Raw genomic sequence first — 284,350 nt, 5'->3', positions numbered from 1 at the left:
ACGGGAACAAGCCAAGGTTGGTGATGGCTGGTTTGCCAAGTAGGGCTGTGCGCAGACCGGGTAAGATGTAGACGTTTTCTACGCTTTCTCGGCCATTGAGCTTGAAACGAAGCCTTGCCAGTCCCGAGATGCGCAGAGTCTTTCCATCTGGACCCTGAAGCCTCCGGTCGGGGGAAGTCAGAACGACGTGCTTGAAGAGCTGTCGGAATTGTCGCTCCGGGATAACAGTCTCATCCGCTCCCGTGTCGATTTTGAATACCAGGGTCTGGGACTCGACGAGGGGAGAGACTTTCCACCTGGATGAAGCCGTCGTCGCCATGAGGCCCAGGAAACCTGGCTCCTGCTCGATGTTCCGAAGAGCATTTGTTGAGCGGCAGACGGTTTGGAAATGGCCCTTTTTCCCGCACTTCTGGCAGACGCAGTCTTTGGCAGGACAGATGGCCCTCACGTGACGCTCTTTGCCACACCAGCCGCATGATTTCTTGAAACGCCTCGGGTGGTGTGTGGTTGGGGGTGGCGTTGCAACTGGGTCTTTAACGGGTCTACTACGCCGTACTTTCAGAGCGTCGAGGTTGACAGCTTCCTTTGGCGTGCCCGATAAGAGTTCTGCCTGCTGCTGTTGGACTGCTTCATTCTGACGAGCGATGGTTAGCGCCTTCATTAGGTCTAAGCTGGGGTCAAGCTGCAGAGTTTGCGACAGTTTATGGTTCTTGAGGCCTACGACTAGTCTGTCTCGAATTAACTCTTCACGGAGCTCCCCGTAGTTACAAGAATCTGCTAGTGCGTGTAGGGCTGTTGCGAAATCTTCGACTGACTCACCATCCAGCTGGACTCGGGTGTTGAATTTCGCCCGCTCGTAGATGATGTTTCGCCGAGGTATGAAGTAGTCCTCGAAGCCCTTAAGCACTGCGTCGAAGTTCTTCTGTTCGTCCGTAGTCAGCTTGAAGGTATTGAAGATGTCCTCTGCCTGGGGTCCCATGAGGTAGACCAGTGCATCCACCTGGCATTCTTTGGGTCGATCGCTGAGCCCTGAAGCAGCCCGGTAGCGAAGGAAACGTCTCTTCCATTGGGGCCAGTCTGACGGTGAGAAGGTGAACGGGTCAGGTGCCGTGATCTGGAACGAGGCCGCGCTGCCGTTCTTGTTGGCCATCGAGGGTGAGTCGCTCGCGAAGGTCGCACGCAGGTCTGTAGTCGAGGGAAGGCCCGTAGACGTAGACGAGGCAGAAGCGGCTTCAGAACGAGGGTTGGTTGGGTGTGCTGACGTGTCGTTCAGGCGGAGAGCAGCGGTCAGCACATCCCGCTTCTGACACCATGTTGGAAGGAATGCCTGCCCGGCACCACGCGCATGACGTCAAGGTCATGGCGCGGGGCGTGAGAGCTTTATTCTCTTCACTATGCTACACGTGCGGGTGTAGCAGATTGTCCCACAACATACACCAACATTCGAAGCTTACGAAGCTTAGTCAGGGGAGTGAAACCAAGGTTAATGTAACTGGTAGCGAGGCTTCCATAGAAATCCATACGCTCAGAAAATGGCGGCTCTAAAGCTGATCATGGTGCTTAGCGCCATCTGTGTGAGGAGGAAACACTTCGGCGAAACAAAAAATAAATCGGATGTGACTCAAGATCCGGTCAAAAAGTGAAGTCATTTTGGGGGGCACTAGCCCAAAAATGTGACTTCAATATTTAGCAGGCCTCTGAGGGCTCATGTCATGGCCACCCGACGAAAGTTGGCGAGTTTTGGGCGAGTGTGCTTCAAGTCAACGCCAGCTTAAAGGGGTCGTCAAGAGGTATTCAAAAATAATTGCGCCCACCTCCCGGCGAGGGGAACCCCGTGTAGATGCGACGCATCGTGGGGTTCACTTGGTGTTTCCATTGGATTGATTCTGAAATCACGTGAAATGTGTCGGGAACGCGTATGATTATTATGTTTTATGATTATTATTATGTTTTATTGGCCAATCTTGGTCAATCTAAGTGCTATGCTTGGGGCTTCGCTGTCGCAACGACCTTTACTACATCATTGTTGCTGTAAGTGGGAGCTTCTTTTCTTTTATTGCAAGTGTTAATCATTGCCCCAGCATGCGTTGTATCAGTAGCATCTTGACGTAGTTTGAATGATTCAAGGATATAAGGCGCGTTCGTAGCATTTGATTCTGTCTCAGTTTTGTGGCGCAGTGAGAAGGGCACCATGTACCTCGCGTTCCGCCCACAGGGTCGTGGGATCGAAATCGGGCGCCGCTAACTATTATTTTTTATAGTGTAGGGGGAGGGGCGGACGAAAACAACACCTACGACGCTGCATGGACAAGGCTAGTGAATGAGATGCAGTCTCATCTAAAATTGTGTGTGCGCTGACAACCATGGAACCTTGCAATGATAAACAAAACTGCATACCCGTTTCGTTTTCCGATTTGCCCGATATCGGCAAATAGGAAAACAAATGCAGCTACGGTTTCACCGAGGCTTTCCTCCTCAACTCGTGAAGTGACGGTTCAGTAAGTCAGTAAGAAGTAAATCACAGTTTTCCCTCGTCTGCACAAAATGTCGGCATAGGGCGGGCTTGCTACAACATCGGCGCCATGATGAAACTTCCCGTGCAACTGAACGGGAGATGTCTGATCTCTGATACGACTGATCAACATGGTCGAACTTTCAGTCAACCATTCGGGCGAGTGGTGCAGGCAGAAGTAACCACGTTTAATCTAAACTGGGCATTCGTAAACTGTTTACGCTGTTCCCACGAGCCTAACCCGTCGTTTTGCTTGCTGATATTCTTGCACAAGTTTGCCGACGTCTGTCTCACGTAGAATGTAATGTGAGTTGCGCGAACGTGAAACTCTGACCTGACGAGTTAAAGGACTGCAACGCTTAAAATGAGAATTTTATACATAAACACGTTAATCGAAGGAACCTCGAGTAGTCGGAACTTCAAACCCATACATCATTTACTCATCAAGCGCAAAATACCCAGCGAGAAGCAGCGATACAACGCCGAGTCGCCGAGTCCCACCATCACGAAAGGGGGGGGGGGGTTGGAGGGAGGATTTCACAACGCCTACGAGGCGCCTGGCGTAAGTTGGCGGTTGCGAAGAGGCTTTTGGGTATATTTGAGTTTTGGGTATATTTTGGGTTTGGGTATATTTTGCGTATATATTTGGGTATATTTTTGGTATCTTTTGGGTATATATATAAAGTTTGGGTACATTTTGAGTTTTGAGTACATTGTGAGTTTGAGTACATTTTGAGTCCTGAGTACATAACGAGTTTGATTACATTTTGAGTGCTGAGTAGATTTTGAGTTTTGAGTCCAAGTGAGTTCTGAGTTTTTGCGCTCACTGTGAGTTTGAGTTTGAGTGAGCGCAGATGTGCTGCTCAGCAGTGAGTCTGCGTTTGAGTGAGTGACGATTCGAAAATAAATTTGTGAGTGAGTTTGACTGAGCCGCGCCAATTTCGCCGAGGTATGCCTACCCCTACAGCGTAAATCGGGTTTTTTTTTCTGTCAATAATTTTTTTATTCTTAACCTTCACATTTTTCTTGTCTAAATAGCGCACTAACAAAGCCTGACCACGCCCTCTTCATGGGTATACACCAGTACTGTAAATGAGAAGAAGAATTGGCCAGAAACTGCTTCGGCGGACAAAATTTTTCGTGTTTCTCAGGATTCCATGTTAATTCCGCCCAACGCCCGTATTTTCTCTTGTGGAAAACAAATTCAATCAAAAAGCTCCAGCAGAGGCAAAAGTCAGCGCGTTGGCCCTTGCCTATCCCGCCGTGTGGGTGCAAACCAAACACTTCAATGGCATCGTCATTATCATTAGCGTCTTCAACTTCTGACAGTCATCCTCCTTCACCTGGGTATGCAAGTGTTGTAGAGGCCACGACGGGAGTAACAAGTACATCCGGCGGCAGTGAATAGCGCAATCGCGTCGCTGTAAAATTAAAAGAAGGGGCGAAATATATGCGCCGCCTTTCAATCACAACGGTTTTCGTTTTGTTGTTTGGTAGTGTTGGCCAGCGCGGGATGGGGGGGCGTTAGCGTCGTTGAAGAGGAACGAAGTGGGGGCGTGCGCATCATCCGGGTCTCGTTCTGGCGGACATCAGCCGGCGGGCGACCGGGGACCTGTGGAACAACACCCGGACCTGGCCGAGCCGGGTAGCCCCGTCGCAGCGCTTCCCAGCCGTACGGCCAACCCCCAATTGAGTAAGCCGAGGCTGAGGAGCCCTCTAAAAACCCTCAACTCCCCAGGCTTGTTCCGAGGCTTAACCCTTAGCTCGTACCGAGCATCTTGAGCGCAGTTGACCGTATGCGAGATGTGGCCGCTTTCCATGAGTTTATCAAGATTGCGGCCTCATTTGTTGACTGGGATTTGGGATGGGCGACAAGCCTACTAACTCTAGAAGGCAAGCACTGGACTGTGCTGGTGATGCATACGTGTTGCCTTCATAGTGCCTATATCTGGTTGCCATATGCTACTTACAAGCACATTTCTTCCAGTTTATATTGGCCAACGCATGGCTGGCGGTGTAATGTTCCTTTTATACATGTGATTAAGAAGGTAATTTAATGCATGCAATATGGGATGAAGTAGCGCAGAAGATGCAGGGGCAAAGAACGTTACTTGTATCTGGTCTCCTGCGCTGTACACAGTTTAAAGGTGATGAACCAACAAGCACGAATTTCTTCTATCCATGTACGAGATTTTGGCGCAAGTGGTCTAAGTTAACCAGTAGATTTCAGTACGGCGTGCCTCATAGCCCAAACCCAAATTTGACCTTTGGCCTGGTCCTATAGTTTGTGAAGCTCCCCTTTCAAGCAGGCTCCAAGCATGCTTGCAAGAGGAACTTCTGGTAGGCATTCCCATTTTGCAACTGCACACCCTTGTGGAAAACATGGTTTTGGAATTTGGTTTATGCATATACCTAACACGGGAACGCGATAATAGCAATATATTATGCAGGGTAACGTTTCATATAGGCACGTTATTCGGGTGCATGCCACATGCTATCTGATTATGTAATTATATAGTCTGCTTACGTATCATTGCTTATGATGAAGGCGCCACGTTAAGAATGTCCCACCCCCTTTCGCACGGTGGAACACAATCCATCCGCAGCGGTCGGACGGAATACACTGAAATAAAATAACCCGGCGCTTGGGGCAACTTCACCGCGCAATGCTGGCAGCTGGAGCATTACATTCATCCAGACATATATCCGGGCTGACGGTTAACTGCGAAAGAGAAAAGGATGGTGGTAGGGACAGGGTTCCTGAGGAAAGGTAAATGGACAACAAACCTATGAACGTATTTTAATGATGGGGATGCAGGAAACGGCTCGAATTTCGGATGATTAACCAGATTGGCAGCAGCGGCCACCGCAGCCCACTGCCCTAATTGCCACGCTTTTAAAACACAGATCCTGCTCTACGGTGTTGCTGGGCCTTTGGCGTGTGCTTCGCCGGACCAGCTTTGCTTTGTCACCCCCTTGAGCCCATCGCAGCCGCTCGCTTCTCGTCCGTGCTTGATTTGGCCGCAGCGGCCACCGCAGGGCACTGTCCTATTCGCCACGCTTTCAAAACTCAGGTTTGTGTCCTCTTTTTCTCCCTCGCGTGTTACATTATTTTTGGTGCCGCCAACTGTGGTTGTATTATGTCGCAATGCGAAATGTCCCATGAAATTGCGAAGTTTTTGAAGGACTTGAGGCAGGAAACGAGAGATATGCTGACACAAATGGAGAAAGAACTGAGTAGGGAATTCAAAGAACGGAAGAATTCTATTGACTTCTTCAGCACTCAGTTTGACGCAATGGCTAAGCGCTCCGCGAAAATTGATAAAGAGAACGCAGCGCTAAAAAAAGAGAACTTGCCTCTAGCGGCAGAATGCAAAAGGCTGAACGAAGTTGTGATGTTCTCCGAGCAACGTACGACTAGCCTTGAGCAGTTCTCGCGAAGTAGGAACATTGAGATCAAAGGACTCCCGGCCGTTGGCAGGGAAAATCTTCCAGTACTAGTGATGTTGCCAATGTATATTAAGCTAAAAAACATCGCCTATCTTTTTTTCACGTAAATACTCAGTCAGCTTGCAATAAAGCTGATAGCCTGCATGCTCTACTTCTGAGCTTTAACTTCGTATTGTATGTCGTCATGCTTACCGAAACGGGGTATTAGCAAACACATGATATATTTAAAATGACCGGACACAATACTTACTACCTAAACCGTGCGACTAAAAGAGGGGAGGCGTATTACTTATGGTAAAAAAATATTTTAGCTGCGAAGAAATCGACGATTTCAGGGTGATTACTGATGAATTTGAAATTCGGAATATGCTTAGCGAAAAACGTCTTTTTTCTGTTTTTTTACTGGCCACCAGGGGGGAACATCTCTGCTTTCCTATCCTTTATCGATGCGTTTTTCGGGTGGATAAACGAAAACAGTCTAAACCTGGTTTTCGGTGGTGATATAAATATCAATATGTTAGCTCCGACGTCATCACCACGTGAAGTTACAAAAATATATACATCGAATGCATTTGTAAACACTGTCGCTGTGCCTACTCGTATTCAACCCGATTCTGCATCACTAATTGATGTTTTCATTACAAATGTTGAGGACCCCAATGTTGAATCTGGTACTACTGGCTTAAATATCAGTGACCATTTATCTATCCTTTTAATGACAGGCACTACTGAAACAAAACAGCCTCGACGAAGCCGTGGCCCAACATTCCAAGATATTAATTCAGTTACTTCAGACCTTTTTCGTAACGAACTAGCTACGATAAGCTGGATGGATGTATATTCCGCAAACGATCCGGATATTGCTTACGAAGCCTTTCTGACGCAATTTACATCGGTCTATAAGAAACACTTCCCACAAAACGTTTGCGCGCCACAAAACCAAGAAAGCAATGGATTACGCCCCGATCCTTGGATCTTATAAGAGGGATAGATTCTCTTTATTTTCGTTTTGTAAAAACTAGAAACCCCGCTCATTTTGTGGGATTTAAGGCTTTTCGAAATAAGGTAACGAACTGTCTTAGACAGGCTAAACGAAACTACCTTTTCAACATCTTTAACGAGGAACCACTGAAACGAACGGATGTTTTGTGGCAAAAACTAAACTCCCTACTTGGCAGGGAAAAAATTCACGCGAACACAGAGCTAATGCTAAATGGTAAACCAACATATGGAACGCAGCTAGCAGATGAGTTGAATAATTACATTGTCATGATCGTAAACAGTGCTCACAACCTTCATATCGTCGAATATATGGCAGCCACAAATTGCAAAAGTGCATTCTTTACACCTACAAGTAGCGCTGAAATATTGTACCTGCAGGCTGTCAGTGTTAGTGTAATCTTGGGCGGGTGTATTTGTGTTTGCGTTGTATGCCGCTAAATACGGTAGTGCTGCGGTATTGCTAGCTCATTTTACTGAACAAATGCGAATTTTATGCATGCGCAGTCTGTACTACAATTCGAACGTGCACTTTTACATGACTTGTATATTAAGGTGCACGGACCCTGCTAAGCCGCTTTATTGGCTTTTTGTCCGTGCTCCCGACATCTGTAATTGTGTGGATGTCAAATAAACAGATTGATAACGACCGTTGAGGGATGACTCAAAAAATTCCCGCGCCTTCCCGCGAGGGGAACACGAGTAAATGCAGAGCATTGGGGCCTCAGTACTGATTGAAGGCAGTGTTGCTTCCATCGCTTCTTCCGTGATGTTGGAATAGCAGACACGAGTAAACGTGGGCACGAGCGTCAACCAAGGAAGGAAGGAGCAACGCAGTGACTGAAACACGAGCGACCGCTAGCCGCTATATTTGCTGCGCGCGCAGTAGAGGGAGAGCAGTACGGGGGGAGAGCGCGCATGCGCAAGCAGCGCGCGCCCTTCCACGACCCACCGCGCTGCTATCACGCACCTGTTAGGCCGAGACCGCGACGGAGCGAACGGGCTGACTACGACGCATGCGCGCGCCAGCTGCTGTTGAGAGAGAGGAGGGAAGGAGAGGCGCACCTGCTGCGGACGCGAAACTGTTGACACCGTCCGACGCAGGAACAGGCGAGGCTAAGAAATGCTCTGCAATTAAAAAAGCGGCCAGGGCCGAAAATGCGCTCATATTTGGTGACAAAAAGAAGGGTAAATTATAGCTGATGTCTTGAGGCACGAAGTCGAAAGCGAGAGATAACGCGCGCGCAGTGCGAGAGAAATGACACGGGGTCCCTAAGCTGCACGAAGTTCCAGATTCCCTTTTTGCTTATTATTTTATCGCGTTGGAAATGGTGAGAACCTGTATGCAAAACATTTCGCCATTGATAACATAGAACGAAACGCTCGCCATTGACAAGATAACATAGAACGAAACGCTCATGCTGACACCCGTCGGTGACGTTAGCTGCGGTGTCGATGCATTCGGCCGCGGCCCAGTTTAGTTATCGGAGTAACCTCTGGACGAGGTGGCGGCGGCTCGGGCAGGGAATTCTGCGCATCGGCAGTGTTTGGCACGGCACGTGGGTTCTCCTCACATAGAGCGAGAGATGAACCCCGAGTTCCGGCCTTCCGAAGCGAGACAGGCTTTAGCGGAACATGGACGCGAAACCCTACCCCCACCCCCACCCCCAAAGAAATATATAGCCAAAAAAGGCATTTCATACACTAAAAAGCACATATAGGCCCTAACCTCAAAATAGCCACTTCGTGTTTCATTTCCCTCTTTACGAAAAGACCAGAGGCCAGGACCCGTCGAACAGTCCCCACTGAACATTAGGGGTTTATTTGACACGTAGCCAAAAGAAAAGAGGAAGGTCGTGCGTGCGTTCAGACTAATTTGGTAGGAAACCTGTTGTCCAATTCCGCGTAGATATGTGCGGGATTTGAAGTTACCAACCAGACTACTTTTTCTAACATCCCTTAATTCATGTTTGCATGTCGAATAGTCTTGACACGGACTCAATGGAAAAAAATGTGGTTGATCCCTGTTTCATAAGAATCTGGAAAACACTAAAGTGGAATGTCCCTTAACAGGAGCAGTTGAATGTTTATTGAGCATCGATTTGAACTTGCACGTCGCTATTTCTATTTCTTTGGTATGACACCATGATACGCACCAACATTAGACACTGGATTATACGCGCCGGAGCATTCCGTAAATCCGATTGAAACACCAGGCGCTCGCAAACCATGCGAACGCAGCCAAACGGGTTGTAACCACATAGTTTGGCGAAGTCACGGTCCGCTACAGCGAAAGGAGCATGATTTGCGGGTCGGCAGCAGCCTTGCGGGTGTGCTTGTCGAGCGAAGTTTAGCTGGAGGGTCGCTTCGGCAAAGGTGCGACCACTTCGGTCCTGCACGGGGCCATTACACCCGCAGCAGAGGCCGCGGACGGATAAACACCGCAGCTTACGCTACCCTATCGAGGCGCCAACTATCGGCGCTCAATACCGTCATGACGCACTATTTCGCGTCGCCTCTCCTAGACGGCCGCATCATTTAAAGAGAGAATGTTGGGCCTTCTCGATTTACTAGTCCTGTACGGTCCGCGGGCAGTCCGAGGACTGCGTTCGGCCCGGAAGTACCGTAGGAATACAGGGGCAAATCGAGCAGCAGATGGGGTCTCGGGCACTCCGCGGACCAACCGGGACTGGTAATCGAGGAGGCCCGTTATAGGAAAGGCTATAAGGTGAGTTTGTACAGCTATTCAGGCTTGAGACCGTATCCATACGCGAGAAGGGGGAAAATGGAGAGTGGCCAACTGGTCCAATTTGCAACGGCAAGTGTGCGCAATTTATCTTTTGTATCGAAGCTGTGGTTTGTGATGCAAGTGTTACATTGCTCACGCATCAATGTGCAAAAGATTCACTGTGCGTTCGCAGTGTTCATTGGACGTCGACGGGGTGAGATGCGGGAGAGACAACCTCTTCTTCCGAATACGCGATGGTGGGTTGGGTCTAACGCATCTGTTCGTCCGTCACTTGGTGAACCGGTTTCCCATTCCTATGGACACATGTCCCTTTTTTTAAGAGTGTGCCAAGTACGCTTATGTGAAGCACTGCTGCAGTCCGTAGTGTCATCACGTCGCATGCCTGGAGGAATTGTTGGCTATTTCTGAGAAATAGTGTTATAAACGAGTTCTTTGTCGGCTCGCCTCTCCTTAGAATACCGGAGTGCAGTCTCACGTGGGGCACTGTATAAGGACGTATGCGATAGGCTCTTCCCTGTCGGTTTGTCCTGCATTGTAATGTGGCTGCTCTGGGTATGCGAAAACCGACAATGAATAAATAGAGAGATCATAGCCCAGTTGACAGAGCGTTTCACACCTCTTGGTATGGCCAGAGTGATCGTGGGCTCGGATCGTAGCGCAGCCGCGTCAATGAAACTTTTTTGGTGGTGCAATTTCCGTGACGTTGGTGAGGTCTTGCTGTACTCCGTAATAAAGCACTTTCGTGTTGAAATAGGCATTTTGCATAACGTTTAGATCTCTACTCATTACTTACGGTAGTAACAAGGTAATTTCAAGGAAACACGTTCACGACGGCCTCCGAGATTCGTTTCCAAGATTAATACTGCACGACAATAGAAAGTTATTTCTTGACGTGGAAAAGCGTTGCTTTATGCCTGTCACAAGGCTTCCACACGTTGCTGGCTAGTTGGTTAATAGTTTTTAAAGAAATTACTGCGTGCGTGAATGACGAGGTGCAGGAGGACGCCAAAATACGTGCCCTCAGTTTAACAACTCAATGTTGTGGTCACGTTTTCCCACGAGCTGCCACCTACGCTTGAAAAATCATGCACTCCTCCGTCTCACGACGACGATGGTTTTACGCAAAGATCTCTCGTGATGATTTTCTTGGTGGCCACCGGGGTTGGGGCTTTGACTCGAAGGCTGTTTAGACTTTGACTATAGTTGAACTTTGAATTTGACCAGCACGCACTTTTGTCTTTTGATCTCACCGGCTGCGACTTCGACAATTCCTTATTTTATTTCGCACGAAGAAAGCTCCGCGTGAAATTGTCGTCGTCGTCAAAATGAAGGCTGCATGATTTTGCGGTTTAATTTTGCATGTTCACGCACCCCTCTCCCAATCCAAACTGCTTCCAGCGGGTTGGGTATGAGTCTGTGGTTGGAAGAATCCGGCTACCGAAGCTTTTATTTCAGGCGCCTGTTTTTTTTTTTATTTCCTTTACAAGGAATCGCAAGAAATTGACACGGTTTGCGATAAGGTACTCGGCAAAGAATGCCTTTCACATTAAAAAAACAGAGGCTGACGTTAACATTCTGCCCCATTTTTAGCGCCTTGGCTGTCTATCGGTGCCAGCCTGTATTCCGCACAGGTGGTAAATGTGGAAGGGAGGTGGAAGTATTCGTATCTTGGGCTATTAGGTGGTTGAATTGCTTTGGTTTTCGAATAAATGACCCCGTGAAACGCGGGAGTTTCGCCTCGGCTCTTAGGCTCACACATTGCCATTAATGAAAACAGAAGTCATAAAGCCTACGGTTATGAAAAGAAATTGTAAACAGCCGCGACGTGTCCACGGCCATACGGTGATCGAATTGGTACGTTAGTGCATTTCTCTTCAAGTCACACTCATCTAGGTATCCCACCGGTAAGGCCGGTGTGGAAGCTGGACTACTTGAAACCAGCGAAAATTATTTAAAGTAAATGAAACGAATTCTAATAACAATATAGTTTTATTCGAACTCGTGCAAGGCGTAAAGCGCCGCAAAATGCTCTCATGTCAGTGAGGCCCAATCTTAGAAGGTTGCGGAAGGCTGCGTATTCCTAGAGCTCTTGGCCGGCGCCTTACGGGGAAGGAGACAGAAAAGGATTTTTATATCCTCCTTCTTCCCTTGACCGTGATGACGATGATGGTGGTGGTGATGATCATGATGATTGACAGTGGTATACCCTTTGTAGCGGGTGATGATCTGCCATCTTACCAAAGTAAACTAATATGCATGTTTCATACTCCCCGTTTAATACTCTCGCTGCTCTTACTGCATGCACAAAAAGCTTATTATGTACAAAATACTTTTTTTGCCGGTTACAGGGTGTAACAGTCCTACGCAATATGTCCCTTTGCTTTTCGTACACCAGAATTCTAATCTTCTCTTCGTTGCCTCGATAGCCTTGAAGTTACCTCCCCATGTGCTACCCTTAAATCTATAGGACTTCTGGAAGGAGAACATTTCGCATGTAGATTTCAATGGAAACACTTACATGCTAACACTATGTGCGCGTAGTTTGCTTCTTTTCTGCAGACCACGCATGCCCCGTCATTTTGTGTATACTTCCCCACGAAGCTCTTAGTTCGCAAGCAACCTGATCTAGCCTCAGAAAGCAAAGCACTGCTCTGGGAATTATCGCAGAAATTTTCCCTTCTGATGATAAATTTCGCAGCCCCTGTAAATCTCTGACCCTTTAGCTTATATCTGTTTATTCGTTTTTAACTGCCTTGGTCACCTTGGCTGTCTTTGATTCTCCACTGTTCCTTTCATACTTATCCTTTTTGTTTTCCTTAACCACTGCATCTCGACGCTCTTCATCTATACGTACCTAAAAAAACCTTGCCTGTCCACCTACGTTCATTCATTGCTATCAACCTCCTCTCCAAAGATATTCTACTCTGCCCTTCTCGAACTTCAAACGACGCGCAGCCCATATCTCCCTGCACTGCTTCGTTAGTAGTGTTTCCCTATCCATCGCAAATAATTTTTTTCTACGACTACTACTATCTCGCCGAAGTGGCCGTCGTAACTATTCACCACTATTAACTGCGCAGGCAGCTCTCCAAGTCCGCTTGTTCCTGGCCGTGCGTGTATCTCAAATATGCATCGGAAAACACGACCTCGTTCAAGGTCGCCGGACGGATGGTGAAAAGTTCAAAATGACGAAATAAGAGTCGCGGGTGTTGTGGCCAATGTAACACAAATATTATCAGGGGACCTTCTAGCAACGCATAATATACATCCCTTTCCAAGCATGTATCATGGCATAACATAAATGACCGTGAAGCGGTCATGCACAGCAAACAAAAAAAGGAATACAGCACGCTAGGACGTCGCCTGGACTTTCTTGGGATATCGGAGGCAAGCCACTGCAGAGCAAATTACTTGGTTTCGGGATCTGTTTGGACATGTACTTGAATAACAACATGAAGTTAACATACTTATAACTCTTCTCAGCATTTCTGCTGCATTGTGTTCATCTGCTGGCAATGTGTAGCGCGAAACAGAAGGTTTTCGATACTTGTCAAATACTTGTTGTTACTTGTGCGAAACAACTTTCTTCAGGGCGCAGCTGATTTCAGTCAGTTATCATTGGCAAGTTATTTCGATTGAAGCAAGGCTCTATTTTGTCTGAATGATCTCTTCATGGTTATAAACGTTTCTAATTGGTGCAGCAGTTCACGACTTTGGATACACAATAAGCATATTGGAATTGTTCTACAATATTCATATTTGGCGATATTTTTCGCTCCACACTAACGGCTCTCGCGTGAGAACTGTGTTATAAAGTAATTGTATCTCATTTATTACGTTGAGTTTGCAGCAAAAGCGTTAATTGAAGCTTTATTAAAACTTTATTGAAGCCGATGTTACCTGTATTTTTTTTACCCGCTCAGTGGTAAAACAAGTCTTGCATAGTTTCTTTTGCAAGAAAGGCCAATCATATGTTATGATATTTTATACCTGAAGAAGATGATTGATTGATTGATTGATTGATTGATTGATTGATTGATTGATTGATTGATTGATTGTGAGGTTTAACGCGCCCACGCTTCACGGGCGGTGAACCGCGCTATAGAGGAGGGCTCGGGATTAATTTGGACCACCAGGAAATCTCAAACGTGCGCCGAAATCTCGAACACACGGGCTTTGTTTTCCATTTCGCATAGCTGAAGGAGCATTAAGGAACATCCACGACCAAAAAGTATGAACCACGTGTGGTTGTCTGCTTTAAATACGGCGATAGCCATTTGAAATAATAAATGCACCGTAGAGTGGAACCGCTGGTTGATAAACTACCATGTGACAATTGCGTTCCACCGTCGTCGTCGTGAACAAATATACTGTGCACTTACGCGTATTCGCAGCCTGCTAACCAACCTGTTTACCACCTGCTCGTATTTCACAGCAGCACGCAATCCCCTCACTTACTCTGTTTTTAAAATTCAGTAGCCAATGCAGTAACTATATGGCTTCGTAGACGCAAAAAAAGAGAATCCGCGAGGAAATGCAATGCCTTCGAAGCAGCTTCACAGTGTTGAGGACTACGGCTCGGCACGAAGGCGGTGTTATTCCACCAGCGCCATTTTATTTGAACGTTTCCGTCTAAAACATTTTTTTTTCTGCCACCGTAGCAGTATTTTGTAGGGATGTGCGTTAATAAAGTTATGCTAGACGCCTAGGCGAGGGCAATAAAGGCAGTGGGCGCGGCCCGACCCTCCCAGGGTTAAGCGCGTATGCCGCGGCTGGCGCTGCGGTCGTCGGACAAATTGGAGTGTCCGGTGCCTATAGAGCCCTTTATCGGAGATACTGTGACCCCGAACAAAGTGTACACAGCACCGCGAGAACGTGGAGGACAATACTTCTACTAGTTCGCAATAAAACGTTTTCGTATTTCACGAAATTCAAGCTAACCACAGGTTGAGGCCCCGAAAGCACAGGTCACGGCGCGTTGACGAGGAGTCCAGGTATCTAAGGAGGAGGTTTCTGAAAATAAAACGCCTAACCGAGGAATTCCCCAATCACGGCCGCAAGATCAGGCAAGAATCGGTGTTTAATCGGGCGTACTCATCAATGTCTTGCATATAGTGTGTCATTATTTGTCCCTTGGTGCATACTTTGTTTCGGCCAACAACAGGCGTCCGACTTCCTCGGGAGGGCGCTGGAAGCAGGACGGTCAATCGGTGTAACCAAGAAACCAGAAGGACACCGAAGAGACTGAGGAGGATAATATGGCGAAAGTGTGAGGAGGAAGACCGAGTAACGAGCGAGTCGTGCTTCACGACGGCGACCAGCTGCGAGATAAAGCTAGAGTAGCGCGCGCAGTCGTGCGTTCGCCGATGACGCGACCGCTTCTTGTTACAAAGCAAAGGCTGCAGTTAAACGAGCTGCCCGAGTAAAGAATCAGCGTCGCCGAAACCAGAATCCAGAGGTCAAGCGGAGGCTCACCGTCACCACCGATACCCATAGTATCTCATTCCTAAATTATCTTGCCTCAGGATATTTTGCAAACTCCGAACGTCTAAACACCTATGTTGAAATTCCCCTTGGGAAGTGTCCTCATCATCAGACTTTTTTTCTAACGCTTCTTCAGTGTTTGCCATGCTGTAGGGTCTAACCCTGCTTACCTTACTTCTGTGAATTTCGACAGAAACCATGGCCGAGATCGGACTCTTCCAGCACGACCGCTGCCAGCGACTGTGGGCCTCAGTCTAGCTCCGGGAACAGTGGAAGCACCGCTGTACAAAGCGATTCCCGGGATCCGGCAAGTACAGCGAGCCCTAGTGGCAGTGGAATCACTGCCCCCCTCCGGGGCGAGGTAACGACAGGCACTGCCAGCACAAGTGCAAGTGGCGGCACTGGCCCAACCGATTCTCGTGAACCGCCGAGTACCAGTGGAAGTGACTGCTCGTGCCGCTGCTGCAAGACCCCACTAGTAATTCATTTACACCTCAGTGGAGTAGCTGTTGACCGAGCCACCAAGCCTTACGACAGACCGGACAGTGTCGAAGAGCAGCTCCTGTCAACATTGATTTCAGAGATGCAGTCATTGAAGGAACTTGTTATCATCCAGATAGCACAGCAGGCACCCACCGTCACGTCAGCTCCGCAGAATGCGGCCGGAAACGGGGCGCCAGCAACTGGATCAACTGCTCTAAATCCGCAAGCCGGCATTATAGCCAATCCTGTGAATGATGCACATGCGGCTGTATAGGCGGTTTCCGCCGTGGCAAGTGCTGCCGCAAATGCTTATGCGATCTTCCGCGGTATTTTTGGATAGAATCGATTGGCTTACTTCCGAGGCACGTGGAAAACTCACGGAATAAAAACCACATTTACGACCCCGCAACCGATAGTTTAATCGTTTCGAACAAATAGCCAAGGACAGGCGTCCACCCTTTGCGACCTAAGAACCGCTCAACTAAAGAATTTCCGTCGTTATCGGTTACATACACCAACATTCGAAGCTTACCAAGCTTATTAAAGGGAGTGAAACCAAGGTTAATGTAACTGGTAGCGAAGCTTCTCTAGAAGCCCATACTCCGAAAATGGCGGCTCTAAAGCTGATCATGGTGCTTAGCGCCATCTGTGTGAGGAGGAAACACTTCGGCGGAACAAAAAATAAACCGGGTTTGACGCAAGATCCGGTCAAAAAGAAGTCATTTTGGGGGGCACTATCGCGAACATTTGACTTGAAAATTTAGCAGGCCTCTCATCGCTGAGGGCTCATGTCATTGCCACCCGACGCAAGTTGGCGAGTTTTGGGCGAGTGTGCTTCAAGTCAACGCCAATTTAAAGGGGTTGTGAAGAGATTTTCAAAAAAATTGTGTGTGCCATAACCATGGAACCTTGCAATGATTACCAAAAGTGCATACCCGTTTCGTTGCCCGATATCGGCAAATAGAAAAACAAATGCAGCTACGGTTTCACCGAGGCTTTCCTCCTCAACTCATGAAGTGACGGTTCAGTAAGTCAGTAAGAAGCAAATCACAGTTTTCCCTCATCTGCACAATATGTCGGCATAAAGCGGGCTTGCTACAACATCGGCGCCATGATGAAACTTGCCGTGCAACTGAACGGGAGATGTCTGATCTCTGATACGACTGATCAACATGGTCGAACATTCAGTCAACAACGCGGGCGAGTGGCGCAGGCAGATGTAACCACGTTTAATCTGAACTGGGCATTCGTAAACTGTTTATGTTGTTTCCTACGAGCCTAACCCGTCGCTTTGCTAGCCGACATTCTTGCACAAGTTTGCCGACGTCTGTCTCGCGTAGCCTGTAATGTGAGTTGCGCGAACGTGAAACTCTGACCAGACGAGTTTAATGACTGCAACGCTTAAAATGAGAATTTATTACATAAACACGTTAATCGAAGGAACCTCGAGAAGGCGGAACTTCAAACCCATCCACCATTTACTCATCAAGCACAAAATAGCCAGCGAGAAGCAGCGATAAAGTGCCAAGTCGCCGAATACCACCATAACGCAGTGGGGGGAGGGATTTCACAATGCCTACTAGGCGCCTTACGTAAGTTGGCGGTTGCGAAGAGGCTTTTTGAGTATATTTCAGTTCTGCGTATATTTTGGGCTTGGGTATAATTTGGGTATATATTTGGGTATATTTTCGGTATATTTTGGGTATATATAAAGTTTGGGTATATTTGGAGTTTTGAGTACATTTTGAGTTCTGGGTACGTTGTGAGTTTCGGTACATTTTGAGCCCTGAGTACTTAATGAGTTTGATTACATTTTCAGCGCTGAGTACATTTTGAGTTTTCAGTCCGAGTGAGTTCTGAGTTTTTGCGCTCACTGTGAGTTTGAGTTTGAGTGAGCGCAGATGTGCTGCTCTGCAGTGAGTCTGCGTTTGAGTGAGTGATGATTCGAAAATAAATTTGTGAGTGATTTTGAGTGAGCCGCCCCAATTTTTCCGAGGTATGCCTACCCCTACAGGGTAAATCACGTTTTTTTCTGTCATTAATTTTTTTATTCTTAATCTTCACATTTTTCTTGTCGAAATAGCGCACTAACAAAGCCTGACCATTACCTCTCCGTGGGTACGCACCAGTACTGTAAAAGGGAATAATTGTCCAGAAACTGGTTCGGTGGACAAATTTGGGTTTTTCGGGATTCCATCGCAGTTGAGTTAATTCCGCCCAGCGCCCGTATTTTCTCTTGTGGAAAACAAATTCAATCTATAAGCTCCAGCAGAGGCAAAGCCGGCGCGTTAGCCCTTGCCAATCCCCCGTGTGGGTGCAGGCCAAACACTTCAATGGAATCGTCATTATCATTAGCGTCTTCAACTTATGACAGTCATCCTCCCTCAACTCAGTGGGTATGCAAGTGTTGTGGAGGCCACGACGGGAGTAAGAAATATATCCGGCGGCAGTGAATAGCGCGATCGCATCGCAGTGAAATTAAAAGCAGGAGCTAAATATATGCGCCACCCTTCAATCACAACGGTTTTCGTTTTGTTGTTTGGTATTGTTGGCCATCGCGGGATGGGGGCGTTAGCGTCGTTGAAAAGAAACGAAGTGTGGGCGTGCGCATCATCCGGGCCTCGTTCTGGTGGACATCAGACGGCGGGCGACGGGGTGACCTGTGGAACAACACCCGGACCTGGCCGAGCCGGGTAGCCCCGTCGCAGCGGTTCCCCGCCGTACGGCCAAGCCCAAATTGAGTAAGCCGATGCTGAGGAGCCCTCTAAAAACCCTCAACTCGCCAGGCTTGTTCCGAGGCTTAACCCTTAGCTCATACCGAGCATCTTGAGCGCAGTTGTTCATCGTATCCGAAGTTGTGATGTCTTCCGAGCAACGTACGACTAGCCTTGAGCAGTTCTCGCGAAGTAGGAACATTGAGATCAAAGGACTGCCGGCCGTTGACAGGGAAAATCTTCCAGTACTAGCGACGTTCCCGATGTATATTTAGCTAAAAAAAATCGCCTATCTTTTTTTCACGTAAATAGTCAGCTTGCAATAAAGCTGAGAGCCTGCATGCTCTACTTCTGAGCTTTAACTTCATATTCGATGTCGTCATGCTGACCGAAACGGGGTATCAGCAAACACATGATATATTTAAAATTACCGGACACAATGCTTACAACCTAAACCGCGCGACTAAACGAGAGGGAGGCGTATTACTTATGGCAAAAAAAAAAGATTTTAGCTGAGAAGTAATTAACAATTTCAGGGTGATTACTGATGAATTCGAGATTCTGACTATGCTTACGAAAAACTTGTTTTTTCTTTTTTGTACCGGCCACCAGGGGGGAACATCTTTACTTTCCTATCCTTTATCGATGCGTTTTTCGGGTGGATAAACGAAAACCGTCTAAACCTGGTTTTGGGTGGTGATATAAATATTGTTGCGTCTTAGTAGACAGAGGTGTAGACAGCAGGATGGATATGTACCTATTTATTAGGCGTAGCGCTACACCGAAGAGTAGAGGCAGCACGGCGAGGCTCAGCGAAGAAGGCTGAATCGTTCTGTCCGCGAGCGGTGAACCCACACACTTGCGTCGTCGTCTTCAAACACCTGGCTGGCAAGGAGAGGGAACGTCACACTCGCTGGGGATTGTACACTAACACTGCACGGCGATCACGTATACCGCAAGCAGGGGATCGCTGCTTGATAAATATCCACGTGACAATATCAATATGTTTGCTCCGACGTCAGCACCGCGTGAAGTTGCAACAATATTGACATCGAATGCCTTTGTAAACACTGTCACTGTGCCTCCTCGTATTCAACCCGATTCTGCATCACTAATTAATGTTTTCATTACAAATGTTGAGGACCCCAATGTTGAATCTGGTACTACTGGCATAAATATCAGTGACCATTTACCTATCTTTTTAATGACAGGCACTACTAAAACAAAACAGCCTCGACGAAGCCGCGGCCCAGCATTCCAAGATATCAATTCAGTTACTTCAGACCTTTTTCGTAACGAACTAGCTACGATAAACTTGGAGGATGTATATGCCTCAAACGATCCGGATATTGCCCACGAAGCCTTTCTGACGCAATTTACATCGGTCTTTAAGAAACACTTCCCACGAAACGTTTCCGCGCCAGAAAATCAAGAAAGCCATGGATTACGCCCCAATCCATGGATCTTATAAGAGGGATAGATTTTCTTTATGGCCGTTTTCTAAAAACTAGAAACCCCGCTCATTTCGTGGCATTTAAGGCTTTTCGAAATAAGGTAACGAACTGTCTTAGACAGGCTAAACGAAGCTACCTTTTCAACATCTTTAACGAGGAACCACTGAAACGAATGGATGTTTTGTGGCAAAAACTAAACTCAATAAACAACAGGGAAAAAATTCACGCGAAGCAGAGAACTTTTGTCTTTTGATCTCAGCGGCTGCGACTTTGACAATTCCTTATTTTATTTCGCACGATGAAAGCTCCGCGTGAAATTGTCGTCGTCGTCAAAATGAAGGCTGCATGATTTTGCGGTTTAATTTTGCATGTTCACGCACCCCTCTCCCAATCCAAACTGCTTCCAGCGCGTTGGGTATGAGTCTGTGGTTGGAAGAATCCGGCTACCGAAGCTTTTATTTCAGGCGCCTGTTTTTTTTTTTATTTTCTTTGCAAGGAATCGCAAGGAATTGACACGGTTTGTGATAAGGTACTCGGCAAAGAATGCCTTTCACATTAAAAAAACAGAGGCTGACATTAACATTCTGCCCCATTTTTAGCGCCTTGGCTGTCTATCGGTGCCAGCCTGTATTCCGCACAGGTGGTAAATGTGGATGGGAGGTGGAAGTTTTCGTATCTTGGGCTATTAGGTGGTTGAATTACTTTGGTTTTCGAAAAAATGACCACGTGAAACGCGGGAGTTTCGCCTCGGCTCTTAGGCTGACACGTTGACATTAATGAAAACAGAAGTCATAAAGCCTACGGTTATCAAAGGAAATTGTAAACAGCCGCGACGTGTCCACGGCCATACGGTGATCGAATTGGTACGTTAATGCATTTCTCTTCAAATCACACTCATCTAGGTATCCCACCGGTAAGGCCGGTGTGAAAGCTGGACTACTTGAAACCAGTGAAAATTATTTAAAGTGGATGAAACGAATTCTAATAACAATATAGTTTTATTCTAACTCGTGCAAGGCGTAAAGCGCCGCAAAATTCTCTCATGTCAGTGAGGCCCAATCTTAGAAGGTTACGGAAGGCTGCGTAGTCCGAGAGCTCTTGGCCGGTGCCTTACGGAGAAGGAGACAGAAGAGGATTTTTATATCCTTCTTCTTAACTTGACCGTGATGATGATGATGGTCGTGGTGATGATCATGATGAGTGACAGTGGTATACCCTTTGTAGCGGGTGATGATCTGCCATCTTACCAAAGTAAACTAATATGCATGTTTCATACTCCCCGTTTAATACTATCGCTGCTCTTACTGTATGCACAAAAAGCTTATTAGGTACAAAATACTTTTTTTGCCGGTTGCAGGGGGTAACAGTCCTACGCAATATGTCCCTTTGCTTTTCTTACACCAGAATTCTAATCTTCTCTTCGTTGCCTCGACAGCCTTGAAGTTACTTCCCCATGTGCTATCCTTAAATCTATAGGATTTCTGAAAGGAGAACATTTCCCTCATGTAGATTTGGATGGAAACACTTACATGCTAACACTATGTGCCGCGTAGTTTGCTTCTTTTCCGCATACCACGCATGCCCCGTTATTTTGTCTATACTTCCCCACGAAGCTCTTACTTTGCAAGCAGCCTAGCAACAGAAAGCAAAGCACTGCTTCGGGAATTGTCGCAGAAATTTTCCCTTCTGATGATAAATTTCGCAGCCCCTGTAAATCTCTAACAACTTTTTAGCTTCCATTTTTGTCTCTCGTTAGCCCGCTAGGACATCGCCAAGACTTGCTTGGAATATCGGAGGCAAGCCACTGCAGAGCAAAATACTTGGTTTCGAGATCTGTTTGGACATGTACTTGAATAACAACATGAAGTTAACGTACTTTTCTTTTCCGCAGACCACGCATGCCCCGTCATTTTGTGTATACTTCCCCACGAAGCTCTTACTTTGCAAGCAGCCTAGCCTCAGAAAGCAAAGCACTGCTCTGGGAATTGTCGCAGAAATTTTCCCTTCTGATGATAAATTTCGCAGCCCCTGTAAATCTCTAACAACTTTTTAGCTTCTATTTTTGTCTCTCGTTAGCCCGTTAGGACATCGCCAGGACTTGCTTGGGATATCGGAGGCAAGCCACTGCAGAGCAAAATACTTGGTTTCGAGATCTGTTTGGACATGTACTTGAATAACAACATGAAGTTAACGTACTTATAACTCATCTCAGCATTTCTGCTGCATTGTGTTCATCTGCTGGCATTGTGTAGCCCGAAACAGAAGGTTTTCGATACTTGTCAAATACTTGTCGTAACTTGTGCGAAACAACTTTCTTCATGGCGCAGCTGATTTCAATCAGTTATCATTGGCAAGTTATTTCGATTGAAGCAAGGCTCCATTTTGTCTGAATGATCTCTTCACGGTTATAAACGTTTCTAATTGGTGCAGCAGTTCACGAGTTCGGATACTCAATAAGCATATTGAAATTGTTCTACAATATTCATATTTGGCGATATTTTTCGCTCCACACTAACGGCTCTCGCGTGAGAACTGTGTTAGAAAGTAATTGTATCTGTTTTATTACCTTGAGTTTGCAGCAAAAGCGTTAATTGAAGCTTTATTGAAACTTTATTGAAGCCTATGTTAGCCGTATTTTTCTTACCCGCTCAGTGGTAAAACAAGTCTTGCATAGTTTCTTTTGCAAGAAAGGCCAATCATATGTTATGATATTTTATACCTGAAGAAGAAGATGATTGATTGATTGATTGATTGATTGATTGATTGATTGATTGATTGATTGATTGATTGATTGATTGATTGATTGATTGATTGATTGATTGATTGATTGATTGATTGATTGATTGATTGATTGATTGATGGTGAGGTTTAACGCGCCCACGCTTCACGGGCGGTGAAGCGCGCTATAGAGGAGGGGTCGGGATTAATTTGGACCACCTGGAAATCTCAAACGTCCGCCGAAATCTAGAACACACGGGCTTTTTTTCCTTTTCGCATAGCTCAAGGAGCATTAAGGAACATCCACGGTCAAAAAGACTGCACCACTTGTGGTTGTCGGCTTTAAATACGGCGATAGCCACTTGAAATAATAAATGCACCGTAAAGTGGAACCGCTGGTTCATAAACTACCATGTGACAACTGCGTTCCAGCGTCCTCGTCGTGAACAAATATACTGTGCACTTACGCGTATTCGATGCCTGCTAACCAACTTTATAACCACTAGCTCGTATTTCACAGCAGCACGTAATCCACTCACTTACTCTGTTTTTAAAATGCAGTAACCAATGCAGTAACTATATGGCTTCGTAGACGCAAAAAAAGAGAATCCGCGGGGAAATGTAATGCCTTCGAGGCAGCTTCAAGTGTTGAGGCCTACGCCTCGGCACGACGGTGGTGCTATTCCACCAGCGCCGTTTTCGTCTAAAACGTTTCCGTCTAAAACATTTTTTTCTGCAACCGTAGCAGTATTTGTTAGTGATGCGCGCTAATAAATGTATCCTAAATGCCTTAGGCGAGGGCAATGAAGGCAGTCGGCGCGGCACGACCCTCCCAGAGTTGTGCGCGTATGCCGCGGCTGGCGCTGCGGTCGTCGGACAAATTGGAGTGTCCGGTGCCTATAGAGCCCTTTATCGGAGATACTGTGACCCCAAACAAAGTTCACATGCCACCGCGAGAACGTGGAGGACTATACATTTACTACTTTGCTATAAAATGTTTTCGTATTTCACCAAATTCAAGCGAACCACAGGTTGAGGCCACGAAAGCACAGGTCACGGCGCGTTGACGAGGAGTCCAGTTATCTAAGGAGGAGGTTTCTGAAAATAAAAGCCTAACCGAGTAGTAATTCCCAAATCACGGCCGCAAGCTCAGGCAAGAATCAGTGTTTAATTGGGCGCACTCATCAATGTCTTGCGTATAGTGTGTCGTTATTTGTCCCTTGGTCCATACTTGTTTCAGCCAACAACAGGCGCCCGACTTCCTCGGGAGGGCGCTGGAAGCAGGACGGTCAATCAATGTAGTCGAGAGAACCAGTAGGACACCGTAGAGAGTGAGGAGGATAGAATGGCGAAAGTGTGAGGAGGAAGATCGAGTGCCGACGACGGCGACCAGCTGCGAGATAACGCTAGAGTAGCTCGCGCAGCCGTGCGTTCGCCGATGACGGCACCGCTTCTTGAGACAAAGGAAAGGCTGCAGCTAAACGAGATGCCCGAGTAAAGAATGAGCGTTGGCGAAACCAGAATCCAGAGGTCACGCGGACGCTCACCATCACCACCGATACCCATAGTATCTCATTCCAAAATGATCTGCCTCAGCATAGTTTGCAGACTCCGGACGTCTAAACACCTGCGTTGAAATTCCCCTTGGGAAGTGTCCTCATCGTCAGCCATTTTTTTTTTGCTTCTTTAGTGTTTGCCATGCTGTAGGGTCTAACCCTGCTTACCTTACTTCTGTTAATTTCGACAGGTGCTATGAACGGAGCACTGGATCAGTGCGTGGAGAGCAGTGTCGCCAGCACGTCCGCTGGTAGACCTGGTGGAATGAACTTAGGAGTGGAGCAAGATGCAGAAAACATGGAGAGCAATGAGAGTAGTGAAGCCAGCACTTGCGGTGGGACACCTGCCACGGCGGGTTTCTTCTCCGACGATGCCGGATCTTCTCACAAAACGGAGAATTCGGATATGTCTACCCCGTCCAATGATGCCGAACGCGCCGCGCCTGGTGGTGCCACTCCAACAAACTGCCGGTGCAAGTGCTGTGACCACCGTGGCTTCACGATCAATAATCACATCTACCTCCCGAACAACGCTGCTCAAAGGACACCGTATAACAGAGATTATGCGGAAGTTGGAGAGATGTTTTCCACGGTCCTCGACGAACTGGAGGTTCTGAAAGAACTGCTTGCCCTCCAGAACACCCTACCGGTGCACGCAAACAGCTGTGCCTCCAGAAGGTCATCCGATCACGAGCTGCCTTCCGCCTCCCCCCAAAATTTGGTGGTGGCGGTCTGTGAAACGGCCACGCAAATTCAGCAGCTTGTGAGTGCCGCTTCTGCGCTTTCCACGGCGGTGTACAACACCTACTCGGCTGTCCGCGACGCATTTAAATAAAAGGCCTCGGTCCTCGCGTATGGGCGCCAGTGTATGCGTACGGCCGCAGTGGACGATTCGTAATGCGCTAGGTCACGCAAGGTTGTCGCTGCCTGTTGGCGCATGCTTCCCGAAGCGGAGAGGAAGAAAGTCCCAGGCGCGTTTAGTCAGGGGAGTGAAACCAAGGTTAATGTAACTGGTAGCGAAGCTTCCATAGAAGCCCACACGCTCAGAAAATCGCGGCTCTAAAGCTGATCATGGTGCTTAGCGCCATCTGTGTGAGGAGGAAACACTTCCGGCGGAACAAAAAATAAACCGGATGTGACGCAAGATCCGGTCAAAAAGAAGTCTTTTTGGGGGGCACTAACGCGAAAATTTGACTTTAAAATTTAACAGGCCTCTCATCGCTGAGGGCTCATGTCGTTGCCACCCGACGCAAGTTGGCGAGCTTTGGACGAGTGTGCTTCGAGTCAACGCCCGCTTAAAGGGTTCGGGAAGAGATTTTTCAAAAAAATTGTGTGCGCTTATAACTATGGAACCTTGCAATGATAAACAAAAATGCATGCCCGTTTCGTTGCCCAATATCGGCAAATAGAAAAACAAATGCAGCTACGGTTTCACCGAGGCTTTCCTCCTCAACTGGTGAAGTGATGGTTCAGTAAGTCAGTAAGACGCCAATCACAGTTCTCCCACGTCTGCACAATATGTCGGCATAGAGCGGGCTTGCTACAACATCGGCGCCATGATGAAACTTGCCCTGCAACTGGACGGGAGATGTCTGATCTCTGATACGACTGATCAACATCGTCGAACTTTCAGTCAACAACGCGGGCGAGTGGCGCAGGCAGATGTAACCACGTTTAATCTAAACTGGGCATTCATAAACTGTTTACGCTGTTTCCCATGAGCCTAACCCGTCGTTTTGCTAGCCGATATTCTCGCGCAAGTTTGCCGACGTCTGTCTTACATAGCCTGTAATGTGAGATGCGCGAACGTGAAACTCTAACCTGACGAGTTAAATGACTGAACGCTTAAAATGAGCATTTATTACATAAATACGTTAATCAAAGGAACCTTGAGTAGTCGGTACTTCCAACCCATCCATTATTTACTCATCAAGCGCAACATAACCAGCGAGAAGCAGCGATACAGCGCCGAGTCGCCGAGTCCCACCATCACGCAGGATGGGGGGATGGGGGGATTTCACAACGCCTACGAGGCGCCTGCCGTAAGTTGGTGGTTAAAGCTCTGGGTTGATTAGAATATATGAAAACACGACAGAGTTCTGGGTTACAAATGCAAAGAGGCTTTTAGGCAGCAGTTTTTCGCCGCGCGCGCTTCTCGTGTCGATAGTGATAAAGTGACCGACGAGGCTGGCCATAATCGCACACGGGGCACCCTTTCTTTCTTTTTTTTTTTTTGCTTGAGCGGTTTTGCGCCATTTCATACAACAAAGGTAAGATTCCGAGTAGAATAAGGAAAAACAACGTGAAATTCAGCAGGGAAACTGGCTACAAACTCTACAAACAGCCAGTACGTCCCAGTTCTGCTGCAATGGTTGCCAGACCACTGAAGCGGTCACGACACCGCTCAGGTGGATAAAAAACTGTTTTCTGGCAACGAATAGAGGATCCATAATTTTTAAAATACTGGTTTTGCAGCTTTTCAGAACAATGTAAACAAAGAACGTTGAACGCGTTCAACTCTCGATTGCACTTGGCGTGACGTCAGTCTAGTTGCGCTGCCGACCGACGATGCGCGCATGGTCGCATGCGATGCGCCTCAAAACGAGAATTTCAAAGGCGCCTCCTAAATTCTATAAGCCATTAATTGTGAAAAAAATTCGGGAATGGTGTTCCTTAAAGGTCGTTCAAGCAGACAAAATTAAGCAAAGACAAATGCATTCTCTCTCAACCCGCAGCAAAACATTCGCCAGGGGCGGTATTCTCGTAACTGTCCATTTTGAAAACGTCCTTTTGCGTCCCTTTCATTATGGTGTACTTCCAGTTAAGCAGTGGGCGTTGACAGTAGGTTTGCCGCATTTGCATGACGTCACTTCCGATTGTTTACTTTTAGCCAATCAGGGCTCGCCAAAAGGGACACTTTTTAAAGGGACGCAAAAGGGACAAAACTCGAGAATACCGCCCCAGATGACACAAAACCAAAGCGATAAGTGAGGAGGTCTAAAGAAAGGAGACGCAAGTGTATGGCGTTCTTTGTTCTAGCACACCCGATATGAAGGGAAGTTGGCTCGAAATGTCGCAGGTAAATACCGAGAAATTCGCGGCATAGAACAAGAAAGGGGCTCCAGAAAAAAAAGTAGATGACACCTTCATCTTTCCAGAAGGGTAGGGGGGAGGAGAGTATGAATATAGAGATTAAAAAGAAAGAAGACGTGGCAGCAACTCAACGGAACGGCGGCCTCCAGTCGCTGTCTTCTCCTCAACCGACCCGTTTTAACATTGGGTGTCGAAATATATACTCTCTACTCACAAATGGTATAGGCCTAATCTTGTGTCTACTCCTCTACTTCGCGCCGCGAGCGGGGGAGGAATCGTATGAAACGAACGGCCCTGCTGAACGTCGCGAGCGAAGATCGAGAACGAACGGTACAACGATGGAGCGCTTCAAGATGAAGCTTTCGACTGAAATACCACGTCTTAGGAGACTTCTAAATGAAGCTCGCGTAAATCTCGGCGCCCAAAACGACCGGGTTAATCTCCTCGAAATGCATGTTCGGCTCGAGTCGCCAGCCAACACCCAGGGTTTGTCACTTCTTCTATGGGGAGCGATGTGCACGGACAAGGAAAAAAAAAACAGCAGCCACAGATTCACCAGCCGACGCTTCCGGATTCGTAGACCGGAAGCGTGGGACACGTCCAAGAGCGCTCTTCTCTTAAGCGAGGTAGCGCTTCGCCGCGCCTCGAACCATCAACCATGCTTCAGCAACACGGGCGATCTGAACTGCAAGCTCGCGTTTCGTCAATCTCGGACCCCCGGTGGAAGTCGCCAACGGACAAGGCGCCCCCGGCTCCATCGCTCCACTCCGCCACCGAAGTTCTACATGGACGGCAGTCTGGATCGGAATCGTTCGCAACACAAGGAAGAATAGCAGTCAAGGTTATCGCCCACGAGGCACCAAACAATGGTGCAGGCATCAACCAAAACGTTTTGCTCGGGAAAAATGTGCTACTACTAGGAGACAGCAAAAACGACATGGAGAAGGCGTTCAAGGACTCAACCAACGTTCCTGCCGGAACTACGCCGGTAGCGGAAAATCCAAGTGGCCCTAATGAAAAATATCCAACCGCTCACGCCCGCTCACGGGCCGAATCAGCAAGCGGTCAAGCGGCGGCCAACGAGTTGTCACGCATGATTAGATTGAGACGGTAAACGAGTTCCAAAGCCCCCAGCTTTACGCCAGACTTACGTTAACGGAAGGTGAAACTAATGTATAACGAGGAGGTGTTACTGACAGGAGCGTGAGCGACACCGCTCTGCTGCCAGAGGTATCACCCGTAAGGGGCGGATTTCCAATGGTTCAAATGAACCGGCACCTCCGGACTTAAGGGGTCCCCCGTTGGCTGAAAAAAATGGCAGACTTCATTATCTGGCTCGAAAAATTGCGAGCCTTCTGCTGCTTTCCCCTAAAAACATTGCGTTCGCCCAAAACTATGCATCGCGTGGAGCGACGGTGCTCACCCAGCTGACAGACAGAGCGCAGACGGTCTAGGATTTGAGCAGCTACAGCCCAAGGTGGACGGGAAAGCGAAGGCAGGCATTTACTCGGCAAATGACGAAGAAAGACGTCGACATGTGCAACGATAGGAGCAGTTACGCGGCCAATGTTTTGAGTGTGCGCCGGTTTGAGGTGCTAAACCTCCCAAGACATGACGTTAGGATGTGACGTCCTAAAGATCAACAGAGCTTCCTAAAAAACTAGTTTTCTTAAGAGGTGTTGACCCCAAAGGGGGAAGTTAGACCTAACGTCTTACGGCACCAGAGCAACGCTATTCTTCTCATTACGGATTCCTTGGTTGTCGTTCGAGTTCTCCAAACCGCTTCGACCGTGTCGAAATGGAGCAATCGGGTTGACGCCGGCTTAATGACGCGATAGATCGAGGTTCGATTCTGGCCGAGGGACGTGCTATCTTTCTCTCGCTTCACCCACGATCATTCATCATCGTTGTCAGAGAAAGTTGGCTTTCCTGCGAGGCGTATTCGCACACAACGGCATCAGTGAGGACAACAAAGCTTCGCTTTAATAAGCGCTTCTAAGGGTGGAAGGCATGCCGTCCCAGTTCTACAGCTCCCTTCCTTCCCCTTCCCTTCTAAGCCCGCTTTGCTCCGCCTACCCCTGGTGGTGGGGCTGCTGGTGATGATGATGTTTATTAACGGGTGGATCTAGCCTGTCGTGGCGAAATCGTGCGCAAGCAGCAGCGCCAGCGGCGCTGAAGCGCCAAGCGGCGGTAGTGTGACGACGAGTTCAGACAGCGGTACCAGCGGTGCCGCTGCGCCCAGTGGTGAAAGTGAGCCGCCATCGAGGTCAGGAACAAGTGGAAGCGACACCGCTGCGCCGTCGCCCCATTGTTTGTGCCGTTGATTCATTTAAACCTCGGCGAACTGGGCAAGGAAGGGGCGAGTAGCCCATATACGCGCGACCTGAGAGCGCAGAAAAGGAGCCGATGTCGACCCTCATCGAGGAAGTGAGGTCTTTGAAGGAACTCATTGTGAAACAGAACGCACAGCAGGCGTCACCCGTCACGTATGCTCCGCTAGGTGCGGCCGCAAACGGGGCGCCACCATCCGGATCTGCTGCCCCAAATCCGCAAGCCGGCATGGTAGCCAACCCTGCGCCTGATGCGCAGGCCGCGATCCAGGCAGTGTCCGCCGCGGCAAGTGCTGCCGCAAACGCATACGCAGTCTTCCGCAGTTTTTTTGGATAATAAACGACTCCATTACTTCGAGGCTCGTGGAAAACTCCCGGAATAACAACTACATTTACGACCCCGCAACTGATGGTGTAATCGTTTCGAACAAATAGCCAAGGACAGGCGTCCACCCTTTGCGACCTAAGAACCGCTCAACTAAAGAATTGCCGTCGTTATCGGTTACATACACCAACATTCGAAGCTTACGAAGCTTAGTCAGGGGAGTGAAACCAAGGTTAATGTAACTGGTAGCGAAGCTTCCACAGAATCCCATACGATCAGAAAATGGCGGCTCTAAAGCTGATCGTAGGGCTTAGCGCCATCTGTGTGAGGAGGAAACACTTCGGCGGAACAAAAAATAAACTGGATGTGACTCAAGATCCGGTCAAAAAGAAGACATTTTTGGGAGCACTAGCGCGAACGTTTGACTTCAAAATTTAGCAGGCCTCTCATCGCTGAGAGCTCATGTCATTGCCACCCGACGCAAGTTGGCGAGTTTTGGGCGAGTGTGCTTCAAGTCAACGCCAGCTTAAAGGGGGACGTGAAGAGGTATTCAAAAAAATTGTGTGTGCGCTGATAACCATGGAACCTTGCAATGATAAACAAAAGTGCATACCCGTTTCGTTGCCCGATATCGGCCAAAAAGAAAACAAATGCAGCTATGGTTTCACCGAGGCTTTCCTCCTCAACTCGTGAAGTCACGGTTCAGTAAGTCAGTAAGACGCCAATCACAGTTTTTCCCTCGTCTGCACAATATGTCGGCATAGAGCGGGCTTGCTACAACATCAGCGCCATGATGAAACTTGCCCTGCAACTGAACGGGAGATGTCTGATCTCTGATACGACTGATCAACATGGTCGAACTTTCAGTCAACAACGTGGGCGAGTGGCGCAGGCAGAAGTAACCACGTTTAATCTAAACTGGGCATTCGTAAACTGTTTACGCTGTTTCCCACGAGCCTAACCCGTCGTTTTGCTAGCCAATATTCTTGCACAAGTTTGCCGACGTCTGTCTCACGTAGCCTGTAATGTGAGTTGCGCGAACGTGAAACTCTGACCTGACGAGTTAAATGACTGCAACGCTTAAAATGAGAACTTATTACATAAACATGTTAAGCGAAGGAACCTTGAGTAGTCGGAACTTCAAAACCATCCATCATTTATTCATCAAGCGCAAAATAACCAGCGAGAAGCAGCGATAGAGCGCCGAGTCGCCGAGTCCCTCCATCACGAAGGAGGGGGGGGGGGGGGGGATTTCACAACGGCGACGAGGCGCCTGCTATAAGTTCGCGGTTGCGAAAAGGCTTTTGGGTATATTATGTTTTGGGTATATCTTGGGTTTCGGTATATTTTGGGTATATTTTGGGTATATATTTGGGTATATATTTTGGATATATATTTGGGTATATTTTGGATATATATATAAAGTTTGGGTATGTTTTGAGTTTTGAGTACATTTCGAGTTCTGAGCACGTTTTGAGTTTGAGTACATTGTGAGTTTGAGTACATTGTGAGTTTGAGCACATTTTGAGTCCTGAGTACAGCCGGTAAAAGGCTTGTCTATAACACAGCGTTCGTACTCTCAGCCCTATCCTGCCCCGCCGGAGCTGGATTTGAATAAAACTACTGCGGAATTCTGAAGTCTTAGACCTTCGCTTTTGCCTCTGACATGTTTGGGACGAGTATGTTTCGGCAGTTTTCGGATGTAGCTGGTTGAAGTTGAAATCGCTGTTATAGACAAGCGTTTAACCGGCTGTACATAATGAGTTTGATTACATTTTGAGTGCTGAGCACATTTTGAGTTTTGAGTCCGAGTGAGTTCTGAGTTTTTGCGCTCACTGTGAGTTGGAGTTTGAGTGAGCGCAGATGTGCTGCTCTGCAGTGAGTCTGCGTTTTAGTGAGTGATGATTCGAAAATAAATTTGTGAGTGATTTTGAGTCAGCCGCCCCAATTTTGCCAAGGTATGCCTACCCCTACAGAGTAAATCAGGTTTTTTTGTCATTAATTTTTTATTCTTAACCTTCACATCTTTCTTGTCGAAAAAGCGCACTAACAAAGCCTGACCATTCCCTCTCCGTGGGTATACACCAGTACCGTAAAAGAGAAGAAGAATTGGCCAGAAACTGCTTCGGCGGACGAAATGTTTGGTTTTTTTTCAGGATTCCATCGCAGTTCAGTTAATTCCGCCCAACGCCCGTATTTTCTGTTGTGGAAAATAAATTCCATCAAAAAGCTCCAGCAGAGGCAAAGCCAGCGCGTTAGCCCTTGCTTATCCCCCCGTGTGGGTGCAGGCCAAACACTTCAATGCCATCGTCATTATCATTAGCGTCTTCAACTTCTGACAGTCATCCTCCTTCACCTGAGTGGGTATGCAAGTGTTGTGGAGGCCACGACGGGAGTAACAAATACATCCGGCGGCAGTGAATACCGCAATCACGTCGCTGTGAAATTAAAAGCAGGGGTGAAATATATGCGCTGCCCTTCAATCACAACGGTTTTCGTTTTGTTGTTTGGTAGTGTTGGCCAGCGCCGGAGGGGGGGCGTTAGCGTCGTTGAAGAGGGACGAAGTGTGGTCGTGCGCATAATCCGGCCTCGTTCTGCGGCGGACGTCAGACGGCGGCCGAAGTGGCAGACGTTGAAAGTACTCCCGGAAGTGGCCGAGCCAGAGAGATCCGTCGCAGCTTTTCCCCGCATAACGGCAATCCAAAATTAGGTAAGCCGAGGCTGAGGAGCCCTCTGAAAACGCTCAACTCCCAAGGCTTGTGCCGAGGCTTAATCCTTTGCTCGTACCGAGCATCTTGAGCGCAGTTCTTGAGCGTATCCGAGATGCGACCGCTGTCCATGAGTTTATCAAGATTGCGTCCTCCTTTGTTGACTGGGATTTGGGATGGGCGACAAGCCTACTTTGGCCAAACTCTAGAAGGCAAGCACTGGACTGTGCTTGGTGATGCTTACCTGTTGCCTTCGTAGTGCCTATGTATGGTTGCCATATGCTACTTGCAAGCACATTTCTTCCAGTTTAAATTGGCCAACGCATGGCTGGCGGTGTAATGTTCCTTTTTATACAGGTGATTAAAAAGGTAATTTATTGCATGCAATATGAATTGAAGTAGCGCAGAAAATGCCGGGACAACGAACATTTCTTGTATCTTGTCTCCTGCATTGAACACAGTTTAAAGGTGATGAACTAACAAGCGCAAGTTTCTTCTATCCAGGTACCGAGATTTTGGCGCACGTGGTCTAGGTTAATCAGTAGATTTCACTACGGCGTGCCTCGTAGCCCAAACCCAAATTTGACCTTTGGCCTGGTCCTATAGTTTGTGAAGCTCCCCTTTCAAGCAGGCTCCAATCATGCTTGCAAGAGAAACTTCCGTTAGGCATTCCGATTTTGCAATTGCACGCCCTTCTGGAAAACATTGTTTTGGAATTTGGTTTATGCATATACCAAACACGGGAACCCGAAAACAGCAATAATATTTGAAGGGTAACGTTTCATGTAGGCACGTTATTCGGGTGCATGCCACATGCTGTCTTATTATGTAATTATAGAGTCTGCTTTCGTATCATTGCTTATGATGAAGGCACCACGTTAAGAATGTCCCACCCCCTTTTCGCACGGTGGTACACAATCCCTCCGCAGATGTCGGACGGAATACACTGAAATAAAATAACCCGGCGCTTGGGGCAACTTCACCGCGCAGTGCTAGCAGCTGAAGCATTACACTCATCCAGACATATTGCCGGGCTGACGGTTAACTGCGAAAGAGAAAGGGACGGTGGTAGGGACAGTATTACTGGAGAAAGGTAAATGGACAACAAACCTATAAAAGCTAATTTAATGATGAGGATGCAGAAAACGGCCCGAATTTTGGATGGTTAACCAGATAAAGACCGTTGAGGGATGACTAAAAAAAGCGGCCAGGGGCCGAATTCTCTAAAACGACGGGGCATCGCTTTGGAACGAATGGGTAGCGCCATGCAAATGCATGTGTTCTGGGGTTGGGGCCGTCGCTTTGGGGTTCTCTGCAGGTACGGTGAGCCGCAGAAAAGCGCTGTGGCAAAGGCGCGAAGTGACACCCACTGCCCCCCCGTCGTTTCACTTGTCGCTTCGCGCCCTTGCCGCAGCGCTTTTCTGCGGCTCACCCTACCTGCAGAGAATCCCAAAGCGACAGCCCCAACCCCAGAACACATGTATTTGCATGGAGCTATAGAGGAGGGGTCGGGATTAATTTGGACCACCTGGGGATCTCAAACGTGCCCCAAAATCTCGAACACACGGGTTTTGTTTCCTTTTCGCATAGCTGAAGGAGCATTATATAAGTAACATCCACGGCCAAAAAGTCTGCACCACTTGTGGTTGTCTTCTTTAAATACGGCGATAGCCACTTGAAATAATAAATGCACCGTAGAGTGGAACCGCTGGTTGATAAACTACCATGTGACAAGTGCGTTCCAGCGTCCCCGTCGTGAACAAATATACTCTGCATTTACGCGTATTCGCAGCCTGCTAATCAACCTTATAACCACCTGCTCGTATTTCACAGCAGCACGCAAACCACTCACTTACTCTGTTTTTAAAATGCAGTAACCAATGCAGTGACTATATGACTTCGTAGCCGCAAAAAAAAGAGAAGAATCCGCGGGGAAATGAAAGCCTTCGAAGCGGCATCACAGTGTTGAGGCCTACGTCTCGCCACGAAGGCGGTATTATTCCACCAGCGCCGTTTTATTTGAACGTTTGCGTCTACAACATTTCTTTCTGCCACCGTAGCAGTATTTAGTAGGGATGCGCGCTAATAAAGTTATCCTAGACGCCTTAGGCGAGGGCAATGAAGGCAGTCGGCGCGGCCCAACCCTCCCAGAGTGGTGCGCGTATGCCGCGGCTGGCGCTGCGGTCGGCGGACAAATTGGAGTGTACGGTGCCTATAGAGCCCTTTATCGGAAATACTGTGACCCCGAACAAAGTGTACACACCACCGCGAGAACGTGGAGGACTATACATCTACTACTTCGCTATAAAGTTTTCGTATTTCACGAAATTCAATCGAACCACAGGGTGATGCCACGAAAGCACAGGTCAAGACGCGTTGACGAGGAGTTCCAGTTATCTAAGGAGGAGGTTCCTGAAAATAAAACATCTAACCGAGGAATTCCCAAAACACGGCCGCAAGCTCAGGCAAGAATCGGTGTTTAATTGGGCGCACTCATCAATGACTTGCGTATAGTGAATGTCGTTATTTGTCCCTTGGTGCATACTTTGTTTCGGCCAACAACAGGCGCCCGACTTCCTCGGGAGGGCGCTGGAAGCAGGACGCTCAATCAATGTAACCGAGAGAACCAGTAGGACACCGAAGAGAGTGAGGAGGATAGAATGGCGATAGTGTGAGGAGGAAGGGCGAGTGCCACGCGAGACGTGCTTCACGACGGCGACCAGTTGCGAGATAACGCTAGAGTAGCGCGCGCAGTCGTGCGTTCGCCGATGACGCGACCGCTTCTTGAGACAAAGGAAAGGCTGCAGCTGAACGAGCTGCCCGTGTACACGCACAGCGTCGCCGAAACCAGAATCCAGAGGTCACGCGGAGGCTCACCATCACCGCCGATACCCATTGTATCTCATTCCTAAATTATCTGCCTCAGCATAGTTTGCAAACTCCGAACGTCTAAACACCTGCGTTTAAATTCCCCTTGGGAAGTGTCCTCATCGTCTGCCATTTTTTTTCTAACGCTTCTTTAGTGTTTGCGACACTGTAGGGTCTAACCCTGCTTACCTTACTTCTGTTAATTTCGACAGGAAAATGAGCGGAAGACAGGAGGAAGAAACTGCAGCTGACAGCACTCAAATGGAAAGCAGTCAACCGGGAACCTCCTCCGGGACATCCTGCGCGGGGAGTTCCCCTAGGGTTTCTGCCACAGATTCTCCCACCTGCACCGCGGACTCGTCCGCTCCGTGCTCTGATCCCTGTGAAGAGGTATATCCCGGGAGTTCAACGGACGAACCGGAGAGCGCTTCCTTGTCCAATGCTGGGGACAGCGCCGCTCCTTGCAGCACGGAGACAAGGAAATGCACCTGCCGGTGCTGTGATCACGGTCCAATGATTATAAATAACCACATATACCTGCACGAAATTGCGGCTCAGAGGGATCGAACGCCATATCACAGAGAAGACACGGAGGTTCGCGAACTACTATCCACGGTCCTTGATGAAGTGCATCTGCTCAGGGAACTTATTCACCTCCAGAACTCGCTGCCCGTGCAACCAAACTGCGCCGCCACGACTTCATCCGGGCACGATAGATCTTCCGGCTCGACCCAAAATTTCGCCGTAGCCGTCTCCGAAACGGCAGTGCAAGTTCAGGACGTTGTGAATGCAGCCTCGTCACTCGCCCCGGCTATAGGATACACCTACGCGATCATCCGCAGCGCATTCAAATAAAAAGCCATGGTCCTCGTTTATGGGCGCCAGTGTAGGCGTACGGCCGCAGTGGACGATTCGTAATGCGCTAGTTCACGAAAGGTTGTAGCTGCCTGTTGGCGCATGCTTCGCGAAGCGGAGAGGAAGGAAGCCCCAGGCCCGTTTAGTCAGGGGAGTGAAACCAAGGTTAATGTAACTGGTAGCGAAGCTTCCATAGAAGCCCATACGCTCAGAAAATGGCGGCTCTAAAGCTGATCATGGTGCTTAGCGCCATCTGTGTGAGGAAGAAAAACTTCCGGAGGAACAAAAAATTGAACCGGATGTGACGCAAGATCCGGTCAAAAAGAAGTCATTTTGGGGGGCACTAGCGCTAACATTTGACTTCAAAATTTAGCAGGCCTCTCATCGCTGAGGGCTTATGTCATTGCCACCCGAAGCAAGTTGGCGAGCTTTGGGCGAGTGTGCTTCAAAACAACGCCACCCGCCGCGGTGGCTCAGTGGCTAAGGCGTTGCGCTGCTGAGCACGAGGTCGCGGGTTCGTTTTCCGGCCGCGGCGGCCGCTTTTCTGATGGAGGCGAAAAGCAAAAACGCCCGTGTGTACGAGATTTCGGCGCACGATAAAGATCCCCAGGTGGTCAAAATTAATCCGGAGCCCTCCACTACGGCGCGCCTCATCGCCTGCGTTGCGTCGGCGCGTTAAACCCCACAATCAATCAATCAATCAAATCAAATCAACGCCAGCTTAACTAGCACAGACTCGTGCTGGCGTGAGATTCGTGTCGGTGTTGCTAAGAACATCTAGCATTTTCCCGTGAAACTTTAGTCTGTATTTGTGATTGCAGTGGGTGGCAAACCGGGAACCGGCACGTACCCCCCACCCCCGAAATTTTTTTTCTGCCCTGGCATGCAGCGAACAGAATGACACTCAACCCCACTATTCTGCTGCCCGCACCCCCCAGCCCTCAATTCATATCAAAAACGTGTCCCCCCCCCTCCCCCAGATACAAATTTCTGCCTACGCCACTGCTTCGTTGATTAATTTTATTCCACATACGCAGGTTGCGTGCGTGCGTGAAGTATAGATCAAGGTTATATAATGCTTGCGCGGGTTGTGTGCTTCAGTTCTAAGAGAAGAAATAAAGCATAGTCATGCCGCAATCATGATATTTCAATTTTATTTCAAGATAAACATAAAAAACTTTTTTAGACTGTACAAAATCAGCACGTATTGAAATAAGTACTAAATGTTCATGGGAACTACAAGCATTAACCGCTGCTGTCCCGGCGTCTTACCGAGTAGACATGTTTTATAACAGAACTTCGCCCAGGATACGCCTGCAATTTCAAGGTTTCATTGTATAGGCTAGTGTCGTAACTGATAAGTGAGAAGAGGAAAAAAATGGATCAATTCAAAAGAAAGCGACGGTAGTAAGACAGAACACACAGCAGAAAAAATGTGGCAGTAGCGCAGCCCAGAGCAGCACAACACAGTGCTGCGATGGAAAGATTCCTTGCGCATGCAAGCGCGGGAAGCAACGATCATATAAGCGTTGTAATGCATTAGAGAAGGCACTGAGATATACAATTAAATCGAATGGTTTGAATCCGAGTGGCGCACAATATTTTCGCTATTGGAATACGCCGAGAAGTCCTAAAGTATTTGGCATTACTTGCTCCGAGCCAAACGTGAGCTGAAATCAAGCTATAGCTGTGAAATAACATACAGCTTTATACCCTTTTTTAAGTCCCGCGACGTCACCTTACGCAACCCCTCGTGCACGTATTAACAGTACTATAGTTTTGCCTTATCTTGTGGAAATGAGAGTAAAACAGTGCAGTGAAACGCCAGGCTTACGGGAGTTGCTGTTGCAACCTTGCACAGCACATCGTTTCAGTGGCCACCTAGGAAAGGGCTCCGCGCCGACCGTTCGCCGCATCGCCCCGTAGGGCACCATGCCCGTCGGGCATTGCACTAAACGTGTTCACCCGCAATGCAACGCACCTCGCAACTCCACGCACAGCAAAAATTAGGTAAACACTAAATTATCAAGCAAAAACGAACGCAAATGTGCAACACCAAAACACGTGAGGGGCGTTTCCTAGCAGATGAACTTTACACGCGCCTTTCCGAACAATATGAGGGCTGCATCACGGAGCACTGGCATGTGCCATTCTTCAGAGTTCGCTACAAAAAACTTCTTGAGAAAGAATAACATTTTCATAAACTCCTTGCACAATTTTCCTAAATAAATGTGAGTCAGAAATAAATCTCAATCGTAAAATTTTAATATTGTTTTATTTTTTAAAATAGTTGATTTTTGTTATTAGCGTTTGTTCCCTCCCCACCTAGTCGCGCTAAAATCACCACCCCCGTAACTCCCCGTGTTGATGTCGCTGGCATTAGGTTCTGAGCTGCTTCTCGCCAAAGGCTTCGCTGCCAGATACATTTACCTTGGTGAAACTTCCTATAGGGACCGGGCAGCTGGACGGATGGCGCCACCACTGGGCGCTCCCCTCGTTAGTGGAATGAGCCGGTGCATTGAACTACGCAGCCTTTCGTTGGTTTTGCTATGCTTGCTTCTTAGCTTTGAATGGTTAGGGGGTGTTTTAAGCGGATAAATCTGGTGAAACGAAGTGTAGACAGATGTGTTGGGTTCTTAGATGCACTAACGCCCGACGTTTATAGATATATAAACGTTGCTAACGCCCACGTAAACTTGTCGGGAGATTCTAAGCTTGGGGTATGGGCTACATTAACATGAGCGCTTTTTGCAGCGATCTACGCTTGCCTCCACCCGATCTGAGTGCGATTATAACTATTGGTGTTAATATTCATTTCCTTATATATGGACTAACGGCTACGTAAACTTGTTGGATGCTTCAAAGGTTGGATATACAGGCTACATTAACATGAGCGCTTTTTGCAGCGCTCTCCGCCTGGCTCCGCCCGATCTGAGTAGGAATAATACTGTTAGTTTTGGTATTCATTTCTGCCACTTTAAATTATCTTCGCTGGCTGGTTTCAATGACTACACTCTTAGTCGCGTCCCGGATAGCGTCCTATTTATGTGCGGTTGGCAGCCTCAATACCGTGATATAAGAGGCCCTGACAGACTTCTTTTCCGTGACAAAACCTCAGGTGGTTACAGCATGCTTATATGCTGCGCCAACGACCCGTGTCACGGCTATATACTAGCGGACAGCCTGACGCCAGGAAATAAATAAAAAGAGGGGGGCAATCGTGACGCTCAGAGCGATATGTGTGGCTTGCGGCGCATGCGCGTATTCCCCCTCACACAATGGCCCGCAACCTTCCTTTGCGGCGGCCGACGACACGCGCCCGACGACGCGGTGACAGCCGAAAAACATTAAAACAAAAACTTGCGCGCACATGCGCAGTAGGAGTGGAAAAAAGTTCGTGCGTGGCGAGTTGTGGTCCGGTAATTTGTCTTTAGCGCGCGTGCGCAGTGTGGAGTAATTTCAGCGCGGAGCAAGTTGGGGTCCCGCGCTTTGACTCATGCTCTGTATAGTTCATACTCAGTTCCGAGCGTTCACACTTGACCACGTTCGCTTCCGCTGACATCAAATGTGTGCATCGAAATAAGTGTAACAGGAGAAGCAACTGCGAATGCAGTTGCTTCCATAGGCCTTCTACATCATCGGAAGGGGTGTATTTCTACCCCCTCGTTTTCCCTTTCTCTCCCTGCGATACATATGTGGTGCAGGCTGGGAACCTCTTTCCCTCTCACAGGCACCTCACCTCACCTGGTCCATAATTGAAGCCCGGAGAAAGTACTTTTTCTTTGTTTGGTAATATATTACATTAGGACATGAGGTATACCCGTCAGCTTTAGGCCAAACATTGGGCTTTATACAGTCAGCAGCCTGCAAAAAAGATGAGTTTCCTCCCTGTTCAGCAAGCTGCTGAAAATTCCATAAATGAAAGAATAATTTTATCTTGACAGGTCCTTATTTGCTCTTCCACAAAAGAATATTTTCATTTGTGTGTTCCATAAGGGCAATCTGCTAATATTTGTATTTGTTATTTCAGTATAAGTATTTCGTGTTCGTATTTGTATTTTTGATATTAAATAAAAAGAAAACATCGTTCCTTCGACATGGTGTCATTCATGTAATTTTAATCTCACACTTGTGCATGGTCATGAATTCGAAAATGACAAAATACTTAAAATTTACATACCCAACTCAGCTCTCTGCTCATGTCCCAAGCTTGTATGAGTAGACTATCACTTCAAGATCCGGATAGGTTTAAGGTATACAGATATTTGCTTTACAGCTTTGCTTGTAACATGGCATTATAAATATAGGGAGTTTTTTTTTTTAATTCGTGGTATGTGCATTGAGGCCTGATAGATCAGGTGGCAAAACACTGAGATTATAAAGGTAAAACCTCATTGCATCATAACTGAGGTCAAGAAGGTGTTCCAGAAGTGCACAAGTCACAAATGTGTTAGTGCAATTGCAGCCATTGTAACACATTTATTGGTGGCAATGTTTTATGCGGTCTAAACTTCAGATGCACAAGTGTGCATTCATTACCAAGTGCTATGATTTTGGTGAACGACCTTGAAAATGTTGAAAATGCTCAACCGCGACCTTGCGCTTCCGCGTACAATAATATAACTCGTTAATAACTGAAGCGCGAGTTAAATGAGGCCACTTAAAAAAATTGCAGAAATTAAAAGAATTGTCTACTAATGCTCAGCATTCTTATAACGCTTCTCTTGAGTGTGAGTCTTTTAGAGCCAAATTTCTTGAATTTTCCAAGTCCTGTCCGTCAAATATTCTCCATTTACACTATTATAACGATCACAGGTGTTACTGGCGCCAAATCTGTATTTTTTGTAAATGAAGGGCGTTACACGGCTCACCATTTCTCGTATTTTTTTATATTTTTCTTGGTTTTTCGTTTTTCAAAGTTATGTTCGGCCAATTCTCTCGATCTACGCTATGATAACAATTACAAGTTTCCGCAAAATCTGCATTATTGTGGAAATGCAGGGTGTTATACTGTTTACCAGTTTGTCATTTTTTTATATTTTTTTATTTTTTGGTTTCTCAAAATTTGGTTCGACAAATGATCTTTACGATACTATAACGATTAAAGGTAGAACTTCCGCGAAAACTGCATTTTTCTGGAAATGCAGGGGGTTACAAGTTACACGGCCGAGCGCCTATCCGGTCTGCGCGAGAAAACGCTAAGATATTCTTTGTGTGCTCGCGATCACCAATTCTTCAGGCGACGCGGCAATTCTGCAGGCGTCGCGACACAATGTTATATAGAATGAGTAATTTTTTATTGGTTCATTACATTACCAGAGACGTAATTTACTACCGCCCCCTATTTTAAAAATAAAGGTGAAGGCATGTAACAGCACCATCAGAAGAGCTACGACGAGCAGAAAAAATTAAGTACACCATTTAATGCTTGGTATACTTGCCACTCGTGACCAAACAGCTCTTACGTTCAGCACGACAGTGTGCCTTACGTGCTAGTTATTTGCATGCATTGTCATAGGAGGCACTTTCCGCCAATGGCCAAGAATACTTTTGGTTACAAGTCAGAAGAACTGTTATCAATTCCGTTTGCATCGATGGAATAAATCACCGCATGACGCATCATACTGTTGAAACGGGCACACAGCATGACAAAAGGTTTCCGCTCGTAACAATGTACTTAAAGCCCTCCAAACCATAGTATTATGCCTCTTTGGTAGAGTGATTCGAAAACGGTGGTCTAAAGAAAGTCACTCGAAGCGGAATGTGTTATTTAAGACTCCTGCTTGACGCGCAACAGCATGCAGAATACTTATAAGCCCATGTTTGCACTCCCCAGCAACCCGTCGGTCGTGGAGCAGTGGTTATGATACCCGCCTCTTCATGTGTTGTAGTAGACCCAGGTTCGAGTCTCCGTAGGGTTGTGTGTATGTGCCTATGTGCACTTTGTGTGTCTCGTATGATGTAACATGTGTTAGAGCATTCGTCACGGGATGCTGACGTTGACCTGGCAATGCGAGCAAAAAAAAAAACGGATAAACTCGATTCTGGCCGATTGGCTGGTTTTTTCTTTTTTTTTTGGTAGAAAGCAACAAGGCCGCTTATTTGAGGGGGCGTATGATTTGGGGGCCGCTTCGTAAGCGGGAATAGATTAGCATAACGGGCCGCGTAAAAAAATTACGGCCAGTGGCCTGCCGAACACACGGCCCGGTGTTTAGGTGGCCCGCTGGTTAGGCGGCCCTCAATACGGCCGCTTAAACGCCGGGCCGCGTGTTCGGTGGGCCGCATGTTTGGCGGGCCGCTTGCGCGGGAGGCCGCCGGAACCACCGCTTTATAAGCGGCTTTAAAATGACGTGGCGGCCCGCCTGCATGCGGGTCGTATAACCAGGAATTGATTAAGAGTGTAGATGGCTTACACACCAGCCTTGACGGTGGGATTCCTCGATACGTGTGCTTTGAAGAGAAAGTCACTTACGTAAGAGTTCGATTACCATGTTTCCGTGGAAACGTCGCGGCAGTTTACACTATCTGTAGCCGTAAGCTTTGATCCTCCGGTTTTCGGCAGTGGCCGCACGGGAGCCGGAGAGCCCAAGCGGAACTCCCGCGTTTGTAGTGGTCATATTATCAAAAGCCAAAGTAGTTCAACTGGCCAACGTGCAAGCTAAAACTCTTCCCCCCTCTCCTCCCCATTTTACCACCTGCGTGGAATAAGGGGCTGGTGCCGATAGTTAAAAAATGCGACCGAGTGATAACAACAGCCTGTGTTTTAATGGGTAAGACTTCTTTGCAGAGCGCCTGCCCATGGTCAGAACATGGTAAGTTCGTGACACTAATCCGGGGAAAATTAACGCGACTCGAGTAAAAATTCTAAACAACGCGCATTTATAACACGATCGCGGCAAAGTGCAGGAAACACAACTCCGTCAGGCGGGACTACTAAAACCGGAACCGAGCGATGCCGAATGATTCAAACGAGCAGCACGAGCTTTTTGCCGCAAATTTCAGCGGCGGCAGCACCGACGAGTTTTTTACGTCACGAATTTTTTCTTCGACATTTAAAATTTTAACCTATTGGGGATTTTTGGCCTTTAAACAGCAGAAATTTTGGGACTACTCAGCAACAGGATTTTATGGCTACATTTCTTAAGAAACGAAACGAAGCGCATATGAATAGCAGACGACACGTCAGTTTTTCGAATCAAGTTCCCGATTTCCGCTGTATTCATCGGCGGACAAGAAAGTCCGTACGTGTGCAAATTATTATATTTAAAACAAGTTTCTGAACACACCTATACGTGCACGGACGAGGAAAGGAAAAATTACACTCGTGAAACCAGAGAAATGAATGGTGCGTCGACCTGTCCCAACAGTTGCAGAAAGCAACGTTAACGAAACCATGAAAACAGACTACATGCAGTGAACGCGCACACTTCACAGACAAGAAGAATGGAGCATTTTGGGGGGAAAAAAGGAATACCGAGTTAAATGTAATGCAAGTCATTGTAGGTGTCCGCATTAAAAAAAACCGTAATTCAATACCTCAGATCGCATACCATTGCGATGTTCTGGTATTGTAATTGAATGAAACAGGCACGTAATGAATTTGCTAGCGGTCATAACATTTATTTCCGGCTACGCAGCAATTAAAATGCTGGCATTCATCCCTGCATTCCCAGAACATACCCTCCGGGGCGCCCCCTTCGAGGTTTCTTCCATGCCGGACATGCCCCACTTCGCGTCTTGAACCTCCACAGCAGCGACTGACCTGCACACGAGAAAATAAATAAAAAGAGCTTTAATGTATACAATATCTAATGTTGTTACTTTGCCTCCGAGGTTTATTTTTTTGGGGGTGGAGTGAAGCCTGGTCGGTAAAAATTATATACTTTTCGAGGGAGGTAAACGCAAACGCACTATGGAACAGGATTTCTCTATCGTGTATTCGGGTGAAAATATATCCCATATCTAGATAGGCATTCGTCCTGCAGTGGATACAGAGGGGCTGATAAGGCTGATGGTAAGTAGATTGCTGTGCACTAAGTTGGGACAGGGTGTTGGAACAAGGGTGTTTTCGATTTTCGCTTCCGTCAGAAAATCAGCCACCATGACCCGGTTCGAACCCGCGTCCTCGTGCTCAACAGCACAACGCCTTATCCACTCAGCCACCGCGGCGGGTCTCCAGTGATGTCAGGGAAAGAGGCAAGCGTCGCAGCCTAATTTTCGCCCTTGAAAAAAAAAATAACTTGCGAAGAACAACTGGAAAAATCTAATTCTTTTTGTTTAATTAGTACTCGAAGCGAACCCGTGTTTGGCTCCTTATTAAATAACAGAATGCAAGGGAGGGGTAGAAAGGATTCATCATAATACAGGCTTATTCTGGGTGACCACAATTGTATGCTATAGACCCAACGGAAAAATGAATAAAGAAATATATAATATTATAATTAAACACACCAACAAGAAAAAAGGGGAGGGGTTAATATGACGCTTGAAGGAGCCGCGAGAAATGCTACGTCACAAAAGCTAAGCGCAGCTTTCCCTGATCGCCGAACCAGAAATCTCAAAACAGAAAGAAAAGAATCGAGGCTTGTTCTCATTCTGAATGAACTGTTAAAAACACGAAACATGTTGTAAGCGACATGAGCGTAATACTGCAGGCGAAACACGAACACAAGAACGCCGACTACATGTGTTGGTCCCATATAAAGAGAGAACATGAGGGGGAGGGGAGGCATGACGAAAGAAAAAAATGATAATAAAAACAGAAGAAGCAACTCAATCTTCAAGTGGGGGGGGGGATTAGGGGACAGTCGGCGTATTTTGCAAACCATATCGATTGTTTTTTCCATTTTTGTTTTCCGTCAGGGGCACGGAAAACTGGTTGATCGTCGTAATGAGACCAAGCTTTGGAGCCGTGCAAACGTGGTGAATCGCTTGGAAACAAAAAGATGATTACCAATCGTCGTTATTAAATAGTATTTCTGGCGCACAAAAAAAAAATACTGATCGGCAAGATTAGGGGTAAACGCTCATACCCGTCTTGTCTGTCCGCGTCTTCTTCGTGCGCTGGAAATACATTCGTGAACTACCGACTAGCCGGAACCTAAGCCAATTACTTCACGTTATTTACTACGGCCAGAGCCAGTGGCCCTGTCCAATCCCCCTCCCCCCTTTCTGTCTGCCTCTACGAAAACGGTAATGTAGGGGTAAAGCCGGAAGAACCTCGATTTCATATGAATCGTACGGTTAGGTTAAAGTTAGGTCCAACGTTGCAACCTGCTGAGAAAACGAGTTTGAAAGGGAGCCCAAACCTCGGCATGCCTGCACTTTTCTGTTTGCACACTTTTCCACCCTTACAATTTTTGTTGTGCATCGCAAAATCACGTATACTATGTAGTAGTAGTAATAAACGTTTATTGAAGCAGAAGGAAAAGGGAAGAGGGTGGTGGGTGGAGCGTTCATGCTTCAGGATGCATCTTGACTTGGCAGACTCGATGGCCTGAAAGACGAACGTTATTATATAGACTTTGTAAAACCGGTCGGGGAAGAGAAGACAATAGAGTTATAGCAGACCGGAAAACTGGTACAGGTACGGTACCCGGTACACCTGTGCACCGAACAACCAGTTTTTCCGCCTCTGCGTACGCTCAGCAGTGCCGGCCGTCTACCGAGCACCGTAGCGTGACCTGTTCTCCGAAGCGCTACAACTTTCTGTGGCAGGAGGCCGCTGTTCCGTACAGCTGCTGCTACTTCTTTCTCGTCATTCCTCTCCTTCTTTTTCTGTATCCTCCCTCCCCCGGGAAGGTGCAGGAGTGGTATTAAGAAATTGTAGTGTCCAGAACCAAGGGCTCGTCGCCCCACTGATCATTCACGTCCGTTTCCGTCACATCGTCGTTGCCGTAGAAAAGCTTGACCGAGCTCAGAGCTGCCCTCTTGGCCGAATCTCCTTCTGCGACCAACTTGTGTGAATGAAGCTTGCGGTCCTTGAAAAGCGCCTTCCGCAGTCTGCTGTGTACTTGAAGTAGAGGTACAGTGTACCAGACGGTAGAGACGCGTCGTGCTGGAGAGAAACCAATGGAGCGCGAGGGTCCCTTCTGCGATGAAAAAATTGTATGGAGCGCAGGCGTTTCCCAGAGAACATCCTGTTGTACCCAGCACCGTGGATGAGTTTTTAAATCAGAATAAACAGTTATTTGACGGGTTTAATAAAGCTTGATATCATGAGATAAAGAAATAAGACAATATGGAGCAGTAAATGAGAATTAATTCAACAAACAAAACTTCTGAAACCAGCTGGTAAGCAGTGGACGCCAGGGGCGCAGCTTACAGCAGGAGTTAATTACTCAGCAGAAATTTTTATCGCAAAAGGGACCTCCCTAACCGGCACCGTAAGACACACCTCACTCTTGAAAAAAAAAAAAAAAAAAAGGTCGGGGCATTCACTAATGGAACACTAACAAGTTACGTGTCCCAGTATACACTAGGTACTTAGTAACTGGAGGTAGTAAATTTAGTACTAGTCAGGGTTACTAACTGAAGCAGTAGTAAGTACCACTACCTCACCTAGTAAAGTCCTAGCGATAACACTCTTCTGTGCTACATGCGTTTACTAACTGGCCATGCATAACCTAGTCATCAGCATGACCTTAATCTAGTGCGTACTACTTCATTCACTCAGTTGATTTCCTAACCATGCAGTGGCAGTGCCTACCTACAAAACCGCGGGGTAGTACGGTTCGTAAGGAGTCAGTAAATACGGCTGTTACTGCCTTTTTACGACCTTTTTGTTGCGATAAGTCGCTAGTGACCTACTTATCACCTTTAGAAACCTCATTTGCTTCAGCGTGCGACGGTTGTTTAATCAGAAGCACTTTCAATGCGGCCAGTCGCAGTTTCTGTTTCAGCGGGTGCCGCGAACCGATGGATTTTATGTGAACAAAGCTGACCACGTGACCGTCGGAGGGATATCACAGAGCAGAGCTTCCGTAGCACTGTCGAATCCGCATCACCGGCAGTTTCTGCGAATGCCCCCACGTACTCATCTCGTGAGCCGCTTAATTAAAAAGCGACCGTGGACGTGACGCAGGCGCTGCGAGTGCAAATGCTACCGCGGGTAAAGAACGACGCGCGACGTTCGAGACAGTAGGTGGCAAGACGCGCGCTGGGAGCAGCCGGCCGGTCTGCCTACAGGTCCGCCTACGGATGTTGTCGGCTTAGTACTGCGGCGGATATTCGATTGCCGCTCTCGTAAGCGGTGCAGATGACAATTTTTAATGCAACCCGCCATCGCATCATTAACTCCTTTCTCATAAGCTGCCACTTGAGTACAATGTCGTGCAGCGGTAACAAGTTATCACTCGAGCTACCTGCGCCGGCCTGAACCACTTCGCGGCCGTGGCCGCCGCCTGCACAGCGACCGTGCGGCTAGCTCAGTGGGCTTTTCGTGCCTCCGGCGCGTTTTCGCATCCAATGGTAATAAACAGTAATAGAAACAGAGTGCCTGGAATAGCTGTAGAACTTTGGTAGCGGCCAGCTGCCCGATTAGCTGACGAAATCACGGCGCCTCCGCCGCCAACGATCGGGTCGTTCGTTCTCGAGAGCAGAAGCTCCGCCCTCCGGCCCTCCGATTGGAGCGGCGAGCCGGGCGAGCCGGCGAAAAACGCCGGCAGTGCGGAAGCGGCATACACAAACTCGGGACGTGTTTGGATGTTGTTTATTTACAAAATAACCGCGGGATGTCGATTGCGCGTGGTCCTCTGCTGGCTGCTCGGTTGCGTTTCGCACACTTTAAAATTGACTTTAAATATGTTCTAGGCTGTATTCGCCGCTGATATTTTCCAGATGATGTATATGTGTCCACACCAATCTACTTCCGAAGTTATCTCGCCTTCAAAATTTTGTGTCAGTGCCCCTTTAATGTGTGGGTGAGTCGGGCGGCCAGTCTTGGGGAAGCGCGTAGTCATAGTAAACTGAGAGTTGCGGGCGCACCAAGTTGATTCGCCCTCACAGTCTGAACGGAGGTTGACGTGGTTGACGTCCGCAAGTATATCGTTAGCGCAACGAGTGCAACTGGTGCAACTTCTCGATCTCGATTGGAACGGGCCGTGTAGCAGCGGTAGTGCGTCGAGCGCGCTCAAAAACTCGATCGCAATTCACTTCAATCGCGATTGAATGTGCCCGTGTGACAGGGGTATAAGAACTGTCACCATCTCTTTGGTACATGTAGTAGCAATTCATAACCGTCATCATGGCCATCATCTAATTGTGTCAGCTGTAGGACTAAGGTCCCTGCCACACGGCAGATCTAAGGACATTTGGAGCAAATGTCATTTGCTCTAAATGTCACTAATTCGGTGCTACACGAGAATACCGCATGACATTTAGCGTCTAACTGAGGTCCGGGGGCCAAATGAGTAGCCTCGACAGCAGTGGCGCGTCACAGACAAGAAAATTCAGTAATAAACCAAAGGGTAAGGCTCGTGCCACGCGCGTGGTACAAGACGCGCCCCCCTTGCGGTGGCTGCTGCCACGCAGAAGTGACGTCAAACTGAACTGATCACCTGACTTCCTGTGACGTCACAAAATATACATCATATTTACGTCATTCGATGTCGCTTTTTTGTGCTGATGAGGACGGCAGCGCGGTGTTCACGTCTTGTGTCCCGATGTTCTCCGCCCGTGGTTCGAATGGCAGGCCTGACGCATCGTTGCGTCCTCGGCTGCCTCACGGCGCTTTTTTCTTGTTAGGAGGTGTGCTTGTAGTTATTTAGATTGGGTATTTTTTGTGAACTTCCTGTTGCATGCCTTGGTAAGCCTAACGCATCCTTTTCTGCACGCTGCTTCGCTCCGCTTTTTACATGCTCTCAGAACTGTCGTGTTGTTTAATATTTTGTAAGCTTCATGTTGTCTTGCAGTTCGCGTGCCATCGGCTTTACGTGCCTGCATTCATGCCTGCTTCATAACGCGAGGGTTCGAGGTTTGATTCCTTCCACGGGAGTAGTAGTAATAGTATGAAACTTTAATGAGCCTTATAAAGTAGGAGTGGTTCCCTAGTCCGGGAATCCAAGTGATGACCGGGCGACCGACGCCCTAGATGCCAGTAGTTGCTGGACGTCCAGGTGGTCGCTGGTGATCAGGTTCTCCCGCAGCTCATGAAGGGGGAGGGGGGAAGGAAAGGGTGGGAGGTCAGGGTTATGCGCACACTCTAATAAAATATGGACAAGTGGGCCAGGCTTAGAGCAAAAAGTGCATTGGGCGGGAAATTGAGTGGGAAACATGTGGTGTAAGCGAATTGGATGGACGAAGGTATTCGTTTGCATGCGACGAAGAGTCGTTTCTTCCGATTTGGACAGCTTGGAGTGAGGCTGAGGGCATTGCTGTCTGTCGAGTCGGTAATACTGCGTAATGTCCTGAAATGTAACCAATGGTGTGGACTCCGCTTGTTCTTCTGGGGCCTGGGAGGAGAGCGCGCAGGCTTGATGATGGGCAAAATTATTGCCCGTTAATGTACAGTGGGCGGGTGTCCAGACGAGGGCGACGTTTCTTTGTGGCTGATGTTGCGAGAGGAGGCAGAAAGTTGGTGGTGCCACCCTCCCCGCCAAGAAGCTCCGACAGGCAGCTTGGGAGTCGTTTAAGATGACCGCGCTCTTGGTGTGATTAAGTGCGAGTGCGATCGCCAGTTGCTCAGCAATCTGCGTGGATGTCGTGGTAATTGAAGCACAGGTTATAAGGGCCGATTTGGGGGTGACGGTTGCAACCTTGTGCTGACCGCCTGGATACGAGCTAGCGTCTGTATACGCGACGTCCAGACGGTTCCCATAGATGTTCTCGTGGGCTTGACTCCGTGCTTGTCTTCTGCCCGGGTGGAGATCAGGGTGCATGTTCTTCGGTATTGTGCGAACCCGTACAGCAGATCTCCAAGCCTCGGGGAGGACAAAAAGAGCAGGAGGAGATGGTGGGTGCGCGAGTCGTAGGCGTTTGACTAACTCAAGGCCCGCAGGTGTTTGAGTGAGCCGGGCACGTTGGCTGGCAAGGTGGCCTTCAATTAATTCTGAAACCGTGTTATGAAGCCCCAGTTGTAGAAGCCGCTGAGTAGAGGTGTTCATAGGCAGGCCCAATGCCTGTTTGAATGCCTTGCGTATGACTTGTCAAGGGCGTCCAAGTCTCCTTTCCTTAGGCAGAGGTATGAAGCAACGTAGGTAACTCTAGAGATTAGAAGTGCTCGAATAAGTCTAATCATATCTTGTTCTTTCAGGCCCCGATGGCGGTTAGAGATGCGTCGGAGCATGTGCGTAACTTGAGTGAATGTCTTGGATAGTTTGCATCAGGTCAGATCGTTCCGCGTATTTGCTTGTATGGTGAGACCGAGAATTTTGATTGAAGAGCTGGGTTTGATGTCCTGGCCGTCCAAATGCAAGGAGATGGGCTCAATAGTTTGAGCAGGTGGGTGCTTGCGCACAATTATTAATTCTGATTTATGAGGTGTGCATTGAAGACTCACGGGACGTGCTATCTTTCTATCGCTTCACCCACGATAACTCATCATCGTTGTCACAGAAAGTTGGCTTTCCTGCAGGTCGTATTGGCGCACAACGGCATCAGTGAGGACAACAAAGCGTCGCTTTAATAAGCGCTTCTAAGGGTGGAAGGCATGCCGTCCCAGTGCTACAGCTCTCTTCCTCCCCTTCCCTTCTGAGCTCGGTTTGCTCCATCTACCCCTGGTGGGGACACAACACCGGACCTGTCGTGCTCAGCGGATCACTCGACGTTACATGGAAGTGCGAAGATGAGGATCTGGGCTCCGATCACAGCGTCGTTACAATCACGATACGGGGTCCCAACTACCGAGCCAAGCTGGGAACAGCCCACATCACAGACTGGGACAAGATGCGCAAGCATACTCAAAAAGAAGAAGAAAACACGGACGAAACAGCGTCAACCGGCCAGACGCACAAGGAGTGGGCCGACAAGCAGAAGCGGACATTAGACCAGTTCACACAAACAATCATTACAACGCAACAAGCGCCATTCGTCGACAGCAGACTCTCCAACATGTGGGCGGCCCGACACTCACTAACGAAACGCTGGAAACGGCAGAGGCGAAACAGAAATTTAGCCCGCCGCATAGCCCAACTGAACACGGAAATATCCGACTACGTGGCCAAACTCAGCAGGGAGAATTGGCTAAAGATCTGCGGCAGCCTCCAAGGTCAGCTGTCGGTAGGAAGGACATGGAAGCTGCTACGCCATCTTATCGACCCTACAGGCAGCAAAACAGCAAGCAACCGCGCACTGACGAAAATGCTAAACACATACAACGGCGATGGTGACAAGCTGATCAAGGCCCTCGAAGAACGCTACCTACAAACAGAACAAAGAAAACATCCAACCCCCCTGCATCTGGCAGCGGTGGTTGCGGCGACCAGTCCACGCATCTAAATTCTCGCACTCTGCAATCCAGGTTGGTTTCACGAAATTTGAGGTCCGGAGGTCTCTTTATTGTTTGCTTACGCCGCAGCTGCTGCCCAGATCTCTGTTTTGCCGTACTTGCTCTGTGCTGAATGATGCCGACGAATGTGGAACTCGCAAAAAGGCTTGACTTGCTCGAGGGTCTACTCAAGGGGAACTTAGATGCATTAGTGCTTGAACTAACAACAAAAATCGAAGAAAAGCTTAGCGATCAAGGGCTGGGTGAGCAGGCCTCCTTGGCTGAAAGTGTTCAGCTTATGAGCGACCTCTTTGATGAGATGAAGGAGAAACAGGTCGAGCTCATTTCCACGAACAAAGCACTTGTATTGCGCAACAATGAACTAGAAAAGAAAGTTTTCGACCTGGAACAGTACTCCCGAAGCAACAATGTAGAGATTAGAGGTGTTCCCTCTACCCAGGGAGAGGACTGTGCGGCGATCGTTCAGCTCATAGGGGAGGTCTCTGAGTGTCCTGTTGCGCCATCCGACCTAGACATCGTGCACCGCGTTCCCGCGAAATCTGGTGACAAAAATATAATTGCCGCTTTCTTTGTCGCGAAAAGAAGAACGATTTCTTGCGCAAGGCCAGGAAGGCTCGCCTGTGCGCCAACCAGATTGCTTTTCCGGAAAGCTTAAAGACGCCAGTGTTCATAAATGACTATCTCACCGCTGACAACAAAAGGCTATTCGGCAAGGCACTTGCTCTCAAAAAGCAAAAGGGCTGGCAGTTCTTGTGGACTGACAACTGCCACATCTTGGCGCGTAAGACAAGCGACAGCAAGACGCATCGCATTTCATCCGAATCTGACCTGCACGTTTTCACCTAATATCGCTCATCTCATATCTTGCCGCTTGCCCCGCGCAACTGCGCGCCCGAAACTTTAATGTCGCTTTTATCTCCAGACAACTTTAATCATATTGTACCAAAAAATAATTTTTCATTGATCCACTTCAACGCGCGAAGCTTACGAAAAAATATTCATAATATCAATAACTGTATCACATCAATCAACCACCATTTCTCAGCAATATGCATTTCTGAAACGTGGCTTTCTGATAGCGATAATAACTTGCACGGATTTTCATCTTATCAGGCTGAATACTGTCATCGACCCTCGGATAGCTATGGAGGGGCTGCCATTTTCCTTGATCCCACCGTCGTTTACACCCGCAGGCATGATCTATCGTTCAATATTAGCAACTGCGAAGCTGTTTGGTTAGAAATAGAAGATTCTTTACTTGCACATAATCGTAAAAATTTTGTTCTTGGCTCAGTGTATCGTTCCCCGTCATCTTCCGTTCCTGAATTTCTTCATGCTCTTGATACCATTCTTAACAAGCTATCATCCGAAAATAAGGACGTTTTGATATTAGGTGACATAAACATTAACCTTCTCGATACAAGTGCTAAGGTATATATACTGACTACACTGATTGTTTCTCTGGCTATGGACTCGAATTCCTTATTAACACCTACACATGATGCAGCCCTAGGGGTTCTAAAACACTTCTAGGTCACGCATTATCTAATCTAACCCCGACTGCAGTAGCTGGTGTATTGTGCACTGACATAACTGACCATTATCCCATTTTTGTTTCATTAGATCGTTCAGCTTCACTCCCTGATAAATCATTTTTTACTTCTGTTTTTTCTAAACATAAATTTACTGATACCATTGTCAGTACTGACTGGTCTGGTGTTAATACCGCTATTGACCCTGTGAAGGCCCTCGATGAATTCTGTACATTGTTTTTGAAGGCTGTATCGTTGAGCACAACTGTTAAATGTAAAAAACAGTACAAATACGCATGCAACCCTTGGATGACGAATGCCTTACTGACCAGTTTACGTAAAAAATATAACCTTTACCGGAAAACAAAACGTGAACCTGTTAACACTGCTTTAGCCCAACGTTATAAAAAATATGGTAATACTCTCAGCAATAATATGAAACCGAATTTACGAATAATAGCCATAACCCCCCAAAATAATGGAAACTAATCGATGAATTTTTAAATACAGTGTCCTCGCGTAATAATTTTCAGAAAATTAACTTTAACGGGACAGTCTTTGTTCAGCCATCCGTCGTTGCTAATGCTTTCAGCAACTTTTTCTCGTTATCAACCCCAAGCATTACCACTACTGATCAGCAATCCCTACCACGCTCCCCACATTCATTTCATCTGTACCCCGTTACTGCCAATGAAGTGTACTTAACGATTTGTAACCTCAAAAATACCAGTCCTGGTTTGGATAACATTTCGATGCGTCATTTAAAACTTGTTGCTCATATCGTTTCGGAAACAATCAGTATCATAAGTAATACTATTTTTAAGTCTGGCATTTTTCCTAAAAACTTAGAGGGCCAAGGTTGTTCCAGTATTTAAGAAAGGTAACAAGGAGTTAATTAACAACTATAGACCAATTTCAATCCTTTCCAGTTTGAGCAAGATCATCGAACAGTTACTTGCAAAACGCTTAACTATCTAATAAAATTTAACGTAATAGATAATTCACAGTTCGGTTTTCGTGCGGGAAGTTCCACTAGCTTGGCTTTACTAACCTTAACCGATTTTTTTTTTAATCTATTGATTCTGGTAAATATGTTGGCTCAGTATTCTTTGACGTCACAAAAGCTTTCGATATCATCAATCACAAAATTTTATTCATGAAACTCGAAGCATATGGTCTAACCGCTCCAGCACTTACTCTATTAAAAAATTACTTGGCTGATAGGCCATACGTGGTAGCTGCAGCTGGCTCGTTCTCCAACTGTAAAACTATTAACCGAGGTGTCCCGCAGGGTTCCATTCTCGGTCCGTTATTGTTTAATATTTATATCAATGACTTACCCAACTTTTTACACCGATACAACTGTCTTTTATATGCTTACGATACCACAATAACATTATCAGACACATCTATAGTATGTCTAACTGATAAATTAAACGCTTCTTTAAAGGATTTGACTGAGTGGTGCTGCAGAAATAATTTAATTATTAATCCTACTAACACTAAATTTATGATATTTAGAAGCCACCAGAAAGTGTTAGGTATGTTGCCAGAATTAAAACTTGACTCTAATCGGATCGTATCATGCGACTGCGTCCAATTTCTTGGTATAATTCTTGACACTAACCTTAAGTTCACTTCTCACGTCGATCATATCAGAAAAAAAATGGCATTTGGCATCCGGGCATTGCTCAAGGCACGACCGTTCTTTCCAACCAAGGCTTTGTTATCACTTTACTTCGCTTTCATGCACAGTCATATCAACTATGGAATCACTGCTTGGGGTAACACATATCACACCCACCTATCATCCATTCAGCACATTCAAAATCAAGCTATCCGTATCATTACTAGCAGCCCTCGCCATTCAAGTGCATCACCTCTACTCCGTGAAAATTCAGTTTTATCGGTCACAGCATGTTCCAATATAACTTAGGTATTTTTTTTTTCAAACTACTCAACAACCAATTATGTTTTGAACTTCTTGACGTAGGTACTTTTAGTGAATCATAACACAAATAGATTTGCCTTGAATAACAACTTGTTGTTACCTAAGGTAAAAACTAATTATGACCAGCAAACATTTCATTTTGCCGCCATTAATCTGTGCAACCGCCTACAATATTAAGTCTTCACATTCTATCACAGCTTTTAAAAAATCTCTAAAAAATCTTCTTCTAACCTGATATGTTTTCTAATTTTTTGGTTTTGCTGGTTTGACTTTCGTCATTTGTTTGCGCAGTAGTTTTTTGTGCACTTTTGTGAACTGTTAGCTTTTAATTGTGTATAATAATTTGCTTTTTGAATGCTGTTTTTATGTACATCGCCTAATATTTTTGTAAATTCTATATGAAAACCATGCACTACATGTTTTTGCTTATTTGTTTTCTTCACTAGGGTTTTATTGTACTTGTTTTCGCTTCCACTGCTGCTTCTGTAACGTTTTTCGTGTACTTCATCATCGAGGGTCCCGGTGCAGTCGCTGACTTCGGGACCCTTGTCTGTAAACTTCCTTTGTAACCGTTTACTTTTTATGAATAAACTTCAACTTCAACTTCAATATATGGGTCTGAACAATGAAGACCTCGACAGGCCCTTCTCACTCTTGGAACTCTGGTCTGCAGTCGACGAGAGTAACAAGAGGAGTGCCCCTCGGAAGGACACCATCACGTATAGGCTACTTACAAACATGAGTGACAAAGCGGCGAAGACTCTCCTTGAGCACATCAACGCAGCTTGGGAAAGCTCGCAGCTTTCTCCGGAATGGAAAGAAGCAGAAGTTCGTTTCATCCCTAAACCCGGAAAAGCTCCAGCCATTGAAAACATGAGACCAATCTCTCTAACGTCATGCGTTGGGAAGGTAATGGAGAGAATGTGGAGAGAATGTAAAACACGAAAGTGTTTTATGCCGGGGTCCACCAAGAAATAACTCACGTCATCGCCAATTACATCGCCAGAAAAACGCGGCTGCGCCGGTATTCGAGCCACGAACTCTTTCACCGCAACGGGAGGTAGGTAACGCGCTTCCAACTGCGCTCTGAACAGACGCGTGAATAGGACGACGAACGCGCCTTGTATCCTTCCCTTCAGATGGTGCTGCCGTCAAGGAGAGGCGAAGCGAAGTAGGGCATCATGACGTTATTGAGCGCCGACACTTGGCGCCTCGATGCCAGCGCCTACGTGGGCGCGCAGCGTAAGCTGCGGCGGAGCCTGTCGCGCTCGTGACTCGATTTTCTGCTCCTTTCGCCCGTTTGGTTTCGTTCGCACGGACGGTCTGCGAGTGCATGTGGTTTCATTCGGGTTTACGCAGTGTACCGGTGCGTGTAATCCAGTGTCTAACGTTGTTGCGTCTAACAGTGCCGTACTGACAAAATATAAATAGCGACGTGCAAGTTCAGAACGATGCACAATAAACATTCAACTGCTCCTGTGCAGGAACATTTCACTTTCGTGTTTTACCGGTTCCTATGGAAGACGGATCAACCGCATGTTTTAAATGTGTCGTGTGAAGTACAGTAATCCCTCGATATAACGAAGTCAGCGGGACCGTGAATCGTTATAGGCGGTATTTCGATATAAGCGACCACTCGAGAAAAGCTAAAGTATCTGAGATTCAACTGCGCCACAAGTGCGAAGAATAAAAACCTAATGTAGTCAGTGAAGCAAAACTTTACTCAGGTGCAAAAAAGGCAGTGAGCTTTGGCTGTTTCATGTTTTTTTCCGGCCGCGAGCGACCCCTGCTCCAGTTTGCCCAAACAGTGACTGGCATTCGAACGCCTCGCAGACCGCTAAGCGCATGAGGACGGCAAGGCAGTGGCCACTTTTATAGGGAGGGGGCAGGTGCGGGCGTCACGGAACGCTGCGAGAGTTTCGCGCTGTAAAGCGCCGCAAATGCCGTGGCTGGAGTCAGAGGTTGTGTTTGTTGAGCTCAAAAAAAAAAACAAAAACGATTAACTGCTCATTGTGGGTACACAACGCAATCATGAAAATTGACCAGTTTTCGCACTAGTGGCCTGCCTTGCATGATCATTGGGCCATTTTTTCTTGAGGTGAGCAGCAGTGAAGTCTGCAAAACAAGAGTTTTGCCTCGCCCAGCTGTCCACGACACCGCTAATTCTTCGGTTCGAATGTCGGTGGTCGCGCACCGTCGCGTCCACGCGATTGACCAATGTCTAGGAACAAAATTCAATCACCTTACCACGCTTTTGGACCGTTTCTCTGAAGTCTGATGGCGAATAGAGCGTGACCGGCTCGAAAAAATCGCCCGGGAAACACCAGCTTAATGTTAACCCACCATGTTGACCATCTGACTCGTCACTGGGTCGCCGGCGCTCGGGGACGCCTCCGCTGGCCACACTTCGCTCTAAGCGGGTCCAGCTCTTCGTGCGCTTCGAGTAATGCGGTCTAAAATGCATGCATTTGGGTTGGGACCAGAAGAAATTTCGAATAAAGCGGTATTTCGAGTAAAGCGAGTTCGCTATAACGAGGGATTACTGTACATCGTTAAATAGGAAATGGGGCTGAATCGACAGTAACCCTTCGTTATAACGAAATAGCTTTTCTTGAAATATCGCTTTATTAGAAATTTATTCTGGTCCCAACCCAAACGCATGCATTTTAGGCCGCATTACTCGAATCGCACGAAGAGTTGACCCGGCGAGGGGAGGCGACCCAGCGGCGAGTCAGGCTGTCAACAAGGCGGGTCAACGCAAGCTGGTCTTTCCCGGCGGTACCGGCGGTTTTCTCGAGCCGGTCATGCTCGATTCGCGCCATCCCACGTTAGACAAACAGTCCGAATGCGGGGTAGGATCATTAAATTTTGTTCCTAGGCATTGGGCAACGACGCAAACGCGACGGTGCGCGAACACCGACGCTCGAACCGTAGAATTAGCAGTGTCATCGACAAAGGGGCGCCGAAAAACCCTTGTTTTGCAAACTTCACGGCTGCACACCTCGAGAAAAAATTGCCCACCAGTCAGTGTTCATGATTGCGCTGTGTGCCCCGAATGAGCGGTTAATCGTTTTTTGAGCGCAACAAACACAACCTCAGACTCGAGGTATACGGCATTTGAGGCGCTTTCCTGCGTGAAACTCTTGTAGCGTTCCGTGACGCCCGCATGCCCCCCTATAAATTTGCCACAGCCATCGCCACATTTATGAACGTTGGCCACATGCAATGCTTGGTCAAATTGGAGCTGGGGTTGCTCGTGCCCGGCAAGAACTTGAAACAGCCAAAGCTCACTGCCTTTTCTGCGCACGAATAAAGTTTTGCTTCACTGAATACATTGTATTTTGATTCCTTGCAGTTTGCACAATTAAAGCTGAACTGATTTAGCTTCTCTCGAGTGGTCGCTTATATGAAAATACCGCCTATAACGAATTTTTTTCGCCGTCCCGCTGACTTCGTGTTAACGAGGGATTACTGTATTTCGTTAGTTCGAGTTCCTAAAGGCGTTTAGCCGTATTGGCACTTGCGGGGGAATCCGATTTTGACCGTTAGATCAGAAAATCGTAAGATCGGGTTTCGTTAGATCAAGTTTTGGCTGTATATCGTCGTCTTCCTCATGCATGACTGGCGGGCCCGGATCGTCGTGCCCGTAGGCTTTCACATTTCTCCCAAAGGGAAACGCGTCAGCACGCGCTAGAACCGTCGGCAACCGGCTTCGCGAACTGGGCGTCTGTAGCGCGAGCTGTCTTGTGTTCCCCCCTTGAGGCGCGGCCGCACGTGAACTGTTTTCTTTCTTTCTTTCTTTCTCTTTTTTTTTTCTTTTTTTTTTTTTTGCGAGCGCCACGCGCAAGCCTGGACGACGCCGAGCGCTCCTTGTGAGGCACGTGCTTTCGAGAGCGGTAAACTTTATCATTCGGGGTTTTCTGATGACGCTGCACACATTACGGCCAGCAACAACAGCTCCGCTATTCACTCAAATTACGGAGCTGCTCTGGGGCAGTTCTCGCCAGTCCAAAGTGGCGAATCGGAGGTACCTATCGGAGGTACCTATAAAGGGGGATTTTTGTTAAAAGAATGCTGCAGCCATTAAATGTTTCAGGTTGTGTAGGAATCGTAGATATTTGCATCAAAACGTCAACCGAGCACGAGGTCGCGGGTTCGATTCCCGGCCGCGGCGGCCGCTTTTCAGATGGAGGCGAAAAGCAAAAACGCCCATGTTCACGAGATTTCGGCGCACGTTAAAGATCCCCAGGTGGTCAAAATTAATCCGGAGCCCTCCACTACGGCGCGCCTCATCGCCTGCGTTGCGTCGGTGCGTAAAACCCTACAATCAATCAATCAATCAATCAAAACGTCAACCAGGCCAAAGAGGTGGGATGTTAAATTTGTCGTTATCCCCCTCCCCTTTCACTCCTAAGAAAAACTTTGTCCTTTCGGGCCCGTTTCCCGATTATTACGCTGATAAGCTCCGCTTCTAAACTCTCACGGTCGCCCACTACAGCGATAACAAATATTTTCTATCGAGTGCGTCTTATTATTTCGTCTGGTAGTACTGTCCCAACCCATTTTCTATCGAGTAAGTCTCATTATTTTGTGTGGTAGTACTGTCCCAACCAATTATCTATTGTGTAAGTCTCATTATTTCGTGTAGTCCCAACCTATTTTCTATCGAGTGAGTCTCATTATTTCGTGTGGTAGTACTGTCCCAACATATTTTCTATCGAGTAAGTCTCATTATTTCGTGTAGCGGTACTGTCCGAACATTTTTTTCTATCGAGTGAGTCTCATTATTTCGTGTGGTAGTACTGTTCCAACTTATACGTTTCTAGAAATCGACTTACCACCAGCATTATCAGGCCCTTTATATCCACTGTAGGACGAAAGCCTATCCAGATATGAGATATTTCAACCCAATGCGCGATAGCCAAATCCTGTTCCTAGTATGGTTGCGTTTATCTAGTTTAGACTCCCTCGAAAAGTATATTATTTGTACCGACCAGGCAGCACTCCTAAAAAAAAAAAAAAGCAACCTCGGAGGCAAAGTAACAACTTTAGATATTTTATATATTAAAGCTTTTTTTTTATTTATTTTCTCGTGTGCAGGTCAGTCGCTGCTGTGGAGGTTCAAGACGCGAATTGGGGCATGTCCGGCATCGAAGAAACCTCGAAGGGGGCGCCCCGGAGGGGATGTTCTGGGAATGCAGGGATGAATGCCAGCATTTTAACTGCTGCGTAGCCGAAAATAAATGTTATGACCACTGGAAAATTCATTACGTGTCCGTTTTATCCAATTACAATACCAGAACATCGCAATGGTAGCGATCTGGGGTTTTGAATTACGCGCTGTTTTCTAATGCCGACACCTACAATGACCTGCATTAGATGCAATTCGGTATTCCGTTTTTTTTTTTTTTTTAATGTACTGTTCCTCTTTTTTCTTTTTGAGGTTTGTGTGCTGCATGTAATTCGTTTTCATGGTTTCATTAACGGTGTTTTCTGCGAGTGTTGGAACTTGGGACAGGTCGACGCACCATTCATTTCTCTAATTTCACGAGTCTAATTTTTCCTTTCCTCGTCCGTGCACGTATAGGTGTGCTCAGAAGCTTGTTCAAAATACTGTCTCAGAATAATTAGCACCCGTACGGGCTTCCTGGGCCGCCAATGAACACAGTGTAGATATGGAACATGGTTTGAAAAACTGACGCATCGTCTGCTATTCCTATACGCTGAGTTTCGTTTCCTAAGAACAGTAACCTTAAAATCAGTGTTGCTGAGTAGTTCAAAAATTTTTGAGGTTTAATGGCCGAAATATGCCCGATAGGTTGTAATTTTAAATGCTTGAAGAAGAAAAGTTTCGCCGAAAAAAACTCGTTGGTGCTGCCGCCGCATAAATTTGCGGCGAAAAGCTCGTGCTGCTCGTTTGAACCAATCGGCATCGCTCGGTTCCGGTTTTAGTAGTCCCGCCTGACGGAGTTGTGTTTTCTGCACCTTGCCGCGATCGTCTTGTAAATGCGCGTTGTTTAGAATTTTTACTCGAGTCGTGTTAATTTTCTCCAAATTAGTGTCGCGAACTTACCATGTTTTGACCGTCGGCAGTTCAAAGTGCGCGGAAAAAAACGAGAGCGACCCGGTTTGTTTAAAGCGCGAGTGGTGGTAAGCTCGAGAAAGTTGCCGCATCGCATCCGTCGGGGGTTGAGAGACGGCGGTTGTCTTGTTCCCGAGTGATGTCCGCCGTGCCGGTCTGCAACTTCTAGCTTCGGACGGCCAGAAAGGACTCTCTAACCCCACTTTTCCTGCATTTCGACTTCCCCGAGAGTGAACTGCCCATGGATAGGACTCCGTTTCCTTAGGAAGCCGCGCTCCGGAGCAAGCTCAAATCTGCTGCTTCTACCATGCCTCTTTGCGGAAAGCACCCATTCATTCGGCAGAAACCACCGGCCGATCTCAAACCGAATGAGGAGGTTTACTACTGCAAGATCACCAACGAGGGCTTCACGGACTACGAGTGAGTCTCATTTCGTCGCATTTCGGTGTCAAACGCGTGCGGGCCGGCGTCGCGAAGCCGCGCATGAAGCGGTTCTTTTTGACATTCTGACACCCTCACGATGTCGCACTGCTTAGCCCTTGTTAGGCCTAAATGTAATTTCGTCGCAAAATTTGCGCTTGCAAACGATGCGGCGGTGTTGCGGGAACACCCTGAGGACACTAGCTTTCGCCCTGACTGCTTTCGGATGCGTTCGCAGTGGTTGGGGGCTTCGGGACAAATGTAGCTTGGGCCGGCAGGTAGGTGCGTCTCGGATATTAGCGTTCCAGCATCTCTTATTCTTCTGCCCGCCGCGTTTCAGGCCATTTGGTGCCCGTTGGCGGCTGACTGCGTGTCGTGGCATCACGGGTAGGCTCGATCGCCTTCTGCTGGGGCTTGTGATCGCTGCAGAAGCGTGACACATGCCACCATTTCGTTTGGTTTCAGCCTGATTTGTTGATATTCAGTAATGTTCGTTACTCGTTGCTCACGGATTGCTACTTTTCCGTCTTCAGTGACCTTTTTCCAGGCTTGAGTCATTCGCTTCCAGGTTGTGAAGCTCCTTGCGGGTGGCAAGCAATTATCCAAATCGTTACGTTTGTTGTGCCTTGTTTACTTTGAGATTCGCTGGTGGCTAAATTCATGTAAATTCTTGTTACTCCTTCCCTGTGGTTCCAGTTCGCGCTTAAAACTGTGTATGGGCTGACATTTCTTGCATCTCAACAATGACTCATTGCTGCAAATTGAACTGTTTCTCCACTGATGGCTGTCTATTATACCACACATGACTTGCACTGCACTTACAGGATCAATTTAGTTGTGCATTCACTATGTTTACAGCCACTGGAGCGTCATCATTGGTTGGTTCATGTGTGTGTAAAAAAAACATGCTGCTTGTCTGAAGTCGCATGATCACTGCATCTACTGAGCTTGTTATCTCTAAATTTTTGGCACGAAGCTATGAGCTTACATTGAAACAGTTCCCCTTTCATTGCCACGCATTAATCGCTTCACTGATTCATTAATCATCATTTTTTCAGCACTAATGCTGATTTGTTTGGTAGTTATTGCACGTTCTCTTATCTCTTTGTTATGTACATGCCTTATCGGTCAAGTTGCTGCAGGTGTAGTGGCCGATGATATTGATTCGTGCGTTTGTCAAGTTTGTTTCGTGTTACGTGCAGTTGCGGATTTGCAAGTTGTTGGTCCCTTCACAAGGAGCGATGTGGGAAGTCGCGTTGCTGCAACAAGGAGTCAGACTGGCATAACAGGTTTTATCAGAGGAACAAAAGCAGTAAACACACAAAATGCAGTTGTGTGCGTGCTCTACTCCTTGAGTCACAATGGCCAAATAGGCTCCTTAAACGTGCAGTAAAGACTGTAGAAAAAAAAAAAAAGTGCCCTGGTTTGAAAGGCAAATACATTGTATTTCTTTTTCTTTTTGTTCAGGGTACTTTAGTGGAGAATGCCTAGCTGTAGCATAGAATGCAATATTATTCACATTTATACAATCTGCGGCCACAATAATTGGGCAAAAGCTAAACAATGTCTCGCCTGGACACTGATATTCGACATTTACTCGCTGCGAAAGTTGTGGCAGCAGATGTATACTTCCGTCAAACATTTGCACAAGCAAAGCGATAAATTTACGATCCGAAAGGGAGTAAGACAAGGAGATACCATCTCTCCAAAACTATTCGCAGCATGTCTGGAAGGGGTATTTAGAAAGCTTGACTGGGGAAACTTAGGATTAAGGATAAACGGGGAATACTTGAGCCATTTGAGGTTTGTGGACAACATAGTCTTTCTGAGTGAGACTGCAGAACACCTCCAAACAATGCTTGAGGACCTACAATCAGAACGCATGGCCGTGGTGCTAAAAATAAATAAGAATAAATCTACAGTAATGAAGAATAAGCATGGCAAGAACGTCTTCTATAGCTTAGGAAACGAAACGCTAGAGGAAGTAACAGAATATAACTACCTTGGAGAGATGCTTAGTGCTGACCTCGACCATGAGAGAGAAATCCTGCCCAGAATAGGTATGGTTTTGGGTGCACTCAGCAAGCACTCCCAAATAATGAAAAGTGAGCTACCTCTGTCACTCAAAAGCAAAATATACAACCGGTGCATGCTGCCGGTGATGAAATACCGAGCTGAAACTTGGCGCATTACTAAACTGGAATGCAAACTTAGATCGTCTCAACCGGCCACGGAAGGAATAATGTTAGGAGTAACACTCAGGGACGAGAAACGAGCTACCTGGATCAGAGAACAAACTAGAGTTGCCGATATCACAGTTCAAATAAAGAAAAAGAAATGCACTTGGGCTGGCCATGTGACAAGATGAACCAACAACCAATGGACAATCAGGGTAACAGAGTGGATACCAAGAGATGGGTGTAGAAGAAGGGGAAGACCACTAACCCGATGGAGGGATGAAATAAGGAAATTCGGGGGCAAACTGTGGACTCGAACAGCGAAGGGCAGGAGTGGTTGGAGGTCAATGGGAGAGGCCTTCGTCCCGCAGCGAACCTTAGTCTTGGTGGTGGTGATGATGATAACGATAGCAGATGTGTACTTCCCCCAAACTTTTGCATTCTTGACAAAATGTCAAAAGTGCAAATGTTGCAGTTATTCATGTGCTCAACGTTTAAGCAGCATTAGAAAGTGTTTGTCATTTTTTCGCTCTGGAGTAACTCTCGTGTTAATTTCTTCCTTCTGTTTGGCTGTCAGATTCGGCCACAAGTTGCAACCGCATCTTTTGGATATTGGATCTTTCGTATTGTTGTTGGCAGTTGCCACCGTCGTTTGAAAGCTTCTTTGCAAGGATTTCCAACAAAATTCCCCCACTTCCTCCCACCCCCGTCCACACTTCTGGCTCGAGCTTGTTGTAAGGTACAGACATTCCAAAAAATTGTTTAAATGGACAGGCAATCAATTTTTGTGGAGTGTGTGTTGTCCAGCTCATATCAAAGCCAGCATTTTATATGGTGGGGTAACCGCAAGTAATTGCTAAATAAACAGGCGGAAATAATTTTAATTTGGCACTAAAATTTCTGAAGGCTGAAAGGTGGTGCCATGTAGTGCCTAAACATGCACTACCTTACGTGTCTGAACATTTCCGTAGGTTTCAGAGCATCATTCAAAAACCACATGAAGCAATAGGGCACACTGCACATTATTTTTGTTTTTGCCTGAGACAAGGTTTTAAATACTTTTTTTTTTCATCTTGTGTACAGTTGAAATAATGTGGCCGCATGGCTTTTGGCAGGCCATGTATGACTGGTGGATCTAAAAATTCTGATTTAAGTTCTATGGTGCTATCAGCAAGACCATTTTGGGTTAAGTTGTTTGCCCTTTCATTTGGGATAGAGAAAATATACTCTGCGAAAGCTGTGGGTCATGATAGAAAAGAGGGCTTACAAGGCTGGGACAGCGCTTGTCCATGATATGGAAGATTGTCTGGCACTGTGCCCTTGGTTAGATTTGGAGTCGTATCCTTTCTCAGCGATCCTGGTCGTTAGTAACTGTGGTGTGAAGCGTGACGAGATTTGGTTATTCATTTACTCTCAGTGCAAACGCGTTACAAAGAGGAGTGGGGAAAAATTTAACGAACTGTACAACCTATCCCCATAATCCATCAAGAGTACAGAACTCAAAGGGAGGAAGTGTGCAGAAAAACTAGTGCACTTTCTGGCGTATAAATCACAGCTTTTGTTTGAAATGGCTGCGCTACTTAGTTATGGAATTTTTGATGAAAGGATTGTTTATGCAAGAGGGGGGGGGGGGGGGATATATATAATGGTGTGACTTAGCTACATAATTTTTTAAAAGAACACGTCTTACATGGCAGGGCTACGTCTGTACAGTGGGGAAACTTAAATGCCAAAAAATAATGGCGAAATTCGGTAATAATACCCGTGCCACACGTACACAAAAATGACATTAAGTGTTTAAGGCCTTAAAGGAGCCATGAAGACAAAATACAAGTTGGGTTTATTACAAAGACTGCTTAGGCCCGATAACAATGATGCCAATATCATCGCAATCTTTGAACAAATAACGGAGATATTAAAGAAAACGTGTGAAGCCAAGGCGACCCCCTAGCCAATTTCCCGCAACTTTTCTATGACGTCACGGAACCTTGTTTGTGCGATTGGCGGCCGCCTAACTGACCTGTCGCGACGACACATGACTGGCCGTCTGTAATGGGGCGTCTAGTTCCATTTGACCGCATCACTTGAATGCTAACGTGCAGTTAACGCACTGTAAATTATGTTTTATTGTTGGTCCGTATGACGTCATTCTTGCTCATAACGCGTCACTGTGGCGCAAAATTTGAAAGTTTTTAAATACTTCTTGCTTTTTTTCCGTTAAAAAAACATCTTTTGTGGCTCTAATGGAGCTGAGTGAGATACTGAATCCTAGTTCTTTAAAATTAAATGAAGTTGCATTTTCTCTTCATGGCTCCTTTAAGATAGCAAATGTCATTAATTGGGCGGGCCGTGCTACACGCGAAAACGCAAAGGCATTAAATGTGTTAGGCATGATGGTGATCATGACCAAAAAGAGAAATTCACTCATATTTTAGAAGTCTTTAATGTAGAGAAAAACGCCTTAGAAGCGTTAAAACTGTTTTTTGCGAAAGAAAATTTTGTGAGAAATAGTGTTTCCTTAAAAATGGTGGGAGCCGTTTCTAAAAGTGGCTTCAGCATGCCGTCGCCGGCCAGTGGTAGCCAAATCCGAAAAATTTAACACGAAGAGTAACGCGATGTTCTTACTTTTGCCTCTGTTCTAGTGAATTTCGTCTTCTTCAAAACTTCGCCACCAATTGTGCACAAAAAATTGTCATATTTCGAAGTTTAGCTACATTTCCGCATCAACACTCTGGTGCTGAGAGTTCTTCATTTGGTGCTCGTCGCGTTCGAGAGTAGGCAGATTTAAGGCGTTTGCGAAGGTAAATGAGTTGTGCGGAACTCCTTAAACCAAAATGACATTAAAGCGAATGGCATTAGATTTTTGCGTGTAGCAGCAAATTAATGGCATTAAAACTTAAGGCATTAAGCATTTAATGTCATTTTTCGTGTACGTGTGGCACGGGTATAATATTACTTCCGGCTTGTATCCCTCCCCATCCCTTTCCATCACTACCTGGAACGACGGGCTTAGCTCTGAAGGGGAAGAAGTACTGTGCAGACTGGTTTCCCAGGCAGTCGACATGCTCGGCCAGCAGTTTTGGCCGAATAGACAGTCTTTACAACTACTATTACTTTTCCAGCACCACACTTGATGGCTCCCATGCTCTCAGTCTAGTTGAAAACGTATTAAAAATAGACGTCAAAGTTATATACGTATTGTGAGCGTGTGTAAGCGCCGTCAACATTACTGGACAATTATTGCGCTCTGGGACACTTACGTGCTGTGGCCAATCGCCGTCATTCGGTAGGACCAATCCCTCATCTGTGCATACCCATTATCATCATCTGTACATAATCATCGTCACGAGTGCCTGATTCCGTTGAGTCACCGACGGTCTCATTAAACCTAGTCCGCTGGTACTGGTGCCGACTTGTGCCGGGTCTTCCGTCTCCTTACAGTATTAACTAATTGCAAATTACACGTTTAGGAAGCCTTAAAAAAACATTGGAACTTGGGCTTTCAGCTACACCTATGGTTTCAGTAATTTGTCATAAATTACACCATGCGGCTGACTCCGGGTGAACATTTGCAGGTTTATGAGTCAGGCAGGATCACTGCCATCAGCATAATCATCATAACAAACAGCCTAGCGCGGGTGGTCCTTCTCGTGAAAGGATACCCTTTGGGAGGGTACTACTCTCAGGCTAGCCATGCCACAATTCTGATTTGTAGTTTTGAAGTTACAAAACCTGTAAGCACAGTTAAGTTCCTGATATTTTGTTTTTGCGTTACACAGAAGTGGGCTCATTCTGATTCGATAATTTCACGTGAGAGCCGTGATTTGCACTTTCTAATGATGGACGTGTGTTGTAATTCTGGCTAACAGTTTTTGCAATTCGAACAATGGCTTTCCAGGAAGACCTCAGCATCTTTCCCCTCCTGCGCATTGTTTTGCCTAGATGATGCTTATTTCCCCACTTTTGAAGTCAGTAATGGTGCTTATAAAGCACCGTAGAGCCTTAAAGCCTTATAAAGCACCATATAAAGCCTTAGCATTGTAGCGGGTGTCACTGTAGTTTGGTTTTATTTGTTACAGCCGACGTTCCACTTATTACAGAACCCCTGTCGGTATTTTGGTTGTTTCCCCCAGAAAAAGACTTTTGTTGACTATGCCACTGGTCTCTGCTGCTTAATGTACTTACTTTCTTAGAAAGCATTTTATCTTCAATTTTCGTTTTGTTTGGCATTTACATTTTTCGAGACTGGACTGGCACTGAGCGAGTTGCCAAAGGCTAGTTATTTCAAATTGAGCGAAGTTTGATTTTGAGGTCACGACCCCTTAACGTCGTGTTGTGGAGCTGTGGTTTGAAAAACAGCGCCTGGACTCGCAAAGCTGTTTGCTCGCAAGACATCGTTACAGCAACTTTGATTAGCCAGTGCCCTTAGCCATCATCTCCCTTTTGTCAGGGAACAAACCGTACAGGGGGGGGGGCAAATTGTAAGCTGTTTTTACTGCGTTTCACATGCAAACAGCTGTGTGAATCTCAGCCCAGTTTACACATTGAAGAACCTATTATAAGACGGTATTCAAACCATATGTCAGCCCACAAAGCTACAATGATGAGCTAGAATGCAAGTAAACTCACTTAACCTCCACTGTTTCAGGACTGCTGTGAACACCTGGAACGTATTTACTGCGTGCTTGTTTTTGATCTAACATTTTCCTTACGTGGGAGCTGAATCAAGTCCGCGAAATAAATTTCTTTATTGAACAATTGTAAAAAAAAAAAAAAGTCAGTTTGTCGTTTACCAGAAGAGCAGGTTTGTTAGCACTTACAGTTTGTGAAGGCAAAAGGCAGTCTTTTTGCAGATATATTGATTATCTTGAGCAAGGCTGAGTCCTTTCGTTTGCTCACTAAACGAAAGAACTCAGTCTTGCTCAACATCTTGGTGTAAGGGGTGAAAGGAGGTGGGATGGCTGTGGGAGGGCTTGTCAGCAAAAACATTGATAACAATATTAGAGATTAGCCGTGCAGTCAAATTGGTGAAGTCAGGGATTTATCTAAATGCTTTGTTTTATTCTGCGGCAGATACAACACAGATGATTAATGTATTGACGAGAACGTGTTTTTATTGCTATTTGTGTTTTTTTCTGAAAAGTGTTACTATCTTTTGGAGCATCGGGAGTGCACGTCCAGTTTGTGACCTGGTTATTTGTTGCATTCCTCTAAAACAATTACGAATGTTGCTGCCTTATGCGTTAGCTTCAAAACACATGATGCCTACTACAACAGTAATAACACCATTGAACCAAATTCAAATCGAATTTTCACGCACTAAAGCTATGCCTGGGCTGTCAAGGCCAGCTGAAGTGGATAGTAAAGGCTTAATTTAAGCCACTTTGAGTTCTTGACGTGCAGTGACATGGTGCACTATGTTGACAGACTGTTGATATTAGGACGGGGCTTACCTCTGCTGTTCAATTTTTTGCAGTTGTTTCCAAGCTTTAGAATGTTGCTGCGGCATTTCATTTTGGCTAGCCTTGTAGTGGACCCTCAAATTTGATGTGACCATTCATTCGAGTTGGTCCTCTTTGATGAAGAGCATTCTAACTACTAATGACATACACAGTTCCAATAACTGTTGGAGCAATGTCTATTGGTAGTCCGTTTGCAATCAACAGGTTTTTATTAGGTCATTTCGCATTTTCGAAGTACTGCATATGGTGAATGGGGTGGTTATAGGTGGCCACATGACAGGATCAGGTAGGAAGTCTTATAATATAACAGACTTGTGGGAAAGGGCCATGCAAATTCCTGCTTAAGGTTCAGTGATGAGTTAACCTGAATAGAGAAATAGTGGGTTTCAGTTTCAATTTGTTATATAAATTGACTGCTGTGGCTGTACATGAGGATAGTTGTGGGACCATAGCTGCTGTGATGCAACAGGCAATTGACTTGCAAGCTCATGCCAACGATTTTTGCCTTTTTTCTTCTTTTCTTTCGTTGTTTTTTTTTCCCCAATAATCTTTTGCAGGCACTTATCCCAGGTACCTAGTGGTGAAGGCATTGCGGCTAAGCACAATCCCAGTTTTTATTCCCAGTGAAAAGGCAAAACACAGCAAAAGCCACATGTACGAGATTTAAACTCACTTAAGTCCCCCAAGCGGTATAAATGCCCAGCATTGCTTGCCCTGTGGAGTACAGTTTTCACCCATTAAACCTCTTTCCCCCCCCCCCACTCTTTCAATTTCTTGCCTTTCTCTTTAAATGGACACTAAAGGGATTCTCGGCCGATTGACACACATGGGCTCTCAAGCACCGTTTTTGCAGATTTGCCAGTTTGTGTGTGGCAATTAATGCACCCCCAGCAAACAGGGTGTGATCTAATGAACTGCAAGCGTGCATTATGTGTCTAGACAGCCTTAGAAAAAACCAAAAGGTCAGTGTTAACCATGAAACAAAAGAGAAAGCAATATTTCAATGACTGAATTGCAGCCAAAACTACATTTCAAACCTGCGAGATGTTTGCAATGTTGGGAGAGCTTTAGGGATGGCTGAAAAAGTGGTCCTGTATTGTTTTGGTCTGTTTGTCCAAAGGTTAAGGAGTAAACTCAGTCTAGATTTGTGTTAAGCGGAGGAACAAAGAAACGAACCACATAGTGCAGCCTTGGATAAAGTTTTTGTCCGAATACAATGTGTATTGGTTTGGCTGGGGAGTGGTAGTCACTGCACAAGCGGGTGTGCGATAGCTTGGTTACTGCAGGTCTGTTTTTAGAGTGCTGCAGTGTTGGAACTTTATTCCCTCGAGGACAAAGAAGTGATCGCAGATGGTGGTAGAAGAGGACGATGAGGAATGATTGTGGCAATGGGACGTGTTCGGCTTGTGATGTGATCTAAATACAGTTCTTTTCTTTTACCGGAGGCATTGTAGTCGCGACATGCAGCTCTTAAGCTCCCACTCCTGTGGTTTTGCGTCACTGTCAGCCTTGTTGTAACCGAGTGAACGAAGAGCACACCAGAGGTAGATGAGATGGAGTGAGCAGGAAAATATGGCAAAAGTGTGAGGGGGAGGGCGGTGTGCCGAGGCCGCATGAGACATGCTTGGCAGCGATGAACTGCTGTGAAATTACACCAGTGTAGCGTGTGCCATTGTGTGTTTGCTGATGTCCCAATCACTTTCTGAGACGCAGCAGCTATGCACTGTCACTGAGAAGACTGCATTTCGTGCTGCGCTCAAATTTCGCATTGGGGAGTATCGTGTCAGCCAATCTTTTTATTTGGGTCAGCTCTTTTGACTGTTTGGACCAAGTCATCACTTTCGATATTCCTGTTAGATACAGCCTTCACCGAAAGCTCCTAGGCCACGCCAAATTTCTTTGGTCGACAAAGACTTCAAAGCAAGAGTCTAGCCGAATTGCTTTACGACAGTGTGGAAGAAAAGTGCTTTTGCCAACTTTCTTGCATAAAAAATTTCTTCGCTATCACTCAAGAGGTGAACTTGTACGTTGATTTCTTTGGGCCTAATGACTTCTGGCATGGCCTACATACTTTTGACAAAGACTGTACCTGTGGTCTACACTGTTGTCTCACCCATTGTCATCACCAGCCTATCTACACCCACTGCAGGGCATTGGCCTCTCCCATTAATCTCCAATTACCCCGGTCCTGTGCTAACTGCGACCAATTTATCCCGGCAAACTTCTCAATCTCATCTGCCCATCTATAACTTTCTGCCACCCTCTGCCACGCTTGCCTTCGCTAGGGATCCACTCTGTTACCCTTAATGACCAACGGTTATCTTGCCTTCGCAATACCTGCCCTGCCCACGTCCATTTCTTCTTCTTAATGTTTACTAATATGTCCTCAACACGCGTTTGTTCCCTGACCCACTCCGCTCTCTTCTTGTCCCTTAATGTTACACCTATCATCTTCCGCTCCATTGCCCGCTGAGTCGTTCTCAATTTAAGTTGAACCCTCTTAGTGAGCTTCCAAGTTTCTGCCCCGTAGGTGAGTAGCGGTAAGATGCAGCCGTCATACACTTTCTTCTTCAGGGACAATGGTAGGCTGCCATTCATTACCTGAGAATGCCTGCCGAATGCGCTCCACCCCATTCTTATCCTTCTAATTATCTCTGCCTCATGGTTGGCTTCCGGGGTCACAACTTGGCCTAAGTATATATATTCACTTACCGCTTCCACTGCCTCGCCACCTATCTCAAACCGCTGTGCTGTCCCAAGGTTATTGATCATTACTCACCCCGTGTGGCTTCTGCCCCCCTTTTGCAGCGAGTACTTTGCCCGGGTGATCCTGTGCAACAGCCTGGTGTGGACATGCAGCCTGACGGGCAAGCCCGGCCTGACCTTCCAGGATGCGCTCAACTCGGAGGAGCACGCCCTGCAGGTGCTGGCCTCCTTCCCCACGGGCCTGCGCAAGCCCCTGCTCTTCCTCGCCAACCTCACCCAGCGGAGCCGCCTGGCCGACCTCTGCGACGACGTGTACTCGTTCGCCCGCGACCGCTACTTCGTCGGCGAGTCCGTCGAGGTCACCATCAAGAGCCAGAAGTGAGTGGGGCAGTTTCTTGCTTGGTCGGTGCTGGCACACAGAGCGAGAATAAGAGAGGAGGGGGGGAATTGTGCTTCCTTGGACAGACAGATAGTGCCACAATAAGTGCTTGGCCAAAGTTAAGATAGCGGCATCTGTTGTGTGAGGAGAAACTGCGTTGCTGCCCGGCTGCGATCGGCATTTCACTGCACAGCCCGGGAATGAATTGTGGCCACCATCATTTCTTCCATCAGATGTTGCTACTTTGTCCTTCATCGCAGATACCAAGAGCTTTGTAGTCTGCAATGGCTTTCATTGTGACGATACCTGGTTGTTTGTCCACACCGATGGGCCGTTTCTCCTCTTACATATACTTGCTCTATGGTGTTGGCGCACAGTTTTTTTATTCAAGGGCATGCTGTTTTGTAACTGAACCTGCCTTTCACTTCTCTGACTATGTTTAAAATTGCCCCTAGACCGTCCGAAGTTTGTGTCAAATCTAGGAACCCCTGTTCCCAAAAACGTTCCAAGTTAGCACCTACAGAAAGCCCTACTAAGCACTGCTGGTTGCACCAGGGTGGTACGTACTGATTGTAGGATTTAATGTGCCGATGCTACGCAGATGATGAGGCGTGCTGTAGTGGAGTGCTCCGGATTAATTTTGACCACCTTGGTATCTTTAACGTGCACCGAAATCACACACACGGGCGTTTTTGCTTTTGGCCTCCATCAGAAAAGTGGCCGCCGCGGCCGGGAATCGAATCCACGTCCTCATGCCCAGCAGCACAACGCCTTGAGCATGAGGATGTGGGTTGGACTCTTGGCGTAAACAACGGTCCATATCCTTGAAAGGAGTGAGTAATGGAAAGATATCGCTGCAGATTGTCGCGAATGCAAGGAACATCCCTCAAAATGCTAGGCCTGCCGTGGACAACCTGGTTACTTGGCTACTTTCAATCGTTGGTGGCTGCTCATGATGACCTGAGCTCATCATGAGCAGTCGCCACTTTCTTGCTTATGATGACTTGTGGTCGTCATGGGCCTTCATAGTTAAAACATAGATGGCAGCACAGGTTGTCTCATTTGCACTTTTATTCAATGAGAGTTTACACACTAGATGGCGGGATGCGTACCTTGTGCTTCTAGCGTGTTATAAACAGACGTGACCCCATCCGTGCAGCGTTCTATATCTTTCTCCCTCAGATGCTTAGAGTGCCAGTAATGAGGATGTCGGTGTCTGGTTTGATTCTTCAAGTGAAGAAGATAGCGATGGCATTTGTTAGGACAGCAACTCTGAATGTCATTACAAAAACACCTCAAATGCCATGTGTATGGGGTCTTAATACGTGATGGAGAGAAGAATGACCATTAAAACATTATTTTCTGCCGTAAAATGTTTTCACAAATGTTTTTTCCCTTTTGAAAATTTTACCCGAAGCATTTCATTTCGTAAAAAAAAAATGGCAATTTTGTAACATCATTGTTTTTTAGTGAGTCCGTAAGGGGTTAAAAATGCTGGCACAGGTGCATTAAGTCGCAACTGCACTCTCAGTGGTGTACGCCTACTGGCGCATTCCCGTGCGCTAGCATGCTTGTTGCCGGCAATAGAAGAAGCAGCCAGGCAGTTCACCACATTCTGAAACAGAGCTTTGAAACCCCGTGTAACGTTGGGAACGTTGGGTCTGGTGCAAGGCTTGCAGGCCTAGGTGCCAAATTTGAACGCTCTGGACGATTCAGAACGCAGTTTCAAGTTGTGGATAACTCTGCGGATAAAGCATACCAGCAAAGAACTGATGTGCAGCTTGAAACTCCGCCGACAGGCTGGGTTCTGTCCTGCTTTGCGTTCCATGATGACTCGTGAGTACGGAATGCGCAACTACCAGTTCAACCCTTCGACACGTGCATAGTTGTGAAGGACCCGCCATTTCTCGAAGACTTTCAAGATGCAGCCTTTTGAGCTTGTTGTATCGCGCATTCGTTATATCAAAGCATGCACACCCTCATCAAGCTTCAGCTCTCAGTGAAGGGTGCGAGCTGTGCGAGTGTTGCCTCCTCTCGAATTTTTGGCTATGCATCTTATAAGATGCCAGAGTTGCTTCCACTAAGTCTGTTTGCTCCTCTCCTTGGTGGCACAAAACAGATTTTAACAGAACTGGCCCTATAAAAAGTTGCTCCTGGACTGAATTCGGCCCGTGCTCTTTATAACGGGTTTGGGGGAAAATGAGTGAAGGAGAAGAAATAGGCTTTAGGCTCCAGCTGCTTCACACAGGTTGCCATGCAATGGTACTGAATGATGTTTGATAACAGAACGAGCTAGAGAAACGCACCCGCTTTAGCATCTGCATCAAAATTTATGCGACTCTTTGACTGACTGTGGGGGTTAACTCGCCGACACCACGCAGGGGATGAGGTGCGCTGTAGTGGAGGGCTCCAGATTAATTCTGACCGCCGAGGGATCTAGTAACGTGTGCTGAAACCTCGGTGCAAGGGCATTTTCGCTTTTCACCTCAATCGGAAAAGTGGCCGCTGCGGCCGGGAATTGAACTCGCGTCCTTGGGCTCAGCAGCACAACGCCATAGCCACTGAACCACCGCGGTGGCTTTATACGACTCTTTAAAGTTCATGGTGGAAAATTAATTGAGGAAGGGGTGTTTGAAGTTTTAAATAGTTTTTCAAAGCAACAAATTTTGGATATCCTTAACTTCTGAAGCAACAGAATCTAGAAGCATGAAAAAATCTAATTGCTCTCCTTGTTAGATTATGGTTGTATAAAACCCATAAACTCCCATTCAGAAATGATTTCCAAACACTTGGAGTAACTTTTACGGACAAAAAAAATGTATGTATGTCAAGCTATTCGTTGTACCTGAAAATTTATTTCGTATCAGTGATCCGCACACTGCAACATGTATGTCTGCCATCTTCCATAACTCTAGCTTGAATATTTTTTTCTCAGAATTTTTGAACCAGTGTCACAAAACAAGGAACGGGATTGGTGTGTGTTAGATGGGTCAGATGAACCCAATCAAGGGCAGTTGCAGTAAGAGTGGTGCGGCCGCATCTAAAGTCCCAAAGATGTTCTTTGGGTTAAAATTATGGAACGTGTATTGCTGGGAGCAGTGCATGCTCTTGGTGCGAAAAATATTAGGAACCCAATGACATTGGCAAGGCTTCAGACTGCAGTTGTGGGGTTAAAGGAGTACTGACACGAAATTTTTTTTCTCGGCTATAGGTGCCTACGAGCTTACTCTAATCTTACGAGCTTACGACAATCTAATGGCACATTAGATTGTCGAACGCAGGATAAATAATAACTTACAGCTGCGTTTATTCATGTCAGTTTCGGTTTCGGTGAAGTGAACACTGAGGCAGCCACCATGACGAGAAGGTGAATTTGCCGTCACTGTTCTCGTCGAATGACAACCAATGCCGGTCTGCGTGCACGCGCGCTAGACCGGCTTGACCGGCTAGCCGTAGTCGCACGTGGCGTCAGTCCCAAAAGCTGTGACGTGATGTGCAAGGCGAAAAAGATTGCGTCAACAGCACTGCGGCTGCCTCGATACATCACGAGAGTCCTAACGTCGGCCGTTTGGGTTGAGAAAGCACAAGAAGCACAGATGACGTCGTGAGCTTGGTCGATGGCGCGGATGATGAGCTCTCTCGTGCGCGCAAGGATTAAAATTGATTTAAAATATGTTCTACTGAATGGTTACGGTTTAAACTTCCGAGGAGGTATCTGCACACACAAAGGAAGCTTTTTACATAGTTATCTGAGCTTTGAAATTTCGTGTCAGTACTCCTTTAAGCTGCTTGACATACAATAGGAACAAATGCTGCACATAACACACAGTCATGAGAGCAGTACTGAAAGCCTTTTGTGTAGTTCTCATGAGATCAGGCACAACATGCCTTAAGCAGCAGCTAGGCCGTCTTAAAATTTGTACTCATGTGCGCAGGTGTTCATGAGTGCTTTTTGCATGGGTTTAGAAAAACGAGAACAATTTAGTCAGTACTAAAAGTAATTTAAGATCCAACCTAGACCTCACTAGTTCAGAAGCAAGAAACATAGCCATCCCGCTATGACTACGATCCCACAGTGGGACTGACATTGTCCTGGGATGAGGACAGACGTGTGCACACGTGAGCACTTCTTGCACCCACGTGGTGAGACATATTGTGCCTGGCGCCATGCTCTGTTAGTGTTTTTGTGTGGAACACAGTTGGAAAGATTTTTTCATTCATCCACCAAGCAGCCTAAATGCTACATACTCCAATGATGAAGGAAAAAAAAAGTGCCATAACAGCGCAAACACGACAGGATTGAAAGGAAGGGAACAGGACAAGCCTGGCTCCGTTCCCTTCCTTTGTCGTTTTGTGATGCCTGCGCTGTTGCATCGCGAATGTACACCAGCTGGCGCAGATTTCTGTTCCACCAGCAGGCATGCCTCGCATTTTAATTAAGGAAAGCACTTTTTGCTAAATTGGTCTAAATTGTCACTGCTATCAAGAAACTGGGTATACTGAGGGTACATACCCACGCATGGCACATACATAAGGGGGAAGGGGGGGAGGCAAGGGCCAATTTGACAGGTTGCAGAGTAATCTGGTTTCAAAAAAAATGCAGAAGCTGTCCCCGCACCCTTGCCTACATGCCAGCACCCGGCACATGCAAGGGAGGAATAGGTCGAGAGTGGATGGGATGTAGTGGGCCACATGCTTGGAATGCAGAATTGCTTGCCTGCTTGCTTTTTCTTGAGTGATTCGCTAAGCTGCTGGACATTTTTTTTTTCTTTTCAAATTTTATTTACATGACTAACTGAATGTGGGGATTTAAAAACATATTTTGAAGGTAAATGTAAAACGGGGTTACAATAGGAAAGGAACAGTGAACAAATTCTTCCCCTTCAGCCGCTGGTCATCTGGGTTGGTCATTCGTCACGGCTGTTGTTTAACGCCAACTTACCGAAAGATCGCGAAATAATTTGTTTGGGAGACCATAAATCTGTTGTTACAGGGTTGTTTGCATTGAGATGGTAAATGCCTTGTTGCGATAGCAAAGTTTCTGTCACCTTCCTCTTCCCTGTGTGGTTAGCTCGATACGTTTTTCTACAAAATGGGGCTCGTGTGGTGTGCGCATGGTTAACAGTAATGAACCTGCCGTAGTTAATGAACCACTTATGTTTTAAAGCAAATGTTCTATTACATTCGCGCAGCCTGGATTGAGTCTGGTACTAATATCGGGCATGTTCAAATGTAGCTTCCAAGAGGAAGATCACTCCGGGAATGTGGCATTATATTTTTGCATTTATTTTAATGCCCAGGTTTGTCCAGGTGCAGTAATGTGGTTTGGACTGTCACACTCATGCAAACTCTGTTTAAGTAGCCTTTAACTAGCTAAGCGCTTTAAAGAGATTTCAGCTTGCAGTGCTTCGGTTTAGAAGCCGGGCCTTGCTTTTGAACTGATTCAGGTGATCACATGTGGACAGATGCTGAATGTGTAGTCAAGTACAGTGGATCATGCTGGGAATGGCAGCCAAAGTTTTAATCTAATTTTATTAAGTTCTGGTAATGGCTATAGGCAGCTGAACTTTGGGCATTTAGCTGCACTTCGCGATAGCTGTCTTCCTGGGAACGGAAGGTGAAGGTTCGTCTTGAGCCATTTCGGAACTCTTTCGTTCCTTAGAGTAGTGATTTACCAACTTATCTTGCCGGCAGGAAAGGCGTGACTATCACAAAATACTCACCGTATTATCTGTACTACCGCATTGGGTGTGCTTTGTGTAGGTAATTTATTAGTTTGTTTGGGATGTCTGCATTAACTGTACTGTGTGCATTCCAATTCAGTTTGCCTGAAATATTAATTTCATGTTTTCAGCAACAGTGTCGAAGAGCACTATTGCCAAACTTGAGTAATGTTGTAGTTATCTCAGTTTGTGCTTGCCATTCGAGGTTTTTGCAGTAGTCGTCCGTACCTTTTTAATAATAATAATAATAATAATAATAATAATAATAATAATAATAAGGCGCTGCTTTTGGTACGGGGGTTGACGGAATCCTCGTACAACCGGTATGATTGCTGCAGCATTATAAAGTACCCCTGCATCGATATTTATCGCAACCCGTGTGTATTTACGGGCCGTTAGCTCTAATCGTAGCATGTTGGCGCAGTCGTCTAGGCCACGTAACTGCAAGGCCAAAAACTTGGGCGTTGGTTTGGGCGTATTTTATGTTTCGTTTCTTGCGGTGAATATTCGTTCAGTTCGCTTGCAACGATCGAACGACGTTAAAATCAGCTAAACGACATTTCGGGGAGCGGAAAAGAAAGGACGAGTTACGGCGCGCGCCCGCCAGGTCGTTGCGAATGCGGCGAGTCGAGAGCAGACGACAAAAGAAAAAAAAAATCGTCTGCGCGCTTCCCGCGCGCCGCTAGGCGCCGCGCCGTTCGGCGGCTGCGTCACGTGGTACTTCCGCTGCCCTTTACGCGCGCTTTTTCTGCGTCGTGGTGGTGGTCTCAGCCCGCGGACTCGGAAGTCAGTACGGTGATTTTCGAAGTTGTGTCGAAGAAGTGCGGCGGTTTAATCTGAGATACGTTTACCGGCGAAGACGCCCGACGCGTCTTCCCACCGCTTGCGACGATGGTGGTCGACAAGCGCAAGAAAGTAGCCAAGAACTGTTCCAAGATCACGGACTTTTGGTGAGCGATCTACTCTCGCGATTGCGACGCGCGCGAGACTTCAGCCCCAGCTGCGGTCTTAACCTTACCTGCTGTATATATACGTTATGTAGCGCAGGCGAATCGCGTCCCGTAGAGCGAATTGCGTATGCTTCGGCTTGCGGGGTTTGTTGTGGCGGTCGCATACGGCTTTGAGGAATGCTCCAGCGCCGCGCTTTTTTTTAACACTAGCGGTGGGTCGGCCGCGTTACCTGAACATTTCTCAGAGCATAACGATGTTGTCGATGCTTTGTTTTGGCGAATTGTAAAAATAGTTTTTTTTTTTTTTTTTTAGTAGACGAGCGGTTGCTTGCCTGGCTTTCGAAGTATACAAGCTTCGCAGATTCGAAGCCAGGCGGTTTGGCTCGTCGCTTGCTGGATGGACACTTCGCACCTGTTTCTTTTGTCAGGCGTCAAGCCTCTCCGCTCTGCGCGACGGGAAGTTTTTTCGGCACAGGGTTCTCTCGCTGTAGCGACTTTACGAGATCTCAGCCTGGACGATGCCTGAAGAACGATTGTTTTGAGGGAGCGCGTGTGAACTACTGATCAGTATTCCCTTCGGCTCACGAAGCCGGATGTCCTAGTGTGAAATCAGTTTGGACATCTCTAAACGGTGTATACCGCGGATGGAATTTGTCGGCACGTTTTATTTTAATTGACGCTTTTTTGCTCGCGGGAGATGACGTGCTGCGGGTGTTTTAACTAGAATTTTTTTTCAATGACATGGTCAATCAGCTGTAGCTGATTTCACTGGAACGGCGGCATTGGTCACGGAGGGTTAACTGTGCAATTAAAAAAAAATGCCTAAAAGCGTGGTTTCCAGGTTATAGTTAGTTGATCATTGTCAAGCGCAAACATAAAACAAACTAAAGCCGAGACGGAAGTAGAATGGACGAGAGCTGTTATGCAGTGACAATATGTGCCATCAATCGAATTTCGTTCCAGATTGGCTACTGTTTGCAGAATAAAACAGTAGCCGGCCTTATAGGAATTTTTTTCGTTTTGTTCATGTGTGCATACTGCATTGTTGACATGCAGCCATTTTGCTTTGTGCCTTGTAGCTTCTGTTCCACATCGTAGTGTCTTTCCTAAGTGAAAGAGCGGTGCTCGACGAACTGGTACATTTGGGCGTGAACGTTGCCTGTGTTTGCGTACATTTCTATCTCCTTGATCATTCCTGGCTAAGCCACGCATAGGTGTAATATCATGTAGTGGCACTCTTTGACCTCGTTTTGACACCTTAACAGTGTCAAAATTACGCTATCTGTCACTCATTTTATATTTAAAAGGGATGCTGTGGAGCCTTACATTTGAGTTGTTCCTTTCATCCACTGACTCACATGATAGCTCAAATGGAGGACTAATTTAGCAATTTGTTAGAAAAAACTTTGCTCTTTTTTTTTTTCTATGTGCAAGAAAGTGGTGGCCTGTTATTGTGTTTAGACCTGTTCCCGTCCATTTGTGATTTAGCCTAGAGCAGAAAACTGTGTCCGTTTCATTTATCAACCGTAAAGACCGCTTTTGCTGTGTGTGTGTGGTGCTAACTACTTAATTCGTTCCCTCCTTAATGAAATGTTTTTGACACATTTTTATTCACTGTGATATGTTTGACTGGATGTAGTTTGTGGCTGAATTAAGGATGAACTGGTTGAGAACTTTACCTATGCTGAGCCCGACCATGTGGGTTTGATCCCGGCCGCGGTGACTTCTGAAGCAGGGAAAACGCGTGTTTTCAACTCGCGTTAAAGATCCGTAGGTGTTCCAAGTTAACCTGGAGCCCTGGCATTAAACCCATAATTTTTTCAGAATTCCACGCAGCTAAATCTTCCGAATTTGCGACACTTGTACCCTGTGGTTGAAACACGCTTGTTGCTCCCCCGTCATTGCAGGAAAACGTGCACCGTGACTGGCGTGACGTCGCCCCACTCCAAGCAGAGCAAGTCCCCGTCGAAGGGCACCCCCAGCAGTGCTGCCGCGTCGTCCAGCAGCGCGACCGCTTCTGGCGCCGCGTCCCCGCAGAAGAAGACGCCGGCCGCTGCCCAGCCCGTCCCGGCCGACAAGGTCAAGTACCAGGTCGTCGACCCCGACGGCAAGGTCCACACGGTGCCGCCCACTGACGTCTGGTGCGTGCTTCGTTTGTCTGCGCCGTCTTCCACTCTGGCCGCATGTTTTTCTCAACTTATTTTCTTTTTTGTACTTTTTTCAAAGATTACAATTTTCACGCAGAGAAATTGCGGACCAACTCTATGTTCTGCTTTCCTTTCTGTGGTTGTTCATTCAGCAACCCCTTAATCGTAGTGATATTGTTACAGGAGGGATTTATTTACAGTTAAGGTTATGGACAGTATGGCCAGCGACACAAATGTCAAAGTGGTTCGAAGATGGTGGTGGTTAAGATAAAGTAATTAAAGTGTGTGTCCACATGAATTGCCAACTTGTCTGTAAACTGAAAGTGGGAAGTTTGGCTAATTCAAACTTTAATACTCAAATGTGGCACATAAGAAGCAGAAGCTCCTTCAGGCAAAGACAAATTTTGCCTTTTTTTTTTTTTTTTCTTCTCTCTATCTCTGTGCACCCTGTTTGGGTAAGCATCCTTGGAGGGAAAGTTTTTCACACACTTCTCTGAATTTTATTTTTGCTGTCAATGGAGTTGCTGGATCGTACACCAGTTTTTGCTTTCTGTACACTTTTACTCCATATGTGGTTGTAGGTGTGTTCTCTGTGTGATAAACCCTTCTTTCTTTTTCCTCTTCAACGTTTCAGTCGGAAGAAGGCCTCTTTTACCAGGGAGAAAAACCGCATCTTCTTTCGACAAGCTGTGGAGCTTCAGAATGGCGTCCTGCGAGTTAAGGTGCGCTGGCTTGCTTTTCTCTTTTTCCCCCTTTTCTCGTACCTCGTGATTGTGTGCTTCTGTTTCAGTTTACTGTGCCATATCTCAGTCTCGCATTGTGACCCTACGTGAATTGTGTTCGTCTCTATAGTGTTTGCTCTCCCAAAGTTCATTGTGCTATATCTCAGTCCTGTATTGTGACGCTGCTTTTGAAAGGCGAGCGCTGTGCCTTGGGTTCTTTACCATTTACCAATTCTTGCTGTTCTTGTTTGTCACAACTACTGTGCACTGTGAAGTGCCCGACACAGCATTGTAATACGACAAGACGAAGAAAGGAAGCACAAACCACAGGCACTGACGAACAATTGAGCGCTGTATTGCAGCAGAAAACATATATAGAAAAGATAGAAAAAAGAACACGAACAATAAAGAATAGAGAGAGATATCACGTCGAAAAAACGCTATCTCGTGACAAAACGTAATCCGCCACGCCACCAACTGGCCGTCAGCAAGCCCTTTTGTGATCAAGCATGCATATACACATGCATATACCTTCTATACACACGCTCGGGCGCAGTGAATTTGTTTTAAATCTAAAGGCCCCTTATGCCTGTCACTCTTGCCGTGGTAAAGGGGTGTGTGCCTCCCTTCAAGCAAGACATGTTGTCAGCACGTAATTACATTACAAATGTGGCAAAGTGAAGAGCGTGAAAAGAATAGCGTGGTCGTGATTTCTCTCCTAAAGGGGGCAGTGCAGTGTTGTGGAATACAGCCGTCACCCGTCATCATGTTCTCGCTTCTTGCGAATTCCTTAGAAAGAGCGTTAACTCTCAAATTGGTAAAAGGGCAAAATACAGAATTGTTTTATTCAGAAGACTTCCATGACCCCGTAGCAATGTTGCCAATTTTATTACAAATTTCTCGATATCAAAGAAAACGAATGAAGTTGTGGCGACTGCCGGGCCACTTTGGGGTGATTTCTCTACAAAATTGAGGAATTTTGTTTGTGCGATTGGTAGCCCTCGACCAAAGCAACTGGGTGGGTGTAGCGGGGCCCCTCATCCCCTTTGATTGCATCACTTTTAATACCAATATGCTATAAACACAGTGATAAGTGTTCAGTGTTATCTCCATTGATCAACTACCACGTGTGGCGGGAAATTTGAGTTCTTCAATACTTCCTGCATTTTTTTTTTCTTTTTCTTTTTCGTCCTGGTGAGGAAAACATTTTTATGGCTTGAAGAGAACTGAGTGAGTTGCCAAGGGCCATTTTCAAATTAGCCCACGTGGCAGTTTGCCTTTATGGCCTTTTTATGCAACATTTGTTGTTTAACTAGAAATGTCGGCTGCTTGTCTCTGACCTTGCTTGGCTGTGTCAGGGTTGTCATTAACTACAGCACACACGCGAGTGCAGGGCGCCAGTGGCACGACTCAGAACCTTTACCCCTTCTCTCTCTCCCCCGTGCAGGAGAAGACGGAGAAGAAGTACGGCCTGCACCAGCTGACGTTTGCAGACATGTTTACGGGCCCCGCGCCCACCTTCAAGGCGTCTCCCAGGAACAGGCCGTCCGCCGGAAATGCTCCCGGTTCCCCCGATGGGAAGGCTAAGGTCAAGAAGCCCAAGCAGAGCTCGCCCAGGAAGGAAGGTGAGCGTTGAGCCACGTCTGGCTTGTTGCGGGGAATCGCTGGACTAAAATTTCTTGGGGCGAGAGGTCTAAGTTTTGGCTGGTCGGGCTTGATTTCTGTGGAAGTTGGGATGCAAGAGGTACAAGACGTGGTTAATAATTTCTTTTGGCTGCAAGGTTAGGAATTGCGTGTTAGCAAGGGTGAAACAATTGCACTACATCTTTGCGCGTCGCTGTACAGTTGTCAAAGAAGGGCATTTCTATTTTCCGCAGCGAATCACAGTGGTGCACTTGGCACCGTGGTCTGTTGGACTAACCATCGGGAACTTCCACGCATTCGAAACACCAGGACCTCCCTCTTATTGAAACATGCTTAAACAGGGCCTTGAGATGGTCAAATTAACTGGAAGTTAAAATTAACAAAGTCTGCGTGCATGTGTCCGTCAAGTGTACTTTCTCAGTTGTAAGCTTTGAATTTTTTTTTCCCCAAGCTTGTGGGGCCGTTAGGCTGAGAGACAGAGATATGTTTAGACTTGAAGCACATTCAAGTGAAAATGCAAACCTTTTCGAGTTGTTCCCGTCTCTGAAGTGGGTGATGAGGGGGCTTGTCAACAAAGTACGAGGGTCTGTATGGGTTGCATTTGCATGCTGCACCCATCGCTTGTTGTCACACTCTACGATGTCGCAAGTTCTCTCTCTCCAACTCCAGATAGGAGCTAATCCTGAGCGTGTCGCCCTTTCTTCCCTCCAAGGTGCGTCTTCCCTGGTGAATGGCAAGAAGGAGCCGTCCGAGAAGGCCGGTGGTGCCGAGGCGGCCCCTGCTGCGGCCACTGTGGAGGTGAAGCAGCTGTCCAACGAGCAGCTGGCGGCCGAGGCGAAGGCGGCCAAGGACCGGGAGTTTGAGGAGCTGCTCAAGCTCAAGATCGCCCAGAAGGAGGCCCGACAGAAGGTGCGCTGGCTCTCTCTCTCTCTCTCTCTTGGAGCGTACCTTACGCTGACAGAGAGGCAGTGAGGGGGCTCACCCTTCGCCTCGTCTTAATTAGCCCTCTTGTGTCCTATGGCCTGTAATTGCCTTAAAGTGGGGGGGGGGGGGGGGGGGGGGCATTGTACAGTACAACCTGGTTGCAAGAGACATTCGAGGGAACCAAAAAACGTGTCTCTTGTAACCAAGGTCTTTTGTATGCAATGTTGCTGACATGGCGAACATAGGAAAACCAACCAAACCGCCTTCATTCAAATCTCCCCTTTAACCAAGTGTCTCTTGTAAGGAGGTTTTACTGTAGCGCACCGTGCGAGTAACATGGACGGGCACACAAGCACTCAAAGCGGGCAGTGGTGTGGGCCCACTGTATTACTATCTCCGTTCGTTTATTTTCTTCTTTGAGTCTGTGGCAAAGTCTTTATGCTTGCTTTACAGAGAAGATACGACTTGAGGCATTATTTAGGTTCGTTAGATCTATACAGCGGCACGTACAAAATGTTGCAAGCTCGGCTAATCGCAGGGCCCCCGGGTTGGATTGCCAGTGCGGAGCCTTCAGGCTTGACAGAGCCACTGCCGCATTTGCGTCTATTCCAAAGATGATAGTTTCTCTTGGCCTCTTAAGCGCGGAAATTTTGGTGTCTGTCTGTGTGTGTCTGTCACCAGTATCCGAAACCGTCGAGACGAGGGGGATTAGTACCTATGTAGGCTGGGCAGGTGTCTCTTGAGTACTCGGGGGACCTGGTGGGTGTTAGCCGGGGAGCTGGTTGGGAAAAGGGTCCGGAGACTAGGTGTTGTCACTCCGTTGCAGGTTCTCCCTGTTCTTCGATGTCGGAGCTCAGATGGTCGGATCCTATAGTGGGGTCCGCTGAATTCCAATTGGAACCGTCTGACGCCCATCCTGAGTTATCAGGCCTATTTTAGGAGTCAGACACCTAAGGATTAGAACAAAAACCTCGCTGTCCCCATTCCCACCCACCTTCCCATAACCCATTCCTTATTACCACCATCCGCATTCCTCATCCCAACCTTTCCTGCTACCGTCCCAGGGGAGATCAGGGGAGTCTCCCCGGGCCCGCTCTCCTGGCTGTGGTGTCGCTGTGTAGCATTTTTCCCTTTTATTTTCCACTTCGGTGGGTATTTCCTTCTCGTCAAAACTCTAGTTGACTTCGGTCCAGTTTGTTTATTTTTAATTGGCGTCACCCGTGATACGTATGTGGTACGGGTTTGGCTTTTATTTTATATTATAGCCCTTTAGCTTTATGTCCCTCGATTGAGCCACCCAGCCAAAAGTAAAATGAATTCTCGAATGAGAAGTTGATGTAGGGAAAAATTTTCCAAACCATTAAATCTGGGAACACGCGTCATACTTGTCAACATTGTTCGGCAAACAGAAAACATTAGGCACATTTGAGGTGAAACATCAACACACAAGTGGTATTTGCAGGGTTCTTTTAATTAAATATACATTGCTACTTGATTTTTGCGACGGGAAATAAAAACGTTATGCCTCGCAAGCAATGTTTTCATCCAAAAAATACGAGGATTGCTTGTTACCAACCCTAGGCCTTGTGGGGCAGCATTCCAAGAAGTCCCACAGTAACAAATGGTTCCAATTGATGGCGTGCGAGCAGTGAAACGGGGGGTGAAATTGCATTTCCTACAGAAAACCTTCACCGTGTCTGTCGTGGGAGGAGCGAGACGGTGAGGGGTAGGGGGGGGGGACATTTTTGTGGCAGAGGCAGTAGAAGGCTATCGTCTCTTGACGACATTTGCGGCGAGGTGAGCATATATGTGGCCAATTTTTGGCTCAACAACTTTGTCATTTCTGCACCAATCCTGATCATTCTTTTTGCATCTGTGTCTGTGTGATACCAAACACAGGCGTCGTACCCCAAAAGTACTTGAAAGAAAAGTGTCGCGGTGGCCCCTTAAATCTTCAGTGGAGGCACCGTGCTAATACAGTGTGTATATAAGCGAGTGCCCATGATATTTATGCTACACATCGTAGTTCTGTTATATATGCCTGCTTTTAAACGAAAAATTGTGGTTTTCGTGCACCACAATGCATCAACATCACGATGCGTCCCCTGGCTTGATGACGGGTGTCGGCCTGCTCCTCTTTGAAAGCTGGCTGGTATCCTGGCTGCCGCTTGTCACAGAAAGATTGGTTCTTCAAATCAGTAGAGGTTGGATTGAGGAGTAGGTTGAAAGGGATTGACCCGCCATGGTGGCGCAGTGGCTGAGGCGTTGCGCTGCTGACCCCCAAGGACGTGGGCTCCATCCCGGCCGCGGCGGCTTCTTTTCAGATAGAGGCAAAAGGCGAAAATGCCTGAACGTTTAGATTTTGGTTTTTGTTAAAGCTTCGAGATCCTCGGGTAGTCAAAATTAATCCAGGGGAGCCCCCGTACTTTGGCGCATTAAGCCCAACAATCAAGCAATCAATTTTCTTTTGAAGCGTTGCGTGTTAATCTCGCTTCCCCTCCTCTTTTCCCCTCGTCCTGGTTGTCGCGAGTGCAGAAGAAGATGGAGGAGCGGCGGCTGCACGCCCAGTTCCTGACCGAGTGGAACCGGCAGCGCGAGGACCTGGAGTGCGACGACCTGCGGGAGCTGCCCCCGCTGGTTCCCCTACAGTGCGCCATTCCCCCCGAGCGCTTCGGCGACTGCATGGTCGTCCTGGAGTTCCTCAGCCTGTTTGCACAGCAGCTCGACCTCAAGGACTTCTTCCCGGCGGGCGTCAGCTTCGGTGAGTGGCCCTGCACTGCCTGTCCGCTGCTGCTGCTGCTTGCATGCGTCGTCGTTGGGCATCTTTGTTAGTTAAGGTGCGGTCACACTAGCCCGACCATCGGTCGATTTGGTTGGCCAACACCGTGTCGGCGAGCTGTCGGCAGCCATGTCACACCGCGCCGACGCCGACCGTTGCCCAACCGTCGACGTCGGCGAGAAATCGGCGAGGCGTCGGTGTCTGCGCGATGTCGGCCGACGCGCTTGTCACACCACGCTGACGCCCGCGCGACGTCCCACACCGACGTCCCCGCAACGGCCGACTCCGCCGCCTTGCCTCTCCGCCGGAGATCTCTTTCTTTCCCTAGTCAAACTTGGAGTATCTTGTCGCCGCAGCACGACTGAAGCCATTCGTGCGTACTGGCGTGTGCGCTGCTTGTACTGTATGTACTCCTCAACTTCTTGTTAGATCACGGACAGAGAAAAAAGAGCTGTGCGCTGCTGCCGTGGCAGTAATAATATGGATGTTAACCCCCGGCGAAAAGACCTCTGTAGCACGTAAAATATGCATATAAATTAGTGCGTACGTCAGCAGAAGTTTAACCTCCTCTAATGGAGAAGGCCTGATTTTGCACCATGGTACCGCATTTTCGAGAAACATGGTGCGATTAAGAAAAGGGAAATTAATTGCTGTGGCTCAAGACGCCACTCGCTGTTTCGAAGGAAATACAGTTGAACCTCGATATAACGAACCTCGATTTAACGAAATTCGCGATATAACGAATTTTTTCAAGTTTTCTAACAAAATTTTGCTAAATGCATGTATTTTTGTCTCGATTTTACGAAGTAATTTTGTGCGGCGCTTTCGATTTAACGAAGTCACGGCAAGAAAGGAAGAACGAAATTCCGGTCGAGGCACGTTTTATTTTGCCTCTCAGGCCCTACATTGAAAAAATTCAGTACTCAAATTGACTCTTGAAGGCTAAAATGAAAGAAAAGCGGTGAAATCTACGGTTAACAACAATTAAAAGCGAAGAACGAAGCTGCACAAACCGCTAGTGGTCATAGACGGTTTAATAGTGCAGCCACTATTTTGACGTCTCCATCGTTGCCTACGCCAGCGCCCTCTATGCTTAGGCTACCGAAGCCTACTTCAAGCTTTTTTTTTTTCTACGCGTCATCGCTCACGGTGCTGCTGCGCTAGGTTGTGCTCGCTGATAACCAAATTAATATTTTGTTCGTGCATCGTTAGGTGAGTCTTGTAAGCAGCATGAGCACTCCAAGAGAAAGAAAAGTGTTCCGAACAAGAGCCTGAGGAAGTTCGGTGAAACTGACAGCCACCGAAGTGTGGTGGATGCCATCGATGTTCTGCGGAGGCACGCAGGTGCACACGAATGTTTAAGACCTTGTTAGCGCTGTCAGCATACGAGCGTCACGTAAAGCCCGCCCTGGTCAAGAAACGCCAAGCACTGCTTACGGACTTCTTCACTACGGCTTGAACATCGAGTGCTGGTGGCAATAAATTGCTCTCTTTGAACGTGGTCATCTTCGTTTCACCAGCGTTCATTAGACAGCTGCGGTGCGGAGAAATCAGTTTCGTAAGGGCTCAGTGGGCATAAAAGTAATTGCTTAATCGAATTTGGCCGGAAGATTTTTAATGTAAGCTTTCCGCTTTCCGGATCACGTAAGCGCTGCTCAACTCGCAATCATGGTTTTATCTCGAGTGTTGTGGTTGAATCACGCGCCCATACTGCGGAGCCCTTGTACATGAAAAAAGTCTTTCGAAAGTTTCATAGCAGCCTTCCGCTGTTGGCCCGCCGCGCCTAAGCCTACCACTGAATGGACGAAAAGAGGGGTAACTTCGAACGAGCACCTCGGCGGGGTGAAGTTCACGGGACATGGACGCGGGTTCAATTGACTAACAGCGGCATTTAGTAGTGACCGAAATGAAAAAAGAAAAAGTGGAAACCTAGTCTGCTATCATATTTAATGAGGCGTTGCGGAAAAAGCACCGGTTTTACGATGACACATGAACTACCGTCGGCTATCCGAATTCCATTGCCCAAGTGTTGAAACTCTTAATTCACACAATTTTCGCGGCCAGTTTTAGTACAAATTTCGCTTTAATTGGAGAGGTAACTACATAGCAGCTGTTGCCTGGCGAGGGCCAAAGTGTTAAAACCCCAATAACTGGTTAAATGAACTGTAAAATCGAAACCTCGATTTTACGAAATTCTCGATTTAACAAAATTTGCGGCCCCAAGTACGACTTCGTTATATCGAGGTTTAACTGTATTTCATTGCAAAGGTAGTTGCTTCTCAAAATCACGCGATTCCCAAATTGGATGTGCAAACCATACCCCTTAAAAAACCGCGCTCTCTCACTCACTCACTCGCGCGCACACACACACACACACACACACACACACACACACACACACACACACACACACACACACACACACACACCTGGTTTACAGAATTCCTGGCTGGTAAACTGAAATTTTTTAAATCGCGCTTGCACAGCAAGGTTCCCCGTAGCTTATCGCCATCAACTCCACTGCTTCGCGAAAGCGCTCGCAATAATGTGTGTGCGTGGCTGCGACTGCGATTTCCCACTGCGGGGATAGTGCTTGCCGTACTTTGGTTTTACGTTTCACATGAAAAACCTTGGCCGATATTGATTCTTTATTACCTAAATTACCCTACGTAACTCTTCTTCTGCACGAAACTGACCTTACATTTTCTACAGGCGAGCCGATCGCACACGCATTTGCAGTTTGCAGCTCCGGTGTAGCGGCGTCGCCGAAGAGCACGGCCGAAGCGTCGAACGCCAAAATACAGATTGCATGATAGTGTTGAGTTGTATGGGCTTCATGGACGTTACTGAGTTTGTTACACTCCAGAAACTACCAAAATAGAGCCGCATGAATGTTGTCGGGGGGCAGTTTTCGCTTCTCGGTCGATTCCCGACAACGCGTCCGGCGACCGGTCGGGTGACCGTTTTGTTGGCGTCTTCGGTCGACGAGTCAGTCACACTACGGCGACTTTCCATCGGCTGACGTGTTTGTGTCGCCGTTGATGTAGTATGACAGCGCGGTCGGTCAACTCGGCAGTAGGCCGATGGTTTGGCGACTCATTGGCGTCGCCGTTCCGTCGGCGTCGCCATCATGTCGGCCTAGTGGGAACGCGCCTTTAGCTTCACAGTCGTCACTGGCCAAGTGGGAAACGCTGAGGGAAGGTGGTTCTTGAAAACACTTCTTTGATATTGTACCTAAGGTTATGAAACTTTGGTCACTGATGGAGTTTTTAATGCTGATTCTAAATATTTTCTTAGTTTTTATGTAGCTTTATTAGTTTTTGTGTGAGCCAGCCCTCAAGAGAGAAATATAGGGCGGTTTGTGCATATCTTCTTTTATAGTAAATCTTTAGAGCAGTCTGAAATCTCTCATTTTGCTGCTTGGGTAAGCTAGCATGTGGACAGCTACTTAAGTTATTCACATAGTTTCTATATTTGTAAAAAAAAAATTCAAGAACACCAAAAGTATACATGTTGGTTGGTATGAGTCAACATTTCAAATTGGAAGAAATGTAGAAACGATATTGAAAATGCAGATATGTAGTGACATTCTCCACACTTTGAAGAGACTGTGTGCAAAATTTCATCCAAATCGCATCTTTGGAAATACTTGAAATGTGTCGCTGAAAAGTACAAATGGAGAAAAATGCTTTTGAATGTTTCAAACATCTTTATTTTTCAAGAACATGACAAAAGCACATGAAATTCCTTGTGAAAATAGAGAAGTATGTTTCAAACATAGTTCTATAGAACTCTTTGGGCCCATGCGTTTGCCCCTCAGCACTTTCCTGAATAGAGTCAGTGAGAAGCGCTTTCTTCACCTGATTTCAATGATGTGCTTGAGCTTCAGCAGTTTGGCAGACGGTCATTTTCTTTACTCTTCTCTGGTCACCCAAGCTGCCCGGGACAACAAGCTCCTGAAGCACCTGATCAAAGCTTTCATGCCTACAGTTACTCCAAAAAACAGTGATGGCATTTGCAGTTTCCACTACAATCTCGGACGCAAATTTTGTCTTCGGGCATAGAAGCCAGATTTCGCTGTTACCCGCCGCGGTGGCTCAGTGGCTAAGGCGTTGCGCTGCTGAGCACGAGGTGGCGGGTTCGATTCCCGGCCGCGGCGGCCGCTTTTCTGATGGAGGCGAAAAGCAAAAACGCCCGTGTGTACGAGATTTCGGCGCACGTTAAAGATCCCCAGGTGGTCAAAATTAATCCGGAGCCCTCCACTACGGCGCGCCTCATCGCCTGCGTTGCGTCGACGCGTTAAACCCCTACAGTCAGTCAGATTTCGCTGTTGAGGGACTCTGCTGCGTTTTGAGTCTTTCCTTGCAAGAAGCGGGTGCGCAGCTTCTTTTCCGTGAGACACTTGTATATAGGCAGCAAAGCTTGCCCCTGCGCCTTTGTCAGAAGGGGAGTGTGGTCTGGTGCAAGCTCTCCCAGCGCTTCAGCCTTTGCGTTCATGTTTTGCACTCTCTCTCTCTCTCTCTCTCTCTCTTCAGGGTGGCTCTTTGTTTTTTCGAGATTGTTTGGATCAAAAGGGGGCCAACTTGGAGAGTGGGAGTGGATGAAAACAGAAACAAGAATGCGTAGTGGGAGCGGTGGAGGCAGGGAGTACGCTTTAACTCTGAATGCCTGATAGGTGTGACGGTTACAGGGGCAGAGTGGTTGAGTTGGCTCTCTCGTGTTACTCTGCACTCTGATTTCGAGTAACCTGCTGAGCACACACGTTAGCATTAATTCTAAGGTTCTCTAAGCGCGGTGTATTTCGCAGAGAAGCAGGTCATGTCATGTTGTTTCTGGTCACCCTGGCAATCAGTGTTGCTAGGGATCAGCTTCACTGTATCCTATCCTGGATCTGTTAGAGCAAATGTTACGCTTCTCTATTCAACACCTTGGCGTGCCCACAAGATTTTTCCTAGCAGCAGCTTAGACACAGCAGTTGGTTTAACGGGTTTTACTAAAAATTTCTGAGATGGCAAATTTAGAAATAGACAAAAGTGGTCGTACAAAGGACTGTTAAGTGATGGTGCACTAAATACTTGGAATGGAGTTGTAATGTCTTGCATTGTAGTTTCCTGGTTGATTCCAAATATACTGCCGAGAATTCATTTGTTAGGAACTTTTCGACTATGTACGGGGTGTTGTCCCTTGTGTAGCTCTGTTGTAACAACAAGAACTTGGGGATGTATTGAATGTCAGTGCCTGGGGCTGAAGTCTTCCCTCCCTCTCTCAAACCATGGCAGACCTGTTGGAGCGTGCGCTGACCGAGACGGACGTGCTGGGCCCGCTGAGCGACCTGTTCCAAATGCTCCTGACAGCCATCTTTCGCACCCAGGAAGAGGAGGTCGAGGCCACGAAGGGCAGGCCGCCACAGCAGGGTACGCTTGTCACTGCAGAGCATCCTCTGTTTCTCTGTCTGTCTGTCTCACACACCTTCCCCCCCTCTATGACTGCACCAGTAAGAAGGGACGCACCAAATGACCACATGCACTAGGAAAACTTGCCTGCTTCCGCACTTTATACCGAGTGCATTCACTGGCGTCTTCCCTTTTTCCATTGCAAAAGGCTGTAAAGTGTCATAAATAAATAAGCTGAAGCACACTTGAAAGCCTTTCGTGATTGGGCGTTGCTATGGAAACAAGTGTCGTGGCCATCGGTCCAAGCATGGCTGCTACCTGGACACTGCTTTTGGCTTGCTAATTCTTCAGTTAACCATGTTTCTGTTCAGTCATTTTCTATCGGCTGTGAGGCTAACTGCGGACGTTTTTGGGGCTACGTAGAGTGTTAGGCCCAAAAATCTCTGAGTTGGTCGAAAATGAGTGTGAAAAATGGTGCACATGCCTGTAAACGTGTAACTTTGAACTCGTTTCAACCTCGCGAAACTGTGGGTTATAGTGCTTTACGGCAGGCTCACATTGTGAGCCTTTACAGTGAGACGATTGGCTGGACAAACATTGGCCAATGTGCACCATTCGCGCAACTTCTGCTCAGGAATCTGTTGTCACATCTGACGTGATCCGAACGGAAAGCAGCCCTTTTGGGGCCAGCCTGTTTGAGTGTGTAGACAGTGCTCATGGCGCTCTTGAGTGTGTGTCCTTTGAAGATCGGGTGTGATGATCATTGTGAGTCCTGGTTGGGTGTGGTGTGTGTAATGGTGTGTGCTCCGTCCTCTTCCAGGAGAAGACAGCTCCCCCGAGGAGGAGGGGGAGGAGGAGAAGCCCAACCAGGGGCGCAACTCCCTCCGGGCCATCCACAAGGCCCAGAGAGCCGCAACTGCCGTGTCCCAGAGGCTGCAGCAGGCACTGGGTGAGTCCCGGCATCCTCCTCCTTCTTAGGATGGAGGGAAAGAGGAGATAGCGAGGGTTGCCTTTTGGGTGTATCCCAAAAATGCTGAGAGCCCCGAACATGTATGGGCCCCTGAGAGCATGGTGAGATACACGACTCTGCAAACTTAGATGACTTTACTGCGTCTGTCTGCTCGTATGCCTAGCTGCCGTGCCTTAGAAGTCTTGGGGTTTTGTGGTGGCAGGGAGAGAATATTTTGGCGGGTATTTGCTGCCCCAGTAACACCGCCATAGTTAAAGTAACCCTCGCAGACTGACTGCCACACGTGCACTTGACGCTGGCTTGCCAGGTGTATGTTTGAGCTTTGTCAAAGGCGCAGAAGCGTTGAAGATGTTTGCCACAACTAGGAACAGGGATTGACTGCTCACTCTGTTGATCAGTTGGGTGCAACCCCAACGATCGAAAACCGCCAGAACTTCCAGAAATAAGGCAGAAATAGTACCCCAATGCATCAAGTCCTTGTCAAACGTCACCTAGTTGGGGGAAAAAAAAAGGAAGGGGGACCTAACATGACCGAGCCTTGAACCCAAGCTACTAGCATTGAAACGTGACGCTCCACTACACCATGCCATTCAGCTGAGCCGCCATGGCAGAAGCTGCAAATAATGTGTTTGTGCACTAAGCATGGTACAGTCTAATTCATTTATAACAATATCCAAGTGCCAGGGAAATTCTGTCATTATAAATGCAAGTTGCGAAAAAGAAAAAAGGGAAACAGAGATCAAAGAGATCAGAACCCATAGTTGGTGAGCTTTGTTTGTTTCACGTGAAGCTCCCGCACTTCTCTTTCAAGAGAATCTTCGCCTAGCTGCGTGAAAGGTCCTTGGTGGAAGCAAAGTCCCTGAGTAGGCTACTCAACGCGTTTTCAGAGTGTCACCAGTATCACTGTCACCGCTGTCCGCAGCATGTATCCGTGCAACAATTGCCTCTTCAGTGAGGCACGTGGACGTTTCCAAAACATCAACCCCGACGTCCCGACTTCCGTGGAAAAACGGAGCCAGTTGAAAGCACCCAGTCAAATTCAAAGCGGTGCATACGTGACACAACAGGTGAATGTGGGGCAGGCAAGCATGGGGACAATGCCAAAGCAGTGGCACCAAGAGCGGTTCGGAAGGAATACCGCTCTCCTCCTCCTCCTCTCGCTCCCTCGTAAGCGGTGCATGCCGTCTGTCAGCACGGAGAGCTGGCGGCGGCTCGTTTCGATGCATGGTGTAACAGGATTCAATCGTTATATCTGATATAGCGACACTGGAGCATTGTAATAAGTGGTTTGTTTTACGAACGTATACAGAAGCAGTAATCTCCCGTACTGGAGAGAAAATTCCCCTTTCTAGGTTCAGAAATTCTCTACTCTTAGTTTTTTTTTTTTTTTTTTTTCTTTCTTTCTTGCAGGTTTCTCAAGAATTCCGTGCAAATTTCTCTGCATTGTCTTTTTGTAGCTGATAGGTCTTTTTGTGTTTGGTTTTGGGTGTTGGCCTGCGCCACCGATGCCAACTTTACGTAGCCTTCCGTACACAGGCGCCGTTCAGAGAATCAGAGTGTCAGTGTGAACCGAATTTCACTACATCTGACTCTCAGCAACATTGGACTTGTACATTTGATGTTTCGTACCTAACAGCATGCTTACATTACATGCTAACGCTCTAAATTAAAACTGCCCGCATGAAAAAGAAGACATTCTAGGGTAATTGAGGTGCTTCTAGCTCACTGCCAGGACTGAGGCGCACCTGAAGCACTTTTTTGTATATTGTGCATGAACGCGTGCAAACAGGCTTCAGCCCTTCAGTTGCCGCTGCTTCACGCTTTATCCACCCTTTCTCATGGGATATTCTTTCCGCTACGTTCCCTCCTGCTGCTGTATGAACTGGATTGGAAGCGGGCTTGGATTCTTGTGGCTTGCGAGAACATAAATAAACCTGACGAAGTGTGAAGGAAACTTTTTAAAACAAATCTAAGTAATAAATGATGTGAGGTCCGGTTTACTAACACTATTTTTCCTTTTTACTCCATAACTCCTACCATTACCTGCATCTACTAAAGAATTCCTTTTGGCTAGAATTAGAGCCAAAAAATTCCCAGAAAAAAAGGAAATTCCCCACACGGAACAGCACTGTACAGAAGTGGACGGTGCTGTAGTTTATTGTTATAACCGATGTATTGTTATAAACAGTATCATTATAAGTGCACTTGACTCTACTAGATGGTGCAGGGTAGCAGTGGCTCTGGGAGCAACCCACAGGCTCTGCCTTCCACTTCACCGTATAGCTTTGAGCACGCAGCTGCCGCCACGTGACCGATTCTCTCCCCCCCCCCCCTCTCTTCTCTCCCCTCCCATGGACGGACAGGGCTGAAGCTGAGCAAGGTGACTGTGGACGCGCTGTCGCTGTCGGAGGTGCTGCGGCTGCACCTGGCGTCCAGCGGCTCCCTGGACGTGGGGCGCAAGGTGTTCAGCGGCTGGTACTCCCAGGCCGAGGACCCGGGCCTGTGGTTCGCCACCCAGGAGCCACGGCTCATGGCGCGCCTCGCCAGGGGCAGCATCCACGACCTCGAGCTGGGTGAGCCTCGCGATTTGGGCGAGAAAGAGACCGTCGTCGCTCCGTGCTGGAAATTGCCGCCGCAGCAGAGCCAGGTGGTTCGGGGGCAGCTTAGGAGTGAAGTGTGGCCAGTGGGCCTTTCGAAGTAATTCGCGCTAAAGACGAAAGAACACGTGCAGACACAATGTTGCACTGTAGAAGTCTTTGATAAAGCACCTTAGCAAAACTCGGGGGTTCAGAGGAATTCTGAGTCGCCAAATACCCATCATTTTCATCGTGACAGTTAAGGAGGGACACTGGTCTTCAGGACCTGAATTCCAACGAATAAATTTTCTGTATTATTATTTTTCAGTTTACAGGTCCCAAAGAATGTACTTGCAAAATATTGTAGCTGCTGTACCATAAGCATTAACAAAGGTGTCGCTATGTGAAGTCACCTAAATTACAATTTTCACCTACGATTCCAAATTTGCCTTGTTTTCTCAGAACCAATTTTTTTCCCACAAGGTCAACTGTTGGGTAAAATAGTATCTTGGGGTGTACTGGTCATATTTGTATCACTTTTGCTGCATTCGAAAGCTTAGAAACTGGACAGTGCGGTAAAACCACAAAAATACAAAATTTCTTTGTGCTTGCACAAGATGTTATGCAGCTTGTTTCACGAAAACATTGGTACTTGATGACTTACCATTTAACAAGTTTACAGTGTTTGCGGAAGCAATGCTAAAATATCTGCTGTGGCGTATTTGCACTTCCTGGTCCTTCTAGAGCACAAAGGGATACAAAGTTTGAATATTTCGTAGGTACATAATGAAAAACTTGCTTGAAACGGAATAGCATAATGTGTTCGGCAACTGCCAAACTAAACCACATAGGCGAAAACTGACTGTGTGTTCGTGCTCAGAATGTTAAATTACGCCGTGTGTAATTTTTCCCTAGTTGGTAATCCTACTGTTTCTGCGAGCCTGCAGTTGGTGGAGTGAACCGCGTCTCGCTCGGTGGGTCTTTGTTAGAACATGGGATGGGATAAGAGGCAGTGCGTGCGGTGATCTATAGTTGAACCTTGGCCCCCCGCTGCAGGGGACAAGGTGAAGCTGCTGCGGGTGCTGGTGGACCAGCTGCTGTCCATGGAGTCCTTCCGGGGCATCATCGAGGAGAACCTGGGCAAGCTCAAGCAGCTCAAGCAGGACCTCCGACAGGTCCGCCTCTCGCTCAAGCAGCAGGACGAGCCGCCCAAGTACGCCCCTCTCTCTCATTGACAACTGGATGAAAGCTCGCTTTTCCTTTTCGTCTTTGTCTCAGGCACATAGAAAGGGCATATTCTGCAGCTAAGTTGAGGCACGCTTGCTTGTGCACTAGTTGGTACATCGGAAGTGTGAAAGTACCGCTTGACGAGTACAGAGTACGCACAAGAAACAATCAGGGCGATGGTGCGAGTTGTCGAGGGCTGATCAAGACCCATTTACCTTTATCTGTGTTTTTGCGTCATTGTTTTTTGAAAGGCTCGGAAAGGGAGGGAGTTAAGTTGTTAGTTGCACTTCTGCGGGTGTGTGTCGTCCGTTCCCACCTTGTTTGCGTCCTTGTAAACCTATGCCGTGCAGTGTTTTTCACAGTTTACAATTCTGCAGCTCACGCTTGGCGGTCGTTCTGATGCAGGAAAAAGAAGAACCAGAAGGAGGGTGCCTCCGAAGCGAAGAAGGAAGCGGGGGCTGACGAGTGAGTTGTTGTTTGCCTCTCGTTTGTCGTTTGGCCGCACAGAGAAATGGAAGTTTACAGTTTGATATGCCGGCGCAACCAGTAGCCTTTAGCCACCAGTGGGATGCATCGGGGGCTAATGCATCGCACTGCCAAACACAACAAGGTGACGAGTTCGACTCCCGTCCACAACAGTCCTCCAATTTGGAGGACGGGGCGTTTCATTCGTCGCATGGTGTTAGGTCCTGATGGGCCTGATTTAGTCATGCAGCTGATCTGAGGAGCAGAAAGAGGTGGCCAGGCAGTAGAATGCCTGTTGTCCGCCATAGGCAAATTTAGCACTGCTGGGCTTGAATCTAGGCCGTTCATGTCGAAACCTGCAATTCTACCCCTAGGCTAGTGAGGCTGAAGAGTGCGGGTTCTTGTAGCAGTTTCTCAAAAAAAATAAAAAGCGTTTCAAGCGAACGGGAAGGTGGCGCTGGGTGCATACAGGGAGTGCCTGACTTGTACCCATCTGGGAACACTTTGTGAACATATTGCAAGGCCTTGGAACAACAATTCCTGGACTTGGTGTCAGCGTTGCCTATTTCGTATGTTGGAGGCAAGGCTGTTTAGACGAGGCTTTCTGTACAGAGGGGTATCAGGGTTGATGCCTACGGCTGGGGTGGCCAGTTGAGCAATCTGGCAAACTCTGCTGGGGGATGTGGAAAAGATGGGAAGGGGGAGCTTTGGTGTGCAATGAGGTATCGGCTGCAGATGGGGACTAATGGATTGTCTTTCAACCCAGGGATGTCGAGGACAAGGCGTCGGACAAGGCGGCGTCCCTCTACACAGACAAGAACGAGGAGGGCGGCAATGGCGGCACCAGCGGCAAGGTGAACGGCATCATCCCAGAGGCGCTGAAGACGCCGCAGCAGCGCAAGGAAGAGCAGCGTCGCCGCGAAGAGATGGAGCGCAAGGAGCAGGCGCTGCGCAAGCAGGTGGAGCAGCTCCAGTGCTTCTACGCCCTCCAGCCGCTGGGCGAAGACCGCTGCCACCGCCGCTACTGGCAGTTCAACGCGCTCCCGGGGCTCTTCGTGGAGGACGACGACGTGCACCGCGGCGCCTGCATTCCCGGCGGAACCCCTCTAGTCCGCTGCGAGCTCCCCAAGCACCCGTCGGTGACCTTCATGGAGGCCTTTCTCCTGCGGAACAGCCGCAAGCGAGGGGACGCCGCGGGGGAGAACGCCGCGCTGAGCGACAAGGAGAACAAGGAGGCGGCAGCCGCGGAGCGGAAGGCCGCCGGTCTGCACGCTGAGGGCAAGACCCAGAAGCTGTTGTGCGACTCAAACCCGCGGGTGGGTGCCGGTCGGCGCGCCTCGATTGAGTCGCCACCCGTGATGAATGGCATTCTGGACCCTAAGCGGGAACTGAGCGTGGTGCTGGAGAAAGTGGACAGTGTGATCAGCGAGGTGGCGTCGGGTGGGCCGCACCCGTACGGCACGTGCTCGGGGAATGCGGTGACGTGTTTGGTGCATGGGGAGGCGGCGGTCAACGCGATGCCTCGCTGGTGGTTCTGCCGGAACAAGGAGGAGCTGGAGGCCCTGATCGCGGCCCTCAATCCACGGGGGTTTCGGGAGAGCAAGCTGCGAGCGGTGCTCAAGCGGGACCAGGCCAACCTCGAGTCACTCGTGGCAAAGTGAGTGTGTGGTTGTTCCTCGGCTACGTAGTACGTCGTCTGCAGTTCCAGTGTCCCAGGGTTATCCAATTGCCCAGTTGGAGCCAAGTTACACTTGGCTAGTACCAAGTTCAGTGCCAGTACCTAAAGGGACAGTGGGGGAGGGGTTATAGGTCCCCGGGTTTTAGGGCAGACTAGCCAATTCTCGGCGGGGTCCGCGTAGAAACTGTGCATTAAAAACCTCAGTCATACGATGCCATTTCATGCCTGCCCGTGTTATCCAACGACCCATGCGAAGCGCACGATCAACCAGAGGACGAAAGGGAAGTGCTGCAGGCCTGTTCTGCGGACCTTGAGCCCTCTCCATCGTTTCTCTGAGGCAATAGCTTTCTTCTCCATCTCACCTTTAATGTCTCTCCCCTCCAGCAACTGCCCGCTCCGCGGCGCAGTTTCTTTCCCCGTCTCCTCGCTGGCGTCTCATGTTATGCAGCGGTCGCAGGGGCGGTGTGGAGCAGGTGTTCATTTTTCCCACTTGGCAGTGGATTGCCAACAAAATTAGGCGGACAGGCTTGGGCTTCCATGTGTGTTTGTCGGGATCGTGTGTGCCATGATTCGCACTGGCTGGCGGGAATCACAGCAGTGGACTGTAGTTAGCACAGGGTTTGTTTTAATACCACATTATTGGCACCTGCACTGCATTATTATTATTTTTTTTTTAAGTATTTGGGTTTCTGAGCCCTGCAAAGCCTTAGTTTGTAGTTTGCATTGAAGTTTTTTGCCAATTCAGTGCCCGAAACTATGTATAGGTGTCATTTTTGTTGTTTTTTGTCGTTTGGGTTTTACAACGCTTTTTCACGGTCCCAAAAAAAAAAGTCTTATAATCAGGGTTCTACTATACTTAGATTAGATTCTTATGATATGGTGGCAGTGTTCCAAGTTCAGTTGGCATACATTTTGTTAGTCTGTTTCCCTTACACCATCCTCCTCGTCGGTCTAATAATGGGGTATGGCAGCACTGACAAGTCTGCAAGGCTATGTGTAGTGGAATAGTGTCATGTTTACCCTTTGAAATGAGAAGTCTGCTTTCTTGAAATGGGCCACAGTTAAAACTTGGAAGTCTGAGAGAGTGCGAAAACAAATTAGAAGCAAAACAACATCGTTACGGTAGTTGGTGCAGCAGCCATGTATAGTTTTGCAGAGTTTTCCCCTTTTTTGGCCACATTTTTTTCGTCCGTCTTTATGGCTTGGATTGATGCGGAGGATTGAAAGAAAAAAAAGGCGGCTTGTGGATGACTTCGAAAAAGCTGCCCATGCCATGTCATGCCCCTTCCCCCTCGCCTCCTCCCACTCCAGACTCAACTCAAGCCTTTTTCGTCCTCTCTGATCTTCCTTCGGCACTCCCCCTCCTCCAGCACCCCTCTCCCTCCTCACTCCCACCTTCCCTCTGTCCTTCACCTCCTCCCCCTTTTGCTCCACTCGCCCTCTTCAGTTTCCTCTCTCTCGCCACCCGCACTTCTGCCCTTCTGTCTCTCCCCTCCCCCAATGACCTCTTCTTCACCATTCCCCTCATCTCTTTCCCTCTGCCCCATTTTCTTTCCCCAGCTTCTCGCTACACTCCGGTGTCCCTGTACCTCTTCCAATCCCCGGTTACCACCGCCTGTTCCCCCTACTCTCCGTCCTCCCCTTCCTGATTTGAGCGACAGGCAGGCAGACACGCTGCCTCTTAAGAATCGGTGGCATCACTGGGAAACGTTGCCTCACACGTGTGGAACCTCATGCAGTGGGGAGGTTTCCCAGGGGTCTGCTTTCTACTTTCCTCTTGGCGTCGAAGCCAATAGGCAGGACCTTGGCCTTGGGTTGCTTGCCGGTGAGGCTCAATGTCCCTCGGCATGGATGCCCCCGCAGGTGCCCCGGGCGGAAGCTGAACCCGCTGGCCGAGTGGCCCCTGGAGGAGGACGGGGAGGCGGAGGTGCGCAAGTCGTCGCGCCTCCAGGCGGGGCCCAAGCCCTCGGCCTTGGCCGGGTACCCCTCGCGGCTGGCACAGGTCTACGGTTTCCGGGAGGCCCTACTCGACCTCGAGGAGAAGCTGTACAGCGGTAGCCTCGGCATCATCAAGGTGGGCATCCGGTCTCCTCCCTTTTGCGGGACTGACTCCACGTGCCCGTGGAACAACGCCGCCTTCCACTCTTTTATGCAACTGCTGAAAGTGCTCTGTTGTTTTGCCTCGCAGCTTTGTGGTAGAATCGTCGGTTTCGGATTGAACACCCCCGGTTCTAGCCCCACCAGTGCTGCAATTTGTTTTGTTCGTTACTGTTTTCTTTCTTGCCCCCCCTCCCCAGTGTAAAATGTATCTACAGCTCAATTCTCCGCATTATTTTCAAAAATGAGGGTGATTTGGTACCTTCTAGGTCGGGTTAGGGGTGCGAAGCCGCAGCATATCAACACGTTTAATGTACATTTGGCATAGCACCAGAAGTACCAGGTTTGTACCTGTCTCGGAACAGAATGACGCCACCCGTGTGGTTTCCAGGCACAGATGCTGTGAGGAAGCGTTGTGAGGCACTCCGATAGACGGACTCTTTTGGTGATGTCTCACTTGATGGTTCTTGGTTAATCTCGTGGCCTAATCCGTTAACTGAGGGGCAAATAGTGCAAGGAGAACGAGAGAGAGGAAGAGACAGGAGGAATGTTTAATGGAGGAAATGGTAGGGTGGATCCAGGTACCCTTGGGGTCTTGGCTGCAGTCCCAGCACTGGTGGCCAGAGGAGGAGAAATCTGGTTGGCATGAGGGGAGCCGGTCAGCAGCCCCGCCCTTCCCACGGCTCAGGGTTTGGGATGGAAGCGGGAGAGGGGCTGTGTTGGCAAGCCATGTAGGTGGTACAGTGAAGACCATTTATAACGTAACCGCGTATAGGGCGGGACCGAATATATCGTGGGTTTTTGTGACCGCTGGTTCGTCCTCCCATAGAACTCCATGCATAGGCTTACCACTTAAAGCGCGGTTGTCCGAAGCATCGTACCGTGTATAGTGCGGTTTTTCGGCTTTGGTCTACCATTTTTGGCAAGTGTAGCTGCATGTATTGAACCAATCGGGTTGTGGATGCTTTGCCCTCCTCGCTTGTTAATTCAATTCGCCTACGGTTCGCTGCATGACCCTAGAACGCATAAAGAGGCTTACTGCATGCTTCTGTCAGATTGAGAAGGCACCACAGAGAAAAAAAAAAAGCTGATGTTTACGTAACTATTAGCTGGTTAAGCACAGAGGTCCGTGAAATTCATTTGACTGCCTTTCCCCTCTTTTTTTTTTTTTTTTTTTGTTGTCGAAAAAAAAGGTATTTTTGTTTCAGCTCCACTCTGAACAGAACACCTTGTGTCAGAGCCAGTTTTTATGAGCTGCATTCAGCATGAGGTATAAAGTGTAGTGCCAGCGTGTATTTTATTTTCTCCTACCCTCACACAGGTCGACCGAATCCCCTGGCGAGAACAGCTGGATTCGTTGTTGGCGGCTGTGGAGGCAGCCAAGAAGGAACCCACGGAACTGTGAGTGCCCCCTCTCTCTCTCTCTCTCTCTCTCTCTCTCTCTCTCTCTCTCTCTCTCAACATTATTATTGTTGTTGTTGTTAAGAGTTTACCAACTGCTTCAAGAGCCAACCGCCTTCCACATTGCAGCACCAAGATTTCCGAGTCCCTCAACTACGAATCGGAAGTTCGCGACCTGTCCCAGGCCCTGCTGGACGTATCTCTAGGCATCGAGGCCAAGTTCCTTCAGCCTCCCCTGGGTAAAAAGGAGCTTTTCTTCCGCTCTGGAAGCAGCTTTTTGTAGGCGCCGCTGTATGTGTGGGCGGTGTTCTTGACGGCTTCCTTCTCTCCCCAGGGGAATCAGACGAGCTGAAGAAGAAACGGAAAGCGGCAGAATTGGCTCGGCAGCTGCGGATCGACGAAGGAGAGGGTGAGTGAGTCAAGGCTGTCTTTCTGGTGGCGTTAGGTTTCTGCACTTGCTAAAACGGGGTTCATACAGGACCTTGAAAACCTTGAAGACTTTTGTAATTGAGAATTCAGTTTTCGAGGGCCTTGAAAGCAGCCTTGAATTTTTTTTTTCCTTCTCCTTGAAAACCCTTGAATTCTTTGGGCAATAACGAAGAGGCCCGGATAGGTGACCTGCTTTTTAAGGCTGATCATTGCAGCCCTGCACCACCATCATCATCATCATCACCAGCCTATCTACGCCCACTGCAGGGCAAAGGCCTCTCCCATTATTCTCCAATTATCTCGGTCCTGTGCCAACTGTGACCAATTTATCCCCGCAAACTTCTTGATCTCATCTGCCCATCTAACTTTCTGCCACCCCCTGCAGCGCTTGCCTTCTCTAGGGATCCACTCTGTTACCCTTAATGACCAGCGGTTATCTTGCCTTCCCATTACATGCCCTGCCCTGCACACTCCCCATCAAAAACATGCTTCTGCAGTTTCAAGCCAGCTTGTGAGTGATGGTGGGCTGCTTTATGCAAGGGCTCGTACGTAACGAAATCCCTGTATTGTATCCCTGTAGGAAGTTAACATAAGTCCCCTGTTCTCATGTTGGATACTGCTTTTTGCATTGCCTCGTCCTGCTGTTTATTTTGAATATCTGTTGTGCCTGGCCATAGCCATGCCCCACTACATTTCGAAAATGAACGTTGCTGACCGACTCCTCCAGAAGGACTTAAAAATGTGCACGCCCCTTTATGTTACTGTTCCCCTCATGAGGAAAAAGAAGCCATGGGGCTAGCCAAGCCAAGTAGAGTAGGAACGTTGCTAGAGGCTGTGGTGGTGCCCACAATGCTGTCTGATTGCAGCGTCAGGTTTCCCTCTAGTATGTAATGGTGTTTGACTCTCTGGGCAACTCAGGAGAGAATACGAGGAGTGCCTGTACAAGCATGTCGTATGGACCTCGTTTTTCATTTAGAACTTTCAGGTACATGCTGCGTATGCGAATGTGCACAATAAGATCACATTTCTGTCGATTCACGCCCCCCTCGCACAGCCGTGCCAGAGGAGCCCCCGGCCAAGGCCTCGCTGCTCGAGAGCTGGCGGGAGTCCGTCGGGAGGAGTCGGACGGTGGCCCAGCTGTTCCTGCACCTGTCGTCGCTAGAGCGCAGCGTGGCCTGGGACCGCTCTGTGCTCAAGGCCTACTGCCGCATCTGCCGACGACGACGGGACCCCGAGCGCATGCTGCTCTGCGACGGCTGCGACCGGGGCCACCACCTCTACTGCCTCAAGCCCCCGCTTGAGGTAAACCACAAAAGGGCACATGCAACCCGCCAAAAAATGAACAGGTTTACAAAGAAATGTATGCAAACTCCCTCTTGCTTAATTAAGCGCAGAGAGTTGGTTGTCTCGACTTCTGGTTGGGAGGGAATCTTTAAGACCAGAGCAGTCTTCTTCGCAGGCCTCAGAGATGAATGTCTCCACCCATCCCTCTCTTCCCCTTTCTCTCGTTTTTAAGAATAGGGCAGTGGAAACATTTGCAAGCCCTAAATTCCCCGACCCTATTCACCACAACTTCTGCAGGGGGACAATCAGCCGAGGGACAGCAACAGGTATTCTTGCGCCACTGCGGGCAATATAAGATGGGGGGGTCTGTTGCATCCCAAAGCTGCTACCGTTGCACAGGCGTTACCAGCAATGGAGTACCGCAGTGAACACACTCTGCTAAGTGCTAAAGGGCGCAATCCAGCGCTGTTGGAGGCGCAATACGAAGCCTCGGTCTGATGCTGCTAATTTATAGTAGCCATCTGCTGTTGTTTCTGCTTCGAGGTTGTTGCAAAGTGGTGTGGGAAGGGGACTCCGAGACCAGTCTTCTGTACGTTCCTTGTGGAATTCCTGCAGGAGATCCCCAAGGGCGACTGGTACTGCATCGTGTGCCGCCCCAAGGCCAAGCCCGCCGCTCCTGCCAAGCGCAAGTACATCGAGGAGGAAGAGGAGGACCAGGAGGAGGAGGAAGAGGGGGAGGAGGCAAACAACGAGGAGGAGGACTCTGGCGCGGAGAATGAGGAGGACAACGAGGACCAGGAGGAAACGGAAGCCACCGAGGAGACTGAGTGAGGGGCTGCCTTTGTCGTTTTCCTCTTTTTTGCAGCCAACGTGGCACAAGCAGGGTATACAGTATACCCCACTTAGAGATGGAGAGATGGTATGCACTGAAAAGTTTAGCAGTCAATTTCTTCACTTGGAAACACTGGAAACGGCCACAGACATGGCGCGGCTTATGCGCCTGCACGCCGCAGTTAGGGGGGGGGGGGGGGGTGTCGTTTGCTTTATTTCAACCCTATTATCAGTGGCAGTGTCAACAGAGGTGTTATTAATCACACTCATATTGGAGTCGAGGCATTAGTTGCATTCGGTGGGGTAGAGTTTGAAACGTCCAACGCACATTGCGTGCTTAGCACAGACAAGTACCGTCATCCCACGGAGCCCGACGTTGCCTGCATGCCGATGGTTGCCTGCATGCATGCCTCATCAGTGAATACAACCTATGGTGAACTTGGTTATAACGAAATCTTGGCTGTAAAGAACAACCGATTGCCGTTTCCGGAAGTGTTTATTATAAGCGGGCTGCACTGTAATTGTGGGAGTGGTCTAAGGCTGTTTTGCAGGTAGCAGTCACAGCAGGCAAGGAATTTGCATTCAGTGGAGATTCTTTGTGATAGTCTTTCAGGGTAACGAAAAATACTCATGCTGTGTGACGTATGTGTCAAAATCAGACCAAGCTAGCACACACGAGCAAAAAAAAAACTGTTTAAACCTTTTCTCTTCCCCCCCCCCCCCAGTTTGTAGTTTATGATGCTTCGTGTGTATTCTGCGTCTCGAGATAGCAAGCAAGCATTCGCGCAAGCTTTGTTTACAGTGCGAATTTTTGCGGCTCCCGCGACATATGTTATGAGCAGTCTACACGTAGTCTGTTATGCTTCCTGTGCATTCTGTGTCTTGAGGTAGCAAGCAAGCATTCTGGTTGTTTATCACAGTTACCTGCACATTGAGTGCGCCTTTTTATACAAGCTTTACACACCCCTTCGTCTTCGCATGTCCCCCTTGCGCACGCCTATCCACACACCAGAACTGCTACCCGCAACAGTTCGTATAAATGCCACTACCTGGCTACGAGAATAAGGGAGGCAGCCTAACATTTTTGCAAACACCCCTTTGGACACTCTTTCGCTGTGGGTGGTTTTAACTCGGCAGTCAAGTGTCTTTTTATTTGCGGCTAGGGAGGCCCTAGGGCTCCTGCGTTTCAGGGGGCCAATATTTCTGCCGTGGGCAAATCAAAAAATGCCCCCCTCCCTTCCCCCCCTTTTTGTGCGAGCTAGAGATTAAGGATTATATAAATCTGCGGTCCACGTATTGCCGTTATGATGCGGCGGACTCGAACATTCAGACCCTCGCTTCCTGCGACAGGTAATTTATCCCTCGACCCCGTGTCTTTCTGCAGGGATGAGTCGACGGACGGCAACGAGGACGCGTGCAACATGTGCGGCAAGGGGGGCACCCTGGTGTGCTGCGACTCGTGCCCGCTCGTGTACCACATGGAGTGCGCCCGGCCCCCCCTGCGCCGGCTGCCACGGGGGAACTGGATCTGCCACAAGTGCACCGCCCTCAAGCAGCACCAAGGCGTGGGGGCCAGCTCCACCACCAGGGGTGCGTGCTGGCTCCGCTGCTTTTCATTTCCTGGCATGAAACGTTCTTTTGCTACTTCACTTTTTTTTTCTGAGATGTGTGGGTGCATGGACTGCCAATTTTGAAACCCTAATGGGGACATTGCTCTCAAAATCAACTTTTTTATTTCTTTGGGAATTGGCATGGAAATTGCAAAGCAACTGGAGATGCTTCTGTGATAACACCATAAAAATTTCAAAGTGATGTTTTGAAAACTTTTTTATTTATAAAATTGTCTTTCAGTTCACCTTCTAAACGAGCTTGAGTGGCTTATAAAATATGATAAAAAATTTGTTAGAAGCGCTCTGCATTCCGAAATGAACGGACAAGGTTGTGAGATTCTTTGATTTCTATAAAACACAATTTTTTTTTTAGTTTTCAGTTTTTTAGGTTAATGTACAAGCATGTGGACTGTGAACGACTACTTGAATTAAAATGCACAAAAAGTAAACCTGGATAACCAAGAATGTCTCAACTTAAGCTGTTTATCAAGGAATGTAATGCAAAAAAAAAAATCAAAACAGACCCAGCGGTCATGAAGAAATCAGTGGCGCAAGTTTAACACAGCATATCATACTTTGATTATCACTGACGTCTTGTCAGGTCACTTAAGATTAAATCTAACATCGCAGGCATTAATTACAACTACTGGCGTTCAAACATAACCGGTTGCGCAGTCAGGCGATGCTCTAGTGCGTAGCGGCTATGCCGTGCATGCTGCAGCTTTTGAAGTGTAGACTATTTCTTTCCCAAGGCTAGTGAGCCTACTGTCAAACATGGCAATAACTAAGCGTGTGAATATTGCAAATTAGACTTAAAAAGTAAAAAAGTTCATTTCGCGAACCGCTATCACGTGCGCATGCATCGCGTTTCACCCTCCGGGGTAAAGTCAGCGCACCATGAAGTGTTCGGTGACCTCTACCTTTCGAGCCACGCAATTTCCCGTAATCTGGCTCGTGATTTCAGGCATTCCCATCGCGATACCGTCCGAAGCAGCGAAAATAAACTCAAACACACACTACGCAGTTCAGGCAGCAGTCTTCTTGCATTGCTGCAGTGACACCCCATCAGAAGGGCCATTCCAGTGCGCTCAGATCGAAAGGCCAATCGCACTTCAAAATCTAATTCTGGCTTTGTTTGTGCATTTTTCTTTTTCTGCCGTTTGTGCGTTCATGAATGAACGAAAGCTAAAAGAGACGACTGTAACCAGAACGGGGATCCCCTGGCCGATCTAATGATACCAAAATGGCCATGCTCAGTGGCACTGTTGCGGAGATACAGCGCTCCAAAATTTGCTCCCTTTTTTTATATTTTGGGCTGGCAAAAGTATTTGTTACGCCACTTTGCCACGGTTTTTTTGGCAGAAAAACTTTGCAAATGCACAGAATAGGAAACACAGAAGCCGAATATACGGCTTTCAAAAAATCAACGTTTTGTTCATTTTTCCGAACTTGAAGGCCACGTTCCCCCTTAAACTCTGGCTGGTGGGTGGACTCAACACTACCTGGCAGGGAATCTGATCAGTGGCCGTAAAAAGGCGTGGATTTCATACCGGAGTGCATTTATGCATGTCCTGTCTCTGCTCTCTTTCAGCCGGGAAAGGCTCCAGGACGCGGTCACAGAGCGCAGCAGCAGAGTCCAAGCGCTACATTGAAAGACGGCAGCAGAAGGCCGAGAGTGAGTGGCCCCTCTCTTCTTTTGGTCCGTGTTATGGGGAACAAGAAGCCTTTACGTGTGCCAGACAGTGCCCTATATGACGGAGGAAGGGAGGACCCAATTTTTAGAGGTTTTGTAGGCATTACCCATACCTGCCGTACTGTGAAAGCAACTTTATCACCTGCAAAAAGAAAAACAAAGTAACTCTTACTTACACGTACACATCACTCTAACAGTGTAATGGCCTGAATGTTTCAACTGTAAATCACGAATGTACCGTTTTGGCCATGATAGTGCATTCTGATATGCTCTCTGCATTCTGTTGGAGAAGGAAAAAATAAAATAGATTAGGGTTCCCGAGTACTTGCTACTCATGATGTACTGATTATTGCAAGAGCCTGAGGGTCCAGTTTCCAATCGTGTTCCTGTTACTATCATCATCCTTTACCTTTTGCATCTTTTCCTTCTCCGCTCCGCTGCTATGAGTCTGCGAATACCTGCTTTCCTGTCCCCAAGCAAAGATATGATACTTAGCAGGAAAATATGTACTATTGTATAAGCTGGAATATAGGTCGAGATATTTTACCGAAACACTTGCCGAAAAGTCATCCCTCAAAAGTCACCCCTCATGGCGGTCACTGGCATAATTATAGTTGTCGTCTGGCAGCTTGACAGCCCATCGAGCCCACACAAACCGCAAAGGCACCATCGCCACCACCATCATCAATCGGGCGCACTGCCATCATTGTTTCGTTGCTTCTCGCTGTCAGCGAATGTATGCGTGCTATTTTCTTGCTGCTCACAATGAGCTTCGCCGCTTGGTGCCATTTCACAGCAGCATTTAAAAGAAAAGTTGGGGGTTTTCCAAAGCCAACAACATGTCCGACTCGCACCAGTTCACCAAGAAAAGCTGTACACTACTGGCATTAGCTGAAAGGGCAGCTCTCGATATGGAACGCTTGGAAGACCTCGTTTCGCGAGCACTGCTTTGTGCTGCTGTATAAAGTGGGATGTTTTGTCCGTGAGCGTAGTGCGACGTCTCAACAATTTGATACCCCAGGACGGTTGCTGGCCGCCTGCACAGAGTGGTTCTCGCTATGATCTACACACGAGTCTCACTTCACGATGACATGGTCTTGTGGGTGTCTAAGGAGTGCTGCATAACCACTTTCCTGGACTGCACCGAAGATGACTTGCTGTGTGGGTGACAGCCAGTGAGAAAGAGTCATCCGACGACATTTCAGACATCCCTAATGAGTAATCTGAGACAAAACAGATTATAGCCTCAGTAAAACGATGTTGTGTAGCGAATTATTTTTTTGCGTTCTTCCTATGTTCCGCATTATACGGTAGTTACAGGCCCAATCGGGACATCTGTAACTAGCACTCCCCGATTACTCGCGCCAGCTTCAGCACGTGCCCCTAACGCGTTTCCGTGACAAAGGCCGCAAGTGTTCACTCGGCTTGCCTGTAGTCTGCTTGCAATTGTGAGTTTGGTGGCTTGCGCGAGTAAGCACTGCATGTCGTGCCCCTCTGCCTGCAGGCAAGAAGCAGCAGCAGCCCCAGTCTAGCGACCCGTACCGTCCGCCTCGGATAAGCTTCAAGCGGGCCAGGGTCAACTGGGACGAGACTTCTTCGCTTAGTGAAGAAGGTAGGCAACCAGAACGGGCTGGGTGTCTCTCTCTCTCTCTCTCTCTCTCTCTCTCTCTCTCTCTCTCTCTCTCTCTCTCTCTCTCTCTCTCTCTCTCTCTCTCTCTCTCTCTCTCTCTCTCTCTCTCTCTCTCTCTCTCTCCCCCCCCTCCCTCTCTCCCTCCCTCTCTCCCTCTCCACTTGGCTGCGTTCACTGTCTTGTCAGTGCGCCAGAACAGTCAAAGTTCCTCATATTTTTTGTCTGTTTGTTTCTTTCAAATTGAGCCCTCTTTTGTCTCTGTGGCATTGCGGTACAAAGCGTGATTGCCGCCTCTGTGCGCCTCGGCAGGCCTTCCGTCACGGACGTCGTCCCGGCGCTCCAGCCAGGACCTCCCGCTGGACTTCAAGGCCTGCGACGAGATCCTCCAGTCGCTCGTGCACGACCAGCACTCGTGGCCCTTCCACTGCGCAGTCAGCCGGAGGGTGAGTCGGCCTGCCTTGGCTTCTCTCGGCTCTGGCATATTGAGCTTGATTGTCCTGATCGTCTCTTTCAAGCAGGCACCAAAACCTCTGGGCGCTTATTGATGATTCCATGATGATTTTGTTCAGTTCAACTCGATCATTTCGTTTAATGATGTCAGATCCCCAACAAATTCCCGATGTAGTGCGCATTCAAAATATCTCCCTGAGTTGTGAGCAGGGTCCCTTTCAAAGGTGCCCATCTATTGTACAGTAAAATCTCAATGATACGAATCTCGTGGGACCGTGAAAAATATTTGTATGAACCAACATAGGCCAAACAATTGAGCTCTAAAAAAGTTTTCATTTATTTATTTTCTTCCGCATAAAGAAATCCATAAAGGTTTTTTTTTTTTTTTTTTTTTTTTTTTTTTTTTTTTTTTTATATAAATCTTAGTGTCACCAAGTGCTCCTTTCTGAACTTTTGTTTCACTTGTGGTGCCCATGGAGCGTTTTCGTGCGCGTCGGCATTCCGCACGCAGTTGCAAAGTGCTCGAGACAGCCGGCTGGCTCCGCCGGAGATGTTTAGGCTTAGCGCCCTGGCTGATATTTCATGGGTGCTTCCACGAGCGGCGCAGATGATGTTTAAAGCACCTTGTTCGCCACGTTATTAGCTCATTTACCACATAAGAAACGTCATGTGTGCCTTGAGTGGCATTTTAAAGAGCGGTTAGAAGCAGTCGTTCGAGCGCCCCGCACCACTTCGCGACCGAAGACGACATGTTGCCGTGGCTGGCCGCGCTTAACGCAGCGTGCGGGTGGTTTTGCGGCGGCGTCAGCGCGCCTGTGGAGGGTGCGGCAGATTTCCACGGGCAGAAAACAGCCCGCCCGTTCCTGGAGAAAAAAAGAGCCACAAAGAGGGGAGAGAGAGAGAGCCCCTTTGTCGCCGTCGCTTGCTCGCTCGTATCATCTGCCAGGTTGTGCAGGTGCATTCGTAAGAGCCAAAATGTTGCCCATTGCAAGCAATGCAGTTTCGCCAGGACTCATCAGAAATTCGATGATCCCAGAACCGGATCATCGAAATTCCACTGTACTCTGTCATTCATACCTGACAACCTGATAGAGGCAGTAGTCACACAGTACCATTAGAACTTCATTAGCAGTGTAGGTTATTTATTGTACTGGTGCCTGGCTGATTTTAAGGCCCAGTGCACTAAATTTTTATGTAGGACGAGGTCTGGCCTGGTGCAGGGTTAGGGCTTAAAGGGGTCGTGAAGAGAAAATGCATTTGTCTTTGATTAATTTTGTCTGCTTGAACGACCTTTTATGAACATAAATCCCAAATATTTTCACAATTCATTGCATCTGGAATTTAGGAGGCGCCGTTGAAATTCTCGTTTTGAGGCGCATCGCAAGCGACTATGCGCGCACGGGCGGTCGGCAGCGCAACTAGAATGACGTCATGTGAAGTACATTCCAGAGTTCAACGCAGTTCAATGTTCTTTGTGTATAATATTCTGCAAATCTGCAAACCCAATATTTTAAAAATAATGCCTCCTTTATTCGTTGCCAAAAAACAGTTTTCTATCCACGTGAGCGGTGTTGTGACCGCTTCAGTTGTCTGGCAACCATTGCAGCAGAACTCGGACCTACTGGGTGTTTGTACAGTTTGTAGTCAGTTTCCCTGCCGAATTTCACCTTCTTTTGCCGAATTCTCTTCGGAATTGTATGAAATGGCCCAAGTCCGCTCAAGGAAAAAAAAAAAAAAAAGTGCCCCGTGTGCGATTCGAACTTGCGGCCTCCGGGCCAGCCCAACGTTACGGCCAGCCTAGTCGGACACTTTATCCACTACACTATCGCCGTGGGAAGCGCGCGTGCCGAAAAACTGCTGCATAAAAGCCTCTTCGCATTTGTAACCCAGAAGTCTGTCGTGTTTTCATAAATTCTAATCTACCCAGAGCTTTAACCGCCAACTTACTGTTGAGCGCTTCTGCAGTAAGCCAAAGCGGAGCGTATACAGTCAACAAAACAGCGTTAACAGCATTGTTTATTGCAGGAAACAAGAAAGCAATCGTCGAACTGCGTGATGTTGGGACTCGGCGCTGTATCGCTGCTTGTCGCTAGTTATTCTTGCGCTTGATGAGTGAATAATGAGTGGGTTTTAAGTTCCGACTACTCGAAGTTCCTTCGATAAACGTGTTTATGTAATAAACTCTCATTTTAAGCGTTCGGTCATGTATCTCGTCAGGTCAGAAGTTTCACGTTCGCGCAACTCACATTACAGGCTACGTGAGACAGACGTCGGCAAACTTGTGCAAGAATATCGGCTAGCAAAACGACAGTTTAGACTCGTGGAAAGCAGCGTAAACAGTTTACGAATGCCCAGTTTAGATTAAACGTGGTTACTTCTGCCTGCGCCACTCGCCGGTGTTGTTGACTGAAAGTTCGACCATGTTGATCAGTCGTATCAGAGATCAGACGTCTCCCGTTCAGTTGCAGGACGAGTTTCATCATGGCGCCGATGTTGTAGCTTTATCTGACCCTTTGCAAGCCCGCCCTATGCCGACATATTGTGCAGACGAGGGAGAACTGTGATTGGCTGCTTACTGACTTACTGAAACGTCACTTCACGAGTTGAGGAGGAAAGCCTCGGTGAAACCGTAACCGCATTTATTTACCTATTTCCCGATATCGGACGACGAAACGGGTATGCATTGTTTGTTTATCAAGGCTCCACGGTTATAAGCGCACACACAACACAGTTTTTTTGAAAATCTCTTCACGACCCCTTTAAGTTCAGCATATAATGTTGTTGCGCTAAATGTTCACAAGGGTGCGCTTGCATTTCCACCACGAAGTTATGAATTGTGGAAGTGCACAGGAAAGCCCTAAAATTTGAGCTGCCGCATGCATTGTTTATATTGCTGGGAGTGTTGTGCACATTGGCCTGTACCCTTTTAATTTTCGCACATTGTTGCTAGTTTTGCTACGGTTCCCCAAACTTGTGAAGTGGCTTGCTGACATATTGCAAGCAGTGGGCAAGTCACAAACAGGGGTGAGACAGCTGCGCATATTGCGCAGTTTTTATACAAATTCGTTTTCCTGCGCCAGGCTGCTCCAAAAGCTTGAAAATTGCAAAAATTGCTCCAAACTGCTCTGAAAGAGTATGAGAGCCAGGGATTTTATTAATGCTCCCGTCAGTTTCAGTGGGGGAAAATGCCTACTGACAGCATAATTTTCCAGCACCTTGAAGGTGATGCTGTTTGTAAGGGTTTAATTGATTGATCATTCAAAATTGTCCACGGGATAGTTTTTTCGAAAGTCACAGTGTCGGGTTGCACATGTTATATTGTGCGAATTTTTAAACTTTTCCCATATAAAGTTTTCACAAACTACTTGTGCAAGTTTATTTTAAAATGGCAATTTTGGGAGCGCCGCATCTCCAGAACGACAATACTGGCCGCCGCTGCCATCGTGGTGCGGTGAAGATTGGAAAACATGGCCGCTGGGCGAAGCAGTTTGTCGTGGTTCAGGCAGAGTGCTCTTCGCCGATTTCCACCGCGGTTTTGGTTATGGGGGAGGCCGGGTTTACGGTTGACCTGCTGCGGGAAGTTACGCGACTCGAAAGACGGGGGTTCATCCAAAACAACGGGGTACCCACGATATCGCCGTGTTTCAGCCTTGTTTGTGAGGCGCGATGCGTGCTTGAAGTGAAATTTGGGACTCGTTGCGGCGTTATAAAACGGCGAGTTTTTGTGAGCTTGCGAGCGGCGGGAGGTGGACGATGGACACTGCAGAAGTGGCGGCGCAGGCTGCATCACCGATAGCGGGACGGGCTATTATCGCATGCTAGTAATAATGATTCATCTATCTGAATTGAAATTTAATGCCAAAAGGGAGGTGAATAAACATACCAATACTCTTAATTACGATTGGGGCTTGAAATGGGAGGGCTGGTGGGGTGCGACGACTGTCACTTCGCTTTGCGCAACTTTTGCCGTGGCTCTCAGTTGTGCGTAACGCCGAGTCTGGGATTACAAAAATAACAACTGCGGCATTCACGGGATAATAAAAATCCCTTAAAATTGCTTAGTTTTTCAGTTTGATATTTTCAACGGAACTCCACGTTATCTATCTATACATAATAGAGCCCAAGAATGTAAAAATGGTTTGAAAAGGTAGTGTAGTTGGTTCCTTGTGATACTCAGGTAGAAAAAACTTTATTGAAAGGCTGTTTCAGTGTTATGTATGTTCAAAACCGATTAAAAAGCGCACTCCTTCCCCCCTAGTGGCGAAAAATTTGATTTTTTAGGCTCCTAATGCGACATAATAAATGTCTTTCTTCTGCTCCGAATCAAGGTTCTTCTGCTCCAAAATCGAAATTTCGCTGCTCCAAAAGCTGCTCCCAAATCTGGTTCAGCTGTCTCCCCCCTGCACAAACCCGCTTGCTATTGACCTTTCAGCACAACCTGAATGCCTCTGGTATGCCACGTAGCTTTTGTACGCGTTCAGCGTGGCTAACGGCACCCCCGTTCTGCCTTTATTTCCCCGCAGGACGTTCCGGACTACTACGACGTGATCCGTCGGCCCATGGACCTGGGCAAGATCCGGGGCAAGCTGAGCGGCATGGAGTACCGCACCACCAAGGAGTTCGTCGCCGACATCTACCTCATCTTCCAGAACTGCAGCGTGTACAACCGGCCGGGCTCGCCCGAGCACTCGGCGGGGGTCTCACTCCTGGGCACCTTCGAGCGCCTCCTCGCGCACCATGGGCTCGGCCAGTTCCCGCACGCACCCTGCTTTGAGGACGACGAGAGCCCCCCTCCCAAGCGGACGTCGCAGCGCGCATCGAAGAGGCAGCACTGCTGCGACGACAGCGATGATGAAGAGCAACACCACGGCAGCAAGCGAGGCGCAGCCAGCAAGTCTTCTTCGAAGGGCTCCGCATCGTCCGCTCGGAGCAGCAGGCGGCAGACGCGCTGACTTCTCGTGTGTCGTTCCTGCTCGTTGCGCAACCACCTCCCCCTCTTTCGTTCTCGCCCATTTAAATTGGTGGTAACACAAGCCGTGCCGGTCTCGCGTGCCCTCTCTTTGGCGCTGTACCTTTTTCTTCCGGCTTGCACAAGCCGCCATCTTGCTTAGTGCCGTCTGTTAAAAAGCAAAGGAGAGAGAAGGCGTTAGGCTTAGCGAAGAGAGGGCAGGAGTGGGCATCATTTGCTGCTCACTAAACAACTCCATGAAACTTTGGGATCGTTGTTCTAAAAGCTCGGCGAGCTGTTCCTCTTTCGTTGTACGTGAAGTGGGACGCTGATGATACTTGAGAACCGAAAGAGGTGAATGGAAACAGGATTCTGCGGAAACCTCGAATTCTCTCTGCCCTTGTTGGTTCTTTGAGTGTCGTGCCGCATCTGATTGCCGAAACACTGAGTCATCCTTCTTTTCCGGTGAAAAATTGACCTGCTGAATTGCCTGCTTTCATTCTGGAAGAGTGCGAAAAGCTTCAGGGTAGTGCTTGGTGTATTTTGAGAAATACAGCAACACTGGTCTTCTGAAAAAGACGCATCCTTACGTTGCATCCTTAGGTACATAACACATTGTCAGCTTTCTTTTCCTTGTTTGTTACACGTTACATATGTAGCAATGAAGCGCTTGTATTATTTCAACATGTTGCATGTGTTCTTTCCTTAGTGGCGTCTGTACCCACATACATCATTCTTGCAAAGTGTCCATTGTATTGTGTACGTTCTTCTGTTACTATAAACTTCCTTTCAAAATTTCTTGCTCTTCCATTTTGCTGCAATGGAAGAAGACGAGCCTTGCCGAAACATACGGTCACTGCAACGTCTATTTTTGCTGGTAGTTTTTCTAGCTGTGATGAGCACAGTTAACTCGTAAGGCTAGCTGCGGAAGATATAGCATTTTTACTGGCCACGATTTCGGAGCTGTGGTAAGGTTCACACCTGTTTAGCACTGACCATTTCATCTTGGGAGCATTGTGGCAGTGCAGTGGGTCTCGGGGAGTCTTGTGTGAGCTTCTGTCCTTTGCAAAGTGATCATCAGTGTCGACTGACCATTGGAGAAGAAGATTCTTGTACAGCATCGAGGAAAGTCTTTAGGGGTACCCAAAATTCTTGCGGTAATTGCAGCTGGTGTAAAGTTTTGCTGCACAGGCACTTGGCTTGAATTATTTGCTAATTAGGCAGAGTGATTACTTGGCCAATGGCTGCTTGAAAGCGTGGTGGTAGTTGTAGTTACTCTTAAAAGCAATTTGAGGTAAAGATTTTATAAGGACCTAGCACATTCACTCTAAGGACACCTCTGCACTAATTCAACAACGTCTTTGCAAGCACTAGGGCTTGCTGCTAGCTTTAGAGAGTATCGGGTTGATAGCTAAGTGCTGATTGGTTGTGGTTTGTAAAGGCAGTGATGGTTTTTCTGTAAGCTAGGTGGTCCTCTTTCCGAAAGAACCTCCGCGTGAAGTGCGAAAAGTGTAAAGCTTGCGAGAGCGTGGTGTTTTCTGGAAGAGTGTCAACTGTGACCCAGTTGAAATGGGACGCTTTTTGCGTGTGATATTTTAGCAAAGTCTGATCGTTCTTTCGCTTTCCGATTCGAGAGGGTGCGGCAGAGCGATGTGAATGCGTGTTTTGTCACTTGTCCGTGGGTGTTTGCTCGGCGAGAAAGATTCAGAGTCGACTCATTTTGAATGCAGTGTCGTAATGCCCTTTAATGAGACGATGTTGTATATCTTACATTCATGCAAAAGGTGTGTGCGAATGAAAAAAAAACGGAGGTAAGACGGGAGTTCCGTGTTCCATCACAGTGCTCTGGTTTGCAGCGGATGGCCTAGTGTCGACGAAAGACTCCCATAACCTCAATGTCGGCTGACATTTCCCAGCCTACCAAAGCCGGAAGAACGCGTTCTCGTTCATTTTTCGGACTACGCTTTTTCTCGAAGCAAAGTGAACCTTGGCGTGTTCTGTGACTTTCAGGCACCTTTTTTTTTTCACTGGGAGAACTACACTTCCCTTAAAGCGTAGTTGAACTAGCTAGGGAGCCGTTAACCCTTTTTCCCTACAACCACTGGCTTGGACGTGTTCTTTGTACGGGTGCCTCGCCCCAAGGTTAGGTTGTGTGCACGAGTGCTTCGAGACCACCGCGCATTGGTCAGTGGATGCCCTTGACTGCGCACTTCACGACTGCATCCTTGAGCAACTCTGGGGCCCGGAGGCGACCACGGCCGACTAGCTACCGCTGTATACACTTGCCACCATCATAGGAAGTGAAATAAAGTGACGCACATTTTTTGTGCGAGACTGCAATCATGGGTGTGGCCTCAATTTCACCCGTGAACTTCATGAAATGGGGACGATGCCACGCGGACTCTGTGGCACTCCACAACAGTTGGTGAGGTGCTGGCAGATTTCTGGGCTGATTCACATTGGTAATACAACACAGTGCACTTCTCTCGAGTTGTGCACTCAAGTAGTCCACTCAAGTGGCACCATCTGAAAACATCTGTTCTATCAGCCCACGTCCCAAAATACAAGATACCTGCCGCAATGGCTCAGTTGCTTATTAAACATTGTGCTGCTGTGCCCAAGGACATGAGTTCGATATCGGTTGCAGTGGCTGCTTTTATGATAGAAGCAAAAAGTGTCGAGGTTTTGGCGCTAAGCTACCCAGGTGGTCAACTTAATCCTTAGCCCTGCAGAATTGCTTGGGTTTGGGCGAGTTGGTTTTCCATATCGACTTGAAATTTCAGCTTGAACAAAAAAACGACAGGACCCTCCCCTATGGTGTGCTTCACGGCTCCAGCGTAGCTTCGGCACATAAAACCCCACAATCAACCGTGATGTTAGGTGACATAGTGCGGCTTCTTTACACAGCAATTATTGGGCTCGGTTTCAACTCTGCTGTAAGATGTTGCTGAACGGACAAGTGAAACATCCATTGAATGTGTGACAAACACATTAATAATAAAAACTTCAAAATGGCAGTACGCAGTGTCGTCAGATCTCGTCTCGCAATGAACCGCATTGCAGTAACAGCATTCACTTCGGTAGACACTCCCCCAGGCCCAAATTTGGTACTTGTAAAACTTCGCACTAAGTTGACATTGACGAAGATGGACAGCGAGACAAGGTGCACACATAAGAAAGCGCAGCTAACGACACATTATTCTCCAACCCTATTGGAAAACGTTATAAATGTAAACAAAAAAAAACACTTAAAGCCACCACACAAAACCCTATCCGTGTTGAATTCTTAATAGTTGTAATCGTCGCCTCTTTTTCTCGCGGTCTCACTCACAGCTTGTTAAACGTGCCTGCCTCCTCCTCTCACTCAGTGTGCATCCTTTTTCTTCGTCACTGTCAGCTTAGCGCAGAGTTTTAGAAGTAGTAATGTACCAACTAGCCCTGAAGCGAGCTCTCGTCAAATTTGGTGTTCCAAATCGCGAAGAGCTGCCTGTGTGGAATTATGACAAAAACTGGTGTGCATTTCCAACTTGACTACGGAATGATGCCTTAAGCCATCTATGCTTTGGCCTTGTTGGCCTCAGTTGTGTGCTAACAGCACTCGACTAATCAGAGTAGCGGTGTGGCGGTACCACTTTTATACCAATGACCCATAATTACCACAAGGTTCCCCTTTTTCTTTTTTTCTTTTTTTTTTTTGTCATGAACTTGCATGCTGAGCTTTTTCGATTGTCAGTTTTGGACTCGGCAGGTTTTTTAATTACTTGAAGGAATGCTGTATGGCTTCTCCGACTGGTGCATTCCATTTGGAAATCGAAGTAGTTTTCTGCCTTTCAAGCTGGGTTTGGCAGGCAGTGCCGTTAGTTGTCTTACTGCACTTATCTCTGACTTGGACAGAAGAAATCTATGCGACATCTAATCAGATAATGTCTTCCAGAAGACCTGCTATGCCACCGTGAACATCTCTGCTGCTTTACTAGAGTGTAACTACATCTGGCCATTGCCAGTGGGGAACGATACATTGCAACAGTCTCTAGGTCTCAATTCGCCTGTCCTGAATAGTGTGGGCAGCCCAGGGCAGCTCTCGAGATACATTACATAAAAAAAAGAATTGGTCCAGCTTGCATTACACTCGGTTACAACTCGGGAACGACACCACCTCATGTAGTGTATCACTCCGCCAAAGCGCCGAACCCGTGACGTCAGTGCACGCGCGTTTTGAAAGGGGTTTGCTATGAATGCGTGATATCGCCTGCCTTATCTCACGCAGTTTGTTTGTCGTCACTGGAGTCGTTTATAAGCATATTAAGTCCAAAAAATCACGGGAACGGCTCACGCCATGTGCAAAATACTCCCAGTAACGCCCTACTTGTGCCACGCGGAGAAACATCCGGCTACAGTGATGAGGCACAGCGGCAACTTCCGGTGCCGTTGTTAAGTTGTCACCGAGTGTAGTGATGCAAGGCTGGAAAAACTGTGAAGCTGGGTGTTCGCCTAGCTTCTTCTGGTTTTGCTACGCTGCTAAGCCTTGTTAGGTTTTGTGATGTTCTTGCTAGGCTAGGCTAAGTGTTGAGGGGTGAGGCCAAGTTTATCTGGATTTTACGAGGCTGTTTTGGTCGGTACCCAACACTGACAGCGATCCCAGGGAAGGAAGAAGCTAGGTCGACCCCCAGATTCACTCTTTCCGCAGCCTTGCACGGCTAGTGCACGCTGCACTAATCTTTTTGTGTTTTAGTAGCCAGGACTATAGTAGGGGGTGCGCATACACATATGCCTCTTGTGCTCGCACTCGAGCAGGTGTAAAGGCGGGCTTCCCTATTTACACACTCTGCAGTGGTGCACCTCACAGGCGGTGCAATTTTTTTTTTGCTAACGCCACCGGACCAAGCTCAAGCTGAAACAGCTCTGCTAAGAAATACGGAGCTGCTGTGGGCAGTCCAAAATGACAAATGAAGGGAATCGTCTATTATGTTACAGGAATGCAAGATGTGTTGAAATGTGAACTAGGGTGACTTGTAGCTTGACAGCTCGCAGGCGTACCTTCTGCTGTGGCAACTGCCTCATGCCAGCATTAGCAGTACTGTCTATGACAACTCGGCAACCCTGCCGACATATTTGCAGTGCATCGACATGACTGGCTGACTGTCTCCACTCGGTTACAACATTCGCCTCGTTTGATCTTCCCTTGTATCGCTCACTCCCACGGGACACTAGGTGACAAGTTTCACATCACTGAGCGACTCATCACTGTGGTCACTCCCACAAGGCACTCGACTGATTTCACAACACCAGGGCACTCGGTGACAAGTTTCACATCGCAGAGTGATTCTTCATCACCGTGATCACTCCTCTGATGCACTCGATAGATTTCACACCGCTGAGTTCGATTTTCCGTGGTCATAATCACTTGCACGAGGCACTCATAGACATCACCGCGTTGTATCCTTGGTCGCCTTGATCACTCCCACCAGGCGGGGACAGAAGAAGGCCTGAGTGTTCACTTCGTGCCACAGGAGCCTCATGTCTTGCGGGCCGAGTTCGTGCGACGTGATCCTGCCCTCGCGCGTGAAGGCACAACTCGCCCTGGCCGGAGTCACTCGCGGCTTCAGGGTGATCCCCGGATGCTCAACAGTGCGCAAGCCAGCCTTGAGCCGACAGAAGCCGGTCACGTAGGCGTCCTCGATGAAGAACGTGGGCGTCGCCTGGGACGCCTCGTAGAGCCTTCGCGCCGAGGATTGCGAGAAGGCGTAGGCGAAGCCCCCGCAATAGCGGGGAAAGAGTTCTCCGGGCAGCTGCTCCCGGGGCACGCAGTACTTGAGGTAGCGCCGGGGCAGGGGCCCCTCGCCGTGCCGGAGGATGCGGCGCACGGGGTTGGCACGGCACAGGATGGCGTCCTCCATGTTCGTCCCGTACAGGGCTGCGAGGACAAGTTTAACATTGTTTAGCATACGTATGTGATTTTTAAATGCAGAGCATTTCTTTAACTCACATGTAGCGTCCGATGTTCGTCCGCAACAGCTCAGCGCGCAGGCGCGCCCTCTCCTCCTCTCCCGCATCACGCTACCCTCCTCGCTCTCAACAACAGGTCCGCACCCCTCCCCCTACACTATATAAAAAAATAATACTTACTGGCGCCAGGTTTCGACCCCACGACTCTGCGGGCGGAACGCAAGGTACATCCACTGCGCCACAAAGCCGACACAGAATGGACGGCTACGAACGCGCCTTATATCCTTGACTCATTCAAACTACGTCAAGAAGCTGCTGATACAACGCATTCACTACCCGTGGGCGGAACGCGAGATACATGGTGCTCTTCCCACTGCGCCACAAAACCACGAACGCGCCTTATATCCTTGACTCATTCAAACTACGTCAAGAAGCTGCTGATACAACGCATTCACTACCATCAACTCCCCAAACACTAAACGTTAACGCAATACACCCACCCCCTATGCGACGCATTTACTCGAGTCCCCCTCGCGGGGAGATGGGCCCTTTTTGTTATTGTGAGAAAGCAATAAATGCCAGATTACGCAGAAGTCCTGCACCGAAGTGTGGTTCCAAAAATGGGTGGCAGCACAGGGAATAAAAGAGTACAGAAAATCGGGTGGATTTAGGTCTGGGTGAGGCTCCTGAAATATCAGGAGCCTTAGGTCTAGGATTCGAACCCAGGGCCTACAGGAAGCGCGTGCCTCCTGTAGGCCCTGGGTTCAACTACAGTACCGTAGTCGAAAGCCGGACCTGATGAATGCGTCACGGCTTTCAGGTTAAAGAAGCGGGTCAGAGACTTGTACCGAGGTCTGCACAAGAAATTTCAGCGAAATAAAAATTTCACCATCTCCCCGCAGGGGAACCCTGAGTAGTATGCTAAGCATCCATGGGGTCGACTCAAGTTCCCAGTAGTTTTCAGTTTGATCGCGGCGTTGCGCGAGGAGAATGAGGGGAGCGGAGCGCGCGCGTGCGTCGTTTATACCGCGGAGCTACAGTGGCGCCCCCAGCGGGGTATGCAGCGGCTACCGCCGCGTCTCTAACCCTAAGCTGCTTCGCATTCTCGCGCGCGGAGCCGCAGGTGTTGCCATTCGTTGCGCAATCCCGGAGAGGAGAGAAGGAATGCCTCGCATACTACTCAGGGTTCCCCTACGGGAAGATGACGACGGTGTTTGAACGCGAAGCTATCTCGTGATGAATTCTTTGGTTGGCCAATCCCTAGGGGCATCCTGCCACAATCATCATCAGCGGTGCCTGGCCAGGCATGTGTAGTGGGGGTGGGGTACTCGGGGTTCCCCTACGGGAAGATGACGATGGTGGTTGAACGCAAAGCTATCTCGTGATGGATTCTTTGGTTGGCCAACCCCTAGGGGCATCCTGCCACAATCATCACCAGCGGTGCCTGGCCAGGCATGCGCAGTGGGGGTGTGGACGCCGCACAAGGGCGCCCACACAACGGCGGAGGGAACACGCTCGACCATAAGCTGCTTGGCATCTAAAACTCTGAAGGCACGCAAAAGATGGCCGACTGCTTCAATGCTTGTTGCCCCAGTCTTGAAGGTCTGCTGGGACGACGTTCGGGCCGGTGTATTTCCCTTCCTGACACGTGCACATACCACCTTGTACGTCGCCCCTTTATGTGTGCACGAGGGGTTGTGCACGTGCCAGCAAGCTTCGCGCACTCAGCAACACTCAGGGGCCTGTGCACGGCTGCTGGCACAGGGTGCGACCTGCCACGTGGCGCTGCATTACACGAGCGTGATAATCGTACAGTTACCATTAGGCGAGTAGCAGTGTATGTCCCTATTGAGTGTCGTCTTTGCTGGGTGATGCGAATGCAGATGTGTGGTGAGTCATAGGAACCGAAAGAATAAAACGAAAAGGTAAACGATGATGATAATAACAAGAGGACACGTGCACGTGCAATTGGACATTCATGGTTTCCCAATCAGCACACGATAGGGAGCGCTTAGGTTTCATCGTAATCTTTCATTTCTAGTTTTATGGTCTAAAATGTAAGGTTTGATCAGTATGTGGGAGGATGTTGCGGTGAGTGGTGGGGACCCTAAAGAGACACTACTCGAGTGCTGTTTGAGACGGGTCTGCATTTGGGCAGCACTTACGGACTGCTTCAGTTACAGTTTTGGTAGTTCACCACGAACAAAAATGGGTCGCAAAGACAGTCCATTCCGGTCAAATAAATCGCGACTCAGTGATAACATAAACTGCATAAAAACAGTTTGGGCAGAAGAGGAGGAAAAGGAGGCAATTATTTTTCTTGCGTTTATTATTTCCGTTACTTTTTTCGCTGCGTGCTGGGGCGTGTTTGTTCATTCGCGGTGAAACGCCTGCGCTGCTTACGGGCCGGGTACAACTAAATTAAAGCGAGTTTGTAATGATCGTTGCAATAACTATGCAATACATCCCGCATTCACAAACTTTGGAACACCGGCTCTTCCGCGCAGCGACTGCTCGATAACAACGTCGACGCTATTATCAGCAATGTGCCATACTTTGTGCAGGGGTAATAGTCCTTGCACAGACTGCTTAAAGAATACTAACCGCTTATGAGGTTGGGGATGTGCACGAATATGTCGTCGTCGGTCTTGAGCGCGAACGCCGCGCCGGGACAGCGGGTGACGAACCACTTGAGTCCCATGACCGACTTGAGCGCCAGGTTGTCGAAGTTCTCGGCGAAGTCCTCCTGTACCAGGTCCCCGTACGCGTAGCTCTCGGCCAGCAGGTCCTGCGACGTGGCCGGGTCACCAGGGTCCGCGAGCAGGAACACGACGCGGAAGTTGAGCGCCCTCTGCAGGGACTTCTGGCCCCACGTGTCCCTTATGGTCTGCCGCCGATCGGCCCCGCTCCTGGCGTTGGACGCGACGAGGGCGACCAGCACCGGCGGGGATCCGCCGTCGTCGGAGCAGATCTGGGGGTTGTCCAGGAGGTAGCTGTAGTTGTGCGGGTTCGGGGCGACGCCCCGGTGGACGGTCACGTTGTCCTGCAACACGACCCAAGCGGGAGGTCCCGTCCACAGCTCGCCCCTCTTCCTGCCGCTGAGTGGGGAGGCAGGCTGGTGCTGGTTCACGGACGCCGGGGCCGGCCTGGACACGAGGAGGAGGAACAGTGCCAGGGAGCCCAGCGCGCTGGCGCAGATTTTGGCCGCGCCGAGCCTTGGACAGAAGCGGCGGCTCAGTGGCATCTGGCGGCCTCAGGTCCTGCGCATCGCGGCCTCCTCGGGCATCGGGCAAGGCGACCCAGTGCTGCACGAAGACATAAGTGCAGATTATTAGCGGTAGCTTTATTCACGAATGATCCGAGAAATGAGAAATGCATACATGATAAGATGGGGCTGTATGTACAGGTGACAAGGACGCTGTTAGTGCTGGTAAATGTAACGGCCGGTGCCGCGGTTCGGAGTCCAGATTTGCGATGACCTCACTGCTACGTTATTGTACTTTCGACCATCGTGAAGTGCGCTGTACTAATTTGTTCAGGTTCACATTCCTGTTTTCAGGTTTAATTTTTCACTGGCCGAACGCGCGCTGGAAATCGTGAGGCAGCGGAGACTCAGTGCCCGGGGGGCTTTGCCACTGAATACGCAAACTAAGGTACCAGTTCCTTTTACTCTGCCTTCTATGCTAGATGTTATGTCGGGCATTGAAAGAAAGTCGGATTTATTTTAAATAAAGACCCGCATCTGTACGACGATTACGTTCTAGAGCACTGCAAATGTTCAAAGATCCCGGCCCTGTGCACGGTGCGCCCCACAACTTGGCGCCTCAGAGCGTCAAGACCTAGTCTAGAATGTAAGGCTTCGTATGCATGACAGGCTCCATCGAAAATATGTCCGCCACAAGAATCGGCCAAGAAAACATGGACGGTATTAGTTCTGAACTTCCAGTAGAGCGTACCGTAGAAATCGTTTTTTCTTTCTAAATTGAGGCGCGAAAAAACGCTGGACGAAGATTATGCAGGATAAATGCTGCCCCTCCACCCCACCCCCCTCTCCACTTGTGGGTTTCTTTTTTTTTACAGGGAAGCTTTATATAGCTAGGATCTCGGGTTTCTCTTGCGGATGCATGACGATTTACTCGGAACCGCTTCTCCGCTCCTCCTCGCCACCGCCGACGCCTCTTTCACATGTTGCGCAATCAGCTGACAACGGCGCTGGCGCGGTTATCAGTTGTTACACTTTTAACTCGCTATGGAACGGACGCGTGTCTACGCTCGGAGGAAGAAGGGCGAGAATCGAAGGAGCGTCGGCGTGACGGAAACGCGAATGGGCGCGAAAACAACGGAAAGCCGCTGCCGCAGAACGCGCAGCCGCCGCCGTTGCCGCCTCAAGTTCCCCTTCGTCGAGTAGCTGCGAATCCCTCCCGGATGAAGAGCAACTTGCCCGTTTTGAGCGCCGACGTAAGCCAATGACAATAATATATGCTCACCCATCATAGCTACAGCTTCGTTGGCGGCTTCCATCTTCACAGAGTGCGAGGGGTCTGTTTTTTTTTATGCAGGAAGTTTGCGCTATGTTCATGGGTAATTAGAGCAAAGTGCTTGTTAGGACCGTCGACGCTCACGGTAGCAAACACAGAGAGAGAACAAAACTCGGTGATTAAAGGGAGCTGGAGTGAATTTGTAAAGCTCCTGTTTTTGCTTTCATAGCGTCATCATCGTCATCATCATCAGCCTGTCTACGGCCACTGCAGGGCAAAGGCCGCTCCCATAGATCTCAAATTACCCCGGTCCTGTGCTAGCTGCGACCAATTTATCCCCGCGAACTTCTTGATCTCATCGGCCCAACTTTCTGCCGCCCCCTGCCACGCTTGCCTTCTCTAGGGATCCACTATCTTGCCTTCGCATTACGTGCCCTGCCCACGTCCATTTCTTCTTGTTAATTTGTACTAATATGTCCTTAACACGCGTTTGTTCCCTGACCCACTCCGCTCTCTCCTTGTCCCTTAATGTTACACCGATCATTTTCCGCTCCATTGCCCGCTGAGTCGTTCTCAATTTAAGTTGAACCCTCTTAGTGAGCCTCCAAGTTTCTGCCCCGTAGGTGAGGTACCGGTAAGATGCAGCTGTCATGCACTTTCTTCTTCAGGGACAATAGTAGGCTGCCATTCATTATCTGAGAATGTCTGCCGTATGCACTCCACCCCATTCTTATCCTTGTAATTATCTCGGCCTCATGGTTCGGATCCGGGGTCACAACTTGGACTAAGTAGATAAATTCGCTTACCACTTCCACTGCCTCGCCACCTGTCTCAAACCGCTGTGCTGTCCCGAGGTTATTGATCATTACTTTAGTTTTCTGCATACTATTTCTCGGGCCCACGATTGTACTCTGCTTGTCCAGTGCGGTAATCATGCTTTGCAATTCGTCCCCCGAGTTACTTAGCAAGGCAACGTCATCAGTAAATATGATGTTACTGGGGTATTCTACGCCCACCTGTTCCTAATTCAATGTTCGGAATACCTCTTGTAAACACGCTGTGAATAACATTGGAGAGATTGTGTCTCCTCGACTGACGCCCTTCCTTATATATGTAGTTTACTGCTCTCCTTAGGAGGACGGTGGTAGCTGTGGACCCATTGTAGATATACTCTAGTATTCTTACGTAATGCTCGTCTACACCTTGACTCAGCAATGGCTGAATGACTGCTGAGGTTTCGACCGAGTCAAATAATTTTTCATAATCTATGAAGGCTATATATAGGGTTTGAGTATACTGCGCGCATTTCTCTATCACCTGATTGATCGTGTCAGTACGGTCCAGTGTTGAATAGCCTTTGCGAAACCCTGCTTGTTTTGCGAAACCCTTCTAACTTTTGCGAACCCCTGACTGGAATCTAAGGTGGCAGAAATTCTGTTACCGACTACCTTGGTAAGTACCTTGAAGACGACTGACCGTAAGCTGATCGGCCTGTAATTTTCCAAGTCGTTCATGTCACCTTTCTTGTGGATTAGGGTGATGCCCGCGTTCTTCCAAGATTCCGTACACTCGCGGTCATTAGGCATTGCGAGTACAGGTTAGCCAGTTTTTATAATACAATTTGCCCGCCATCCTTCAAGAGGTCTGCTCTTATCTGATCCTCACCAGGTGCTTTGCCCCCTTGCATTTCATTCAAAGCCTTCCTTACTTCTTTGGTCGTTACTGGTGGGATGTCTATCTCATCTGAACTACTTTCTCTTTCGGCATTATCTTAGATGTCCCGGCTACTGTACAGATCTCTATAGAACTCCTCGGCTAATATAGCTATTTTATCCCTTTTCGTGATGACATTGTTTAGCTTGTCTTTAAGTGCATACATATGACTTTTCCCCGTGCCTAGACACCTCTTCACTGCTTTCAGGATGCCTCCGTTCTTTACAGCATATCCTCTCCATATTATGCTTCCGTATGTCAGCTGTATTACGCTTATTGATAAACTTCCAAAGCTCCCCTAGTTCTATTCTGTCAACTGGGTGGAGATTGTCATGTTTTGCCGTTTCCTAATTAAATATTTCGTCTCCTGGGAAAGTTTGGCAGTATCCTGTCTAGCCATCATATATATACCTCCGACTTATATAGCACACTCCGTGATAATGCGTGTAACATTGTCGCTCGCTTCTTGGCTTCCTCGGTTAGAGTTGAATATCGGTTCTGCAACGCGATCCTGAATTCTTCAACTTTACGTCTTACTGTTCGCTCATTAATCGCCTTCTTTCGTACTAGCTTATTACGGTCCCTCCTCAAATCTAGCATAGTATTAAGTCTATTTCATTTTTATGCTCCCCATTCGGGCTCTTCCACGTCCACTTCCGGCTCTCCCGTTTGCAGAAGAAGGTATTCATAATACATGGGTTATTCCGTTCTGCGAACTCTACAAGTAAGTCTACTCCATCCACTGCGTTCATCCACTGCGTACGCCTCGGATGGTCATTGTTACGATTTCAAGCTGTGCTGGTAGGCTTATCTGACGCATTTTACAGTCGACAACATGGCAGAAGCGCGGTATGCCGATTACTGAGATATCGAGAATGCCAACCAACGATAACGTCGGATGCCAGCGTGTTGTTTCACAGAACCGAAACCGAGACTGGTTTGAATTCTAATCTTGGACATCGTCCAATCACGTAGCACCTCGTAAGGACGTCACTGCTTTAGTTGGTGCGGCGGCCGCAGACCGCGCATGACAGCTTTTCTTCTTTGGGGCTTTATAAAACAAATACCGCCTTATCGACCAGGTAAACGATGAAAAGTGCGTTTATTTGAGCCAGTCTACGCAGTGCAAGCAAAGCAGGAGCTTGACAAATTCGCTTCAGTGTCCCTTTAAATGACAGGGGCATTGCGGCTCAAATTTTAGAAAAACTCGTATATTATCGCTCCGAGCAATCAGTTTTAATCCGTAGACTACACACACAATCCTCCAGTAGTGACGTTATCTGTACTTTGGCCTTGTCTACTGGGGATTATTTGCTTTTACCGAATTGTCGGGGCCGTGCGCTCTGCCAAGGTTCTCCCCAAGCGAGTTCGCCTGGTGCAAGACGAAACGCAAGGCCGGAGGACCGTTTGCACGACCCATTTGACGAAGCCGACTGGGTTGCCGACGTTTTCAAACCAGCCACCTACCGCTCAGAATAGCCACTGCGCCACCGATCTCATTGAAAAAGAAATTATCCCTAAATTAAGTAGTCGGAAAGTTTATGCTTTTTCGTAAATTAGGACGGTTTTGGAGGCAGTTACCCTTGCATGTATTGGAAGTGTTGAGAAACAACAATGCTGATTGATTGTGGTGTTTAACGCGCCGACGCAACGCAGGCGATGAGGCACGCCGTAGTGGAAGGCTCCGGATTAATTTTGACCACCTGGGGATCTTTAACGTGCGCCGAAATCTCGTACACACGGGCGTTTTTGCCGAGCAACAACAATGTAAAGACACTTAAAAGCACTTATAAGTTGTGGACGCGAAATAATTAATGTCCAATTAAAAGCTGCAACGTGCTCCTTTAAGCGGGTATGTTGACGTCGTAGCCAGTGGGAAATGATGAAAGGGCCCTATGCGTGTGACGGCAGCCGCCATTGTCATTGGCCAATCACCTGCGTGAGTCACTGTTATGCCAATATTGATTGATTGATTGATTGATTGATTGATTGATTGATTGTAGGGTTTAACGCGCCGACGCAACGCAGGCGATGAGGCGCGCCTTAGTGGAGGGCTCCAGATTAATGTTGGCCACCTGGGGTATCTTTACCGTGCGCCGAAATCTCGTACAAGCGGGCGTTTTTGCTGTTCGCCTCCATCAGAAAAGCGGCCGCTACTACCGGGAATTGAACCCGCGCCCTCGTGCTCAGCAGCGCAACGCCTTAGCCACTGATCCACCGCGGCGGGTCGTTAGGCCAATATTCTGCCTTAAAAGGGACTAACCCCTCCTGGGTTCATTAAAACTTTCCCTCTCGGACAACGGCGTTTTTATGGAGTGCATGTCGTCTAGCTCATATGAAAGCCGGCGTTTTATATACGGGGGAAGTACTGGGTAACCGCAGGGAATTTCTAAATAAACAGGCGGAAATAATTTTAATTTTGCTCTAAAATTTCTGAAGTCTGAAAGGCAGCCACACGTGCGTGAGAGTACCTTACGTGTCCAAACAACTCCGTCCACTTCAACGCGTGATTCAAAAACTGCACGAAAAACTGCAAGGCACTCTCGCTTCTCCCGTCTCCTGCTGCTGTGTACCGTTGGTTTTGGGCTGGACCGTACCACTGCGCGTGCGCAGAGACGGCCAAACTGGTTGCGCGCATGCGCGGGTGTACCGGGTACCGCACCGGGACCACTTCTTCATATATAACTCTGCTGAGACGTTCTTCTTTAGCCGTCCGCTGGCCATCAAGTACCATGAACTTCCGCCGCAGTTCTTGCGATGCTCGGGATAGCTAGGGGCCCTTCCTAAGCTTTTGGAGGCGAGAGCCTTTCTTGTCTTAGTTGGGGTACCTAAACGCGAAAACTTTAGTCTGCGAAGCTGGTTCTGCCTGCGTCGGCGAGTACTGAGCGGTAAAATTATTTGTGAGCTGGTCGTTGCAACTGTAGTGGTTTGCATCAGGCTTCTCGGCACGCCCCTGCGTTGAAAACGATCGAGGTGGCAACAATGACAACAACTGTTTTAAATGCAGAGCATTTCTTTAACTCACGATGTCACCCGGCGTTGGCGTGCCTCGGCGTCCGCAACAGCCGTTCCAGGTGCGCCCTCTCCCCCACTCCTCCTCGCCTGCTCTCCGCTGCTCCTCGCGTGTTCTCTGCGTGCTCGGATCGCGTTCAGCAACAGGTGGGGCGCGCATGCGTCGTAGTTTGGCGCGGGAGCAACAACAGTTGTGGCGTGATCGTGACGTAGTCGTGGCGCGGTCGTGGCGCGGTCGTGCCGTGATGGGGCGGTTCTCGGCGTTCGCTCTCGCTGTCAATTTCTTTCGAACCAGATAAAATCGGGTATGTGCGCCCCGCGAAAATGCTCTGCATTTGACCGTGCCCCTCGCGAGGGGGATGTTTACATTTTTTTTCTTAACCCGTAAACATTTGTATGCGAACTCTACTAGGAAACCCGTCGGTCGGTCTGCAACACTCTATGTGTCACACTTTTGCCGCACAAAAAAATCAAACGTCCCTTTCCTAAACGAAACGGTTAAACACTCTATGCTTGGCGGTAAACATTTGCGAGTGCGGCGAACTGGGGGCAAGTTGGTGGCTGTTCATGGTGAAAACAGCGCATAAAAGACGAAGACAGAAAAGGGAAAACACAAACACGGCGCTGGTAAACATGCAATGCACAACGAAAACTGAGGCTGAGCTTGTTCTAACACACCATCTATCTTTTTATTGTAATTTTTTAACACGAAAGTGTTTTATTCTAGGATACACGAAGGTTTGGCTGACGTCATATCCGTCACGGAAGTGACGCCACTACAACAAAGCAAGCGGCCTGTAAAGGGTGCACCCCTGCACACAGGGTCTTCTTGCGGGGAAGCAACCTTTAGTACTAAGGAGTACGTTATACTTAGGGTTGTTCGTTCCCGGGTTTTATATTTCAACACTAAAGTGGTTTATGCCGCGATACCTCGAGATTTCACTGACGTCATATCCGTCACGGAAATGACGTCGGTACACCTTTGCCGAAGCGACCCGCCAGCACGACGTCGCTCGCCAAACACACCCACAAGACAGCCGCCGACCCGCAAATCATGCTCAGCTGCGATTTCGCTGCACATCTCACTTTCGTGTTTTACTGATTCCTATGACGGAGGAATCAACCACGGGTTTTTATTAATTTTTTACGCTCACGAGCGCGTGCCCACTAGAGCCCCTTCATCACGTCCCCGGCCTGCGGATGAGACCAGTATGGAGGGCTTTGGTGCCCGCATGCCTGCTCTTCGGCCGAACGAATCACCCGTGACCTGCCCATAGATCTGCGAACGTGAATTAAGATCTTCATCATCATCAGAGCTCGTTAAGGTGGGCTTTGCTGTATGGCGTTTAGCATAGACACTATCACGTTCACGTCAGTTATTTCAAGCCTCGGTTGAAAAATTGCTATGAACAATAGGCCCTAGGACATTCATACTTTAAATTTTCACTCCCTATCATCAAAACTCCCGGGCTATCCCCACGAACGTGAAACCTGGGGAGGAGCGAAGTATGCAGTGTATAAGTGTATTCTTGGCGCCTCGGCGTTTTTGCCCACGGAGATGAGAGCGTTGGGTGGTAGAGGTACACAGCTTTTCTGTAAGTTTCGTGTCTTTGAAGCACGAATCGTACTAGTGCTACGCGTTGGAAAACGAGCGTCCCGGTGTGATAGAGCGACTACATGATACTACGACGACATGAGACGCCGACAGCCCGAGACCCTAAGGGACTTCGCCCCTAAGAATGTCTTCCTGGCATTGCATTTGCGTGAAGTAATGAAGTTGCCTTGAAAGGGACCGGTAAGCAGCACTCCCTATACGGTACATGGGGTTTACGGAGAAATGGGATATAACGCCTTAGGACCCTCATATATATTTCACCTAAAGAAGTTCCTTTCTAGCAATGCATTTGTGCGAAGTAGTGAAGTCGGCTATAAAGGTACTCGGTATATCGTGTTTTATAGGTGTGCATGTCTTCTTGCGGAGGTATTAAAGCGAAGCTTTCTTCGCCCCACCGATGGCGACCGTCCACACCAAAAATCACTGCAGGAAATCCAACTTTCTCTGACGATGATGATCGTGTGGGTGAGGTGAAATATGGCTGAAACGAGGAGCTCCCTCTCGTCGAAAGCCAATGTATTCAAAGTCCAAAGTCAAGTACAAAGTCCGAATCGTTACTCCCAAAACGCACTGCAGGAAGGCCAACCTACACATTGAGATTCCAGTCACATCAAGCGCCTCAATTAAAAAATTCCACGCATTTCCCCGAGGGGAAGAATGTGAAAGTGCGAATGCACGAGTTTAATTTGCGCGGTTCGGCAATGTTCGCGAAAGAGAGATCACACACACACACACAACTACAAAGAAAGAAAGATGCATTTATTCACAGACACCTATTTGTGTTGTCGTTGCACTTGATTGCTAGAGCGGATCTCAGCTTTGAAATTTCGTGTCAGTACTCTTTTAAGCGGGTGCATTATATATCTTCTCACGCCCGATTCCTGGCCAATCCCCCACGTGGGTATGTGCCATGTCAGCGGCCAGGCAGCGCGCGCCCATCTCCCCCCGTTGCCAAGGAAGACGAGGAGCGCGCGCACCCGCAGCTGTTGCTATGCGGACGGCGGCGGACGCTTCAGGCTGCGGGAACGGCTGCGCTTGGCGCAAACGCCAAATAACAGGCGCGCTTCGAACAAGCACGTTCCAACAGGATGACTTGGTTCGCGAGGCAACGTACAACGAGTTCGTCATTGCACGTTCTTAGGCTCAATGTTGACGTTGCCATTCGCACTTAAAAAAAAAACGCTTCCCGTGGTGGGAATCGAACGTGGGTCCCTCGCGTCGTGAAGCCGACGTCTATCCGATTGCGCCATCGCAAGACGGTCGAAGCGGTTTGGGGTTTCGGGCTTCGACTCAGGTTGCGTTAGACAAACCTTCGCGTTTTAGCCATCTTTCGCTAATTAAAGGGGCTGTAGTTTAAAAATGCCTTCCCACAATGCATTTGTGTACTGTAGTGAAGCCAACTTTGCAGGGGCTCGGTGGCTCAACGACTACCGTTTGCTCGATTAAACGTTATCTCTCTCGATGTATACTAGCGGCGGCTCACGCATTTACTCGTCGATTCCTATTTGAGAGCAATTTTTCTGCGACTTTTTTGCGTGCGGCGAGCGACGACAGACACGGAATACACACTAGAGCGATCCTATCAGCTTTACTTCGAAGGCGGCTTAGGGAAGTTTCAGCATATGTCTATTAACAAAAGAAATCGTTTCGCGAGAGATTGGTGTCATCGGTGCACGTGTCTTGAAGCACCCATGTGTACTCACCACGACCCACCCTTGCTGTTATCGCCGTTGTCATCATCATCATCATTTGGCAATGCTGCCGCTGATGACTCTGACAAGTGATTTTTGCTTGCATCGAACCTATACGCACCATAGAGTTTCATACTAATATTAGTGTGAAACTCTATGATTCGCACGGACAAATCATTTTGCATCGATCTGCAGGCGTGCATCACATTCACGGATGAAATGTTGGAGAGTTTTGTTTTCACCAACATGGGACTACGTATAAATAGGGGTGTTCGTTTTCGGGTTGAATATATATCGGGGGGGTACAAATAGGGTGCAATTTTTCAAACTAATATAATCGGGAAGAATCTGTTTCTTTTTTTTTTCTGTAAGACCATTCTGAAATTCGGGTTCTTTGGGGTTATGTGATATTTAATACACTGAGTTTGTTTTATCAGATGTTATCACGAACTCCTTAACTGAAACGCGTTAAAATTGGTGCTTGTTTCAAGCTGGTAATCGGGGGACATGAGGGTTTTCTATATAGCGAATATTTAATTTTTCTTTGTAAATGAACCATTATTGATGACAGTAAAGATCACTGATAACTTCTAAGAAATAAAACGTTTTATTCGCAAAAAGCTGGTCATGAATTTTTTACGCGTCCTTGCTCACATACATTATTATCTGCACGCGCAACATGTCGGTCTCCATGCGAGACTTGTCCGATCGTTGAACGTATCGTAGCAACGAGAGAGTTCTCTCGACACCACAGCTTCCATCAGCTAGGCATAACAATGTCAGTGCAGCATTTGCTAACCGGTGGACTCATGCGAATACTCAATGACAGCTGTTCTCGTGGGGCTCGCTTCCAGCAAGTACTAGTTGAGAACGGTCACGCAGTGATTTCCCTACACATCCCCCAGGCGGTGTGTAAAAACCCCCTAGATTTTCTGGACCCCCTCCCCCCTACCCCCTTGAATCTGTAGATCTTACTCATGTCAATTCTTGTAATAAACATCTGGGCAGTTGGGTCAAGCTCCAATAAAAAGAGGAGTGAAAATCTACGCTACCATCTAAAGCAAGACAAAGAGAAAAAAGACGCACCTGTCTACTTTAATCTGAGCGGCTTTACTTCCAACCAGAGACAAATTTCTTTGAAAATACGAAACGTCATCGGAAGCTTTAGCTGCAGTGGACGTCAGGTGAAAAGAAAAAAAGGAAGAAATGTGCTTCGAGGTACCAAACTATAAATGAAGAATGTTTTTAAATACAAACAACGCTAATCAGTAATGGAAACTAGCGATTAAACCTAAGGCAAATTTTATAAAGATAAATAAAACACATACGTCACAGAGACGACCATTCGGTTAATAGACGGCTATTATGTAACTAGTGGAGTAAAAAAGAAACAGTTCGTGTATTCTAACTAGCCGCTCGCTTCACCTGCCTCCTACCTCTCCCCCCCCCCCCCCCCCTTGATTCGACTCCTCGGGGGGAAACCGTTGGAACGGTGGACTGTCAGCCCACAACTGCGCAGATCGCTACTTTAAAAAGGTCCATTCGGGGAGAAATCGGGTTGAACCCGACTTTCCTGAACATATATTACGGGTGTAAAATGTGGCTAAAATCGGGTTTTACCCGAAAACGAACGTATAAAACCCGCTGCACGGCCTTCGACTCACCCTCCCGTGACAGCCACAAGCACGTGCCGAAGTCGCACCAGAACGAATTCCCGGCCCGAGTAGCCAAGATTATCGTCGTCACTCGTCGGAACGCGCGCACAAGGTCGCGATCGGTTGCCGGCTGCTAACGCACAGATCGCTTTAAGGGCTGCCCACCGCAGGTGCGGCCGGCGAAGTAAAAACACTGAGCCGGTTCTCGCGCTGCCTACACAGTACCCGAAGTTTGGAGAGATAGAGAGTGAATTCCCAGAGAGAAGGATGGAGTTGGCTGGCTGCCAACGTACACGATCCGTTGTAGCGATTACCTAAGAATGCGCCTCCCTCGCTCTTTTCTTGTTGCGGCGTGACTTTGGGATGGCGTTATGAGCTCATTTCACTCAGCCGTCCGATTCTTGTCGCGAGTGATGTCCAACAATGGAATCACCAGGCAGAGAGTGATAGGTCGATTCTTATATTAGGGCACATTAATGTGATAAAACATAACACAGCCCACGATTTGTTACACTATTGTCTGTTGTATGGGGCTCGAATCCCTTCAATATTTAGCGACAAATGCTGCTAAATGCCCGGTGATTTTTATTTCGCGAATATGGCATCGCCCACAGAAATTCCCAACGGCCGCTCCAAAACAGCTTCAAGCTCCAAAACCGGCTGTGGCAGTTAGCGCAGGCTAAGGTAGAAATACACCGGGGGTGAGCGAAAAAGAACGAATTACAGGCGTGAGAATATTAAAAAACGGAAAGTATGCTTCTGCGGGCAGAATATATCTTGTTCAGGAAATCCGGTACGCGCAAGTGCAATAGGCCAGTACGCCTTGTACGTCAGTTGCGCTATGAAATGTCAATAAATTGATTGATTGATAAATTGATCAGTCGACTGATTGATTGATTGATTGATTGATTGATTGATTGATTGATTGATTGATTGATTGATTGATTGATTGATTGATTGATTGATTGATTGATTGATTGATTGATTGATTGATTGATTGATCGATCGATCGCTATTGAATAACTGCTATAGTGCGGCCCTGCGTTCCCCTAGCTCTTTTCATGTTGTTTCTGACGATTTATGGAGAAAAAATTCCAGGACCTGAAAGCACCAAAATTCACCATACAGTCATCACGTAGAATATACGTGCCGATGAAAATAGAACTTTGGGGAGAAGGAAAGTCATGCCGAAAAACGGTAATCCAATTTTTACGACATGTAGTCGCTGCTACATTAGATCCAGAGTTGTAACCGCTGCAAAGACAGCTACTTATCGCAGTGCGTGCCACTGTAAATACCTGACTTTCTAAATGTTGCACGCACCTACATCAAATGCCCACAACACTTGAACTCTCGATCAACGCAAAGAAACATGTTATTCACCGCGACATTATGTTCATCTTCCCCGAGATTGAAGGGCAGTACCATCATCAGTCTTCCGACTCACTCTCGCGCGCTTGTGAGCAGCGGAAGGACTGATGCGAGGCAGCAATACGCACCTCTTCACGTGATTGATCCCAAGTGCACCTTCGAATGCCACCTGGGCTTAACAAGCGCGAGGAAGCCATTCTGCATAGGCTGCGCTTGAAGGTGGCCTACACGGGACATTACCCGCACAAAATCCGTCAGGCAACCTCGCCTCTTTGTTCCACATGTGACTCACGAGAAGACACAAGTTCGTCATGTTACATGCGTGTGTCCAAAGTACGCCGTGCACAGACAGAAACTCCCATTATCTTTGTGCAAGCAGCTTGGTACGGGACTTGAGCTGAGAATTTCTTCGGAGCACAGAACTGGACAAAGTTTGTGATTGAAAATTTTGGGTGCATGAAATGACATCTTTTCGTTTTCTAATTTTTTTCTTCTTTTGTTTTTTCCTTTTTGTTTTTCTTCTCTCATCTAGCGTCGCAAGCCAGCGCGACGGCTCGGCTAACATCGCTGGTCTTCATTAAAGGTATTTTCTCTCTGTCTGTGTCTGTCTGTCTGTCTGTCTGCCTGTCTCTCTCTCTCTCTCTCTCTCTCTCTCTCTCTCTCTCTCTCTCTCTCTCTCTCTCTCTCTCTCTCTCTCTCTCTCTCTCTCTCTCTCTCTCTCTCTCTCTCTACAATCCGGGGTCCCTCAGTTCTCGCCCTGTTTTATGGACCAAAAATGACCACATAAACAACATACAAATTACAATATCATTTAGTGACAGTTTAGCTTAACGTTGGCGGCCGCCAGACGCGGAAGCTATAGTCTCTGTGACGTCACAGGAGCAGTTCGGAAAAGTTACCAATGAGTAGCCGATCATCGATCTGTTTTTATTATGTGGCTTAAATGTTGCGTTAGAATTAGCTTGATCGCTACCCTGACGCGGGACTTCTTTGGCATAAACTAAACTTTTTGTAGCGTGAGCTACACTGGTTGACTTTGAGCAGTTTCGCGTGGCTCCTGGAGAGCCGTGCTGCGCATGCGCGAGGAGCAGTGACGTCTCACGGCGCGCAGCTGGCGCGCCGGAGCCGCCGCCACCGCGACTGGATTGGATTGATTTGGAAATCGTTTTAGCAGCAGTAAGCATGATAATCAGGTAATCCTGGCCAACCAGGAAACCCGAGCCGAGAATAACCAGCTGAACCTTAGCTCACGCTACGTATATCCCGGCATAGCCGAGCTAAGCCACTGCTAATTTTTGTTTTGTTTTGTTTCCGCCGTTCGTCGTTCGTTGAAGTTATAGTGCGGGTCTAACCCGCACTTAAAAGCGACATCATGAACGCAACGTGCTTCTCATTTGAAATTAAGTAGGATGTCACACGCGCAAAAGGACGTCGCTCCAAGGCGCTCTGCAATGCTTTCAGCGTTGCGTAGTCATATGGCACAGAGGAAAGTGAAGGCCTGCCAACTTTTCTTTCAAACTCGGGTTACATTTTGTTTTCATCCTTCTTCACCTCTCTTTTTTTTTTTTAACGCCATGGAGTCGCGTTGGCGCGTCGCGATTCCTGGCTCGCAAAAAGCCCGTGCAGGTCGCAGCGGCAGTTATCGCTCCGGGGCGGAGGCCAATTAAAGGACGCCGTCGAATGCCGTGGGAGCCAGCCGTCGAGCGGGAAAGAACCGTTACAACACACGCGCGCCGTGCGTACGCACATAAATACTGCGTCCGTTCTTCCTCCCCCCGAAGACTCGATGGAGAAGGCAAGCTCTTAGAGAGAGAGGAAGGACCAAATCCGAATCGGAAAGAAGAGAGAGAACGTGTGTGTGTGTGTGGGGGGGGGGGGGGGGGGGGGGGGACGTGGAAGGGGAGGGGGGAGTAGTCTTGGCCGGAATCCCAAACGGACCGGGCAGAAACAGCTACGCCGCTCTTCCTCTACCCTTGACCGACTTGCAGTGGTCGGTTATCGAAGAAGCCGACTAAGGCAGGCCGCACGCAGGAGTAGCGGGAAACCTCTCCGCGTGCTGGCCACGTTCGTGGATATAATAACGAGCCCCCCGGGGGGCCGCGTTTGTTCGTGCATGCCCAGCCGTGCACCGTCGTCCATTAATACCGCGAGGTGCGGCTTCGCGAACGTGCTGCGCGGTGACAGCTCAGTGTCGAGGCCGCGGCCTCATCCGCGTACGCTACGGGCCGTGCACTTTACTTGCCTGCAGGTATACACTTCCTTGTTCGTGGGCGCGATGGGCCTCTTCGACCTACGCACTGGTTTTCGGCAAGGGCAAAAGAACGGAACGCAAAGAAGAGACATGTAGATAAGACGGGCGCTAGACATACAGCTGACGTATAGCGCCAGTCTTGCCTACTCTTCTGCGTGCTCCGTTCTGTTGCGCTTGTTACAATGTCCAAGTTCTGTTGTCACCGACTTTGCCTGCTCTTCTGCGTGTTCCGTTTGTTTTTGCGCTTTTTACAATGTCCAAGTTCTGTTGTCACCAACTGGCCTAAACTTCTGCGTTGAGTAGTTTACGTAAAGGTACTAATTCGGGTGGTATACGCCTCGAGCGCCGCCTGTTGGGGGCGCCACTGAAATCCCCCTAGCGGCCCATTTCTAAAGCAGCCGCGGGACGCTCCGGTCCGCTCCCCGTGCACTGTCGCCGCTGCTTTTGGGGCACGTTCACGAATGAAATTTACCCCGTGTATGCGTTCGAAGTACACATTAATGTGGAGCAGCCACTCTGTTCGCAGATATGGTGTATTTACAAGAGTGTAAACGTTTCTGGCGCGATATTCGGTCTGTACGAGCGCCAGGCGTGTGTCGCAGACCCTCGTCGCGAAGCCGGCATATGCATGGAGCTAATTGTAATTTCACTGCCCTGAAATTTACTAAAAGTGTCTCCGTAATCAGCGATTACTTAGATGGTCATGCTACGCCTATGCACTACGATGTAAATCGGTTTTGTGCGCTTACATAATCTAACGGAGCACTCATAGCTGACAGCAGCACGCCAGTTACGCTTGCCAGTATCATACCTCGGATATCGATCACTACCCTAGACAAGCAATGTGGCATAAATTTCACGAACATTCTACGAAAGAAATACGGTGGGTAATACAAAGTATACCCGGGGATCAATAAGAATTTAATGTTGGGTCGTCTTGTCCTGAGGTGAGCGCTCGCAAACGTTCATCATCTGCTACGTATATCCTCCGCGAGCAGCGCGGTGACGGGCTTATATAGACTAAGCCGCGTCCGCGACTAAACGCTTCTCCGAAACATCACAATTTGACCTGGGAGCCTGCAGAAACTAGCACAAACTAAAATCAGATGGCGTTATCAGATACCACACTCTTTCAACGACACCTTTTATCGTTTGTGAATTGACTCAAAAAAAAAAAAAACTGGTTGATTCCTCGGTCATAGGAATCGGTAAAACACGAAAGTGAAATGTGCAGCGAAATTTGCAGCTGAGTGTGATTTGCGGGTCGGCGGCTGTCCTGTGGGTGGGCTCGGCGAGCGACGTCCTGCTGGCGGGTTGCTTCGGCAAAGGTGTACTAGCGTCATTTCTGTGACGGATATGACATCAGTGAAACCTTGGTGGATTTCACTTTCGTGTTAAAATATAAAACTCGAAAACGAACAACCCTAAATACAACGCACACTTTAGTGCTAAAGGTTGCTTCCCCGCCAGAAGACCCTGTGTGCGGGGGTGCACCCTTTACAGGCAGCTTGCTTCTTTGTACTGGCGTCACTTCCGTAACGGATATGACGTCAGTGAAATTTTCGTGAATCCCGGCATAAAACACTTTCGTGTTAAAATGCGTCCGCCGAGTGATCAGCTGCTCGTTGAAGCCGAAAAAAGAAAAGAAAAGTGACCGCGCAGCTCCTAGGTTTGATTACTGAAACGTTCATTTCTTGATTTCGATCCGCGTTCGGGGGCGGTGGTGGTGGTGGTGGTGAATTATTAAGAAAGAAGGGAAGAGAAAAGAGCTGGGGATATTGTTGAACTCAGTCGGGGAGTTCACCCTCATACAACCCAGTCCAGGGAAGGGAAGGGGGGTTTCAAAGGATAGGAAGAGAGAAAGAGGAAGGAAGGAAGAGAGTGGGGCACAGTCTATGTAGCGTTCGTTTCGTCCAAGGCGCGACGGCTACAAGCGCTGAACTAGTCCTGTCACAACTAGGAAGTTGAGGAGGTGCTGAAAGACCTCCCGTCGTAAAGCGTCCGATCCCGTGGGGAACAGGAAGCGACGGTTAAGCGTCCCCCCTCCCCCCTCCGCATGTCCGGCGATATGGCAGTGCATTTGGCATCTAGTTTGTTGGGTCTGGTGAGTCCTACCTGACTTACGTTTAGACGAACGTCTTTAGCATTTCCGAAGCTGCACTGCTTTTTTTTTTCATTTTATTCCCGTACGAGCTATTTTGTTTCTTCTCCACTTGCAGGCCATTTATTATTCCCAAATGGTTTCATTAACTTTCCTTGGTTTGTGCTGTAAGATGTGAGTGTGCACTTTTTTACGACGCGGAGCCTCGCACTATGCTTAACATTTTCGCCCGGCTTATATTCCCTTAAAAGGCACAAGTGGTCGTCAGCTATTGGGATTGTCACATCCCCGAGGTAGGCCTGTTTACGACGTATACATTCGAAACAAAGACGCAAGATGAAACCAACCTCTCACTGTGCCAGTATCGCGTCTGAATGAGGCGACAGTAGAATTCACTTGTGTGTGACGTGTTCGGAGGTGGCAGTGGTCGCTGACGCCCGTAAGAACGGTTAGGAAGCCCGCAGAACCGTGTCCCCTGATAGCTTTTGTTGGCGTTCGAGCACTCTACCAAGCGTCAGTTGCTATTTGAAGAGCCCCAAAACGTACTATTTGCTTACAGACATGACCGTAACAAGCTTTTTAGGCCGTGGAAAGAAATACAGAAGCGAAAGAGAAGCGAAACATTGCATGAGCCCTTATCAGCCACCCATGCAGCGCTCATCCCGTAGACGCCGTTGAGAAGCGGCGGCAGGCGGCGCAGCCATCGCGCAGCTCGAGGCGTATATGGTCACGCGGAGCAGTGCGAGGATTCCTTTGGTGCTGAAAGTCCCCTTGCTGCGTACGCGAAGACGTGAACGCTGAATCATCGGTACTGTCATTCCTGTGTGTCTCTGCATCATTCATTGAGGCTCCTGACTCGAGAGACCGCGGAGACCTCGAGTCACGGAAGTGCGTGCTCAAATATTCTCGCAGCATCTGATTGATTGATTGATTGATTGATTGATTGATTGATTGATTGATTGATTGATTGATTGATTGATTGATTGATTGATTGATTGTAGGGTTTAACGCGCCGACGCAGCGCAGGCGATGAGGCGCGCCGTAGTGGAGGGCTCCGGATTAATTTGGACCACCTGGGGATCTTTATCGTGCGCCGAAATCTCGTACACACGGGCGTTTTTGCTTTTCGCCTCCATCAGAAAAGCGGCCACCGCGGCCGGGAATCGAACCCGCGACCTCGTGCTCAGCAGCGCAATGCCTTAGCCACTGAGCCACCGCGGCGGGTTCGCGGCATCCGAGGCCCTCTCTGCCCACGTTAAGGCACGTTCGGCAAAGGTTAAATGTTTCAACGCGTGTACTACGATGCGAGCAAGTCTTGTCTGAGCGGAGTCGTTGTACTGTTCCAAGGACTATCCAGGACTTGCAATTTACAAGGATGGGGCTAGAGTATTGAACTTCAGAATATGCGCCCAAATTTTGGCGCCTGGTGTTGCAAACTTGAACGCGCGCAGGTGGGTCATAGCGAAAGGCTGCAAGTTATATTGAGTACCTGGAAGGAATTTTACAGTGCACCTGATGGTGTCTCTTTCGCCGGGATCTTTCGTGGCCCCGGCGTTTGTCAACAACCCTCTCCACAATCCGTTCGTACACCTTTATATACTCTGGGGGATTGACCTATGACGGTGACCCCAGCCACCAGAAGTCGAAGAAGCGCTTGATTTTTTGGAAGCACTTCGCGCCAGATGCCTTTCTGGGCTCATGATCTTGTGAAGAAACGTGCCAAGGTGGGCGCATTATTAGGCGAAGACGTGGATTCGGGTAGCCGGCGAAGTATACGCCGTCTTGGATAAGTTCCCGCTGGTCCAAGCGATGCGTATCGGGGACTCATATAGAAGATTCTGTACGGAGGTTGCAAGCAAGTGGGGTAGGGAAACCGGGGAAACCGCGTAGTGCCCGAGCAGCGACGGAGGAATTCGTGAAGACATGAAGTCAAGTCTTACTGCGGGGCAGATAACGGCGAGGGATATGCGCATCACAAATGGGAAGAATTTCAGTAACAGTTCAAGTCCAGGTGCCAGCACCTTCATAGAAGGAACGTAACAACTCCAAACTGCTGCTTCTGAAAAGCGCAAACTAATGCGGGGATGACAGCAAGTGACGACGACACGAGCCTTTGTCACAAGACGGCGCTAATCTTCGTGTCGTTGTACCCTTGCTGTTGTTCCCGTTTATGCTTTGCAGAAGAATCATGTTATGCCAACTGGACCAAGCAATCAGCCTCGCAAATTTAAAACTGCTTATGTGTATTGCAGTACCAGGAGGAAATAATAACGGTCCTCTCGTTAACGTGCGCCTTGCTGGCTGAAGAGCAAGATCGGTGACGCTATCGGTCGGGAAACCCCGCGTGTATAGCCGCCATACCCTAATGGCCTCCTGCGGTCTCTCTCATTCCTCAGCGCTGACGGCGAAAGAACTGGTTTTCTGGTCCGCGGTGACATTTTTCATGCAACCGGGCACCTTCCCCTGCAGGGCGCTCTTGATTTAACGAAGCCACGGGTGCCGGCGCGGGGTGAGAGAAAGAGTGTGACGTGAGGTGCATGCGGAGCTGCCTCCGACCAATGACAGCGGTCGCGACAGAGCCGCATTCGCGTCACGTACGACGGGAATGCAGCCTGCACCGCGGCAACGGCGTGAGCTTGGCGCCACGAAGCGGGCAGCTGAGTTTCGGCCGTGCCAACAGGAAAGATGCTCAGTTTTCACTTTCGTCGGGACTGGTCAAACCACGGCGCCAGTTCTGCTCGCTTGGCTTTTATCTCTGCACTGCTATAGTAAGGCAAATCTCGATACAAAATGGCTTACCCTGTGCGGACATTAAAATCAAGAGGAAGGAGCGGAATTGGGCATGTCGTGTTGGGTATACCAGACATATAATAGGTGGACGTAGTGGGGTAAGGATTGCAAGCAGGAGGAGGAGGAAAATCGTGGATGGATGCGTGGGGTGGGGGGGAGGGGGCGCAGGGTAAAATAATGACTTCAACAGACGCGGTGTTTGGAACCTGGGACGGTATTCTCGTGTTTGTCCGTTTTGAAAACATCCGTTTTGTGTCCATTTTACTGTTACGTACTTCATGTTGTAGGCGAGCTTTGGGTTGACTTTTGCGCAACTGTTCTTGGAAACACATTTTAAACGACTAAACCTACTTTAAACTATCTTTTATGTGTTTATTGTTCCGCCAGTGAACCAGCAAGAAGGCGACGAAAAATCGTCTGCTCCAAATCGTCTGTTCCGAGAAGCCGCGGATCATATGCCACGCTTGCACGGCGTCAAATCCGGGTGCTCGCTTTTAGCCAATCCGGGATTGCTCAAAAGGGACACTTTTGAAACGGACAAAAAACGGACAAAACTCGAGAATACCGCCCCTGGACCAGAGGACGCGGCGGCGACCACATCACTGGCAACGTGCGATGTCCACCATGCTTACTGGGCTAGCATAGCTCTCGTGAGGACAAGCTCATGACAATCGCTCGACCGGCGACCACTGCAATACCATTCCGACCGACGGATTTCCGATAACACATTACAACGTCCCTTTAGGAAGCGGGAAAAAAGGGGAAAAGCTAAGATAGATAGTCGATCCTCATTTGAAGCTTCATTTCTCACCACATGAACGCCCGCCCGACGCACAAATTGCTGACCCCTTTTTTATCTTGCAATTGGCCCCCGGTAACAAATTTTGCTCTGGCAACAGCGGCATCGCCGACGCTGGCGTTATTCTCTGAAAAGTCAAGCCACCGATAACTTACAGACATCATCGTTGTCGATGTCTAACCATGTGACGACGGCGTTTACGGAATTCGACGCCAAGGGATGGAGGCAGGTACGTGATGTTCTGGTAAAGGATTTTCGCTCCAACCGCAGAAAACCCAGAATTGGACGGCTTACCGACGGCTTACGCACATTGGTGATCACATGCACGTGATCGTGCTGCTCCTGCTGTTACGCCACCAGTTTGCCGCTTACGTGTCAGCCGTACTTCTCAAATAACAGACAAGTCATGCATCGTGGACTTAAGCGCACATTAGTCGCAACGCATTTAGGTTTCAAAATTTCCGAATTTTGGCGGTCATTTCCGGAGGAGAAGGTTCTATGTCACTGGCCTTCTCTGTCATCCTTTCATAAGGCAACTAAGGAACTCTTACGCCTCCTGCGGGTGACGAACACCAGACTATAGACTGCAAGACTCCAGTGACAATCACTGAACTTGAACGTTTAGGGCGTCAGCGCTGGGCATACCTGTCTGCTCTAACTTTTCTTCATTCTTTCCTTTATCTTTTTTGTCTATTTTCCTTTTCCAACGTGCCGGATAGCAAACTAGGCTCTAGCCAGGTTAACTTTCCTGCCTTCCTTCTACATCTTTCTTTCCTTGCAGCCGAACTTTCGCTTACATTTTCAGCACAGAAAGAAGTCTGCTGGAACGATTGACTCCTTGTTGCTGGAGTACGCATGCTCTACAAGCTTGATGCAGTTTACGCGGAATTTGCGGTGGCACGTGTTTTATAAGCGACCACATTATAATGAAGGCATTGTTCACTCAGCGCACACCGTTCATCCTCTAGAAAAAGAAATGGAGGTCTACATTGTGTTTTATCAGCGGAATGTGCAAACACGCTTCGAAGTGCGTGTACGAATCGCCGAACTTTTAGATTAGCACTATAGTGCTGGTATACTGGCCTTTCGGCTCACATGCCACAGGGGCGGAATTCTGGGTTGTGCCTGTTTCAAAAATATCCCTTTCGCGTTTCAACCGCGGTGACGTTCTTCCGGTTGAGGGGCCTCTGACATGTACAGAAATCAACGCCCTGTCTAGGTTGTTCCGCGTTACATCCTGTCGCCTGTCCGCCTTCAGTCAATCAGGGCTTGTTCGAAATGAACATTTTGGTAGAGACGCGAAACGAACGAATCTCAGAATTCCGCCCCAGGTCAGGTGCAATCCGGAATGCACTTTTCCCGCGCTTTCATGGCGCGCATGACTTCTCCCGGCTGCAGTTATCGGAGTGGTCGTGAGCTATCTAGGGATGATGAACAACAATGGTGGGTGAACCTTAACGTAACTTACTTTCGATGTGATATACTTTCCCAGTTACGAGGAAAAAAATTAAGAAAGACGGCAGTAATCTGCGGCGCACTTTCCTAGAAGTGTAAACACAGCTGCACCAACTAAAGGCTCACTTTGATTATATGGCATGGATAACAGCTGACAAGGAGGATCGTGCAGACGATGGTCGCTGATAAGAGGGATGAATGCCGAGGAGATACATCGAGTACATCGGAAACTTCTAGTGCGACTAATAATCAAACAATGTCGGAAACGGAAGCGAGCAATCATTGGCGACCTTAAACAAGCAACGATTTCTTTTTCCGCATCACACCAGAAACTCACGGACGTAAATTTCATCTCTTACCTCGCTGCCTTCTTCTCCAGTAATCCCCAAGAAGGACGCGCGCGTTTCCTCGAAGACGCCCGCGGCATGGAGGCGCTTCTAGCGGGGTTGCGAAATCGCCGAACGTCGTCCTTCGTCATCCGTGCAGGCACGGGCTGCTGCTACACTTTACCACAAAGCTGCAGTTGTAGTGCACTTGCGGGCAGGCGAAATGGGCAAACATCATCGCTTCCTTCCCAAGCGGCCGCTGGCGGCGTACCGCAGGGCGCGTGTTTACGCCCGCTGCTTTATCGAGCGCACGTTCCGACCGGAGGAGACGGTGAGAGTCCGATTCAATCGGAGAAAAAAGGCAAAGCGGACTGCAGCGGCAGCGGCGGCGGCTGCTTCGGCGGCGTATCGGGTCGACCTGGAAGACGTGTGCGAGCGAAAGGCCGCCCCATCCCCTCCTCCTCCCCTTCGAGGCGCCTCAGAACTGGCGGCATGCCGCGAGCTGCTTTTTGGATTCTACAAGGCACAGCAGTAAGGAGGCGGTGAAGACAAAATCCGGCGCGATCTGGCCCGGGTCAAGGCCGCACGCGCTGGCAGTAAGGCATCTGACCCTACCGGGACGAGCGCATGTATGATTCGCCCGCGGGTGAACTGCAGACTGAAGGCGAGGGCTGTGAGGAGCGGTGGCTGAAGCAAGTTTACGGACGTCACGGGGTACGCAGGCCTATAAGGGGGAGGGATTGTGGAAGCCGTGCCATACAACAAAGAGTAATTTCTCACCGAGTGAGCCGATGATTCGCCAGAAGGTCGAGCGTTAACAGAGCGCCATTACGGCTCCAGAGCGTGATGCCGACAGAGAGGAATTACGGCCCTCGATGACATTACGCCTCCATCCTTCCCTGCGTAGGCATTGAAGACAAGAACTCATCTTCCAGGCGGGGAAGTATCGTGCTATATAGTTACACAAAGATGTTGTAAACACGTGCGGAGCGAACAATCTGACCACATCTAATTGCCTAATCACGTAAGTGTACGGTGATCTAACCATCTTAAACTGAAACATTGTTACAAGACAAGCGGTTTCGTCGTGGATCTTAATTACGGCCGTGCAGCTCCGCCGCGTGCTGGAATCTCGTGCCGCGATCAGCAGATCGTAGCAGTTGTTCCAGCAACGTCGACCACCCCTTTACACGCGAACACGTCTGCTTGTGTAGATGTGTCTTAGCCACTCGTTACTTCCAAACATTACTTCACTCCTCCGCGGCATCCTGCCACACTCGAGGGCGTAAAGAAACGAAAGCGAAAGAAAAGCAACTAAAACGAAAGAAACGAAAATGAAAACGAAACTATGGAACGAAAGTTTCGATAAGGGAAAGTAATAAATGACATAGTGAAACCTTTGGCACACAATGCATTTTGTCGGCATAAAAGCTGAAAGCTGTGATGAGTTTCAATCAACGGTGAAGAAACTGTTGAGACGACAAATCTCAGTTGGTTCGTACGTGGTGCATGCTTGCTCCTCGACGCCGTAAAATGATTAAGGTGGCCTGTTCTATATATACTCGGTTGTACTTTATCCCTTGTTCTCTTTAATCTTTGATTCCCGGCCACGGCGGCCGCTTTTCTGATGGAGGCGAAAAGCGAAAACGCGCGTGTGCACGAGATTTCGGCGCACGTTAAAGATCCCCAGGTGGTCAAAATTTATCCGGAGCCCTCCACTACGCCGCGCCTCATCACCTGCGTTGCGTCGGCGCTAAATCAATCAATCAATCAATCAATCAATCAATCAATCAATCAATCAATCAATCAATCAATCAATCAATCAATCAATCAATCAATCAATCAAGCTTTAATCTTTTCATAAGTGAATTGTCCTAAGCATAGTTTCGCGGTCTTCTATACTCCAGTATGTTGAATGCATGCTGCCCTTCTTTCAATTCGTCGCCCGAACAACAGAAGCGGTAATTGCCCATAAAACGTTCGGGCATCACGTGGTCAAACCTTTGCTCTATATTTGTAAACAAAAATAAAAATGAAATAACCTTCTTTTGATCACCCACAAACGTGCAATAAATTTCTCAACCTTTCATAAAGAAAGGTTGAGAAGTATTCTCTGCGACTGCAGCTCTGATCGCGTAGTACAAAATTAAAATATACTCACTTCTCATACAACATGAGGAAGTTGGAACAATAACTAATCCGGGTAATCTTTATGGAAGCTTCTAAAATACTTTGAGTTTGATTATTACGCTCGAGGTTTTTAATTATTACTTGCTTTTGTGGGCTAGAAATTAAAAAGAAATGGACGTGGGCAGGGCATGTAACGCGAAGGCGAGGAAGCCGTTGGTCACTAAGGGTAACAGAGTGGATCCCTAGAGAATTAAGGCAAGCGTGGCAGGGGGCGGCAGAAAGTTAGATGGGCAGATGAGATCAAGAAGCTTGCGGGGATAAATTGGTCGCAGTTAGAACAGGACCGGGATATTTGGAGATTAATGGGAGAGGCCTTTGCTCCGCAGTGGGCGTAGATAGGCTGGTGCTGAGATGGTGGTGGTGATGATGATGATGATGATTGTGAGAACTTGCAAAAATGTTTTGAACGCCTGCTATGATCTTATATAGAACAGCCGATCTAGAGAACCACTTTGGCTTCGGATGCTGATCCCTCTGTGAATCATAGTTGTTTGCGCGGCGATCAACCGTTGTTACCAATAAAACAGACTCCACCCCGCGTAATTGCGCTGTAGCTGCGTCGGTACCCGAATTCCCATGGCGCTTGCTCAAAAAATGTTCGAAAAACACGTCCAACTGACTATAGCTCCACCGAATGGCGCTTGTTCAACTGTTCTCTTACTGTTGTTGCCATATTTAGGGTAACAGCCGTCAGAAATCACAAGCGGCTATATAAGGTTGGCGAGACAAATGTTCCAACTTCCGCTTTTGGCGCCTAAAAACTCGCATGTTTCTCCGCGCATTTTCGCGCGCTTGTTGGTTTTTTCGCGCGCAATTTTGAGTGCAAACACCCACGCGGCTCCTCAGGCACGTGCGGGCACTTTAAATAGCCCGTTTTTTTTTTTTTTTTTTTTTTTCCGCCGCCCGCGCGTTCGTATGCGCCTTTCATCTAGCACGTTTCCTGCATTCCCTTGGCTCCGCTCTGTATACGTTTCAGGTGCCCCTATGCGGAACGATGATTCGCATAATCGTCCCCTTTCCCCTTGCGGAAAGGAAGAAGTGAAGAGAGACAGCGCACTTTCTACGGGTAATTAGACACCGAACTAGAACAGAGGCGCGGGAGGGTCCGGCACGCGCTGACAGTTGTCTGTACTCTCCAGCTTTTCTAATGATATATCCACCCCCGGCTCACCAACTTTCTGATTTCATAATGATGGAAACTACGGATACAGTGTGACACACACGCACGTGGGAATTCTGGAGGTCACTCACCCCTTTTGTCCGTTGTTACATTATAGGCGTGCCGCTTCCGCTTCCTCGTCCTTCATTTACATTGATTCTATTTTGTGCACCCGCGCGAGGGAAGGGACCAGCAGAGATCGTCTGTTAGTCTCGAGTTCTGCGTACTCGGCGTTTTAAAGACGACAGCCTGTCTTGGATTTCGTGAACGCGAAGTTTTCGGTCTGGCTGCCACTCCATTCAGCCGTGCGGTCAAAAGTTTGTTTGAAGAATGTTTGAACACGAGGTGAATATAGGCAAGACCGTTACAAAGACATAAAACTGGTGGCATGCGTCGAACGTACAAACATTGCTTATCAAAAATAAAACCTTAGGCAAATTTGAGGGATGAAATAAATAAATAAATAAATAAATAAATAAATAAATAAATAAATAAAACTGTCAGCGGAAGCGTTTCTTGAATTAAAACTCAACTTTGGATCGGTTTTTTCGAGAGTAAAAAAACGCCCGATGCCGAAGAGAGGCGAGATAAAAGTAAACAAACACAAAACACAAAACCACAAAACACACAAAATACACGCAAAATCTCGACCTATTCCAAAAATCAAAGCCGTTCCACTCAATGTGAAAGCTGTCGGAAGTGCAGAGCAGTGATTCGCCATAATGGGCTGTACCGCCGTTATCCGCTCACTGCTACCACCCCATTCATTTCAAATTTCCCGCCTTTGCATTGCTCGCGCGCCCCCTGCCTGAAGCTGCGCCAGCGAGAGTTCTGTTCGTTTTGTGCTTGCTTTAATTTCGTATGCAGGAGCTGTTTTGCGCCATTTCGAACGCGTAATTTTTTTTTGCGCGGCTGGAGCCTTTCTGCGGCATTTCGAACGTGCCATTTTCTTCTTGCGCCATTTCGAACGCCATTTCTTGCGCGGCCGCTTTTTTCGCATACTATCGTAAAAACCAACCCAACGAGCGTTCCTAACTACATGAACGCGGGCGCTGCCAGCTAGCTATGTATATTTTGCCGCAAATGTACCGATAGTTTTCTTGACGCTAAACAACGGGGAGATGTAGGACAAGCAATAGCGGTACACGAGTTTCGAACGCTAATGACTATATAAACCGCTTGGCTTCCGAAGCCTCTGGGGTACGCCGTGAACGAAAGCGTTACCACGGGACGCCCTGTTGCTGTAGTTGGGTCCAGCGAGCGAGCTACGACGACAAGGCGAGCGTTTAAAGTGCTCTGCACTTAAAATGTCCATGGAACCAAAATGTTCCAACACATGGCCCGTGAGCTGGGGGAACGCGGGAAAATTGAATCGAATTGAGCAAACTTCTATTGGTGGGAGAAGAAGGGAGGGGGACAGCGTGAGGGCTGGGAGGGGGAGAGAGAGGGGAGGGTTTACGTGACAGGGTCGGCAGAAACGACCGTCTTTCGACGACATATGGGCAGCGGAGTGAACAGATACGCGGCCATTTCTTGTGTTCTGGATTGTCCTCTTTAGATAGCAGGACACGTCCGACCAGGAAGAAGACTAAAATCTGTCATGACGTTCTCAGGTGGGGTCTAATTTTTCATTTCTAAACCAGTCGGCTCAAATAGATTCAACCGATTTTATATCAGTTATATTGAAACATAATTTGTGTCTTGTAATCTTTATAGAACGCTTTCTGCAATAATTACAAAAAAGGCACAGACGCCATTTTTGTATACGGCCAGACGGTCAGTGAATGCCACGGTACACGAACTACCAGTTGACTGAATAGCAGAAAGCTGCCAAATATTTCAGCCACTCATTTCCGCTTGCAAGTTTGCGTGAGGAATTCAACGCGGCAAATAATTTCAGCTGCCTGACCTGTGCGAATACTTACGCCAGCTTTAAGTTGGATATTCGCGTCACTTAAACTATTCGTTAAAGATACATACGCGTTTCAACTCACATCTGAATTCACATCAGCAAAAACACAGCGGTTAACTTTTGACGACGAACTTTTGCTGCAGACGTGTCCAACTATCGAGCATTCTTAGAGTTGTCACCTTAAATTATTAGCAATTAGAAATTTCTTACCGTCAATACGCGACAGAAAGCCAGTGGCTGAAATATTTCATGCCTTTCATTCAAGATAATCCTACCTCTCAGCAGCTTTTACTCTTAAACTGCGAGGGAATCCGTGTTGTGGAAATGGGAATATGGAGAGGATTTTGAAAAGAAGGAAGTCCGGAAAAGTGGAAAGAGCAAACTGTACGTCATCCTTTAAAGATGGTTGCTGTTGGATAATCTCGTTATGAAACAAGAAGTAACTATACCTGTATTTTCAGTTATAGTTACTGTGTAAAAAAGTAACGCTGTTACATTAAAAGTTCGTTTAATTTAAAAGTACTAACTAGTTACAGTTACTTTTAAGTTACTGATAAAGGTAACTAGTTACCAGTAGCGCGTTACTAGCAACTATTTACTGCTCAATACTGGGCAAACGTTATGCCACTAGCGGTGCAAAAAGAATTGATTTCTGGGAGAGTGGTGTCAACCCCTTCCCGCCAGATGGCTGCCAGGAGTTCGTCCCTGGCGGCGACCTCCGCCAGCTTGATGATGATTTGCTCTTGTCGTGTTGCTTGGTCGCTGAGTACAACGGCCTCCCATTGCTCATCGCTATAGTGATGGCTATGTGCGCGGTTAATGGGGGGGTTTTCGAGGGCGAGCCCACACCACGTGCCCCTCCATATTACAAATATTGTCCGCCAGGTCCTAGTAACGCCTTTTTCTCTTCGTAAATGCAGCATTTCGGGCACAACAGTATACCTTCATGGCTATTTGCTGGTAAATTTTCCGTGAATTTAAGAAAATGAAACCCACGAGTTTTAACACATTCAGAAATGAGTATCTACGTCGGGTTACGAAAAATTTATGGGGCATTGTATACAGAGTATTTTTGCAGTGTTATGTTCAAATTAAAAGGTTGCTTTAAGCGAAATCTTACGCTTTCTACAGGCGACGAACTTAAACACCAGACTATAGACTGAACGCTTCCAGTGTCAATCAGTGTCAGTGCTTCAGCGCTGGGCATACGCGTCTGCTCCAACTTTTATTCATTCTTTCTTTTCTATTTTTTGCCTATTTTCCCTTTACCACGTGCAGGATAGCAAGCTAGGCTCTAGCCAGTTTAACTTTCCTGCCTTCCTTCTACACCCTTCCTTCCTTCTTGCAAGACGCAACCTCGTGATCTAAATCATTAAGCATAACTATAGCCGGGTACAACTTAATTAAGAACGGCAATATATATCTCATGTATTGTACCACTCCGCCAAAGCGAAAGACTATTGATTTCAACGCGTGCGCGCGTTTTGAAAGGAGATCGCGTCAGTGAGCGACATGGTTTGCTTTTTTTTCTCACTTTGTCGTCACCGCAGCAATTTATAAGCCTCGCTCCACGTTCAAAATTCCCGCCATAACGCACTCTTCGTGCCGTGCGGCGGAGCAGCCAATCGGTGATGAGGCGAAGGGGCGACTTCCGTTGTCGTTCTGACGTTGTACCCTAGTATAATTCTATATTTTTAATGCGAAATGCCTCATTGTGCGAAATATGGGCGTCCGGCGTCGGTGTTACGTTTGTCCTAAAAATGGCGTTAGTAGAATAAAATGGAGGAAAGAAAATTGTATAGTCTGGGATTCAAAACCGGGCAACTCGTGGAACGCGAGTCAAGCACGCATCCTGTGCACCACAGCCGACTTGTGGTTCCCGCTGACAAAAGGAGGACCCAGTTATGTCCTGTGACATTCTGTTTAGAAACATGTGTTCGAGACATGTGCTGGGGCCTGCAGGAATAATCTGTGCTTGCTCATTATATACGTATACATAGCAAAGCGCGTTTACGCTAACGGCGTGCACATGTATGTAGGGCTAACGGATGCATGCCTCCCAATGATTTACCAGAGCGAAGAAGAAAACGAGGGAAAGGGGAAATGACAATGACGATGATACTGAGAGGACACAATGCTTTCATTGGCGCTTTGTACACTGCGATGTACTCCTGACGACACGTCGCGATTGCATAAAGTGGGGATACTTTTATAAATGCTGAAGTGTCTGCTTCGATGGACACTCGACGACATGACATTGATTGATTGTAGGGTTTAACGCGCCGACGCAACGCAGGCGATGAGGCGCGCCGTAGTGGAGGGCTCCGGATTAATTTTGACCACCTGGGGATCTTTAACGTGCGCCGAAATCTCGTGCACACGGGCGTTTTTGCTTTTCGCCTCCATCAGAAAAGCGGCCGCCGCGGCCGGGAATCGAACCCGCGACCTCGTGCTTAGCAGCGCAACGCCTTAGCCACTGAGCCACCGCGGCGGGTGACGACATGACATGGTTGCCTAAGGTGACAATGCTTTCGCATTGTTTAACATGAAATGAAATGAAATGCTTTCGCATTGCAACATGCATAAGCAGTCTTGAGGGCCTCTAGTTTTGTTTAGGTTACGTTTGGAACATGATGTTTACGAGCCTTTCTCTGCACAAGCTTCTGTGTATCATCCTAATCCTGAAACGTCCGAAATAATATAGACACCGCGGGACTTTCAAGGCATAAAGATTTACGAACACCGCTGAGTTTACATCACGTACATGCATACTCGTATGTTGTAAAAGTGTGCACGACTTCACCGCGGACGCTAATGGTGCACAGCAGCCGCATCCGAGGCTGTTTTCAGGTTTTAGCGATGTGTAATTTAATGCACAGGTTTCGCTCGAGTAATTTCTTCCTTATACGCGTGCACACTTACTTACACCCGCACTGTCTGAACCGTGTATCTGTACAGCTATTTAAAAATGAAATGCTGCCAAGAAAACGTATACACCTGAAGCGCCTGCAGGAACACGATACAGGCCTTGAGGATGGCGTTAGAATTCGAGATTTGCATTCCCTCAGGGAAAACATGGGGCGGTTTCTACGCATATAGATCAATCTATGCCGCAACCTGGTGTGCACGAATGACATCCTGATGACGTTTGTGTGCTTTTATTCACTTTTAGGGGCAAAGCCCCTTAGGGGCTGGCGATGTTGGCGTCTCTTGTCGTCGTCGTAATCGTCCTCTGATGTAGTCACTGTACTAAAACGCCCGGAAAAAAACTCGTTTACGCATCGCGCTGGAGCGGTTCGTAACGCGCTTTAAAAAAACACCGGGATACCCGTTTATGCCTCGCGCTAGACAGCTTCGTGCTTCAAAGACAAGAGACTTTTACAGCAAAGCTGTATACCTCTACCCCCGAAACGGTTTCACCCCCGTTGGCAAAAACGCCAAGGCGCCAAGAATACACTTATACACTAATTGCTTCACCCCTGCCCAGGTTTTACGTTAGTGGCGATGGCCCGGGATTTTTTTGGTGATCACCTTTCGTTTTTCCATGATTTTGATTTCGGGGTAAATGGTCGACATTATAAAATGAAGCGAGAGGGAGAACACGAATGTAGAGCAAACGTACAAAAAAGATAGAAGAAGAAAATTGGAAACAAGGAGTCAATTTAAAATTAACCATAAAAATTCTAGCGGTGGCTACGAGCGTAGCCTACATGACCTTCTGATTATTTTGCCCATCGTTGGTGTTCTTGAGGGGCAGTGAAAAATGGCTTCTGAACGTGGGGGTCACATGTATAGGCTGCGACAGAAAATTAATCATCGGGGCCGGTTATCTGGTGAGGTAGGCAGAATTAGTGGACTTGTTCACTCTCACTGCGCATCCCCCCCCCTAGAGCTCCCCACGTCCTCCCTGTGTCCGCCGTAACTGCACATGCACATGACTGTTTACATCACATGTTGCGGTACATACTGTATACATACGGCGTAACAGCTCGTGGGGGTGTTACTTGCTTTACACCGAGGAGGAAAGGGTAAAGGAGGAGGGGGTTGCCTCAAGCCTGTACGTTTTAATATTGTGTACGTTCTTCGGGCTCCCTGTTTGATGCCTGCTCTCATTTTGATAATCCAAAGCTAGGAGCATACTGCGTGGCTCTTTAATTGTCTTACCATCTCCTACAATTGTTTCATTTATATCTCCTAAGTTCGCGCAAAGATTCTAAAAAGATATTGGCAACATCTAACCCCTTTTCGTGCGATCGAAGACTTGAAATTTATATCGATGAAAGCTTACTTATAGTGCATGGAGAGGGCGATGCGAGGGCGGAGATTCTTCCAAAGGCGGGGGGGGGGGGGGGGGGGGGGGGGGGGAGGGAGCACTTCTCAGATCACGTTTGCGATCACTTTCTGATATCACATTCAATTACCAATATTACCAACCAGTGAGGGGAAATGGAGTAATGATGCGCCAGTTATCCGACGCAGACCGAACAGTCCTAGTCAAACCAGTTCTCCAATTACGTTCATTACAGAAACACATTTATCAAGCACTGCGGAGCAACGTCATGGTTGACGTGTTGTCTTCGTGTACAACGACACCACCTCGCCTCATATGTCGTTTTAGTAATACCTCACGCGCATAATGCGGAAATGCCAGAAAAAACCTCGGAACAGGACCCTCCCTCCCTCCCCACCCTCCCCCTCCCATAGACATCAAACACACAGAGCACTGGGAGACCCTGCTGGGCAGTTCCGATTCCCTAATCCCCTGTCCATATGGCCGAAGAAACCGCCATGCCAAAATCTCCTGGTTGTCTAACGCGGCAGAGAGAGCCCAAGCTTTCTACTTCTGGGCGAATAAAATCTCTCTCTCTCTCTCTCTCTCTCTCTCTCTCTCTCTCTCTCTCTCTCTCTCTCTCTCTCTCTCTCTCTCTCTCTCTCTCTCTCTCTCTCTCTCTCTCTCTCTCTCTCTCTCTCCGTTTCAGATTAGTCGGCAGACTCAAAAGTGGTGTTTAGCAATGGTGTAAGCGCCAAAAGTAGGCTTGGTCCTGGAATGTAAATTGCGGAGAACTGATAATGGGTGGACCATCAGAGCAACAGAACGACTACCAAGAGACAGGACTAGAAGTACCTATATGGCAAACCGTTCACTCCATAGAGGGATCAAATCATAACATCAAAGTCAACTGAGAATGGGCTATAGCACATCGCGCGACAGGAACGCCTGCAGGAACACGGGACAGGCCGCGAGGATGACTAACTTCGCTGTGGGACGCGTGACGCACCGTTATAAAAGTTGAAGGGGGTGTGGGGAAGGCGCCGGCCTCACGAATATAATCGCAATAAAAAGCATATTGCAGCACCTCCCGGCAAAATGTATGGCGGGCAAGGACGGATGACGACGCACGTGCGAGAAGGGAGAAGTCATGTGAGTGCCAGTGAGTACGAGTGATAATGAGGTGGTGCTCGAGGGAAGGTCAGTCGACCAACAGGTACGCCGCGCAGTCTTTAGCCAGTGACACACTATACCACAGGCAGTGTCACCGCAAGCCGTACACAAATTCAAGTGCCCGGGGTGAAGTGGCATACTTTCTCCGTTGCGGCACGGTATACCTCTAAATGGCACACGAGAACGCTTTGCGATTGCTTGGAAAGACGATGGAGTGATCCCATTCCGGCGCTTTATCGTTATTTCTTTCTTTCTTAGTAACAAAAATGTTCAACCGAATGTACTGAAACAGAGTGCGCGATGTAATGGAAGGTATTCCACCAAGTTCGGAAAGCATCAATCGCCCTATGTAGAATGAAAGCGCTGGCAGACAACATAGTGTAAAAGAGCCGACAATCACAGAAAAGTGGTTTAAACTGGCTGCCAGACGGTGCTGCGCGCCAAACATTGCCGCCCACGAAGACGACGGTGATGTATAATTAGCTTTTTTGGCCAGTCTCCAGCGTCGACGAAGACGACGAAGGCATTGACGATTATTGTTTTGGTTGATGACTGTACACGCGTCGACGACGAAAGTGGCCACGGCCGTTTCGATTATTTTGGCTAAGTGACTGTCTGCGCTTAATTGGATGAACACGAAGGCGGAAGTGGCGGTCGTTTACACGCTTCTTGGCCAATCCGCCTCCAAACTACGAACCTGATAGACGGCAATGACAATTATCGTCTTGGCTAGTGGTAAGTGCAAGCACTTCAAGTAAACCACCACCACCGCCATCAGCATCATCATCAATAACAACAACAACAACAACAACAACAACATATGCCAACCTTGCGCGGGTCTGCACACAAGAAAGCGTGAATTACGACGGTGAGCAGTTAGCTTCTACGAACACCACGACGGCAATGACGATGATTGTTCCGAACCTATCTACCGAGTGACCGATCCCCCGGCCGCTTACACCGTACACGTGAACTCCCAAAAACGCGGGGTAAACAACTTCGCTACAAAAGAACAACGAGTTGAAGAAGCATCCATCATAGTTAGGCGTCATGTGCGCTAGTACTAGTTGATTTTAGTGTGCACATTTCTCGTCAGTATACAGCCGCCGATTGGCTTGGCAGTTCTTGAAATACACCGAGCGCGACATCGAATTCATGGACACTGGAGCTATTCCATTTACACTCTCGGACTCACCGCGGATAGTCCGCCGGTAGCCCAAGGATTCTCCACGCCTTAGAGAGGTATGGGAAAAACGAATGTCGGGCTGCTTCTCGGGGAGTCCGCGGTGGGTCCGAGACTGCAAATCGAGTAGTCCCACTGTTTCTAACTGCACAGACCGCCCTGGTAGCAATCAGCAGTGTTTACGCGGGGAACTCTTTTTGCGGTTTCAAACGTCCGTTAAAACGACGCCGCAACATCGGCGCCGACTAGTAGTACAAGGCTGGCGCCGTGCCGCCGCTTTTCGCTCGAGCACGAGATCGCGTACGCGCGTCCCCGTGTCTTTCAAACTACGCGCGCAGTTAACACAGGCACGGAAAGCTACCAAATACGAGTCACGTTAGAGATTGCCACCAGGGATGGCGTCGTGGCTTACCCGAGCAGCATCGGCGAAGGATGACGGTGCACTCTGTGCAAAGCGCGGGCGCAGTGCTTCCGTCGGGACGTAGCAATAATCGTCGCTCCTCGTCCAGGGGGGCCTGGCGAGCTGCTCTCCGTTTGCGAAACGTCGCCGGCGTTCAACCGACGCCGCCGCTGGCGCTGGCTGACTGCCGAGGCTCTCCACCACAGCAAACGCCCCCTCTCTCAGAGGTGGCGTCAGTGCGCGTAGGAACGCGAAGGAAGGTGTCTTCGCGCCGTGCGCGGTACACGTGCTCTAGTGCACGCCCTGCCTCCCCGGGTCGTTCCCTGCGCGCCCGCTCGTGTAGCGGGTCGATTTAACGCCCAGCGAGGCGCGTTTTTTGGAGGATAACAACTCAATGTTTGAGCTGTTTGGTGTTTTCGGGGGGACTGTTACAGAGGCGACTGGTGGGACTGGTCGCGTACGAAGCACATCTCGAGGTATATGCGTTCAAAGGCCATATCAACAGTACCTCCTCTTCATCGTGTATGGTGACACGTACTGTTAAACCAAGAGCACATGTCACGGCTATGCCTCGGATAGATAGGAGTAATAACCGCAAGGAGAGGCTGACTGAACCGGCTAGTCTTTGTCCACAAGACCATCACTGCCCCTCCATATACCGGCTCTGGAAGACACACAAGTGAGCAAATCCAGGGGCCACATGGAGGGAACAGGCCATATAGCCAGAAGGTTAGACACTGTCTGTCTGTCTGTCTGTCTGTCTGTCTGTCTGTCTGTCTGTCGACGCGTGCGAGATGCTCTGTGCAACATTGATCGCGGGGTTGACAGGGTTTTCACAAGGTTTCGGTGGGAAGAGAGAAACCCGGGTTCCCCTTATCAGGTCGGGAGGGAAGATAGGCTGCTCAAGGCACCCCCCGCAAGCCTCTTGGCGCGTGTCACAAAAACCTGCAAGTTGAAACGCTCTCGGAGGAATCACACATCAGCCCTGCCGTATACGGAGGCGCGAGGTTTGATTGGGAGGATTGGGATTGACGTGGAGGTGAACCAAATATGTGCGTTAGCCTTCGGGGTACCCAGACTAAAATCACAACAGGAATACCGCAAAAACCGAACAAGAATTCCTGTTGTACGACAAAAAACTCTGTTGTAACAACAGAAGTCCTGTTGTTACGACAAAGCCATCTGTCGCCACGACACACATTTCTGTCGTAAAGGGAAAGCCAATTTTCTCAACGAGAAACATTTCTGTAGTCACAACATGACTGCCATTTACGCTACTCTTGACAATGAGCAATAACATCCAAACCATGTGCAACTTCTGATGAAACATTAGGATCACAACAAGACGGGAATTCGGCACAACGGAAAATCAGCATAGGGACCGGAATACCACACACGACAGAACATCAGAAGCCCGACATGACACGGATACGACAAGAGGACAGTACGACACGCGAAAATACGACAAACTACAAAAAATTTTCTTGTCATCTTTTTTGACTGGGTAGGCCCGCATAAGTGACATGGGGTCACCTAATTATAGAGGATAGTGCTTGAAATAGTAGAGTGGTGTATACAACTTATGTTCTTTGGATGCATGTTTTTTCACGCCTGTTCGTGTATGCAAATGACGAAAGTGAGTTTCAAGAGGAGCACGAAGTAACGACAGACACGTAACACGAGCTGACCTTGCTCCAGTTTTCTAAGAACTTCGCTTTCCTTGTTCTGTCATCTCCCGGCTAAATTTAGGATCGACAAAGAAAATGATGCTTTAAATATGGCCTTCGCACGTCAAGAGCTTGAACTGCCAACTTGTTTGTCATCGCTACGTGACTGTGGGTATTAGCTGTTGTGATTTTTTGTCTACACGCACGGTGTTTCAGCGCAGCGCGGTATTTTTAACGTAATCATAAGTACTTGCCGACAAATAAAGGGTCGAAACAGACAAAAAACTTTGAATGACATTGTTGCTGAAGCAAACCCGTCGACACCATCGCGGCCGTCACTTGAATTGCGATTTCATAACATGCGTTACCATCATACTTATAAACGTATACGTCAAAGTGAACGTTATTCCCCGTAGCCGACATGCGGGCATACTGGGCTCATTATAAAACATGGTGCTTGCAGGCTCACAACACTCGTTCTAAAAAAAAGATGCAGCCCTGAAAACAACACACGCACGAAGTGGGTAAGTGTGCGTCCTTATTTAACAACCCTCTCCGAAGCGGGCAATAAGGTGTAATGAACTTTATGCAGGGAGCAGACAATTTGTTTGCAATTCCTGAGCGTCGTAGGCTGGGATGTCCTGCAGCCGTCCGCCTCGATATGCCAGCTAGGCCTCCCAGTGCTCCTCTGTTGGTTCTGTAACGGGTGGTGTGTCATGCGAATTCTTTTCCACTGCATGCCGTTGCAAACACCAGGGGCGATATTCCCGTGTTTTGTCCCTTTTGTGACCCTTTCAAAAGTGTCCCTTTTGAGCGAGCCCGGATTGGCTAAAAGCGAACACCCGGATGTGACGCCATGCAAGCACGGCGGAGCTATGAGCCGTGGCTACTCGGAGCAGACGATTTGGAGCAGACGATTTTTCGTCGCCTTATTGTTGGTTCGCTCGCGGAATAATAAACACATAAAAGATACTCTGATACGGTTTCAGTTCTTTAAAATGCGTTTGCAAGAACAATTACGGTATTTGAATCAAAGGCGCCCTTCTTAACCGGAAGTACGTCACGATAAAAGGGACGCAAAAGAGACGCTTTCAAAAGGGACAGCTACGAGAATACCGCCCCAGTTCCGTTCCCGTGGTTCCTTGTAAATGCTTTATTTTCAGCAGACAGTGTTACGATGCCTGCCGTAGGGGCAGGAGCTAAGGCCATTCGGCGTCTGACCAGGGCTCCTGACCATTTTCAGTTCATAACCGGGGGCACGCTTCAATCAAATATGCAGGCTTTGCAATAGCATACAGTCATACAGTCTACTTAGGCCAAGTTGTGACCCCGGATCCCAACCACGAGGCAGAGATAATTAGAAGGATAAGAATGGGGTGGAGTGCATACGGCAGGCATTCTCAGGTAATGAACGGCAGCCTACCGTTGTCCCTGAAGAAGAAAGTGCATGACAACTGCATCTTACCGGTACCTCACCTGCGGGGCAGAAACTTGGAGGCTCACTAAGAGGGTTCGACTTAAATTGAGGACGACTCAGCGAATAATGGGACGGAAGATGATAGGCGTAACGTTTAAGGAACAAGAAGACAGCGGAGTGGGTCAGGGAACAAACGCGTGTTAAGGACATATTAGTAGAAATTAAGAAGAAGAAATGGGCGCGGGCAGGGTATGTAATGCGAAGGCAAGATAACCGTTGGTCATTAAGGGTAACAGGGCGGACCCCTAGAGAAGGCAAGCGTGGCAAGGGGCAGCAGAAGGTTAGGTGGGCAAATGAGATCAAGAAGCTTGCGGGGATGAATTGGTAGAAGTTAGCACAGGACCGGAATAATTTCGAGGTCTATGGGAGAGGCCTTTGCCCTGCAGTGGGCGTAGAGAGGCTGATGATGATGGTGACACTCATACAGAAGAAAAAAATATGAAAATCGTCCTTTTGAAATAACTGCAATCACAAGTTCTACAATATACAATTTTTTTTCTTCTGAAATACATGTTACTAGCACCAACAACCGAGCGCGGCACATTTCTTGACTGATCGTCGTTTATGACTAGAAAATGAAAAAAAAAATCACATTGAATATTTTATTGCTTACGTTCCTCTTAAGTGTATGTCTTGTCTCTTCTTTCGTGTCTCCCATCCTACATCTCTCTCTCTCTCTCTCTCTCTCTCTCTCTCTCTCTCTCTCTCTCTCTCTCTCTCTCTCTCTCTCTCTCTCTCTCTCTCTCTCTCTCTCTCTCTCGTCCCCTGTCTCTGCCTTTGGAAACGGTCAACATTGCTCAGTGCGCTGACCCGACATAAAGTAGCGAGTCATGAATCCTCAGTGCAAGACCCTCCCTTCCGCTGCTAAAGAAACACGCCATGCCGGAACGGCAAAGCGCGCGCCGCAGCCCGGCTGATGGTGAACTCCCTTTTGTGTCGACGAAGAGCCAGTTCCGTCCACTTTTTCTTTTCGTTCATATTTCCCGCCATCCGTTACTTTCCGTTTACCAGGAAGTGGCTCGGGAATACCGCCAGACGTGTCTGCGCCAGACGAAGAAAGAGATCCGGCTGACGTCGCTCGCGACGCAGCCCAGCGTGGTAGCACGCGCGAGATTAGGGGCGACCTAGGCAGGGTCGCCCCGAAGCGAAAGCCAACCGACGCCTAGCTAGGCACACACACGCACGCACGCACACTTGACTGAAGGCTCGCGCACGTGTCGCCTGCGTCCGCCCCGGGGCGTTTGTACGGCGCGTTTCCCGAGAGCCGCTTCCTCCGCAAAAGCCGCCCACTGTGTGAACCTTCCCCGGCGCCAAAAAATCCGTCCGCGCACTCCTTTCTGCAGGAATGTCGCTGCCGCCGACGCCAATGCCGCCGATCTCGGATGCGGTACGTGTGTTCTTTCTCAGCCGCCGAGGAAGCGGCTCCCTGCCGGCGACGCTTTGAAGAAGACCGAGATAGAGAGAGAAAAAGTGCGATATTGTAGAAAAGCGGCGAGCGACTGGAGAATCCTTCCCGTCTTTCGCGAGCGTTGTCGATCTGACCCCTGATCGTGCGCTATATCGATGCGGTTTCAGTTCAACGCAGCGCAGGTGACGAGGCTCGCAAATTGTGCGAGGATCACGTGTGTCTTGAATTCGACCGTCCGATTGGCCGAAACAGGAGTACAACGCCACGAATTTGAGTTAGCTACTGAAACTACGAGGAAGATTGTAGGTGGCGAGGAAAACAGGCTGAGGCCTGTAGGTTACAGTTGGGTGCTGACGCCGAATCGCAGTGGAGCTTGAGGTCGTGCCACTGATTGCGCGGAATCGGCCGCCACATCTATATGGCTCCGCACGCGTGACGACTTTGTCGCCGTGTGTTCTTTTTTTTTTTTTGTCGGCCTTCGCCTTGCGAAACATCCGTTGCCAGGGCGGGAAGAATGTGTTGCACAATTGCACTCCTCCAGTTTCGTTTCGGTGCCGCCGTTGAACCTAATTTCCGGACAGCGTGACCACAAGGAAAGAAGCGCTATTGGCTTGGTGTCATCTGTTGAGCATGAAATACGACGTCGTTGCACCGTATACGGGCGATGCTTTCGGATATTAAAGGCGCATACGGTATGGTTCTTTGCGACGCACTTGTTGATGCCCTGGATGACCGAGGGATAAGCGGCCGTCTCTACGCACGAATGGTCGGACCGATTTGTCTACTACGGATGGAGGGACTGGACGACAACAGGCGGCGAAAAAAAGATTAGAATGCTGGTGGACGAAAAGCAGAGAGGGGAATATTGCCTAGGACAGCTACCACCTGTAAAAAAAAAACTGTTTTGTGTCTGCCCTAAGAGCAGCGCTATAGTATTTAATGGATATAAAACAGATTTATTAGTTTTTTCTTGGCAAGATGACACGTCGTTACTCCGTTACAAACAGGATAACAATATCAATCAATCAATCAATCAATCAATCAATCAATCAATCAATCAATCAATCAATCAATCAATCAATCAATCAATCAAGTGGCGGCCTTGTACCCTCAGGGGAACGGAATCTCGTGTATACGCTTGGCACCGTTGCGGAAGCACGGGCCTGTGCTCCTGGTGGCTTGTGAGCCACTTCGAGTTTTTTAATGCGACACCAGACACCCACTTTGCCCTACTTCCACGAATGCGCACAAACTATAGCTTTTAAAGGGCAGTCACTTGCCCCGGAGCACCTCTTGACCACACACTTCGCTCCTCCTAATCCTTCAATGGCTCGTCCGTGGCTACCATTTCCAACACCAGGGCTACTCACCATCCCTGACACCAAAATGTATAGCCGCAGTTGCCTCCCTTCGGCTTCAACAACCGACATTGTGTCTGCCCGATGACGTCGTTTTAAGCCAACGTTCCATGTTCACTGGCACCGGCTTTCGTCATACTGGCCGTATCGACCATGGGACGTCATTAACGGCGGAGGAGCTTGTGGCCATCCATGAAGCACTGCATTGAGTCCCCTCAAGAATGGTCCCTGTACTGGAATAGCAAGCTGCTATTGAAAGTAATCAAATGTGGCTTCCAGCAGAGCCCATACAACATTCTCGGGCTTCTATAACAAATTGCACACGCTACACCGAATGGGTACTTCGACCTGCTGGGAATGAGCTCGCTGACTCGGAAGCAAGTCATGCCTCTTGGAGCGCCACCTCACAGGAAGCACCTGCTGGACACTTTGCTGATTTTCATCAGAGAAGCCAGCATTGAGGACTGCTTCTAGCTATCTTTCTTTCCCTGTTCTCCCCACTCCTTACTTCCTATCCTATTTCCGACTTTTGACCGAGGCCTCCGGTCATGTCAAGGAGACCGTCTCTCCCCCTCTCTCTTTTTTTTTTCTTTCAATGTGACGTATGTTCATTCTCATTGACGCTGTCCTCATCCGGGCCCTGTTTTTCGCAACCGAACGGGGCGGCCTTTCTCAGTTCTTCCTCACAGAAAGGCCATGAAATGTGCCGGAGCACCCTTTTCTTTCACGGCAGGTAAAGCTACCCGAAATAAATACCCGCAACGTTGTAAGTGTACTTTTACGCCTAGATTCATAATTATTTTGTGAGTATGGCTACCAAGGTACCCTTGGTATACTTTTGACGAAGTTTGAAGATGTAGGGTCCCCCCTCCCCGGGCCACCAAATAAAAAAATGGGGAGAAATTTTGATAATTGTATGAAAACGCGTTGTAGTATTTTTACGTCGCGTTTCCTCATCGTGAGTTTTCATTAAAGATTTCTATTTATTTCGCAATTTCTTTAGGCAAATTATGTACATTTCCACTGTTATAACTTCTACAATTACGCATTTTTGGGCAGATACAAGCCGCTACACAGTTTGTGCATTTCACATTTTTTGTTTGTTTTGTTTTTGTTTTAAATTTCTCCATAAATCGCGTCAGGGTGGTGTTTGACCATTTGATTTCTTTAGAGCTTATTTGAGCTTTCTGTATTTTTATTTTTATTCTCAAATTACCTTCCACCAATCATCTCTCATTACATTAAGGTAACGAATAGGTATACGCTTGCCAAGTATCCATTTTTGTGCTGTTATAAGACTTTCCACGGTTGTGGCTTTCTTACAAACTCTTTTCCTATTTCCGCTTCTTTTTCCTGGCTTTTTTTTTTTGCCTTAATTGCGCGAGGGCGGTTATAAAATCGAAATACTATATGTCGCCAGTTCCTTTTTAGTTCGTTTTATTTCCTGTTCTTTTTTATTTTATTTTTTTGCTTTCTTTGACAACTAACATGCATCTAGGCTATTACACGGTGTTACCTTTACCTATTATGCATTTTTAAGTGGACACAAAGCACCACATGGTTGGTGGTCAGGGGTACTCAAAAGGAATGCTTCAGTATTGAAAGACGAAACGAAACTCCGTTTACTGGTTGTAGGTTTACAGTTAGTTCACAAAAAGGTAGCAGTATACTCTTTAACAAGCCAAGACAATGGAAAAACCTCTCACTGGACCCACAGGAAAGAAAAAGAACAGAGTATCCAAAGATTTTATTTTCATTTTTATTTTTTGCACTGGGATCGCTGGATTACGAAAAAAAAAGCAAGGTCTCACCGAGATTTGAACTCGGATCGCTGGATTCAGAGTCCAGAGTGCTAACCATTACACCATGAGACCGAACACATTCCGACGCCGGGAATCGAACCCGGGCCTCCTGGGTGAGAGCCAGGTATCCTAACCACTAGACCACGCCGGAACGGGTGTCGGGCAACCAACGGACGCACCGGCGTCATGCACTAGCACATTGGTTTTTCTAGGGTTAGATTGGAATTGGAGAAACACTGGTTCTATGCATGAATGTGGGAAGTCGAAGGCTTTATTTATTCTGAGGTGTGCGGGGAGGCATTACTGAGATGGTTCGTCTAAGCGTTTTTTTTTTTTTTTTTTTCATAGAGTTGGCGTAACCTCTGGAATTTTACCGAAGTTAGAATGAGATCAGTTAAATAAGGCAGAATATTGGTGGGGAAAAGGCAGAGAGCAGGTTGAGAAGGAATCCGTTGACAAATTTAAGTGAGACTAGCACAAAGGCACCACAAAGGGTAAACTTTTTTCTTCTTTTTGGAATGTGAGGTGAATGTACGTACATTGGAGTTACTACTAAAGTCACTATGCAACATCACCCCTTTACAAAGGGGAGACGCTAAACATCATCATCATTATTTGCTGTTTTTTTGCACAGAGTTTTCATATTACTGTGAAACTTTACAGTTTTTGGTTATATATATACAATCTTCAGACTGCGCACACGTCTCTCACTTTGAACAGAGAACATTCTCGTAGAAACCTTTATTCACTCACATGAAGGGTGTGTGGGGATGAGAGGTAGTAGTAGTAGTGCCACGTGCTTCACGGGCTACAAAAGGTCTGCTGGAGTACCTGCAACACACAGGTCTAGACCAGTCGCTTTGAATAACTCGTCGTTTCTGTGCGCATCAATTCCATGAACATCATCGCCATCATCTTCATCACGTCATCAACTGGTTTAGCAAGTTAGGCATTTTAGCCCGGCTAACATAGCCAGACTTCATTAAAGATCGTTCTTTCTCTCTTAATCTGGCGACGAGGAAGGGATCCCTGAGGGGATACCGAGAAGGCCCTGCAAAACAGCACGCCTAGAGAATAAACTAGAAAACAAGATCGCAAGACGAGCGACTCCCAAGAAGCCTACACAGAGGACGCAGCGGAAGAGAGCAGGTAAGTCGTTGGGACGGAAGCCCAAGTTCCTTTCGATCCGCGTGCGGACGCGACATCAGTCTCCCCGAGATGGACGAGGTGGCACGCATTATTTGAAAATTACCTCATTGCGGCTAACATCACAGATGATCAGAGAAGAGGAAAAGAGCACTGCTGCTGCACCTAGCCAGAGATGACGTCCACGCCATTTTCCTTACATTTCCAAACACCGGAGCTCTCTACGAAACGGTTGTTGCGAAACTGAAGGCTCAATCTGCGCCCAACAAAAATCCTGTCTTCAAAAGGCGTTTGTTTTGGACAAACGAAGCAAGAACAAGCAGAACGAGTTTCGCGTGCGCCTGCGCCAACTAGCTCATTCCTGCGAGTTCAGTGATGCGGCCAAAGAAATCCTATCTCAGGTCCTCGTCTGCATTTTGTCCTGGTCTGAACAAAAAAGTGGAAGACCTGATCAAGAACTTCCGCGCTTCTCACGGCACTGTTCTAAGAGAAAAAACCCCACCTCTTCACCTCCAGGGCTATGTCGCAGCCTGGCAGCAGACTGCTGGTCCTCTTCCCGGTTGAGTATGCCATGATTAATCAACGTTTCCCATGGTCGCAACCTTGCCTTCGCTAAACACGCACACAGTGACAGCGAAAATGCTGGCAATGTTTGCCATCCATGGAATGCCACTGAAAGTAAAAACGGACTATGGTTCTTCCCTTTTTCGCGATCTGCATGAGTGAAATCGGTATAAAGCATCACATGGGGACACGTTTGAGCCGTAAGCCAATGGAGATTTATAAATAAGACTTTCAAAGCAGCGGCAATAGAAAGGGAAAAAATGGGAAACAGAGCTGCAAGATTACCTGCTCATACAAGGCGACCCCGCAAGGAACCACAGGTCTCTCTCCAACAGAGCTACTTTTTGGATGAAAAAATAAGACAAAACTCCCTCGAACAGAAATTAAAGACTATCGCTAAACGACTCCGACAGAGGGACATAAAGCTAAAGGGCTATAATATAAAATAAAAGCCCAACCCGTACCACATACGTATCACGGGTGACGCCAATTAAAAATAAACAAACTGGACCGAAGTCAACTAGAGTTTTGAAGAGAAGGAAATACTCACCGAATGTGGAAAATAAAAGGGAAAAATGCTACGCAGCGACACCACAGCCAGGAGAGCGGGCCCGGGGAGACTCCCCTGATCTCCCCTGGGACGGTAGCAGGAAAGGTTGGGATGAGGGATGCGGATGGTGGTAATAGGGAATGGGTTATGGGAAGATGGGTGGGAATGGGGACAGCGAGGTTTTGTTCTAATCCTTAGATGTCTGACTCCTAAAATAGGCCTGATAACTCAGGATGGGCGTCAGACGGTTCCAATTGGAATTCAGCGGACCCCACTATAGGTTCCGACCATCTGAGCTCCGACATCAAAGAACAGGGAGAACCTGCGACGGAGTGACGACACCTAGTCTCCGGACCCTTTTCACAACCAGCCCCCCGGTTAACACCCACCAGGTCCCCCGAGTACTCAAGAGACACCTGCCCAGCCTACGTAGGTACTAATCCCCCTCGCCTCGACGGTTTCGGATACTGGTAAAGCTAACTGTCCGACAGACGGGGTAACTGTACCCTGTACGCATCTGTCGATCCCTATGTGCACCTGAATCACCTATCTCAGGCTTAAGGAAGAAAAATGAAAACATATGCTTACGAAAGCCGTCATTCAGTTTCACACTTTCTTCAGGAGGGAGATCAAGTACTGCTAAAGAGCCCAATAATGTTGGCCCACAAGCCACAAGTCACACTTCGACCCAAGCCCATACACAGTAACCGGCGTAGGCCGGTTACTGTGTATGGCCTGGGTCCATTGTATAACGGACTGGACTAGACTGGACTGGACTGGACTGCACTGCACTGCACTGCACTGCACTGCACTGCACTGCACTGCACTGCACTGCACTGCACTGCACATGTCTGCCTGTCTGCCTGCCTGCCTGCCTGCACTGCAAAAAGAGCAGGGAAGAAAGCGATCGGAAATTCACCATTATCAAAAAATTGAAGGACCCTCCGAACACGCGCATATGCCGAAGAGGACAGACACAGTGGTAGGTTTTAGGACTACAACCGACTTGACTATGAACGCTGAGGCCGAGACTTCCTGGCGAAGCTGAGGGGCCAGAGAATGTCGAGGTAGCCAGACAGTTATCACAGCCTCCACTTTAGCAACCCCAAGTCGAAGCGGCGCTGCAGCCACGGAATTCACCAAGACACAAAATGCCGAGCCGGTTCGCGTATTACTTCTTGCACTGTTACGTTAAGCAGTTTTGCATAAGCGCGGGAGGAAATGCAGTGTATACCGGAGAGGCGAGACGGCGCCACCGTCCCGTCACGGAATCCGAAACATGGATGTAAACACAGCGGCAGCAACGGGAGGTGGCAAGACGGCGGGAGAGGAGCGCGTTTTAGCTGGTCTGTACGAAACTGTTTAGCTCATGATAAACGTCAAGTTCGTTCAACTTTGTGCATTTAATGAAGCAAGAGCAGTCATCCTGAAGCTTTTCTTTCATCCATGTCCTGAAGGCTCGTTGGCTGAATCTTGAAAAATGGTCGGCCTACTTTCATTATTTGTTTAGTTTTGAACTGTTGTAATGTCTGAACTCCTGTTATAACAGAGTTCATTCATGATTATTTAAACGTCTGTAGTAGCAGTATTAGGATCGTTCATACTTCTTTTACAGCAGACTGAACTTGTGATCACTATAGCATGGTCTGTTGTAACGAGGTTGTACTGTATTTTTCACAAGAATGCTCCAGATGGTGTGCTTAGCCAATCACCCTGCAGGAGCTATATAGAGGAACTCTATAGAGTCACAGGTGACGGCTGGGAGAAATGGCTTGAGGTGTTTTCATGTGTTTCTGCCTTCACTGCACAAGAGACCGTCATGACAACGCACTGTAATGGGTACCAAACGGTGTAACTGTCATTTTGTTTTTGTTTTTATTTAGGCGTACTGTTGCCCCGGAGGCCGTTACTGGTGTGGGGTTACAGCAGAGTATAGAAGAAAAATGTACATAATGTACAATGTACGCAAACTGTACATTAGTGTTGTCACAATATAGATGGATAAAAGACCGCAGAAGTTCAGGACTATAGCAACAGAACTATAACAGACATTGAGAACAACACTTGACATTGCTGTCTATAAGCAAACAGACCCAATCAGTTTGATGGCTTGAACAACGCAGAAAGTTTTGTATAGGACATCCCGTGCTTCAGCTTGTCTTCAAACTGTGCGAAATGAAAACTGTGTTACATGCGTTACTGTGTGAATAATGGTTGTTAGAAGTGTATTCCTTTCTTTTATTGTTCCTTGGAAAAATAAATTGGCACATGCATTATTGCGTAGTTGAGAGTTCCGCATGCTTTGTTCATGTGTACCTCTTACTGTTCTGCCTTGATGTGGTGCTAACTGTGGAATGTTGTTTATTTTAAAATGCTTTTTTCCAGCGCAAGAAAAGAAACTTTAGTTTGACTAGGCGGCGTCGTTCGGCTGGGGAGGGTAATTTAAGTAATTGCAACATTTCTGTAGCAGAAGCAGTTCCAGAGTATAGAGACAAAATACACCGGGCTGCTCTGCGTTGGACTCTCACTCATATAGATTAATCCAGTGTCACAAGGGTCCCATACGACACTAGCATATCCTAATATTGGTATGACAGATAATAGAATTCTATACCGATATTGTACGATATTAGTATTCTATACCGAATTCTATACCGATGTTCTATAACGATATTCTATACCAATATTCTAATACCGATCTCTACGGATATTATAATAACGGTATATATAAACAGTTAATTTGTCGTCTTTTGAAGCGAGCTAAAGCGTTCTACGCGAAACTGGGAGTTTAATTTCTGCTGTCGAACAAATGTTTTTAACATGTTTCTTCCAACTATAAGATCACTGCAAATAGTTACACCTAAATATTTAGGGCTCCTAACTGCGGCAAGTGTAAAGGAGCCAAGGGTGTAGGTACAGTCAACAACGTTTTTTTTCTTATTTGTGACAGGAAATACAAGTTTTGTCTGCATTTATTTTCATTTTTGAAATTTCGCACCATGCAGTGCTCTAGAATATTGAGAGCGTCATTCAGGATTTTTTAAATCATCTTCATTGTTCATTCCTTTGCAAAGGAGGCAATCGTGCGGAACGAGTCGCACTTTGATGTTTTTGTTCGTACCTTGCGCAATATCATTTATATAAACAAGAAATAGGACTGGACCCAGCACAGACCCCTGTGGCAACCCGATGTGTCGTCTGGTACTTCAGAATTGGAAGCCATCAATTTCTACGTACTGATACTGATGCCTGTTAGATATGCGCTAATCCGCTGTGTTATATTGTAGTTTACACCAAAATGCACCAACTTATCAATAAGTTCTGAATGAGGGACTCTATCGAAGGCTTTCAATATGTGAAGACACATACAATCAATTTGCCCTTTGACGTTCAAAGCCCTCGCAAAGTCATCAATTGTTTCTATCAATTGATAGATCGATAGATCTATCAATTGATAGATTTTGCCTAAATCCGTGTTGTTTGGAGTATAATAGCTTTTGCTTTACAAGTGGGTGGTGATTACCTTCAATTTGACCTGCTCAAGAAGTTTACAGCATACGTAGGATAAGAAAATGGGTCGATAACTTTCAATTTTTTGCCTGTCTCTGGATTTGAAAACTGGAACAACCTTGACGTGATCTGGGACGCGTTTTTGTTCTAGTTATGCATTAAAGATGATATTGAGATGTGTCCAACCCATTCAACGTACCTACGTAAAAAATCGTTTGGTATATCGTCAGGACCACCCGATTTTTTTACGTTAATGTTTAGTAGGAGGGAAACGACGCCTTCGTACGTAATTTTTATGTCTGGCATTTTCTGAAATGAGGAACAAACGTTTTATTGAACGACTAATCACCGCATGATCGCGGGGAAAATACGGACTGAAAAAAATTGGCCGTGTATCTGCTCCTTTCGTTGCAAATGTCGACAAAAGACGATAGACATTAGACAAAAGACGAAAAGACGATAGACGAAAGACATTTGTCCAATAAATGCCTTCTTTTGCCTTCCCGCTCACCTCTCATGCTGTTCCTCTCCCGTTGCGCTCCTCCCAAGGTAAACACGCTAGAGGTTTGCTCCAGTCAATTTAAATTTACCGCGTTCCACCGCACCAGGCCGGGTGCCTCGATGCCTGCAGCGCTGCCGTACGGCGGGGACACGCGTGAATTAAGGGACCCTACTACAACGTTTAAAGACCCTACTACAACGTTGCCGTTTGATTTCTTTAAGTGACGCCAGAAGAGACAGTGGCGCGGGCAACAGCAGGCGATGAAGTGAATTTTTTTTTTCTGCAGTGGATGTAAAATTTGCTATCGCAAAAATCAAGTATGCATAATTTTTTTACAAAGACACACTGCAAATATCACTCGTGTATTGATTTTTCGCCTCATATTTTCGTAATGTATTGTTCATGTTAAAAAACGCTGACAAGTGTGAACATTGCCACCGGACTTGGACGCTTACATTTAGGTGTGGGTATATAAACCTATTGTGCAGCTTCTGTTTCACTTTGGCCGGCTGGCTAAATCGGGTCACAGACAGACAGGCAGACAGACAGACAGACAGACAGACCAAAATTTCCGCGTTTAAGTAGCCCAAGAAAGACTGTCGTCTTTAAAAACGTGCTATAATGTGACGCCGTTCTTCCTTGATTATGCATGATACCATTCATGATAATGCTGTGTGGGCAGTTCTGGGCCTGCTATGAGAGACGCCAAAAACGGTGCGAGGAAGAGACCATAAAGTTGGGCAAGGTTTCGGTGCAGTGCCTATCTTTGGCTTCCTACAGCTTGTTTCGTAACTTTCGTGATAACAGAACTACTATTTTTTCGGGGTTTCTTTTTTGCTGTCGTCTTGGGCGGACGATCTGACTTTTTAGGTGAATTATTTCTTGAGTTACCCATGTATTTTCTTTCTTTTTTCTTTGTTTTCGCAGTGGCACAAATCTTGAGATACAATGAGAGACAATATCTAAACCGCAGCCACTAGCTATTGATGTCACTTTCTGCTCGGAGACTGTCCAACATAAATGATAAGCAATCGATAATGCTTGTGTCGTCAGCTCTGTCGTACTGGCGAACAATAATGGTCTTTTCCTTGGGTCGGGAAGAAGCAAGACCAGCTTTCAGTTCAACAAAAATAAGTTTGTGACCAGGTCGCCCGTTCTGTATAGTTACTTTGTGATTATCAAAACGTGCACCAAGAAACACTAATTTAAGCATGGACTGCGATGATCCTGCTGTGCTTGTATTTTCAAGAACAACCTGACTCAAATCATCATTGAAGGCGATATTTATAGGACAACTTCACAGGAAACCCGGTCTGTCGCATCAATTGATAAACTTTTCCAGTCCATACCCGCAAGGTTAAAAATCTCCCGCAAGAATCAGCTTACATTTCGAGGCTTTGAGTCTTTGCAAGTTGTGTTGCAAATTCTCTAAATACAAAATGTGAGCGCTTGGTGGCCTATACAAAGCTCCAAGAACACACGACGTATTTTTAATAAGCTTTATTCTGCACCAAACACACCAGTGATTTGGTATTCCGGGCATCACAAAGCACTGAATATATATTTTTAAGATAATGGCTACACCTCCTCCTCGAGGTTCTCTATCATTGCTAAATATTTTGTAACCGGGGGGTATTATTTCAGTGTGGGATTTCAGTACGTAACTATATTTCCTGGCAGGGACAATATGGGGATCGTAGCTAGCTAGCAAGTATTCTAGTGCGCATGTGCCGGCTGTTCTCTCTGCTTCTGGGCGCCGGCGCTTCGCTGAGGAAGCTCTCGAGCGAACTGTATACGTACGGAGCTTGGTTGAAACTACAGTAATCCCTCGATAACTCGAACTCGGATATCACGAAATATCAGTTAACTCAAAACTTTTTTTCGCCTTCCATAGGCGCCATGTATTTGCCCTCCTTTTAACGCCAAGCGTTGTTTTTTTTTCGGGGGACCTCGGATATATCGAAATGTTGACAAAGAGGACACTAGACAAAGTCCGCTACAGACAGTTGATAAGGTCTCCGTTCTAACGCTTAGCTCCCACTACGCGCCGAACGTAGTCGTGAACGGCAAGTTTACGCTGTACGAGGCAGATGTTCCCGTTTCCGGAATGCTGTCCGACGTCTACATCGTTGAGAGAGCGGCGGACGTTGCAGCCGATCACGAGGGCGAAGAGGAGCCTCAAGAAGTGCCTACAATGACAGAAACAGTAAAGAGGCTGCGCCTACTACGCAACAAGCACGGTGTAAAAATGTTCTTACACCGTGGCAACAAGGTAGAATGTATCTGTGGCGACGAACAATGGAGCTGATGCATTGAGCAGCTCGAGAACGCTATTCTGGGACGAGATGCGAACGCGAAACAGGAGAACATCACACAATTCTCTCTTCCGCATAATGAAAATTTGTTTTTCTTGCGAACTTTTTGCGTTTATTACAAAAGCTTCCCTGTGAGGTGGAGCTTTTCTTCCCAGCATTAGCTCTTATTTCAGTCACCTGGCCACAAACTTTCGGCATTTCGCTGAACTCGAAACTCCGCTTGTCTGGAAATTTTCAGCGCATTTTTACGATTTCGAGTTAACGAGGGATTACTGTATATGGGCTATACCGGAGGCACGCTATAACCGCATGCGCATTCAGCGCTACGCCTTCAAATAGTCAGCCGTTTCGGCGGTGTTGTTCACAGAGTCAAAACCTCCCTCCCCGAAATTTCTCGGGGAAAATCGTCTTAGATCCATGAGAAGGGCATAAAAAGCCGCTGTCCTCAAATCGTGTGAATCTTGCGCGTCTCGGGGACCAAAGAACGCTTCCAGTTTGTTCCGCGTGAACAGTTCTTTATAGGCTGTTCACGCACGTACCCCTCCCTCTACCGACGACGGTGGTTTCGCGTGATGAACTCTTTGGCTGGCCAATCCCACACTGCGAGTATGTGGTACTCTGTATAGGTACGCGCCACTTCTCTAGAATACCCACAGCAAGAGAGAGGCGAGTCAGCGTAGAGCTCTTCAATAAAACGAAGCAAAAAAGTGACGCTTCATGAGGATTCGCTTGCATGGAAGTGTTCGAATGCCAGCTTCTTGAGTGCAGAAGACTTCTGCACGAGGCGCAACAGCGGCCCAATGAGACTGTGCTCGTACTGGGACCCGACGCAAAGCTCTTGCAGTCCGGCCAGACGAGGCAGCGTTCAAGAGACTTCAACCCACGATCTTCCCGCAAGCTTCAAGCTCTTGAGTTGTGCGGTGGGACGATAGGAAGAGCTCACCATTGCTTAATATTGCCGAAAGTGCTTCCAGACCTTTACGTCTACAGACACTATACAGCGGTGGGTCTTCAGCAGGCAGGACATGAAGCAGAAGGATATCGTCTCCGCTTGCAGCGCTTGGTCGTCCGAATTCCAAAGATCCGAGGTGCAGGTGACGCAGGGAGTATTCTCGCCGTTGGAACTGCACGTGGTAGAACGGCTCATTGCAGACCGGTATGTGCGCCATGGTGTGGCATGCTCTGCTGTCTGTGCACCGGTGAGGAGAAGCGGTTATTTCCCCGCTGAAGAATCCGCGGTACTCCCTTGAGGTCACGTGGTGCAAGCGCTTGTCCGGTTTCATTCGCCACGCTGTTCGTCACTTCGACGATTTGTTCACAGTCACGGCTGAAACAACAATTACAAAAAGGCAGCGATATACTGACCACTTGAGGAAGTTTTCATTACAGGGTTAGCGCACTGATGTGGTTCTGTCTAATCAAAGGAAATTGCGCATATTTTAAAGTATAAGTACGTACAGGGATAGGGGCAAAACCATTTCTCGCTGTTCTAAAATATGGGTAATTTTGCTAAACAGTGGCGTATAATTTGGCTTTTCCTTCCAGCGTGGGTTTGAGGAAAACGTTTTGGGGTATTGTCTAGCTTGAAAGTGGACTGCCTTTTTATTTCTCCTTTGCCCCCTTCGGACCTATCTGCGGAGAGAGAGAGAGAGAGAGAGAGAGAGAGAGAGAGAGAGAGAGAGAGAGAGAGAGAGAGAGAGAGAGAGAGAGAGAGAGAGAGAGAGAGAGAGAGAGAGAGAGAGAGAGAGAGAGAGAGAGAGAGAGAGAGAGCAAACATTTATTTCTGAAAATTGGGTGATGGTAAAGACGCTGTTAACGAAGACGGGCAAGGGCGGCCATCCTAGTCCGGTAGGCCCCGTGCCACGGCCGCTGACCTAGCCCGTTCGACCAGTGCAGCTGGGTCCTTGAGCTGGCCGCTGCGCAGCACGCACTCCCACTGCTCGTAGGTTGGGTGGGTGGGGGGTGAAGGGATAGTGGGGCACTGCCACACCAAGTTGGCAATGGGAATGGGAAGTTGCAGTGTGTGCAGTTTAGAGAGTAGGTGGTCAGAGATATGTGGTGTAGATGTTGGTAGTTATAGAAAGTGTTGGTCTGTAGGCGCCGCCAGATCCGAGCGTCCGCGATGGGAATGGAGGGGTGAGGTGGTAGGTAGTAGCGGCGGGACTGACGGTAGTGGGAGAGTGTGAGTGGTGTTCATAATTTCACTGCTGAAGCATTGATAGTGCCATCTTCTACGAGCTTTTCATGTTTTAAAAAAAGAGCTTTGAAGTGTCCGCAATCAGTGTGTAGGGAAACGGTGCGGTGCCGCGTCGGTAGATAAGGTAAGAACACGATAAGGACAGATAAGAACACGATACAGGCGCCGGCTCCCGTAACTGGAGCCTCGCGAGCAGCGGCGCGTGATGAGAAGGTCGCCTTGAGCGTCTGCGGGTGCACTAAGCGCGCACGTGCACTGCAGATACCGTGTGCGTATACATTGAAAGCAACGTGGTGCTGTAATGTTTTTCGGCTGGAAGCATTAATGTCATGCTATCCCACGTGTGCTTTCCCACCTAGTCTATCCACTCTTCCACTAGTGCTTTATGCTTAAGCGGTAGCAAAGATCACACGCAGTCACGATATAGTATACTGTGGAATTATAAGGTTGAACACGGCGTTATATTAATTTTTGGTGGGGCGATATGTTGGGGCAAACAATTTGGCTGTCAAGAAAGTGTGTGCAGTTACAGGCCACTCTTTTCTGTGTTACGATGAAGAGGACACGGGGACGTCACTGCGCATTCCTCCTCACTCTTCTTCGCTTTCCTCATCACGCTCGTCCTATAGGCCTAATGAGGCATCAAAGAAATGACAAGTGGTCTTAAGTGGATCCGTACCTTCCCAAGATTTCGCATAACCTCAAAAAGATTGCGACGAGGTGCAGCGTCCGTATTGTTCGGGCAATTTGGAAAAGCTGGCAGGTATGGAAATAGCATTACTATAGGGTTCAAACCCAAGCCGTTCGATCCAAAACCACGATTCGACACACTGTAGGGCACTCAGGTTGAACATCGAGTTTTTCAAAAAAATGTTCAAAATAATAGAAGGAGCTCTGTTCCAAGCAAAACCGTAGAAGACGTTGGGTGCGTACAGGAAGAACCGAGCTTGTACCCATCTGAAAACCGAACGTCGCCGCGCCGCCATTACAACCATCACCCGCACCACGTGCTTCTTTGTTCCCCTGAGTTCCCTCCACAATTGAGCCTCCATGACTAGTGAGAACAGGGGCGTGCTCGTACGAAAAAGATTTTCCGGATGCCAGTGTGTCAGCCCCCGCACCATTGGCGCTGTTTGTAGCGGCCTCGTCCACAGTGCTGTTTTTCCTATGGTTGACGTCGGGGCAAACGCCAGCCTTTGTCGCGACGTTCACCATGTCCCGTGGTTACAGAGGACTCGACGCAGTACTCGATACCCTCCGCGATACCTTTCATCGTGGGGACCTCGACGGTGCCGCTGTCGAGCATGCGCATTAGCGTCTCGAGCTGCAGGATTCGGCTTAGCTACCCTATCCTTTCTAGGCCGTTCTTCTTTGTTCCCAGACCGAGCGAGTTGATCTCCGCTGTCAAACAGGTCCATGTGGATACTCAAAGCCCGTATAGAATTTGACAGTTTAGTCCTCTTTTTTTTTTTTTTTTTCGCGCAAGGCCCACTTTCTGGGAGCCGTCCAGGCCCTCCTTCGAGTACGTCTTCGTCTTCATATCACGTTTATGTGTTTATCCTAACTGCTAGACTACGCTACACTACATTTAGCACCGTGGACCAGCATTAGGAATAGAATAACGCGCCTTCGTTATTCTTGCTACTCTCGCGCAGTACCGAACTATACGGAGAAACTGCCCATCAAGTGTTCAAGAGCGAGGCACGGCTCTCGCCGCACGTACGCGTCTTTCACTCCAAAAGGAAGCGATGACTTTCATAGTACATGGGTTTATTACGCGGACAACCACGATACAAAACACTAAACAGCACTACGCACCTAGCCCCTGGTGCAAACACCCGTCAACGTCTGGCCAGCCCGGCATCGGGCGGCAGTTAGCGTCCGCCTGGGTTTGCGCCGACGCGACGCTCGCTGAGGTAGGAGAAGGGGTGCTCACCATGGCCACTTATGTTTCAAGCCTCTGGGCTCGACCGAGCGGCATCGGCGCTCGTCCGCTGACTTTAGATGGAGCGGGCAACCCACCAAAGGTGTGGAGATTGCCCGGAGACTTACCGGACATCCTAGGTAACGAACTGACGCAATCAAGGCATGCGCTAATCAACACGGTAGCTGCCGTGACCTACGCATGTAGAGAACAACGACCAACGCAAGAACGGCCAAAAGTATCCAAATGCATTTACGTACCGTGCGCTGCGCGTCCCAAAGGCGGTCTCGTGGGAAACTTCCGAAACATATTTCCCACAACGCAGTCTATCGGAGACACGACATCAACGAGATGACCATTCAGTGCTACTCTTGCCATGTAATCAGCGGTTTCGTTAAGTGCAGTACTTGTGTGCCCTGTGACCCAGACCAGACGAATTTCCCTGACATCTGCCGGTATAACAATCGACAGCGATCGGCGAAGTGGAGTGAAGCTTGGGGAAGATAGAGTGGAGCAGACCGAAAAAGAATCTGTCACACTGGTCACCTGGGAATGTTCTTCGCCGAGTTTTCGAAGAGCACGCGCGATTCCCAAAAATTCTGCCAAGTATACTGACGTGAAATTTGGAAGACGCAGAGAAAATGCCCATTCATCCGCAGGTGAAAAGATACTGCTCCGTTGTTCGTATTTCAATTTATCACGATAGTACGTCTGTGTGGGTTGAACTGTGTGGCGTTGCGAATGATGTGACGGAAAACTTCGCGAGATCATGTTAGCCGTTTGGAGCGTATCTTGTACGAGTTTGGAACCCGTGCCAGCTGGCTTTATCCACTCACAAAAGCATTTCGATTATTATAAACCACACAAGTTAATAGAAGCGTGGAATTGCACATGCGATACCTTGCATTGCTGCACCAAATTGGGTTTTAGGTTGAGCGTCCGTATACACTTCTACCCCCTCGTCTCATTTGAAAATGTCGTTTCTGAGAGTAAGCGGGGCGGTTATATTTTGCTACCCAGACCCCTCCATACTATGCGCAAGAGAATTGCTTGCTCCACTAAGCTCTGCCGCGTGCATCGACGAAAAAGCGCAAAAAGACATGGACCAAGGTTGAGGGATAAACGAACAAGAATTTTTAAGCGCCGCATAACTTCATTTTATGCCTATTATCGCAGCTTTGTTTTTCCGCGGGAATGTACATGTGTGACTTGGTGGAATCTATGCGACAACGCCTTGAATTTGCTTTTGTAAGCCAAATAGCGCATGTGTAGGGGGAGCATTTGCTTTGTATAACGTAACTCTATGGTGTAACGTATATACGTGTTCAGTATTTAATGAATAAAAAATATGGTGCCAAACCACAACCTATTTCAATTATTGCTATAGCTTCAAATAAATGCATATATGTATCTCGATGCCACCTACCCGCAATGCCCGTGCTCTATGATTTCTTTCGCTGCAGTTCATAGCTGTGGCGTATCCGAAGAAGCTATGCGGTAGAGGTAGCCAGAGTTTTAGCGGTCCGTCCGTTCCGTCGCGTACGTAGCTAGCGTGTTGACCGGGACCCGTCTGGGCACTTCGGCATTCGTCACGGTAGGGGGATTAGCTCCACCGGCCTGCCTTCGCCATGTCCGCGCCTCCTTGCCCTTCCGGCCGCGCAGGCGCAGACCGGTCACCATCAACCCGGCAACAACGTAACGAACGGAACGGACGGACTGCTAAAACAAGCTATCCCGTGCACAGAGCCAGCACGACAGCGCAAAGCAAACCGTGCAAAGCGTTTTTTTTTTTTTCGAAAGAAAGCCCGTTGGCATAAAAATAACCTATTTACAGATGGGAACCCTTCTTCCGGAGGATGGCAAAAAGGGAGCGGTGGTGGGGTCTCCAGAGCCACTGCTGGAGGTCGGGGAGTCTTCCAGGATGGAGGCCTGTGCCTCTAATGTGTCGCTTTCTGGCTGAGCCTGGTGAAGGACACGCCCATATTAGATGATCGGCATCAGCTTGTTCGGCGGGTTCTGCGGTTTTCAATAAATAAAAGGCTGCCTCGGGCCCCGCACGGGCATGAGATGAAAAGAAAAAGCGCTCACTGGACCCAGAGCAAACGAAGAAAAAAAAAATAGTGTATCCAAAGTAGCTCTTCTTTTTTTCCACTGGGATCGCTGGACTAGGAAGGAAAAAAAAAGGCAGGTCTCACCGAGATTTGAACTCGGATCGCTGGATTCAGAGTCCAGAGTGCTAACCATTACACCATGAGACCGAACACATTCCGACGCCGGGAATCGAACCCGGGCCTCCTGGGTGAGAGCCAGGTATCCTAGCCACTAGACCACGCCGGAACGGGTGCCGGGCAACCAACGGACGCACCATGGTCATGCACTAGCACATTGGCTTTTCTAGGGTTAGATCGGAATTGTAGAAACACTGGTGCAATGCATAAATGTTGGATCAAATGAAGCCGGTGGCTTTATTTTTTCTAAGGTGTTCGGCGAGGCATCACGGAGACGGTTCTTTTAAGACTTTTTTTTTAGGGGGGGGGGGGGGGGCGGGCGAGAGTTGGCGTAAGCTACAAATTTAAGCGCGAATTTTAGTTTAGAACGAGTTCATGCTGCGGTTTTCAGTCCATGCTGCGCTCCCTGTGGGAAAGCCATCTGGTAACGTATTCTTAGGCCGGGCTCATACCGGTGCCGCAACTGTCGTAATAACTTTAAAGAATGGCGTCATTTCACGTCTCAGCAAACCGAACTGCCTGACACGCTGTTTTTTGGCGTCCATAGATCATGATAGGGCTTTTGCGTCGGTATATATAGTCTGAATATAACCTTACTGCGCTGGCGCAGCCCCTAACTTGGAATGCGGATTATATACTTAACACCATGCGCACCATTGTTCGTATTTCAATTTATCACAATAAAGCCAATACCTTCTAGACGGTGTTGCTACAGCGGCGTTACTTCTTACAGGACCAGTAACCCTTTAACACCTTTTTTAACTATTTTCGAAATCTTAAATGCTTGCAGAACGTAGTCAACCAACACATCCAGTACTAGTTTAAGGGTTTCGCGAAGTAAGTCACCCGAAAAGTACTGCTCTATGCCTGTCGAATAACTTATGAACTAGCGCAAAATATTTTTCTATCTTTTTCAGTTTGGGCGTTAGTTGACCGCTGGAATGGCGCCATTCAAAATAGCCTTGGCTAACATTGTATAATGATATGTTCATTTGTATTTTGTTTTGTCACGACTTACGCCTTAGCTAAAATTGTATACTAAGCCAACCTGATATATTCGTTTATACCTTATCACGCATTAGCTACAATTGTATATTTAGAAGCCATTTTTACTGCTTTTGTCATTCTTTTTTTTTTTGTATTTAACCACTCCCCTCTCCAATGCCTTATGGCCTTGAGGGTACTGTAAATAAATAAATAAATTACAGCGATGTAGTGGCTTGGCCCGCTTTCTTTCAGCTGCAGCAATGAACGCGTTCGATAGCCACTTTAAAAACAAAGCCACAAAAGCGAAGCAGAAACTAAAGGCGTATCTTCTGCGACGAGCACATCACGCAGTGCCACTCCGCGCAGGCGATAACTGTAGCTTTTGCAGTGCTTCCAGATGCGAAGGAAAGAGTGAAAGCGTTTATCGGAAGTGTTGCATAGTCGCTTTAAGTCACTGTGCAACATCAAACCGTTACAAAGGAGGCTAAACATCATCATCATTATTTGTTTGCTGTTTTTTTGCGTAGAGTTTTCACATTATTATACAAAACTTTCGATTTTTGGTTAGTCCTCAGCCTGCCCGGACGCCTCTCACTTTGAACAGAGAATATTCTCGTGAAAACCTTTATTCACAAACAGGAAAAGTATGTGTGGATAAGAGGAAAGGGGAAGGTAGGTTGAGTTGAAATTGTTAGGGACTGAATTATCGGCCCTGCGGAGGATTTATTTATATTCCTTCGGCGGTCCGCGTAGACTTCCGTAGGACTCAAAACGTTTAGTAGCTCCGTTGCACATCTGAGACCACTTCTGATGGCGAGCTACAGCGAGTAAAGTATGTGTTGAGTTATAATTCTATGGTACAAGCTGATGTGGAGTTGTAAATATTCATTTTTAATACGCGCAGCTTTCTTTAACGCTTGTGAAAATTTCTTCTGAAAAGCCCTCATTTGTGAAGGTGAGCTCATTAGTGAAGCATGATCGAGTGAAGCGTCATCCTCATCCTATCAACGGTTCTCTTACAGATTCCGTGCAAGATAATTTTGAGGTGACTGCAATAAATGAGCAAAACAAAAATCACGTTTGATTGCTGTTGAGCTATTCAAGTTCGTACGCACATCTCCTGTGAACGCATGTGTGGCATGGCAAAATCGTACAGCTTAGTTCTTACCTCTCTCTCAGGAGCCAAATTCATGGAATGTGAAGTTAGCACACAGGTCTAAATGCATATTTGTCAAGCGAAAGTTCGACTGCTGATCTTTACAAACTAAAATGAAATGCATATTTCACTCTTCGTTCATTCAATCATATATTTATTTCTATGTAGTGCATATTTTGTTCTATCGAACTCCGAACCCACGGATCATCTTTGCAAACTTAAACCTTGCAGTTGCCATGAGAACAAAGCTGAAAAATACACATCATATTTCTCTTTTGTGAAGTAATCATGTACACTGATGCCATCTTGGCGCTCAATTAGACGATGCGCGTATACATACGCTATGAAGCGCCGGAATAAACCCTGGCCCGGAGCAGTCCTTTGCAAAACAGTCATGCTTTTTTTTTTCACAGTTAAAATTCAGTTGTCAATCGAAGGGCTACCCTGACTTGGGTGCCCCCCTTTCCCCCTCCACTGTAGGAAAACTCACCCCCTCCCTCATTGCTTAAATAAAAAAAAATGAAGGAAGCTCACACTAACGGGTAAGACTTGAAGGTAGCAAAGCTAGCTGAACGCAACCTCCACGACCATCACGAGAGAGATAGATAGATAGATAGATAGATAGATAGATAGATAGATAGATAGATAGATAGATAGATAGATAGATAGAGAGAGAGAGAGAGAGAGTGAGAGAGAGATGAGAGAGAGAGAGAGAGAGAGAGAGAGAGAGAGAGAGAGAGAGAGAGAGAGAGAGAGAGAGAGAGAGAGAGAGAGAGAGAGAGAGAGAGAGAGAGAGAGAGAGAGAGAGAGAGAGAGAGAGAACTTTTATTGAACCGAGCTACTACGATGTCTTCTTAGACGCCGTCGATGGAAGTGGTTCCCTCTTCACGGGACCCATATTCTTCTCTAGCCGCCTGGCCCCTGGAGATCAGGACGAGCTGGTCTTACAGGGCGGGGCTGGTTAGCAAGGTCTCCCATCGCTCGGTAATGGTGGATGATGACGAATGTCCACGATTTCAGCCAATTTGCTTCTTCTTCGCTGCCGCAACGACCTTTACTCCATCATTGTTGCTATATGTGTGAGGCTGAGCTTCCTTCCTTCACCTTCTTTTTTCTCTCTCTTTACACCGGTTCGGTGGTCGATCAAGCGCTACCCTGGATAGACCGCAGTATGCCCACTTGAAATTTAATAGGAATCCATCGTTCTTCCTTTCCCGCCAGTGTGAAGTGTATCTTACAGCTATGAGATGTCGCCGTCCTAAATTAATCTTGTCCTTGAGCAGGTCGATACATAGATTGGCATGAAAAGGCGATTACCCGACTTGCAACCAGCCTGAGCTAGAGTCCCTAGAGTATTAATTCTTTTAATTCCTCTGCTTCTTTAAAAAAAAAAAGAACTGATACCACTGCCCCATTCGAACGCCTTGGTTTTCAGATAACTGCTGTATACTTCGAAAGCCTCAGCGATGCAAAGATGTTTTACATACGATTTCATCTCGGCCACCGGAAGATTTATTTGTTTATTCGTGTTTGTCGTTATGTTCGTGCTTGTCGTTATGCTATTCGTGCTTGTCGTTATCCTGCTTCTTCTATGATTTACACTGATGCATCTCAAAATGGCGAGAAAGCAGGAATAGGCGTTTTTTCACAATCTCTACCATCGTCCCAGAGAAAAGCGTTGGTTGCCTTGTTTGACTATTTACGCGGCATCGGCGTCGCAGAGACAATTTAGAACTTTACCTGTGAGATCGTGTGAACTTTTACCTCACCACGCAAAGCTTCGTGTTTACTTTTTCTTTTAATCTCTTCTTTTTTTCCCCTTTCTTCTGCCGTATACTTCTTTTAGGGCATTTACTCCCTTCTCCCGATCACCGCAGAGTAGCATGTAGGCGGAAACATGCCGGCAAACCTCTCTGCTTTCATCTAATAAAGAGCTCTCTCTCTCTCTCTCTCTCTCTCTCTCTCTCTCTCTCTCTCTCTCTCTCTCTCTAGAGCTCTAGAGCTCTCTCTCTCTCTCTCTCTCTCCCTATCTCTCTCTCTCTCCCCATATATCTCTCTCTCTCTCTTACAATCTCTAGATTGGAGTTATTCGCTACGAATCCCGGACTCTACACCCATTTTTATGCCAAAATTTTTAGCAATTGCTCTCGCCCTATGTAAAGTACCGCAGCATGTATCAGAAGTCATCATACTATCCGATGCGATGTCAGTTATATCGGCATTAACTTCCTCTTCCGATTCTCATTTGTACCGCTCATTACTGTTTTTTGTTCTAAGGCAAGTGAAGGAGATACGTTTGGCTTGGGTCCCTGGCCATACGGACGTCAGGGGGAACGAATAGCGGATCATTTAGAATCTGGCTGTGACAGCTCCCATTCAGTTCGGCATAGCCAATCTGGCTCTTTTTTAATCTTCAAGATTACGAAGTTATTGGCATTTAGACGCCACTCGTTCAGACGCACTCCTATCCTTTCAAGAGTATCAGCACTCAAATTTCGGGTGGAATGTTCATTTTTGTGGTTCTCGGTAATGCGAAGTGACCTTCATCGAGCTGCGCTGCAGGATTCCAAGACTAAATTTTTTCGAACAGGGCTTTCACCTACGGAAGAGTGTGAGTGGTGCCAAATCCCTGAAACAATCGAAAATTTTTTTGTCTCGCTTGTCGCCGCTTCTCTGCAGCTAGACAGCTGTTTTTGAAGGACCCAATGGAGCGTTTGGGGTTGACTTTATCGGTTCCATTTATAATATCTATTGACGCAATCAATTTTGGGTATGCAAAAAGGGATATATAAAATTCTATTCAAGCTTTTCTTTCTGCTCCAGGTCGCTCGAATTGCTTAAGGGTAAGAATTGAAGGGTAATTCGGGTTTTAATCATAACGAAGTTTCATTTTACGGCCTCATTCTTTCCGGTAATAAATTAATATTTTGATGTCGTCGCGAATTTCAGCAATTGAATTAGCCCTGGCCAATCACCACTTGTGGGTACGTGCCAAAAACTTTGAGGGTGTCATCATCATCGTCACCATAATCATCATCATTGCCACCGCCGCCATCGAGGACAATGACGAGAATGTAGTAACAACAAAAGCAGCCGTCAAAGACTTGTGGCTGGCGACCTCGTGAAAATCGTTCGACAGTCCCCAAACAACCAGGGCTGTCTCCTAGTCTACAATATTCCTTCTACGAAATCCCCGGACATCTCGAGCCAAGCAGCTAACGAAAGTGGCTGGAGCGAACTGTCCACCTAGAACAACGGTTCCCCAAACAACCTCTTAGCCTGCAGTTCTGCTTCCAGTGCACGACCGGACAATTTAAACCAAGCATCCCACGAAAGGGGCAGGGCCGCACTGGTCACCAAGAACGACCTGGCCAGCTTTATGGACGGCAGTGCGAATTTTTTTACTTGTATTTTACGACGTGGCACCTTCCGAAGGAATTATTAAGGCTGTTCAGTTGCAATTCGTTCCCGAGGAGGCCAATTGAGAGAGACCAGTATAGATAAGGAGCCCTACGCCACCGAGAGTGTCCGACCTTCCAATCCACGCAAGGGAAGTTACATGCGTACAGCTTGATAAACAGCAGTACCGCAGTCATGGCGAGCAGCCCTCAAAAGACGATAGCATAGTGTATCCGGGGGTTTCGGTTTCGGTTTTGCTGTCAGTGATTCTACCGCTAGGGGGCTAACCTGTGACGTCAGTCAGTGTATATATGTGACGTGAACCGGAATAAAGGTCTCTTTAAACTCTATGGTCTCTTTGGCTTGACTCTTCAACTCTAGCGCACGTCTCCTGCTTCGCCCCTTCACCACACAGATCCTACGGATATTGTTAGTTCTAATGTTGTCGCCGAGTCGAGGAATTCTGAGCAATGCTCCAAAGTGACGTTTCGGTGCCCTTCGACGACAATTTGATTCGAACAAGATAAGCGGGGCATTTTTACCGCGGAAACGGGTCATCTAGACCGCGGAAAGGATCACCATTTATGGAGCTCACAAAAAATAGCGTCAACGTCGAACGAACGAGACGCGACGACAATGCCGACGACATCGCGAGCAGCCTTTTCAGCGGCAAAGATATGTCTATACGCGACGCTGACAAAGCGCATATTTCAGCTGCCCTCCTTGTGTCCGTGCCCGAAAGCTCCCTAAAGAGGAGGCTGTGAAACCTGAGTGCTCGAACACAGAGATAGCAATCTTCGGTGACGTTAGACAGGCAGGAGAAGCGACCTCCAGCCAGCGACAGCCAGCCGCCGTCGTCTCAGACCGACCGCCCGACTCTGCCAAGGGATTTGATGAGGACGCACCGGGCGCGTGCGGCTTGCGAAGGGAAATGCACCTCATGGAGACAAACCACGAACAGCCCACCAGCGACACGGGATCTAAGCTGAGGGTGACAAGCTCGCCGAGACCAAGGCCTTTGAGTTGCTTCAGCGCGAAATCCTCTCGTAGACGAAACAACGGCCCTGCTGGGATGCGCAGATCCATGCAGAAGGTATACACGCATACTCGGCCATCCCGACTGTAAATGAGCCTGAAATGGCGCAGGCCGCGATTTCACGATGACTGCAGAATGAAGCTCGACCCGAGATCCATGGCACCCACATGCTGACGCACGACTCCTCCGCCCAAACATGTGAGCCTCGCCGAGCCTGGACCGAGCGTGTACGCGGACAACGCTTGACGCTGCGCCATCGTCGTTTGAGAGAGACCACCCAGGGCACCAGAAGCCTGTGATACCGCCATGGTACTTCCCACGATCGCTGCTACCCTCATATCCGTCGTAACTAAGATGCCAAGTCGTGTGTTAACCTCCGCGACGCCGGAGCCACGCGCTCAAGTGTCTCGGGAAGCTTTGAGTTATCTTCGTGATGTTCTTTTCCCCGGGGCTTCTCCTCCAATCCGCAGCAGCGCTGAGGATCTGACCTCGGGTATCCTCTACCGACAAACTCAGCTTCCGATACAAAAACTGTACATTTATTTACTGCCCGGCGGGCGGCTAAGACACAATGCTCGGGCGGAGCCTGAAGACGACGGGCCGAGCTCTCCTGCGCCCGGACCGCGTCTCCCTGTCTTCATTTTCTATTCCTCTTGCCGCTGAGGGCCGAGGAAGAAGGAAAAGCCAGTCCTCTTCGCCCATGTGGGGGCGGTTAAGTTATCTGGTGCGAGCAGGCGCGGCCTTCCTCGGAATGCGCGGCGTTTCAAGGCGCCGCGCGACACGTGCGCTTCATTTCTGTACTGCTCGTCCCAGGGCCCGCGCCAGTTGGTGCATAGAAGCTCCCGACACTTTGGATCTGTTTTGTGCTGCTACTGCGAGTAAGCAATATGGCAGCGCACCTATTATTGTCCTATGAGACCAATGCAACTGTTAAGTGACCCTTTCCAGCTCCTTCCATACCCAACTGCTCACTTTATAAAGCATATCGAAAGCCTATTAATGGCGCATACGAAGGGATTTTCTTCTCTATTTTTCGAGGGGTTGGAGAAAAGGTTGACGACATGGCCAGAGGGGCGGACGACATGCACTGTATGTACGTTCGTTGTAAGCTTATCTTGCGCGGCGAAAGTGTGACACTTCGAGCGTAACAGACGAATATACGGGTTTTCTTGTTGAGACCACATTGAAATGCTTATATGCATATCAAATTTAGAAATATTTCACGTGCACGTGCTCCAGCAAGCTGCGAAGTCTCAAGTCCCTGGTCAGCTCCAAGTAAGGAACATGGACGCTAACGGCGAAATTTAGCGTTATAACGATTGCGGAACACTGATACGAGCTGTCGGATTTGTGGCATGGCCGTTCTGGGCAAGCCAAATGACTGCGGTTGTGGCGCCGACAGAGCGGTGCAGAGAAATCCCGGAGGGGTCCCGGCGCAGTAGAGAGGTCTGGGCGCCGCGCCACCCTATTTTTAGAGCGCGCCTGCGCAGGTGATACCTGTCGGTACAGCCGCACCCCTGGCAGCCAATAGAGATCCTTCAAATCCAGAATTGCGCACCTCGTTGCACCGTCTTACGGCTGCAGCTCGCCGCCATGAGAAGTCTATATCTCGGCAACGGTGGCTGGACTGGTGTGCCTCACTAGGGCCATCCTCTACCACTGCGTCTATCTGACGCACTTTTTGCCGTATGGAGCTCGGTGGACGTCCCCAAGAACCGGCTGCCAATGCGTGCCTCGCGTCTGGACAGACCCCGCGCCAGTTTGCTCCTCAAGTGGCCAAGGAGTTCTTCCCAAAGTACGACCAAGCTCCACCACCATTTGCCTGCTCATCTACTCTGCCCCCAGAGGCTGGTTCGCCTCCCAGTCAGGAAGAGCTTGACGGGATTTAGGCACAATTCACCATGGTTGAGTTTCTGGCGGCAATAGACAAGGCGAAGTTACGCACAGCACCAGGCCCAGACGGTGTGCCATACGAAGAGTTCAAGAACGATCCAAGTCTACAGTGGCTACTCGACTGGCTGAACGCTATCTGGACCTCTGGTGACGTTCCGGTCGCCTTGAATCACGCCGAAGTAGTGCCAATACCAAAACCTGGGAAGCCTCCTGGCCATCTGAGTAATCTTCGCCCAATCGCACTAACATCGACCGTCTGTAAGATCCTTGAACGGATGCTAGCCACGCGCCTTACATGGTGGCTAGAACGATACGGATGGTACCACCCGGCTCAGATCGGGTTTCGTATACGCATCTGGGCACAGCTAGACCAACTCTCATCTAGGGTGCTCTTAGGTGGCAGATCGAACAAAATCCGCACGATCCTTGCTATGGACGTCCAAAAGGCCTATGACAACGTGGGCCACGCTGCAATAATCAGTATTCTACAGTGGCTCCTCCTTCCACCAGCAGTATGCCGTTTCGTAGCGTCTTCAGATCCGCTATTTCTCCATCCGCATTGGAAACGAACGCGTGGGACACTTCGTTTCGGAGCGAGGCATGCCTCAAGGCTCTGTGCTGTCCCCAGTGCTATTTAACGGGGCCATGCTGCCTTTGACATAGAAGCTGGCTGAAATACGGGAAATTCTGCCTCGTATATGCAGACGATGTGACTGTGTGGTCTGTGCACAATCAACTGCACCGGCAACAGGCAGGTCTACAGACTGCCTTGAACATTACTTCATGGTGGTGCTCAATGATTGGATTGAATCTATCCCCTTCAAAGACTACATACATGTCAGTCACCAATCGTAGGGGCCGACGCCGGTTGCCGCAGACACCAATATGCCTGTCCTTGAATGCGGAACCCCTGGATACCGCTGCTCATATTCGTGTATTGGGGTTAGAAATAAGCGCAGCAGGTTCGGCAGCTTCATGGGTCCGTTGCACTCGACAAAAAGCTGCCAGCATGCTTCTCTTGTTCCGCCGCATCGGCCAGAAGTAGGTGGGTGCCTGCTCTCGAGTATTGCATGTATTAGTGCGGGCAGTCTTTTATAAAGTGGCTCTACTACTACTACTACTTTCAGCCTCGTATCGTCTACCAAGACCAGTTCCAGCATTTCACTTTGCGTGACTGGGATAGTTTGGAAACCGCAAACAGGGAAGCAATGCGAGTGATCACTGGCCTTCCTCGCATGACCTGCATTCCGATCCTGCAAGCTGAGGCACAGCTTAACACATTGGACGAACTTGTACACCAGCGTCGATCGGCACGTCTTCTAAAAACTAAATTGATTCCTGCCGCCGCCGCACTAGCGCACTACTATGACCCCGCATCACCTCTGATACCGCGTCCAGCTGATTCACCGCCATGGCACCGCCCACAGGCCACCGACAATTGGCCTCTTGGGCGTATAAAAAGTATTCGCCCAGGGCACCAGACCAACCCACCCCTCCCTATTAACACACCAGATGGCCTGCAGGCCCATGTGGATGCAGGAGGGGACAATGGCATCATCCACACGAGCCTAGTTTGCCCTGCTATGCCGTCTGTAAACCAGACATGCAGTTATGTTACAGAGGCACCACATTCGTCGGTTTTGGCAGAGCTCGTCACCATCCGTGACGGCTTGTGTGCCTATAGCCCCTTGCCTATGAGTGGACCCAACGTCTTGCCTGATCATCTATACCGATTCAACACAGGCTACTCGCGAGATACGGCGTGTATACAGCACACTGGGCATTACAAGCGACGTGCACCGGATACTGCAATCGTTCCCGTGCCCTGTCCGCATCCTCTGGACCCGCCGTAGCACGCCCACCCACGTCGAGGCCGACTTGGTGCTCATCCTCCGCAAGTTATGTTCCCGCTCCCACTTCTGCAGCTGCCCCTGCAGGACGCTCTTCTAATCAAGAAAGAGTCTCTTCGGCGCTCCACGCGTGCCCTTCTTCCTCCGCGTGGGACTTACCTTCCTGGCGGCTTAACCCGCCGTGAGGAGGTCACGCTCCGGAGAATTTGCCTGGGCGTTGCACTCACGCCTGCTGTTCGTGCAACATGGACTTCTGGCCTTGAGGTTACCTATGCGACCTGCCCCTACTGCCCTGTTTCCGCTGCGGAGGCGACATTAGATTACCTCCTGGGGACATGTCCAGGACTCCAACCAGCCCGAATCCGGCACATGGTAGCCCCAGGACACCGACCAGGCCGCCCGCCCAATATTCGTCGGTAGACGCATGGTCCTCTCTACAGGCAGCTCTTGGACTTTCTTGCTGAAACTGGCCTATACGGCATTCTGTAGTCCATGAAGCCACTTGCCTCCCGCCACTTTCGTTTTTTTTTTTTTCAATTCCTCTGATGCCCTGGGGCAAAATGGCGCAATTAAAAAAAACAGTACCAATGGGCAACGGAAGTTGGAAGCAATCAATTGGTCTGGCAGATACATGATAACAGTGGTCGTATTAGTAACTGCGGCAGACATTCGCCATGCGATGAACGCAATAGTAAGGTCCAAAGGGCCGAAGCGGCCATGGTAGCCATCGGAGTACGAAGGGCGTAGTACGCCACTCAAGCCCCACGCGGCTTTGGCAGACCAGACTTTTTGTGTTGTTTCAGTGGGTATCTCCGGCCCGGGCGTTCAGATCGCCTTGGTGGAACGAGCTGCCATCGTCGCCGCCGACCTCCAACCAGCGGCCACCACGCTTCCATATAACCCCGGTCGCTCAATAAAAGTTTTTTTTCTCTCTCTCTTACGAATCAAACTATCTCGTCATCACCAAAATGATGAAGTGGTCCATCAGTAGGAGAGCATGCACTACTACACCAGGTGATGATTGCTTCTAGCGCTTGACATCCACGTCAATCAATCATCAGAGTGCCGACCCGGGAATTGTCGATAAACGTTTATTAGAGGGAAAGAGGGTGCTGGGGGCGGTTTCCCTAGTCAACAAAGCCGCGAGCCATGGTAGCCTCTCTTGCGCGAGACACAATGTTGGCCTTCCTTTGCTGCAAGCAGCTGACCAGCCTGCACTCCCACTGCTCTAGCTAGGGGAAGGGTTTGGGTGGTAGGGGTAAACTTGTACTAGGTGGTGTGTGGTGTTGGGGGTGTCGCAGGATGTGGGGGCTCGAATAGAATAGGGGTACATGGAGTGTACTATGCTGTGTAGGATGTTGTGTTGCAGCACGTCTAGGTTTGTAGGCGTCGCCAAAGGCGTTCGTCACTACCCCTGGATCCCTTAATCTCTCTTTCATTTAGAAATTTAGAGATACAATTCTCTCGACGGGGCCAATCCACCCCGACACACTTTGTGGCCATTGCGAGGGCCATCATCAACCATCCCGAAGCCACAAGACGGGGACGAGCCATAGTGCGCACTGAGCGGAGGCCGTGTCGGCGGCATCGGAATTCAAGCCAGGACGTGACATGCGCCTCATCCTGGCCAACGGGCTCTTCTGGGGCAATGTGGTGGTCTCGTGCCTGGCCGCCGGCGTGTTCGCACTGGGCGTCTCCTTCCGCGTCCGCTGGGACCACCACATCCTGGCACTCATGCCCGGACGCCATCTCTCTATGGTACTTCATTTACGTCTCCGCTGACAGCCCGACTGTGCCACGGGCATTGACAAGTGCCGTTCTATTTGAATAGGGCTCCCTTTGTCGGTGCTTTCAAGGTAACTTTCCTGCTTTCAGTGCCCATGGGTTTTTTTTAAGGGTTGCACAGTTAAAACGCTGACACTAACCCTTAAAGGGTCACTGAAGTGATATGTAAACATTGCGGGATGACTAGCGCAAATTGTAGTCCGGAGTCCCCAGGCCATGTTTCGACCACTCTGGGCGCGTTTACGCGATTTTATTTAGTAGAAAAATTAATTTGAAAATGCTGTCCTCCTCTCTTTACGCTCGTCCATTTTCTGTGGCGTTTTCGTGTGACGTCGGGAGGAGCCGAGCTCGCAATTGGCTGCACTACTGCACGGATCCCCGGCTTTCAGACAGAGTCAGTCGGCCCAGCGTTTCGTCAGCCGGCCGCCGACGGGTCGTCGCAATTCGTTCGCTCAGTTGAAACGAAGCCAGGACACGTTTGTGAATGGAAGAATGTGCCTGTCTTTACTTGGTTAGTTTGTACACTGTATCTAGCTCCAAGTCAAGGTCGCTTCACACAAGCGCTGCACAAGCGCACATGCGACGCTTCGCTGACTGGTACGCCAGTAGGAAAATATAAGGCCCCTTGAAGGCGTGAGAAGAGTCAGCGAAGTCAATATAGGTACTAAGGAAATAAAATCAACTGATATTTTTACCGTACAGCGTAAAACTAGGGTGCGGGGAGCACTTTTTTGCGCTGGGCGAACAAGCACAGCGGTCAGCAGCACGACTACGCATCTGCGAACGCTTTTCCGTCTAAGAAATGCAATTGCTAGACGTGATATATTGTCGAAACTTGGGGGATGCTTACTGCACGAGCGCAAAACAACAAATAGTCACCTAAGCTGCTTGAAATGCCGATACTAAATAAAAGTGTAAAGTGGTTATACAATATATATACCTTATATTACCAGGGTCAGCAGAGCCCGCATTGTATGTTTTGAACCAGGTTTCGTTGTTGGTACTTTTTTTTTGTCTGTACCGTGAGTGTTTATTTATAAATGACCGGCAATAAAGAAAAAAAAAAAAGCACCGTGGCCGAGTGGGCTGGAGCGCTGGGTATGTCGTCGCAATTGTTTTGCAAGTCGCGAGTTCGAATCCCCGCGGGTACGTGGTTTATTTTTTTTATAAGTTAAGTTTTTCGTTCTCCGCCGATGTTTTCTATACTGAGTTAACCTTTTTTTGGGCCGCAACATTCATTGCTCCACGAACTAGTTCACAGAATGCGCGCAGGCTGGCACTGGCGCGCTAGCGAGTTCTCGTTGGCGTGCTATTGCCATAAGCACCGACTGATTGCGGACAGTGGGCACAGGCCAGAATCAACAGACCCTTGGCCTGGTGCGAACACGCTTTTTACGATACAGGCATGAGTGAGGCAAGCTACAAATACGGGGAAAAAGCGCATGGCATCTGAGCGTCTGCGGGGACGCGGAGGGCGTTCATGCACTGCGTAGGCCTCGGCTAGTGAATGCTACGATTCCAAGCCGTCCTGGGAGGCTTATCTTACGCATTTTACAGCCGACAACATGGCAGAAGCGCGGTACGATGATTACTGAGATATTAAGAATGCCCATCCAACAACACCATCGGTTGTGTTTTACAGAACCGAAACCGAAACTTGTTTGATTGCTAACCTTGGGCATCGCTCTCTCCTCGCAACGTCACAGCGTTAGTTGGTGCGGCCGCCGCAAACCGCGCATAGTAGTTTTTCTTCTTTCGCGCTTTGTAAAATAATTACCGATTTGTCAACCGGATAAACTATGAAAAGTGTGATAATTTGAGCCAGTCTACGCAGTGCAAGCAAAAACGGGAGCTTGACAGATTCACTTCAGTGTCCCTTTAACGAAAGCCAGCGCTGATGTATGTTGTGTGGGCGCTAGGCAGTCATACTGTTGTTACGGGGAAATGCTTGTGGGAATCCTAGCGATCGCTCGGTTTGGTCCCGTCGCGCGGCGATTTCCCCCTTCCCGAAAAGCCAGCTCGCCTCTCCTCCCCCCCCCTCCCCCTCCCCCCCCCAATAACCTCAAAGCAAAGCAAAGCCCCGGCGCCACTGCGTACAGGGCTCAGCGAGAGATTTCGAATTCCTGCCGAGGTGTAGGTGCCAGCGACTGTTGCGCGATAAAACACTGACAAGCGATGGCCACAAGACCCTGGTTCGGGGAGACGCTCTCCAGGAAGGTGGCGCCTTCTCTACAGTCCTGCAGCACCTACGTTGCGCCCGCGAAAGCCCGCCGCCCTTTCCGGCTGCTGGCTCGTGCCTTAGGTTGCTCCCTTTGTCCCCACGCTTACCTTTAGGCCGTACCTAAAACTTGACGGTCGCGCCGTGCGGTTTGCGCCTGTGAACGAACGGACCGCGGTCTCGCTGCTGCGAGCCAATCTGGCCAGCGCGGCTATGCGCGCGCACAACGGTGCACCGCGCCCCGGATTTTGCTCTGACCGAAGAGAGAGAGAGAGAGAGAGAGAGAGAGAGAGAGAGAGAGAGTAAACACACACTGCAACTCCCCATTGACAACACTCCACTTGGTGTGGCAGTGCCCTACTATCCCTTCACCCCCCACCCACCCAACCTACGAGCAGTGGGAGTGCGTGCTGCGCAGCGGCCAGCTCAAGGACCAGGCTGCACTGGTCGAACGGGCTAGGTCAGCGGCCGTGGCACGTGACCTACCGGACTAGGATGGCCGCCCTTGCCCGTCTTCTTTTAACCCCCTTTTTACCCTCTGATCGAAGAGCCCACTGGTTCTGCGCGGCGGCGACGTGCACACATGCGCGTGGCGCCTGATCGCCGCTTTCACGCAAAGGAAAGTACGTTCATGACATGGAATGCATGTAACTGAGAGGTTGGCGTAAAATAAATGCCTCCTCTCCGTACCTTGGGCATATTACGTTCCCGCCCCTGCTCCACCTGCCCATGCACACAGGCGGTGTATTTGAGTTGGCGCGGCGGCGTTTCATCTCGTGAGCGTGCTTAACTATCTCGAACCCACGGTGGTTCGTCGCAGTGTGCGTGCATGCTATGCTTTGTAACGCACGGATGTATGCTTATTGTGAGGTATAGAGTCCACATGCTCTATTACAAGTGTTTACACTATTGACCCGATGAAGAAGCACAGCACCAGTCCCTAGCAGGTGTTGCCGAATACAGTTCTTCGTCAGTGTCGTCGGTGTCATACGGTGGTGGCACAACTAGTCTTTATTTCTGGCCTGGTACAGAAGGCACAGAAGGCACAGGCCATCTGTGCCTTTACGCCGGTCCCCCCCAGGCAACTTCTATCTTTCTTGTCTGAAATAAATTTCTATTCTATTCTATTTTATTCTATTCTACTATTTCTTCCTCATGGATGGCAGTTTACATGGCGGCGCTGCCAATCTCCGATTGTCAACGTTCCTCTATGAGCGTGGTTCTCGGAATTGTTCTCGGTTCTCGGTTCGCGTGGTTCTCGGTTCACACGGGAATTGGAGGCGTAGAGACGGCCCACCCGGCAGTCTCAGTTCTTGTTACCCGGGCGTACGATGTGGACTCTACCCTCCATGGAGCCACATCAACCAGAGATAGCCTCCTCACCTATCCCCCGGCCCGCTCATCGGTCACTCTAGAGGAGGAACGCCGCTGGCGTCAACTCCAGATGGAATCCTACCCTGCAGAGGCGTCCTGCGTCATATCCACCCTCCTTCTACCCATCCCCGTTCTCTGCCCTCGCTGCGGTGCAAGGGCCACGGTCCAACAACAAATGTGGCATTGTGAAGAGGGCCCGTTCTTTACCATTATTCCCCCGACCAGTGGATGGAGGCGCTGGGCCGCTGGAACCCCAGTTCCAGGAGCTCGTGACTCTAGCAGCTGAAGTCGCCGCAATCCCCAGGGTTGCGCCCACCTCGCCCTAATCCAGTATATAAATAAAAGTTATTGATCTCTCTCTCTCTCTCTCTCTCTCTCTCTCTCTCTCTCTCTCTCTCTCTCTCTCTCTCTCTCTCTCTCTTTCTCTCTCTCTACACGTCCTTGCCGGCGTGTGACACTGTGATTTCGGTACCACAGGGTGGAAATGGGATTCAGTTGAACGGAGCTGAGTTTGAAATGTGCAGCGTCCACGGTGTGTGTGAATGCCGCCTCACCATGCGCTGCAGGTGGCTTACTTCCTGCTGGGCTGCGGCGGCGTGCTCCTGGTGGCCGCGGCATTCGGCGTGTTCATCGCGTGGCGCCTGCGCAAGCGCGACAAGGACGACGTGTCGGCCGAAAACGGCGCCCGCGGCTGCGCCGTGTACAACGCCATGGCCGTGGCGGTCATCCTGTACACGTCGCTCAGCTCGTGCCTCGTCTACGCGTACGTCGTGCGCGCCAAGGCGGGCGTGGACGAGGACCTGCGGTACGCCATGTACCAGTACTTCGTGGACGCCTCGTCGCGCGACAAGCTCGACAGCCTGCACCGCGAGTTCAAGTGCTGCGGCATCAACAACCACACCGACTGGGTCATGGCCACGGCTGGGGCGGTGCTCGAAGGCGCCGGCGGCATAGGAAGGGCCAAGTAAGTGTTCTCCTGCAGCGCCCCCCCCCCCCTCCCCTAATCCGTTCGCGTCGCAATAACGAGATCAGTCAAATCGAACTCGTTTAATCCTTGCCCTAAAATCTGGTTTGAGCTTACTTCTTGCACCTGGAAAGGCGCGGCGAGCAGGGCTGGATTAAGGTGGGGGCTACGGGGGCTGCAGCCCCGGGCCCCCAGCTGTCAGGGGCCCCCCTCGATCATATGAAAAAAATATCTTGAGTGTGTTCGCTGCCCGCGTTGAAAGCTGAAGGTAGGAGCTTCAACCTCACCTTCACACCGAAGCTGACTAACTCGTGACAGGTGTGGAGGTGTAGGGGGCCCCTCATGTTATGGTTGACGACCTTCGAGTTCATTTCAATTTAATTTAGTTATTCCTACTCCTCTTCCTTGTTTTCCCGAGATTGATGAGAAGACGTCTTGGACCAAAAGTCGTGGGTAAACAGCTTGACCAGGCCTAAGAAGCCACATAAACAAGGCCCCGAGCTCGCCTCCGGTCTTTTTCGGCACAGGTCGTTTCGGTAGTCTTTTCGGTACACGGACATCTAAGCACGCAGACGTTTCGGCGCGCGCCCGTTTCGGTATAAGAAAGGGTGAGGCATGGCAGTAATGAAATAATGTCTGAAGAACATTGTAAATTGTTTAAGCCTAAGGGACGTTATATGTAATTATTTACAACTTAAGCACTGCCCTACAGGCTCATACACAGTTTCTGCCAGAAATTTCATGTATATCGCTTGACAGGGAAGCTCATTGCGATGACGACCTGTTCAATAAAGTTAGTGGATCAGTTGACTCGCATAAGCATGACGGATATCAACTCTATATTTCTCGCTGAATGGTCAGCGTATATATGGTTATTTAAATATTTAAAGGTTTGTAGACCACTCGCGGGGTCGTTCGGCTTCAGCGCACGCCTCTGGGCTGTATATAGCCTCTGCAGGCTGTCTGAGCAACAAGCGTTGCACAAGCTACATGTCCGCGCGATTCCATTCGTAGCGTAATTCGATCTCTAGGCGCCACTCCGCGTGGACGCAGAGGCCGCCGGGCCAGCGCGACCCCAGCGGCTCCCTTCGAGCTGGGGAATCAGCAGGCCTAGGCGGTGTGAAGAGCTCAGGCGTGGACGCCAAACAAAGTAACAACAACGTCTGTTTCCTTTCGGTATCACGAAAGCTGCGTCCGCTTACAAACGCATCCTGCGTGCGGCCCCTTCGATGCAGTCTTGGAAACTGACCTCCGCCGCTACTCGGGGACGGTAAGCTGTTTGTCGCCGTGGGCGCTTTTCGCTTTGGAATTAGCCGGCGGACGGCGGGGACCAAAGGGCGGCCCGCAGATCTGGTCCCGCTTGGGAACGGCGGCGGCAGGAGGAGAGGAACCCCCGAAGGAGCGCGGGAGAAGCAGTGGACACGGCAGACGTGTTGAGGACTCGAAAACGAGAGGTCCACCCATACTCGCCTCCGTCGTAGACCCAGAATCTAGACGAGAAGCTTCAGCGTGTTTCCACTGCCTGTTACGACCGAACAACGACCCGACCGATCGACAACGAACTACTAGAACTGCTAGAACTGTTGCGCGGCACCGACGGGAGCAGCAGCGTGGGGGTGAGCAGAGACATTCTATCCTTATTAAACTGTTGTCTGATGCCATCACTCGTCCTCACCTGTCGCTGTCCAACCCAAAGGGGACCCGTTAATGTGTAACGGCTTGCCCACTAGCAAGACCATCACAGCTGCGCAACAGGAGTTCATCGCTGCTGAAAGTTCGACGGCCATGCGCAAATCCACGCACGAAGCGGACCACTCCCCAGCCCAAAAAGTGACATTTTTCTGCTTATCGTCTTTGTGCTAATCGTGCTGCGATAGGAAGGTTGCGTTGCGCGACACATCTGAGCCCCCCATCCACCCCCCCCCCCCACCCCCTTCAAAGGCGGCGCGTGTTCTAACCGCCGCGTGTTTTCTCGCCTGTGCGGGTAACCTACAGGATTTTGGCCCGTAAGCCGTGGCAGCCACCTATTTGGCAGATGTCTGTGAGTGACAGCTGCCTGCGCGGACTTTGAGCCCTCCCGTATATGCAGGTGGAGAACTTTACAACTAAACTAAAACTAAATAAAAATAAAACTAAAACCTTTCAGTCTTTATAAAATATGCTTCTTGTAAGAAAATACTCTTCTGTACCATGGCGTGTGCAGGCCGACACGGCGCTTCGATTAATTGTGAATCTGTGATGAACCGCCAATCAACCCATAAAACTTTTACGCCTGACAAAATCCGTTGTATAATACTAGACATCAAGCCAAGAAATTAGCTTCCGGAAAGCGTAAAATTATGCATAATTTATCACTGATCAGAGAACATAACATGGGCTTCGAAACTTTTCGCATATTAAACCGGAATCCTTATCATCATCGTCATCATCATTAGGGCCCCAAGGACGCAGTAGCCCCGGGCCCCAAAGTCTCCTAATCCGGCACTGGCGGCGAGCTTGAATAGTCCCTCCCGACATCCACCGTCCGGGTGGTCCTGGTACCAAAAGATTGGCTCGTATCGACGCGTGTCTCTGCGTAATTCGAAATGGGAATTCCGTACGCGCCTCTCCCATCGCTCATCGCACGCGATGCCAACCATGCTCTCTGTTGTAACCGCTTCAGTATTCGTTTGCTCGCTTCAGCAGCAGCATTGCCTTCCTGACGACCCTTTCTTTGTGCTCGCCATCATTCCAATGCAATCCTGTTTTTCGCCCACTCAGCCCTGCAATCGCACCACAATCCATTTTACAGCGCGTACAAGCAGTGACGGGACGCGGTTCATGGGCGCGTTGTTGGTGTCGCGAAAGCAGCGCCACCGCACCCAATGCCGCCGCCGGCTCCGCCCTCGGCTTGACGACGCGCACTCTGTCGTTCTCGGTTATTCTACCACACACTCTCTCTCTCCGCGCCGCAAATTTTTTGCCGACATGCGTGCCACATGAACTGTAAACGCAATAAAACGCTACCGTGCCCTTCACGCATGCGTGCATGGCTCTCTCGCATTCAGGAACCGCAAGGGTCGAACCTTCGTTCCGCGCACCTGCTGCGTGGTGGAGAGCTCGGGCGGAACGTGCCTCAAGTACCACGAGCAGGGCTGCAGAGACGTGCTGCTCGACTACCTGAACATGCTGCTACCGTCCATCGTGTTCTGCGTGATCTGCGTTGTCGTCTGGCTCGTGAGTACATAGTGGGGCACTGGAACGTTCGGTAGAGTGACAGACAGACAGACAGACAGACAGACAGACAGACAGACAGACAGACAGAGACAGACAGACAGACAGACAGACAGACAGACAGACAGACAGAGACAGACACAGACAGACAGAGACAGAGACAGACACACAGACAGAGACAGACAGACAGACAGACAGACAGAATAATTTTGCGTTCATGTGGACCAAGAAAGAAAATACAACAACGTTTACTCCCCACATGTGTCATTCTTGTTACGATCGGCGTATGGACATTACGACGCCCGTCTGCAATGCAATCGGGTTCAGTCACCCAACGCTTCCGTCGGCCCATTATCGCAAGTTTTCCTCTCCCCTACCCTCATCGGTGGGGAGCGACCCGGCTGTGTATGCGATGACGCGGCGGCTTTTCCAGCGGCAATCGTCAGCGGGGGACTGCTTTGTTGTGGTCCGAGACGCTGCTATTCAACGAGTACTCCACGCCGGATTATCGACGGGGTGAGGGCGTCTTCTCGAGCTTCAACCATTGCATCATCAGGGGCGGTATTCTCGAGTTTTGTCCCTTTTGCGTCCCTTTCAAAAGTGTCCCTTTTGGTGAGCCCTGATTGGCTAAAAGCAAACAACCGGAAGTGACGTAACGCAAGCGCGGCAAACCTACTGCTAACCTTGCTCCATGCTGCCAACGTCCACTTCTTAACCGGAAGTACGTCACGATGAAAGGGACGCAAAAGGGACGTTTTCAAAAGGGACAGTCACGAGAATACCGCCCCAGGAGTCAACTGAACATTAACCTGTGCAAAGTGCCATCTCTTTGTGAGTGTGTGGACGTCAGTCGGGGCGCCCCTGATTGGACCATACTGACGTCAGTCGAGGAAAGGGGGAAACGGGGTGGACCCAACCTGGTTATTTAAGCTCCTGCGCGCAGGAGCGGGAAAACCCTGTTCACTCAGTCAAACGCCATGTAGATATCTGCACATAAAGTTTATTTCGTCGCCCTACAAGCCCCAATGTTTGCCCCAACTCCGGATCAACGTACGCCACCACCGGTCACGCTACCAGATCCGCAACATTCTACAGAATTTGTAAGAAGCGCTTCCTTGAAAATGTTTGTTTATATAACGTTTCTTCTCAGATTAATTTCGATGTGAATGGTTCCCCACAGCATTCGAGCCCCATGAATTCCAAACAGCAATTGCCGGAATTTAAACATGGAATACGCCATTGAAACAAACGGCTCTTGGAATTTTGCGATTTCTTAATAGTATCCACCACCCCACTGTGTCGGATTGTCTCCTTTCCTCCATTGAAGATTTTGGCAACCCTCTAAAAGGCGTGCGGCAAATAAAAAGGGCGCACTGCTCCGCCGTGGCAATTGTGCCATGCAGCAGCTAGGCTGCCTGGACCGTGGCCTCCGCGATCAGCTTCAGATTCCAGGCCACGCCTGGACAGCCGCAGCAGCCTACTATTATAGACAGACGTTCGCCGTGGCGATCAATATCATACACCGAGCTGGATTTCGCCGCCTCGAAGTAATTTTATTGGCGCAAACGAGGGCGAAGGCATAAAACTTCTCAAGAGCAAGCACGACATATATTCGATGCGTCTGAGCAATGCGGCGACGCGTCGTTCAGACAACTGTGCGTGTTCCTTACCGCGAGGATCGTACATCCCCTACTTCGGAATTTTCGACACTAAAACAGCCTCCTAGATGTTTCGTGATGCCCCTTTCTGTTGAGTGCGGCCGATCCATGCCACAGTGGTGTTTCGTAAGCCTAATAACCTGATGAAAGATTTGACTTCGACATGGAGCGTAACGAGACGGGGACACAAGAAGAGACACTTACACAATACGAGCGGTAGACATCAACTGGGGCTTTATTGCCGAGAAAGGCAACGTGCATATAAATGATCGCGAGGAGAAACGCTAAAGAACAGACGGATGGCGCAGCTTTCACAGAGAATGTTATTGTAGCTGTAAATAGGTTTTTTTTGTTTAGTGTGCAAGGCCAGAGAGGGTGAGCTCACGCAATCGCCATTTTCCTTGTTAGTAGAAGACGTCTCGAAGGTTTCTTTTTGCTAGCTGTTGCCTCTTAAAGGCGCACAGGAAGTGTGTGCTTTGAAAGTCAGGCATGCAAGAGCATGCATGCAGTTTACCATGTCGAAGCCATACACCACTAGCCCAAATTTCTGCGTTGAAATATTGGAACCATGAAGGTGTGTGATGGCCTGCAATAGTCAGAAGCCTTCTCGTCTGGTTCACGGGCCTTGGGCAGAGCTAACGGTCTTAAAAAAAAAAAAAAAAAAAAAGAGTTGTACCTTGCTGCAGATTCACTCCTGTTTATAAATCCATTGTCTTAACAATGACTAGCCCGCAGCAAATGTATTTCCAGGGCACCACCTCGCCTACAAAGAAATGTGCTTCAATATTCGTATAGTTGTAATACTTATAACCGGGGTACCTCAAACTTACGAGAAGTGTATTTCGACATCCCTATTCTTTTCTTTTTTTTTTCCGGATTACTTTACCTGGCATATCTGCGCAGCTGTAGTTCACAACCAGTTAGCCACAGTCTACCGAAAATTTCCCAACCATCGAAAAAAAAAAGTGATCTCCAGTCCAGACCCACAAAAACGCAGAAAACGAAGAACAGGTCACCGACCAAGTCAAAAAAGGCGGCGTATGCAAATGAAACAAATAAAAAAAGAGGCAGGTCTCACCGAGATTTGAACTCGGATCGCTGGATTCAGAGTCCAGAGTGCTAACCATTACACCATGAGACCCTAACCAAACATTCCGACGCCGGGAATCGAACCCGGGCCTCCTGGGTGAGAGCCAGGTATCCTAGCCACTAGACCACGCCGGAACGGGTGCCGGGCAACTAACGGACGCACCAGGGTCATGCACTGAGCAATTGCCCTTCTGGGGTTAGATTAGAGTTCTATAAACACCGGTTCAATGCATCAATCACAGTTATTCACTACAAAGTTGCGGGGCTCCTTACATGTCCAATGTATGAAAAAGCGGTCTCTGGTTTGCCCTTACCGTGAAGACAAGTAGGGGCAGCTAAAAAGCAGGGCAACAGGATTGTCCTGCCATCTGTCGCTACAAAGTTTAATCATCTGTTTGAGGCTGCTTCCGTCGTTGGTTATCTATAAAAAAATAATTGCAAACATTAGAAGACACTGCTTGATTTAAAATGTTTTAGTTAGAATAAACGAGTATTGTTGGATGAGTTTCGTGATTAAAGGTAAACATTTAGCAAAGGTTGGTTTTTATCCTCTAGATTTCGCGCCAAGACGCTGAGTATTGAAACTGCAAGCTGCAAGCATTGAACTCTGGCGTGAGCACGCGTGAGTGCTTCAGCAGGTAAAACCACAGTAAAACTACTGGCTTTATTTCCTTTGTGTTCTGCGGTGATGTATGACTGAGGCAATTATTCGTCGAGTTCTTTTTTTCTTGCCCTGAAGTGACGCAAAGTCACAACAAATTTTTTGGCCATTTTTGGCTAGTCTTTTGCGCGTGGTGCTCACTTTGAAAGGACACAAACGTGTTAACGGAATGTCTGTTTCATTCGTGCAGCTTTCTTTAATGCTAACGTCTCATCGCCTGCGAAAATTTCTCCTGGAAAACCCTAATTTATAAAGGTGAGCTTCACTGTTAAATTAAGCATGAGGGAAGTACATGTCTTACCCTTCCAACGGTTCTTTTACAGGTTCCGACGTTCCGTACAAAGACAATTTTGCGATGACTGAAATAAATGAGCGAAATAAAAATCGCGTTTGGTTGTTAAGATGTTGGAGTGTGTTAGATTGTGCAATCGATTGGTTGTTCACTATGCAAATAAAATTAGCACACAGGTCGAAATACTCAGCCATGCCAACAAATCATTTTTATAAACTTCCATTTTTCCGTGGCCCTGTAACTAAAGATAAAAAAAAATATTCATCCTGCGCTACCTTGACGCTTTCCGGTGTGCTATGTGGATTGAGAAATAAAGCAAAGAGGCGGAACTTTTTTGGAATGAAGCGATCTTCAGTTCGTGAAGCATGCAGGCAAGAGAACGCGTATTCCTGTTGCGAAGAGCAGTGTTCTTTTAGCAGTAAAAAGTCGATTGCCGTATGGCTACCCGATGCCCACCACATGAACATGACAACCGTGCATAAATAAAATATGTATTCATGATTTTCCACTAAAGTAGGTGAACCGTACGCGTAGCATCAATTAAGTTAAACCTGGATGTAACGAACCTCTATGTGGCTAATTCCTGGATTTAACGAAGTTTTTTTCAATTCCCCGTTTCCAGCCTCATTGAACCCCATGTATTTGCGACCTCTATATGTAACGAAGGCGTTGCGATTTTCTACTCTGATGATCGAGCCATTGTTTTTTGTACTTTTCCTGAAAAACCGGCTGGAGAAATTCACTAACTTAGCGAACTTCTCCCGCACCGCCAACTACCGTGTGTTTCCACCATGTGTGAGTGCAGTGTCGGTTATGTGCTAGGCCTGCCTATCGTCTTGTAGTCGCGCGTCTCCTCTGCCATCTATGGTGTCGGTTCGTCGGTGATGAGTTCTGCTGCTGCAAAAAAAAAAAACGAAATGTTTTGTCTTTTCAAGAAAACCTCGCAATTTTAAATGCTGTCTCCGCCGGCGAGAACGAAGAACGTCGTCGCCCGGTACAGTAGCACCCCCTCAATAATTTTGAGGCGAGCAAAAAGCATCAAGTTCGCAAAAAATTACACCATCTCCCCGTAGGGGAACCCTGAGTAGTATGCGAAGCAGCCATGGGGTCGATTCAAGTGCCCATTAGTTTTCAGAGGCGTTTCCGTTAGGTTTAGGTACGATAGCTACCGTTATATTTACCGTTTGGTTTCCATGGTAACTACCAAACTTTTCACTTACGAGGACTACGAAATGGGAAATTGCGTTGACCCCATCCATGGCTGCTTCGCATACTACTCGGGGTTTCCCTACGGGAAGATGGTGTAATTTTATTTGAGGGGGGGGGGAGTGTTAGAGTGGAGAGGCATTAGAGAGAGACAGAGACGTACGTACGTGGTATGAGTTTTTAGGCATTATCATCATCATGTTCAACGTAGGTGACGTCGAGCTGTGGTTGGTGTTCTGCTTTGATTATGACCGCGCCTGTGAAATGTAAAGTCAAGGGCTGTTATAGTGGATGAACCCTAAAGTTGCTGAAGATGAGGTTCATGCACGTTCCCCGGACATATTGTGGGCTGCTTGTAATCACGTCCCGTCGAGACTCGCCGATGCACGCTGCCGCCGACGGTGATGAAGCGTGCTCGTCTCGTGCCGGCCCAGGAAGACACCGGCAACACTGTCGCTCCAGGAGCCCTTAAAGGGGAAGCGTGCTCGTCTCGTGCCGGCCCAGGATGACACCGGCAACACTGTCGCTCCAGGCGTTCAGCAAGCCGAGAAATGCGCAGTGGGGGTGTAGACGCCGCACGGCGGAGGGAGGGACATAGCCCCGAGCATGAGATGCTTCGCATCTAAAAGGCGCCCTTTTAGCGCAAGTCTGCGCCTTGAAATGGGTTAAATTAAGGTACTGAAAAGTGTCAAAAGGCAAAAGGTAAAAGTGTCAAAAGGTACGCTTGTGCTATAAGTGACCTTCTTTGGAGTGCCATGTGAGTGACTAATTTCGTGAAAATGCTACAGACGCAAATCACGCAGTTTTTCCATGTGAGTTCACCATCACTTATATCTTGGTTCAGTTTCTGCAAAAATTGGGAATTTTTGTCAAATTCGTTATATGGAGGTTTACCTCTATGGACCTGTGTGGATGGTTACGAGGGATGTAGGCTCGAGTAAATAAGCATGCACAAGTAACAACCGCAGTCCAACATCAAAACAAAACAAAAAAACTGCGACGGCCGGGAATCGAACCCGGGTCAACTGCTTGGAAGGCAGCTATGCTAACCACTATACCACCGTCGCACGGCCCGGGGTCGATGAATTGGATATATATAAAGGCACGCAATATAAATTAGCCATGTTTGTGCAAATTTGTCATTACCTAAATAAAATGTAGTATTTTAAACATCCTAATCAACCTTTATGTCGTGTTCACAGAGTCAATAAAGCCGACGAAGTTACGTACTGCAGAAGATATATGCAACAGATGGAGATATATACATATTTAATTTGTTTGATGTCTGAGAAGAACCTCGTGGACGATTTGCAAATAGCGGTTCATTATTGGTTAGGATCGGTTGCGTCGGTTTGTACTCCAAAGAGCTGAATTTAAAGATGCTGCCATGAGTCTATGCCATGGATGAAAGAAAAGTTTGGTCTATGCTCTATCATCTATGCTCTGGCGAACGGTACTACAACGTCACAGCGCCGCAAAACGGCAGCACCAGTTAGGTGGCCTACTTCTCTCAATTCGGCGTGGCTGAAGGCAATCGAAAAGATCTACAAAATAACACGAAAACTGAATCGTTTTGCTGCCATTCCGCAAGATTTGAACCGGCTTTTCTAGATTTGTCTGTAGAACTGCAGCAAGTTTAAGGTGGCTCCGCTTTCGGTGTTCGTTCCATCCCAGCCAGCTAAGCTGATTTAATGGTCATAATTTCACTCAAAATAGTAGCTTCTCAGACGAATAAAGTTTAGAGTGCGTCACTACATGTATGAAGTAGTATTTTCATTTTGTCTCTACATCATACATCAAGGCGTGACATCTGATACCCTTTGGTGGACAGCGTCAGGTGCGTTCAACTTGTACCGAACATAGAGTTAATACTACAACCGAAGTCGCAGCACTATCTCGTTTTAGGACCGTTTGTTACGTCCGGCACCGCGGCTTGGCCAATTCACCTCGTCGCCAGCGGCGCTGCATGTCTTCCGCAAAAACCGAGCGCCGATGTTCGTCGCGAATTTTCTAGATACTCTCCCCTAGTAACGGGACCAAGCGTGTGTGCACACGCCGCGAGCTAAACCTGCGTGACTGCGCCAGCAGCGTGGGCTGGTTCACCTCAAAGCCAAATTTGCCTCTTCTGCATCGCCGCGTGTTCCGAGAACACTGAGAGAAGATGGCCAAATGGGGCGAAGGTGACCCACGTTGGATTGTCGAAGAGCGGCCCGATGCGACCAATGTGAACAACTGGCATTGGTGAGCTGCTTGCTTCTGTAGCGATCACTTCAGCTTAATTTTGAAGTAACACTGTGCTCTAGTTTCTCTGTACGAAACCGATGCAGACGTTGTTTCCGACGGCGTCAGCTCAGTAGGCGAGCGCGGTGAATCGCGCGGTATGAATGGGCAGGTAATGAATTACCTGTTTGTACCCTTCTAGGACGGAGAAAAATGCTTCCTACTGGTCTAAGGACAAGCTTACCGAGCTTCTCACCAACCTGGAAGTGAGCGATTCGAGAGGTGAGTTCTTTCTTCACATCCATGCACAGAGTGCGTTTGTTGGTTTAGTAGGAACTCGTGGTGCGCCTTCTCTTCGCGACATTCGCACCCCTCGTTTACGTAATGTTGTACTAATTACTTCGATATCTGACTGATTGGTAGTGCTCTTTCAGGTGTTAATTCCAGCCTTTCCTTTAAGAGTGTATTGTGACAAGCCGACCAACGAATCCGCCGCAATCTGGGGCTATGGTTGCGCTAACGGTGAACAATCGAGTTTTACGTGATTTATTTTATTCCGCTCTGACTCGAAGAGTTCGCATTTTAGCGCAGCGTTTGGGTTAGTCGGTCGTGTGGCAGCAGTTGACGTTCCTCTAGAACACTGCTTCGGCTGTGTTAAGCTGTCAGTAAAGTACGATTTTGCGTAGTAATTTACATCGAAATGAGTCCGTGACTAGAAGACTGTCAACTCGATGGAGAAAGATGTTTACTCGATGGAGAGATGGAAACAACCATCGGAGGCAAAGAATGGGAGATGTTATCACACAACAGGAACGGTTGGAGGAACACGACAGGTTTTCGCTTTCCTTCATGGGTTTTCGTCCTGCAGTGGATGCGAGCAGCGTGATGATGATGATGATGCTGAGCCCGGTTGAGGTGTGCACCGTTCCACTACTTTCAACTGCCTGCCAACTGTCTACACAGTGGTTTGTTCATCCTAAATGCAGTTTGGATTGTAGAAAACTGAATGAAGGACCTGAGCGCTGGAACTCTGAGGCTTTGGTCACTCTTGAGGCAAAGTTTGTTTTTCTCTCTAGCAAGTTTAGGAATTTGGGAGCCCTGTCACGCGTGTGTCAAAGTTTGGTGTAGTGAAAAGTAACGGGCATTTCCCCCCCCCTCGCTTCTTGGCTTTCAGGGACCTGCAAGGTGGTGGAGATGCCAAGGTGTGAGGGGGAGGCCGTCGCCAACAACCGCAAGGCAAAGTTGATATTCTTTTACGAGTGGGTCATCGAACTCAAGTGGGAGGGCGAGACGGACGACAGCGACGAGAAGATTGAGGGCAAAGTGGAGATACCCAACCTGAGTGAAGAGCACGACCCCAAGGATGTCGACGTGAGTGGCCTCGTTTTGTGAAATGTACCTATTGGGATCAGTGCAACATGCAGTGGCAGGCGTTTGTAACTTTCTACAAGTTCTGTGTATTGTCCAAGACTGCGGGAAACAAGCACCCATTATGTGCGGTTCACTTCCCTGCCTTGTAGGCTCGTTTCAGCGTGACGTAGTGCCAGTAATGTTTCCAACATGACACCAACTCTTAAAGGCTGGGTGGGTAGATTGCTTCTTGACATCGAAAACCTGACATTGTCATCTCTAAGGATGGACAATGCTAATCAGGGTTGTTGGCTATACCAAGCGTGGTAGTATGTGGAATGTCAAAATAGGATCAGCTAGGGTGCATTGACCATTGCATATGAAACTGGCAATTGGTCCATTGCATTTGTCATCGCAAACTAACTGGGGGATGTAAAAACGCAAATCAAATGATGTGCACAGGTTGTGGTGGTTGGACCCCCCTTTAAACAGATGCTTGTCCTCCAGATGTAAGCTGAATTTGGTAATGCAAGTCAAAATTTGTTGGTAATCAAGTGTGTGATGTTCTTTAGGAATTGTAGCCTTCTCTCCTTCTCTCTCCCTCTCCTTATGTGTGAGAGAGAGAGAATGATGTAGGCGAATAGGCTGGACACATGAAGAAAGGCAATTGACTTGCTAAAGCACCGACCGTGGTCTAGTTTTAATCAGAGTACACCAAGTCTACCGAGACCAGACCCCAGCCAAAACTTAAATAAATCACTTTCACGCGTGTATTTGAACCTCTTCGTAAATTCTTAAACCACATTGACTAACGTATTCTTGATCGTGTAAATAGGGATTGAGTAAAAGTTCTTTTTGCAGGTGACGGTAACGGTTTCTTCAAAAGGAGATAAAGCTGAGTCTCTAAAGGAATTAATGAGGACAAAAGGGACCCAGCTCATCAGGGAAAAGCTGGAAACATACATCGCATCCCTTAAAAAAGGTATGTTCTCCACCCTCCCATTAGAGCTGCATTTTCAGTGTTTTTTTTAAAACATATTTCAGTACTTGAAGATTTTTTTTTTAATTCTCCACATGCTTTCTTAAAAACTTTCTGAAGTGTCAAAAAAAGATATCTGAAGACCAGTGTAAGGACATAAAATCATTTATGGCGAGACAGTTTTTAGCAGGTCAGTTTTAAGATGTGGTTATTAACGTTAGTCACAACTCCTAATGAATGCTTGTAAACATCAACTTCATGGCCGCTCTAACATGCTGGTTGTTGACAACTAAATGGAATGAAAATTCTCTGTAAAAAGTTCTAAGGAACTAGGGAAGGTATCAGGCATGACATTGAAGGGGAAATTGCTAAACTTGTGTAAATAAAACCAAATCGGAGATTTTCTTCTGTGCAACTTAGTCTTTTGTTTTTGTTGTGGTAAATTCTGTTTGGTAAAGCTTTTATGGGCAGATATCTGTTGGATTTACTCCGGTTCGTCTTTTAAAACGTGTAACCTTTACTTTCACTGGTCTCCCATTTTGCTAAGCATTGTAGGTGTAATTGCTTCCAGCTCAAAAAATCAGTTGTTAATGCCACAGCTATCAGGTCATATATCTCTTACCATTTCAGCCAACGAGGTGTGTATTTCTTTAAATTTAAACTGTTTAGACCTTCATATTTTGGCTGCATTTACTAAAAAGAGGGCATGCAGACAAAATACATGTTTGTTTTATTCGAAAGATTTGGTGTTTTATAGCGCTCCTAGTGATTGTCTGGCACCAAACGATGCTTTATTCACTGAGAAAGAAATCAATTTAAGTTAACATTTTGAATCTCCCACCAAATGGCATTTCGCAACGTCTGCCATGAAGTCACAAGAACGGGTCTTCAAGCGAACTTCAAGTGCACTGTTCAGTCTGCAGCGGACTGCGGAGCCTTGTTTACCTTCAGTCCTCCTAGATGGCGCCATCATACTGCTCCTCGCCGCTACTTGGTTTTGAGTGTATTACGGTTGGAAGTAATCCTTTAGTGAAACATACGCTATGCTTGACAAATAAGGTCTTGTAAGACAATGTCGCTTACGCCGATTTGCCAGTGTCGTCCAAGACAACCCCAAAGGGCCACACTGCTGTGCAGCTATAGCAGGCATAGCTGGTACTTCTATGTTTACATGTACTTTTGTAACTTCCTTTGGTTACCTTACAATGTCGCTTACGCCGATTTGCCAGTGTCGTCCAAGACAACCCCAAAGGGCCGCACTGCTGTGCAGCTATAGCAGGCATAGCTGGTACTTCTATGTTTACATGTACTTTTGTAACTTCCTTTGGTTACCTTACCACTCTTACTGCTATAAAATTAATATGCGTTGCATTTAAGCGAAAATAGCTCGTTCGGCAAGCGTATAAGCCCTGCCTAACTTGCGTTTGCTTTTGCAGACCTCTTAGCCAATCACCCAGCTGTGCATACTACGTCATATATTCTAGTGCTGGAGATGAGCTAGTGAGTTTTGTTATTATGTAGTTTATTTGAGCGAAGTTTGCGTTAGGAGGGGTGTCATTATGATGCTAATGAGGCAATCTTTCGGATGAAGCAAACTTGTGTTTTGTCTTCATGGGGGCCCCTTTGAAGGACCGTGTATTCGGAGGTCTTACTTTTCCTTCTCTCCCATTTACCTGCTGCAGAGTTTTCACAAGGAATGATTCTGCCGACGAAGAGCGATTCCATCAATCAGGTCAAGTCTACGGGCAAGTCTGCAATCAACTATAAACAAACAGTACGTGGCTATTTTTCGGAACACTTTTCTGTTTTCTTCTTTTTTTTTTTCAAGAAATTCAGGCGTTGCTTTTTTCTATGCATTCAGCAAGGTTATTGTTCTGACGGCAGTCTTTTGTTTGCGTTTAACAAGAAGACTGCTATGGTTTGCAATATTTGAGACCTACTGCCTCTTTCTGTAGAAATTTTTAAATCCTAGAGAGCCGAGTATAGTAGTAGTACAGCGAGTAGTGAATATTGGAAAGGGAATGCATACCCTGGATTGCAATATGTACCTCTGACAAAATGTTCAGTCAGACTTGCTTGTAACCGCTGTACTATGAATGAGTGCTTATTGCAAATGAACTTTCTGTTGCCATCATGGTATTCATTAGTGAAAAAAAAAAAAGTTCTCGCATACAATCTGTGGTTGGAATGACAAAATTCTGGATTAGTTGCCTAGAAATGTCAGCATGGCCACATAGTCCCGCTCAGTGAGGTACAAACTTCTGCGATCTTCCTGCGATATTCATTCATCCAACTTATTGCATGAAAGAGAGAGAGAGAGAGAGAAAACGTTTATTTGAGCTTTCTAAAGTGGGAATGGTTCCCTAGTCCGGGAATCCATCAAGTGAGCAGAGAGCCTTCGCTCTGGATGCCAGGAGCTGCTGGACGTCCAGACGGTCGCTGGTCACCAGGTTCTCCCACAGCTCAGGGGCGGGAAGAGGGGATCGGAGAGGTGGAAGTTTGGGATTGCACACACACTGTATTATAACATGAGCTAGAGTTCCGGGTTGTGAACAAAACTGGCATACAGCAGAGTATTGAGTTGGAAATATACGATGCAGGCGAACTGGGTGAGGGAAGGTATTGGTTTGTAGTCTGCGGAGCAGCGATTCTTCTTCCTTGGATAGTGCAGGGTGAGGAGGAGGGAAGTGTTGTCTGTCGGACCGGTAATATTGAGTGATGTCCTGATACGTTACGAGCGGGATTAACGATGTGGTTTCCTCGGAAGCCTGGAGAGAAAGGGCGCAGGCTTGCTGATGAGCAAAGTTGTTGCCCGTCAGGGAGGAATGGCCAGGAGTCCAGATGATATTAACTTTCCGGCTGGGTTGGTGTGGTAAAAGTAGCTTTAAAGTAGAAGGGGCCACTCTCCCGGCTAAGAAGCTTCGGCAGGCAGCTTGGGAATCCGTAATAATGATTGGGTACTTCGTGTGTATGAGGGCTAAGGCTATAGCTAGCTCCTCGGCAACCCAGGTTGATGATGTCTTGATTGATGCACAGGTAATGAGGGCGCCCTTTGTGGTGACTGCGGCTACTTTGTGTTGACCATTAGGGTAGGTACTAGCATCCGTATAGGCGACATCTGTTCTTGAACAGTATGTGACAATGCAAGGGAAAAGATGTTCTTCAAGTGTCGACCTGTTACTTTTGGGTTAATTGCGAAAGGAAGTGGCCTTCTCCCTTTAGTCTGTAGGAAGTGCTCACCCCTCCTCCTTATACGTCGTCGTTATTTTTATGGATCAGGGTTATCAAAGATTAACACTTAGATAAACACCTTGCTTATCCATTTGCCATGCCTTGTGCCCAATTGTAGGGTCTGATGTTCGTAAGTATTGTAAAGGCTTCAGCCAAGTAGTTTATACTGCATACCAGCACTAAAAGCCACTGCCAGGCACGTTGATGACTTATTTCCTGTGCATCCACAGCCGATGAATGGGTCGTCGGGCGACAAGGCAGCCAATGTCAAAGTGGAGACCACCAGCATCACGCACCAGGAGAGCTTCAAGTGCACGGCTGAGGAGCTTTACCGTGCGCTCACTGTTCAGGAGGTGGGTGGAATATTTCACGATGGTGTATGCGTGCTTTAATTTGCCAAACAAAGGCGGGGGAATCCTTGCGGTTGCCGCCGGAATGATTGGAGTTCAAGTAATTGGTGAAATATTTGGCGTCACCTGCTATCATGCCATGATTTGATGCGCAACAAAAGCACTCGGACGAAGAACAGAGTAGACGAGACGCGCGCTATCTCGTCTACTCTATTCTTCGTCCGTGTGTTTTTTTGCGCTTCAGATCGTGGCATCTATTCACCAACTAGCCCAGCAAAAAGTTATTCTCACCTGCTATCACATTACATGCATTGTTTTTGTTGCTATATTTGTTTATATTGTGCCCGCTTTTTGTTGTTTTTACTGGAGTCGCTACTGGTGGTAGCATCACTGCATTTCTGTGACGGGCTGTGAAGTCTCTGTGGGATGCTGCACATCATTTTTGTGTTGTCTGCTGTCCGTTCCTAAAATGCACTGTAAAGGATTCTTTGCTGTGCGCATAGTAATGCTGAGGGAAAGCCAACTTCTTGAAAGGGGTTCCGGATTGTATCAAATGCCTGATGCTTGCACTGCTATTATTGGTCAGCGGCTTGGAGTGCCAGTGTCTGTCGGGCAGCACAATTATGATCCACTTAATCCTGAGCCAACTGTGACGTTGGGATACACTAAAAATAAGTTGCTTGCCCTTCCTTGCCTTGACACACCACTTGGTGACACGGGGAGGCAACTTGGCAGGTGAAATGAGCGGCTGACCTAGTGAATCTCATATGTGCGACACTCTTTCTGTGTGAATCAGGACAAGGCTCTGCATAAATCTTCTCCTTCTTCCCTTGAGATATGATAAGCTTGAATTTATTACACATCACCTTTGGCAAATGTTTCAAATGGAGAGTTAAAAAAAAACATTTTGTGCTAGTTTTTTTTTTTTTTTGACAGCAGTTGTTGAGCTTTGCGAGCTGGGAAAAAAGCTGTACGTACAAGCCAGCTCCAAAAATTGACTGGAATGTGTGCTGCTGGCTGTGAGGTGTTGAGACTACGGTTGCCCGTAATTGCGAGCTGTGTAGTGGGGCTACTAGCCTCGGCGAAATGGTGCTGCTATTTTAAACCATCGCTTGGGTGAATGAAAGCACATCGCATGAGGCATTTTGAGGACACTTCTAAATGATCTACTGAGCGAGTTATGTTACGGTGACACATTTTCCCGATGTGTTTTTTCGACGTGCACAGATGGTGCAAGCGTTCAGTCGTGGGCCCTGCGTGCTGGAGGTGCAGAAAGGCGGCCGCTTCGAGCTGTTTGGAGGAAACGTCAGTGGGACTTTCTTGGAGCTGGTGAGTTGTGTGGTTGTGTCCGTGTCACTCTAGAAAGCCAGTTTATTGGAGCTACCTCACACCGATGCTACAGTTTTGCGTAGATTCCTAGCTACATGTACCGTATTTTCGCGCCTATAACCCGCCCCCGCATATAATCCGCACCCCCACATTCAGCCCGCCGGAAAAAAAAAAATCCTTGCGTATCGCCCGCACATTTGATCCAGGAAATGCTGCACCAAAGCTAGTGCTCAGGCAACACATCACAGACTATGTAGACAAAGCGTATACTTAGCAAGTAGAATACACTGACTGCAAGGTGAAAGTCAATTCACTCAGTGTCACTGCTCTCGCTAGAGCTATCACGTGAGCCGCATTCCCCAGTGTTGTACACAGGGTCATCTTCACGGCGCAACGCGCATTGCCGTCAAGCTGCACAGAAGGAAGAACCCCGCGTATTATCCGTATTATCCGTAACCCTACTTTGCCACCGAAATTTTCGCATTTTTGGTGCGGGTTATACGCGCGAAAATACGGTAGGTAGTAGGCATGATTCTTCAGTGGGCAGACTGCGTGCTCGAAAATGGGCCAAGGCCGTACTAAATGAGCCTGAGTGGAAAAGTGTTGGCCTTGTTCCAGCACACACTTTGTCCCTGATAACAGGCGTTAAAAAAAAAAAAGAAAAAAAAAAGAAATTGGTGCAGCTTGCATTAGTGGTGCAAGGCTGGAGGAACAGCATAGCTGGCGACCCCTCTCCCATCGTCGGAGGCCTGGCTGTTGCACCTGACATGGATTTCCAAGCCTGCCGCTGAAAGTTCTCCATGCCTGGCAGGCCCAGATCGTTTCGTCCGCAGCCTTTCATATTTCTCTCAAAGTGGACCGTGTTAGCTAACTCGATGGCTATAGTGCGACACTTTCTGTGCTCCCGGCACAAGCGCACAGAAACTGGTGATAAGAAGAGCGTGCGAGAGATCACGCCACAAATGCTCGGCAGAGTGTTCTCAAAGATCGGCCCTTGGTACGGTAGTGTGGCCCTTGCTTTCTGGCAACCCATTGGCTCACTCGATTGCTGAAACATGGCGACGGTCCATCCTCCTGCAAACCCTCACCAACTGGCGCTGTTGTTTTTGTTGCTTCCTGCCAGGTTCCCGACAAGCGGATCTGCATGCAGTGGCGGTTTGGCAGCTGGCCCAAGGCGCACTTCTCCGAGGTCACCATCGACATCGAGCAGAAGGCCGACTGCACCGAGCTGACGCTCACCCAGGAAGGGGTGCCCCAGGGCGAAGCGGACCGCACCCGCGACGGCTGGCAGCGCCACTACTGGGACAGCCTCAAGCGCACCTTCGGGTTCGGTGTCTCCCTCTACTGAGGGAGGGGGAGAGGACACCACGTTCATTTGGCTGTAGGAACACAGCTGTGCCCTCTCCACGTGTGCAAGGAAAAAGAAACAAACTCTGAGCTTTGTGCAGATTCCTCGACGTATTGTGTTTTCGTGCTTCTTTTGTGTGTGAAACGTGGATTGGGAGCTACGAGGAAGTTGTTGGACATTGGTGGACTCACGTCGACGGTGTGCGCACTTTTACAGCTTTTTTTTTCTGCCCCCCCCCCCGCCATCTGCCATTTGAGGGCATCACGCCACCTTTTTTTATAAGCTGTGTGCACTGACCAGCTGCATGTGGATTTTTGTTTCACTGCTGCTTATTTCCCAGTTTTGTTAAGAAGAGCTGAAAAATAATTGCAAGAAGCTTGTTTGGCATAGTTTAGGATTTAGGTTCAAGCTGCTTGCTTGTAACTCGGTGGGGCTGTTTTTGTGCCTGGATTCGCCACTGATATTGAGTTTTCGCACACTAAGCAAAGCTTTGAGCATTGGTTTAGGTACAAAATGCCCCTGTGATTTAGTTTCATCATTTTTGGGCGTTGAATGCATTGTGACAGCTTTTGCAGGCAATCGTACACCGGAAGTGCTAATATAAGTACTAAGCTTTTCATTCTAGGCCGTTATTCCTGAATGTTAAGTCTCCTTGTCAACTCTTTTTCATTTGTTGGGAGACTGCCGAGCTCGTGTGATAACGTCCCGAGCTTTCCTGTGTCCAAGCGCCGCTGGAACTGTGTAAATAAAGGGTCTACGCCAACTGCGCTCCTGTTTTTCCCATTTTCCCGTAATTTGTTTATGCCATATGTACACTTGGGATAATAGCGGGGTCAACAAAGGCAAGCAGTAGCACTGATAATTAGCAGTAAGCATTGCCAGTGGTTGCACTCATAACTGCACTTTTGCAATGTGGCCCCTAGGATGCCCAGTTGTCATCTTTCTCCAGCTTGGTTTAAGGGGGCTCACTGGCCTTAAACCAAAAATGTTTATTTTCATAGTTGTGATGATAAAAATGGGAAGACATTTGTGTAAGTGACTGTATCCAAATTTATTCGGATTTTTAATTTGATTTTTTGGCAGCTTTTGTAAAAAAACTGATAGAGTGATGCAGCTGAACAAGGTGCCAGTGGACTGTGCACAAATCAAGGAGTGCAATAAGACTAACAGTACTGTTCTGTATGGTCTGGAGCAGAAGTTACGGCCGTTTGAAGTTTGGGCTTGGAAGGTGGGAACCAGAAAAACCGGTATTGCCTTCCAAGCCCAAACTTCAAACGGTTGTAACTTCTGCTACAGACCAGACAGAATAGTAATGTTAGTCTTGTTGCACTCCTTGATTTGTGCACAGTTCACTGGCACCTTGTTCAGCTGCATCACTCTATCAGTTTTTTTTACAAAAGCTGCCAAAAAATCAAATTATAAATCCAAATAAATTTGAATGCAGTCACTTTTCACAAAAACAAATTTTATAACTACAACCAGAATGAAAAATTACAATATATCTTCCCATTTTCATCATCATAACTGTAAAAATGAATTGTTTGATCAAAGACCCATGTGCCCCCTTAATAAACTATTTCCGTACTCGAAACCGCGCTGTCCATGTTAAAAACCCTCACTGCGTCTGCTGTGTCTTTCTCCAGCTTGGTTTAACTATTTCAATTTCGAAACCACGCTATCCATTTTAAAAACCCTCATTGCATCTGCTGTGTTGCAGAAGTGCACTTCTTGTTTTGTATACAGTTGAACCTCATTATAAGAGACATGGATGTAAGAGACAAATGGGCGTAAAAGACACTATTCACCCACATGGTCGGCTGCCCTATCTTTCCCATTAAATTGACCTCTTTTATAACAGACATCGGATGTAGAAGACAGCTGGTTATAAGGGACTGGTCATCCTTGAACTTTAATCAATAATCTCGCTTGTAACTTCAGATGCAGTCCCATTAGTCGCTAATTGCAGTTGCTTCCATTCTGGAAACACAGGTGGACGACAGACGCCTGCAGTCGCTATTTATTATAACTTCAGCAAACACACAGTGGTTCAGTCAGCTATGAAATGACGATGAGAAGCCCTGCCAATGGAAATGCAACTTACAGAAGTGGTTGAAGCTCACTGCCATCCATTGGAGCGTGACCGCACATGCGGGCTCTCCCACTCGCGTAGCTCCCAATCAAGAAGCATCGCAGATGTTGAGTCCTGCAAGCGTAATGAATAGCCCGAGCACACAGTGGAAGAAGCTGTGTGCTCTGGCTATTCATCAGGCTTGTGAACTCAACATCTACGATTCATCTTCCACAAACAGTGAAAGGAAAGAAAGCTTGTAGAATCGGTTGTAAAAAACAGTGTAAATACAGTCGTGAAGCAAACAAAGATTCAGAACTGTTTCATAAATTCTGGGGGCCAAACATAAATTAGAATGAATCTTTTGCGACAAGCTGTAGCGTTCTTTTGAGCTTATTTTAGTCATAAGGTTCCCCAAAATGAACTAGGGTCTGATTAGTAAGTAAAAACATGGTTCCCTGCTTATAAGAGACATCTTGTGTAAGAGACAGAAACTGCTCCCCAGTAGGTGTCTCATAAAGGGGTTCAACTGTATTTTCTTAGCTGAGAAGTGACTTTCAATACTGCTGCGGAAAGCTGAACTTAGCTGTGACAGGTCAAGATGGCCGTGTTTGCTGAATATGACACAAGTTGCTAAGTGTCGTAAATCACGAGATTTCGTTGCACCTTCAATGAATTCCTACGATGCTACCAGAAGCAGTGGGTCTTTGGATGATGTTGCATTCCTGGAATTCAGTTCTAAGAGGGGTTATCAAAGGCACTGGCCTTGATCTTTGCTTGCGAAGCCGGTTTGATTTTATTTCCTTGTGCCGCATGTGTTAGTCAGGGAACATTGCAAATCCCCGATCGGCCAAGCCAACACCAGTGTCATTACATGCTACTCGCGGGCGCGCAAAGCACACACATCTCGCATCCTTGCCAGATTACTCAAGTGTCCGTTGAGTACAGCCTCTTGATACCACAGGCCTTAAGTAATCGCTGCTAACTACTACCGTCATCGTAATTACAAACAGGGTGCTTCGGTGGCATCCTACAAAGTTGCAACCGCGAACTAATGCCAAAGAGGCACTCGGGTCACTACGAAGCTTGGTGAGGCTTCCACATTGAGCCACACTTGGCCCATCTCCACTTTGTTTCCCAACAAGACGTTGATAAATTACACTCCTACGGCCTCACCGCACTCTCTTTCCTGAAACATCGTTGTCTTCAAATTTGAGGCACAGCCCTCCACCATTTGATATCAATAGAAGTTTTCCTCCTCCTCCTCCTCCTCCACCCTGGCAGACCACCTGACCTTCATCGGTGGATATGGGGACCCCACCGCCGCTCCCTCCTTGCATTTCTTCGTGAAACGGGAGTTAACATCTACTTGTAACATAATATTTATGCCAATGGTCTTACTATCGCAATAAAAAAAGAGAAAGAGAGCCACACCGTCCACTCGGAAAGAAAGCAAGTCCTTTATCTCCTCTGCCGAGTCTCCACACTTCCCCGTACTCCGTTTTTTCTTGCATCAGTTCTTGGCCGCCTCGACCGAGGAGGCGGAGCGGGAGGCGAGGGCGGCCTCGGCGGCCGCGCAGGCCTCGGCCAGGGCGATCCTCTGCTGCAGCTCCTCCTTCTCTAGGCGCATGCGCTCGATCTTGTCCTGGTTCTGGCGCAGCCGGTTCTCCAGGCTCTGCAGCAGCGGCCCGCTCACGGACTCCGCTATGTTGCACAGGGCCTTCACAAACACTGCCGTGATGGGAGGGGGAGAGAGGGGGGAAGAGGAGGCCATCGCACACGTCGCTCTGCGTCTGCACTATGCCGGTGCGTCACAAACTCCTCATTGTCACTAACTGGTAAACCGTAGCACATCCGACCAGTCTCTCCACCATGATTCATGCTCCGCATGTGAGGAGTTCAATGGGGCGTGCGACTTGTTATCACGTTACGCTGTGCTACTACTGCCAATTTCTTTGAGGGGTTCAACCCTGAATCGTGCGACAACTTCAGTGCTGCGGCTATGTGATGCTGGAAAGAAGGCTGTAGCCAGAAATATTTTTCAGAATGGGCTATAGGTTGTATTCACTGATGAGGCACGCATGCGAGTGCACCGTCACTGGTTAGTACGTCAGGCTCAGCGGTATGGCGGTACTTGTCCGTACTAAGCACGACGTGTGTTGGACGTTCCAAACTCTACCGCACCAAACACAAAATAATGCCTCGCCTCCAATGTGAGTGTGATTAATCAGCCCCGTTCCACTGTTGGGAACGGGGTTTACACGGAGCAGACAACGCACGCCGGCATTATTTTTCTGCGGTGGGCGAGCGCAGTTCATGGTGACTGGATTTTGCAGCAGGCTGGAGTGCGCCATTGCTGCATACTTCTATACAACATGCACAAACATGTATGTCCCAAGCACATTACCAACCCCCATCATCATTAGTAGCAGCAGTGCCTTGACACCTGCTGCAAGTCAACAGCCTTCAAAGCACTTCAACCTTCCATCATCCGGATCCATTTTTAGTGCACACATTGGGCTGCATTCCAATTTCTATATACAATGGCTTTGTTGTTGTCTTAGTGGACTGCCCACCATGTTAAGCCCTGTTCCAATCTGAACCAAGCCAGTAGCGTGGACTGCTTCAAGGAAACGGCATCCAAGTTACCAGCCTCTGTCAGGCTTCTAGCCTTTTGCTTTGCCCCCAATCTTTCCATCATCTCGCCCTGTATGTGGAAAGAACATTAAACTTCAACTTCAACAATGCCGGCTGCCTTCCTGTCTTAATCACAACAAAAGAAAAAGGTGATGCCAGTGCCAACTTTTTGCATATTGTCACACCCAGTGATTTCTTCCCACTGCTTAAATGGCAGTGATAACAATTATATTGAGAGGGATATTATACTCAGTGGGACAGTGGGACAGGGATTGTCTGGTAGAAGAGAAAGTGGGCAAATGAATGCTGAACAGCCGTTGCTTTTTCTGGTGTTTTGTGTTCGCCACTGTAAATAATCTGCATTGCCCCGTCGTTACGTAACAAAATAAAAATCAAAGCCCCTTTCTTAATTAAGAGAAAGATGGTTCAATGCAAAACTTTCTCCCGGGCAACCTGCGTCAGAATCAGTCCAAAATCTAAACCGCTTTGACCATGCCGCAATGGCGCAATCAGATAGTCGTCTGCCTCATAATGTGAGAAACCCAGGTTCGACACTGACCACGGGAAGAGTTTTAACGTTTCTTCGCTTCATCCATGGTCATCCTAATCATCAGAGAAAGCTGGCTTTCCTGCAGTGCGTTTTGGAAGTAACGTCATTATTAGTGGGGCACAGAATGCTTCCCTTTAATATTACTATTGTAACAAACTAACTTGTTAATTATTTAAATGTTTTGTATAATTTTCTAGTTGTCAAAATGCTCTTGTTTATTTTTTATATTGCTTAATGTTTACAAGAATAATGTTATTATCTCTACGAAACTTCAGCTTGCATTTGTTAACATGTCTGTGACGAAGTTGTCCTTTGCGGCGGTAACCACTGTGCCATACCAGTTCTTGTTACTTTGGACATGTAATTAGACTGCTTTGTAAGCTGTCTGATATAATGTTTGCAAGTTGGAATGCAGCTAAGGTGAAGTGCAATCTTTTTCTAGCAGCTAGATCAAATCCCAAAGGTTGGACTCAGCAATTCGTGCCGACGCTTACTATGGTTCAGGCTGCTTACGTTGCTTGGAACAGCAGTCGAAGAAAGAGCACTGATAACCAACCAAACGACTTCACGCAGCTTCCCATTCTCACTGCCCACTCTAATCTCGCTGCCTCCACTACTGCTACCACCTCACCCGATCCGTTGTGCATGTGCGTGAGCAGGTCCAGCCCGGGCACCTGCTTGGTGAGGCTGTACATGTCCTGCTCTTCCTGGCACAGGATCTCGGGCAGGCGCACCAGGGCATCCAGGCACGTGTTGCTGATGTGCGTGCTGGGCACTATGTGCAGCGGGATCTCCATCCGCACGTACCTGCGCAACATGCGGGGACGGTGGCAGTGGGGGCCCGCAGGGTGGCACACTAGTGCCAACTCTGTTCGTAGGCGAGCCCCATGGTCTTTACCAATACTGGAAGCAGCCATTTTTTCACAGCGAAGTTGTTTAGCGAATCGTAAATTTTCGTGTCCGCAGTTAAAAATACCAAGGAATTGGCGAGTGTGCGCACGCAAGCGCAGGCCTCGGGGCGACCCCCCGGCAGTTAACAAAGCCAAGAAAATGCCTAGCGCTCGTGTGCGTGTGCCTTGCGATGGTCGCCCAGTGTCCCCTGTGCACGTTTGTCAAGCCAAGCATACCCGCTTAGGGAGATTGGCAAATATTGCGGCGACCGCCCAGCAGTTACAAAAGTCAAGAAAATGTTGATCGCTTGTGTGTGCGTGCCTCGCAGCAACCGCCAACATCCCTGGCAAACGTTTGTCAAGCCAAGCATACCCACTTAATAAGAAAATTGGCCAACATTGCCAAAAAAAAAAGAGAGAGAAAAGAACAGCATTCGTTGTAATCGTTGCAACACTTGCTCGGAACAAGAAAGACTCCAGCGTTCCCAATAATCGTGGCAACACTTGCTCAGAATGGGAAATACACGTCATGGCATATTCCCTTCCAAGGTGATGTCCAATGATCATCACATGCAAAAGAAAAAATGAAAGAAGCTCTCACAATGATGAAGTAAAGGTAACTTCTGCGGCGCGCCGGCTGTCGCTTGCGCATCTGGTAACGAGGGGGTGCGCTGGGTATCGCCCACCGGGTGCCCGGGCGCCTCTCGCTTCTTGTGCCTGCTACAGACCAAGGTCGCCTGCGAAACTGATGAGGCTCTTTTCTCGTTTTTTTGTGTGTTTCATGAGCGGTGCGCCGTCTATCACTCCCGCATCTGGCCTCGCGCTCCCGCGCGCGCAGCGGCTGGTTTCGGTATCGTCCTCCGGACGCTTCCCGCTTTTTGCGCCCGCGAAACTGATGTCTATCTGATTTTGATTCACTTAATAGGTGCTGGCTTGTTACTCTCTCGTTTTTATTTGGAATTTTTCTTGTGTTCCTCATGAATTAACGACATGTACGTAACAACACGAACGATTCTTTTGTCACTTTATGGTCACCCTGAAAATATTACGATAATTTTTTCTCGAAGTAGATTCATCCAAAGAATTTAAATCAGCAATAAAATAATTGACCCTGGGGGGTCGCATATGGTGAAAAAATTCAACCGTCAAAGGGTTAATACAAATGATAGCAATACAAACTTTACGTCATTGTCTTCACTTGAACCATAAATCATGCTGATCAAGGCAGCTTCCTTGCTCAACTGATATATGGGCAGCCAGTGCCCAGTGGGTCCCAGCGTCCATACTAATGAACCAAATTTCTTTCTTACTTCATATTTGTGATGTCGGAAGATCTTTTACATCATAAAAATGTTTTCACAATCCTAAGTAAAAGATTAAAGTTTTGGGCATCAAAGGGTAAAGAGCTGTGCTCTAAAACAAAAGAGAGAGGGAGGTCCTCCTTGTGGCTTACCTCGGAGCTTCCCCATTGGCCGCTTGGCTGACAGACTGGAAGCATGTGACCTGGACTTGGTTCAGCTGCACGTGTATTTAAAAAACGCCTTGAACAGTTGCTCTCACGCCACACCTCATGCTATATAGGCCTGTTCAATTTGTCTAGTTGAGATGTAGACAATTCAGGGCTGTCCATGCTAACGTCATGCTGAAGCTTGCACTACCACACAAAGACTGACCTCATGCTACTAAAAGTGCAGGGCAAGATGCGACCCAGGTCTGCACTTTCCTACATGGCCAGAGAAGGGATATGTCAAAGAGCAGCTCTTCTGACTGCAGCAGAGTATTTCTACCGTATGACAACCCAGTCTGCAGAAGGAAATTTGCGTAGTTGCCATCACCCACCATTCATGTTGTCTTCTGCCATGATCAGGCGCGTTCCTGGGCCCCACAGCGTGGATTAAAACAGGGGGATGAAAAGAAATGCGAACGGAGCACACAGAATCTGAAGAATCTGATGCATGATCTGGCTGCAACGAGCATGTGCACTTCTTTGAGAGTGTGGCCTCAATTTACGGGAAAGGCTTGATCAAAAAGCGACACCGGTCGTTTTTTTTTAGGCGCCTTTTCATGCTGTGTCGCCATGGAAGATTGTTGAAGGGCATCGTGCTAGCTGCAATCAGCCTGCCGCGCGTCGGCTCCCGAATGTAGTAGATAACAGGATGCTCAGTGGCGACAGGGCATAAAATGACCAGCGTCGCTCCTTTCTCAAGCATTTCCCCTAACAGTAGGCCACACTCTCTAATGCCCTAAAAGAACTACGCATGCGCGCAGTTTACTGACAACGCAGCCAGACGGTGCGGCATGCGTCGGAGGCTGTGTGCTCCGCTGTTCGTATTTATTTTAATCCCCCCGTGTACTTCTGAATCGGCGCTGTGCCAAACACTAGAAAATTGCTTCACACGGTTTGAATACGAAACTATCTAAAAACAAAGGCTGCCCCCGACCTATGACCTTCAAATGCGTGGTCAAGTGAAAATATTTATCGCTGTCAGTAGAACGAGCTCTCACCTTCGAAGTTGCGTCTTCGCTGAAGACAGAAAATATGAGTCCGATGAAGCCCTCGTCCATCATTTGATACATGGCTTGAGTCTGGACATCTGCGCCACGTTTGGACAGCGGAGAATCGAGAACAGCCGCACGGCGACACAGTGAAAGAATCGTAAAAGAGGGGCGAGAAATGCTCACCGACATGAGACGGCCACACCGTGATGTGGGGGTGGGAGTGGTACCATCCAAGCACTCGCATAGGCCTTCTCAAATTGATCGCCAGCGTCTAAAGGCAGCAAAAAAAGAAAAGAGCGGGGGTAGGGAGGTATTCACCAACAACGCCAGTACACACCTGCGTTAAGATATAACTCTGTTCTTTACTGGTAATGACGACAAATCAGACGCTCGGGAACGTAAACACACCTCAGCCTGCGTCGACGCGTCTGAGAGTTGCTCGGGTGAGATTTCGACGCGATCCTTGCGTTTGTCGGATCTCCGAAGAAGAATCACAGCCGACACATGAGCCACCTTCGATTCGTCGATCTGAAACGAACGCCGACGGTTTGAACGCCACGTCTCGGGCGTTGACAGACGATCCGAAAGTCGAACGTCTCACCTCCCCGATCAGAAGTCCCATCACTTCTTCCTTTTCCGTGGAAAGTGCATGACTGAGGCAGACCATGTACACGTCAGCCGCTAGGTTAACTCGAACCGTTGCCATTATTTATCACAGCCTACTGCCTTGATGCGAGCAAATTGAGCCGAAGGAAAGCTGTCACGCAGTGGATCACAACAAGCAACGACATATCCCACGCGCGACTATAAAGTAACTTGAATTGTGGCTTGGCTTGACTTGATGTCAAACAAACATAAAAAAAGAGCTTAACCAATGAATTAAAAAATAACGACGCAATTTTTTGTTTTTTTCTTAGAATATTTAAACAAATTTATATTGTAAAAAATTTTGAAGGGTTTCTGGCTTTAACAACGACGTAGGCCAGTATCATCATCAGTAACAAAAAAAAGCGGACGACAAAACTTGCAATCGTGCCGCAACACGACTTCTGCGTTGATGTGAATTTCGCCGTTTTGACGAAATTACAGTGGGGCTTGGTGATCAAAATTAGCAGTAAAAAACTCAACGTAAGTCCCTACACCTTACACATACGTCCAAATTGCTCGTCGATGCTATGAGGCCGCGCTGGGGAATCGGGTGAACTGCATCTGAGTCGGCTCGCGGCGTGGTTTTGGGCAGTTCGATTTAGGCTGGTAGTTTTCTCCAGTGAAGTCTAAATCACTGTCTTTCTCTACTTGTCTCCGCAGCGAAAGGTGGGAAGACATGGTGCTACCGGCATTGTACGCCGCTCTCCGTGTCTACGCGCCGTACGTGACCTTTCCAGTCGCCCTGATCGTCGGCATTATCGGCTACAACTTCGAGAGCATCGTCTCCGACCGATACACGCCAAACAAGAAGGAAAGCATCGACGAAGAGCGCAAGGAGCGCTTCTTGCACGAGCTGGAGACCCAGGAAGACGTCACGCGAGTGGGCGCGCTCAAAGACAAAGCTTTTGTGCCCAAGACTGTGCTCGAGAGGAACGTCTCCCCGTCCCTTAAGACACTAGACACGCGATGAGGTAGGGGGTGCCTGGGTGTACGAAGATTTTTTAGCGATTGCGTGTGACAGCGTTGCTTGTGGTCTGTGCATAGCATGTTGTATGGTGGTCAGTACTTTCAAAAGCGTTATGGTAGAATCGAGTAGATAGAGGGTTAGTAGTAAGGAATCCAGCGGTAAAAGGGAAAAAGATTGTGCGAGTTATCCCTCTGTGATATACTGACAGCTTTACTTTCTTTGAATCCGCAGTGCTAGTTTAGACCGCTATCGCAGTGAGTAATAGGAGTTGCAATACATTGTTTTACCCACATATGAATGCCGGACACATTGGGTTATACAGAGCACCCCATCTTAATGCTTCAAGTCTGGGTCGCTGGTGTAAAAGAGAACATTTGAGACAGATGTGACATATTTGCGAGAAGGTCCTTTCGCATGGAGTGACTTAACCTTTCTAGCCTGTTTTAAAAAACAACGAACAATCAGAGATTATTTTTTTTGTCAGGTTGTTTATTCGATACTTCTCTGGAATAAATTTGTGAATCACGGTAGCACATTCTGCTTGTCATCGACCTCTTGAGCGGCATCGTTTGTCTTGTTGATCTCGTTGGACACTTCGGTGAATAAGGTGTCCCAGGTCCACACAACGTCTGGCTGTAGAGAAACGAATTTTCAGATTGGAGTATTGTGGTGGTATTGTTGTCACGAAAGCAACGTAATATGTCCATGTGAGTAGAGGGAGAGAATGGCAAGACTGGTGTGCACATGTAGCTTATTCTTTCACTGCTGTGACAAAAAAAAAAATGCATGCCTTACTGAATAGTGTGTAAACCCACGAAGCACCCCCACAACTCCAGTGGGGTTGGGTATTTCAGATGAGCAAGAAAAGAAAAAAAGCCTCTGTTTTATGAGTTTAAAGGGACCCTGCAACACTTTCGATAAGTGCTATCACTCTTACCTTCGCGTCTAGAACCACTGCAAAAGCTATGGTAATCGCCAGCACGGAGAGGCCATGCTTGATTTGCTTGTCGCACCGGATACGCCTTCCATTTCTGGTTTGTTTCTGTGGCTTTATTTTTAAAGTTGCTATTGAAAAGCGTTCGTTGCTGCAACTGAAGAAAAACCGGCCAACAGCCGCTGCTACATGGCCGTAACAACGTAATTCGAGTGGTCAAAGAACGTCTAGATCGGTAAAGAGAGAAAAATCTTTTGATCGAATTGCCAAGTTACCTGATGAGCATAGAATAGTAATTTTTGGCTGAGGTGCTTTTCAACCCCCTAATCTAAGGACTGGGTGTGTTTAAAAAAAAAAGTTGAAAAAAGTGTTGCAGGGTCCGTTTAAATCCATAAAGAAAAATGGGGTAATTATTATGGATGGGTGAACGAGGATCGAGGAAAACATTGAGGAGGGTAAGGTATGCCGTTCGAATTCAAAGGTGTGGTCCTGCATCGAAGCGGACCGAATGGATATAAAGATTTGGTTAAAACAAACTTGCACGCATTAAAATCAGCATTATAGCAAGAACGCTGCTGTTACCTCCTTGAGGTACTCCTCTGGAGTCAAGTATTTTGTAAGCAGTCTCAGGTCGCACCCGTCCTGTGTGTACATAAAACAATAATGGGATGATTAGTTTCATCACAAATGGAGGCAAAATTTGTAAAAATGCATGCGACTTGGAAATGGCACGTTGCTAAGTGGAATGACAATGTAGCACTTACAAGTGTTGTAAAGGCTGCCTGCTTCAGCAGCTCGCTGTCTAGTTGCTGGAAAGTGTCCACTTGGTTTACGGAAACACTGCAGTGAAGAGCATTTGGTGAACTCTGGCTGTTTTCTGCTAAATAGACACACTTGAAGAAGTGCCATGTGAATTGTCTCATGTAAACCACCTGTGTTTAGCTACTAGTAGGTAACTGCCACACAGGTCTGTTATCTCATCCCTAAATGGAGGGCTGAGAAGAGAAAGATTAGACTTGAACTACTCAGGATAGAAGTATCATGTCTATGAAAAAAGGCCTTCGTCCTCTGTTGGGCACCAACATGATAATGATGATAAACAATACTAATTCATGAGCACACTTACTCATAATCATGCCTACTGAAACTTGCACTGAGTAGGACTCTGAGCCAGGCTAAACATGTATGATGCTGACTGAATGCCAGCCTATACCAAAAATGTCAGTCTGATGACAAACGAGTATAGAGTAACGAGTTTGGGATCACTCGTGAGTACAGAATAACCTGTGCGTACACATTCACTCCCAAGTATGTACTTGTGAACATGTATGTACTTGTGAGTATAGTATACTTTGCATTATACCCCTGTCACACGGGCACTTTCAATCACGATTGAGTCGATCCGGATCGAGCTCAATCCGGATTGGGCACATGCTACACGGCAGTTTCAATCGCAATCGAGCTCAATCCCGCTCGAACTCAATCCTGGTTTCTCAAGCGCGATCGAACGAAAGCAGCGATACTCTCGTCCCCACTCAGTAAGGCACAAAAGGTGACAACTTCAACTAACGCCACAAATTCTGTCAAATAACTTGACCCAAATTAGCGTGTGGTAACATTTACATAGTTACGTATACGTACGACCGTGCGAGTTACCAGACGCCGGCCGCAAGTTCATTGTTAGCGCTATCTGGTGTACACGAGTGCAACCGGCGCAACTTCTCGATCGCGATTGAAACGTGCCGCGTAGCACTGGCAGTGCATCAAGCACACTTGAAAACTCGGTCGCGATTCAATTCAATCGCGATTGAAAGTGCCCGTGTGACAGGGGTATTATGTAATCGAGACTACATGCATATGCGTGAGCATATACACATTCACTCGTGAAAATGCCCGCCTACAAAGTGAAACAAATGCAAATATAGCTGTTTGGCAGCATTGAATATTGGTATGCCTGTGCCCGGTAAGCATGGTCTTGCCTCGGAGCTTGGGCGATTTGAGTGGTGAGGTCTTCGCGCTCCACTTCTCCCAAGTCTGGTATGGTCGGTATCTCTGGAAAAATGTGGCAGCTCTGTTAGTTTGTTTTCCTTCAACACTCGGGAGGTGCATTGGACGCTTCCCTGACCTGTGTCGGAGTCGTCTCTCTCCAAGACGGTTTCATTCTTTGTCGTCCTTGGGACTTCTCTGGGGCCCATGCAACAGATTTTGATCAGTGTGTGGCAGGTTGTGAGTTTTTAAGCAATAATTGAACTCAGTATTACTGCCTGAGGAGTACCAGATGGCAAATGCGTGATGACACAGCAACGTTTTTTTGTTTTTAAATAAATCTTGCTTTTCACAAACAAGGAGGAAATAAGCTGCATACATTGCAAGCTTGGAATTGTTCAGAGGAATCTTGCTGGACTGGCATCCTCATGCAACATTGCGTGCCTTGACTCGCTTAATAATTATTTTATCTACTGCAATTTTTTATCTGCTGTCTTCGCAGAAGCTGAATAAAACGAGGCAACAAGAATGCATGTATTTTTGATATACAGTATACCTTTGTTATAACTATATTTTTTTATTCGAAAGTCTTGTATGGTTCACACTCCAGTGTTTGGAGAGAAAAGCATGCTCGCTTTTAACGAAATTCTATGTATATTGAAGTCAGTTTCTTGTTCCATTGACTTCTTTGTAAACTATACTGCATGATAACAGATTTTGTAGCCTTGAAATAACAACATGTCACTATCACCTACCCTTCGATTGATAAAATGCACACACAAGGCGAATTCACTCCTCGTTACTAACATTCCGAAACAACAGTGGGAATGAAAGTTAGAACGGGTCTATGCATGCTAGATTAACAACCATGCACGGAAAGATTACGCACAAAGGGACTCACATCGGGGCGGTGCTCTGGGGACGTGCAGAGGGCCGTCTGAAGCTGCAGTGAGTTGGCGAGAACGGGGAAAAATTGTGTCCATGGAATTAGCTCTGTGCCACGTGGTACGTTGTGCCGCTGTGCTTAGGATATCATGCCACGGGTATCTGGTAAGTGCCGAAATGTGACCCGCTTGTTCGCGATATGGACGTGATCCTGAATTTACGATAGGAATGTGAATATGGGTGGAATTACGGGGATTATGTAGTGAGGAAACGCAACAGACCGGAACAGCCCAGACGACGAGTTATCTTCTGCCCACCCGCTGTTTCGGCGCGGCTTGGGGGGCGCTCTGGAACTGTCACCGCCCTGCCAAAAGATAAATAAAAATTAAACCCAGTTCTACCCAGCGTGAAACCGGAGTTGTGGTTTTATTGTGTCGGCATGAACGTCAGCGGGCGCTCGCCCGACAACGGCTGCGTCGTCGGCACGCAATTTCGTCGGTTTGCGCAAAGCAATCGGCAGGTAAACCACTGCGTGACGCAGGACCTTCAGCAGACTTATGACAGGGCTCTGCCAACAACAGAAAACACTAAGCAACCTTTTTTCACAAATGAAAAGGTAGTACGACCGTCGTGTAGCTTATTGACGTACCCCGTTCGACGCGAAGGCGTTGGTGGGCACGTCCGCAGAGCTGTTTCCAAATATGCTTAGTCGACGCGCACGACTAGTGACGGTCTGAAACGGAACGGTTAAGAAAGTAATTCGGTTTCGTGGGCGGATTTTAATTAATGGCTCAGCGAAGGCCAGAGGACCGTACTTTTTTCACGGGGGACTCCAAGTCGTCGAGATCGTCTGCATCCATGGCGAGTTTGTGTACAGCTGCGTTGCTACGCAACGCCACTTTTATAACTTGTTTTTTACTACTTCAAACGATGCACACTGAATAAACAATATTATGCAGCAGTGGCATTATTAAAAAGAACAAATTTACAATTAAACATTCTTCTCCTGTATTTTGTTCACAATTTTTAAACTGCGGTGAGGCTGAAACCGGCTACCGTCTGAGGTGGCAAGATGGCAGCTCTCGAGCAAGAAGTTTCGAGGTAGCTTAGTTGTTCCTTTCGTTTCCAAGGGCGATCATGGGGGAGGCCCTCACTGACAAGCTTTTGAAGGAGCCGGCGGTTAACCTGTGCTTCCACAAAGATGTATTTATGCGCGTAAGTACCTGTCATCCGCGTCTGCTGGCTAACTTAACCTTGCGGCGCGAGCTTTGGCGACATTTCGGTTTCGATGTTGGACGAATTTTTTGACAAATGCGCTTTCGGGTGATGCTGCATGCCAAAATATCACTGTCTTGTCATTGCAGGACAATTTTTCCGTGGACACTTTCGTCAGTGAGCACAGAAAGCGGGCCAGCTTGGAAAAGCTACGCGATGATCTGGTCGTTCATCTCAAGTTCCTCAAATCTTCGATGATAAAACTCATCAACAAAGACTACGCCGACTTCGTCAACCTGTCAGCCAACTTGGTAACCGCCGTTGTCCTGGCTTAGTTCCAACTTTGTTTAATTGGTCAACAACCGCTCTTTCAGGTCGGGCTGGACAAATTCATTAGGAACATCTCGAAGCCACTCGAAGAGCTCAAGCAAGAAGTTACTGTACGTATACCTTGTTCCTTTTCTATATATATAAAATTTATTTCAAAATTTCTATCGATGCATAACAATGAATACTATCATTATGGATGCAAATGGTTTATTTGCAAATGTTCATATTTGCAGGACGCTGACGCGTTGTTTGAAGCGTCGCTTACCCAAGCGAAGGATGAGCTGGCAGCCAGGCGCGCTATTCAAGAAAAAAAGGTAAACAATTTTTTTTTTTTTTTGCTGGTGATGTTGCTGCTGGCGATTAAACTTTAAGCTCATGTTTGTCAGCCATAGACGTAAATTTCACGTAGTAGAGGTGGAGCCAAGTAGCGCGTTGCCATTCTGGATTTCTCTGTTATTAATTAGGAATTGTCTATTTTGGGTTCGCGTTCAGCTGCTGCGTTGCTGTGGTTCAGTTCATAGTGACGCAGATGTTCGTGGAGCTCGTGACCTGCCGAGAAATTTGAAACTTTTACATTTCTTTCTGTTAAAAATTGCGTTCTGAGTAGGTACTTGGATTGTCCTTTTATTTTATTCTTTCCCCCTGCAGGCATTACTTCAGCAGGCGATAGCAGTTTCAAAAAGTGTTGACAAGATCGAGAGGCTGCTGCCGTCCCCCGACCACATGGATAGGTGAGAGAGAGCTTTGAATGCTTCGTACTTCACGTTCTTGGCATGTATCTTTGGATCGCGTCTTCGCTCAGTCTGCTTAATCTGTTTGCTGCTGTTTCACATAGTGGTTTTTTTACAGTTGGAAATGACGTATGAGTAAAAAAGACTTTCGACGTTTGGAATGTCATGTTGGTAGCAACGAACGAAGTTTGGCCCTGCACACCTAGCAACCTGATCCTAACAGCTGTCAGATCCTGTTCCTAACTGGAACAGGATCTGACAGCTCCAGTGTATTATTTTGGTGTAAACCTGCCACATTAGGAGAAGCCTTCAACCTGAAGTTCGCATAAATAAGCCAATGCAAGAATGAATTATAATGTAAGGAACGTTTTTTTCTGGACATTGGAACTTACTGAGATAGACAAAAGAATTAATTGTCAGCTGCAGCGCAATCGGAGAGAGGTGCAGTAATGTGTGGAAGCAAGAACGCACTATATTTCATGAGAAGATGTCTTGGTGGGCTTTCAGCAGGCTAGCCGCAAGTTCAAAGAAGCAGATAGTATTTGTGAGAAGTACTCTAGCAGCTCTTCACAACCTTTGGACACTGCTGCCTTGATGCTGCCACAGATGTGGGATTGTGGTTTTGTGAGAGGCAGAATGTTGTCGTGTAATGTTGTAGAGGGGTTGACTGCCAGTAGTAGTAGTGTCTGTTCACGTGAAAGAGGGAAATGGAAAGTGAATGGTGGATGTTTCTGTGGCCCGCCCCTCCCGAGTGGTGCAGGTGGACCAATGAGCAGGTGGAACAGGTGGCCACAGAAGTCAACCAGGTCCTCTTCTACCTCAGCAAGTGCAAGCAGGTCAAACTTGCTGGAGCCCTCGCTGAGGTGGGTCCCCGTATTAAAGTGAAGCTGTATTGTCCTCACTGATGCCATTGTACGCCAATAAGCCCTGCAGGAAAGCCAACTTTCTCTGACAATGATGATGTATGATCGTGGGTGTGATGAAAGAAAAAAACGCATCCCATGGCCGGAATCATCTGACTGGTTACGCAATTTCGACCTGGTCGAAGCGAACAGCAAGCAGCAGTTGCCGATTCACGCCGTACACCCCGAACCCTAGCATTCGGCCTACGAAGTGCATGCCGGAGAGTTGCTGCGGGTATTCTAGAAAAGTGTTGCGTACCTCCAGAGTAGCACATACTCGCAGTGTGGGATTGGCCAACCCCAGAATCCATCACAAGAAAGCTTCGTGTTCAACCATCGTCGTTAGACGGAAGGGTGCGTGATTTTTTAATAGGAGAGGGGAGAAGTGAAACTTGACCATTTGAGAATGCCAAAAAAGAAAATTTTATTTTATCTGAGGCATTAAACTCTGGTGTGCGGATGTACACCGAATGTCACATGGGTGAAATAATAGCCCGTGCAAAGCTTCTGCGGAAAAAAAAAATAGCTTTGACCTACTTAACTGGGCACTAGTTTCAGATTGGACTAGCTTAACTTATACGTTTTTTTTTCTTGGTGTCGGTGCAACGCAATCTTTACTGCAGCTAGGACATTGCCATTTCCCCATGCTCTACGTTTAGCTGTCACAACTTCAAATCAGGGTGTAAGGAACTTGATACGATAAAGTAATGACTTGTTGGGCATTTGCAGTAATCTGGGTTCTGGGTAGTTGCTTTTCAGTGGTGTAACTTTCGGGTTTTAATTATAGTTCCGTGACAGTGGGCACCCCCTCCCCCTTCCCTCCCTTTAATTGTGGGTGTTCATGCTGAAGCAAGAAGAGGGCGGTTGCTTAACCTCTTAAAGCTTTTTGTTTCATTTATGTGCCCATACGATTTGTGCCTCCATTTTAGAATAGTCAAATGTAAGGAAAAATACATGACACTGGAAATGCATCACCCCATTAAGCCTCTGGAAAAATTGCAGGATATAAGCAGTTAACTGCGAAACGAATTCTTTCAGAACAATATGAGCATCAAATTTTCTTTCCTGAGCAGTCATTTAGGATGATGCTACATGCCATTTTTCTGAATGTAACACATTGATTTTGTACCATCCGCATGCGTAAAAAGACCCAAATTCTTTGGGATACACGGGCCGTCACGGCGGCATCTTTGAATGAGTTGTACGATTGGGAGCCATTAACATTTTATTAACACGAAAGTGTTTTATGTCCGGGTAGACCAAGATATCATCGGCGTCATATCCGTCATGGAAACGACATCGCCCGAAAAAGTTCCATTGATGCGGCTCTGCCCAGATTCGAGCCACGAACTGTCTTGCCACCACGGGAGGTACACTGTGCCATACCATCTGCGCTATGAATTCAAGCGCGAGTAGGTCTACGAACGCGCCTTATCTTTCCCACTACCTTCTTTATTCAGATGGTGCTGCCGGTGAAGCGAAGTAGTTCATCATGACGCTAATGAGCACTGACAGTTGGCACCTCGATGCCAGCGTCTTTGTGTTTGCGGGATGCGGGTGAATTGAGGCACCCTCCGCCACCTACTGCTTTCGGTTCGGTTTCGTTCGCATGGTTTTCAAACAGCTGTGGTTTGATTCGGGTTTACGCAGTGTACCGGCGCGTGTTATCCAGTGTCTAATGTTGATGCATCTAATGGTGCCATACCGACGCAATATAAATAGCGATGTGCAAGTTCATATGGATGTGCAATAAACACTCAAATGCTCCTGTGAAGGCACATTTCTCTTTCATGTTTTACCGATTCCTGCGAAAGAGGCACCAACCAAATTTTTTTCTCTTTAAAACGTGGCTGGCAAAAAGAGAGCATTCTCGTGTTCATAATTGCAGGTCCTATAAATTGCGCTCTCATAAATACAGCAGCCAAGCCTGCTGTTCAAGTGTGGTCGCACATTCCCCACAAAACGCACACCCCGACTTCTTTTCCGTGGCGCACTACTGCAGAGGGTGAATGCCGTGAGGGAGCTGCTGCAGAGGCACCTGGAGGACAGCTTCCTGCAGGGCCTCAGGAGGGACAGCCAGGCTGAGCTGGGCTCTGTGCTGCGCATCTGCGCCACCCTCGACCGGGTGGAGGCCGTGGAGGAGCTCTTCCGCAGGCGGGTGGTGGCACCCGCCCTCGACGAGGTGGGCGCCCTCACTGGTTGGGGCAGGGCTTGGAGCGTCGGCAAAGGGGCAGCGGTGACAAGTGTGCTCGGGAGTAGTGTCGATGCTTGTATGCGGGTGGCAAGGGGAGGTTTTGGACTTGCAGAAAAAAGAGCAACACGATAATTTCTTGGGCGAGAGGTTGAAGCTGCCACTGTCGGTGCCTGCACTTCCAGTTTGTGCGATTAAAGTGGCCCTGAAGGTGAAGTACAGGTTTGGTTCGTTTCAAGTGACTGCATTGGCCCAGAAACAGTGATGCCAACTGTAGCACAAACTTCCAACAACTACGCCAGGTATTAGGGAAAACTGGGGAGGCAGTGGCAACTCCCTCAGCCACTTTCTTGCTCTTTTCTTTTGATGTCACAGGGACTCGGTGTGATTGGTGGCAGCTGGCCAAAGCCACCACCGAGAAGCACCACTGGGCGATTGTACTGGGGCCCCTAGTTATGCTTGCTTGCACTGCTTGGGCTGCTGATGTGCGGTTAACCCAACGATAACTCTTTTTTTAGCATTCATCCCGTTTCTTTGCTGCCGACTTCGTATGGCACGCCGTTTGCCAAACAGCATGGACAGCTGTTCAGGCCGCTTGCTATTTGGCCCGGTGGTCAAATAACGCGCGCCATATACAAAGCGATGCCTTGTAGAATTTGTCCCCTACTGTCAGCTTGCCCCTCATTTGAGCCATGTCACCATCTCGAGCATACTGAGCTGTCCAGTGTTCTCTGATTCTGGGAATGTGGTCGGGCATTGTTTCGTGGTGTAGTGCTCTGTTTCACCCACATTCCTTTGTGCAGTCGCTGTGGTTAGGCTTCACCCTTTTGCCCCCCTCCCCCCCACCCTCTGTGCACATCCCAGATGGTGACCGACAAGGTGGTGCAGGAGGTTGGCCTGGACGGGGTGTACAACCAGGTGATGATGTTTGTGAGCACCCGGTGCCAGACGCTTCTCGACCTCACCCTGGGGGCTGCCAGGTGGGTGCCCTTCCCACAGCCTCTCTGAGATATCCCGGGCCGCAAACACCCCCTCTGCCACAAACACCCCCCACCTCTTACACCCCCCTCTGCCCAGTTGACCTAGAGCCCTCCTGTGCTGATAAAATCTCTGCAGTGCGTCAAGTTTGTCCTTGCCAGTGAGAGAACCTGAATGTTTGCAATGTGAATGAGTGCAAATTTGGCCGTTTGTGTACTTTTGAGCATAATGGAATTTGGCAAAGCGGGGGGAGAGGGAGAAGTCAGAATGTGGGTTAACAAACTGAAGGCCTACCTAAGCACCCATAAAACCTATCTTGGCTCAAGAAAACAGTGTGGTCACCATATCTGTACCATCGAAATATCAATTGAAGTGTAAGAGTTGGTGATTTTTGGAGTGTGCTGATAGGGTGCACTCTTTGAAACTGCCTGCACACTTTTGGCTGAGAAAAAGCGTTTGGATATTTCCGCAACAAAAGCCTGCTCCCACTTCCCAGACAGCTTTGAATACTAGTACCAAAGCAGTCAGTGTTGTTGTCATTGAAGGAGCAGGTGGGACGAGATGTCAGGTGCAAAAAAATTGATCATCCATCCGGTCCTAAAGAAAGTTGAGAGAAGCAGGAATGCTTTGTGGCATCAAAAATGCTTCAACACCTTCAATAAAGTGCGTCCAACCTGTTATAAGACTGCGTCCACTCGATCGTCAAACCTTTAAAGACCCAAATTGCAACCGAAGAATGAACCCATGCACCGATTTTTCGCAGACTAAGTAAAACGCATCTATGAACGATCTGAATGTATACCGATATGGGGTTTATTAGACAACGGTGTATTATAGTACTCCTCCTTCATGATCGATGCATGTATCATCTCATCCAGACGCGTTCCTTTTTCGCGATTTCCAAGTAACCGTTAAGACACCATGCAAGCCTGGTTTCACGCACACGCTGTGTGTCCAGAGATGTTATCAGAGCTTTTTGGTCGACCAACCGGTCTGTGGGGAAATGCATTAGTGTTGTGACAGGGCGCCATCGGATCCACTAAGAAAGCTTTCGCTTTAAGAACCGTCCTCCGTGACTGCCTGCAGCGTGGCGGAGTCGAGCGCGAGCGGCTACGCGTTCCTGGAGCGAGCGCTGCTGCCGGAGCTGCTGTCCATGCTGGAGTCCCGCCTCCCGTGGGTGTTTGGAGCGGGGGACCCCGACTGCTTCCGGGGCCGCTTTGCGGCCAGCCTGGCCTTCCTAGAGCGGCTGGAGCGGCTCTGCCACGGCGTCTCCCAAGTGGAGCGGCTGCGCGCCCAGCCCTGCTACGCCCGCTTCCTGGCCAAGTGGAACCTCGCCATCTACTTCCAGCTCAGGTGGGGCCCCCGATCCTGCACTGGTGCAGTCAGTTTACTCTTCCCGTTGAATGCTGTGTGCCTAGTGTATGCCTGGTATGAGCCCAGTGTGGGTCTGGAATGGGCCCAGTGTGCCCAGTTTGTGCCTAGTATGCCTAGTGTACACCGGATATGAGTTCAGTGTGGGTCTGGTATGGGCCTAGTGTGTGCCTAGTATGCCTGGTGTACACCTGATATGAGCCCAGTGTGGGCCTGGTGTGTGCCTAATACGCCTGGTGTACACCCGGAATGAGCCTAGTGTGGGTCTGGTATGGGCCTGGTGTGCCCAGTGTGTGCCTAGTGTGCCTGGTGGATGTCTGACATGTGCCTTGTGCGTACTGTGTGCCCGGTGCATGCATGATGTATTCATGATACATGCCTGGTGTGTGCCCAATGTGTGCATAATGTACGTTTGGCATTTGCTTGTGTGTGTCTGCAGTGCATGCCCAGTGTGTGCCTGGTGCACGGAATGAGAAAGAAGACAGGAGGGGAAACCTTACTTTCTGGGTGTACAGATAACATCACAAGCGCTTGGCACAGTTTGAGGTGCCGGCATCTTTCGTGGGAAAAATTGCCTGGACTGGGCAGTTGGAATTTAGCCATGCAGCCTAAAGAAAGTTATCATCTCGTCCATCAGCTGCTGCGATCATGTCCTTCACCGCCACAGCTGCAAAGCTTTAGTTCTCATAGTAGCAGTACCTGATCACTCGCCACTGTCTGCCTCAGTGGCTGTTTTGCGTCCTGTATATATATCCTTGCTCTGTGGCTTGGTGTCTTCGTGGCTTCGAGCAAGAATTTGTACGTACATACCTGTAGGACACATTGTTAGTGGCGTCATGATGTGCCCCTAATGTTAATTGTGGAGTCGAATGAGGAGGACATTTTCCTAGGATCAGGATCGTTCTTCATGCCCATTGAGGGCATCACCAGTCCACTGAGACAAGCCGTTTCAACTGTTCACTGTGTGTCCAAATGCTGACTGAATGCTTGTGGTGGTGAGGAATGGCTGAACTGACAGTGCACCACCCAACGTGCTGTCGTTGCAGGTTCCAGGAAATAGCCTCTCAACTGGAAACTGCCCTAAGTCAGCCCTCTCAGCGTACCAAAGGTAAGAGTGGTGGGTGAGCCGCTTTTAAAGGGACCCTGCAACACTCTTTGAGCAGTGCAAGTAAACCTGCATGACGTTTAGATCACACTGCCAGGAATACCTGAGCCAAATGTTACACGTGCACGTGAAGCGGTGAGTGCGCAAATCGCCGGGAAAGAGGTGGAAAAACCAACCGCGCTCGCTTCAGTTTTCCTCATTATGCACCTCTGGCATGGCCCAAATGACGTCATGGAGGTCATGGCTGTCCTATTGGCGGCCGCTGGTCAGCTTTATGGCTTATTTCTCGCATTTCCTGTGACAATCCGGCGTCGGCGGCGGCACTGTGTACCAACCTCTTCGATGCCTGAACCTGTACGCACAGTTTTGGCAATTTCGTGTAGCGCGTCTCCAGCTTTGCAGGTCATCCTTCTTCACAGAGTGGAGGGGCACTAATTTTTTTTCTTCTAATTTTTAATGCCTGTGTAGTTGAGGTTTGTCACTACTTGGCAGTGGTGTTTGTTTCACCGTTGTGGCTCTGGCCTGTTGTTCTGTCAAGCTCATCCCCACAGCATTCAGTTTTGCTGCACCAGCTAGCAAGTTCCCTTTAAGGGGGCAGACTGGTCTTAGAGCTATTTTTTTTTATTTACCGACCAATTTTAATGAAACTGCACTGCATTATAGAGTTTTTTTTTGTGTGCTGATTTTAAAGCTGTCATTAGATTTTTTGTAAGTTGAATATAATTTGAGTTAATGATTAATATTTTGGGTCACAGTTACAAAAAAAACATTCTATACAGAATGGCAGTTACCACGTGGCTAGACAGACAAATGACTAAAGAATACAACATAGGAAGAACTTTTTTGATTCAGCTATTTTTGGTCGTTTTACAACATAGTGAATTTCGCTTCTCCCATGCTCTGCCAGAAATGCCTCGCAGGTGGTGCCATTTGAACACAATAATAATTTTCCAAAGCCTCCGTTTGAAAAATTTGTTTCCAACATTGTATTCTCCACACATTTCGGTATCAGAAGCAAAAAGAATTACAGTTGTACCTGCTTTGGATGCCGAAATATGTGAGGACGAAATGCTAGCCTTGCATTGCAATAAAAGTGCCGTTTCACCATCGAATTCTGTGCTAACTGAGCTGTATTGATTGATTGATTGTGGGGGTTTAACACGCCGACGCAACGCAGGCGATGAGGTGCGCCGTAGTGGAGGGCTCCGGATTAATTTTGACCACCTGGGGATCTTTATCGTGCGCCGAAATCTTGTACACACGGGCGTTTTTGCTTTTCGCCTCCATCAGAAAAGCGACCGCCGCGGCCGGGAATCGAACCCGCAACCTCGTGCTCAGCAGCGCAACACCTTAGCCACTGAGCCACCGCGGCGGGTGCTAACTGAGCTGTAGAGTGCATTTTGAAATGCTATTATAATATAATAACAACAAAATATGGTGCCTTTTGGTGAGGAAATTCCCAGACTGATAGAAAAATGGCCGTGGAGGCCGAAAATGCCATTTTTCAGAAAACACTTTTTTTTTACTATTTTTCGGCCCCAAAGACCCAACTGCCCCCTTAAGGGCAGCGGTGTTCACATGTGACATGGCTGAAGCGCCAAGGAAAGGATGGGCACAACAAAGGTGACAGGACAGGACGCCTGTCCTGTCATCTTTCTTGTCCCCATCCTTTTTTAGTGCTTCAGCCACGTTGGGAAGCATTGCTCATACACAAAGTGCTGGGGGTAATCTTTGCACTGCGCCATTTCCACGGAGGCTGCCTTTGCCAGGCTGCAACTGAGTACACAATTATATAAAATGATAAGGACGTCGTGAATTAACGCATCAATTACCCCCATATTAATGAAAAATCCATCCATTTTCAGGGGCTGTGGCACCCTCTCTTGACTACTTTCGGTATCAGCGCCAGGCTGATACTAAAACCAGCCTAGAGAGGGCGCCACAGCCCCTCTGCAGCATCACTGCTCCGCACTTGACAGCCTTCACGTTGCATGGAACTGCTTCAACTTTTTCTACTCCCTCTTCACAGTGGCAGCCACACCCTGTACCTAATGACAGTGCCGGTTTCCCACTCAGTGGGCCGTCTAATGCCCTCACCTCCATCCCAGACGGTGGGGAGTTCCTGCTGCGTTGTCACGAGGTCCTGTGGGAGTGCGTGGAGCGCTGCTGGAGCGAGGAGGTGTTCCTGGCACCGCTGTCGCACCGCTTCTGGAAGCTCACCCTGCAGCTGCTGGCACGGCACCGGGGTTGGCTTCGCCAGTACGTGGTGGAGGGGTCCACCTCTGGGGGAGGAGGAGGGGGAGAGGAGCAGCAGGCCTTGGGCCTCGAAGCCGGGGATGGCTCGGAAGAGGCCGGCGGCAGCAGTGGTGACGGGTCTTCGGTCGACCTCGCCAACCCCCAGGGCCCTGTCCTCCTGGTGATGCTGCACTGCGATGCACAGAGGCTGGCCGCCAAGGTACTGTGCTTGCCTGTAGCAGCGGCTGTGGCTTCTAGATGCTCTGTCTATACTCAGCTGAGTCTTAGCCCATGGGCCCCTTGAGCTACACTGTGGGGAAATAGTCTGGTTGATTGATTTATTGATAACGTGAACCTTGCATTTTGCCACGGGTTGTTACGGATGATCTCCTTGTTGGTTTTACTGCCTCACACATGCTGTGTGAAAAAGAGAGCTTGGGAGTGCTTAGGGACAGGAAGGGAGCTTTTGGGTTAGGGAGCACACTTTGGTGGAAGGCTATCTCATGTCGAGGCAAGTGGAGTTGCGCAGGCTGTGCAGTGAGACGAAATGACGACTGGTGTATGACCAGGGTAACAGTGTGGATACTGAGAGAGAGCTCTAGGAGAAGGGGAAGGCCAATAATTCGACAGCAGGATGGGATAAGGAAGTGGAGGCAAAGAATGGATTGAGACGTCGCAGGGTAAAAGAGTCGGGAAGTCTGTGGGAGAGGCCTCCGTCCTGCACTGAATGTTAATGGGGGTGGTGGTGGTTGTAAAGGCTCTATTTGTCGGTTATTGGTGGTGGTCGCCTAATGGCGGTGACCCAGTGCAACCCAACCCATCCCTGCCTTTACGAACTCTTGTGTCATAACAGGACCAAGGAAGTATGAGCACAAAGAAGGGAGAGAGCATAGGCGGGATTGTCATGGAGCTGACGTTCTGTTACCACCACCTCGCCCAAACTCCTGCGTTGAATGGTGTACAGCAGCAGCAGCTCAGTGTTGTGAGGGACGATTGCGGGCCACCCATCGAACGGGTTTCCTGAACTCAGTCGTACAGGGGGTGCAATTACTGTGGTGCCTGCATTGCTGCAATTGTGCACATGGGCAGGTGATTTGCCCGACAGCTTTTGGCCAGTCACCACGGCGCCATAGAATGAGGCCTGCATTGTTAATGGGTAGCTGTGTGCCCTGGGTTTCGCATTTATCGTTGCTTATTTGTCCTAGCAGCATTCAAGTTTCGTAGTCGAGCTCATACATATTCATCCCTTTTGTTGCTGCCTTCGCACTCTGTGCCCTTGCCCAAGTGGGAAAATTGGAAATAGCGGGTGGAAAATAGCAAGTGGCAAAGCTATTTCCGCCAAGTGGGAAATAACTTTAGATCTCTCTTTCTCTCTCTCTCTCTCTCTCGTCCCTCCCTTTGGAAAATAAGTCTAGGTTCCTGAAGTATCAGTGGAGTGCTTGGCTTTTCAGCACTTCAATTTCTTCGAGTCATGTGTAATAGAACCCAGTAATATTCATTGATCTCTGAGTCGCGTATAACAGAACTCATTAAAACTCTTTGATGATGCCAGGCCAATGCTACTTTCTCTAGTTTCGGTTCTATTATTGCGCGCCTAGAGGCAGTGGCGCTGGGGAAACACTCCTCCTCTCATTTTTTTTTTCTTTCCGCTTCTCTCCGGCGCATCTTTTTTTTTCCTCCATGCTCCGGCGCGACTGGGGGCGCGCATGCGCGATAACGGCATAACGGTCACCGCAGTTGCTGCTTCCGCACGGCGAGCAGTGAGGCCGACGCGCGTCTCATGTAGTGGGCGATTTCTCGTATGTGCTCCCTCGGACATTACGGTTACGGTGCTGCGAAAGGGACGCCAAGAACAGCAGGATGAATCGTAACGCGAAGACTCTTTGAGTGCTGTTAGCAAAAGGTGAGAACGTCGTTCGTATGCCGTACGTGAAGCTGAGCTGAAGGATAGGGCTTGTGTCGTGCGTGTGCTGTGCTTGAAGACAGACAGCCTTGTCTGTGTTGTATTGGTCATCGGTGTTTCTCGCCGCACGTCACGTTCGCGCACGTAACGCGAATAAAGTGTTCAAGTGATATTCGAGCTGGCGTCGTTACTGCTCAAGCGGCGTGGCTTCGTGCCGTCGGAGCGAGGCTTGCCCGTTGGAGGCAGCGGGGTGGCGGCGGCGGTTGCCGGGTGGGAATGGGGGGGACACGGGGAGGGGGGAAGGAATCCAACCGGCTTGAGAGGGGAGAGCGTTACCTCTCCCCACGCAAGCTGCGCACTCTCGCATTGTTGCTATGGCAATTACAACGCCTTCAAGGCCAACATGGCGGTGGCGTTGCTAGGGCAACAACAGCGCAGTAATGTTTCCCCAGGCTCACCAGGGGAGAATATGCCGCATGAGTCGCAATTAGCCCGGACGCTGGGTTGAAGGCTAAGAGTCCGCCTCCTGATGATACTATCCAGTACATGAAATCTGAATTTTTATTGAATGCTAAAGAGAAGAGCTGAGCACAAACCTGCCCCTTGTTTCATGCATTGCAGCTGGGTTCCATCCTCACCGACATTGTACAGCCAAGGCTGCAGCAGACAGGCTTCACGGAATTTCAACTTCTACAAGGTGCGCAAAAAAAAGGGGGGGGAGGGGAAGTGATTATCCTTTTAAAAAGCAGTCTTAAACGCACTGAAGTAGGAAGTGCATATTTGCCGACGTTTATTTCAAGGCTCTGGTTTTTCTTGTGTCTGCTATGTCGGAGACGTGGTTCACGTGCACATTTCATGTTGGCTGTTGAGGACAGAGCAGTGCATGTTTTACAGTCAGTTGTCCTAAAGCAGTGCATTACCACAGTAGGAGGCTGTGCTGACATGGTTGTTAGTGCTGCATGCTGGGAGTCACTTGATTTGTTGCCAGATGAAGAGAGCATCAAAGCCGTCGTAAGGACAGAACTTTCTGCCTTGCCTTCGTCCCTACTTTTTTGGATCATGTATGAAAACAGAAAAAGGGCAGGGAGCTCCGCCAAAGTTTGGAATTTTGGTTGTCACTTTTTGTGATTCCATTCAGGGTGCAGTGCAATTGCAGGCTTATTTCAAGTATTGTTCACTCTAAGTTTATTTGAACCAACGTTTTCAAACTGGTTGTGCTCATGTGGCAAAGATTTGTGTCGCACACAGTCTGAGAAACTGAGAGGCTCCCTTGTGAAAGATCTTTTTAAGGTCTGTTCAAAGCAAATGGCACGAACGCACTTGTTTGCTCGGTTGCTTTGGTCCTTACTGGAGCTAATCCTAAACCGCACCTGTAAGCACCCCTTTGCTCAAACTGAATGCGAAGCACGTATTAAAGTTACCAGTAGACCTTGGTCGAATTAAAGGAGAATTAGAAATTAGCTGAAAGTGACCTCTGAAAGTGACCTCTGAGATAAAATAAAATTATCCCAGTTTGAATTAATGAGGGTCGAGTGTAGCAGTGGACAGCAGAAATCTGTTTCCACTCCACACATCAGCACATTTGCAAGCTGGATAAAAATCTAGATAAAATCATGCTTCATATGATTACAGACAGCCAAAATTCTTGAATCTTTAGACACCCTTTCATGGTGAATTTGAAGTGTGTTTCAGCACCAGAAATTTGTCACCAAGTTCAGGTTTCCAACTGCAGAAGTACGTTCTCGTGAATCATTTCGAACCTGATGTGGGCCTGCCTAAATCTTTAGCGATAAAGTGGGTGTTGTAAATACAAACGTCGAAGCGTGAGTTGCATACGCTGCATTCCCTCTGCTTTCCCCGTTTTGGCATAACGAGATGGCCACACTGGGTTAATTAACACTGGGTTAACACTGGGTCAACAAACAGGCGGCCTGGACGAGTGCTCACAGCTCCTGGCCGACCTGCTGCCCAGCATCTGCTCCCGGCTGGTGTCTGACGTGGCCAAGGCCTGCTGCGTGCCTCTCAAGATGGTGCCGGACATCCCACGCCTCTACCGGCGGACCAACCGGGAGGTGAGGCCAAGAAGGAGTTGCGCCCAGAGTTCGTCAGTGTACACCAGTTGCGAAACTCGGCTTCGGAATCTGGGGAGCTGTAGTTGAGGGGCAAGTGTGTTATCGTGTCATTTAAAGAACAAATGAACTTTGATGCTCACTTCGTTTTAATAGCATAACTTAGTAAAATAAAGTTGCTTTTCAAATCGGGCAACAATTAATTAGGTAATGTTTGCTTAAGTTTCCACGGTTTCTCTTTTATGACTTACAGGAGCAGCCGCAAGCACTCGAGTGCTGCTTCAACTTTCTGCCGACAGATGGAAGGCTAGTCAACTGGCCCCGTTTGCCCCAGTCCGGGGGCGCTAACTGCGGGCCGGCTTTTGATACATGGGGCCTATGGGGGAGTTTCGCAACTGGGGTGAATTGAGTAGCTGTGGTCGTGGCATCCCTCAAAAATAACACTTTAAAAATGACTTTGTTGTAATTAGGTCCCTCTGTCCCGTTTCCCCAAGGAGCCATCCTTCACAGGATTAGAACGGGCTCGGCAAGAACACCACACTTTCACGCTGCAAGATACGGCAGTCTAGATGATCCCGAGTGTTCACGGTGCTCAGCCAATAGCGATACTTCCCGGATCCCGCGGGACTGCCCTGGCTTTGCCGGCTGTCGACAACAAGCCTTCAAAAACATAGGATTGGCAATCCCACTCAGCCTTCTTAATTACTGGCTTTATCCAAATCGTTCCAATGAGAGCGAAGAACGGCGCGTGCTCACCGCTCTACGAAACTTCCTCGAGACGTCTGGCCTCCACCATTTCCTTTAGTTTCGTACCCCATTGGATGTATCACACTCTTTTTCCCCAACTCCCATTGCCTAATCCCTCTCCCCTAAACACCAAACTTCGTCAAAGCATAACATGGCGTCTTTGTATCCCTTGTACATAAAATAAATGCGTGTTACCACCACCGCCACCCCAAGGTTTTTCGTGACGTACATCGCCTAGACTAAACAGAGCAACCTCCTGCTTGGCCGACTGAGCCAGTGAGGTGCTGCCACCTGGGAGGGGGTAGATGGGGGAAATGCTCTCGCTGTTGGCCAACTTGGAGGTTTGGTAAATTTGGTGGTCAAAACAATTGCGTAGCCGATTGCACCAATAATCATTTTAGATATTGCCTCTAGGTGCTCTGTAGGTGGATCATACGTGTTTTAGGGAAAAAAAGTCTTCAGAGTCAAGGGATTGGCAGAATGTGCATTTTATGTGCTATTTTAATTTCTCGTGTACAAGTTATAACGACAATGCCTGCAAACTGTTAGTATCGTCATGACCATTTACTGAGGTGTCGTCAATACAGTTTTTGCCCACATTTCTAAACAAACCAGTTGTGCATGTTACGTGCTGCGTTTGATTTGAAACAGGATATAGCTTTTGGCTCCTTCGCAGGGCATCCAAATCTGGTCCACCCAAATCTACCTGTGACAGTCTAGCCATTTTGTTTTTCTTTATTTCTCGTCTCAACGAGCTCCATTTGTTTCCCACCTCCAATATCGCGCAGGTGCCATCGAAGCCGTCCACTTACATTCAGCAGATTCTGCAGCCATTGGAAACCTTGAGGGACCAAGCAACCCAGAATGCAGGCCTGAGTTGGGACCAAGAGTGGACCGCGTCGGTGCTTGAGGAAGTCACAAAACAGTGGGTGGCCTTTTTGCGAGTCTGTCTGTGTGCATGGTGTGCGAGGGGGCATGGTTGGCTAGTTCTGTTGTCTAGTTTACAGGGCAGACAGAAAGAAAAGCTTATGAGTGGAAAAATTTGCGGCTCACAAGCTCTGGGTCTACGCGGTTGTATGACGAGTGATTGATTCGTATTGTAAGCGTACAGGCTAAGCACTACGATGGTGGCTATGTGATAGGAGTGTGGTGTGATAGTTGAAAACATGTTATGTATGAGCGAATGTTCCAACGCTCAAGCAGTCCCAAATTAGGAGCGCACAAATCGTGAAATTTGAATAATTTCACATGATTAGGAAAGGAAGTGAAGTATCGATTCAAAAGTTGAGTGGTAAAATTTTTTACTTGAAATTTAGAAAAAATTTACGAGAAAAAGAATTTCAACTTGGAGAAAATGAGCCTGGAGATTTCCAGTTTTTGATGCAAAGTTTACCAAAAATGTGATGTTTCAGCATATTACAAACCGTGACAGTCAAACGTGTGAAAGCGTTGCTCTGCTTCCTTTTTTGATTTGAACGGTTTTGTGTGGTCTCGGATTAGGTTGATTTTCCAAGCGTGAAGGGATAGGGTCGTGAGTGAATATTTAGCACTGTGTTGGTAGTACAGTCAAGGCCCGTTACAACGGACCCTCTTAATCCGGAAAGAAATGTCCGCTGTACCCGAAGTATGCAGTACCCGAACAGGAGCAGGTATGAGCGTGTAGTAGGAACTTTGACCAATAAAATGCATATACGTGCTACAGACAATTTGTTCTGTCTACACACGCGTGCAGCATCTCTGCACAGCGTTCACTCGGGAACAGAATTTCCTAGCGCTGTTTTCGAAGCTTAGCACCGGCACTTGGAAATAGCCTAGCACATACAGCCGAGTGTTGTGTAGAGACGTGCGCTAAGCTGAGCAAATACAGTGATAGGGTGACGAGGAGCGATTATTAACCGGCTATAATAATCAGTCGAGGCCAGCAGAATTAGCCAGGCTCTTGTCAAACCCTTTGGGACGAGGCAGGTTTACCCGAATCCGTTCATCAAGCTATTCGAATCGCTGCCTGATGTTCCCCCGAGGCAGCTTTCGCATTTTTAATGATCTTAGTCTGGTCAGTAAAACAGCTGATATGTGAAATAATCTGATGGACAGCTGTGAAGTTGAAAGTTACACCTGTTGAACTCCGCACAGCCAGTGGCTGGTTGCACACAATGGATGGGAACCCCCCCCCCCCTTACTTGAGGCATTTCTTTCCCCTTTTTCATTGAGCGGAACGGGAACGATGCATGCGTGGGAGTAATGAATGCCGAACTTTACCGAACCCGAGTTCTTTATTACATAAAAAACTGCAACGAGGGCAGACTCGATCTTCGAGTGCGCCACTACCCCTGCTCTAGGGCATTTTGAAGGCCTTTGAAACGAATGCCATTTGACTCAAATGCCATCTTTGAGCACAACGTTTTTCAAAGGCATTTGGTTGGAATGCCATTTGAGTCAAAGGAGCTTCTTTACCAACGACTTTGGAGGACCTTAAAGGTCGTTGGTGGACATTCTCAAAGGCCTTTGAAACGTGAACGCTCGTACTCTCAAGCGCCGTTCCTGCATGTTGTATTTACAAAAACAATTTCACAAGTAAAACTTCGTTTTAAAGTGTGCAATCTTTATAATTTCTCACTTTGGCTTGTTTTCAATCGCTCGATCTACGGTTACTTGGTAACTCGATACTTTTAACACTTGTGGTGCGAAAAAAGAAAAAAAGAAACTGCCTGCTTCGTGCACGTTTCGCGCGAGTTTGTAGGTTGTTACCAATTTTACCACTAGTATTTGTGCTTTTTTGGTCCAGTTTAATTATACAATAATTTTTTTTGTCAAGTTACGAGAAACTGGACAGCAGTGGCAACACCAAAACACGGCAGGCAAATGCAGGAACTATGAAGATCGGCAGAACTCTTTCCAGTTCGAATGGCATTTGAAATTTCGTAGGCCATTTGACTGAAATGTCCTTTCAATTGCTCGTGTAGCACAGGTACTATTAGAAAGTGGTGTTGTTCAATCTCATCGGAGTTACGTTTTTCGGCAGCGTCCCTGTTCTGGAAAGTAGAGTGGCCCATCTGCTCAGGCAGGCCCGTACCTCTGGTGATGTCGGCCCATTTATCGCCATGCTCGACAGTGTTACGTTCATCTTAAGCGCAGAAAAAAACAGGGACACAGTAGACGAGGACAAGCGCTACTGTGTCCCTGTTTTTTTCTGCGCTTAAGATGAACGTTATGGAATACCAACTAGCCCGAACGCAAGCCCTTCTTCGACAGTGTTAGTTAAGCTTAGTTTGTCCGAGAGTGAAATAAGCTACCCTGCCGCTAGTTACGCACAAAAAAAAAAAAGATCAGCACTGGCTTGGCTTGGCTGCGCCAACGACCCATTCCACACTGACAATGTTGCCAGACATAGTAATTTTCTTGCGAAACTAAACAAAGAAAAAGCATATCGGGTGCTGGCCCTATGGAAGTCCACCATTAAAATTTGATCAAAACAATTCTCGCTTGAAATTTAGTCTGTTGAAGCCGGTAGTCTGCTATAGCCAGGCTTGTTGTGAGCGTAGCGGATACCACTTAAAATGCATGGGGACCAAACAAGCCAACAGAAATGGTCTGTTGTTACTGGAAGCCCGTTGTTGCTGGATCCGCTGTGACAAGTGTAGACTGTATTTGGTCAAACCTCATTGTGTTGTGGTGAAACCCTGGCATTGTGCTTTAGCGGCGATTGAGTTATCTGCAATCTGCAGTGTCGCTTGCGACTCATTTGTGACACAATGGTTGTGAGCCACATCACATATGTGCATAATCTTCGCAGCAGTAATGGGAACTGGAAGCGCAAATGAGACACAGGCAAAGAAAGGAGACAACAGGACGAGCAGCGGTCACAGTGCAGTGTTTCTTTTTTGCCTGTTGAACTCTAAAGTTGCGTGGACTGACTCAGTGAAAAGTTGTCAGTGCAATGCACGCCCCCACTAGGTTTCAAGCAGATTAAGGTGCACATCTGCTGCAAGGATTGAAGAAAGTTTCAAACCTTGAATAACTAACAGAAACTTAGAGGTGTTGTGCCACCAAATTTTTTGCTTGTGCATTCTTTGTTGCAAACGTTTTATATTTCTTTAGAAAGCACGATACATGCTCTCACATGCACATATTCTGAGTAAAAAATTTATTATCGCACGATTCATGTGAACAGGATTCGGTTTCGGTTTCTGGGCGCCAATTCAAGCAGTGACGTCACAGTGTTGCGAGGGTGCTCTGCCACGTTTGTCTACCATCCGGCGCTGCGGTACGCTGCGACTTTACTGCGTCGTCTGCTCCCGCACACACGTGCTTCACCACAGAAGTAAACCCGCCGACTCGTCATGTCAAGCCGTGACAGCTATCCTCGGATGCGGACAAACGAAAACCACGGATATGCAAACCATGGAAATGCAATTGGGGAAAAAAAAGCTGTCCCCGTTGCGAATTCAACCCGCAACGTTGACCGAGCGGGCGCGACGCGCGAGACCACTGGGCCACCACACAAATCGTGCCCCGCCGTAAAATAGCTGGTGTATTAGATGGAGGCCCATCCTTCGAGTCGTACGTCGGTGTTTACTAGCTAGTTTACAGAATTCCTGGCTGGTAAACTGAAATTTCTTAAATAGCGCTTGCGCAGCAAGGTTACGCGAAGCCCCCGTAATAGCTTATCGCCATCAAATCTGCTCCTTCGCGAAAGCGGTCGCAAAAATAAATGTGCCTGGCTGCGATTGCGATTTTGCGCTGTAGGGATAGTGCTTGCCGTACTTTGGTTTTACATTTTACGTTAACAACCTTGGCCGATATTGATCTCTTATTACCCAAATTACCCTCCGTAACGCTTCTTCTGCACGAAACTGACCTTATATTTTCCACAGGCGAGCCGATCGCACATGCATATGCCGTTTGCAGCTCCGGGGTAGCAGCGTCGCCAAAGAGCACGGCCGAAGCGTCGAACTCCAAAATACGGATCGCATTAGCACTAGTGTTCAGTTGTATGGGCTTCATGGACCTTACCGAGTTTATTACACTCCAGAAACTAACAAAATAGAGCCGCATTCAGTGCGGCACGAATGTTGTCGGGGCGCAGTTTTCGCTTCTCGGTCGATTCCCGACGACGCGTCGAGCGACCGGTCGGGCGACTGGTTTTGTTGCCGTCTTCGGTCAGCGAGTCAGTCGCACGCACTATGGCGACTTTCCATCGGCCGAGCTGTTTGTGTCGCTGTCGGCGTATTGTGACCACGCGGTCTGGCGATTCGGCAGTTGGCCAATGGTTTGGCGACTTTTCTGCGTCGCCGGCAGGTCGGCCTAGTGTGTCTGATACGACCAAGCGACCAAACAAACTGGAGTTCACGTTGACGTCGCTCGAGTCGCTAACGTAGTATGACGTCACAAACTTTTTTATGCTGGCAATTCACAGACGTCATGGTTAATGTCGCGAGCGATGGGTCCCGATCTCCAGAAGAGCTTTCAGGTACTTTTTAGAAGCGAATTAAAATATATATTAAAGCGCTTGCTGTACTCAGCACTTCGTGTTGAGGGTCCTTGCATACAGAGAAAGCCTACAGCAGGCTTTTTACAGACTTAAAATTTGTTGGCACAACCCCTTTAAAATATTCGGAATTCTGCATTAGTATTTGTGAATCGGTATGTTGGGAACTCAGTTTGAATAGAATTATCTGCACGTTCTTTGTTGTTTGATTTGAGTGCTCAACCTGAGAACTTGTTCGTCCTCATTTTAAACACTGCAGTGTTGGTTGGTGTGGTGAAGTGATTGCGTGAGGGTAGGGAAGAGTTGTAAAGGAAGCGGGAAACGTAATCCTCGTTTTACGTCGTCAGGGAAACGAGACGGGGAGGAGTGGGGCTGCACACCATCGCTCTTTTCCTGCTCTATTTGCGTCTACTCGGTTGTCAAGAGAAAAGCCAATGTGGTGGTCATCGGCAAATTTGACGCAGATAAGCAGACGGAGAAGCAGCAAAAAAAAGGATCGCGTCTTGAAGAGAAATTTTTGCAACTGCCCATCGATTATCTCCGTCGTTCTCCCGGTCCGGTTGATTTGCACATCTCACTGCTTATTAATGAACACAGGTACCTGACGGTGACCCAGGACGTGCTGGTGTCGGTGAAGAAGATGGAGGACAGCCTGAAGCGGCTGAAGCGCGCCCGCGACCGCACCCCGCTGCCCGAGGGGGCCGCCTCCGACGACGACAAGATCCGCCTGCAGCTCTACCTCGACGTCGGCCACTTTGGCGCAAAGGTGGGCAAGTCGATTCAATTTTCCCGCACAAGCAGTGTGCTTGCAACTGGCCTCCCTTTTGTAGCTACCATAAGGGCTAACGTAACGAGTATTGATATTTAAAAAAAAGAACATCGCTTCTGTTAGTGATGTACTGTCATCTTGCTGGAAGCTCGCCCGAGGCTTTTTTTTGGCGCTGCACAAGGTGAGCGTTATTAGTTTGCAACGGTCTTGCCTAAATGTACTTCTTGTTTGAGAATTGTTTCAACTTTTGGCTGGGTGGTTCAAGAATCAAGTGACGTACAGACAGACGGACCAAAATTTTTGCATTTGGGTTGTCCAAAAGAGTGACCACTGTCTTTAAAAAAAAATGTAATGCGATCGTGGTGATGCGATGTAATGCGAATGTAATGCATCGCTGCAGTAGTCGGGGTGCGATTTTGAACTATAAACGGTCGCCCACAGCACAAGCAGGAACAAACGCATTCCCAAAGACGATGTGTAAACGCCTCTGTTGCAATCCGCTGGTTTGCACATGCATAGAATGTGCCATTAAGCCATTCTCGCAGGTTTTTTTTCACCCTTTCTCATAAGTGCAAACACATCAGTGCTCTCCGAGTATGCCTCTTCTTGATCAAGCACTGGGTCACCCATTTGGCAAGGGCAGGAAGCAGCACACACAGCATGGTTTAAGCAGAGTGGAAAGTGTGGCGCTGCTGCCGGGAGTGGGACGATCATGTGACCAAACGCCTCTGTCATTAGACGAGAGGGGAAACTCAAAACTTGCAAGAATTGGTGTCTGTTTTGTGCCACAACCAGCGAGCAGGGTGTTTTTTCATCAAACAGTTGTCTGCCGTTTCACACTTGTGTTGTACAGAAGCATCTCTTGCAGGAGTCACGGTTGCCTGAAGTGCCTGCAACCATGTTAAAGTAGAGCAGTGTGATGAACACAGTGGTGCGGTTGTGCATCGTGTGCGCCTGCTGTTTTGAAACAGAAAAAAAAAAAAAAAAAATCTGTAGTACCAAGATACTGGTTTTTCTCATTTTATGTGTGTCTGATTATATGTATTCCTCCAACCATGTGAAAAGTAGATTAGCTCTGTACAGTGGTTTGAAGGGCTGAAGCGTGCTGCTGTGTGTCGGCTGTGTTTTTCCAGATGGAAGAACTCGGGACGCCGAAATCACGCGTGCCCAGCTACGGGGCCCTCGTGGAGATAGTGGAGGCAGCGAGAAGCTCCCCCAGCTTGTGAGTTGGTGCAGTCATCGGTGCTGTTCCATGAAAACGACACAGTTAGCAAGACTGTTGTTGTTGTAAATAAACGTGAATTTAATTGCACAAACTGGATTCAATCTTTTTGCTTTGCCCGTGAAACAGTACACTCTGGAACAGTCGTCGCTTGCTGCCAAAGGTGGCGTTATTTATGTTTAAACACCACTAAAAAGAATTAATGGCTCAAGTGGCCAGGTGCTAACTTAAGAGCAAATGTTGCGAGAGGTATGCACCAAATCAAAATGTCTACGTGGCTCCAAGCTTAGGTTTTTGGAGGGTGGCATTGCTGCAAGCTCACATTGTTTGTGGTGCTGCATGTCTTAAAGGGTGAAGTGAGATTAGTGCTGCTGCTGAGCATGAGGTCGTGGGTTCGATTCCCGGTCGCGGCGGCCGCTTTTCTGATGGAGGCAAAAAGCAAAAACGCCCGTGTATACGAGATTTCGGCGCACGTTAAAGATCCCCAAATGGTTGAAATTAATCCGGAGCCCTCCACTTCAACGCGCCTCATCGTCTGTGTAATGTCAGCACGTTAAACCCCACAATCAAATCAATAATTTTTACTATTTGAGTGACATCAATTGAGATACTACTCCACCCCATTTTACCAGACTTAAATGCAGTGAAATGGGAGAGAACATTACGAGCACATAAGCTGCCCAATATTTTACAGTTTTAAAGGTCTGGCACACTGATGGCTGTATTGCAAGCCTTCAAGTACAGCAAGAATAGTGAAAACCTAACCAGCACATGAAAATACATTGAATAGTTCTGGGAAAATATGAGAAATTTAAAGCACTACAAAGATGTCCAAGTAGACAACTTTTGGGAACATTGCTGAGTACATACATAATTCATAAAGAATTGCATTCAAAGTACCTTTTTCAGGACTTGAAATCTTATGTACGTAGTAAAAACACCCTATCAGGTTAATCTCGTGGTGAATTTTCGGCTCTTGAACCAATGTTCGAAGATGTCCTCATGTTGAAGCAATGACAAATGGGCTCAGTGTTGAAGGTAAAAACTTTAATATTAAACAAAAGTAAGGATGGGTAGGTAGCTTGTGGCTTGTGACGAATTCTCAATTTCTGATAAAGTCTTCCAGCCTTTGGTAGACACTGATTAGGGTATCCTGCAGCAGAAAAGCGCAAACACGAGGGACATAAATGTGAGAGCAGTTACCACACGTAACGCGAAACGTGGAAAGAACTTCAAAGTTTGGTAGGCAACACAACCTCGTATCAATGCCACCTGTACAAACTATGCCAGCTAGTCTTGGTTCACCGATCAGCCTGCATTGTGACGGGATCCCCGCTTTACAAGAGTGGCATGAAGACAAGGCGAGAACTACCCATCTGGTAAGCCCCACGTGACCACATCAGGCTGGGAGTACTGACCGTGTGGACAAGCTAGCCATGAACACTAACTTTGTTCCATTTGAAAGAATAGCCTTTGGTAACTCACTCTGCTAGATTCTGGCCACAAAAAAACATTTCACTGAAAAGATGGAAGAAATAATGAGAAACACTCAAACTGAAAAGTTTACAGTGATGTTATACGGGCAAGCATTACAAACATGGTTATCAGTGAGCCAACAGCATGTTAGCATTCAAGTACATAATACGATCAAATGAAACTGGAGGCCGTCACGGCCTCTTTAAGAGCAGGCTGGCTTGGTCTGCAATTTTCAGTTTACACCGCAGGACTGGCATCATAAATCCCATTCTAAAACAACAGCTACTATCTTCTCCATCTTACACTTCGGCACGCATTGATCATCTGTACAAAGTGAACGTTCCATCCGGCCATACGAAGCATTTTCATAATTCGTTTATCCCCAGCACTTGTGTTAGTTGGAACCGCCTTCCTTCATCTGTTGCTGCGATAACGGATGAGGCTGCGTTCCGATCTGCTGTAAGCAACCTGTTGTGGTGATTTCTTATCTTTACGTTGCTTTTTTCAGCTTGTGTTTGTGATGCTGCTTTTGTTTCTTTTATGTTACACAAGATGTAACCCGCTCCCCTCTGTAACGCCCTTTGGGCCCTGAGGGTATCCAAATAAATAAATAAATAAATAAATAAATCCACTGTGAACACTGGAGAAGTAGAAATAGACTTGAAAGGATAGACGGACCTAATGCAATGGCACTTCCGTTTCCCGTTTCCTGTCAACATGCTTTTGTACAGATGAAGCGGTGGTCACAATTTATACAAGCAACACTGCTTGTACGTAGCCATGAAGCCCCAACTGCCAGGAACCAGCTCACCTAAACAGCGCTGCCAGATAAACCGCATAGTCTTCAAATGGGCAATTGAGCCCATTGTTAAGCAATTTCACTTTATGAGCAAGGCAACGTGCCACACAGCTGATCCATGGTATACGGCTTTCATGTCTCAGGTTCTAGTGCCGCGTTGGCCAACAAATGAACACGACGGATAAATCGCAGAAAAGTGAAATCATTACAATTCCAACCGGACAAGTGTAAGGAATACTGAAAAACCTTCAAATTTAACACCGCGCGACATCAGTACTGATGCAAGAGGGAATGTTAAAAACAGTGATCACCGCATCGATCAACTGTTAGCATTCAAGAGGCGCGATGATCAGAAGCAACTAGAGGTGACGCAATTCAAGCGACACAATCGAGCAACAACTGCCCAGTCACACATCTCAGTGGTGGCTTTGGTCAAGATCCTGCAACGTCACTAGGACCCCGTGAAAAAATGGCTGGTGAATTCTCTTCTCCTATCTGCATTATTTGTTTGAAATTGCCATTACAATCAGCCCAACTGTTATTTTATAGAGACAAGCCAGTCTTTTTAACACACCAGACTTGAGTTTTCTCTTCACACCCCGGTTAAAAATCTTGCATGATTCAAATTGCCTATACCACGAGGATGGGTCAGTGCTTTGTCTGTTCAGCACTCTGTCCTGTTGTTTCTTGATTGTCCCCGCCTATGTGCACTGTTAACCCCTTCAAGATGCCTCTACCATGCCACTAATGCAGGATAGTCCCGCAACTTGAGCATTCCAGAGCAGAAGCCCACATGATCTCGCAAGGGGCCCAATGCATGCCCCTTGAAGGTAAACACTGGACAGAGATCTCTCTGGTTGGGAAGATACAACTGAGGAATAAAATAACAGACTCCAACAACCCTTACGTCGTATTCCAGTATGTATCTGGCGTCTTGTTCGGGCATAAGCGCATGAATGATGTGCAGAATCTTTCCGCTGAAGTACCGCCACGGCATCACCTGCGGCAGCGGTATGGGCTGTCCACAGGCGCTCAGTGCCATGGCCAGGTTGGTGACGCCGATCATAAAATAGGTGGCCAGGGTCACCATGTGCGGGTTAATGTCCTCTTTCTGTGCGACCAAAGAGGGAAAACATCCCGTGAGCTCGACTGGGTGCGGCAGGTGTTGCACTGGGAACCAAGAGCACGGCAAAATGGAGACAAAAATGAACTGAATCGCTGGCTTACGGGGACAGCTCGAAGCATGTTATCTTCTAAACTTTAAACAGGACCAGAAAAATAGAACAACAGTAGCAGTAGTACAACAAGACACATACAGGGCAATAGCATTGCAGGACAATGTCTCGTTTTCGCTGGTAAAATGTGTAAAGTCAAAACCAACTAGTCCAACTTTCAGCCAAAACAGTACCAAAAATTCTTAGTTGGCCCAGTCAAGAGGCATCCTGGACTAGGGACTCTTCACCACCACCACTCTCTCCCATTTTCCTTTTGCACTGATAAACGTTTTCTACTACTTCTACTTCTCCTTCTAAAGGCACATGTTTGGCTGCCCATATCCGCAAGGAGGAAAATAAAACACTTAGCAATGCCCACGGATTTGTTTAGCACTGAACATAGGAGCATGTCTATCTAATTTGCTACACTTTAACGTATAACATTCTAATGTCAATTTTATGGTGTCCAAGGGTGAAGAGAAGAACTCGAAAGGCTTCCACAGATGAGTAGTGTGCACAGAAATCTGCTCAGTGCCAAATTGCAGGTTTCCTAGATGAAAGAACAGGCAGCAGTCAATCCATGACTAGGTGCTTTAACAAAATGTGCCACAAATCACGAAAAGGCTTCCCTCCACATAAAATGATCGCTTCACTGCTCAGGTTTCCGAGAAACGACTGGACACAGTAGAACAAGAAGACGCTCTGGAAGTGCCAACAATTGCTGCGCACTATTTCGAGCCACTTGCCCGATTTATGGTCGGTGCGCGAGCTATCGGCTGCAATGGTGCAGGCGCTAAAAACCAAAAGGCTTGAATTGTAGTTACCAGCATCATGGCTACATGTTATTCTTGACCAACCGGGGACCTTTAAAGGTCTTCTCGTGGTTTTCGTCGCCCTCAGAAGAACTACCACTGCGGCCGCCAACCGGACCGGCAAACCTAGCGCTTGGTACCACGACGCCAGCACTGAGGAGATGCGGCCTCCACCAAGAAGTAGTGGACTGGATTCCCAAACCAGTATACGGCAATATTTGGATGAGGGGGAAGTAAAAACATTCGGGTGTGCTCTAGGCAGTCCGAGTACCTGAAGGGACACTGAAGTGATCTGTAAACATTGTGGGACCACTTGTGCAAAATGATGTGTGGTAGAGCCCCTGGGCCATGTTTCGACCACTCTGGCTTCGTTTACGCAACTTTATTCAGCAGAAAAATCAATTCAAAAGTGCTGCCCTCCTCTCTGTACCCTCCTTGCCGTCGATTTCGTATTACGCTTCGTGTTACACGAATTCTTTCAGAATGGCTTAACTGTGTGGTTCGCCCAATTGCCAACGGGTCGTTAGAAGTCACTCGCGAAGTGAAAACTGAGCTCTATCGCCGATAAGATTTGCGCGTTGAAGGATGTGGCTTTATTCTGCTCGTTTGCATCTGCTAGTTTGCAATCACGTCATGAGACGAGTTCGCATCGTCTTGTGTCCCTGCAGTAATTGTTGCAGCTGGCACAGGTGTTGCAAAGTACTTTTTCTTCTTTCAGCCTTTACAAATCAAATACTGCTCTCGCAACCGGATACACGATGAAAAGTGTGCTTTCTTTCCACCTTTTTTACGCAATGCAAACTGGCACAGAAGCTTGACAGATTCACTTCAGTGTCCCTTTAATCTGGAATGTGTTGCACTCTGCACTCCCCGTATTCCAACTCTCAAATTGTTGTGAATAAAAAACCACCAAACACTGACTGCTCCTTCCATCTAGCAAAAAAGGCGTGCTACACAAACAAAACCAGAGCTCGGGCAAAGGCAAGTTGGTTTTTATCCACAAACTTCGCTGGTGCTAAGCTAACACAAGCAAAGAAGTTAAACAAAAGACGACTGCAGCTCATGCTATCCACGCAGCTGGTTTTTAACACCAAGAACACAGCTTGCCGTATTTCCCGGTGTATAAGTCGTGGTTTTTTTCTGAAATTTTCGTTGGTGCGTCTTATCCACCGGTGCAACTTATGTATGGAATAAATCCGGTTCGTGGTGGCCGCACGTAGCCCGCACTCGAAAGGGTGCCTGTGGTCTGCGTGGTGTCAGCGCTTTGTTTGTTAGCGAGTGGGAGGAAGAAGGCTTCGATGGTTTTGCCTAAACACCGTCTGTAAGTACATGCCATCTGTGTTTGAGAAGTTAGTTCTGTCTTTGGACGGTATATGCACGTGTCTAGCACTGCTTACCGGGGGATGCGTTCAGAGGTGGCGGCCACCGCAACCATGTACTTTCGCCGCACTTTCTAATGAACTGATCCTTTATGAGTTTACCTAATTAACAAGTGTGTCTTATACACCACTGCGACTTGTATACGTTTTTTTCGCAAAAACTGTCGTTTTGAGGAGGGTGCGATTCATAGACCGGAAAATACGGTACATGCAGACATTGAAATTGACGCGACAAGGAAGGGTGAATGCTCTAGCTAAACAATATGCATCCTTGTGAGTACAAAGACCTACGATCTACCTAGTAGTGTTATCTCAATTGTTGGGAATGCAACTGACAGCACATTAACACACTCTTGTCCTTTGCGGATAACAAAGGATTGCCATACCTAAAGACACTGGGGCTCTTCGATGATCAGTCTCAAACTGGCTGCAGACTTCTCGAGAAGCAATTCAACGTTTGATTGATTGATTGAGCATGGGGTTTAATGAGGCAAAGCTACACCTTGACTACGAGGCGTGCTGTAGTGGAGTGCTCCGGATTAATTTTGACCATCCGGGGATCTTGAACGTGCGTCGAAATCTCGAGCAGACGGGTGTTCTCACTTTTCGCTTCCATCAGAAAAGCGGCCACGGCAGCCGGGATCGAACCCACATCCTTGGGCTCATCAGTTGTGGGGACCCTTGTTTCCTTACGCCTCGCCTGCACATGTTTTCGCGAGCTGGGAGCCGCCATTTTGGGCAGCCGGCGCGTCACGTCAGTCGTGACCTCTTCGTGACCCCGTGAGCGCGCCGAACCGGCTCGCCGCGAACGTGTGCGCGAGGGCGCGGGGGAAGGAGGGCCAGTTTGCCACCTTCCTTCGCGCCACCCTCTCCCCGACCTGGGGAAGATCTCCTCTCCCCACCGAGCTGACCTGCGGGACGAACGAGTGCTCCGCCGGGGAGTCGACTGGGCGATTTGGTCGGAGTCGGTTGGCTCGGCTGTGCCTACGCCGAATGCCCCGATGACGGTGAACCCAGTTGGCTCCAGGGACTCTGCCGAGAGATTCTGCCCTGATCGGTCGCCTCGGGATGCCTCCCCGCTCCCGCGGCCGTGATGACGGATATCGAGGTCTGAGCCCAGCGGCTTGAGCGAGCGACAGGAGCCACTGTCTCCCCGCGAGCGATAGTCGTGTTGTCTGGTGTATGCACTGTATCTGCCAGGCAATAAAGCCTCATTTTGGATTGCCGGAGCCTGTCTACCGCATGTGAGTACTCGAACCCGTGCGTGAGCCTTCGGATTCCGCAAGGCTAGTGTACGGCGCGTAGCGTTCTCTAGCAAAGCTAGCCGGGGTCCTCTGCTATCCCGTACGTTAGCCCACACAGTACAACATTATAGCCACTGCAGCGGGTAATCCAGCATTAGTTTTTTTACGTACATTTCTATGGCGTGGGGAATCCTTAGCTACCCGTGGACCATTTGCGGCGAGTCTGAGACTTTAAATCGAAGAGCCTGCTACCTGCAAGTTTTCAGGTGGCCTGAACATTTCTGCACCCCTGAAGAGAACTCACCGGCGTCTTCCAAGCCATCAGCCACTGGTGCTTCCTGTCAGGCAGGACGGCCTGCAGCAGGAACGCGGCCAGCTCCCGGTCGCTGAGCACCCCCACCCTGAACATGAGGCGCAGCGTGCAGGCCAGCATGACGTAGCGCTCGGGCAGCGACCTGACCCGCCCCACGTCCACCTCCTCCCCGATGCACTTGCACCAGAGCAGCCAGCGCGTGTGGTCCAGGCTCGGGTCCGGGCTCCAGAGGCGCCTCAGGGGGGGCACCCAACCTGGAAGCAGCCAACAGGAAACGTAATACTCCTCGGAACGAGCACTATAAAGGGGCCACGGAGACGCACTACAATACAACTTGGTTCAATTCGAAGGGACTAGCATTCACCAGCAACTCACTCGGCCCCACTGCAGCTACAAACGACGTTTTTTTAAGGGGGCAGATGGGTCTTCGATCAAAAGCTTTATTTTTACAGTTACGATGATGAAAATTGGGGGGCATATGTAGTGTTTCATTCTGATTGTAGACATAAAATTTATTTTTGTGTAAAACGACTGTATTCAAATTTATTTTGATTTTTATATTTGATTTTTGGACAGCGTTTAAAAAAACTGCTCGAGGGATGCGGCTGAGCAAAGTACCGGAGAACTGTGCACAAATCAAGGAGTGCAATAAGACTAACATTGTCATTCTATCTGGCCTGTAGCATAAGTTACGACCGTTTGAAGTTTGGACCTGGAAGGCAAAAAAAACCCGGCTTTTCTGGTTTGCACCTTTCAAGCCTAAACTTCAAACGGTCGCAACTTATGCTACAGGCCAGATAGAATGACAATGTTAGCCTTATAGGGACTGGTCACTGCTCAGAGGGCGCGACGAATAACGTACAGCCAGCGGCGCCCCGCGGAAGCTTGCGCTAACTTTGGGTCGGTGAGAGCCAGACGGCGGGCGCGCGTTCATATATTAGGCCCCTCTCGGTTGTTTGTTTTTGCAATCCTGCAATTGTTTTTGAAAAGTGTCTCATGCTTGAAAGCTGTTCTGGCAAATAGTTTCCCCATGTCTCAAGTGCTTCTGTGCGATTTCCGGACAATTACGGGGCTGAACTACAACTGTCGGCCTCGCGTGTGCGAGAAGTTACAGCGATTGTACGTTCCCACGCGCGTGTGCGCCGTGAAAGAAATTGATGGGACAGACATCGTTGCGAAGTCCCATTCTCAGCAAGGGAGGCTTATTTACAATGCTAATTCAGGTCAGTATTAATTTTTTATTGTTTTACAGCGAGAAATCACGAGAAATCAAACCAGTGGCTAGACTTGGACTACAGGCTAAATAACTACAGGTCCCACCGCAACATAACAGTCGCGTTTGTTGGCAGTGGCCTAGGTCAGTGACCGCCAACCGCAAAGACGTTTCGTGACGCCACGCAGGAATTGGCAGAGATGTCGCTGGGGAGTCACCACTGCGCCACAGGTTTTCCTTCATATCTCGATTATTTGTGTCAAGTTATGCATGCTATGGGACAGAGCAGTCTTTTTAAGGGACACAAGACTGTGTTTAGTCTTCATGGCCCCATTAAAAGCCATGTGCACTCAGAATTTCGACGTCTTGAAAACACCACCGCCGTATAGTCTGCCGAAAAAGAAAGCAAGACACAAAATACGACAGCCGAAATACGCGCGTGGATGCCGCAAGTGGTCCGCGCAAAAATCGGCGATCTTGAAACCGAAATTGCGGAGAGCACGGCCATTGAGGTGACGTTGCAGCTGGCCAGCGACTGGCCGGACAGTCGGCAGCTCGAGAGAAAGTCTGCGCTCAAGCTCTACGCGCGCATGGGGCCGCAAATGGGTGAAGTGTTCGCAGCAGAGATCGACCGATTCTCCAGCTGCGTGGCTGACCAGAGATAGAAGCCCCCGTCGGCTGGAGCGTCACAGGCTCGTCATGGCTGTTTATGTAATCCACTGGCAGGTGCAGTGTGGTCTGCGGTGGAGCTCTTTTAAACGCTTCTGACTGATTAACGAGGCGTTTCACGAGGCTGCCACTCGTGTCCCAGCTGATTTGGGGGTACTTACTACGCATTAAAAATAAATCAGGTCGAGGTGAAATTCGAGTGCACTTGGCCTTTAAGTCTGCTCGTGTGCTTTGGAGGCAAGAGCATACTGGTACTCACCAGAGACTTCTTCACCGCTACACCGCGTTTGCAACTCTTTCTTCACTGTCGTTTTTCGACCTACGGTGCAAGCTTATTCCAACAAGCGGAGTGGCGACACCTCGTGCCGCACCTATCCATGCAAACTCGAGAGTGTTTCCTATTTACTCCTTACAGTGCTAGCCATTATCTATAACCAGGTAACAACACCGCTGCTTTGTCGCACAATGCGGTATATTAGACTTTCGTCTTAAGAGCTCGAAGCAAACAACCAAGGCTGCCCTGATTTATTTCAAAGGAAACTGTAAAGTGCACAATACAAAGTAAGCTGGGAACTTTCCCACTTTAACAGAGGTAGACACACCACTGCCTGCAAACAAAGTCAGTTCAGAAAATTAACCACCAGTGAGGCACAGCACGACACGCACTCGAAACCGTCAAGCCAAAGAGAGCACATGGAGCACGGATCGAGCAGAAAGACAAACCCATCGAACGTCCGGCCAATTTTCTCGACGCTGTTCAAATTATTTGACATGCTAATCAACCATCCCTTGTAGTGATACACCCTGCACAAGTAGAACACCACTATTACTGATGGACGATACATACAACTGGCGTCGTTAAAAGCTACAGAGAAAGTACTGCCCCAGTATCTGCATGCTTGGCCGCAAATGCAGTCAAAAGACGACGACTCTCTGTGGACCGTGTAGCTCTCCTCTCTTCTTGTGCCTCCTGCCGTTTTCTTCCCTCCTCCCACGACGGGTGCAAATTAAGTTTACTCAACAGGATTAAATTTTCCCCCAAGTTTACTCAATAGGACTTACCTGAGCACTCAAAGGGGATATGAACACAAAATACAGGTTTGGTTCAGTAAAAAAAAATGATGGAGGCTCACACTAGCACATAAAATTTGAAGGTAGCGAAGCTTCACGCAACCTTCGCGACCACCACGATGGCTTAAGTCCACGATTGCAGCCGATTTGCTTCTCCTTCACTACCGCAATGACCTTTACTTATCATCGTTGCAAGTGTGAGCTTCTTTCATTTTTTTTGAAGTGATGATCACTGAAGATCACCTTGGAGGGGCGTACGCCGTGACATGTCCTTTTCATTTCGAGCAAGGGCTGCCACGATTATGGTGAACAGTGGAGTTTTTTTGCGAATCTTGGCCGGTCCCCCTAAGAGGGTATGCTTGGCTTGAAAAAAATACGTGCGCAAGGGACGCTGGGCGATTGTCGAGGCACGCACGCACGAGTGCTAAGCATTTTTTTCGTTTCGTCAACTGCTGGGCAGGCCCGCGCTCACGTGCGCGCACTCGGAAATTTCTCGGTATTCTTAAAGGAGCCATGAAGACAAAATACACGTTGGGTTTATTAGAAAAACTGCTTAGTCCCGATAACAATGATACCAATATCATCGCAATCTCCCAACAAATAACGGAGATATTGAAGAAAACGTGTGAAGCAGTCGCGACCCCCTAGCCAATTTCCCGCAACTTTTCTATGACGTCACGGAACCTTGTTTGTGCGATTGGCGGCCGCCTAGCTGACCTGTCGCGACGACACATGACTGGACGCCTGTAATAGGGCCTCTAGTTCCATTTGACCACATCACTCTAATTCTAACGTGCAGTTAATGCACTGAAGATTATGTTTTATTGTTGGCCCGTATGACGTCACTCTTGCTCATAACACGTCACTGTGGCGCAAAATTTCAGTTTTTAAATACTTCTTGCTTTTTTTTTTTGTTAAAAAAACATCTTTTGTGGCTGTAATGGAGCTGAGTGAGATACTGAATCCTAGTTCTTTCAAATTAAACGAAGTTGCATTTTCTCTTAATGGCTCCTTTAACAGCGGATGCAAAAAATACGATTTGCTCAACAGCCTCACTGTTAAAAACACTCCTTTTTCCCCGATAACGACGACACCAATTTTATCGCACACTTCGAACAAATATAACCCTGAAATTAAGAAAAACATACGACACAACAGCAATACCCCAGCCATGTTCCAGCAATTTCTCTTGACGCCACGAAGTGGCTTTGTTCCTTCGAGGCAGCTTTGGCCGCTGACCAAAGCCACCCACAGGAAACGTGACTGAGCGATTTTGGTGGGGGCCTCAAGTTCCATCTGATCACATCCACATAGACGTGTGCAGGGTTCTCGATTAGGGGAGGGGGGGGCGAAGTCCTACTGCAGCCCCCCCTCCCGGCAAACGTTCATTTTTTTAGGGGCGAAGCTCCTTAGAGCGTGGGTCTGTCCATCCTCGACGTATGTATGTAGCCACCTCTAGTTTAGTTCTTGGATTGTTTACTAGATGGCGTGGCTACCTCTAGTTTAGTTCTTGGATTGTTTACTAGATGGCGGTACTTGTATATGATGAAAAGATGCGCTTGGATTGTTTACTAGATGGCGTGGCTACCTCTAGTTTAGTTCTTGGATTGTTTACTAGATGGCGGGGAGCGTTGTAATAAAATCCGTTCGCTGTTGGCGCGCGCTCGGAGTCGCCCGATGGATAAGGCTGCAGATGTGCGAGCCCGCGAGGCAGAAGCGCTCCGTGAAGCTGCGCGACGCCGCCGCCAAGATCCTGCCGTACGAGAGCGGGAGGCCGAAGCGTGTCGTCTGGCTGCGCGACGCCGCCGCCAAGATCCCAGCGTTCGAGAACGAGAGGCCCAAGCGTCACGGCAACGGCGCGAGGACCCTGCCGTACGCGAAGCGGCACGGCTGCGGCGCGAAGAGGATCTCCAAAACGTCAGAGAACGGGAAGCGGCGAGAAAGCGCGCGTATCGGCAGGCAGACCCCGATGCAGTGAGAGCTCGTGAGGCGTCTGCAAAACGCATCAGGCAAGCTCAGCCCCAAGGTGCCGACGCGCGGTTTAAGCGAGACTTTCTAGACGTTACGTTCGGACACAGATGTAGTGGGCGAACTTTCACTGAAGAGTCACGGTTTTACCGATGATTTCCCCTCAGGAGCTTCGCCCACTCATCATCATTCACCCCGTGGATATGCTGTGAATTTTTTTAGAAGTGTAAGAACTTATAAAGTTACTATTGACTATTCTGAAACTCTCTTTAAGCGGCTATTTTTCTTGGTGCTCATGAATAACGCACGTTATTTACGAGAAAAAATAGAGGACAACCTCCGCAATAGATGCAAAAACGAAAATTAAGCGATATTGCGTTTCTCTGCTTTTGGTCCTCACCCTGCCGGGGCTTGAAGTAAACAGCTTATGGAGGGTAACATAAGGGTTCTTCGGCTGCCATTATCGTGAAAACACGCGTGGTCGTAACCCCACGGGACAGGTTCGATTGAGTAAAACTACGGGGCAAATTTGGGCCCCCCCCCCAGCCCCCCCCTGTGTGCACACCTATGCACATCAATTTAATGCCAATGTGCACTTAATTAACACACTGATAGCTAGGCTTTTATTGCTTGCCCATGATATGTCACTCCTCCCCATATTGCGTAACGGCCGCACAAAATTTGAAAGTTTTAGGGGCGAAGCTCCTCTTGCTCGGGACAAGTCTCTCGGAGCGCCGTGTCCACTAGTTCTTGAGGCGACCGCTAGAGGCGCACCTGTGCAATAGTTCATAGGTCGCCCGCTAGATGGCGCGCCACCGTTCAAGGCGGCGCGGCACACACCTGTACTCCTCCGTCTCCGCTGCTACGCTGCATACTCGGGCGCGCGCGCTAGTTAGAGGGGTCCTTGTATATAATTTCATCGATTTGTAAATGATTGCATCTTGTGTGTATATAAGTGTATATAATTGCATCGATATGCAAATAATAAACATTGCGTATATAAGTGTATATACAATCACCCCTATAACAACGTGTTGAGTCTTTATATGATGTGTGGGCGAATGTTTCACGGTTTTACCGATAAGCATTGGAGCTTTGCCCCACTCATCATCATTCACTTCGTGGAGATGGCGGGATTTTTTTTCTATATTAATTGTTTGGCTAAAAAAATGTCTTTCGTCGCTGGAATAAAACTGAGCAAGTTACCAAAAGCTGGTTCTTTCAAACTGAACGAAGTCGTATTTCGTCTTTACGGGCTCTCTGAGTAGGGAGATTTAACTCGATATGGCAATGCACCCGTCTCACCTGCAGGGCGGTGGATGACAGTGAGAGGGGTGACAGCCTCATCGCGGATTCCCATGCTTCCGGGGAAGGCAACGTGCTCGGTGACCGTCACACGGTCACTGCCTCCGTACAGGACCCAGTACATCTTCCGTCTCACAGGGCGAAAGCAGCTGTGTGCCGGCGCAATGCCTTGATCGCTGAAATGAGCAATTTTTTTTCCTTTTAGACGTAGGGCAAGCAGTCACATCACTCAGAAACCCTAAAAAGCCCGAAAACAAAAGTTGCCGAAATTCCACCAGTTCTTTATAATTCATGGCACAGGGCTGGATGGAATGCCTGCAGTTAGTGTCTTCAACCATAGATAGTACCTTGTAACCTCAAAACTTATTGTTGATAATACTTGAAATTTGTATCTTCAACCATGGATAATAATAATAATTCCTTTGTTTTTTCCAGCCTTCGAGGTGAGGAAGGAAGGAAAAATAGCCGCACTAACAGCTTGATCAGCTCTCCCTCCCTTAAAGTGAAGTGCACTATGACATATTCACCTTTTAAGCATGTACAGTAACCTCAAAATCTGTTATTCATAATACCCGAATTTAGAATTTTCAACCACACGAATAATACCCAATAACCTCAAAATCTATTCTGATAATACCTAAAATTATTATGTCCAACCATGGACAATAGCTGATAACTTTAGAAATCTATCGCTGATATACCAATAAACGGTAAAATAACTGACAAAATCATTTTCCGAACCGACAGCCAATGATGCAGCTTGAAACTCTGCGTATTGGCTGAAATCACATGCCGAGTGTTCAATAAACAGTGAGATAGGATTACATTATTCAATGCACCTTGCTTACCTGTAATTTCGAGAATTATTGGCAATATTTTTTTAACACGAAAGTGTTTCATTCCGGGGGACACAAACATTTGAGTGACGTCATATCCGTCACGGAACTGATGCCACTACAACGTAGCAAGTGGCCTGTAAAGGGTGCACCCCTGCACACAGGGTCTTCTTGCGGGGAAGCAACCTTTAGTACTAATGAGTACGTTATACTTAGGGTTGTTCATTTTCGGTTTTATATTCAATGCGAAGGTGTTTTATGCCGGAGTACACCAAGATTTCACTGACGTCATATCCGGCACGGAAATGATGCCAGTACACCTTTGCCGAAGCGACCCGCCAGCAGGACGTCGCTCGCCAAGCATGCCCACAAGACAGCTGCCGATACGCAAATCATGCTCAGCTGCAGGTTTCGCTGCACATTTAACTTTCCTGTTTTACGGATTCCTATAGAAGAGGAATCAGCCACAATTTTTTTTAAGTGTTTAGCAAGCCAGGCGGCACTGACTGGCTTACATTCAGACTTAATTGATCTCAGCTCAGTGCAGTAATTATTTCACTGCTTTCATAGAACTAAACAAAAAAATAATAGCTTGGCAATTTCCTGAGCTTATCCTAGTAAATACCAATCTAAAAAAAGACGTTTCGTTGTTGCAGAAACCTCATCTTGTGGACAACTCGCAATGTCCAAAGAGACTATAAATGAACCTTTTTATGGCACCACTTGTTCTTGCAATACTTCCCACAAGCTCCTGCATTCAAAGGGACACCAAAGGCTGAATAACTCTGCTTTATTGCCTCACACGTTTCATGGCTCTCTGGGCTTTTGTTATTGTTCGACAGCAAATGATGCCTTGTTTGCCAAAGGAATAAATAATCAACGCCGGCACTTCACCTCCCGCACGTTCCTTCTATTTGTTATGAAGTTAGAAAAGCTGTGGGGGGTGGTACACATTTGTATTCATCTCATCTAACGCTATGTTTTAACACTTTAGTGCCCGTTCACCGTAAGCTGAATGCTTATTTTCTTTCCATAATGAGAGCATACATTTGTTCACTAATTTGCACGACCTCGCTCCTAAAGCTTTGATTTCTAACTCCTGAAACAAGAGTGGAGCCTAAACTCTTTCATAGCGCTGCCAAAGGCCATCGAACACAGAGTTCCGATGACTTCAAACCTCCCGCGAAAGCTCAAAATGGCGCCTTGCAGACAACTATCGCCACCTGGCATATTCATAGGCAACTCCTTTTTAAGTTTCAGTTTGCATTTCACGAGCAGAGGCCGCACTGCGAGTGAAAGTTGAACCCAAGGTTGGACGGAAGTTGGATGGCGGTGGCCTCCACTTCACAGGCGCGCTCCGCAAAGGCTGTCTACCGCCACTGGGACTTCGGCAGTTGCTGCTGCTGATTTTGCGGACCCCAGCAGCAGTGACGACCCCAGCAATGATGTGGGGTGGTCAGATTTTAGTTTTGATGAAACAGATATTGGGGTACAACAAAGACCTTTCGTCCTTTTCGCCCCTGCACCCTGCACAACAGCAGCCGAAAAGGACGAAGAAGAGAAGGAATTGATTGATTGATTGTAGGGTTTAACGCACCGACGCAACGCAGGCGATGAGGCGTGCCGTAGTGGAGGGCTCCGGATTAATTTTGACCCCCTGGGGATCTTTAACGTGCGCCCAAATCTCGTACACACGGACATTTTTGCTTTTCGCCTCCATCAGAGAAGAAATTGCAAGGTCTGCTATGAAAAACAAAGGCACAAAGCAGAGCGAACCTCTTCTGATCCTCTTGCAATGTTTACCTTTGCTTTCTGCCGCTGCATGACTGCTTCACTGAGTGGCACAGCTTTCAAGGCCACTAGACTGACCGGCCTCCAAAAATCCAGATCATGGTGTATAGTATTGATGTATGTATTGAATGATAGCTAAGAAAGATAAGAACAACCTGTATATTTCAGATTTCCAAAAATAATTTTCTGGCTTCGTACGATTACTTATTTATATTGTGTTTATGCTTTCTTGTGTATTTTTTTGTTTATTTGACAACTAAACTGAATAATAGTACCACTCTCTAAATTGCTGCTCTGCATTAGAAAGGGCAAACTATAAGCTCCAATTTCATGTATCACAACTCTAAATGTGTCCAGTTGCTGAAGAGACAAAACTTTCTTGCGAAAGCACCTAAACTCGGTCATTTTTCCACCACAAGGAAAGAGTTAAGGCATTTTCAAGGTGCGAAAAAGCTAGAAAAAAAAAAAAATAAAAAAACTGTCCCAGCTTGCAGTAGTGGTGCAAGGATGGAGAAACAGCAGAGCTGGCGGTCCCTCTCTCCCTTCATCGGATATCCGGCTGTTGCACCGGACTTGCCGCTCAGAGTTCTCCCCGACTGGCAGGCCCGGGATCGTTTTGTCCGCAGCCTCTCACGTCTCTCCCAAAGTGGACCATGTTAGCCCGCGCTAGAGCCCACGGTCACTGGCTTTGTGAACTCGGCGCCTGTAGTGGCAACCCAGTGTCTCTGCTCCATTCTTGAGGCGAAAACGCATGTGAACTGGCGAGGAGAACAGCACGTGAAAGATCCCGCCACGAATGCCGGGCAGACAGTTCTCAAAGGTCGAGCTGCTCACTTGCACTTGGTATTTTTGCTGGTATTTTTTTCAGATAACACTCGACGGTGGAACTTTAATTAAAACCTTATAGGGGGACAATGCTTAAGACAGTTGCCTTTAATTTTCAAGTAAGCTCTGTGAAACTTGTCCATTTTGCTGATTTTCCCCCATTGATTTCAAATATGGCATTATTGTTCTGTTGGTTAATAAGGCCCCGAGATAGTTAGAGGTAATTAGCCATTATTGGAGGAACAATAGGCAAAACAGTGTTGGTCATAAAACTGTAACCTTCATATTTTCCAATACTATGAACGCTGGTGCATGCACTAAGAGAATTGGTTTTTTGATGCATCGCTTGGAACTAATTTTACAGCTCATTAAACTTTGGTGGTACCAGTGGCAAGGAACCATTTCGAGTGCCCACTTCAAACACCGAAGTTTAATGAGCAGTAAAAGCAGTTCCAAGCGGTGAATCAAAAAACCAATTCTCTTATTGCACGCACCAGCGTTCATAGTAGTGGAAAATATGAGGGTTACAGTTTTATGACCGACACTGTTTTGTCTATTGTTCCTCCAATAATGGCTAATTACCTCTAACTATCTCGCTGACTAATTGACCAACTGAAAAAATAATGTCATATTTGAAATCAGTGGGGGAAAAGCAGCGGGACTGACAAGTTTCCCAGAGTTTACTTAACAATTAAAGGAAGCTGTCTTAAGAGCAGTGTCCCCCCTTAAACAGATCTGGTGTTAAAAATGGAAGGCCCGCAAGCACGACATCCGAAACTGTCTCTGACGTTAGGAAAAGTAACGCAACAAGTGTGTTGCACTTCACTCACATGATCTCCTCCATGGTCTCTCCCAGGTAGACCTCTCGGCTGTACAGCACCTGCAGCAGGGCGGGCAGGGTGCGAGCCTCCATGTACGCGTTCACCACCACTCGCCAGCTGTCTTCATCGATGTGCGGCGAAGACGGAACAAACTGGCGCGACGGCAGCGTCACGTCGTACAGGCTGACGCCCTCTTGCAGCAGAGCCAAGTGAACGCAGGCACCGCCAGCCACGGCGGCGTCGGGAACGCCGTTCCAGCCTTGCTTGCGCATGGCAGTCGCGATCCGATGGAACCGGCCCGCGGGGTTGACCCGCTGTTCTGGTCCGCAGCCTGGAAACACAAGCGAAGGCACCACCTGGCTGAAGCAGGCCACGTTCACTCCCAAAAACACGTCACCCCACCACATCAGCGAATTGTTCCAGGGAAGGAAATTCACTGCCATTCCACTGGATGGCCAAGGTTGGCCACAAACTCCAGCTCAAATTGCGCAGTCGCACCAGGGAAGCGTTTAGTGGGATTGTATCCACGAAGACGCGTCACATTTTCCACCTCGCGGTAGTCAGGGTCCTGACGGGTGTTGCGCTTACGCTTGACGACCACAGCCCAACCGTCGCCGGTGGGTCTCCTTCTGCCGCGTTTGCTATTTTTCTTAATAAGCAGGCTTCGCTGCGCAACACGACGTGGAAAGGCCAGCTTCAAAAGCCAAAGTTTACACCTACCGCCTTAAATTCGGCTTCACGTCTAACACAAATGGATTGCTGGGAAGGCAACCTTTCACGGGTAAGATCTGCCATCTTATATCAAAATGTGGAGTGTTAGAGGTGGCCGGAGAGCGAGGGTGTGCTGAAGTGAGGAGGAAGAGAGTAGTTTATCACGATCTACGCATGCAAAAAAAAAAAAAAAAAAAAAGGAGTTAGCTCATACCAGCTCCGCTGCAAATGGTGCGCTAACAAAAAAGGACAGACGTGCTCCCTGTCCTCAACACAGTAGCTCTGACACGTGCATCAATGTCGTAATTCTACCTGGCGCCCTGATTTTTAGCATTCTTTTCTTCAAACTGAAATGCATTAACTATTCCATTAGCATTTTTTTTGCTTTATTAATGACTTCCACTTGATTATTTTGAGCCCAAATAGCTTGCTTTACAAGCTCGTAATAAGTTTAGTTTGTATTTGGTGTTGTGGGCCTCAACCAATTGCACAAGCAGGCCGTAACACGTCACAATTCCAGTGTAGGAAAGTAGCTGACGGGTTACCTGCGTATTCTGTTTTCCCCATTTTATTATACAGTAAAGCCCGCTTATATCGAACAGCGCGATGATTGTAAAATAGTTCGATACAGCAAAAATTACACATAGAAAATGGAGCAAAAAAAATTACATGAGAGCAATCCTGCCGACAGAGTCACGAGCTAATGCTGAGCTCTTATCACCCCGCAGTTGACTATTGATAAGACACTTTATCGGAAAGAAAACAATAATTTATTGGGGCGGAAGAACTGCATGAGTGTCTGCTTCTTGGAGCGCAATGCGTTGCTGGTGACTGCTCGCTCCACTGTATCTAAACAGTCGACAAGCACAAGACCGCTGCCCTCAATGGCACTGCAGTATCGCCGTAGCAGGGCCATGGCAGTGACGGCTTCGTTCATGCTCGGAAGTGGTATGGAGTCATCGGCGTCTTCGACAGAGCGGGGACAAGCATGGATGCAAGCGAATAACGGCGAACCCAGCGAACCGAGCAAGTGCGGGCAGCGAATGGTGCAGGCTTGAAGATTGGTGACACCGCAGCCCGCAGCGCACTATGTGGCGCTTTCGGCGCCAACGGCGCGCATGCGTGGAGCTGGTCCACTCTGCCACAACCGGTTTGGACACGCTCGATCTCTCGCGGGAGTCGCAAGCGACACCCGCGTTACCGTTCCACGTCGAAGTATTGCGGAAAGCCTGGCCCATGCCTAAGGAGAGCGAAAAATCCGGCTCGGGAGAGTTCGATACATCCATTGTGAGCAAAATCGTGTTCGATATAAAAAAATTAAAATGCACGTATTTTTTATCAGAATTATAGAAGGGTTCGATATGGGCAATAATTCGACATATCCGTGTTCGATATAAGCGGGCTTTACTGTATGGCTTATTTGAGTGAACTTTGTGCTTAACGTGGTATGGCTGTTAGTCCAACGACGCAATCTTTAAAATGAACCAAACTTTCATTTCATCTTCAGAGCCCCTTAACCTTTCATGACCAGTTGTCGCGATTTTGCATCACACAATTTGTAAGCTGCGTAACCAGAAGAAAGAAGCGGTAGCTGCAACGCTCGCGCTCAGATGGAATCTATGCATTGATGGCCACATATGGAACAAGTGGCATCTTATACCCCACTTTCAGTAACGTGGCGACTGCTCTCACTCCTCCGGTTTATGCCAATGAGCTCCTCTGTGGCCGTCCATTTACACCTGTATTTGCTAAACTAACGTAAGTATTCTGATCGCAATAAAAATGTCGCCACATTAGGTACTTTGTTGAAAAACACACGGAGTTGCGGTGAATAATTTGTTTCTGAATAAATTTACCATGCAGTACTGGTCTAGCATGACCTCTTGTATTGTTTTTGTGCCATAGCCGTAACTTCGTTTCTTCACCTTCAGGTGCGAATTGCTTTTACCGGAAGACTGGAGACACTTCAGGCCCCAAATTAGTTCTTTGCGGCTGTACTGCTCCTGTCCTACTGTCATGCCGTCACATGCACTTTTCACACGGCATGCTAATTCTGCCACTGGCCATGTGCTCAGGTACCATCGCAGCAATGCTACCACTCATGCTCCCGAATTCCGGGTTCGATTCCCACATCCACCGAAATGTGTTTTTAACAGTAAAGCTGTTTAAAGGGGCCACGCAGACAAAATACAGGTTTGTTTTAGTCGAAAGATTTCGTGTTTTATAGTGCCCCCAGCGCTTGTCCGGCAGCAAATGATGCCGTATGCACTGACAAATTAAGCAATTTAATTTAAAATTTTGATTCTCCCCCCAAATCGTGTGTTTTCATGACCTCTGCCATGAAGTCGTGAGGGCGGGTATTCAAACAACCTTTTGGTGCATCATTAGGCTCTGCAGCCTTGCTTCCCGTCAGTCCTCCCAGATGGCGTTACCAAACTAAGCCGCGGACCGTTGGTCGCTGTTGCTTTGTTTTTGGCCCTATTTGCACGTGGCTTGTTTTTGTTATGGTAGAAAGTAATCTTTCGTGAAGCATGGGGTATGCTCGACAAACAGGGTCACGTAAGACGACGACGCTTATGCCAATCAGCCAGTGTCGTGTAAGACAACTCCAAAGCGGCGGACTGGTGTGCAGCTAAAACAAGCATAGCGCGTCCAGTACCAACAGCAGTGACCATCGGTATTTCTATGTTTACGTGCATTTTCGTAGGTTTCCTTGTTTACCCCACCATTCTTACTGCTGTAAGATGAATATGCATTACACTTACGTGCAAATAGCTCGTTCGGCAAGCTTATGCACCAATTTGCACCACTAGTGAAAGCTGGGCCAATTTTTAGTCTTTTTACGGTGGAAGCCATTTTGTCTACTGGACAACAACAGCAGCACTTATCTTTTGCACTTAATGCTTTCAGCTTAACCCTTTCAGCCCTCCATTCTTTATTTTGAACAAAAAACTTTTTCTACGTGTGTTCTATAACCTTTCGACCCTATGTGCTTACAAACGAAAAATTGCGCTCGTGGTACAAGTAATCAGTGATTTGCAGGCATGACATCTAATTAGATCATCATGTAATTAGAGCTTTAAATGGCAGCAGAAAAATGTTTTTGCTTGATTTCCCAAATTTTAGAAAGCACTGAGTCCGCATACGAGAAATATAGCTGGTAGTGCAAGTATTTTTAGCATTTACAGCCATGTCGTCAAACTAGGGCTTAGGTCCTTGGGGTCAACCCAAAGCCAGCCCTGTCTTCACTGCAACGTTTTCAACTTTCTAACGTTCAGGTGTAGAAGAAAATGAAGAATGGTGATATCTATCACAAGAAGCATCCTTGAAGAACTGTTTCCCAGAAAACTAGCCGTTTTGGTTTTGTTCTGAATATGCTAGGGGAGTTTCGGGTAATTTCTTCAATAAAGGACACCAGGGCCCAAAGATTTAACAAGCAAACATACCGATAGAGCGATGGAATTTCTCGAGGGCATCCAAGCTGATCGTGTCGTTGCCCGCAAGGCAGGCGAAGAGGGGAAGCTGGTGTGGTGCCAACTGCAGGTGATGGGCGAGGGCTCCGGGGTGGTAGGCTTTGGTGGTCAGCGTGTGCGTGTTCAAGTTCAAGGTAGAGAGGTACAGCACCCGCATGTTGAACATCACAAAGTCCGTGTCCTGTCCGAGGAGTGCAAAGCACTCCGGATTTTTGTCGGCATACCGGGCGGCTTCGAGGTCACACTCTTCTAGCGCATAGAACACCTGTGCGACGGAGGAGGAATTTTTAGTGCGCAGACGGCACTCGCAACCGTGAAATGACGCGCAAGCCATGCGCGCAGCTCACCCTGCAATTGGTGAGGCATTTTGCAGCAAAGCAGAGAGTGAACGATGTGCCGTTGGGGCAGCAGTAGTCATCCTGGTCCTTGCCGGTCCAAGTCCGCTTCCTAAGCCGTTCGAACGTGCTCTTGATGTCCTGCAGCCTCTTCTCGCGGCGAATTCGCCACTCGGCCGCTTTCGGCTGGCAGACTTGTCCATCGAAGAAAAACACCAAGTCGATCCCTCGTTCCTGAAATGGCCTCACGAACTCTTGCTGGAAGAAAGAGTAAATGAAAGCGGCTTTAAAAGGCAGACCCCCCTAATTGCCTGATGCCTGTGCTACACAACCGCTTCGAAGGCCTTCGGGTCAAATGACATTTGACTCAAATGACACCTTTGAGCTGCTACACAATGTTTTTCAGAGGTTGAAATGCCATTTGAGTCAAAGGAGCACGACCAACAACCTTTCAGGTTCTCAAGGGCCTTGAAAACGTGAAGAATCGTACTCTCGGGTGCAGTTTCTGCATGCCGTAATTACAAAACAATTATTTACAAGTAAAACTTAGTGTTCAAAGTGCACGATCTTCATAATTTTTTACTTGTTCTCGTTTTCAATCACTCGCTCTACGATTACAAGGTAACAAGGTAAAAAAAAAAAGATACTGCCTGTTAACACATCTTTTGTGAATGCTTGTAGATTGTTATCAATTTGATCACTAACAACTGTTTTTTTTTGCTCATTTTAACTCTAAAATTAAATCTTTGTCAAGAACGAAACAGGGCAGCAGTGGAAACTTTCAACTGCCTTTGAGAATTGTTGTGTTGATCGGCGGAAGTCCTTCCAGTTTGAATGGCATTTAAAAATTTCGAAGGCCATTCGACTCAAATGTTCTTTAAACGCTCGCGTTGCACAGGTGTAAGAAAACCTGCCTCACCGCAATGGCAGTTGATGCCCATTTTCAATATGGGAGAAGAAAAGCCACCACAGCAAATGAACACACCACTTGACAGGTCACAACATCTCCAAACGGCAGATGTAGGTAGAGCCCCAAACAGGGTGTCCCAATGTGTGAGAGTTGGTTCAGCTCTTTTGCGGATGACAGAATAAGGGAAAAGAAGCAGAACCACTTGGCAGTGTTTGCGCGATCACGTGACTTTACCCCTCGTCACCATAATAGTCGCCTGAGATTTGGCAGCGGTGTCCCTCTTGACAAGTGGGCAAGCCCATCATGCTATACTGACCATATGATGTGCACAGACCTATTCCAGTTGCTAAAAGTGTGTGTGCCATGACTCCCCAAAGGACTTTTCGAAGATGAATCGAAGCGTTTTCGGGACGCAGGTGTTGTTAAAAAGTCAGGGCACCCGTCACTGACATCGCAGGGTTTTGCTTGCAGTCGGATTTATAGACATCACTGTTGTGAGGCCAAAAAGAGTGATTGATTTGATTTGATTGTAGGGTTTAACACGCTGACACAACGCAGGCGATGAGGCACCCCGTTGTGGAGGGCTCCGGATTAATTTTGACCACCTGGGGATCTTTAACGTGCGCCGAAATCTCGTACACATGGGCGTTTTTGCTTTTTGCCTCCATCGGAAAAGCGGCCGCCGTGGCCGGGGATCGAACCAGCGACCTCGTGCTCAGCAGCGCAACGTCTTAGCCACTCGAGCCACCATGACGGTGAAGCCAAAAAGAAAAAAATTGGCTGCGTTTCTGCTCCTTTTGTTGCAAATGTCGTCAAAAGACGATAGTCTTTGTAGACATCTGCCAAGGAAATGCCCCCGTTCGCTTTCCCGCTCACCTCTCATGCTGTTCCTGTACCGTCGCGCTCATCCCAAGGTAAACAAACTAAAGGTTTGCGCAAGGCGATTTGAATTTACCGCATTCCACTGCTACAGGCCGGGTTCCTCAATGCCAGCGCTGCAGTACGGCGGAGACGCGCGTGAATGGAGGCAGCCGAGCAGCCGGCAGAACCGCATGGCCGTGCTCCACGTGCGTTCCAAGCAGAACGTGGAACCTAGCTAGTGGAACCTTTCGTTGCTGTTGCCGCGTGATTTTTCGTATGCTGCCAGGAGGCGGCGGTTTTCTGCAGTAGATGTAGAATATCATTTGCTATCGAAAAACCAAGCATCCATGAATTTTTTAATAAAGGAACACTGTAAGTATTCCTTGTGTACTAATTTCCTGTCTTAATTTGCGTAATGTCTTGTTCTTGTTCAACAAAGTTGACAAGTATGAACATATAAACCGGGCTTAGACATTTACATTTGGGTGTGAGTATACAAGACTATTGCGTAGTAAGCATTTTACTTTGGCCGGGTGGCTGAATCGAGTTACAGAGAGACAGATGGACAGACAGACAGACAGACAGACCAAAATTTCTGGGTTTAAGTAGCCCAAGAAAGACTATCGTCTTTAAAATGTTTGTCCCAACACGCCAATCTTGGCAGACAAATGTTTACCCTCAAATCCTTCACTACGACTGCCTGTTTTCAGGCTGCATTAAATCCGAAATTTTAATCTACCCCCAAATGAATACTTTGCCACATTCCACGGCATGATTAATTTCTAGCATGTACAACAACCATTGAAAATCACGCTTGGGTTTAAAAGGGGGCTAATTTTTACGCAGCACCCGAGTCAATTTCAGTTTGACCCTCACAGTTAGTATATGCACGAGTTCCTCCCACGGTCCGCCGAAGATGAAGTTGTCTGTCTGGTTGTAGATCCACTTTATCAAGCTCAGACCGTCCACGACTATGGTGGGTCGTTTGTCCGGGGGGCAACGGCGCTCGTGCTCTCTCGCTTTTTCCATGATGTCCACGGAGGTGCAGCCGCCCGGAACAGTCCTCTCCAGGAACGACTGCATGCCGCGGATGCCCATGGCGCCTCCTGCAAAGTCCACGAGATCATACCGCGATACTTCCAAGCATCGGAGCGACCTTTGCCGTTCCGCGAATAGAAGCCGGTGCAGAAAATCCTGCGCCCTGTAGCAAGTCAATCAGTTTAACGGTTGCGGAATGACCAAGCAGCTAGATGCTGTCACCGATCACGTTTTCAAACAAGGCTAAAGTGACCAGACGTCCCGATTTAGGTGGGACACGTCCCGGATTTGCGGCTGTGGTCCCGCTGTCCCGGTTGCCCGCTCTGGGACGGTGTTTTGTCCCAGCTTTGGCCGAAAGTATGAAGACGGGCATCAAGACCTGTGTTGCAAATCAAAAGCTGGAGGAATGGAAGAGCCGAAAAAAACCATTTGAGGAACTTCGAGAAAACAGTGCAGACGACGGGACTAAGCATGAAACAAACTGCAAAACGCCTGTGTTGTGAGTTTCTTATTTAGTCCCAATGTCGGAGCTGTTCTCTTGAAGTGACAGTGTACCAACAAGCCGTGCAGCACACCTTTTTGTGTTTGAGAAACGGTATGTGGGTAGAAGCGCTTCACAATTTTGAGGCTTGCAACAATATCAAGACAATGGCTGGGTACGCCATGTGCTTGCGAGGCACAAACGTACCAGTGGAAAGGGTGTTTTCCTTTATGAATAATGCAGACAAGACGCACCTTTATTTGACCATCCTCAAGCCACGAAGGTGAATCTGTACGATGTGCTATCGGTACTACAGACACATCAGCAAAAATGAAGAACTGTTGAGTGCAATTCATTCAAGCAAAAAGTATCCGTAACTGGCCAGGAAAAAACCTCGAGGGCCAGAAATGCCGCATGGTAGAAGTGTAATAATTGCAATGTGCAATTTGTAATTTAACCGATGTGCCACGTTCTTCGTTACCCCTCCCCCCTTCCCCCTCCTCGTCCCGCTTTGTGTTCTGAGGAATCTGGTCACTTTAAACAAGGCAGGTCAACCATACTACCCGATGTCCTAGCATTAAATTTGCGCGCGAAAGAGCCGGCGGCTTGAAAAAGGCAGCGCGCCAACACTTTATACTTTATACTGCCTTACTTCTGATTCGTCAACAGGAGTGGAAAAGTCTTGGAGAAGTCTTCATGTAAACTTTAAATGAAAGGAACGTTCGGGGCGGTTGAAATATCGAAGTGTTTGGCCACTGAAGTGTCACGAAACTAATGCCTGCAAAGGCAATCGTTCAACCTCCACTGTTTGTAATGGAACAGCTGTGCTCTGCCCTTGAACAGGTTCGAAGCATTTCAGGAAATAGGCTGCACATGCATAGGAAAACTACACGCCAGCTAAAACACAAAAAATAGATGACGCGCCGTGATGGAAACACAACAAATGTTGCGAACGCAATTTTGAAACACTTACACAAGAAAATCTTCCGTCGTAGACTGCTCTTCGCTTCAGCTTAATTCAATACCCTAACCATATGTCGCATGCACTGCAAACTGAAAAAATTGCCAATACAGAACAGCTTGATCGAGAGTAGAACCTCTATTCCCAACTGAGATAGCCTAAAAACAAAAACGACGGGCAGACGACCAACCGAACGCCATCACACTGAAGCAAAAACAACATGGCTGACACCATAGAGTTAATACTACTGACTCTAGAGCAAAAGCTGCCCGGCCCAGAGTTACTGGATAAAGACAGTTGCGAAACTCCCCATAGGCCCCATGTATTGAAAGCCGGTCTTCGGTTGCCCCCCTGCGCCGAGCAAGTACGGGGCAAGTTGACTAGCCTGTCGTCTGTCGGCAGGACGTTGAAGCAGTACTCAAGTGCTTGCGGCTGCTGCCGTAAGTCATAAAAAGAAAAGCCGCAAAAACACAAGTAAATTTTACGTAATTATTATGTTTTAATTTAAAAAGCAATCTTTATTTTACAGAAGAATTTTGAATAATAATAGTTTAGCGAAGTTCCGTTTTTATCTCCTAGGTGCCGCGCGCGTCGACTTGCCCCTCAGCTTCCACGGAGTGGGGGGGCTAGCGCCGCCCGGATTCTGAAGCGGAGTTTCGCAACTGTCTATATTGAGTAACTCTGGCCCGGCCAGCCCGTGCATTGAAACCGTGCTACACCTGGGCGCTGACATGATGCCACCCTCACAGCGTTGCCCGCTGCCTTTTTGCCTACTAGAGTTGGCGGCAGTAGTCGGTATTCACCTAGTAACCAACGCATTCCATCATGGCAGCCACCGTTGCTGTGAGTGCGCCGTGAAAACTTTGCTGTGCAGAAACGTTGTGTGAAGCTTTTCCTGTGAAGCTGAAGCGAACTTTTGTGCCATGCTGCCGCGTTAGATGCAGTTTTGCATTCTCCGCAACTGAGAAGGGTAGCGCCTAGATTAGCGGGTACTTCGTACGCTCGGAGAGGTAGCTTTTGCGGGTGCGTCAGGGGAGTTCGGTCGTCGCTTCGGAGTTGAGCGGACGTGTTTGTTCGTGCTCCTGTGCTTCGGAGGGGCTTCATTTCGGCGGCCCGCGCTTGCGGGCCGTTGGACGTCGCCTGGATTTCGCTCTGCTGGTATGGGCGGTCGAGTGCCAGCTCCCGCCCCCCCCCTCCATCCTTCCCAGTACCCGTCTCCAAAGCGGTCGGGACCGCCGCAGACTTCGCTCTTCGTCGCACCATGCTCGCCTCCGCGCTTCACTGTTCCCTTCGAGGTTTCTCGTCTGCCGGACGCAGCATTACGCCAGCCAACAGTGTTCGTGGTGTGTTGTGTGCGACGGAATCGACCACAGTGGAACTACTCTTCTCTACTCTTTCCTCACCTTTCTAATCTTTACTTTTCTTTCTCCTATCCTATTTCCCCAACTATTCCCGCTTGCGGACTGTGTTAAATGCAGGTGAGCTCCCATGAGAGCTTAATAATATCCCCAGTCCATTTATTTTCCTGCTTCCTTTAACAAGAAATCCCTTCCCCTTGATTGCTTTTTTCCCCTGATTTTTTTCCTGGTGGCTTCCCCTGTATTCGCGCATGCGCTGTTTCTGTATATATCATTTTGTGTTTGCTAAAAGAGTTCAGTTGATATGCAGCGCTAGTCCTGTGTAGTCTTTTCTTTGTTGTCCCGTCTGAACAGCGCTATTTTAACATGTTTCACACGCCTCCCCCCCCCTGTATGCGTCAGCTGATTGTTTTTGCAATCTATTGAGGTGCTCTTTACAACTATTTGCTTTTCTAGCGAATGGCAGTTCGAACTGGACAACGCTTCCAAGAAATGCATGTAAATGGAAATCGTATTTGTGACTGCACTTTATGCTAAACAAACATGCTTTCTGTGCCTGTTCCTGTGCCTGTCTATGAGGCCCCTGCAGCACGTGTGTCAACTTTTTTCTCCAGTTGAAATGCTTTTAGGTAGTGGCCCTTGCATTAGCTTAGATTCAATAACTGTGAAATACCCAAGCCTAATATTACTAAGTTATGTGCATCAAGAAACTCACTCAAGAGATTTTCCGTTTTTCTAGGTACGCTTAGAAGATTTGTCATTCATTGTATGCTTGGGGACGTCACACAAGGTACATGATTAATGTTGTCAGGTTACATTAGGTCGCAATAATTCTATTTAATAGCAGCTTAAACAAAATCTCAACAAAAGCAAACCAGAGACTAGAAGATATCATGAAGAACGCGCATTTCCATTCTGGGTTTGCGGAACTATAGCTTTCAGTACTTCCAACTACAAAGAAAGTAGTGTAAGTGTTCATTAGTCGCTGCAGGGTTATTTGCCTTTTAAAATTTCATGCCCCCTCTCCCAGAATAAAGAAAAAGGAAAATTGTGTGAGGAACTAACTATTTCCAGCAAAGCTATGGCAGGTTTAAAGCCAATAAACAGACAGGGTTAAAAGCCAAAAAACCTTTTTGAAGAAAAGTCAATTTCATGATAAAAAACCTAAGCACTGGAGAAGAGGAGAAGAACTAAATAAACAAATACAAGCAGAGGCAGCATAAAAGAGCAAAAAATCAACTAAGCAAAGGCAGTTAGTCACGAAAGCTTCCACGATGGAGCAGACACTTCAGGAGAAATTTTAAAAAATTAGAAATTATGTACCCTATTTACATTATGTACACAGAAAATCAGACATATTTCAGTGGTTTTAGACAAGATGGAGCTGAAGTAGCCAAATCAGTTCTTGCCTTGAAGA

At 48.0% G+C, this 284,350-nt stretch overlaps 9 protein-coding genes and 7 non-coding genes across 21 annotated transcripts; 5 read left to right on the top strand and 11 right to left on the bottom strand.

The window, feature by feature from the left end:
• The first annotated feature begins 61,162 nt into the window (after positions 1-61,162).
• Acf (ATP-dependent chromatin assembly factor large subunit) lies at positions 61,163-118,363 on the top strand. Of its 2 annotated transcripts, XM_077680690.1 has the most exons (24): positions 61,163-61,728; positions 72,176-72,451; positions 81,033-81,266; positions 81,907-81,994; positions 83,442-83,619; positions 84,351-84,547; positions 87,098-87,323; positions 92,621-92,755; positions 93,555-93,683; positions 96,068-96,277; positions 97,337-97,493; positions 97,913-97,972; positions 98,739-99,629; positions 101,514-101,724; positions 103,069-103,148; positions 103,278-103,387; positions 103,483-103,557; positions 104,632-104,879; positions 105,477-105,688; positions 107,077-107,282; positions 108,894-108,977; positions 110,500-110,607; positions 110,935-111,068; positions 115,599-118,363. In XM_077680690.1, exons 1-24 carry the CDS (start codon positions 61,616-61,618, stop codon positions 116,025-116,027), a joined length of 4,791 nt encoding a protein of 1,596 aa, XP_077536816.1. In that variant the 5' UTR covers positions 61,163-61,615; the 3' UTR covers positions 116,028-118,363. The 2 variants fall into 2 exon arrangements, with proteins under 2 accessions (XP_077536816.1, XP_077536817.1); XM_077680691.1 differs by lacking the exons at positions 61,163-61,728; positions 72,176-72,451 and adding an exon at positions 78,918-79,125.
• LOC144149155 (beta-1,3-galactosyltransferase 1-like) lies at positions 118,357-159,678 on the bottom strand. Of its 4 annotated transcripts, XM_077680694.1 has the most exons (4): positions 159,526-159,678; positions 148,007-148,125; positions 124,574-125,274; positions 118,357-121,937 (listed from the first exon to the last, which is right to left on the bottom strand). In XM_077680694.1, exons 3-4 carry the CDS (start codon positions 125,211-125,213, stop codon positions 121,450-121,452), a joined length of 1,128 nt encoding a protein of 375 aa, XP_077536820.1. In that variant the 5' UTR covers positions 125,214-125,274; positions 148,007-148,125; positions 159,526-159,678; the 3' UTR covers positions 118,357-121,449. The 4 variants fall into 4 exon arrangements, with proteins under 4 accessions (XP_077536820.1, XP_077536818.1, XP_077536819.1 ...); XM_077680692.1 differs by lacking the exon at positions 148,007-148,125; XM_077680693.1 differs by lacking the exons at positions 148,007-148,125; positions 159,526-159,678 and adding an exon at positions 147,260-147,617.
• Positions 159,679-167,225: 7,547 nt separating this feature from the next.
• On the bottom strand, positions 167,226-167,297 carry Trnaq-cug (transfer RNA glutamine (anticodon CUG)). The gene has a single exon. It is a non-coding gene; the product is annotated as a tRNA-Gln (tRNA).
• A 7-nt stretch (positions 167,298-167,304) lies between these two features.
• Trnae-cuc (transfer RNA glutamic acid (anticodon CUC)) lies at positions 167,305-167,376 on the bottom strand. Its single transcript has one exon. It is a non-coding gene; the product is annotated as a tRNA-Glu (tRNA).
• Positions 167,377-182,119: 14,743 nt separating this feature from the next.
• Positions 182,120-182,191, bottom strand: Trnaq-cug (transfer RNA glutamine (anticodon CUG)). The gene has a single exon. It is a non-coding gene; the product is annotated as a tRNA-Gln (tRNA).
• Positions 182,192-182,198: 7 nt separating this feature from the next.
• On the bottom strand, positions 182,199-182,270 carry Trnae-cuc (transfer RNA glutamic acid (anticodon CUC)). Its single transcript has one exon. It is a non-coding gene; the product is annotated as a tRNA-Glu (tRNA).
• Positions 182,271-194,093: 11,823 nt separating this feature from the next.
• LOC144148567 (uncharacterized) lies at positions 194,094-206,981 on the top strand. Its single transcript, XM_077680082.1, has 5 exons — positions 194,094-194,240; positions 198,426-198,823; positions 201,871-202,039; positions 205,635-205,699; positions 205,768-206,981. The coding sequence occupies exons 1-4, from the start codon at positions 194,094-194,096 to the stop codon at positions 205,695-205,697; spliced, it is 777 nt and encodes a 258-aa protein (XP_077536208.1). The 3' UTR covers positions 205,698-205,699; positions 205,768-206,981.
• Trnaq-cug (transfer RNA glutamine (anticodon CUG)) lies at positions 204,764-204,835 on the bottom strand. The gene has a single exon. It is a non-coding gene; the product is annotated as a tRNA-Gln (tRNA).
• On the bottom strand, positions 204,847-204,918 carry Trnae-cuc (transfer RNA glutamic acid (anticodon CUC)). The gene has a single exon. It is a non-coding gene; the product is annotated as a tRNA-Glu (tRNA).
• A 956-nt stretch (positions 206,982-207,937) lies between the features above and the next one.
• Trnag-ucc (transfer RNA glycine (anticodon UCC)) lies at positions 207,938-208,009 on the bottom strand. Its single transcript has one exon. It is a non-coding gene; the product is annotated as a tRNA-Gly (tRNA).
• An 875-nt stretch (positions 208,010-208,884) lies between these two features.
• On the top strand, positions 208,885-218,517 carry LOC144150085 (activator of 90 kDa heat shock protein ATPase homolog 1). Its single transcript, XM_077681899.1, has 8 exons — positions 208,885-209,183; positions 209,365-209,444; positions 210,337-210,533; positions 211,374-211,494; positions 213,174-213,265; positions 214,953-215,075; positions 216,300-216,401; positions 217,525-218,517. The coding sequence occupies exons 1-8, from the start codon at positions 209,104-209,106 to the stop codon at positions 217,747-217,749; spliced, it is 1,020 nt and encodes a 339-aa protein (XP_077538025.1). The 5' UTR covers positions 208,885-209,103; the 3' UTR covers positions 217,750-218,517.
• Positions 218,518-221,258: 2,741 nt separating this feature from the next.
• Positions 221,259-227,212, bottom strand: LOC144148793 (lys-63-specific deubiquitinase BRCC36-like). The gene is made up of 7 exons (XM_077680300.1): positions 226,995-227,212; positions 226,802-226,921; positions 226,577-226,664; positions 226,400-226,488; positions 225,348-225,412; positions 223,636-223,811; positions 221,259-221,548 (listed from the first exon to the last, which is right to left on the bottom strand). Exons 1-7 carry the CDS (start codon positions 227,097-227,099, stop codon positions 221,331-221,333), a joined length of 861 nt encoding a protein of 286 aa, XP_077536426.1. The 5' UTR covers positions 227,100-227,212; the 3' UTR covers positions 221,259-221,330.
• Positions 227,213-227,371: 159 nt separating this feature from the next.
• LOC144149869 (small integral membrane protein 12-A) lies at positions 227,372-228,538 on the top strand. The gene is made up of 2 exons (XM_077681582.1): positions 227,372-227,521; positions 227,702-228,538. Exon 2 carries the CDS (start codon positions 227,718-227,720, stop codon positions 228,009-228,011), a length of 294 nt encoding a protein of 97 aa, XP_077537708.1. The 5' UTR covers positions 227,372-227,521; positions 227,702-227,717; the 3' UTR covers positions 228,012-228,538.
• Ift43 (intraflagellar transport 43) lies at positions 228,511-232,679 on the bottom strand. Of its 2 annotated transcripts, XM_077681580.1 has the most exons (9): positions 232,629-232,679; positions 232,463-232,546; positions 232,095-232,177; positions 231,830-231,871; positions 231,068-231,126; positions 230,922-230,994; positions 229,707-229,782; positions 229,525-229,584; positions 228,511-228,641 (listed from the first exon to the last, which is right to left on the bottom strand). In XM_077681580.1, exons 1-9 carry the CDS (start codon positions 232,671-232,673, stop codon positions 228,531-228,533), a joined length of 633 nt encoding a protein of 210 aa, XP_077537706.1. In that variant the 5' UTR covers positions 232,674-232,679; the 3' UTR covers positions 228,511-228,530. The 2 variants fall into 2 exon arrangements, with proteins under 2 accessions (XP_077537706.1, XP_077537707.1); XM_077681581.1 differs by lacking the exon at positions 231,830-231,871.
• Positions 232,680-232,863: 184 nt separating this feature from the next.
• Positions 232,864-255,160, top strand: Cog2 (conserved oligomeric Golgi complex subunit 2). Its single transcript, XM_077681579.1, has 16 exons — positions 232,864-233,028; positions 233,178-233,339; positions 233,403-233,468; positions 233,592-233,672; positions 234,007-234,089; positions 234,850-234,952; positions 236,994-237,173; positions 238,047-238,162; positions 239,247-239,513; positions 240,578-240,639; positions 242,745-243,091; positions 245,396-245,471; positions 246,701-246,846; positions 248,379-248,515; positions 253,676-253,844; positions 254,981-255,160. Exons 1-16 carry the CDS (start codon positions 232,951-232,953, stop codon positions 255,071-255,073), a joined length of 2,166 nt encoding a protein of 721 aa, XP_077537705.1. The 5' UTR covers positions 232,864-232,950; the 3' UTR covers positions 255,074-255,160.
• Positions 255,161-256,101: 941 nt separating this feature from the next.
• Positions 256,102-281,801, bottom strand: LOC144149507 (constitutive coactivator of peroxisome proliferator-activated receptor gamma-like). Its single transcript, XM_077681111.1, has 9 exons — positions 281,588-281,801; positions 279,972-280,201; positions 277,337-277,582; positions 276,963-277,254; positions 272,815-273,136; positions 268,533-268,708; positions 262,298-262,560; positions 258,252-258,455; positions 256,102-256,222 (listed from the first exon to the last, which is right to left on the bottom strand). The coding sequence occupies exons 2-9, from the start codon at positions 280,191-280,193 to the stop codon at positions 256,172-256,174; spliced, it is 1,776 nt and encodes a 591-aa protein (XP_077537237.1). The 5' UTR covers positions 280,194-280,201; positions 281,588-281,801; the 3' UTR covers positions 256,102-256,171.
• Positions 281,802-284,350: the final 2,549 nt, after the last annotated feature.

The sequence above is a fragment of the Haemaphysalis longicornis genome, unplaced genomic scaffold (assembly GCF_048455015.1).
Source record: "Haemaphysalis longicornis isolate Haplotype H1 unplaced genomic scaffold, Haemaphysalis longicornis Haplotype H1 scaffold_8, whole genome shotgun sequence".
Taxonomy (NCBI): Eukaryota; Metazoa; Arthropoda; class Arachnida; order Ixodida; family Ixodidae; genus Haemaphysalis; species Haemaphysalis longicornis.
This window is presented reverse-complemented; position numbering and strand designations above follow the sequence as displayed.

Excerpts from the sequence above, each read along its gene's own strand:
- LOC144149507 (XM_077681111.1), bottom strand. The coding sequence starts at position 280,193 with ATGGGCATCCGCGGCATGCAGTCGTTCCTGGAGAGGACTGTTCCGGGC. Across the intron at positions 277,255-277,336 it reads AATGCCTCACCAATTGCAGG|GTGTTCTATGCGCTAGAAGA; the intron begins GTGAGCTGCGCG and ends TCCGTCGCACAG. Across the intron at positions 273,137-276,962 it reads GAAATTCCATCGCTCTATCG|GCTGCGGACCAGAACAGCGG; the intron begins GTATGTTTGCTT and ends TTGTGTTTCCAG.
- LOC144148567 (XM_077680082.1), top strand. The coding sequence starts at position 194,094 with ATGCGCCTCATCCTGGCCAACGGGCTCTTCTGGGGCAATGTGGTGGTC. Across the intron at positions 194,241-198,425 it reads CCGGACGCCATCTCTCTATG|GTGGCTTACTTCCTGCTGGG; the intron begins GTACTTCATTTA and ends CATGCGCTGCAG. Across the intron at positions 198,824-201,870 it reads GGCGGCATAGGAAGGGCCAA|GAACCGCAAGGGTCGAACCT; the intron begins GTAAGTGTTCTC and ends TCTCGCATTCAG.
- LOC144149155 (XM_077680694.1), bottom strand. The coding sequence starts at position 125,213 with ATGCCACTGAGCCGCCGCTTCTGTCCAAGGCTCGGCGCGGCCAAAATC. Across the intron at positions 121,938-124,573 it reads CATCCCCAACCTCATAAGCG|CCCTGTACGGGACGAACATG; the intron begins GTTAGTATTCTT and ends TTGTCCTCGCAG.
- Acf (XM_077680690.1), top strand. The coding sequence starts at position 61,616 with ATGCCTCTTTGCGGAAAGCACCCATTCATTCGGCAGAAACCACCGGCC. Across the intron at positions 92,756-93,554 it reads GGGCAGGCCGCCACAGCAGG|GAGAAGACAGCTCCCCCGAG; the intron begins GTACGCTTGTCA and ends GTCCTCTTCCAG. Across the intron at positions 105,689-107,076 it reads GAAGCCACCGAGGAGACTGA|GGATGAGTCGACGGACGGCA; the intron begins GTGAGGGGCTGC and ends GTCTTTCTGCAG.
- Cog2 (XM_077681579.1), top strand. The coding sequence starts at position 232,951 with ATGGGGGAGGCCCTCACTGACAAGCTTTTGAAGGAGCCGGCGGTTAAC. Across the intron at positions 238,163-239,246 it reads CTCACCCTGGGGGCTGCCAG|CGTGGCGGAGTCGAGCGCGA; the intron begins GTGGGTGCCCTT and ends GACTGCCTGCAG. Across the intron at positions 243,092-245,395 it reads CACAGAGGCTGGCCGCCAAG|CTGGGTTCCATCCTCACCGA; the intron begins GTACTGTGCTTG and ends CATGCATTGCAG.
- Ift43 (XM_077681580.1), bottom strand. The coding sequence starts at position 232,673 with ATGGATGCAGACGATCTCGACGACTTGGAGTCCCCCGTGAAAAAA. Across the intron at positions 230,995-231,067 it reads GAGAGACGACTCCGACACAG|AGATACCGACCATACCAGAC; the intron begins GTCAGGGAAGCG and ends ACATTTTTCCAG. Across the intron at positions 228,642-229,524 it reads CAGAGGAGTACCTCAAGGAG|CCAGACGTTGTGTGGACCTG; the intron begins GTAACAGCAGCG and ends GTTTCTCTACAG.
- LOC144150085 (XM_077681899.1), top strand. The coding sequence starts at position 209,104 with ATGGCCAAATGGGGCGAAGGTGACCCACGTTGGATTGTCGAAGAGCGG. Across the intron at positions 209,184-209,364 it reads AATGTGAACAACTGGCATTG|GACGGAGAAAAATGCTTCCT; the intron begins GTGAGCTGCTTG and ends GTACCCTTCTAG. Across the intron at positions 210,534-211,373 it reads ACGACCCCAAGGATGTCGAC|GTGACGGTAACGGTTTCTTC; the intron begins GTGAGTGGCCTC and ends TTCTTTTTGCAG.
- LOC144149869 (XM_077681582.1), top strand. The coding sequence starts at position 227,718 with ATGGTGCTACCGGCATTGTACGCCGCTCTCCGTGTCTACGCGCCGTAC.
- LOC144148793 (XM_077680300.1), bottom strand. The coding sequence starts at position 227,099 with ATGGCAACGGTTCGAGTTAACCTAGCGGCTGACGTGTACATGGTCTGC. Across the intron at positions 225,413-226,399 it reads GCGAAGACGCAACTTCGAAG|CTGAACCAAGTCCAGGTCAC; the intron begins GTGAGAGCTCGT and ends ATACACGTGCAG. Across the intron at positions 223,812-225,347 it reads GCCAATGGGGAAGCTCCGAG|GTACGTGCGGATGGAGATCC; the intron begins GTAAGCCACAAG and ends CATGTTGCGCAG.